This window comes from Syngnathus typhle, linkage group LG12, assembly GCF_033458585.1.
Source record: "Syngnathus typhle isolate RoL2023-S1 ecotype Sweden linkage group LG12, RoL_Styp_1.0, whole genome shotgun sequence".
Classification (NCBI taxonomy): Eukaryota; Metazoa; Chordata; class Actinopteri; order Syngnathiformes; family Syngnathidae; genus Syngnathus; species Syngnathus typhle.
In genome coordinates this window covers 12,490,696-12,712,551 of record NC_083749.1, presented here as the reverse complement: position 1 = coordinate 12,712,551, position 221,856 = coordinate 12,490,696, and the positions used below count along the sequence as shown (strand labels likewise).

The 221,856-nt window shown below is 43.4% G+C and overlaps 3 protein-coding genes across 5 annotated transcripts; all 3 read left to right on the top strand.

The window, feature by feature from the left end:
• The first annotated feature begins 5,853 nt into the window (after positions 1 to 5,853).
• On the top strand, positions 5,854 to 15,966 carry LOC133163512 (uncharacterized). 3 transcript variants are annotated; one of them, XM_061293476.1, is made up of 3 exons: positions 5,854 to 10,282; positions 13,621 to 14,830; positions 15,148 to 15,966. In XM_061293476.1, the coding sequence occupies exons 1-3, from the start codon at positions 10,028 to 10,030 to the stop codon at positions 15,156 to 15,158; spliced, it is 1,476 nt and encodes a 491-aa protein (XP_061149460.1). In that variant the 5' UTR covers positions 5,854 to 10,027; the 3' UTR covers positions 15,159 to 15,966. The 3 variants fall into 3 exon arrangements, 2 of the variants coding, with proteins under 2 accessions (XP_061149460.1, XP_061149459.1); XR_009716400.1 differs by having other exon boundaries at positions 5,855 to 10,282; XM_061293475.1 differs by having other exon boundaries at positions 5,855 to 6,711; positions 12,657 to 14,830.
• Positions 15,967 to 19,807: 3,841 nt separating this feature from the next.
• psmb7 (proteasome 20S subunit beta 7) lies at positions 19,808 to 36,973 on the top strand. Its single transcript, XM_061293477.1, has 8 exons — positions 19,808 to 19,963; positions 21,126 to 21,219; positions 27,778 to 27,875; positions 30,298 to 30,438; positions 32,434 to 32,549; positions 34,317 to 34,375; positions 36,319 to 36,470; positions 36,785 to 36,973. The coding sequence occupies exons 1-8, from the start codon at positions 19,902 to 19,904 to the stop codon at positions 36,894 to 36,896; spliced, it is 834 nt and encodes a 277-aa protein (XP_061149461.1). The 5' UTR covers positions 19,808 to 19,901; the 3' UTR covers positions 36,897 to 36,973.
• A 2,734-nt stretch (positions 36,974 to 39,707) lies between these two features.
• LOC133163713 (DENN domain-containing protein 1A-like) lies at positions 39,708 to 186,146 on the top strand. The gene is given in 23 exon segments (XM_061293881.1): positions 39,708 to 41,011; positions 65,944 to 66,008; positions 85,521 to 85,564; positions 87,236 to 87,285; positions 87,830 to 87,949; positions 88,109 to 88,178; positions 90,275 to 90,355; positions 104,550 to 104,603; positions 109,060 to 109,170; positions 124,557 to 124,657; positions 142,400 to 142,445; positions 144,725 to 144,826; positions 146,729 to 146,854; positions 152,606 to 152,707; positions 153,505 to 153,592; positions 159,839 to 159,879; positions 173,554 to 173,625; positions 173,703 to 173,759; positions 177,526 to 177,648; positions 177,797 to 177,861; positions 182,985 to 183,116; positions 183,118 to 183,217; positions 184,914 to 186,146. Coding segments are annotated over 23 exon segments (2,790 nt in total). The 5' UTR covers positions 39,708 to 40,994; the 3' UTR covers positions 185,937 to 186,146.
• Positions 186,147 to 221,856: the final 35,710 nt, after the last annotated feature.

Below are 221,856 nucleotides of genomic sequence, written 5' to 3'. Positions count from 1 at the left end.
CTTCTATCGCTGCTCCATAGAAAGCACTTTAACGTACTGTATATGTGTTTGGTACTCCAGCTGCACTGCTGCTCAGAGAAAACACAGCACAGAAGATCATTGGCTGCCCTCTCCCCACACTGGAAGGGCTACACAGAACCCACTGTCTTAAAAAAATACAGAACATTCTGAAGGACACTTCCCACCCTGGCCATTCCCTTTTCGAACTGTTGCCATCAGGCAGACGCTACAGAGCAATTAGGTCAAGGACTAGCAGATTTGCCAACAGTTTTTACCCTACAGCGGTAGTCGCATTGAATGCAGCTAAACATAAATTATTGTCTGTGTATGTTCTTCTGTGGGTTTTAGCTTGTATTTTTTTAATCTTTTCATTATTCTATTCTATTTATTTTTTTATCTCATGCGCGGATCGGTTGGCACTTTTTAGATTTCGTTGTACAGGTGACAATGACAAAGATCTATTCTATTCACAGTCAGCGATGGTTTGGGGAGCCATGTCAGCTGCTGGTGTTGGTCTACTATGTTTCATCAAGTCCAGAGTAAATGCAGATTTTAGAGCACTACATGCTTCCGTCTGCTGAAAAGCTCTATGGAGATGATTTAATTTTCCAGCATGATCTGGCACCTGCCCACAATGCCAAAACCACCAGTAAATGGTGTACTGACCATGGCATTACTGTCCTCGATTGGCCTGCGAATTCCCCTGACCTGAACCCTATAGAGAATTTGTGGGGTATTGTGAAGAAGAAGCTGAAAGACACCAGACCCAACAATGCAAATGAGCTAAAGGCCGCTATTGAAGCATCCTGGGCATCCATAACACTTCAGCAATGCCACAGGATGATTGCCTCCATGCCACGGCGCATTGATGCAGTAATCCGTGCAAAAGAATTCCTAACCAAGTACTGAGTGCATCAATGGACATTTTCAAATGTTTGATTTTGTTTTGCTGTTATAAATCTTTTTTTTTTTTACTTGGTCTGAGAAAATATTCTAATATTTTGAGATAGGATATTTGAGTTTTCTTAAACTGTAAGCCATAATCAGCAATATTAAAATAATAAAAGACTTGCAATATTTCAGTTGATTTGTAATGAATCCAGAATGTATGACGTTTTTTGTTTTTTTAATTGTATTACAGAAAATAAAGAACTTCATCACAATATTCTAATTTTCTGAGACAGTCCTGTAGTTTGCTCTGATCTAAGTGCTTGTCTGCGGTGTATGGGAATCGAACTCATGGTGCCTGCACACAAGACCACTACACCATCAGGCATCCCACAGCTGGAAAAGTTTGAGATAAATTATATTATTCAAAGAAAAGCGGTAGCGTTCGAAAAGATATTCTGCTAGAAATGATCAAACGTCTAATCTGTGTCGGAAGACTCTCGCGACGTAAATTGTTTCGAATCGTTATGGCTTCGATGTCGATCGATTTTTGAATGAACAGCCAATCTATGATAAACTGCTTTCTTTGTGTGGGAGGAGACAGGTTGAAACTCTGGGTCTCTTACAGTAAGCCTGCCAGCGAGCAGGTTATGTTCACAGAGTAAGTTATCGCAGTAACTGACCCAGAGTTTAAGTTACCTTACTTTCTGGAACGGATAACTCAGAGTTTCCCTCATTTCAGGGTTAGTTAGTTAGTTTAGTTTATTGTATAGCACATATTATTATATCAATAACTGTGCAAGGAGGGAGACGAAGCCTAGGGCTTGTAAAGAGCTCCACTCCTTCTAACCCCCAATTCCAACCCTTAATGCTGAGTGCCAAGCAGGGAGGCAATGGGTCCCATTTTTACAGTCTTTGGTATGACCCGGCCGCGGTTTGAACCCACAACCTTCCAGTCTCAGGGCGGACACTCTAACCACTAGGTCACTGAGGGTTAACTTACTCAGAGTTTTCACCCGCTTTCTGGAATACCCCTCAATTGAGTTTGTCTGTCCAGCAACACTCCAAGATATTTCCAGGTCTGCACTATATCCACCCAGTCTCCATTGATAGTTACTGGCTCAGGACAAGGCCTGGGCCGCCTCAGGTCCACCACCATTTTCCTAGGATTGGTGGTGTTTTAGGTGCAGGTGGCTGGAGCCACATCAGCCGGCGAAATGCCGGACCAGGCCCCTGTTCTCCTATTCCCGTCCATCTCTAATCCAGCCAACAATACCGGAGTTGTCTGCAAACCTTTGCACATGGCAGAACTCAGAGTTGGACTAGAAGTCAGAGGTGTACAGGGTGAATAGGGAGGGGAGAGAGCAACGCTCCTTGCGGTCCTCCCACGATGCTCCTCACCATGCCTGACGTATAGTCTCCCATCTGCACGTCCTGAGATCTGCCCATCAGGTAGTCCATGAGCCATGCCCTCAGGTGTTCACGCCCATCACCAACATTTTGTCACTCAGGAGCACAGGCTGAATGTTGTATTTTCATGTAGATTTCCAATAAGACAGATAATGTATGTACTGCAGATTCTTTTGTTCAGACAAGTAAACATCTTAAGATGTTACCTGCGTGATGGCTTCGACTGTGTATCCAGTGTTCCTCAGATGCAGGTAACATCTTAATTTTTTTACTTGTCTGAACAAAAGAATCTGCAGTGTATAATTACGAAGACGTGATGAATCTCATTGCAATAGATAATGTATGGTTCAGTTGAAAACTTACTCTACAACAACGAACATCCATCCATCTATCCATTTTCTATACTGCTTGTCCCCACGTGACTGACCTGCGTGAACTTGGCCCCCCACCCCCCGCAAAATTTAAGCAAAATAGTCTGTTTCGTTTGTGCTTCGTTTGTGCAGCAAAAATTTTCGTTTGTGCTGCTATGGTTTTTTAGTTATGAACGATTCTTTTATAGGTCATCCAGAGTTCACCCAGCCCCCCATCTGCTCAAAATGGACCCAGAATGGTACCGTTCGTTTGTGCTTCGTTAGTGCTGGTTTGTGCAGCAAAAATTTTTGTTTGTGCTACTTCCGTTTCGGAGATATTAGACATTTATTTTATAGCGATGACGTCACCCAGCCCCCCACCTGTCTCCAAATGGACCCAAAATGGTACCGTTCGTTTGTGCTTCGTTTGTGCAGGTTTGTGCAGCAAAAAATTTCGTTTGTGCTACTTCCGTTTCGGAGATATTACACATTTATTTTATAGCGATGACGTCACCCAGCCCCCCACCTGTCTCCAAATGGACCCAAAATGGTACCGTTCGTTTGTGCTTCGTTTGTGCAGGTTTGTGCAGCAAAAATTTTCGTTTGTGCTGCTTCCGTTTCGGAGATATTACACATTTATTTTATAGCGATGACGTCTGGTAGCCCCGCCCCCTTGTTTACTTCCAAACGACCCAAAATAGTGCCGTTCGTTCGTTTGTGTTTCGTTTGTGCTGCAAAAATTGTACCGATTGTGCCGGCTGCTACGGTTTTGCAGATATTACACATTTAATTCATAGCGAAGACGTCACCCAGCCCCACGTCACTGTATTTTGTCGCGAATTTCAAGCTCCTGGAATGCTCCTGATGCAGGACGAATACAAGGTAAATATGTTCTTAGCCTTTTTTTCTTTTCTTTTTATCTTACAGAAAACTTTCACTGCGGGGAATGGCTTTTAGTACGAGGATATTTCTGTAATTATGTTTGTATCGTGCTCATTGATTAATTTCCTTGTTTTCAATAAGCCTATGTGATCATTTTTTTTCAATTACATCTGACGTGCAAAAGGTTCACCGCAACCTAAATACCCTGATGAGTCTGTCTGCTCCCTCCAAAACATTAATTAATGCAACAATTAATACATGTATGTGAAGTTGATGACAGCCATAAAAAGAAACTTGAAAACGTGAAAAAATAACTTTCTTTGTCAAAGGGAACATTATCAACATTTTTTCCCAACAATTCAAACAATGCATCGCTGCACTGTGTAGAACACAGCATGTGGGAAGATCTTGGTATTTACTGATGCTGCTTTCACTCCACGTCCCAGGTCATTATAGATCTCCCAGGCATATGCAGTCCTCCTGCAGTATGCCACACAATGCCCGAAAGAATCCTGGGTCAGTCCTGGTTCAAAGCCAATGACTGCTCTCAAAGTAAAGGTCTTCTCTTTTAGCTCCAGACTGGAGGGAAATTCAAGCAAGGCAACTTCCTTGCAACTGCTACCAAGGTCAGTGTCAATCCACACAAACTCTCCCAGATTGTAGCTGTGAGTAACATTACCTGAACACAGAGCCTTGCCTGTATTGTTGTCCAGAGTTTTGAATGAAGACGGACACCGGGAAGGATTTTCAATTGGCCTGAGGCAGAGAGAGTCAGGAAGGCTGAGTCCCTCTTCAGCAGCAGTCTGAAGAGAAGCCATGCCACAGGTCTGCAGGACAGCAACGTTTGGACAAACAAGTGAAACTTGCCTTGTTACTTGGTGGCTTAAACTGCAGTACTGTGAGGAGCATTGTTTTATCAAATAAACACTTGGAATATTCCTCATTGCGCTCTCAATTACAGTGGAGATGTGGCATTGTGCATCAATTTGGAGAGCACCAGAGGTCAGGAGGACAGGTTTGAATATTTCCCCCAGCAGTTCTGCCCTCTGTGAGTATACCTGTGGGTTCACACTCTGTGTTGTGATGGTTTTCACCAGGTGGAGGAATTGGTTCCCACGTTCATAGTTCAGAACAGTCTTTTCAAATGAAAAACTTTCACAGAAAGAACAGCATAAGCATTGCAAGACAGAATCAAATGCACAAGTATTGAGCACAAACACTTTTGATGTGCGAAGTTTAACAGGCTGTTGATGGTTCCCGTTTTTCAACAATGGTACCTTGACTTTTTTCCAGCCCACTTGTGTGTCAATATGCAGCCATTCAGGACAAGGAGAGAGATATGAAGTTATCTTTCTTTTTTTGGGTGGGACCGCTAAACCTCTCCAGTTTTCAACTGCACTGTCAGTAGATGCATCTGGCTCCGCTCCAGGATGAGATTTTTCTCCCCTTTTGTTTACTACTTCAGTTTGAGAAGTACTGCAGACATTGTCAGGCTCTCTGACGGTCGTGGCATCACACACATCACTTTTTTGTTTTGCAGAGCAAATCCGCATGTTTCCCTCAATGAAGGAAAGATGACGAGCAACAAACCGGTCCACACGAATGGGTAGGCTTTCATGCTTGAAAAGGCCTTTTTTTATGTTTTTGAACTCTGCTTCAACAGCTGCGGAACTTGCAGTGATGCTGGCGCTTTTGAAGAGAGGGACCATTATTGCTGTCCAGAGTGGCAAGTAACCTCCAAGTCTTGTTATTTGGGGAATAATCTCAGGGAGGAAGTGGATGTTGTCTCTATCCCCATCAGCCATGGCAAGTGACCTGCTCTCCTCACATATTTCTGTCACCCACTCTCGGACATTAGTCTGGATGTGCTGATTTAATCCATCACTTGGTTCTTGTTTCTCAACTTCCTCATCTGAAATGGGGACAAATTCCTCTGCGATTTGCGCTCTCAAGCATTTCTTGCAGTTCTCTGATGCGATAGGGGCTCCAGAATTGTCATTACCCTCTGTCTCACTCAGTGCCGCAATGGTGATAGCACGAAGAAGTTCTTTTGCATGTTGCAAACATTGTGAGGAGTTATCATGATGTCAAGTGAAAAAGAATAAAATACATGACAGGGGGTTAATGAAGATGCATGATTTTAATAATGAAAAATTGCAATGGCACAAACAAATGGTTAATTAACGATCCATGGAGTAAGGATATGACATCTCTAGAAAATAAATTAGTATTAAATAAATGACAAATTGAATGATTCACTGAACGCCAAAAATCCTTCCCGGTGTCCGTCTTCATTCAAAACTCTGGACAACAATACAGGCAAGGCTCTGTGTTCAGGTAATGTTACTGTTGGAAAATTGTATATATATGTTATCATGCGTTCTCTTTTAGTTTCTATATTACTATATTACAGTAAATGATGTCTCGTTAGATCTACCGTTAGATTAGATCTGCGTACGTGCGTTCGTTGTTCTGCTTTGCTGTTCTTATGTCCACCACAGAATACCACATCAGCCAAGGTGTGAGGTCTTGTCTCGGTCAGCGAGAGACAGCAGCAACGACATTGTGTCAGCCTTCCTCAAGTGGCTGACTCGGCACCTCACACCCTCAAGAAATGGAGCGCTGGGAGCGCCCCTGGTCCTTGCTGATAAGACTGCTTGAACCCATTGAACTTGATGAACTCTGTTTGCTCTTTCCTATGTCGCCACATTAGCATAACGTTTGCAGTAATCTACACACACCAGAAGTTTCCTGCGCTTACCAAAAGCAGAAACCGTTTGCGCTTCCCCCTACCCTTATTTGGTTTCTGCTACACATGTGATGAGGAAAATTCCCCAAATAAAGAGAGCAAGGATGCAGACAGACTTTAGTGTAGGTTGGGCATTGTAAGCTGTCTGTACTGCACTCCTTGCGCAAGCTACGACTCAATATTCTGCCTCACTTGTGGTCTGTCCGTTGGTGCGTTTCTCTTAACATTTATTCACTCTGTCTGTAAAAACCTAACAGAAATTGGGGGCTCGTCCGGGATTTCTATACGTCCTTGCGGCTCCGGCGGGACTCCTCGACGCAGGAAAAATCCTTGGCCAAGGTAAACAAAGCCCTTTGACGGGACTGCCTCGAGCGGTTCGGCTGGACGCTGGGGGGACTGCCGAAATCACCCGAGGAAAAGGACCAGCGGACTGTGAGTAGGAATATTGATTCTACTAAAAGGAATGAATGAGCGGTGACAAGAGGTCACTTAAAGAGAAAAGTGACGAGAAGTCACTAAAACCTTGGGAATTCTAGACCCTGTCAAGTGAAATAGGAACAGTTAAATTCCGCGGGGCGGTGCGGAGCCCCCTAACTAATTGTTAGTTAAACCTAGCGATTAATTGTTAGTTAAATTCCGCAAGGAGGTGCGGACTCCTCTGTTATTCCTAAAAGTGGTGAAAAACGCGTGTGGTGTGTTTGTGTGCGGTTTGACTGAGAGTGATCTCATTTGAGCTCTCCTCTATATAAAAACACAGGATTGTAAACAGTGGCTTTGTGTGAGGTGCAGAGGCTAGAGAACTCTCCGCTTCCCTGCTGGGAAGGTGAAAGGAGACTTACTCCACATCGAATATTTAACCACTGTCCTGTGAATAAAGTTGGCTTTAGGACACTGTAGGTGCCATTCGAACCGCCAACTCCGAAATTTAGAAAATAAAACCATGGGAAATTTAAACAGCAAACGAAACTCTTTACCTCGAGATAAATTAAAATGCAAAGATTGGAAATTAATGGAATGGGTCGACCCTAAAAATGTGAAATATCTCGATAAATGGATAACGAATTATAACTTCGATGGTCAATTGAGTGCAAACTCATTAAACAATCTCAAACAATCGATTATTGCCAAACATGGTGCAAATAAAAAGAATAAAGATGGGTATCATTTAATAGTGAAATGGGAATTGGAAGCAGAAAAAAGAAAATGTGGACAAATAAAAGAAAAATTAAAGAACAAAAGGAGCGAAGAAAAGTCCGTCTCCAAAGAGAGCCTTTTATTGCACAGACGAGAAGATGATGAAACTTCAGTAGCGCGGCCTCGCTTGAGAGCCGTGCCCGAGGAGGGGGTGGATTCAGATGAGAAAGATGAACAGATTGTTAGGAGAAGTACTGTGGAGCGCGAGCGATTGTACCCACAATTGCCGGTCGTAGATGACCCTCCAAAATATAGTGATTTTGCTCACGCCATGGTTACGCGGAGCCGCGTAAAAGCGGAAGCTCCCTCTCCATCGGCCCCCGTAGCAGACGGCAGCCCGAACTACATGGGCGCAGGAGTAACCGAGGCCTACCCAATGATTCAAGTGGCAAACCCCCATGATGACGGAGGGCCCACTATTTTAGTCTACAGAACGTGGACTCATGCTGATGTAAAATCAGCCACTGAGGGAATAGCATTGCCGTCTGAAGATGTTGAGCAATATTGTACTGACATGATGCAACTCATTGCTTCTTATAATTTAAGAGGAGATGAGGTGCAACAAGTTTTTATGGCAACTTTGACCAAAGACTGGGCCAGTGTCAAGGGCAATTGGGATCCTTTTGATGAAAATGGCCGCCCATTGGAATATAATGGGCTGCCATTGAGAAATCAAATTGAGCAACTTTTGGGCAGGATAAAAACTAAATTTCAACGTAGAGCAAATTATGCAGAAATTGGTCGAACCAAACAAAAAGAGGATGAATTGTTTGAAGATTATAGACACAGATTGGAGAAAGTGTTCAAAGCCAATAGCGGCTTGGTACCTGGAACTGAGGTTTACAACCAGCAGTTCAAAAATGCTCTACATACAAATTCGCGACCAGCAATTCAAAACTGGGTTGTGAAACATATGATCACTTTCCCTACTTCCACACTGCCACAATTTATTGATCATGCCATGCATGCTGAGAAAGTTGTTAATTTGAAAAAAGGAAAAGAAAAAGGGAAAGTGGCTACCATTTTTTTTGCTGATAAAGACTCACATGATGCATTTTATCAAAACAAAACTTTTGAACCTTACCAGAAGAAGCATGGTCGTGGAAACTTCCGCGGCAAGGGCAGGGGAGGCTACCGGCATGGTGCTCTCGGTTATGGCCCGACAGGTCAACCGAAGCAACCTAGCACTCAGCCTCCTGTCTGCTGGGCGTGCGGCAAGGAGGGCCACATAGCAAAATATTGTCCGGACCCCCATAAAAGCGGGGCTGTCCCTCCCTTGTGACTAACCGACAGTCAGCATGGAACTGAAGGAGCTGTTTTGACAACAGCTCCCCCTATTGATGCAGATTTGAACATTCAGGACTTGTTGATGAACAATGTAGAGAAACCTGTGATAACTTTGTTTGTGAATGGTACTCCCATTACCTTTTTGTGTGATTCAGGAGCGTGCATCACTACTTGTCGCGACATTCCTGCGGATGTGCGAGAAGGCGGGAGATCCTTTTGGGTGAGGGCAGCAAATGGAATGACAACTCCAGTTCCTCAGTCTCATCCAGTCTGGATACGGGACCCTGAAGGAGGAAGTTGTTGCATTCCTGTCTTGCTGATGCCAAATTGCCCTATTAACTTGCTTGGAAGAGATGCTCTCACTGCTCTTGGTCTTTCTCTAGTATCTCTTGATGACAAAATCGTTGTCAAAAGGCGTCACCAATTACAAATATTTGGTCAATTTCATTGCTACTATTTTTATTCATTGGATTTAATTGACCCCGAGGTGAGACAATTTGGGTCTCCTCTTTTGGCACGGGCCAGAAGCCTTTTGCGATGCCCTGAGCAGGCAATGGAACCAAACGACTTGCACGTGACCTTGTGGCACAAGGACACGCCCGGTCCTGACCAAAACTACGAAGCCATGCTTAAGGCTGCTACGCCTATCATCTTGAGAGCAGCTTTCCTCTTACATGATGGTGAAAGCCGCGCTTGTGTAGTCATGCAGCCAGCTCCCTCTAGAATCGAAAATTTACACAAGACGGCCACCCCGCTCCATATCTCTTTGTTCCGACCTTTTTCATCCACATGGCAAAGCGTGGGATTCATGGCCAAAGACGGATTGGCTGCCCTTGACTGGACTCGAGATAGTTCTGGTGTTCTTTACAGTCCTTCTACCAAGCTTTTCAGAAGTGTCTCGAACCACATCTTTTTCCTTTCTTGTGGTGTGCATGCTAAAACTTGTTCTGAGAAAGCACCCTCAGCTTGACATTTTGTGTTGTCACCAGGAGATGAGCAGGTCCTCGCTGAGGTCCCGACTGATCTCTGGTCAACAGGGCCCTCTGACGTTGGGTTGGTGAAAAGTGCACTTCCTGTTGTCATTAGACCTAAGACTGAGTACCGTCCTTGTGTGCGACAGTATCCATTGAAACCCGATGCCCTGCAAGGCATCGCACCTGTTATTTCGGATTTGCTAAAAGCTGGTGTCATTATTCTCTGTCCTGATTCTCCTTGTAATACTCCGATTTTTCCTGTGAAGAAAGCGCCTCCTTCTGTCGGGTGGAGAATGGTGCAAGATTTGCAAGCAGTGAACAGCGCCGTCATTCAGAGGGCACCTTGTGTCCCTGACCCACACACCTTGTTGAATTCATTGACGCCTGATGCAAAGATATTCTCAGTAATTGATATTAGCAACGCTTTCTTCTCTGTTCCTGTTGCTGAAGAAAGCCAGTTTTGGTTTGCATTTACTTATGCTGGCTCGAGGTACACCTTTACCAGACTGCCCCAAGGGTACTGCGAAAGCCCAACTATCTATTCGCAGGTGATGGCGGCCAGCATGGCAAAATTTGTCCCGCCAAAGGGAAGTCAGATTTTGCTCTATGTTGATGACATTTTGATTGCTTCTCCTGATTTTGATTCTTGTCAGACGGACACACTTGCAGTGTTACATCACTTGGCGAAGGAAGGCCACAAGGTCAGCAAAAACAAGCTCCAACTGTGGTCCGAGGAAATTAAATATTTAGGACACAATCTTAGTTCCCAAGGTCGAACTATAATTGAGAGCAGGAAAGTTTCCATTTTGCAGGCCCCTAAACCACTCACTAAGAAACAAATGATGTCTTTTCTGGGTCTTGCTGGTTATTGCAGGAGCTGGGTGCCTGATTATGCCCAAATTGTCGCTCCTCTGTCCAAATTAATGTATGTTGAGGACATCTCGATGTCCACTCCACTAAAATGGACTCCTGAGGCGGAGGATGCATTTGTGTTGATCAAGCAGGCATTGGTCTCTAGCTCCACTCTAGCCTTGCCCAATTATGACAAACCGTTTGTCCAGACTGTTGATTGCAAAGGTCATTATATGACCTCTGTTTTGATGCAATCGCATGGCTTGAAACTTCGCCCTATTGCCTTTTATTCTTCTAAATTGGATAGTGTTGCTTGCGCTCTCCCACCATGTGTGAGGGCCGTGGTGGCGGCCTCCATGGCTGTGGAAAGCAGCGCCAGCGTTGTGTTGTTTCATCCTTTAACGCTGAAAGTTCCGCATGCAGTGTCAGCTCTTTTGCTACAAACAAACATGACCTTTTTGTCGCCTGCACGTCACTTGTCGTGCATGGCTACTTTGCTTTCCCAACCGCATCTGACCGTTGAGAGGTGCACAACACTCAATCCTGCTACTCTCATTCCTCTTCCGGATGACGGTGATTTCCATGATTGTGTCGATGCGGCCCAACAAGTAGCCAAGGCTCGGCCCGATCTGGAGGACACACCCTTGTCTGACGGTCACGTGGTTTTTGTTGATGGATCTTCGAAGAAAAATGCTCTTGGCGTGACCCTCTCTGGTTACGCTGTCGTTACAGCTGACGAGGTTTTGAAAGCTGTGAAACTGCCTTCCCATATGTCGGCACAGGCCGCTGAACTCATTGCTCTCACGGAAGCTTGCATTCTTTTCGCGAACAGGCCTGTCACCATTTGGACTGACAGTCAGTATGCTTTTGCCACAGTGCACGTCTTTGCTCAACAATGGAGCAACCGTGGCATGGTAACATCTACAGGCAAGCCCGTCACCCATTCGACATTGCTTCCCCAACTTTTGGACGCTGTCCAACTGCCCTCCAAGGTGGCGGTCTGCAAATGTGCTGCTCATACTACTAGGTCTGATCCTGTTTCTTTGGGTAACGCCTTCGCGGACAGGTCTGCCAAGGCTGCCGCTGAAGGCGTGCTCCATGTCCTCTCTTCTTGTACTGATAGCGATTCCGTGTCTCACGTTTCTCCTGACGTGCTGCTTGACATGCAATCTCAAAGCCCCTCCCAGGAGCGCCTCTCTTGGGAGAAACGGGGCGCCATTAAAAATGACAATGGCCTTTTTGTGTGACCTCTGGGCAAGCCTGTCTTGCCTCGGAACTTGTATAAGTGGGCTGCTATTTCGAGTCATGGGGTCACCCATGTCTCGACAGGGGGGATGGTGAAACAGATTGAGTCCATTTACACAGCATACGGGTTTGCTGGTTTTTCGCAACAATTTTGCAGAGCATGTTTGATTTGTGCTAAACACAATCCACAAGGTAACTTGCGACCTCGGAGAGGAAAATTTCCGACTCCATTGTATCCATTTCACACAATACATATGGATTACATCCAATTAAATAAGAGCGAGGGAAAAGAATATTGTTTGGTCATCATCGATGCGTTTTCTAAATGGGTAGAAGTTTTTCCCACTAGACATGCGGACGCACTAACAGTAGCAAAAGCATTGTGCAAAGACATTATTCCAAGATATGGCATTCCAGAAAAAAATTTATAGTGACAATGGTCAACATTTTGTCAATCAAGTGGTGCAAAACATTGGGAGATTGTTCCACATAAATATAAAGAACCATTGTTCCTACCATCCACAGTCAGCTGGCTTGATTGAGCGTTTTAATGGTACTATAAAAAATAGACTAAAAAAATGCATGGAGGAAACTAAACGACCATGGACTCAGTGTCTAGATTTAGTGAAAATGTACATGAATGTTACAAGTACGACTGGGTTGACTCCCTATGAAACCATCTTTGGAAGACCATACAGGCTTCCTCAGTTTAAAAATGTTTGGGACGTGCCGGAAGAGGCCACTTTGGCCGACTACATGAGAAAAATGTTGGAACATGCTAAAAATCAGACCAGTAACATTACTGACCAACCCATCTCTCCGCAGGAGGACCCCAAAGTGGTTCCGGGAGACTGGGTCTTGATCAGGAGCATCAAGAAGAAGAATTGGCACTCGCCCAAGTGGGAAGGTCCCTTTTTAGTGCTTCTCACAACACCTAACGCTTTAAAAATAGCCGAACGTAACACGTGGATTCATTTGTCACACTGTAAAAAGGTGATCTCCGCAGACCCAACCTAAGTACGGAAGGTGTGCAAGTCTGGTAATAGTGCCTGATCCTGGTGCCAAGATCCAGGGTTGACACGAAAGCCAGCAGAAGCATTCCAAGCCACCAACCCGAAGCTCAGGGAGTTGACTCTGAGGAGATCTAAAACTAGGTGTTAAAATGCCGTTGGAACAATGTCTTGCGAAGGTGCGGGATGGTTGCAAACCTTGGGAAGCATTCATTTGGATTTTTGTCATTTTTGGTTTCACTGTAGTTGGGACAGTGTGCTATATGCGCATCGGCCCTGTTTTTATAAAACACACGACTCCAGACAGTTCACCTGGAGTTTCCACTGTTCCTGATTTACCTGTAGTTTCCGCTGTTTCTGATTCACCTGATGTTTTTACTATTTCTGATTATGAGTTTTACAAACTTTGTTCGACGGATAACGATCCTAGGCACAGTCGCGATAGTTCCGTTGGTTCCCGATATTGTCCATGGGATGATGTTGCTTCGCGTAGACATAGGCGTGAGGTCTCGTCCATTAGGCCCACCTTTAAACACTGCACGCCTGCTCTCGTTCACGACGGTATTTCCTGCGTGCCATGGCGCATAGCCAACGCGTACCTACATTCATTGGCGTTCACCGTGGCCCCAAACACGGCTTCCACTATCACCGTGCCCTTGAAGAGTTTGAAAGGTACCCGACAAGGCTGGCTCACTACGGGTGACAAATGGCCTGGGTATTGGTGGTATTTGACTGTCAATCCAGACATTTCGGACTGGAGCGCCTTCATCACCTCGCAGGTACCAGGTTACTGGCCTCCTGGCTCCAGTGAAGAAGCTGTGTTTTTTGCTAAACGTATCACTTTGAAGAACCAAGGCTCAAGCCTTCTTTTGACCGTTACACTCCCTGATGACACGGTTCGGCCCCCTCACGCTACCCTGCTCAATACTTCCTGTTGGGGTTTTCAGTTGTGGGCTTGGTCCTCTGGGAAGGATCCTCAGTTTCCTATTGTCCTTTGCGTTAACAAAACTATGCGGGGCGCTGACAGTCCCGTGTTGAGCGACTTTTCCAAAACATCTGGGGCAGTGATTACGAGCGTGGCCCTCACCGATGTAGACAGTCACTTTGTGGCCTCCACAGGTATGAGTGGCCAGACTAACAATTGGCTCCTCATGGCCGAGCAAGCTGCTAATGTGACTAACACCAGTTGCGTTGTGTGTATGGGCCCACGGCCCCTCTTGAGAATCATTCCCGCGAGTGTGGCTCCTGAGTGTGCGATTTTTGTGATGTCTACCCCTTCCATTCCGTCTGCTCATCCTTGCTCCAGTTGGGACAAGGTCTATCCCGTTTCCTCCTTGGCAAAGTCCAAACCCCTTTTTTCCACTGATGTTGCTAAAGGTAATTTCACGTGCATCAAGTTGCCCGGTACCGGCGCAAGCCTAGGCGTTTTGTCAGCTCCTTTGTGCACTTCCCTGTTCTATGGCGCTGCCTTTTTCTCACCCATCGCTCGTAGTGATATTTGGTTTTGGTGCAACACTGACAAACTTTATGATAGTCTCCCTTTTAATAGCTCTGGTACTTGCGCTTTGGTGACCCTTTTGCTTCCCGTTTTATTAATGCCCGCATCTACTCATGAGCTAGACGTTTTTATTGATTCTTTTGTGCCCCGACCCTGGTCGAGGGCTAAGCGGAGTGCCGAGTGGCAAGGCGCGGCGGATCCGACCTATATAGATGCCATTGGAGTTCCCAGAGGAGTGCCGGATGAGTATAAGCTGGTGAACCAGATAGCAGCTGGTTTCGAATCCTCCATTTGTTGGTGGTGCACCCTTAACAAAAATGTTGACAGGATCAATTACATCCACTACAACGTGCAGAGGCTTGGAATTTGGACCGAGGCGGGCTTCAGAGCGGTCCACTCCCAGCTGGCCGCGACTTCCCTCATGGCTTTCCAGAACCGGATGGCCCTTGACATGCTACTCGCTAAGGAGGGCGGTGTCTGCGCCATGTTCGGTGAGCAATGCTGCACTTTTATCCCAAATAACACTGCAGCCGGCGGAAGCCTGTCCCTGGCCCTTGCCGGTTTGAGGACCTTGAATGGGAAGATGAAGGACCACAGTGGTGTGAACACGGAGGTTTGGAACAGCTGGCTGAATGTGTTCGGCAAGTACCGCACCCTGGTTTCCTCGGTCCTTGTCTCCCTTGCCGTTTTTTCTGCTGTTTTGACCTTGTGTGGATGTTGTTGCATTCCGTGTCTCCGGTCCCTAATTAATAAATTGATTACGACCGCTATCTCTCCGCCGGCTGACGCTTTTCCGTTGCTCCCTGAGGACGACTTTGAGCTCCCACGGCCCCCGAGTTGTCATCTTCGCATTGACTCCATTGATGAGGCCCCCGCTGTGGACCTGTCCGACCTTTTTCCTGAGTCCGACGTTGTCTGATTGGCTTCGGTCGCCTCCCGGGTGTAAATTTGTTCTTATGACGTATGATCCTGCGGCTGAAAATCTTTTGAAGTAGCCTTTGGGTGATTTGAGGGTCTCTGAGAACTTATGATAAACAGGGGGGAATTGTTGGAAAATTGTATATATATGTTATCATGCGTTCTCTTTTAGTTTCTATATTACTATATTACAGTAAATGATGTCTCGTTAGATCTACCGTTAGATTAGATCTGCGTACGTGCGTTCGTTGTTCTGCTTTGCTGTTCTTATGTCCACCACAGAATACCACATCAGCCAAGGTGTGAGGTCTTGTCTCGGTCAGCGAGAGACAGCAGCAACGACATTGTGTCAGCCTTCCTCAAGTGGCTGACTCGGCACCTCACACCCTCAAGAAATGGAGCGCTGGGAGCGCCCCTGGTCCTTGCTGATAAGACTGCTTGAACCCATTGAACTTGATGAACTCTGTTTGCTCTTTCCTATGTCGCCACATTAGCATAACGTTTGCAGTAATCTACACACACCAGAAGTTTCCTGCGCTTACCAAAAGCAGAAACCGTTTGCGCTTCCCCCTACCCTTATTTGGTTTCTGCTACACATGTGATGAGGAAAATTCCCCAAATAAAGAGAGCAAGGATGCAGACAGACTTTAGTGTAGGTTGGGCATTGTAAGCTGTCTGTACTGCACTCCTTGCGCAAGCTACGACTCAATATTCTGCCTCACTTGTGGTCTGTCCGTTGGTGCGTTTCTCTTAACATTTATTCACTCTGTCTGTAAAAACCTAACAGTTACTCACAGCTACAATCTGGGAGAGTTTGTGTGGATTGACACTGACCTTGGTAGCAGTTGCAAGGAAGTTCCCTTGCTTGAATTTCCCTCCAGTCTGGAGCTAAAAGAGAAGACCTTTACTTTGAGAGCAGTCATTGGCTTTGAACCAGGACTGACCCAGGATTCTCTCGGGCATTATGTGGCATACTGCAGGAGGACTGCATATGCCTGGGAGATCTATAATGACCTGGGAAGTGGAGTGAAAGCAGCATCAGTAAATACTAAGATCTTCCCACATGCTGTGTTCTACACAGTGCAGTGATGCATTGTTTGAATTGTTGGGAAAAAATGTTGATAATGTTCCCTTTGACAAAGAAAGTTATTTTTTCACGTTTTCAAGTTTCTTTTTATGGCTGTTATCAACTTCACATACATGTATTAATTGTTGCATTAATTAATGTTTTGGAGGGAGCAGACATAGACTCATCAGGGTATTTAGATTGCGGTGAACCTTTTGCACGTCAGATGTAATTGAAAAAAATGATCACATAGGCTTATTGAAAACAAGGAAATTAATCAATGAGCACGATACAAACATAATTACAGAAATATCCTCGTACTAAAAGCCATTCCCCGCAGTGAAAGTTTTCTGTAAGATAAAAAGAAAAGAAAAAAAGGCTAAGAACATATTTACCTTGTATTCGTCCTGCATCAGGAGCATTCCAGGAGCTTGAAATTCGCGACAAAATACAGTGACGTGGGGCTGGGTGACGTCTTCGCTATGAATTAAATGTGTAATATCTGCAAAACCGTAGCAGCCGGCACAATCGGTACAATTTTTGCAGCACAAACCAGCACAAACGAAACACAAACGAACGAACGGCACTATTTTGGGTCGTTTGGAAGTAAACAAGGGGGCGTGGCTACCAGACGTCATCGCTATAAAATAAATGTGTAATATCTCCGAAACGGAAGCAGCACAAACGGAAATTTTTGCTGCACAAACGAAGCACAAACGAACGGTACCATTTTGGGTCCATTTGGAGACAGGTGGGGGGCTGGGTGACGTCATCGCTATAAAATAAATGTCTAATATCTCCGAAACGGAAGCAGCACAAACGAAACTTTTTGCTGCACAAACCAGCACTAACGAAGCACAAACGAACGGTACCATTTTGGGTCCATTCTGAGCAGATGGGGGGCTGGGTGAACTCTGGATGACCTATAAAAGAATCGTTCATAACTAAAAAACCATCGCAGCACAAACGAAAATTTTTGCTGCACAAACCTGCACAAACGAAGCACAAACGAACGGTACCATTTTGGGTCCATTTGGAGACAGGTGGGGGGCTGGGTGACGTCATCGCTATAAAATAAATGTCTAATATCTCCGAAACGGAAGTAGCACAAACGAAAATTTTTGCTGCACAAACCTGCACAAACGAACGGTACCATTTTGGGTCCATTTGGAGACAGGTGGGGGGCTGGGTGACGTCATCGCTATAAAATAAATGTCTAATATCTCCAAAACGGAAGTAGCACAAACGAAAATTTTTGCTGCACAAACCAGCACTAACGAAGCACAAACGAACGGTACCATTTTGGGTCCATTCTGAGCAGATGGGGGGCTGGGTGAACTCTGGATGACCTATAAAAGAATCGTTCATAACTAAAAAAACCATAGCAGCACAAACGAACATTTTTGCTGCACAAACCAGCACAAACGAAGCACAAACGAAACAGACTATTTTGCTTAAATTTTGCGGGGAGTGGGGGGCCAAGTTCACGCAGGTTCCAAAAAGACGAGGAAATTTGCTCCCCTTTAGGCTTCAAGTCATTCGTTTGGAAGCACTTTGGATTCCAAAGAAAAGATGGCTCAACCGACAAGACACGTGCAGTTTGTAAATCCTGCCATCCGGTGATCAAATATTCAGGGAGCACAAATCTCGCCGCACATTTAAAGAAAAAACACGACATCAAAGTTCAGTGTTAAAATAAGCACTTTGTATACTGCAATACTCTTGTAATTTCCTAAATAAAGAGTTTGCAGTACCTTGTTGATTTTGCGTATGAATTGTTATAAATCAGGATATTGTTCTATATTTTTTATGAAAAAAAAAATCGATCGGAGAGCACTATCGCGATATATCGTGAATGAATCGCAGCAGGCTTTAAGATATCGGCAAATATCGTATCGTAGTTCTTTGTATCGATATGATATCGTATCGTGGGAAAACCCGCGATTTACACCCCTAATTCATTTACATATTTGTGCAGTCAAATGGGGAATAGTCTGCTGTTTTTTTACCCACTGGGAGCATTTCTCAAGTCACAAGCACATCTGTACACTGCATCTAACAGACTGAGGACTAATGAGCTGTGTTCGCCGGACCCCTACGTGAAGCCCCGCCCCTCTGTAATGTTATGATGTTGAAATTGGTTGTTGCTTGGTTGTTAAAATCTGGATGATGTTTTATTTTACTTTTCATTTATTTATTTCATTTATTTTTCAGTTCCCCCCCTGAGGGATTGCCACCTTATTGTGGTCAGGGGGCATACGTGCCTCAGTGACCCTAAGAGCTATACCAGCAGACGCTTTAGTCTTCAGGTGGGACACCCAAGCTGGACAGGTCTTAGAGGCCTGACAGAGTGCAATCCACTTCTCCAGGTTGAAATCTGGACACACAGCTAACAACTGCTGTGAAGAAAACACTTAACAGTGTTAAAAATGTTTAAAAAAAAAAAGAACATGCCCCCTTCACATTTCTGATTTCCCTCTCTTATACCCTCTTATGCCAGCTCAGTGGCCTAGTGGTAGAGTGTCCGCCCTGAGACTGGAAGGTTGTGGGTTCAAACCCCGGCCGGGTCATACCAAAGACTATGAAAATGGGACCCATTGCCTCCCTGCTTGGCACTCAGCATTAAGGGTTGGAATTGGGAGGTTAGATCACCAACTGATTCCCGAGCGCGGCACCGCTGCTGCTCACTGCTCCCCTCTCCCCCAGGGGATGGATTAAAATCACACGGGGATAGGTTAAATGCAGAGGACAAATTTCACCACACCCGATGTGACGATCATTGGGACTTTAACTTTAACTTTTTTATGCGCATTCTAAGAACCGGCCCTGATCACTCACTGAGTGATTCGCATTTCCAGTTCACCGCGAGAACGGATCAGTGAGGGAACGAATCCTGGCTTTCCCATTCGCGAACGAGTCAATGAGTGAACTGCCTTCCTGTGCATCAATGGATCAGTCAGTGGACGTGTTGCGTTTCCTGGCGTGAACTATGTAAGCCAGAATATAGATTTACATTTTACTTATAGTAGGTTTTAAATAACGTGTATGCATATATATGCCTAAATATTGTTATCCAATATATCGACTGCAGTTTCACATTAGATTGCTGGTTTGAGATGTACTTTAATTATTATTATTATTTTATTTTAATAAACATTTAAGTTATAACTTGTCTGGTGTTTTATTCCTTGTTTTTATATTTTATATTCAGAAACAAAACCTCAAAGGGTACTTAAAAGGGTTCGTAACTTATGCATCCTGGGCATCTCTACCCACAATAACACAACCAGCAGGAATAAAATGTATCAGGAGCAAATTCTCTATATGTCACAGCAGTAAAGGTCAATTTATGACAAAATTTATTATGACTTAGTATCTTGTACAGGGGCCGGTATGCACCTGGTTGTTTTCAACAATCCGCCTTTGTTTCATAGAAGAAGGCGACGAGGAAGAAGCCGAAGACATGTATACTAGACACTTTGTACAGTAGGTGGCGGTATGTGCCTGAGCCTCATTATGAATTTTGCATATTGCTGGAAGAAGAAGACATTGTCGCCATTCGGCAGAGCAACACGAAGATGGCGACGTTTGCGGCTAACTTGTCAACCTTTGGTGGATTCGCTTTTGAGAACTGTAAAAGGTAAGCAACGTTAGCTGTGAATTGACATGTCATAATACATAACAACAGACTATAAAAACAGTTAATCCTTTTTATACCTGTTCCCTATATTTCCTCGACGATGATCTAGTTTTAGACAGGATGAGTCAGCCTTTTCATGTACGTTGTGTGCATGTTAAATATGGCCAAACCAGCAATAAAATGTGAAATTGCAGTAAACAGAATAAATGTAATGTTGGGGGGAACATAAACCTCTCTTCATGTGCAGGCAAAAGACTGTCAGTCTGCCACAAGCTTCATTTGTTCATACGCTTGCAAGTTGCCTCCAGTTTTTGGATGGGCGCAACATTAGCTGTTAGCTTAGAGAAAGCGAACAGCACGAAAGGAGTACTCTTTCGGTGAGATGTCTCTTTCTTTCTTGGCGAATCTACGTTAACAGACTGAACTGGCCTGTATAGTTCTCGTTTTGTCATTGAATTGTTCACTCCTGGAGGTTCAACACATTCACTAACTTATCCATTGAGTCTTGGGAAAGGCAGGTAAATCACTGACTCGTTCGCAAGCGGGAAAGTCTGGCCGTTGAGTCGTTCACTCAGACTCATTCGTGAACGAGAGGTTTTGTCATAGCGCATTGGTTGCACTCAATTGAATTGCAAAAATAACCAATGACTTAAGGAAGTTATCCGTTCACAAACCGCACTATTCACCAGTGTAAGAGCGTGAGTGCTGGCCGGAGCACATTTACTGCACATGTGGGGCGGGGTTTGAGGGAGACTTATTTAACTTTAGCGTTTATTTAGGAGAGTAGTGATTATACTGCAAAAAATATATTTACATGCTTGTATATCATTATTTTAATTTGCTGTTTTTTATTTTTTTGTATTTTAGAAATGCATCCTTTCATTGTGTTCATTTAATTTCTAGAAGGATTAGCTATATCTTTCTTGATCAGTGAAAAACATTTGAGCACCACTCCAGCATACAGTATGTTGTGCTTTTATAACTTTATATAATATAACTTCATGAGTAAATATTTTATGATATGACCTTTCACTTGCTTACACAAAGCAAAACAACTTGACTTGCTTTTTTGGTAAAGTGCTTTGACTTGCTTCTTCTATCCAAATGTATCATAAGTGGAAAAAATATTTTTAAGACATATATTTTTTATTTTATTTTGTAGAAATGGCTTCCTGGCATTAAAAGCGAATGAAGTTGGCTGTTATTTGCCTGCTGCTCGTAAAACTGGAACTACTATCTGCGGTGTGGTGTTCAAGGTAAGTGGATAAATGACTAAGAACAGGCACGCACACTTGCACGTGTGCTTTTGGTGCTATGTATTTAGAGATGCACCGATCCGACTTTTTCAGTTTTGATGCCGATGCCGTGGCTTTGTGTATCGGTTGATACCCGATACCGAGCCGATATTATGGTTGACTTAACAAGCTATGTACGTACCTCTACATGTGGAACAGAAAAGACTAAAGGCAATGGCATCAGGCATGACTACACAGTTCTTTGCTCTAAATGCTCATTTAAGCAGCAATGAGAAGTAGGGGTGTAACGATACATCGATACACATCGATTAATCGATATAATGCTCTACGATTTATTGCCATCGATGCTAAACGTAAACATCGATTTATATCGCCGTGTTTGACCTCGGACATTATACGCGACTTTATTTTGAAATCCAGTTCATTGTTGCTTGCTTCCTCTTTCCGGGAGCAGGGAGCAGTGCGCGGCGTTGCTGCACGTGAAAGTGGAGTCGACAACTAGTACGCGGCTCCTGGGCTGGTGCTATGGCTAGTGTCCAAAAAGACGAGGAAATTTCAGGGCTCGAAGCTTATTTTTTGCCCAAGTTGCCCTCGGGCAAGTTGGAGAAAATTTTACTTGCCCGAAACAAAATTTTAATTGCCCGAATTTTTTTGGAGTGGATTTTTACTTGCCCGACACATTTTTGCAATAAAAAAGACAACACTATAAGTTTTGCCTTCATATGTTTTTATTCCATCATATTGTGCCTGCAGCCTGTTTTAATACAGTGAAGAACTTTTGATGCAATTAAACCACACTAGTCTACTGTAGTACCAAAATTCAACCGGAAACAAGCTCTGCTGGTGCGCAGGCGCAGAAGAGCCAGGGACGGGTGAGGGAGCATGCATTTAATTACGAAGCGCTTTGCCGTTATCAATGTATTGCAGACTTACACGAGAAACTAACCGCTCCCTAGAAAACAAAATGTCGGACCAGAAGCGGCAGAAGTTGCGAGAAATTATGCACAAAATCGTCTTTTTACAGCTTGAAAACATGGTATTATGGCAGGGCAAGTGAGGAAAAATCCTACTTGCCCGTCTGCCATCGCTACTTGCCCCGGGCAATCGGGCAATCGTTAGTTTCGAGCCCTGAATTTGCTCCCCTTTAGGCTTCAAGTCATTCGTTTGGAAGCACTTTGGATTCCAAAGAAAAGATGGCTCAACCGACAAGACACGTGCAGTTTGTAAATCCTGCCATCCGGTGATCAAATATTCAGGGAGCACAAATCTCACCGCACATTTAAAGAAAAAACACGACATCAAAGTTCAGTGTTAAAATAAGCACTTTGTATACTGCAATACTCTTGTAATTTCCTAAATAAAGAGTTTGCAGTACCTTGTTGATTTTGCGTATGAATTGTTATAAATCATGATATTGTTCCATATTTTTTATTAAAAAAAAAAATATATCGATCGTAGAGCACTATATCGCGATATATCGTGAATGAATCGCAGCAGGCTTTAAGATATCGGCAAATATCGTATCGTAGTTCTTTGTATCGATATTATATCGTATCGTGACAAAACCCGCGATTTACACCCCTAATGAGAAGTGCTCCCTGAAAACAAGCTCTGCTTAGTCGAACACAAAAAAAAACCATTCAGAATTATTTCTAAATACTGAAAGTGCAGATTGGAATTAAAAATAAAATATAGCATCGGGACAAGAGAATAAACAAGTGACTTGGTCAAATACAATAATCAAGCAATGTAAACATGTCTCTACATAGTGCAATCGCACCATTCATGGCCTGGTGCTCTGAAACTTGTGCAGTCTCACCCCCTCATTAATGCTCACTTAAGCAGCAATGACAAATTCTTTGTCGAGAAGACATACACTTTGTTGAGCGGAATATTCCACTTATCAAGCATTGCCTTAATGGCAGTCGAAATTGTGTCACCGATGTGTGCTCCGGGGAAGTTTTTAGCTTGCAGCACGGCACTGCTAGGGGTGTGATTCCTGTCTAATCAGTCCACAGTTAAACTCAACATAGACATGGGGCACACCTCCGAGCTCCAGATATCAGCAGGGCTCGAAGCTTATTTTTTGCCCAAGTTGCCCTCGGGCAAGTTGGAGAAAATTTTACTTGCCCGAAACAGAATTTTACTTGCCCGAATTTTTTTGGAGTGGATTTTTACTTGCCCGACACATTTTTGCAATAAAAAAGACAACACTATAAGTTTTGCCTTCATATGTTTTTATTCCATCATATTGTGCCTGCAGCCTGTTTTAATACAGTGTAGAACTTTTGATGCAATTAAACCACACTAGTCTACTGTAGTACCAAAATTCAACCGGAAACAAGCTCTGCTGGTGCGCAGGCGCAGAAGAGCCAGGGACGGGTGAGGGAGCATGCATTTAATTACGAAGCGCTTTGCCGTTATCAATGTATTGCAGACTTACACGAGAAACTAACCGCTCCCTAGAAAACAAAATGTCGGACCAGAAGCGGCAGAAGTTGCGAGAAATTATGCACAAAATCGTCTTTTTACAGCTTGAAAACATGGTATTATGGCAGGGCAAGTTTGGGCAAGTGAGGAAAAATTCTACTTGCCCGTCTGCCATCGCTACTTGCCCCGGGCAATCGGGCAATCGTTAGTTTCGAGCCCTGATCAGTTGTGAAGCTCATGGCATCTACATCTCTTAATTCTTGTGACAAGTGTTCGCACACTTTCTCATACATTTCTGACAGTGCGGTCTCAGAAAAATACTTGCGCGATGGCAAATTGTACCGTGGCTCAAGTAAACGTCGGAAGCCCTCGTTTTCAACAACACTCATCGATTGTCCATCCAAAACCATGCACTTTGTCAGTAATTCTCATAGCTTTTGCGCTATTGCCTGGGAATTTCTCCCGTCTTTGCAGTGCATGTGCTACCGTTAACTGCTGTGTAGGTCCACCTCCCGCTCCCTTTGATCTGCTCAACTGCTGGAACTCCTGGTGCTCCGTTGCGTGGTGTTTCTGGAGATGCTTAACTAAATTGGTAGTACTATAACTGGCAGTACTACCACCACCCCTGGCAACATTAGCTTTGCAGACATTACAAACTGGCGTCGAGCTAGTTGGCGTGTTCAGTTTAAAGTACCTCCACACAGCTGACTCTTTCGTTCCCTCCATGTTTGCGTTTGTTTAGAAAACTCTCGTGGCATGCGGCACACGTGCTGCTGACGTATGACGTAGCCCGCGTCCCAATAAATTAAGGAAAGGATCGGCTCACAGATTGGCTGCATTTTCCGATATCCGATCCAGATATCGGATCGGTGCATCTCTATATGTATTGGTGACCTCCAAGAATGCAATGACCTACGATTGAAGTTTGTGCATATTGAAGCACGCCCTCTTCGGTGCGACAGAGAAACCTGGCCAGAAATGTGCCCAGTACTAGCGACAGAGAAAACTCATGTCGCTAGTGCTGGGCACGAATGAGCCCTAATTTGTTCACTTGTTTGATTTGGCATGGCATATTAACGGATTTATAATTTACGGATTTGAATGAGATTGTGACTTCACCGAAACTGCTGTCCAATAATGCGCAGAGCCGCCGCAGACTACAATTTTATTGCACCCTCCCCAGTCACCTTATGAAGATAGGCAGTTCAGAAAATAGATGATTAATAATAATTAAATACGGGAAATGTAATTAATTAGTCTAATTCATCACATTTCAATCATGTTTGATAAAGGTCCCCGAAAGAAGAATTTGCATTGTAGGACATTACAGAATTGTAGTGCATGACTACAGTTGGGTACATTTCACCTTTGAACTGGTTCTGTTAGATTCTCGCTCTCAATCACACCTATGGACAATTATTTTTCTCCAAAAACATGCATGAAATCACTAAACTTTGTACACTCATCAACCATGGTAAAAATTCAGAATATTTTGAAGTCTTCACAAACGATGAAACAAAGTGGCTCTCTTGCACCACCTGGAGTGGAAAAATAAAAAATAATCCTGGTCCGTAGGCCGACAAAAATTGGTTGAGACGTGTAGCACCCCAAGACGTATAACAAAGTTATCTGCCGCCATCATCTAAATTGAACAGGAAAAGAGTTATGAATTTTTGAATGTCCAATGTTCTTCCATTTTTGCAGATTTACAGGGTCATACTTTTACACACTTGTTTTAGAAGATTCATCTGATTGGCCCTTACACTCTTCCTAGCAAATCATAAGAAGATCTGCTTAATTCGCTCGAAAAAAATACAATAAATAAAACCTTATCTGAGTGGCCTAAACACTCTTCCTAGCAAATCATAAGTAAAGTTGCTTAACCCTCTAGGGAAAAAAAAAGAATACATTTATTTTCTGTTGCGCTACAACTTGGGTGAAAAAGTTCGTATTTGCCTTCAAGCCTGGACTCTTTTCAAATGTGTAAAATTTGGAGAAGACATTGTGTTTGCTTAAAAAAAAAAGAGCAGATTTTGATGGTCTAAACCAGGGGCCCCCAAACTTTTTCCAATGAGGGCTGCATAACTTTCCCCTTCTCTGATGGGGGGCCGGGGTCAGTTTCTAACAGAAAAAGTGTGACAATCACAGGTGTCCCTAAATGTAATAATTTAGTGTTTTCCAGAAAACATGCTGACAGCTCAGCGCACCACACATATCCAAATATTAATAACCCTTTCTGAGATCAAATAGCCCTCTCTGGGTTCTTCACAGAATAAAATAACGCAGAAAATATATAGGCCAAATAACACTATTTATGAACTCGATAAAGAATCAAATAACCCTCAGTGGGTTCTTAACAGAAAAAGTTATGCTGTGCCGTGCACAATCCTAGGTAAAAGTTCAACTTCGCTTGAGACCCCATTCTTCCATCTCCCGGCTCATGCGTCCTATTAAACCCTGAGACGCGCCCACTAGGGATGCACCGAAATAAAAATTCTTGGCCGAAACCGAAAACCAAAAATGAGGAAACCAAGGCCGAAAACCGAAACACCGAAAGAAATGATTGTCAATTAGAACGGCAGCATTTATGGATTTATATTATATATCATATTATATTAATATTATCTTTATAATATTAATATTATTATCTTATATTATTTATATTTATTTATATATTTATATTTTATTTATATAGCATTTATTTTCAGCATTGCATGTTTTGCAAATCGCTATCCGTGGGTCTTTCTCTGAGATAGTGAAATCAGTCCACACCGCAGACATGCTGGCTCTTATCCCGTTTTCCCGCGTGCTGGCTGCGCTGTTTGCTCACGTCATCACAAGTTTCGGCCGTGTTGTTTCGGTGATTTAGGTCTTTCGGCCAAAAACCGAAAATGCACTTTTGGGTCATTTTCGGCCGAAAGTTTTCGGTGGCCGAATTTTCGGTGCATCCCTAGCGCCCACCATACTTGGGGCCCCGTCAGTCGTGACGGTGGCAACCTTTGCCCAGTCCAGATCCAACTGTTGCATGGTTTTACATACTTTGTTGAAAATATCCTCCCCAGTCGTAGTGCCTTTCAAGCTTTGTAGGGATGCCAGCTCCTCGCACATCTCAAAGTTTGCGGTAACTCCACGAATAAAAATAAGAAGCTCTGCGGTGTCAAGTCAACTTTATTTGTATAGCCCTAAATCACAAGCAGTCTCAAAGGGCTTCACATAGACAAACAATTGACAATTATTCTCAAAGCATCCCCTGATCTTAAACTCCCAAAAGGGCAAGGAAAAACTAAAAAAAAAAAAACTACCAGGGGAAAAACGAGAAACCTTGAGAAGGGACCACAGATGGAAGGATCCCCCTTTCAGGATCCCCCTTTCAGAACTTTAATGTCGGCGCAGGTTGTATTCCTTGAATACCGCCACCATCTCTTGACAGACGAGACAAGCAGTCTTTGAATTGAACAAAAAAAAAAAAGTGTGTCCACTGCGGGTTAAATACCCTGCATTTGGAATCAACTTTTCTCTCACCCAACCTTTTTGCCATTATTCCGTTCTTTCACGTTCTATGACTGGGTTATGGGTGGCCATAAAGGTAAAAACGTGCTGGGGCAAAGTGAGGTCGTAGTAGCATTTTTTTTCTCAGTCTCTGGTATTGTTTAGCATTTTTTTCCCGTCTCTGGTATTGTTAAGCATTTTTTTCCGTCTCTGGTATTGGTCAGGGGACCGGGTCTAATGCGGAGGGGGGCCGTATACGGTCCGCGGGCCAGTAGACCACTGGTCTAAACATTCAGGAAAACATGAAATTTGGTGTATACATTGTAGTGTTTAGACCTACTTTCCTATGCGGACTGATACATCTCAGCGCAGCCTATGTTGTCATGTGCATATGGCTATGTATTACACTTGTTTGGCCGTTCATTAGAAATAAGTTATCAAATTTTATCGGGTCCAATTTCTATTGATCAAGTGCCTATCATGCTATATATTGTAAATGAAACCACTCCAAGTTGACCTCTTGGAATTACACAAAAAATGAATGTAAATCCCTGTTTATGCTACATACATATCCCCTGACCCCCACCACCACCAATGATGGATTAACAGAACTGAAAACCTTTGTCATTCACTTTTAAGGATGGCGTTATCCTTGGAGCTGATACTCGAGCCACTGAGGGCATGGTAGTGGCAGACAAGAACTGTTCCAAGATACACTACATCTCACCTAATATTTAGTAAGTGATTGGGTTTATACTTTATTGCTTTAACCCCTCACCATTCCTGTTTTGTGTGTTTGCACTTGTCTGATTTAAGTTCTCGCTGAGCCTGCAGATATGATTACAGTGATCCCTCGTTTATCACAGGGGATGCGTTCCAAAACCAACCTCCAAATTCCTCCTTGGTAGGCCAATTGAGCACTCCAAATTGTCTCTTAAGTGTGAGTGCGGATGGTTGTTCGTCTTTGTGCCCTGCGATTGGCTGGCAAAAAGTTCAGGGTGTCCCCCTGCCTGATGGCTGCTGGGATAGGCTCCAGCACGCCCGCGACCCCCATGGTGACAAGCGGTATAGAAGATGGATGGATGGATGAAATGACATGTAGTGTTTCCAGTTGCCCGCTAAGGGGCATGTGTGTAATGCAAGTAAATTAGAAGTGTTTTTTCTTGTCGAGCATGAAAAGTGTCCACCTTCAGAAATACCACATTATGCTAACCTGGGGGACATCATGCATAACAAAACCAAAGTGAATCACGGTTGCGCATGAATCTCCTGTTGCATTGGGGTCCAGTACACAATATTAAAGCGTTTAAACCCTCCACAATACAAAACCTTTCCCATTCCCTTAACCGCTGTTCTGTGCATGTATTGTACCTTTACAGTAAATAAAAAAACAGACGCGTGATATTGTCATGTGTCTCGACTCCTTCTGCACCGGTTGGTGCGTCTGTTGGCTGTTGTCAGAGGCACATCATGCGCTGAAATGTCGTTCTCACTTATAAACCCACGAAGTAACGCATTCGCAAAAGGTGACGCGCAATGTAGCAAGGGAATAGTGTATATCTTAAAATGTTATTTTTCAAATTCTCAGGGAGCTCAGTTTTTTTTTAAATGGTGTATCACATGGCCGGGCAAGTAGCCACAAGGTGACTCAATTATATCTGCGGGCTCATTGAGCAGTTAAATCAGTCATACTTAAACACACAGAGCAGGAATGGTAAGGGCTTAAGAGACTGTATGTTGAGTGTCAACATTTGAATCATTGCAATAATGGGTGCGTTTATGCAGAATTAATGACCCATCTTTGTTTTCTTGTGGGCAGTCAGCTAACTAAAAATGCCACAATAGCTAAGTTCACAGTGCAGGTCTTAATGCTGGTGGAGAAAATGAGATGACGTCCATCACAACATAATTATTAAGAAAGTACATTCCTTTCGTATTTTGCATACATTCATTTTTTGCATAAGTAGCCAGAAAGCTCTATTTTTGTTTTGTTCTTCTCCAAAACATTTTCCCCAATGGATTGTGGTTTGTCCAGGTACTCATTGGCAAACTTTAGTCATTCCTTTTATATGCTTGCCTCAGGAATGGTGTCTGACGCCATGACACCCTGTTTGGTTCAGTATGCTACATATAGTATATGTTGAAAACATGATCCCAGACTTTTTCAGGTTGGCCTTCAGGTCTTTGGATGTTTGACGTGGTGTTTTTTTCAAGCATTCCCACCAAACTTCAATCATCAACTTTTTTCTTCTCTACACGTCCAGGCAGGTTCTTGACAATTCCCTGCTTGTCAAACGTCTTGATCACATTATGCACTGTTGAAAAAGGATACCCAGGACTTTGAAGATTAGGATTTCCGTTGCTGTCATTGGTTAACGCAAATGTTTGGCAAGCTGCACCATTGCCCAAATATTAAGTAATAAATTGTCCCTCTCATCCAGAGCACATCACAGTGGAGTGATCCCAGGTTGATACTGTGATGAACTCCAAAGAGGGATTCACATATCAATCTGACTCTTACAGGCTAGTGATCAGCCTCCTAGCACACAAAAACAGAAACATGATATTACCAGTGCAATTGACGGGTTTGTCGTGCAGAACATGACATTCAACGTTGTGGGGGGAGTAGGGGTAGAGAGCTGTAGCTGACTTCAATTAAATTAGATAACAGGCTTTTTTTGAATGCTCCCGTGGTGAATGGTATGGTTGAAAAGTTGGACAACTGAAAGTTGACCAAGGTTTTTTTGAGTTGACTACAGCTCTTCTTATCTGATCTTATACCACATATGAAAGTGACGGATTAAAAATAAAAAACAAACATGAAATTGAACCATTCGGACAAAATCTGTTACAGGTCACGTATGGGCAAAATAATCGGAATTGAGCTGCAGTGTGAACGTAGCCTAGGTCACAGTGACATCTAAATATGAGTGGCTTATTTTTTTGTCTTTTGTATTTCATCGTCTATTGCATGTCATAGTCGACAAACTGCATTGATGTCAAACTTGAACACAACCTGAAGTTATTTTGACCAATTTCATGCATCCAACAGGGGAAATGCATTTTGGTTTTATGGGGCCTTTAATGAACATTTTTTCCCCCCTTTACGGTCACATCGGAAATGAAACGTCATGCTGTTGTCTAATGTTTCTTATGCAGTTGTTGTGGAGCAGGAACAGCTGCAGACACAGAAATGACCACTCAGATAATTTCCTCCAATCTGGAGCTACACGCCCTCTCCACAGGCCGACTGCCACGTGTGGCCACCGCTAACCGCATGTTCAAGCAAATGCTTTTCAGGTATCTGGCATGAGCTTTATCATTACAGTAATCCCTCGTTTATCGCGGATAATTGGTTCCAAGACCATCCGCGATAGGTGAAAACCCGCGATGTACAGAAAATATATTGTTACAATATTCATACAAGACTTTTATGAATTTTTATGGTTAATCACTTTTTTATATTTTTTAAGACTTTTGTAGACATTTTAAAGTCAAACTGATTTTCATAAACATTCTTTATTTAAATAAATAAAATAAATAAGAATAAATATATTGCTACAATATCCGCACAAGACTTTTACGAACAGTTATTTTAGTTTTATACACTACTGTTTTTCTAAACCTTTTTTGTGTTTTTTAAACACTTTCAAATTGACTTTCAAAAACATTCTTATTATTTATTTAAATAAATACAAATAAACAATAGTAAATATATTATTACAATATCCACACAAGGCCTTTATGAACCTTTTTGAAGCGTAAACGTGTCTGGCTCCTCTCTGCTCTTGCGTGCTGACGCGGCCCAGCGCGAGGGCATTATTACATTGCTCAGAGGCACGCCCCGCCCTATTAGTGCTCATTACCGGCCGCTGTCCGAAATCCTGGACGGCAGTGCTTTTTTCCTTGCTTGCTATGCACTTCTGCTTCAATGACGCACAACGCGAGCTCGCTGACCGGCTCATCAGCTCTGCCGGCATTCCAGCCCTCCTTGTTTCCTTTAAACTTTCCCCAAATAAAGAGCCCGTGTTGTTTTTGGTTGTCGTTCTGCTGACACAAAGTGATGGAGCAGGGGATAGATTGAGATAAAACCAATCAACATGTTCCCATTGGTCTCCTACCGGCCAATAGTGTGTTAAAGTTAAATTCCCAATGATCGTCACACACACATCTGGGTGTGGTAAAAATTGTCCTCTGCATTTAGAAAATATTTTTAAAGTCCTGATGTACTTTCCAAAATTTAAGTGGACCTCAGTGCGCAGGGAGCTGAATTTGGTCCGATCGTGCAACTGCAGTGCGCCGGGCGCTCACTGTCGCATTGCTTCAAGAGCGTCTTTGTGTTTTAGGATGGCTTTACTGCTCCCACTTGCTTTCTTTGGAAGCATGATTAGGGGTTAATACAGTCCTTCTCAAATAGTGGGGCCACTTTTTGAATGCTACTTCAGTCAATCAGCAAGCACTGTAAGCATCATATAAAGGCAGCGTACCAAATTGCTCAGTGGAAGAAAAAAACACCATTGTAGAAGAGCTGATACTACCCGCATCCGTGGATATGGTCATGGTCCGTCATGCTTCCTCATTTTGAGCACAAATTGTTTTATTCATTTTTGTTTTGTCGGTTAAAATGTTTCATATATTGTGCTCCTGACTTAATGTTGCTCATTACTTTAAATTGAATATTTATTGTTATTTAATTTAATACTATGTATGTTTATTTTATTGTATTTTTTACAGCATAAAATGGCAGTTGGTCAAGAATGTTTATAGTTTAAATAATTTAAATTTATTTTTAATTTCAGGCAAAGTGATGCACATTGAATCTGTTCTGTTATAGAATAAAAACAATGTTATTCATAGTTATTCTTTATTGTAAGTTGATCTTTTTTATTTATATTTTGTTTTTCTTTAATGTTAATAACATGGAGGGGGCGTGAAATGTTTATTTCTCCCTGGGGAGGGCCGGAAATACAATAACAACGAACGGAGTCAGTCGGCATCCGGGCCGCGCGGTCGGGTTTTCTCGGGTCCTCTCGGTTCATCTCGTGAGGTTAGACCTCCGAATGTTTTTTTGACAACCGAAGCAAAAAAATCGCGAATTTTCCGTTCGAATTCCGATTTGTTCAAGAACTGGGATATTCGAAAACCGAGGTTTGACAGTATTTATTTTCATAAAAATCCACCATGCACCGAGGCCGCAATGGTGAACAGCGAAGTAGCGAGGGATTACTGTATACAGTATACCAAACTCTCGTTAGAATCAAATACGGATGTTTTTGATCTTTCTTTTCAATTCAGATATCAGGGCTACATTGGTGCATCTCTGGTTCTTGGTGGAGTGGACTGTAACGGTCCTCATCTTTACAGCATCTACCCTCATGGCTCTACAGACAAGCTTCCATATGTCACCATGGGTCAGTTTCAACAACCACAGAAACATGAATATGTCCCCTTGTATAAATGCTGTTACTATTTCACTTGCCAATGAATTGTTAAAATGTGTGAAAGGCAGATATATTTAAGGAACTATGACCTACATTGATCCCTGAAAGTGGGGCAGAAATTTGCAATTGTTCGGTATCGGGTGAAAATTAGATTTTAACATTTTTGACTCATTCACCCCATGGATGGTTATATTTGTCAACAATTGTTTTTCTAACAGGTAAGCATAGTTGAGGGTCTCACCCAGTTTGTGTGATTGAGTGACATGATTAGGGGTATCACAAACGATTCTTTTTACAATCTATTATCCCATCCATTCCTTCTATTATTTAAGTACTTGCTGCCCAAAACAACAGCAGCCAGTGGTGAACGCTTAATTCACACTGACTGCGGAATGGATGTGTTGCTGTGTCTGTACGGAAGAACGTACGACTGCAATGCACATCCACTGCGGTGCGTTTGTGGTGCGTGTGCGGACAGCTGAACCGGCGAGATTACGGGAGTTCACGTGATAACTGTATAAAGAGAGCAAGCTGCTACCGCTTGAGCTGCGTTCTTGTTTGGCTTGAGATGTCCCCAAAATCCACACTGCCTGGGCTGTAGACTCCCAATTCTGCATTGTCAATATTGACAATAGGTTTATGAATCTGTCATTGAAAACAATTTGCCAAAGTGACATTTTCTTACGAGATGAGCCATCAGTAGCAGGTTTTATGGTTTTGTTGTAAGCAATAAGTGTTATACATAACGATATTCTTTTTTGCCTGGCAGGCAGCACACCTAAGCTTGTGGTAGAATTCTATCCCCTTATTCCAAAATGGTTCAACCACTAGTGTACCACTCAGAACATGGACCATAGAAAGTGAAAGTGTGTTGCATCAGGAGATAAAGAATATGAGAGCCAAGCAGGTGAAAAGCGAAAGCTATAGCACCATTCTCAAGCAGGTTGATGATTTGGCCACGGTGTCTCGTCATTTTGAAGTTTGGGGTCCACAGGACTGTTGCCCACCTACCTGGTCCCAAGAAGAAAATGGATGACAAATTGAGGAGATGGATAATATGAATAGTAACCAGTAACAACCACAGAAAAAGATGCATGTGAATTCAAAGGGCAATCAGTGTCAGAATGCAATATCCATTGTTGATTGGGCCAAAGCAATGGAGGACACCACTGTTGAAAGCAAACCCAGAAAAATGTGAGACTGGAATTTGCCATAGTGTATATTGTCAAACGGCAAAGCTTTTTAGAGAATGTCCTGAAGACAGATGAGACAAAACTGAATTTTTTAGCAAGGCACATCTCTTATGGTGAAGGAGATATGTCAGGCTGAAAGTGGTACAGAAACGGTGTAGCACCTTTTGAGCTCATTGATGAAAAGGGCAGCAGTCAGAATATTGTATACGGGTTTTTGAATTTTTTTAAAAATATATTTTTTTACTGTCAAAGATCTGCTCCATATTTCCCCCCCCATTCGTCAATAATGGATTAAAAATTAGTGGACATCTGAATATTTACATCTTAAGTCAAATTCTGATTTATGTACACCCTTCAATGTTATACTTGCAGCCCTACTTTCAGATTAGGGGTCACTGTGGTTTTAATAAAGTGAGTCTGGGGCCCTGATTTTCATGTATAGGTTTCAATGTTTCTCAAACAGTATTGTAGTGCAATTTTAATGCTTTCTCTTGCCCTTCAACCACCCCCCTTTGGTTAACATCCTGGTTTTTTTTTTTACAAGGTTCTGGTTCCTTGGCTGCTATAGCAGTTTTCGAAGACAGATACAAACCTGATATGGAGGTAAGTCAAGCAATTGTTAATTACATCAAATAAAAAAGTACCTTAATTTTCGGACTATAAAATCGCTCCGGAGTAGGGGTGTAATGATTCATCGCTACACATCGATTAATCGATATAATGCTCTACGATTTATTGGCATCGATGCTGAACGTAAACATCGATTTATATCGCCGTGTTTGACCTCGGACATTAGACGCGACTTTATTTTGAAATCCAGTTCATTGTTGCTCGCTTCCTCTTTCCGGGAGCAGTGCGCGCGGCGTTGTTGTGTTGTGTTGTGTTCAGAGCAGGCACGTGAAAGGGGAGTCGACAACTAGTACGCGGCTCCTGGGCTGGTGCTATGGCTAGTGTCCAAAAAGACGAGGAAATTTGCTCCCCTTTAGGCTTCAAGTCATTCGTTTGGAAGCACTTTGGATTCACTTTGGATTTTCAAAATTCATAATTGACGACACATCGTTTGATACGATGGTGAAATCCTTGATGGTGTGTTGTTGTGAAATATTGTTTGTTTTTTAATCTCCATCGCAAACCGGATATCATACGAAGGCTGCCATTACAGATGCGCAGAACGGATGCGCAAGACACATCAGCTATATACTAAAGAGCGAGAGTTCAGTTCTCTACCTAAATGCGTATTACAGGTAATATTTTATTTCACAACACTTTGTCTTGGTCCTTTCTTCTCTGCTGTTCACTTCAAACACGCTCCATACGAACACAATGCTCTCGTATCAGACGCTTGCTCGATCACCTGCTCGTTTGCTGTCACAATGTACCCTACACAAATCCAGAATGTTTCTTCGCTATCGAGTTTGCTAGCGCATGCGCAGTAATACTGACCGGCAGAATAACATCCGGTTGTTCCCAAAGATGATCTTTTTTCTGAAATAATTTTACGTTTACGGACTTAAGTAGGAGTCAAAATTTGGGTGCAGGCTTTTTTCCAGCATCGACATGCCATTTTTTGGGTGCGTATTATACATGGGGGCGCATTATACATGGAAAAAAAACGGTATATCAGCAATAGTATTATCAAACCATCTGTGCACTCTAAATCATTAAATCCATCGATCAAATTCCTCATCCTTTGTCAACAACGCTGCGCGTGCGCCCTGACCTCAGCCTCGTCGTTATTCCACAGATCTAGTATATAAGTAGATTGTAGCGTTAACAAAGTACAAGGAAAGACGTGGGTTTGGTACACGGCTTTTTATTTAACAAAACAAACTTACAGGCGTGTGGCGGCGTGGACTTCCAGCCACGGAAGTGGAAGAGAGCTCCATAGAATAGGGCCGGGCGTGCGTAAAAGCCATGACCAAGCCCCATCCACCGTCCCCGGACAGCCACCCGGCCGAGCGCCGGCCCTCGACTTCCATCCACGGAGGTGAAAGAGAGCTCCCTAGAGTAGGACCAGGCGTGCGTAAAAGCCATGTCCGAGCCCCATCCACCGTCCTTGGACAGCCACCCGGCCGAGCGCCAGCCCCAGACTTCCATCCACGGAGGTGAAAGAGAGCTCTATACAATAGGACCGGCCGTGCGTAAAAGCCATAATAGTTTTTCAAACCTTCTGTGTCTTTCCAAATCCGTAAATCCTTCGAACTCTTCATCCGCAGTGTCACTTAGAAACAAAGCCGCTAATGATGCCGGTAGTACGTGGGGTCCTTCGTCATCCCGTGATCAATCTTTGTTCTTTATGTCAACAACCGCAGCGTCGCGCTGCTGACGTCACTTGAAATTCAAATTGCAGTAATCCCTTGCTTCATCGCGGTTCGTTTATCGCAGTTTCACATTTTTTTGGGGGGGTGGGGAATTTAAAAAAAAAAAACACTTATTATAAGTCGCCCACCCACCCAAACTATGAAAAAAACTGCGATTTATAGTCCGAAAATTACAGTTATCTACTTTTGTGTGGGTGTTATTGGTCAAATGCATTCATTATGTAGGAAAAGGATGCCAAGGCACTCGTGCGTGATGCCATCGCTGCAGGAATCTTCAATGATCTGGGTTCTGGCAGCAACATAGATCTGTGTGTGATCACCACTGATAAAGTGGATTACATCCGACCCCATGATGAGGCTAACAAGAAAGGTTCCAGGTCAGAACAGAATAAGTTTCGCTGTCATGTTTAAATGTTTGTGTGTTTTACAACATCAACATAGTGTGATGGTGTCATTTATAAAAAATACTGGGCAAACGCAAAAAAGCCAGATATGCACAAGTAATTCATCCCAAATTTTATGTGCATCTGAATAAAAACTCAAAAAATGTTGACTAGTGTAAATAATGAAGTTGAAAACTTGTTTTTCTCTGAAATGATACAACACCCTGAAATACCATTTTCTATTTTTACGTGAATGGAAATGTTTTTGTATTATGGATACAATTGGTTCATATGCTTACCCCCAATAGAACTGGTGACTACAAGTACAAAAGGGGAACAACAGGTGTCTTGACCAAACGGGTGACGCCACTGAACCTGGATGTGATGGAGGAAAGTGTGCAAACCATGGATACTTCGTAGAGTATTTACCCATTGTATTTTTTGAAATTAAATGCTGTGGCTTAGTTGTCATTAAATGCATCTTTTTCCTGCTGTAATGACTTGTTTGTTTTAAAATGATTGCAAGACATCATGGTTCAATCAATTCATCCATATTTTGTTTCAAGCGTCTCAATTTAAATGTTAATAAACAAAACATAAATGTATACATCTGGATCACAGTTAAAATATGTTTGTGTGGTTTCAATCAGTATGGACGATGTATTGTGGTTGAATGGATTTAATACAGGGCTGGTTGACAAACAACTAACCACAATTATGATAAAATTTCTAAAAAGGAAATTTTTTCATCTACGTAAACATACCAACATGCTCTCATGCCTATACTACACTTAAGAACACATCATTCTCAAAATAATATGGCAAGTAAGTGCCAGTCTCTTACATTTTCATTCTCGCTCATCACACCTTTGCTGCATTGCGCCTTTATACTTAAACCACATAGGTGTCACCCTTATCGATTATCATGTTTTGTCTGTTCGACTATAGCTATTTGAACTAGTCCTGGGCTAACATGGGACCTTGGGTACCATAATTCTTGCCATGGAGTGGAAATGTGTTTTGGTATGACAGAAATTCCTGAACCCTTGAAACCCATAGTATGACTTGAAAGAACGACCAGAAAGTAAATGAGTAACTAAGTAAAACAAAAATAAACTATAGCTAATATTAATAAAAAAACAATAAATTAAAATAAATGTGGTCCATCCTACATGTGTTTGCCCTTTTAGGGGCAGTGTGGGCACTAATTACAATATTACGTAATTACAAGATCATCTTTGAATGATCCAATGTTGTCCTAAATGACTGATGATGATAAGTAGAAGACAGAAGAAGAGGCTATGACTTCTAAGAAAAGGAAAGCTGCATTTAATTTCTGGAGTCCTACTGTAAATATGGATTTATCGCCGCCACAAGTGACTCTGACGTGCCAAGCAAGCCCACTCTGCATATGTGGCGACTGGTGTCAGGCTAGCTAACGAGGCAATGAAGCCTTCCAAAGTGCTTGGGCACATGGAGATGAAGCATCCTGTATTCAAATACAAACCTTAACCACTTGGGGTGTCATTGTCTCAGATTACGCTGGGTCGTTTCTGATAAACAAGCTCAGTGCTTCCATTAATTCAACGGAAAGGTGAGTTTTATTTTCATGTCGTTTATACTTGTTTTTATGCCAGTCGTATTGTTTTATTTCATCGTATTCATATATTTATTATAAATGTATTATTAATTTATAGAAATGTATGATTTATTTATATAAAGGCCGGTCCGCAAAAATATTTCCGACATGTAACCGGTCCATGGCGCAAAAAAGGTTGGGGACACTGCTATATAAGATGCACCGGACTATAAGCCGCAGGGTTCAAAATTTGAGAAAAAAAGTCACGGCTTGTAGTCCGTAATTTACGGTACTTTGAAGTAACAATGAATTCACTTTGCTATCCAGGCTCTACAATGACTACTATATTTTGCACTTCAAAATATTCCACAGGCCCATATAACGATATATAAATTATATATCAAATAACTATTACATATATAAGCAATAATATTATAAAACCTGTCACTCCAAATCATTAAATACATCGATCGTCCTCTATGTCAACAATGCCGGCCGGGTGCGCGCCGCTGTCGGCGCTTGCGCTTCAAAATATTCCACAGGCCCATATAACGATATGTAAATTATATATAAAATAATTATTATATATAAGAGGCGGCTCGGTGACGCACTGGTTACCACGTCCGCCTCACAGTTAGGAGGGTGCGGGTTCGATTCCACCTACGGCCACCTTGCATGTTCTCCCCGGGCCCGCGTGGGTTTTCTCCGGTTTCCTCCCACATCCCAAAAACATGCTTGGTAGGCCGGTTGAAGACTCCAGATTGTCCCTAGGTGTAAGTGCAAATGGTTGTTAGTCTCTGTGTGCCCTGCGATTGGCTGGCAACCGGTTCAGGGTGTCCCCCGCCTACAGCCCGATGACTGCTGGGATAGGCTCCAGCACTCCCGCGACTCCCGTGGGGACTAAGCGGTTCAGAAAATGGATGGATGGATATTATATAAGCAATAATATTATCAAACCATCTGTGTGACTCCAAATGATTAAATCCATCGATCAAATTCCTCATCCTCTGTCAACAACGCCGCACGTGCGCCCTGACGTCAGCCTTGTCGTTATTACACAGATCTAGTAGTATATATTGTAGCGTTAACAAAGTACAAGAAAAGATGTGGGTTTGGTAAACGGCTCTTTATTTAACAAATCAAGAGTTCAACGAGCCAACAACTACTGAACTGTAACGATAAAACCATATAGAGTGGAGCCTCAGTTTTCGAACACAATCCGTTCCAGAAGGCTGCTCGAGAAGTGAATCATTCGAATTCCGAATCATATTTTCCCATTACAGATAATGGAAGAAAAATTAATTCGTTCCAAGCCAAAACCCCCCGCCTTTTTTAAAAAATGTTTCATTTGCGCGTTTTTGGCCAATCGCGCAACTGCAGCGCACCACCAAACGCGCAACCATAGCACGTCACCGACCGCGCAACTGCACCGCCCTGGTCGCATTATGTGACAGAGCCGTCGCTGAAATTTAGAAAATATTTTTAAAGTCCTGATGTACTTTCCAAAATGTAAGTGGACATAAGAGCATCACGGGCTAGAAGAAACTGTGGAGAGCCCAGGGTTTGCTAACCAGCTAAACAAGTTCTACTGCAGGTTTGATCGGTCCTCCCACACAACGGGACTTCCTGCAGCACAATCTACATACTCACCTCTCCCCACAACTGCTCTGTCCACACCTCCATCATCGTTGTCACCCACTCTCTCTCTTGCAGAGGCCGCGCCCGCACTCCAGGTCCGCGAGGAGGAAGTGCGCCAGATGTTCCGGAGACAAAAGACCAGGAAGGCACCGGGCCCAGACGGCGTGTCACCTTCCTGCTTGAAAGTCTGTGCTGAGCAGCTGGCGCCCACCTTTGCACGGATCTTCAACCGTTCTCGAGCTGTGTGAGGTGCCCTCGTGCTTCAAGAGCTCCACCATCGTTCCAGTGGCCAAGAAAGCCGCCATCACCGGTTTGAATGACTATAGACCTGTCGCACTGACATCTGTGGTCATGAAATCTTTTGAGAGGTTAGTGCTGAACCACCTGAAGGTCACGGGCCCCCTGCTTGACCCCCACCAGTTTGCCTACCGGGCAAACAGGTCAGTGGATGATGCGGTCAACATGGGACTGCACTACATCCTGCACCACCTGGACACCCCAGGAACGTATGCCAGGATCCTGTTCGTGGACTTCAGCTTGGCGTTCAACACCATCGCTCCTGACATCCTCCAACAGAAGCTCATCCAGCTTGCGGTGCCTGCCTCCACCTGTCAGTGGATCATCAGCTTGTTGTCACTTGTTGCCAAATGTTGTTAGTCACCTGAATGTTGTTAGTCACTAAAATGTTGGACAGAGGCTGAGATCAACCTGAGTCAAATTCCTTGTTTGGCATGCACAAACCTGGCCAATAAAGCTGATTCTGATTGTAAGTAGAGGTTTCGCTGTACCAAGAATTGGGAAAGAACAGGTTCAAAGGTGAAAGGTATCCCTAACAGATGCTGTTTTCATTTTCGATGGAAAAAATGCCAGATATGAAGGACAAGTTACAAATATTTCAATTCATGTTTTTTACTAAGCTTTGTGAGTCTTTTATTGCTGTTATTCATTTTCCTTTGTGTTTTCCGACATGCTGATTTTATATCTTTCTATGTACCTGAGCTTGTTATTTTCTGCAAGGTATTACACGGTGTTTTGTAGATTCTTACAGAAAGGGAGAAAACGAACGGTACCGGACTACCTCCTAGTCACGCGACTTTTCTTTCTTAGGTTTATGGAAGTTGTAGTTTGTCTCACGAGAACAGTGTGTATAGTGTTATTGGCTACTCTACTGCCGTAAACGTCAACTCCCACAATCCATTGCTAGACTCTGTGCGTTTGTTTCCCTCTCCGTAACGTGTCAGAAATATTTGCTTTGGATTCCGTTGTATTGTCCTGCAAGTAAATGTGTTCCGGACCGAAAGATGGAATCAAGAATCAAGTAAGAAATGTTTGCTGTTACATTATTAACATCGGTGGTTCCGTCAGCTATTTTTTCTTACAGTGAGTAGTTACCGCAAATACGTACATGGCCGTGACACTGAAGCAGCTGTGTTCTCTAAAAATGACACTGGAACAGTCGCGCTCTCAAAAAAATTAACTAAAAACAACTAACAACATCGCTGTGTTCGTCACTGTACTTTTGGGAGATTATTTCATTGACGTCAGCTCTCGGTAATTTGGAAAAACGACAAAATACCATGTTCTGACAATGACATCCGGAATACAGGACTGCGTTGTATTGAAATTACCGGAGTTGAAGAAGCTCTTAAGTGTGTTATGAAGTGTGATGTCTTTGTGAATACTATTCTTGGACTAGCTGCTATCGTCTTTCCAAATGAATTTGCCGTAACTAATGCAAAAACGTAATCCTCTGTCGCTTAATGTTAATTTGTTGAAGTGAGACTCTTGACCTCCTAAAACGTGGGAACTGTTTATTTCTACAGCAACCTTAAGCCTTCTAGTCATCGAGTCTTTTAATTCTTCATTGACTATCAGCATTTTGTGGAGCGGCACCCAGAGCCACCCACAGAAACTGTTCAGAGTAGAGATGAAATTATTGATAAACTGTGATAAAAAATCTTAAAGCGACAATAAGGTGAGCCCACATTGGCACTTATGTGATAGGACAGTATTAAAAATTATTTTAATATTTTCTCCCTGAGAAAAAAAACCCCTCAGAAGTGATATAATGGTATTTTGGGTGGAGTCTGCTTGATTTGTCTGCCTGACTATGTCACAGAAGGAAGCTATCACAGTTTGACTCGGTTAAATTTTCCAGCGACAGCTATCTCTACCTATGACTCCTTCAACATATCACAAGCATTAGCCTCTCCAGGGCTAATTCAACAGCAAGAAATGAGAACCGTAACTTCGCAATTTTTTTCCATCCACTTACGAGCCAACTTTTTACTTCCGAACCGATGCACCAACCTCCCCCTCTTGTCTTGTCTCCTTTGCCCTGCCATTCCCTGTTCGTCTCAGCGCTTAGCAATGTAAAAACAAGTAGTCCATTCAAGTATGTCTCCTAAGACTACCGAAACTCGAAATCATAAAGGAGCATGGTGAATGCATTCGTGTCGTCGATTTCAGGAAGGTGTATGGCCGGTGTTGTGCCAAAGAAGGTATCCCCGGGAAAAGCACATGCATTGAGTGAAAGGCGGAAGCCATTGCCATGCATGCAGCAGACAGTACTGGCTTGTTTTCAATAAAAACATGAAAAAAACACTTTTGTGTTTGTCAATTTCCATCTTTAAAAGCTTGCGGTCGGAAAACTCATGAATTGCACCAAATAATAATGACGAGTATAATTGGAAGAAGTATGTGGAAGCGCACAATAATTTATTAGCCTGATTTTTCCCCGCTCCCCAAGCAAAGTTAGGTCAAGAATAAAGTAACATTTGTTTTTTGTTATAAAGGTTTGAAAAATAAATAATAAAATTTGTTTTAGTTTTCTGTGTGTTACACAGAGTACTAGGGCAAAAAGTGTGACTGTTGGGGAGGCAATGTCAAATTCTCATTTTACCGAAGCTCGGGGCACCGGCCAGAACGCCACTTCTTGGCCAGGATGCTGGGAAATGTTAGGTAGGGCAAGATGGTGGAATAAGGAAAAATTGACTTTTGCACTTTATCCAGCATTCAAGTAACAGACAAAATAGAATTCCAAATGAGGCTGAAATTGGGGTATCTACACTGTTCGGTGGTGGCCAGTAGTGTCCAATGTCCAATCAGGTGTGCTATTACAGGTTTGGGTTGGTGTGTTGATATCTGTGAGGGCCGACAGGCACGTATGTATGGGTCTTTGAATGTGAATTTGGGATTAATTTATGGAATTATTAGTCTGGTTTCTGGACCAGACACCAATAGCACATCACCCACTATTATTAAAAGTTTGATACAAGACACTTAAACGGGCTAAACGAACCTAAATATATACTGTCCTATAATGGAGTGCAAGCTAGCCTTAACATTAGCACACACAGGAAAACCTAATAGGTACTGAGAAAAAGATAATAAAAAACACATCGGATGGCGACATCACATAACTTGCACGGACGCACACTCTACGGACGCACTCAGGAAGGCACACACACAAAGACAAACGCTCAAAATCTTAGACTCGTAACTGCCCGGCAGACGGCCCGGCTCACTGGCAACTAGTGCTCTAGCTCACGCTCACCATATGCGCCGCTAAAGCCAAACGAACCCAATTTAGCTGCCCAAAAATCGCCTGCTGGAAACGCGAAATATGAGTCTTATTGTACAGTGACTTTTGGGATAGTCCGGCACGCATTATTTGCTTTTACATTGATTGCTAGGGCAAACATCGCTTCTACTTACAAACCCGATTGCGGAACCAATTACGTTTGTAAGTAGAGGTACCACTGTATGAGATTACTCTCCCCACCCCCCCAAATACAGTCAAACCTCGGTTTTCGAACATCCCGGTTCTCGAACAAATCAGAATTCTAACAAAAAATTATAGATTTCTTTGCTTCGGTTGTTGAACAAAATTCAGAGGTCGAACCTCGCGAGGTGAGCCGAAAGGACCCGAGAAAACCCGACCGCACGGCCCGGATGCCGACTCACTCTTTTTCGTAATTGTATTTTCGTTACTTTGAGGATTGTATTAACCCCTAATCATGCCTCCAAAGGAAGCAAGTGGGAGCAGTAAAGCCCTCCTAAACCACAAAGACGCTCTTAAAGCAATGCGACAGTGAGCGGCCGGTGCGCTGCGGTTGCGCGATCAGACCCTTCAGAAATTAAGTTCCCTGCGCACTGAGGTCCACTTAAATTTTGGAAAGTACATCAGGACTTTAAAAATATTTTCTAAATTTCAGCAATGGCTCTTTCACAATAATATGACCAGCGCGGTGCAGTTGCGCGGTCGGCGGCGCGCTATGGTTGCGCGGTCGGCGGTGCGCTGCAGTTGCGCAATCGGACAAAAATGCGTAAATGAAAAAAATGCTTAAAAAAGGCGTTTTTTTAAGTCTCGGAACGGATTACATTTTTTCCATTATTTGTAATGGGAAAAATAGATTCGAAATTCGAACGATTCACTTCTCGAACTGCCTTCTGAAACGAAATTGTGGTCAAAAACCTAGGTTTGACTGTATATGCTTTCAAGTTTTTTTTTTGCAAAAGTATAGGTAAAAGTATGATGAAAGAAAAATGTAATACCCTCATTTATTGCAGTAGATGCGTTCCAGAACCACCCGCAATAAACAAAGATCCGCGAAATAAAAACGTACGTCAATGTATAATGCGCAAAATTTAACTAATTTATTGTCCTAAAATCTGGGGTGCGCATTATACATGGGTACAATTTTTTATTTATTTATTTTTTAATCCGGATATCATACGGAGGCCGCCATTACAGATGCGCTTTCTTCTGTGCTGTTCACTTCAAACACGCTCCATACGAACACAATCCTCTCGTATCAGACGCTTGCTCGATCACCTGCTCATTTGCTGTCTCAATGTACTCTACACAAATCCGAAACATTTCTTCGCTATTGAGTTTGCTAGCGCATGCGCAGTGATACTGACCGGCAGAATAACATCCGGTTGTTCCCAAAGATGATCTTTTTTCTGAAATAATTTTACGTTTACGGACTTAAGTAGGAGTCAAAATTTGGGTGCGTATTATACATGGGTACAGGCTTTTTTCCAGCATCAACATGCCATTTTTAGGGTGCGTCTTATACATGGGGGCGCATTATACATGGAAAAAAAACGGTATTTGTCAATTTAAATACCATTGTGCTGAAATTTCCAATACAGTCAGAGTCATCTTTATTGTCAATTCCTTCATGCCAAGACACACACAGAAATCGAAATTACGTTTCCTCCATCCCACGGTGACGAGACACAGTACACGAGTAACATACAAGTAAACAACGGGGGAGAGAGTTCAGGACCCCAAAAGCCTGGAGATCACAAACTTCGCCAGAGGCGAGCAGTGCTTGCATCCCACCACAGAGTCCCGGCACCATTCGTCACGGATGTAGACGCGCATTCCACCTCCTCGCGATGTTCCCCCTCGTACAATGGCCTGGTCCGCCTGATAGCACGCTAGCCGCTCCAGATGCACAGCAGTTACGCGCTGTCCGGTTCGTAGATCTCAGCAGGCATGTTGATGCCCAGCGATCGAACGTTCGCCAGAAGAAAGGAGGAAGGCACGGCCGGGCGAGCTGGGTTGGCCGCCAGCCTGGCCCGGACGCCCCCGCTCTCGCCCCTCTTCAGCCTCTTCGCACACCGCTTCCGACGCTTCAGGACGGAGCAGACCGAGCGCCTTTAATGTCCCCACTTCAAAGTCCAGATCGCCACAAAACTCGCTTTCCCCGATGTCGAGCAGAACCAGCCCGCTGTACTTGTAGCACAACCCGGTGCGACGAGACAAACACACAAAACTGTCGGACAAACCCACATTAAACGACAAAACAAAACACCGTTCGGGACAGAGAGAGGCCGCTGCGTGTGCACGCGCCGCCATCTTACAGTGTTACTTGTTCGCCACTCGAGGGCGTGGATATATTGCAAGTCAGTGTGTTTTTCAAAGTCAAAGTCTGCTTTATTGTCAATTTCTTCACATGCCAAGAAATTGAAATTACGTTCCCACTATCCCACGGTGATAAGACATAGTACACAATATACATACAAGTAAACAAGACAAAAAAACAAAAACAAGAAGGCACAAACAATGAATAAATGAAAGTGATCAATACATAATAAATAAACAAATAACATAAAAAATAAGAGGAGCAAGTGTGTATACAGCAGACAGTCAAATTATAGCGCAAAAGTACAGGACGCTACGCAGAAGAGGGGAGAGAGTTCAGGATTCTAACAGCCTGGAGTATGAAGCTGTTGGTGGGTCTGCTGGTGCGGGAGCGCAGGCTCCTGTACCTCTTCCCAGAGGGCAGAAGATCAAACAAAGAGTGAGCGGGGTGACTCACATCACTCACAATCATGGTCGCCTTGCGGGTGAGATGGGAGGTGTAAATGTCCTTCAGGGAGGGGAGTGAAGCACCAATAATCTCACCAGCCGTGTTAACTATGCGCTGCAGGGCGTTCATGTTGTATTCAGTGCAGCTACCACCCCAAACAGCGATACAACTGGAGAGGACGCTCTCAATGGTGCCACGGAAGAATGTAGTCATGATGGCCAGAGGAGCACTTGCTCGCCTGAATTTCCGCAGGAAGTACAGGCGGCGCTGAGCTTTCTTCGCCAGTAATGCGTTGTTGGTGGACCAGGAGAGATCCTCACTGATGTGCACCCCCAGGAACCTGGTGCTGCTCACTCTCTCCACCACAGCACCGTCGATGGTCAGCGGCAGGTGTTGGGTGTGACCCTTCCGGAAGTCAACAACAATCTCCTTGGTCTTGTTGATGTTCAGCAGGAGGTTGTTGTCCCTGCACCACTTGGTCAGAAGGGCAACCTCCAACCTGTATTGAGTCTCGTCGCCCTTGGTGATGAGACCCACCAGAGTCGTGTCGTCAGCAAATTTCACTATGCGTTTGTTGCTGAAGGTTGCAGTGCAGTCATGCGTCAGCAGGGTGAAGAGCAGCGGACTGATGCTGGCGGACATTTTGTCGCCAACACGTACCACCTGAGGCCTCTGACAAAGGAAATCCAGTAGCCAGTTGCAGAGGTAGGTACTGAGGCCCAGCTTGTCGAGTTTGCAGATGAGGCACAATGGTGTTCAAGGCAGAACTGAAGTCCACAAACAGCAATCGCACATACAGTGCCTTGCGAAAGTATTCGGGCCCCTTGAACTTTTCAACATTTCGCCACATTTCAGGCTTCAAACATAAAGATATAAAATTTTTATTTTTTGTCAAGAATCAACAATAAATGGGACACAATCGTGAAGTGGAATGAAATTTATTGGATAATTTAAACTTTTTTAACAAATAAAAAACTGAAAATTGGGGCGTGCAATATTATTTGGGCCCTTTACTTTCAGTGCAGCAAACTCACTCCAGAAGTTCAGTGAGGATCTTTGAATGATCCAATGTTGTCCTAAATGACTGATGATGATAAATAGAATGCTCCTGTGTGTATTCAAGTCTCCATATAAATGCACCTGCTCTTTGATAGTCTCAGGGTTCTGTTTAAAGCCTCTCTGCGCTTTGAAGACAAAGGAACACACCAGACAGGTCCGAGATACTGTTGTGGAGAAGTTTAAAGCCGGATTTGGATACAAAAAGATTTCCCAAGCTTTAAACATCTCAAGGAGCACTGTGCAAGCAATTATATTGAAATGGAAGGAGTATCAGACCACTGCAAATCTACCAAGACCCGGCCGTCCCTCCAAACTTTCATCTCAAACAAGGAGAAGACTGATCAGAGATGCAGCCAAGAGGCCCATGATCACTCTGGATGAACTGCAGATAACTACAGCTGAGGTGGGAGAGTCTGTCCATAGGACATCAGTCAGTCGTGCACTGCACAAATCTGGCCTTTATGGAAGAGTGGCAAGATGAAAGCCATTTCTCAAAGATATCCATAAAAAGTCTTGCTTAAAGTTTGCCACAAGCCACCTGGGAGACACCAAATATGTGGAAGAAGGTGCTCTGGTCAGATGAAACCAAAATCAAACTTTTTGGCCACAATGCAAAACGATATGTTTGGCGTAACAGCAACACAGCTCATCACCCTGAACACACCATCCCCACTGTCAAACATGGTGGTGGCAGCATCATGGTTTGGGCCCGCTTTTCTTCAGCAGGGACAGGAAAGATGGCTAAAATTGATGGGAAGATGGATGGAGCCAAATAGCCAGATTGTTCACAGGCCCCCGCCTTGCCCTATCAACGCTTATTGCCACTGTCCCGACTCCTGTGCCCCGGTGAGTTTCCTTCATGCGCGGCAGGCTGCTGGACTATCTGCGCTTGTACTCTGTCAGCACATAGCACGGGGCGTGCCTCGGAGCAATCACCGTGTATTCAAACGGCATTCTCCCGTCACTTATGAAGCCGCGAAACAGCAAATCCCACAATGATCCAAAACATAAAGCCAAATCTACAATGGAATGGTTCACAAATAGACGTATCCAGGTGTTAGAATGGCCAAGTCAAAGTCCAGACCTGAATCCAATCGAGAATGCGGAAAGAGCTGAAGACTGCTGGTCACAAACGCTCTCCATCCAACCTCACTGAGCTCGAGCTGTTTTGCAAGGAAGAATGGGCAAGCATTCCAGTCTCTCGATGTGAAAAACTGATAAAGACATACCCCAAGCGACTTGCAGCTGTAATTGCACCCTTCTCACACTGTCTCTAAGGGAGAGGCCGAACATCCTGCGGAGAAAACTCATTTCGGCCGCTTGTATCCGGGATCTCGTTCTTTCGGTCACGGCCCATAGCTCGTGACCATAGGGTGAGGGTAGGAGCGTAAATCGACCGGTAAATTGAGAGTTTTGCCTTTTGGCTCAGCTCTCTCTTTACCACGACGGACCGGTACAGAGTCCCCAATGCTGCCGACACTGCACCAATCCGCCTGTCGATCTCGCGCTTCATCCTCCCCTCACTCATGAACAAGAGCCCAAGATACTCTAACTCCTCCACTTGGGGCAGGATCTCATACCCGATCCGGAGAGGGCATTCCACCCTTTTCCAATCGAGGACCATGGACTTGGATTTGGATGTGCTGACCCTCATCCCGACCGCTTCACACTCGGCTGCGAACCGCTCCAGTGAGAGCTGGAGATCACGGCCTGAAGAAGCCCACAGCACTGTGTCGTCTGCAAAAAGCAGAGACGGGATGCTGAGGTCCCCGAACCGGACCCTCCTCTCAGCACCCCTGAATAGACCTTACCAGGGAGGCTGAGGAGTGTGATTCCCCTGTAATTGGAACACACCCTCCGGTTCCCCTTCTTAAAGAGGGGAACCACCACCCTAGTCTGCCAACCCAGAGGCACTGTCCCCGAGGTCCACGCAATGTTGTAGACACCGCTCGGGTTCAGATCGGGGGGGCCGTTCCTCCCAATCACGCCCTTCCAGGTCTCACTGTCATTGCCCACGTGAGCATTGAAGTCAACCAGTAGAACAATGGAGTCCCCAGAAGAAGCGCTCTCCAGCACTTCCTCCAGGGACTCCAAGAAGGGTGGGTACTCTGAGCCGCCGTTTTGTCCAGAGACACAAACAACAGTCAGGACCCGTCCCCCCACCCGAAGGCGGAGGGAGGCTACCCTCTCGTTCACCGGGGTGAACCCCAATGTGCAGGCGCCCAGCCGGGGGGCAATAAGTATACCCACACCTGCTCGACGCCTCTCACCGTGGTCAACTCCAGAGTGGAAGAGAGTCCAGCCCCTCTCGAGATGGCTTGTACCGGAACCCAAACTGTGTGTGGAGGCAAGTCCGACTGTGTCTAGTCGGAACTTTTCTGCCTCGCACACCAGCTCCTTTCCAGCCAGAGAGGTGACATTCCATGTCCCAAGATCCAGCTTCTGCAGCCAGGGATCAGACAACCAAGGTCCTTGCCTTTGCCCGCCGCCTAGCTTACACTGCACCCGACCCCTTTGGCCCCTCCCACAGGTGCTGAGCCCATGGGAAGGGGGACTCACGTTTCCTTTTCGGGTTGTGCCCGGCCGGGCCCCATGGGCAAAGGCCCGGCCACCAGACGCTCGCATACGGGTCGAGTGTTTTTTCACATTTGCCATTCTCATCCCTAAAATCTGCAATAGGTGGTGGCACGTGAAATGGCGAGGAAATGCTGTATTCCCTCTAGGTGTCAGTAACAGCAAATTCCTTCATAGAGGATTTAATTGAATTATGTTGGCAGAGTTTCAGAGAGTAGAGACAGTGTAGACCCGAAGAGAAGAGTGATCAAGTGAAGGGTTAAACTAGTCCTTTTTAAATAGTGGGGTGCGATGGGACACGTGTGACCCCGGGCAACATGCTTTCCTTTAGCTGTGCTAGAATCAAGGGTAATTAGACATCCACGGCAGTAGGTGGGAGTGGCGGTGTAACTGTAAGATTGTGCGGAGTGTACCTAACACTCGGTGGGAGACGAGGAAAGAGCGGTGTGTTTACTGTGCCTTAAAATGTTGGCAGCGGACAGTATGAAGCCAAAAATATTCAGGCAATGTTGGGTTCACAACATTTATCTGAAAATAATCTCACAGAGGCAGGATATGTCTTCGATCATCTGCAGATGGGCGCAAACCAGACAAACAGAAAGTGTGGCTGAGATCCGCGCCCTTCCTTCAGTTTGGTCGTGCCTTTTATTGAGGAACAACAATAGGGCAAGTGTACATGAATGCATAGCTTCTTTAGACAGGAAAGACATTCCACAATTACATCTCATGACCACCGCACAACAGCGATACTATTACGGACCGAAGCAGTATGGTCGTCTCATTACTTTAGCTTAACAAAGACGTCGTCTTAGTGCCCCTGGGATGCATACCTCTGTGGCGTTCTCATGACTTCCACTTAAAATAGACGTTTGTCTGCTTCAGCCATCCCATGACAACCTCATGATCTGTTCATGGATAGCTAACTATGGGGCTTATTGTATAGCGCGACTTGTGACTCCAGACATGAGTTCCTTAGCCAGCCATATGCTCCCAAGTCATTATCACGAGGCCAAACTTTCACATACTGCGGAAAATCTTGCACACATAAGTAGATACATAGAATCCAATGATAAAATTTCAACACCATTGTGCCACAACGTCTCATCAGCAAACTGGACAAGCTGGGCCTCAGTACCTATCTCTGCAACTGGCTACTGGACTTCCTCTGTCAGAGGCCACAGGTGGTATGTGTTGGCGACAAGATCTCCGCCAGCATCACGCTGAGCACAGGGGCCCCCCAAGGCTGCGTGCTCAGTCCGCTACTCTTCACTCTCCTGACGCATGACTGCATTGCAACCCACAGCGACAACCGCATAGTGAAGTTTGCTGACGACACGACTCTGGTGGGTCTCATCACCAAGGGAGACGAGACTTAGTACAGGCTGGAGGTTGACCTTCTGACCACGTGGTGCAGGGACAACAACCTCCTGCTGAACGTCGACAAGACCAAGGAGGTTGTTGTTGACTTCCGGAAGGGTCACACCCAACACCTGCCGCTAACCATCGACGGTGCTGTGGTGGAGAGAGTGAGCAGCGCCAGGTTCCTGGGGGTGCACATCAGTGAGGATCTCTCCTGGTCCACCAACACCGCATCACTGGCGAAGAAGGCCCAGCGCCACCTGTACTTCCTGCGGAAACTCAGGCGAGCGAGCGCTCCTCCGGCCGTCATGACTACATTTTACCGTGGCACCATTGAGAGCGTCCTCTCCAGCTGTATTGCTGTTTGGGGTGGCGGCTGCACTGACTCCAACTTGAAGGCCCTGCAGCGCATAGTGAACACGGCTGGTAAGATTATTGGTGCTTCACTCCCCTCCTTGAAAGACATTTACATCTCCCATCTCACCCGCAAGGCGACCACGATTGTGAGTGATGTGAGTCACCCCGCTCACTCTTTGTTTGAGCTTCTGCCCTCTGGGAAGAGGTATAGGAGCCTGCGCTCCCGCACCACCAGACTACACAACAGCTTCATACTCCAGGCTGTTAGGATCCTGAACTCGCTTCCCCTTTCTGCGTAGCGTCCTGTACTTTTGCGCTACGCTTACTGTCTGCTGTATGCACTTATTATCCTCAACTCGCTTCCCCTTTCTGCGTAGCGTCCTGTACTTTAGCGCTACGCTTACTGTCTGCTGTATGCACACTGGCAATTGCGGGGTGTATTTTGTATTTAATCCACACATAGGGCGCATGCATGCCATGACTTACGGTAAACAAAAAAACGTCACGGGAGCAAGACAGTGAGTTCGGTTGTACTTTATTCTACTGTTTAACCATGTACTCTGCTGTCCTCACATTATTGTTAATCGATATTCATACGCAAGTCCGTCCAAGTCCTCATCTTCTGTATCCAAATTAAACAGTTGGGCAAGTTCGCCATTATTCCCTCTCGTCATTGTGTCGTCGTTGTCATGTTTGAAAGAGCTGAAGACTGCTGTTCACAAACGCTCTCCATCCAACCTCACTGAGCTTGGGCTGTTTTGCAAGGAAGAATGGGCAAGAATTCCAGTCTCTCGATGTGCAAAACTGATAGAGACATACCCCAAGCGACTAGCAGCTGTAATTGCAGCAAAAGGTGGCGCTACAAAGTATTAGCGCAAGGGGTCTGAATAATATTGCAGGCCCCACTTTTCAGTTTTTTTATTTGTTAAAAAAGTTTAAATTATCCAATAAATTTCGTTCCACTTCACGATTGTGTCCCACTTGTTGTTGATTCATGACAAAAAATTAAACTTTCATAGCTTTATGTTTAAAGCCTGAAATGTGGCGAAATGTTAAAAGTTTCAAGGCGGCCGAATACTTTCGCAAGGCACTGTACCTACCTGCCTACCTGCCTGCCTACCTACCTACCTACCTACCTACCTACCTACCTACATACATACATGAATAAATTATTGTCAGTGCAAACTTTAACTTGCTCGGGTGGTGGGATTTTGTTTCGTGTGACAGCTTGTTCCTTTTCTGTCGGTCTGTTGCGCTTTCTCGCAATAATGTACCGATCCCCTGTCCCATCTTGAGTCTTTGTACAATTCCAACAGCTTTCAAATGACATTTCTGCTGAATGTGACGGTTGAGGTACTCCAACTTCCATTCCTTCCATATTTTTCCCTCCGTAAACTCGCCCGCCACTCCATGTTTTGCAGAGGAGACCTTTCTCATTCGAAAAAATCTCACCCAGTTTCACCGTTTCCTCTTGTACTTGTACACACTCCAACAGCCATTCAATCTTGCAAGAACTGCCGCATCTCTTAATTATTTTGGCTTGGCGAGTGGATGTGTTGCTGCTCATACGTTTCACCATGATTAGCTACCGTAATTTTCAGACTAAAAATCGCTCCGGAATATAGGTCGCATTAGCCATTAAATGCACAATAACGTGAAAAAACAACAACAGACAAGTCGCATTTTGGGGGACATTTATTCGACAAAATCCAACACCAGGAACAGACATGAACGAGCAACAACAGGCTAAACCAGGGGTGTCAAACTCTTTTTTTTCCACGGGCCGCATTGTAGTCATAGCTTCTTTCGGAGGGCCATTTTGACTGTCAACCCAAATAAATGTATGAGCACCTCATATTATATACAGTAAAAGCTACAAAACAAACTGACAAATAACTCGTTTTCAAATCAGAGTAAAAACTGGTCAAATATGTAAAAATCCAGATATTAAAAGTGAAGACAATTTGCAATTCCAGTAATGACACATGAATTTTTATGCACAATTTGTCTTCGCGGGGGCCGTATCTGGCCCCCGGGCCTTGAGTTTGACACCTGTGGGCTAAACGATAGGTAAGTTAACGAAGCGCTGCGAACGGGCCTGACGTGACATTCAGAATTATTCAAATAACTATTACATAAATAACATGTTTATAAAACCATCTGTGTCACTCCAGTTCATTAAATCCATCGATCGTCCTTTGTCAACAATGGGTGCGCGCCGCTGACGGCGGTTACACTTCAAAATATTCCACAGGCCCATACAACGATATATAAATTAGATATCAAATAACTATTATCTAAGCAATAATGTTATCAAACCATCTGTGTCACTCCAAATCATTAAATCCATCGATCGTCCTTTATGTCAATAATGCCGGCCGGGTGCGCGCAGCTGACGGCGCTTGCACTTCAAAATATTCTACAGGCCCATATTCAAGATTCAAGAGATTCAAGAGTTTTTTATTCGCCATGTTTGAGCGTGCCAAACAAGGAATTTGACTTCGGAAAATCACAGCCTCTGTTCAACATTTAGGTGACTAACAACACTCAGGACATGTGAAAAATAGCAAATATTCTCAAACATCCCCTGATCTTAAACTCCCAAGAGTGCAAGGAAGAACTCAAAACTCCAGCTAGGGGAACTGAGAAACCTCGAGAAGAGACCACAGATGGGAAGGTCCCTTATCCAAGATGACCAGGCTGCAATGGATGCAGAGAGGACACAAAGTACAAACATCCATCCATCCATCCATTTTCTGTACCGCTTAGTCCCCACTGGGGTCGCGGGCGTGCTGGAGCCTATCCCAGCCGTCATCGGGCAGTAGGCGGGGGACACCCTGAACCGGTTGCCAGCCAATCGCAGGTTTTGGCGTACCGAGCTCTATAACGCCGTCCGGAGGGGAGTAGTTCAAACAGACTGCAACCTGGGTGAGAAGGGTCTGTAGAGATGTTCCTTGCACGTTTTCTGGTCCTGGAGAAGTACAAGTCTTGGATAGAGGGGAGGTTGATTCCAATTATCTTTTCTGCAGTCCTGATTGTCCGTTGCAGTCTGTACTTGTCTTGTTTGGAGGCCGATCCAAACCAGACAGTGATGGAGGTGCAGAGGACAGACAGGGTGATGGCAGTGTAGAAGGTCTTCAGAAGCTCTCGCGGAAGGTTGAACTTCTTGAGCTGTCTCAGGAAGTACAGCCTCTGCTGGGCCTTCTTCTTCTGGACAGAGTCTATGTGGCCGGTCCGTTTCAGGTCCCAAGAGATTGTGGTTCCCAGGAAAATGAAGGTGTCCGTGGAGAGTATTACTGCGGATAGTGAGGGGTAAAGGTGGTGAAGGGTCTCGCCTGAAGTCCACTGTCAACTCCACTGTCTTGAGCGGGTTCAGCTCCAGGTGGTTTTGGCTTCACCAGTGGACCAGGAGCTCCACCTCCTGTCTGTACGCAGTCTTGTCACCGTCCTGGATCAGTCCGATGAGAGTGGTGTCGGCAGCATACTTCAGGAGCTTAACAGGAGTCACCTGAGGAGAGATCGTTGGTGTAGAGAGAGAAGAGCAGTGGGGAGAGAACGCACCTCTGAGGGGCTCCAGTATTGGTGGTCCAGGTGTCAGATGTGATGCCCCCCAGCCTCACACGCTGTCTCCTGTTGGTCAGGAAGCTTGTGATCCACTGACAGGTGGAGGCAGGCACCGCAAGCTGGATGAGCTTCTGTTGGAGGATGTCAGGAGCGATGGTGTTGAACGCCGAGCTGAAGTCCACGAACGGGATCCTGGCGTACGTTCCTGGGGTGTCCAGGTGGTGCAGGATGTACTGCAGTCCCATGTTGACCGCATCATCCACCGACCTGTTTGCCCGGTAGGCAAACTGGAGGGGGTCAAGCAAGGGGCCCGTGACCTCCTTCAGGTGGTTCAGCACTAACCTCTCGAAATATTTCATGACCAGAGATGTCAGTGTGACAGGTCTATAGTCATTCAAACCTGTGATGGCGGGCTTCTTGGCCACTGGAACGATGGTGGAGCTCTTGAAGCACGAGGGCACCTCACACAGCTCCAGAGAACGGTTGAAGATCTTTGCAAAGGTGGGCACCAGCTGCTCAGCGCAGACTTTCAAGCAGGAAGGTGACACGCCGTCTGGGCCCGGTGTCTTCCTGGTCTTTTGTCTCCGGAACATCTAGCGCACTTCCTCCTCGCGGATCAGGAGTGCGGGCGCGGCCTCTGCAAGAGAGTGAGTGGGTGACAACGTTGATAGAGGTGTGGACAGAGCAGTTGTGGGGAGAGGTGAGTATGTAGATTGTGCTGCAGGAAGTCCTGTTGTGTGGGAGGACCGATCAAACCTGCAGTAGAACCTGTTTAGCTGGTTAGCAAGCCTTGGGCTCTCCACAGGACGGGGGGGTTCGTTTCTTGAAGCCCGTGATGCTCTGCAGACCTTTCCACACTGTTGAGGGATCAGGATTGGCAGAGAGGTGTCTCTTCAGGTTCTCCCCGTAACACCTCCTGGCTTTCCTGAGCTCTCGGTTCAGTGTGTTTCTGGTCTGCTTGAACAGGTCGCGGTCGCCGCTCTTGTAGGCCTCCTCCTTGACTTTGCGCAGCCTCCTGAGGTTCGGTGTAAACCAAGGTTTGTCGTTGTTGTACGTGCAGAAGGTCTTAGTCTGCACACACAGATCCTCACAAAAACTGATGTATGATGTGACAGTGTCAGTGAGTTCATGCAAGTCTGAAGTTGCAGCTTCGAAAACTCCCCAATCGGTGCAGTCAAAGCAGGCTTGGAGGTCCTGCCTTGACTCCATTGTCCACTTCCTCACAGTCCTCACCACAGGCTTAGAAGTTTTTAATTTCTGCCTGTAGGCCGGGATCAGATGAACTAGACAGTAGTCCGAGAGTCCTAAAGCCGCACGAGCCGCAGAGTGGTATGCATCCTTAATCACGGTGTAGCAGTGTTCCAGAGTCTGTGCCCCTCTGGTGGGACACATTACGTGCTGTCTGTATCTGGGGAGTTCGTGTGCGAGGTTCGCCCTGTTAAGATCTCCCAGAACAATGATTAGTGAATTTGGTAGAAGTTTCTCCATGTCTGTTACCTGGTCAGCCAGCATCTGCGTGGCTTCACTCGCACGTGCGTGTGGTGGACTGTAAACAGCCGCCATGACTATCGAGGAGAACTCCCGTGGTGAATAGAACGGCCGGCGGTTTATGAAAAGTGTTTCTAGGAGAGGGCTGCAAAACTCTTTCAACACCGTGACATCAGTAAACCAACGTTCATTAATGTAGAAACAGAGACCACCTCCCTTTGATTTTCCGAAGAGCTCCGCGCTGCGATCTGCACGCGTTAGCCGAAACCTCGCTAGCTCCACGGCGTGGTGGGGGGTTCGTTCGCTGAGCCACGTTTCAACAAAGCACAGCGCGGCGGATCTGCTGAAGTCCGTGTTCCTTGAAGTGAGGAGCAGCAGTTCATCCATCTTGTTCGCCAGGGAGCGGACATTCGGCAGATGAATTGACGGTAGGCCCGAACGGAACCCTCTCTGCCTCAGCTTTACGAGGGCTCCGGCTCGTTTTCCGCAGCGCCGTCGTCGTGCTAGCTTGTATAGCACCGCCGCTCCGGCTAGAATCTCCAACAAACAATCTGAATCAGATAGAACAGGAGAGAAAATACCAGAAGAAGACTGTCCGATGTTTAACAGCGCTTCTCTGGTAAAAGTGATCCGGGATGGACAGCAGAGGACACAGAAAACACACAAAATAAGAACAAGAAACAGAGAGCGACTCACCGTGGCTGTCATCCGCGGCGCCATCATATGAAATATAAATTAGATATCAAATAACTATTAGTCAAAGTCAAAGTCAGCTTTATTGTCAATCCCTTCATATGTCAAGACACACAAAGAAACAGAAATTCCGTTTCCTCCATCCCATGGTGACGAGACACAGTACACGATAAACATACAAGTAGACGACACAAAATAAAAACAAGAAGGCACAAACAATAATAAATAAAATGAGTGATGAATAAATAATAAACAAATGACCCAATAAATAAGAGGAGCAAAACTGAGCCAGTGTGCGTACAGCAGACAGTAAGCATAGCGAAAAGTACAGGACGCTACGCAGAAAGGGGGTGCGAGTTCAGGATCCTAACAGCCTGGAGTATGAAGCTGTTGGAGAGTCTGGTGGTAAGGGAGCGCAGGCTCCTGTACCTCTTCCCAGAGGGCAGAAGGTCAAACAAAGAGTGAGCAGCAATACAGCTGGAGAGGACGCTCTCAATGGTGCCGCGGTAAAATGTAGTCATGACGGCCGGAGGAGCGCTCGCTCGCCTGAGTTTCCGCAGGAAGTACAGGCGGCGCTGGGCTTTCTTTGCAAGTGATGCGGTGTTGGTGGACCAGGAGAGATCCTCACTGATGTGCACCCTTAGGAACTTGGTGCTGCTCACTCTCTCCACCACAGCACCGTCGATGGTCAGCGGCAGGTGTTGGGTGTGACCCTTCCGGAAGTTCACAACAATCTCCTTGGTCTTGTCGACGTTCAGCAGGAGGTTGTTGTCCCTGCACCACGTGGTCAGAAGGTCAACCTCCAGCCTGTATTGAGTCTCGTCTCCCTTGGTGATGAGACCCACCAGAGTCGAGTCGTCAGCAAACTTCACTATGCGGTTGTCGCTGTAGGTTGCAGTGCAGTCATGCGTCAGGAGGGGGAAGAGCAGCGGACTGAGCACGCAGCCTTGGGGGGCCCCCGTGCTCAGCGTGATGCTGGCGGAGATTTTGTCGCCAACACGTACCACCTGTGGCCTCTGACAGAGGAAGTCCAGTAGCCAGTTGCAGAGGTAGGTACTGAGGCCCAGCGTGTCAAGTTTGCTGATGAGGCATTGTGGCACAATGGTGTTGAAGGCAGAACTGAAGTCCACAAACAGCAATCTCACATACGAGTCCCTTCTCTCCAGGTGGGTGAGGGCTGAGTGGAGGGCAGAGCAGATGGCATCCTCAGAGGACCTTTTGGCTCGGTACGCAAACTGGAAGGGGTCAATGGTGGGGGGGAGAACGGATCGGATGTGCTCCAAGACAAGGCCCTTAAAGCACTTCATGATGATGGGCGTAAGTGCCACGGGGCGGTAGTCATTGAAGCAGGACGGAGCGGGTTTCTTCGGCACAGGTACGATGGTGGCAGCTTTGAAACACGACGGGACGGTGGCCTGCTGCAGGGAAGTGTTAAAGATGTCTGTGAAGACATCTGTCAGCTCACCAGCGCAGTCCTTCAGCGCACGACCCGGGATGTTGTCAGGGCCCGCCGTCTTACGGATGTTGAAAGCGGCAAGCGCCCTCCTCACGCTGTCGGCGGAGAGGCACAGGGGCAGCTCGTGTGAAGGGGGAGTGGCGTTCAGCGGGCAAGTGCTGTTCTGAGCGTCGAAGCGAGCAAAGAAGCGGTTAAGGTCATTGAGCAGACGGACGTCCCCTTCACAGGTCTGCGGTGCGGGCTTGTAGTCCGTGATGGTCTGAATGCCCGGCCAAAGGCTCCGTGCGTCCCTGCTGTCCTTGAAGTGGGCGGTAATTTTGCAAGAGAACGCCCTCTTTGCTTCTTTGATGACCCGGGACAGGTCGGCCCTCGCAGTCCTCAAGCCAGCCTCATCCCCCGCTCTAAAGGCTTTGTCCCTGGCCCTCAGCAGCCTGAAGACAGCCATGGCTTCCGGTTAGCCCGAGTGACGATGGATTTTGAGTGGGTCACATCATCAATGCACTTCCTGATGTAGAAGGAAACAGATAGTATACTCCTCAATGTCTGTCCGATCGTCGCAAGTGGCAGCCCTCCTAAACATGTCCAGGTCAGTAGAGCCAAAGCAGTTTAGTATTACCGTTTTTTTCCATGTATAATGCGCACCCTAAAAATGGCATGTCGAACCTGGAAAAAAGCCTGTACCCATGTATAATACGCACTCAAATTTTGACTTTTTTTTTTTTTAAAGTCCCTGTTGGCAGAGTAGCCATACAGCAGCAGGTACTTGTGAGGAACCCAATCGCACCAAACTCAGTGGAATAAAATAAAGAAAGACGAGGAGGACGATCAACTCTGTTTGCACACCATTCTCTGCGGCTACTGCGGCGACAGCTTGTAGGGACCCACTGTGCAGCATGCAGGAAGGCTTTTTATTAAACACGCCCACTTAACAGGTCATCACAGGTGGTTCCAATCACACAATAAATCAAGATGCTGTCATAAGAAAATAACACGATTTAAACATATTCTGACAAAACATACAATAGGAAAATGTATAATTGAGAGCATCTCTCAACACCCCCACTTGCTCTCACATTATAACCCTAAAGAAAACATTACCTTGACATTTTAGTCAGAAAACAAGTCCATTTTCCTTTAGTTAGACCCAAACATAAATCCAGCAAATTTTGCCAACTTAAATTTTGTTGCAGGCTTGGTCATTACATCCGCAACCATATGTTCAGTTGGACAGTACACAAGAGACAGTTTACCCTCTGTAACATTGGACCGGATAAAGTGGTATTTAATATCCACATGTTTGCATCGCTGTCTTTTAACAGGATTCTTTGCTAATGCAATCGTGCCTTGGTTGTCTTCAAACACTACAGGTAGCATATACACATGTTTATCAATACCATCTAGCAGTTGTGTGAGGTATAGACATTCTTGGATAGTTGCAGCCAGAACAATATACTCTGCCTCACAAGTAGACAGTGCTACAGTTGGCTGTCTTTTTGTCTTCCATGACACTAAAGTACCACCCTGAGATAGTTACACAATAACCAGTTGTACTACGTCGATCTACATCACAAGCCCAGTTTGCATCACTGTAGGCTTGTATACCCAGGTTTTCATTACTCATTTGGTAGCACAACTTCTTGTCACTAGTACCCTTTAAATATCTTAGCACATGTTTAACTGTACAAAAATGTTCAACAGTAGGTTGATTAAAATACTGTGACAGCTTGCTTACAATAAAACTCAAGTCAGGTCTTGTACATACGGTTAAATAAATAAGACTACCCACTGCTTCTCTGTACATTGAAACATCACTCAATAATGCAGCATCATCTGTGTAGTTCAGTTTTTGTTCACAAGGTGTCGATCTACCTTTGCAATCTTGCATATTAAACCTATCTAAAATTTTCTCAACATATTTAGCTTGAGACATTGTTACACAGTTACTGGTTTGCTCAAAATCGATGCCCAAGAAATGTTTCAGTTTACCCAAGTCCTTCATTTTGAACCTTGCTGTCAGCATGTCTTTTGTGACCTCCATAGCTTCTTCATTACTTGCTTGAAATAAAATGCACAGAACAGATGCGCAAGACACGTCAGCTATATAAAGAGCGAGAGTTGTTTTCTTCCTATTAGTTTCAATTCACAGTTTAATTAGCAGTTTCAATCAGCAAATAACAAAATGCGTATTACAGGTAATATTTTATTTCACATCACTTTGCCTTGTTCCTTTGGTCTCTGCTGTTCATCCTAAAACACAAAGGCGCTCTTTAAGCAATGCGACAGTGAGCGCCCGGCGCGCTGCGGTTGCGCGACCGCACCAAATTAAGCTCCCTGCGCGGTGCGCTCTGAGGTCCACTTAAATTTTAGAAAGTACATCAGGACTTTAAAAATATCTTCTAAATTTCAGCGACGGCTCTGTCACAATAATCGACCAGCGCGGTGCAGTTGGGCGGTCGGCGGCGCGCTACGGTTGAGCGTTCTCTCTCGCGCTCTCTCTCTCGCTCTCTCTCGCTCTCGCACACACGCGCACACACGCACACACACGCAAACCGGATATCATACGGAGGCCGCCATTACAAATGCGCAGAACGGATGCGCAAGACACGTCAGCTATATAAAGAGCGAGAGTTCAGTTCTCTACCTAAATCCGTATTACAGGTAATATTTTATTTCACAACACTTTGCCTTGTTCCTTTCTTCTCTGCTGTTCACTTCAAACACGCTCCATGCGACCGCAATGCTCTTGTATCAGACGCTTGCTCGATCACCTGCTCGTTTGCTGTCTGTCACAATGTACCCTACACAAATCCGAAACATTTGTTGCGGCTCCGAGTCACGACGAGGGGCAAGTTTTGGTTTCCAAGGGTGTTTTTATTCCTCTTCAACGTCTCTCCCATACAGAGCCGCCTTTTTCCCGTGCGCGCACGGAGCGCGGTGGTGTGTTTACGGGCAGTCGGAGAAATCAACGGCAACATAAAAAATTACATCCAGCCTAGTTAAGACCATACCAAAGACTATAAAAATGGGGCCCATTGCCTCCCTTTTAAAAAAAAATTAAAAAAAAAAAATTAAAAAATTTTTTGTACCCATGTATAATGCGCACCCCAGATTTTAGGACAATAAATTAGTTAAATTTTGCGCACTATACACGGAAAAAAACGGTAGGCTGGATGTATTTTTTTTTCGGCCATGATTTCTCCGACTGCCCAGGAAGGCACCACGCGATCAGTTAGGTTAAAATGAAAAGAGAGGAAAGTGACAAAACGTGTGTGGCTTTTTCTTAAATGAACACGTTTGACATTGCTATAGTCAAAGTCAAAGTCTGCTTTATTGTCAATCTCTTCACATGTCAAGACACACGAAGAAACCGAAATTACGTTTCCTCTATCCCACGGTGACGAGACACAGCACACGATAGACATACAAGTAAACGACACAAAATAAAAACAAGAAGGCACAAACAATAAATAATAAAAGTGATGAATAAATAATAAATAAACAAATAACCCAATAAATAAGAGGAGGAAAAACGGAGCAAGTGTGCATACAGCAGACAGTAAGCATAGCGCAAAAGTACAGGATACTACGCAGAAAGGGGGAGAGAGTTCAGGATCCTAACAGCCTGGAGTATGAAGCTGTTGGTGAGTCTGGTGGTGCGGGAGCGCAGGCTCCTGTACCTCTTTCCAGAGGGCAGAAGATCGAACAGAGTGAGCGGGTTGACTCACATCACTCACAATCGCGGTCGCTTTGCGGGTGAGATGGGAGGTGTAAATGTCCTTCAAGGAGGGGAGTGAAGCACCAATAATCTTACCAGCCGTGTTCAATATGCGCTGCAGGGCCTTCAAGTTGTAGTCAGTGCAGCGGCCACCCCAAACAGCAATACAGCTGGAGAGGATGCTCTCAAGGGTGCCACGGTAAAACGTAGTCATGACGGCCGGAGGAGCGCTCGCTCGCCTGAGCTTCCGCAGGAAGTACAGGCGGCGCTTGGCCTTCTTCGCCAATGATGCGGTGTTGTTGGAGATCCTCACTGATGTGCACCCCCAGGAACCTGGCGCTGCTCACTCTCTCCACCACAGCACCGTCGATGGTCAGAGGCAGGTGTCGGGTGTGACCCTTCCGGAAGTCAACAACAATCTCCTTGGTCTTGTCGACGTTCAGCAGGAGGTTGTTGTCCCTGCACCACGTGGTCAGAAGGTCAACCTCCCCACCAGAGTCTTGTCGTCAGCAAACTTCACAATGCGGTTGTCGCTGTAGGTTGCAGTGCAGTCATGAGTCAGTAGGGTGAAGAGCAGCGGACTGAGCACACAGCCTTGGGGGGCCCCTGTGCTCAGCGTGATGCTGGCAGAGATTTTGTCGCCAACACGTAGCCTCAGGCCACACCCGTACCCGCTTGCGAACCGGTCTGGATGCCCTCACCATTTGTCTGTATGCGGGCAAAAGCATAACAGTGATATGGTCAGAAAGTCCAAGATGGGGGAGGGGGGCATCTTTGAAAGCTCCTTTATGCGAAGAGTAGACCAGGTCCAGGAAGCTGTCGCCACGCGTAGGAAAATTAACATGCTGGTGAAGCCTCGGCTTTTATTATATTGCGCTGTCATTTTAAAGAAAATTAATAGATGCAACAATATTAATTTGCTTTGAAAATACCTGAGTAATAAAATGGATGGATGGATGAATGATGATTGTAATTAAGTAGAAAGTCTCCTTTGTAATACACCGTGTTCCAAATTATTATGCAAATTGTATTTAAGTGTCATAAAGATTACATTTTTTGTTTTTCAATTAAACTCATGGACGGTATTGTGGTGTCAGGGCTCTTTGGATCACTGAAATCAATCTCAGACACCTGTGATAATTAGTCTGCCAGGTGAGCCCAATTAAGGAAAAACTACTTAAGAATGGCGTTCCACATTATTAAGCAGATGACCATTTCCAAGCAACATGGGAAAGAAAAAGGATCTCTCTGCTGTCGAAAAGCGTGAAATAGTTCAATGCCTTGGACAAGGTATGAAGACCTTAGATATTTCACGAAAACTTAAGCGTGATCATCGTACTGTAAAGAGATTTGTGGCTGATTCAGAGCACACACGGGTTCGTGCAGATAAAGGCGCAACGAGGAAGGTTTCTGCCAGACAAAAACATCGGATTAAGAGAGCAGCTGCTAAAATGCCATTACAGAGTAGCAAACAGATATTTGAAGCTGCTGGTGCCTCTGGAGTCCCACGAACATCAAGGTGTAGGATCCTCCAGAGTCTTGCAGTTATGCGTAAACCATCTATTCGGCCACCCCTAAACAACGCTCACAAGCAGAAACGGCTGCAGTGGGCCCAGGAATACATGAAGACTAATTTTCAAACAGTCTTGTTCACTGATGAGTGCCGTGCAACCTTGGATGGTCCAGATGGATGGAGTCGTGGATGGTTGGTGGACGGCCACCATGTCCCAACAAGGCTGCGACGTCAGCAAGGAGGTGGCGGAGTCATGTTTTGGGCCGGAATCATGGGGAGAGAGCTGGTTGGCCCCTTTAGGGTCCCTGAAGGTGTGAAAATGACATCTGTAAAGAATGTGGAGTTTCTGACTGACCACTTTCTTCCATGGTACAAAAAGAAGAACCGTGCTTTCCGTAGCAAAATCATCTTCATGCATGACAATGCACCATCTCATGCTGCAAGGAATACCTCTGCATCATTGGCTGCTATGGGCATAAAAGGAGAGAAGCTCATGGTGTGGCCCCCATCCTCCCCTGACCTCAACCCTATTGAGAACCTTTGGAGCATCCTCAAGCAAAAGATCTATGAGGGTGGGAGGCAGTTCACATCCAAACAGCAGCTCTGGGAGGCTATTCTGACATCCTGCAAAGAAATTCAAGCAGAAACTCTCCAAAAACTCACAAGGTCAATGGATGCAAGAATTGTGAAGCTGCTATCAAATAAAGGGTCCTATGTTAAAATGTAACTTGACCTGTTAAGATGTTTTTGATTGAAATAGCTTTTGATTTCAGTAAATATGACCTCCTAATGCTGTAAATTCTAAAGATGAGCATTTCAGTTCATAACAACCTATAATATGTTATAAAACTCTGTTGTGCGTAGTAATTTGGAACAGTGCATTTTAAGTTTTTTATTTTTGAAAAATTCTGTTATCATTGGGAGGTTTGTTCAATAACATTCGAATTCATTAAACTAATGGTTGATGACTTGAAAATTATGCTGACTCATTTGCATCGACTATTTAGGAAAATCTGAGATAAATATCATTTGCATAATAATTTGGAACACGGTGTATATACTCCTTGTAGCATGTAACGGTACCCAAAAAGAAGAGTTTCTTTGCATCGAGGTTTATGCAAAGAGCTCACGTTATTATATTGTTGCTTTTTGGTGAATGAGTGTTCCGTCTGTACGACTGGTCTTTGACTGCATCCCGCTTCAATGGCAGAATGCGGATGAATTTAAAGACATCAAATGAGAATAATTCTTTATAAAACTTATAATTGACTGACGCAAACATGAGTTCTTCATGTTTTTATTGAAAACAACATAGTGCTGACGCCGTACATTGCCGTACGACATCTGTTTTACGCTTTCCAAATAAGGCGTGCGCGCTCCCGCGGCAGGGGGAACAAAATCTCACGGGGGAACCAAATCTAGCACAACAGCGGCCTCCGTATGATATCCGGTCTGCGATGGAGATTAAAAAACAAACAATATTTGAAAATAACATACCATCAAGGATTGCACCATCGCATCAAACAATGTGTTGTCAAATATGGATTTTACTGACTAAATGTGTTGGGGAGGATGGCTGAATGCGATGCGCGATCGACAACAAACAAGAAGAAAGGTGATTTCAAGTTTTATTTCGAGGGAGGTTTTCTTAAAAAATAAAATTTTTTTTTTTTACCCATGTATAATGCGCACCCCAGATTTTAGGACAATAAATTAGTTAAATTTTGCGCATTATACATGGAAAAAAGCGGTATATAAGCAATAATATTATCAAACCATCTGTGTCACTCCAAATCATTAAATCCATCGATGAAATTCCTCGTCCTTTGTCAACAACGCCGCGCGTGCGCCCTGACGTCAGCCTCGTCGGTATTCCACAGATCTAGTATATAACTATATTGTAGCGTTAACAAAGTTCAAGGAAAGACGTGGGTTGGTAAATGGCTCTTTATTTAACAAAACAAACTTCCAGGTGTGTGGCGCATACACACACAGACACACACACACACAAATTCCGTAGGTAGAACAGAATAGCAGTAATGTGACAAAAATTAGTTTGGCACCCTTGTCTGTTTGGATTTGTGTTAAGGCCAAAATATGCTGAAAATATGCCTATAGCATTTTCATAGGCTTTTTTCTTTTCTAGGGAAAGTCCAGGATGTGCTTTTGAGGTATATGTGGAAGTTGTTCACCCAGGCACACAAAGCTCAGGTAAGCTTCTTACAATTCTTTCTAGCTGCAAGAGCAACCTTTTTGAATAACATTTGACCATTCTCTGTGATTGGCTCTGTGAGTGGCTGGTGACCAGTTTGAGGTGTAGTCTGCCTTTTGCTCGACGTCAGCTGGAATAGGCTCTGCACACACATTTGCCTGTTCTGTGAGGTTTTGATGAATCACAGGTATGGTCCATCGCCTCATACCGTTGTCTGCAAATTGCTTACTGGACTACCTTTGCACCGGTTCATTGACCCCGTGGAGGCTTTTTTTGGTGTGTATTGAACATTGTGGAGGGGCTATGTGGCGGACCTCTCGTCTATGTTATTTAGGCCTCTCACCAGCTGCCTGCAGTTAGTTATTTTTTCCCTTTATTTCAGAGTTTTGTCTTGTTGATTTGATGACTTGTATCTTGTTGCAGTTATTGGTTTCCTTTTCTTGGAGCTTATTAAGTTTGTGCCCAGGTCATCTACAGCAGTGGTCCCCAACCACCAGGCCGCGGACCGGTACCGGTCCGTGGGTCATTTGGTACCGGGCCGCCAAGCCGCACAGACAAAAAAAAAAAAGATCGACGATCAATCAATTCAGGTCAAGACACTCGTCCCGGTCACGTGACATGATTCCCCAGTCGAGCCCGCAAAGCTAATATGTGGCGACAGGCTAACTAACCAGGCAATGAAGCATTCAAAACTGCTTCAACACATGGAGACCAAGCATCCTGCAATAAAAGACAAACCTTAATCACTTCGGGTGTCATTGTCTCCGATTACGTCTAGATGAGACCGGCTCGTTTCTGAGAAACAAACTCAGTGCTCCCACTAATTCAACGTAATGGTGAGTTTTATTTCATCGTATTTATATATCTATTATAAATGTATTATATATTTATTTATATAAATGTATTATTTATTTATATAAATGCCGGTCCGCGAAAATATTTCTGACATGTAACCGGTCCGTGGCGCAAAAAAGGTTGGGGACCACTGATCTACAGTATCTCACAAAAGTGAGTACAACCCTCTTATTTCTGCAATGTTTTAATTATATCTTGTCATGGGACAACACTGAAGAAATGACACTTTGAGACAATGTTAAGTACCGTATTTTCCGCACTATTAGGCGCACTTAAAAACTTAAAATTTATCGTAATTTTCGGACTATAAGTCGCACCGGAGTATAAGTCGCACCAGCCATAAAATGCCCAAAAATGTGAAAAAAAACCATATATGTATATAAGTCGCTCCTGAGTATAAGTCGCCCCCCCACCCAAACTATGAAAAGAAACGCGACTTATAGTCCGAAAATTACGGTACTCAAAAAAACACAGTGTGCCTTATAATGCAGAGCGCCTTATACAGTGCCTTGCGAAAGTATTCGGCCCCCTTGAACCTTTCAACATTTCGTGACATTTCAGGCTTCAAACATAAAGATATAAAATTTTAATTTTTGTCAAGAATCAACAAGTGGGACACAATCGTGAAGTGGAACGAAATTGATTGGATAATTTAAACCTTTTTAACAAATAAAAAACCGAAAAGTGGGGTGTGCAATATTATTCGGCCCCCTTGCGCTAATACTTTGTAGCGCCACCTTTTGCTGCAATTACAGCTGCAAGTCGCTTGGGGTATGTCTCTATGAGTTTTGCACATCGAGAGACTGGAATTCTTGCCCATTCTTCCTTGCAAAACAGCTCGAGCTCAGTGAGGTTGGATGGAGAGCGTTTGTGAACAGCAGTCTTCAGCTCTTTCCACAGATTCTCGATTGGATTCAGGTCTGGACTTTGACTTGGCCATTCTAACACCTGGATACGTCTATTTGTGAACCATTCCAGTGTAGATTTTGCTTTATGTTTTGGATCATTGTCCTGGTGGAAGATAAATCTCTGTCCCAGTCTCATGTCTTTTGCAGACTCCAACAGGTTTTCTTCCAGAATGGTCATGTATTTGGCTCCATCCATTTTTCCATCAATTTTAGCCATCTTCCCTGTCCCTGCTGAAGAAAAGCAGGCCCAAACGATGATGCTGCCACCACCATGTTTGACTGTGGTGATGGTGTCTTCAGGGTGGTGAGCTGTGTTGCTTTTACGCCAAACATATCATTTTGCATTGTGGCCAAAAAGTTCGATTTTGGTTTCATCTGACCAGAGCACCTTCTTCCACATGTTTGGTGTCTCCCAGGTGGCTTGTGACAAACTTTAAACGAGACTTTTTATGGATATCTTTGAGAAATGGCTTTTGTTAGGGTTTGCAGAATATCTTCATCGTATGATTATGTTGGAATATAACATGTAATAACTTAACTAGCTTGTCCTGTCTAGACAAAAGTAGTTGACCAAAGTGCTAAGATCTTTTCAACTTATTGACTAGCTGCAGAGAAAGTAATCAAAGTTGCTTTGTTTACAGAACGTCGTAAAAGGTCCCCTGCTATGCTTTGATCAGCAGGGGACCGGCTTCACCTTATCCTGTGTGTTCCCACACCCCCACTTTCAACCCCACTCTGTTTCTCTCAATAAATAAGCACCTGACGAGGCCTGAGTCAGACTTCATTCGACCATCGCTGTAAGCACAGCGACGAGTGATCTCTCCGCCTGCAGGTGTCTAAAATGACTTGCTTGACTCCTGTGTGGTTCTTGCAAAATAAGTTAGAGTGAGCACCACGCTAGCACCACCCTAACAGCTTTCTTCTTGCCACGCTTCCATAAAGGCCAGATTTGTGGAGTGCACGACTGATTGTTGGCCAATGGACAGACTCTCCCACCTCAGCTGTAGTTATCTGCAGTTCATCCAGAGTGACCATGGGCCTCTTGGCTGCATCTCTGATCAGTCTTCTCCTTGTTTGAGATGAAAGTTTGGAGGGACGGCCGGGTCTTGGTAGATTTGCAGTGGTCTGATACTCCTTCCATTTCAATATAATTGCTTGCACAGTGCTCCTTGAGATGTTTAAAGCTTGGGAAATCTTTTTGTATCCAAATCCGGCTTTTAACTTCTCCACAACATTATCTCGGACCTGCTTGGTGTGTTCCTTTGTCTTCATGGTTCTCTCTGCGCTTTAAACAGAAACCTGAGACCCTGAGTTTGGTGACCACTGGTTTACAGGGTGCTGCCACGACACTTTGCTGTAAACTTGCTGTTTACAGTGAACCCAATCACGCTTTGCCAGCTCTCATCTTCTGCTCTTCCCTCCGACCCCACTTCTTCCTCCCCTGATGACCTTGCCACCACACAACAACATCCTTTCTGACTCCCTTGATTCCCTAGCCCCCTGGAAAACTTCCTCTGTTACATTCACTAACTCTGCCCCTTGGTACACACCGGAACTCCGCACCATGAAACAAAATGGCCGTCAACTCGAATGCCTCCACAAAAGAACCCGCCTCACCGTCCATGCCGAAACCTTAAAACAACACATCTCCTCCTATCGTGATGCTCTTCTTGCTGGCAAATCTGCTTACTTCTCATCTCTCATTAATAACACCAACCCGAAACCCCCGCATACTGTTCTCGCCCGTCAACAAATTGCTCCAGCCACTGGTCACCAAGCCACCCTCCTCACACGCCCTCTGTAACTCCTTTCTTGTCAACTTTAACAACAAAATCGCCCAAATCAACAGTTCTCTGACCGACACCATCAATAACTCCTCCAGTTTATCTCGCTCTCCGGTCACACATCCATCCTCTCCCCAGTTACACAAGGGGTCCCCCAAGGCTCAGTTCTTGGCCCCCTCCCATTCATCTGTTACCTCTTTCCCCTTGGTACTGTCATCCGCAAACTCAATCTGGACTTCCACTGCTACGCTGATGACACCCAGATCTATATACGTAAGACACCAACCCGTAACCCTTCCCTCACCCATTTTGAAACCTGCATCTCTACAATAAAAGCATGGCTGACCCACAACTTTCTCAAACTCAACAGTGACAAAACAGAGCTCCTCCTCATAGGCACTAAATCCTCCCTTAATAAAACTGGATCCATCACACTCACCATTGACTCCTCAAACATCACTCCCTCCCCTCTGGCACGCACCTTGGCGTTATTTTTGACCCCACACTGTCCTTTCAACCTCATGTTAGCTCAGTTGTCAAGACCTCCTACTTCCACCTCCGACGCATCGCCAAAATCCGGCACTGCCTTTCTCTCCCTGCCGCTGAATCTCTCATCAACGCCTTCATCTCATTCCGGCTTGACTACTGCAACTCCCTTCTCACTGGAATCACTGCTCACTCACTCCATAGACTTCAACTAGTCCAAAACTCTGCTGCCCGCCTCCTTACCCACACCCGGTCCCGTGAACACATCACTCCTGTTCTCCACTCTCTTCACTGGCTCCCCATGAAGGAGCGTATCATCTTCAAGATACTCCTCCTCACCTTCAAAGCCCTTCACCACCTGGCTCCCACTTACCTATCCGACCTCCTTGTCCCCTAGTGCCCCAACCGTCCCCTCCGATCCTCCAATACTTCATGTCTGACAGTCCCAAAATCCAAACTCAAATCCTTCGGTGACAGAGCCTTCTCCTGCACATCACCCCGACTCTGGAACTCTCTCCCTCAGTCTGTCTGTGACTCACCCACACTCCCCATATTTAAGTCCTGTCTAAAAACTTACCTCTTCTCCCAAGCTCATGACCTCCCCTACCCATAACTGGTTTCCTCTTCTTAAGTTTATCCGATTGTTTCCTCCCTGTCAGCCTCCCCTCATGTATGTCTTTGGGTTTTTGCGCTATACAAATTTAATGAATTATTATTATTATTATTATTACAGTGGGCTGCCACGACACTTTGCTGAGGCTCATGGGAGTCTGTGAGCTGAGGCTCATGGGAGTTTGCGGGTGGCTAATGCTATAATGATAGCTGCTATAGGCACGAGGCTCTTTTATTTCAAATAGGCTGCTCCGTTAATGTTTCAAGTAAATTTACGGATCGATATGGAAGGGAAACATAAGTAAGCAGTACCAATGTGTTAGATCAAACTTTAGTCAGTTCCGTTCATTTTATAGGAGATAGTTTGTGAAACGCGAGGGTTTACAGGGGGCTGCCACGACACTTTGCTGAGGCTCATGAGAGTCTGCGAGCTGAGGCTCATGGGAGTCTGCGAGCTGAGGCTCATGGGAGTTTGTGGGTGGCTAATGCTATAATGATAGCTGCTATACGCACGAGACTATTTCATTTCAAAATAGGCTGCTCCGTTAATGTTAAATGTTAAATTTACGGATCGATATGGAAGGGAAACATAAGTAAGCAGTACCAATGTGTTAGATCAAACTTTAGTCAGTTCCGGTCATTTTATAGGAGATAGTTTGAGGAATGCGATTGTTTACAGAAGGCTCATTGGTTATTGGCTAGTGGATGCATACCGCAGCCCTAGTCAACCTCAGTTTGTTGCAGTATAGCAGGGGTGTCAAACTCAATTGCACAGGGGGCCAAAATTCAAAGCACACTTCAGGTCGCGGGCCAAACAGAACAAACATTTATTGAACACACTAAAACTAACTTTTAACATAAATATAAATACAAACGGACAGGAATGTTATTCTGGATTAAACTTTAAATAACTTAAAATATCTTGATCTATATAATATATCCAGTTAAAATTATACAAGTTAGAAATTGGAACATGCTGCAAAAAAACCGCCTGAAAAAATAAATTAAAATGGTGACAGTGCTTGTGCTTGAAGTAAACATTAAAATAATAAATCAAAACGTTTGATTTTCTTTGCTTTTATGTCATTTTAAATAAAAAACCTAAATTTTAAATATCCCAAATGATTTTACTCTCCATAAAAATATCTCCTGTCAAAATTATACAAGATAGAAATATGAACATGCCGCAAAACAAAACCTGGAAATAACTAAACAATTTGTGCTTTTCAGCAATAACAACCTGCTTTGGCGATCTCCTCTGCCACGATAAAATTCTCTTTCACAGCAGCTTCACTTTGTGATTTTGCACGGGTGAAAAACGTCTGCTGGAATGTCAGCTTCTTCTTTAACTCTTCTACCTTCTGTATCTTCTTGTATTTTTTAGATTTGCCTTGAAGATGGATATGGATTGCAACATTTTTAGTGTTTCATCAAGATCATTCCAAATCTGTGGCCCTCTGCACACAATACTAAAGATTGTAGATTTTAGTTTCCGTTTTTTCCCAATGATTAGATTTCTATTCCTGGTGGTGTGGGTGTGGCTGGGAGTACAGATTGGGATGAGTTGACAGAGTTTGTGGTTTCGTTTATGGACAGTCTGATACATGACGCAAGCATTCTGGAAATAGTTATATTCAACAAGCCTCAGAAGATTGTGTTGGTGGAAGATTGTTTTAAGTTAAGTTAAAGTCCCAATGATCGTCACACACACATCTGGGTGTGGTGAAATTTGTCCTCTGCATTTAACCCATCCCCGTGTGATTGTAATCCATCCCCTGGGGGAGAGGGGAGCAGTGAGCAGCAGCGGTGCCGCCCTCGGGAATCAGTCGGTGATCTAACCCCCAAATTCCAACCCTTAATGCTGAGTGCCAAGCAGGGAGGCAATGGGTCCCATTTTTATAGTCTTTGGTATGACCCGGCCGGGGTTTGAACCCACAACCTTCCAGTCTCAGGGCGGACACTCTACCACTAGGCCACTGAGCTGTTTTATTGGGGGTGTTAAACTCAGACCATGTTATGGCGCGTATGACCTTTTTCTGAAGTATCTCCAGCTTTTTTAGATGGGTTGGAAATGTGTTAGACCATATAATATTGCAGTATTTTAAATGAGGTTCAAATAAGGATTTGTACAGAATAAGAAGTGCAGTGAGTGGGAGATAATGTCTCAATTTGAAGAATAAAGCCCCATATTTAGACAGTTTGATTGTGAGCTCATCAATATGTTTTTTAAAGTTCAAGAACTCGTCAATGTGGATCCCCAGGAATTTAGTAGAGCTGACTCTTTCAATGTTTTGTCTGTTGATTTTTATGCAAATTTGGTCAATGTCCTTTTTTTTATGGGACCGGAATACAATGTACGTTTTATTGACATTTAGGGACAGTTTGTTGCATTTAAACCATGCGTTTATTTTCGCTAACTCACTATTTATAATTTGTTCAAGTGTATTTGGATTTTTGTGGGAAAGAAACAAGTTTGTATCGTCAGCAAATAATACTTTATGTAGTATGGGGGAAGTATTAACAATGTCATTTATGTATAAGATGAAAAGGAGCGGCCCTAAGATGGACCCTTGAGGAACTCCATAATTGATGGGCTTGTATGAAGATTTATGGTTGTTAATAGAGACATATTGATGTCTTCCTAACAGATAGCTGCGGAACCAGTCTAACGGCAGGCCTCTAATACCATAGTGTTGTCATTTATCTATAAGAATGTCAATCATGATGGTGTCAAAAGCTTTAGACAAGTCCAGAAAAATCCCAATACCATATCGATTGCCCCGTAGATTTTATCAGTCAAGTCAAGTACTGCCATATATGTAGTGTTTTCCTTTCTGAAACCATACTGGGATGGGGCAATGATGTTTAGTTTGTTTAGATCAGGGGTCTCAAACTCGCGGCCCGCGGGCCAATTGCGGCCCTCAGGACAATGTTTTGGGGCCCCCTGCCTGAAATAAAATCTTTGTGTTAATGCGGCCCGCGCATTTTTTCTCACATGCATCTGGGGTTTTTATATTTTTAACACCTCTGGGCTCCCGTAGCTCAGGCTCGTGACAACAGCGTGAATTAGCGATTAGTCACTTTAACATGTTTGGATGAACAAGTGGAGGGAAAATATATCTTGTCACCTAGTGCTATACGGTTTTTGTCAGCCCCAGTCATGTCTTTTTCAAAACCTGTCGTGAAGAGAAAAATTGGCGATGAGCACAGACAATTTCAGGAGAAGTGGGAGACGGAATATTTTTTTGTTGAGCACAGGGGCATCCCAACGTGTCTAATATGCAAGGATAAAGTTGCGGTGCACAAGGAGTATAACATCAGACATCATTACTCAACTAAACATGCTGAGGAGTATGGAAAATACCTGGGGGATGAGCGAGAGGACCGGGTCGCCAAACTTAAAACATGTCTACAGAGGCAACAAGATTTTTTCAAAAAAGCAAGCAAAGAGAGTGAAGCGGCTATCAAAGCTAGCTACGTGGTGAGTGAGATGATTGCGAAAGCAGGGAAGCCATTCAAAGATGGCGAGTTCGTCAAACAGTGCATGTTACAGGCTGCAAGTATAGTCTGCCCGGAAAAAAAGGCTCAGTTTAGTAACATCAGCATTTCAGTGGCAGAGCGCATTTCTGACATGTCTGGCAACATGTCATGACTACATTTTACCGTGGCACCATTGAGAGCGTCCTCTCCAGCTGTATTGCTGTTTGGGGTGGTAGCTGCACTGAATACAACATGAAGGCCCTGCAGCGCATAGTGAACACGGCTGGTAAGATTGTTGGTGCTTCACTCCCCTCCTTGAAGGACATTTACATCTCCCATCTCACCCGCAAGGCGACCACGATTGTGAGTGATGTGAGTCACCCCGCTCACTCTTTGTTTGATCTTCTGCCCTCTGGGAAGAGGTATAGGAGCCTGCGCTCCCGCACCACCAGACTCACCAACAGCTTCATACTCCAGGCTGTTAGGATCCTGAACTCTCTCCCCCTTTCTGCGTAGAGTCCTGTACTTTTGTGCTATGCTTACTGTCTGCTGTATGCACACTGGCTCCGTTTTGCTTCTCTTATTTATTGTGTTATTTGTTTATTTATTATTTATTCATCACACTTATTATTTATTGTTTGTGCCTTCTTGTTTTTATTTTGTGTCGTTTACTTGTGTGTCTATCATGTACTATGTCTCGTCACCGTGGGATAGAGGAAACGTAATTTCGGTTTCTTTGTGTGCTCGCAATATATGTCCGTGGCGTTGATAACAACTTTGAAGTTACGGAGGAGTTGCTCTCAGTGATTGAAATGCATGGCCAGACCACTGCCCAGGAGATATTCCGCCAGCTGTTTGATTCCATCGAGGATGCCGGCTTACAATGGAACAGTTTGCCTGGAATACCTAACGACGGAGCGCCATCAATGACAGGGAGGAAAAACGGACTTGTGGCGCTTGTTCAAAGGAAACTGGAAGAGGAGGGTGTGGAAGATGCCATTGCTCTGCACTGCATTATCCACCAGCAGGCCCTTTGCAGCAAGATCATGAGGTTTGGCAATGTGATGTCTGACGTTGTGAAAATCATCAACCATATCAGATCCAGGGCTTTAAAGCATCGGCAGTTCCGTGACGTTTTGGCGGAAATTGAGTCAGGATACGAGGACGTGTTCTACTTCACCGAGGTACGTTGGCTCAGCAGGGGGAAGGTCTTGAAGAGTTTTTTTGAGTTAAGAGCAGAAGTGAAAGCCTTCATGGAGAAGGATGGGATGACTGTTCCTGTGCTGAATGATCCTGAATGTCTAAGGGACTTAGCTTTCCTTGTTGACGTCACACAGGAGCTGAATGTACTGAACAAGAAGTTTCAGGGTCAGGACCAGCTTGTCAGTGCTGCATATGACAATGTCAGAGCATTCTCCAAAAATCTTGTGTTATGGAAAGCCCAGCTTTCCCAGACAAACCTCTGCCATTTCCCAGCATGCAAGGCACTCATGGATTCAGGCACAACATTCAGTGGTGAGAAGTATGCTGATACCATTGGAAAGCTACAAGAAAAATTTGATCAGAGGTTTGCAGACTTCAAGACACACAGAGCCACTTTTCAGATTTTTGCTGATCCCTTCTCCTTTGATGTGGAGGATGCCCCCCCTGTCCTGCAGATGGAGCTAATTGACCTGCAGTGCAATACTGACCTCAAAGTCAAGTTCAGGGAGGTGAGTGGAAAAACAGTGGAGCTTGGACAATTTTTGAGAAAACTCCCCCCCACCTTCCCTGAGCTTTCCAGGATGTTCAAGTGGACCATGTGCCTTTTTGCCAGCACCTATCTGTGTGAAAAGCGCTTTTCCACAATGAACTTCAATAAATCAAAGTTCAGGTCCAGACTTAAAGATGAGCACCTTAAAGCCATACTGAGGGTCTCAGTTGCCTCCTCCCTCAACCCAAATGTGGCTCAGCTGTGTGAGAGGAAGCGCTGCCAAGTCTCTGGCAGCAAGGATTAGGAGGAAGTACCGTTTTTTTCCGTGTATAATGCGCGAAATTAAACTAATTTATTGTCCTAAAATCTGGGGTGCGCATTATACATGGGTACAATTTTTTTTTAATTTTGTTTTTTTTTAATTTAAATTATTATTATTTTTTTTTAATAAAATCATGGTACAACAAAACCAACAACAGGACTGACCGACAAAGACGTGGAAAAATTTGCAGTGGTCTGATACTCCTTCCATTTCAATATAATTGCTTGCACAGTGCTCCTTGAGATGTTTAAAGCTTGGGAAATCTTTTTGTGTCCAAATCCGGCTTTAAACTTCTCCACAACAGTATCTCGGACCTGCCTGGTGTGTTCCTTTGTCTTCATGGTTCTCTCTGCGCTTTAAACAGAATCCTGAGACTATCAAAGAGCAGGTGCATTTATACAGAGACTTGATTACACACAGGGGCATTCCATTTATCATCATCAGTCATTTAGGACAACATTGGATCATTCAAAGATCCTCACTGAACTTCTGGAGTGAGTTTGCTGCACTGAAAGTAAAGGGGCCGAATAATATTGCACGCCCCACTTTTCAGTTTTTTTATTTGTTAAAAAAGGTTTAAATTATCCAATACATTTTGTTCCACTTCACGATTATGTCCCACTTGTTGTTGATTCTTGACAAAAAATTAAAATTTAGTTTGAAGCATGAAATGTGGCGAAATGTTGAAAGGTTCAAGGGGGCCGAATACTTTCGCACTATATTCTGTAAAATACACCATGGAATCAAACAAAAAAGAAATTACCTCATACGATAATTGACAGCTCAATCTAAACAAATGAACGTCTGTCGACAGTGTCTGACACATTTGAGTTGCAAATATGAAAAAATAATCTGAAAAAAAATCTTAAAGAAGAAACACATTAAAGACCATTAGAAACATTTTATGTTTCATCTGTAACATCTGGAGATACCAGAGCTCTATGAATTTCAAATGGACAAAGTCGTTGGCTGTCTGAAATGTTTCTGTTGCATATCTTGCACTGTGCTGTCCGTCTTTTGCCGTCATAAAGGTAATTACGATAGCCGAAGGTACCGCTCCCGCTGACATGTTTGTGCATGTCTGATATAAAGGGGCGTGATTCTCCAATAAACACGTTAGGTAGGTAGAGAGGGTACGACTGATTGATTGACAGGGTAGCAATCCAATCATGACAATGCCATTCTCAGCCTGCGCTCCTACCGTGTTATCGATATTACTTTTTTAAAAGTATTATTAATTTTATATTCAAACTGAAAACTAAATAACACGGAAGCCATTCAAGTCATCGTGTCAAGTCAAGTCCCGAGTCTCTAACTTCCAAGTCCAAGTCGAGTCTCAAGTTTTTTTATATTTTGTCAAGTCAAGTCACAAGTCATCAAAACTGCGACTCGAGTCGACTCGAGTCCAAGTCACAGTGACTCGAGTCCCCATCTCTGGCTTTTACGCACGCCCGGTCCTATTCTACAAAGCTCTCTTTCATCTCCGTGGATGGAACCACCACCCCCGGGGATGGAAGTCCACGCCGCCACACGCCTGGAAGTCGACACCAGTGCTTGGGGCTGTATGGCGGTGAACTATTTATGTTATAGTTATTTGATATATTTTATTTCGTGTAGCAACTTGTCCAGTGGAGCCTCGGTTTTCGAACGTCCCGGTTCTCGAACAAATCGATATTCAAACAAAAAAATTGAGATTTTTTTGCTTCTGATGTTGGACGAAATTCGGTTGTCGAACCTCGCGAGATGAGCCGAGAGGACCCGCATGCCAACTGACTCCGTTCGTTATTACGTTCTCGTTACTCTGAGGATTGCATCAAATCTAATCATGCCTCCAAAGAAAGCAAGTGGGAGCAGTACAGCCATCCTAAAACACAAAGACGCTCCTAAAGCATTGCGACACTGAGCGCCCGGCGCGCTGTGGTTGCGGGATCGGACCAAATTAAGCTCCCTGCGCACTGAGGTTCACTTAAATTTTGGAAAGTACATTAGGACAAATAGGAAATAGGAAAAATATTTTATAATTTTAGGGACCGCTCTGTCACAATAATGCGACCAGCGCGGTGCAGTTGCGCGGTCGTCGGTGCGCTACGATTGCGTGTTTGGCGGTGCGCTGCAGTTGCGCGATCGGACAAAATTAAGCTCCCTACGCACTGATGTCCACTTAAATTTTGGAAAGTACATCAGGACTTTAAAAACATTTTCCGAATTTCAGCGACGGCTCTGTCACAGTAATGCGACCAGCGCGGTGCAGTTGCGCGGTCGGCGACGTGCTACGGTTGCGCGTTCGGTGGTGCGCGGCAGTTGTGCGATTGGACAAAAATGTGCAAATGAAAAAAACGCTTAAAAAAGGCAGGTTTTTTTGGCTTGGAACGGATTAATTGAACAGCTTTCTGGAACGGATTGTGTTCGAAAACCGAGGCTCCACTCCATATGTTTTTATCGTTACAGTTCAGTAGTTTTTTGCTCGTTAAACTCTTGTTTTGTTAAATAAAAAGCCGTTTACCAAACCCACGTCTTTCCTTGTACTTTGTTAACGCTACAATATAGTTATATACTAGATCTGTGGCATAACGACGAGGCTGACGTCAGGGCGCACGCGGGGCGTTGTTGACAAAGGACGAGGAATTTGATCGATGGATTTAATGATTTGGAGTGACAGATTAATTATTTTATATATAATTTACATATTGTTATATGGGCCTGTGGAATATATTGAAGTGCAAGCTCCGTGAGCGGCGCGCACCCGGCCGCATTGTTGACATAAAGGACGATCGATGGATTTAATGATTTGGAGTGACACAGATGGTTTGATAATATTATTGCTTATATACTGTCTTTTCCCATGTATAATGCGCAGAATTTAACTAATTTATTGTCCTAAAATCTGAGGTGCGCATTATGAAATAAAACTTGAAATCACCTTCTTGTTTGTTGTCAATCGCGCATTGCATTCAACACACTTAGTCAGTAAAATTCATAATTGACGACACATCGTTTGATGCGATGGTGCAATCCTTGATGGTGTGTTATTGTCAAATATTGTTTGTTTTTTAATCTCCATCGCAAACCGGATATCATACGGAGGCCGCCATTACAGATGCGCAGAACGGATGCACAAGACACGTCAGCTATTTAAAGAGCGAGAGTTTAGTTCTCTACCTATTAGTTTCAATTCACAGTTTAATTAGCAGTTCCAATCAGCAAATAACAAAATGCGTATTACAGGTAATATTTTATTTCACAACACTTTGCCTTGTTCCTTTCGTCTCTGCTGTTCAATTCAAACACGCTCCATACGAACGCAATGCTCTCGTATCAGACGCTTGCTCGATCACCTACTCGTTTGCTGTCACAATGTACCCTACACAAATCCGAAACATTTCTTCGCTATCGAGTTTGCTAGCGCATGCGCAGTGATACTGACCGGCAGAATAACATCCAGTTGTTCCCAAAGATGATCTTTTTTCTAAAATAATTTTACGTTTACGGACTTAAGTAGGAGTCAAAATTTGGGTGCGTATTATACATGGGTACAGACTTTTTTCCAGCATTGACATGCCAATTTTAGGGTGTGTATTATACATGGGGGCGCATTATACATGGAAAAAAATGGTAAATAATTATTATATATATTATATATATTATTATAATAATAAATAATTGTGATAAATAACTGGAACATCACTCAAATATTGGTGATCCCGTTGAGAGTCTCACATATTTCTTCGCTCTCGAGTTTGCTACTGCATGCGCAGTGATACTGACCGGCAGAATAACATCCGGTTGTTCCCAAAGATGATCTTTTTTCTGAAATCATTTTACGGTCACGGACTTAAGTAAGAGTCAAAATTTGGGAGTGTATTATACATGGGTACAGGCTTTCATCGACATGCCATTTTTAGGGTGCGTAGTATACTTGGGGGCGTATTATACATGGAAAATTACGGTAATAGTTATTTGATATATCGTTATATGGGCCCGTGGAATATTTTGAAGTGCAACCGCCGTCAGCGGCGCGCATTGTTGACATTAGAGGACAATCGATGGATTTAATGAATTGGAGTGACACAGATGGTTTTCTAAACATGTTATTTATTTAATAGTTATTTGAATAACTCTGAATATTACGTCAGGCCGTTCTCAGCTCTTCGTTTGTGTTTATGTCACGTTAGCATACCTATCGTTTAGCCTGTTGTTGCTCTTGCTTTTGTCGAATAAATTTCCCCCAAACTGCGACTTATACTCCGGAGCGACTTGTTTGTTTGTTTTTTTCACGTCATTGTGCATTTTATGGCTAATGCAACCTCGAAAGATATGGTATATAAGAAAAAACTAAATATCCCCGAATTTTAGCTAGTGCGGTTTATAGTCTGGTGCGGTTTATAGTCCGAAAATTACGGTAACTCAAAATACAACAAATGTGCAGAATGTTGGCAACAATAGTAAGTGCACCCCAACGAAAAATATCCTGAAGACAAGCAGACTAAGGATATGGGTTACTGGAACCATGTCCTGTAGTCTGATGAGACCAAGATTAACATATTTGGTTCAGATGGTGTCCAACGTGTGTGGTGGCAACCAGATGAAGAGTACAAAGACAAGTGTGTCTTGCCTACAGTCAAGCATGGTGTTGAGAGCGTCATGGTCTGGGGCTGTATGAGTGCAGTGGTGGCACTGGGAAGCTACAGTTCATTAGGGAACAATGAATGCCAACATGTACTGTGGAATACTGAAGCAGAGCATGATCCCCTCCCTCCGTAAACTGGGCCGCGGAGCAATATTCCAACATGATAACCCCAAAACACACCTCCACTGCCTTCCTAAAGAAGCTGAGTGTGAAGGTGATGGACTGGCCAAGCATGTCCCCAGACCTAAACCCTATTGAACATCTATGGGGCATCCTCAAACGGAAGGTGGAGGAGCGCAAGGTCTTCAACATCCACCAGCTCCGTGATGTCATCATGGAAGAGCATTCCAGCGGCGACCTATGAAGCTCTGATAAACTCCCTGCCTAAAAGGGTTACGGCGGTGCTGGAAAATAATGGTGGCCACACAAAATATTGACATTTGGGTCCAATCTTGACATTTTCAGTCGGGGTGTACTCACAGCAATTTATAGATTTATTATTGTATTTTGAGTTACTTTTAAGTAACAATACGTTTACTTTGCTATCCAAGATCTACAGTGACTACTTAACATTGTCTCAAAGTGTCATTTCTTCAGTGTTGTCCCATGGCAAGATATAATTAAAACATTGCAGAAATGAGAGTGGTGTACTCTTTTTTGTGAGCTACTGTGTCTTTTATATATTTGTATATACCGTTTTTTTCCGTGTATAGTGTGCAAAATTTAACCAATTTATTGTCCTAAAATCTGGGGTGCGCATTATACATGGGTACAAAAAAAAAAAATTAAATTTTTTTTTTTAATTTTTTTTTTTTTTTTTTTAAGTCCCAATGATCGTCACACACGCAGGGAGGCATTGGGTCCCATTTTTATAGTCTTTGGTATGGTCTTAACTAGGCTGGATGTAATTTTTTTCGTTGGCGTTGATTTCTCCGACTGCCCGTAAACGCACCACCGCGCTTTGTGCGCGCACGGGACAGCAAACGAGCAGGTGATCGAGCAAGCGTCTGATACGAGAGCATTGCGGTCGCATGGAGCGTGTTTGAAGTGAACAGCAGAGAAGAAAGGCAAAGTGTTGTGAAATAAAATGCACAGAACGGATGCGCAAGACACGTCAGCTATATAAAGAGCGAGAGTTGTTTTCTTCCTATTAGTTTCAATTCACAGTTTAATTAGCAGTTTCAATCAGCAAATAACAAAATGCGTATTACAGGTAATATTTTATTTCACAACACTTTGCCTTGTTCCTTTGGTCTCTGCTGTTCATCCTAAAACACAAAAGCGCTCTTTAAGCAATGCGACAGTGAGCGCCCGGCGCGCTGCGGTTGCGCGACCGCACCAAATTAAGCTCCCTGCGCAGTGCGCACTGAGGTCCACTTAAATTTTAGAAAGTACATCAGGACTTTAAAAATATCTTCTAAATTTCACAATGTCACAATAATCGACCAGCCCGGTGCAGTTGGGCGGTCGGCGGCGCGCTACGGTTGAGCGTTCTCTCGCGCGCTCTCTCTCTCGCTCTCTCTCGCTCTCGCACACACGCAAACCGGATATCATACGGAGGCCGCCATTACAGATGCGCAGAACGGATGAGCAAGACACGTCAGCTATATAAAGAGCGAGAGTTCAGTTCTCTACCTAAATCCGTATTACAGGTAATATTTTATTTCACAACACTTTGCCTTGTTCCTTTCTTCTCTGCTGTTCACTTCAAACACGCTCCATGCGCACGGAGCGCGGTGGTGCGTTTACGGGCAGTCGGAGAAATCAACGCCAACAAAAAAAATTACATCCAGCCTAGTTAAGACCATACCAAAGACTATAAAAATGGGATCCATTGCCTCCCTGCGTGTGTGACGATCATTGGGACTTAAAAAAAAAGAAAAAAAAAAATTTTTTTTTTTTTAAAAAAAATTCATAAAAATTGGGTGCGTATTATACATGGGTACAAGCTTTTTTCCAGCATCAGCATGCCATTTTTAGGGGTGCGTACTATACATGGGGGCGCACTATACACGGAAAAAAACGGTACTCACACTGTGGTATGAATGCTGCTGGACAAGAATTTCCTGCGGGAGCAATCCCAAGAGATTAATAAAGTGTAATGTGTCTGTCTGATCGTGTCATCTTCCTGTCAACCAACTATCCATCCAGCCATCCATCTTCTTCCGCTTATCCGGAGTCGGGTCCCGGAGGCAGCACCTTTAGGTGGGATCCCCAGAATTATCTCTCCCCAGACATAGTCTCTCCAGCGTGTCCTGGGTTGTCCCTAGGGTCACCTGCCGGTGGGACATGCTTCCCGGAGAGGCGCCCAGGAGGCATCTTGTCGAGATGCCCGAGCCACCTCATCTGGCTCCTCTCAACGTGGAGGAGTAGCGACTCTACTCAGAGTCTCTCCCGGATGACTGAACTTCTCACCCTATCTCTAAGAAGAGCCCGGACATCCTGCGGAGAAAACTCATTTCGGCCGCTTGTATCCGGGATCTCGTTCTTTCGGTCACGACCCATAGCTCGTGACCATAGGTGAGGGTAGGAGCGTAAAGCGACCGGTAAATTGAGAGCTTTGGCTTTTGGCTCAGCTCTCTCTTTACCACGACAGACCGGTACAGAGTCCGCATTACTGCCGACGCTGCACCAATCCGCCTGTCGATCTCGCGCTCCATCCTCCCCTCACTCGTGAACAAGACCCCAAGATACTTAAACTCCTCCACTTGGGGAGAGGATCTCATCCCCGATCCGGAGAGGGCATTCCACCCTTTTCCGATCGAGGACCATGGACTCGGATTTGGAGGTGCTGACCCTCATGCCGACCGCTTCACACTCGGCTGTGAACCGCTGCAGTGAGAGCTGGAGGTCACGGCCTGAAGAAGCCAACAGCACCACGTCGTGTGCAAAAAGCAGAGACGCGATGCTGAAGTCCTGCCTTCGCTTGTGAACAAAGACCCCAAGATACTTGAACTCCTCCACTTGGGGCAGGATCTCATCCCCGATCCGGGGAGGGCATTCCACCATCTTCCGACTGAGGACCATGCTGCTGACTTTCATCCCGAGCGCTTCACACTCTGCTGCGAACCACTCCAGTGTGAGCTGGAGATCACGGCTTGAAGAAACCAACAGCACCACATCGTCTGCAAAAAGCAGAGATGATTACCAAACTGGACCCCTTCAACGCCTCGGCTGGGCCTCGAAATTCTGTCCATAAAAGTTATGAACAGAATCTGTGACAAAGGGCAGCCTTGGCGGAGTCCAACCCCCACTGGGAACAAATCTGACTTACTGATGGAAATGCGAACCAAACTCTGGCATTGATGATACAGGAACCGAACATCCCATATCAGTTGGTTTGGCACCCTGTACTCCCGAAGCACCCCCCACAGAACTCCCCGAGGGACACGGTTGAACGCCTTCTCCAGGTCCACAAAACACATGTAAACTGGTTGAGTGAACTTCCACGCACCTTTGAGGATTCTGCCAAGGGTATAGAGCTGTTCCACTGCCAAGACGGAAACCACACTGCTCCCTCCTCCTGAATCCGACATTCAACCGCCCGACGGACCCTCCTTTCCAGCACCCCTGAATAGACTTTACCAGGGAGGCTGAGGAGTGTGATTCCTCTGTAGTTGGAACACACACTCCGGTCCCCCATCTTAAAAAGGGCGGGACCACCACCCAAGTCTGCCACTCCAGAGGCACTGTCCCCGATGTCCACGCAATGCTGTAGGCGCGTGTCAGCCAGGACAGCCCCTCAACATCCAGTGCCTTTGAAAACTCCGGGCGAATCTCATCCACCCCCGGGGACTTGCCTCTGAGTAGCTTATTAACTACCTTGGTGACTTCGACCCCAGAGATTGGAGAGTCCACCGCAGATTCTCCTGGCCCTCCTTCCGCAATGGAAGGTGTGTCGGCTGCTTCCGGAGTCCCACAGGCTAAAACAGCCTAATAGGACTCCTTCAGCTTGATGGCATCCCTTAACGTTGGTGTCCACCAGCGGGTTTGGGGTTGCCGCCATGACAGGCCTGACGACCACCTTACGCCTCTCACCGTGGGCAAGAGGACTTGTTCCAGAACACAAGCTGTGTGTGGAAGCAAGTATGACTATGGTGGTTCTTAACCTTTTTCCTTGTTCGCACCCCATTCAATTCACCAACCAGTTCTCGCACCACTAACCCTAACCCTAAATAATTATTATAATAATAATTGGTTTACTTTACAGCTACAAGGCTTAACGCCAATTAACACAATGACTTCTTGATTTCCAGAATTTTTCACTTTTTTCGGTTAACCGACCACTATCCCCAAAAAATGTTAAATTTCACCCAGGTTATCCTCGCACCCCCTAGGAAGCATTCTCTCAACCCTAGGGGTTAAGAACCACTGGTCTAGTCGGAACTTTTCTGCCTCGCACACCAGCTTTGCTGCCATAGAGATGACATTCCATGTCAGCCAGCTTCTGTCACCGGGGATCGGACCACTTTGGTCGCCGCCCAGCTCTCTTTGCACATGACCCCTTTGGCCCCTCCCACAGGCGGTGAGCCTATGGGAACTTCCTGTCAATCATTTTGGAAATTACATCATTGTTAGATGCACATCGGAAACCAAGAGTTGTGATTGCAGTTTTTGCTTCAGAAAGTGAACCACTTCTACGCAATATACGGCAGTCGAAAAGTGGGGATTCATGATGAAAGAAGAATATGACTTTTCTGGTTTGTACATTTATAATACTATCTTAATTTTGTGTTTCTAACAGAGCCTGCCATCCGAAGAAAATTCCCAGAGGACTTCCAAGATGAGGTCTGTTTTATTTTGCATTTCCTTATATTGTGTCTGTATATGTTTTGACCATTATCTGTAGTTATCAGCATTGAATCACATTACATCTGTGGTAGATTTTCTTACACTTTCTCACACCGCTTGTTCTAACTTCGAAACTGTTTTTTTTACGTAGATTGGGTTGTTAAGTATTTTATAAGTGGGGCTTTAATCCATCGTGATCATCGTGGGGACTTCCTGTTCGACATGGGAATATAAGGGTCTCTGTATGGATATGTATCGCGGCCGAGGCCTGCCTGCCTGAATTGTACGTGTTCCCTTCTAAATTATCTTCACCTCCTGTTGCATTTCAAATTGAATTGTGCAGCTTGGCAAGTTTGGCAACTTGTTGCATTGTTGGTATTGCTAACAATGGAAGGCGAGAAGCCTTCGGAGCAAAGAATCTAAACAGTTCTTTGTTTCTTTAATGTCAAATAACCGGAGATTTGAAGGTGCCATGAAAAGATTCATAGAAGATTCAAAAGAACATCAGGTATTATGCCATCCACAAATTCTCTTAAGGCGCCTCAACTGGCATTCCTAATGTGGTTTTTTTTTTTTTTTTTTTGCTAATGTCATAGAAAGTGGTGAATGATGAATTCAGCATCAACAACACATAAACATCACGGTATTACTGTATGCTTCAATTTGTTCCTAAGTGCTGCTCCCTATGTTTTCCCCAATCGATTATGAGGGACCCAGGCCGTTTTTCTTCTGCTCTTCGCTTCCCTCACTCTCCCATGCCTGTATGCATAGTGGATCCTTTCTCGCGATTCATCACTCAATACTAGGGGTGTAACGATACATCGATACACATCGATTAATCGATATAATGCTCTACGATTTATTGGCATCGATGCTAAACGTAAACATCGATTTGTATCGCCGTGTTTGACCTCGGACATTAGACGCGACTTTATTTTGAAATCCAGTTCATTGTTGCTTGCTTCCTCTTTCCGGGAGCAGGGAGCAGTGCGCGGCGTTGTGTTGTGAGAAGAGCAGGCACGTGAAAGGGGAGTCGACAACTAGTACGCGGCTCCTGGGCTGGTGCTATGGCTAGTGTCCAAAAAGACGAAGAAATTTGCTCCCCTTTAGGCTTCAAGTCATTCGTTTGGAAGCACTTTGGATTCCAAAGAAAATATGGCTCAACGGACAAGACACGTGCAGTTTGTAAATCCTGCCATACGGCGATCAAATATTCAGGGAGCACAAATCTCGCCGCATATTTAAAGAAAAAATACGACATCAAAGTTCAGTGTTAAAATAAGCACTTTGTATACTGCAATACTCTTGTAATTTCCTAAATAAAGAGTTTGCAGTACCTTGTTGATTTTGAATTGTTATAAATCAGGATATTGTTCTATATTTTTTATTAAAAAAAAAAATCTATCTTAGAGCACTATATCACGATATATCGTGAATGAATCGCAGCAGGCTTTAAGATATCGGCAAATATCGTATCGTAGTTCTTTGTATCGGACAAAACCCGCGATTTACACCCCTACTCAATACACAATTCAGCATTTTACATTTTGAAACAGCGGGGCATACATGTATTTTATTTCACAAAGGGGCCTCAGTACATTGTGTTGTTTTTACATATTGACATTGTGAAATTGAGTGCAATGCTAATAATTTTCATCTCTTCCACAGGACACTATTAAAACTGTTCCAAAGTTCTGCTTTCCATTCTGCTTGGATAGGTACACTGACACAACTTTCTGCTTATCTATTTGTCTGTGTGCCAGTCTAATGTAACATTTACACTCCCCTCCAATAGGAAGGGTCTCTTCTCAAGGTTTCTTATTTCCCCTAGTAGGAGTTTTGAGTTTTTCCTTGCCCTCCTGGGAGTTTAAGATCAGGGGATGTTTGACAATATTTGTCAATTTTCGCACATGTCCTGAGTGTTGTTAGTCACCTAAATGTTGAACAGAGGCTGAGATGTACCGAAGTCAAATTCCTTCTTTGGCGCGCTCAAACATGGCCAATAAAAATTCTTGAATCTTGAACAATGTGGCCAATTATTTTATTTTTAATGCAGACCATATGTGTTTAACATCACACAAAATAGCTTTGTAACAAAAAGCCAAGTTTTTGGTAAGCAAAAATATTGTTGATATTATTGATTTAAAAAAAAACTCTTTAACCCACTGTTCTTTTCATTAAAAATTATTTCAAGGTTTTCAAGCGTGAACTAGTCTTCTAAGGTTGACATTTTCTATACTCTCAAATATTTTCTTTCCGCAGTGTCAACCAGATGGAACAGAATCAGAATTTCACATTTGTCCTGACTGACATCAACAGCAAACACAGATTTGGGTTTTGTCGGCTCTCTTCAAGCTTACACACCTGCTATTGTATCCTTAGGTGAAGCTCGTAATTTATTTTGGTTTTGTTTTAATTGTTGAATTAATAGTGCAAGTGCATTATTTCCAATTTCATATTGGAGTGAATGCAAAATTAAAGAACCGCTTTCATTGTATAGTCTTGAGCTGTCAAATTTCCAACCTTATTTGTATCCCCCAGCTACCTGCCATGGTTTGATGTGTATTACAAACTGCTAAACATTGTTGCAGATTACACCATAATTGGCCAGGTAAGGAAAATACATGTATTGTAACGACATACGTACGTACATACATGCGTACATACGTACATACCAGGGACGTGCGGTCAGAGGAGGCTACGCCAAATTCAATTGTTTTTATCATGAAGTCATTCTCCTTTTAATTTCAATAGTTTTGTATCATTTTGAACAAAAATCGCGGAATTTTTATAGTTATTTTAAAACCGAAGACGATTCGCTCGTAGGAGCCAACTTCCTGCTTTGCCACCTCTGAAGATTGCGTAATCACACGGCTGCCTATGCTGACAGGCTCTGCAGTTAGATTGAACTGCTGTCTGTCTCTATGTCGCTGTTTAAGTGTTCAAACACTTTGGTTATCTTAACAAATTTCCGCAGTTAAGATGATGCATTGAATATCTAGTGTTTTTTGTCATCTGTCTGTAACGTCGTGTTTCTTCAGATGAACAAAACGGCTTTGAGAAGAGACCTTAGGAGGCTACGAAAAAAGGTTCTCCAGCCTTATGGCAGAGGGTGCTAGTGATTCCGGGATGCTTCATGGGCCTACCTGTAGAATAAGAGATCTCCAGTTCAAATTTACAGTGAGCAACTGAGGAGCAGTCGTCCATTTATTTAGTTTTACATTCGTTTTTTTTCTTCCTGTTTTTACATTTCGTTTTACAATGGAGGATTACATATCCAAACGATTTTCAAGTATGGATTTTCGGTCAAACCAGGAGGTCATCAGTAAAGGAAGAGCAACTCCCGAGTTAAAAGGTTTGATTCAGACAACGGGACTTCGGAACGCAGTGGTACGCATGATCGAAAACAAGTTTTTAATTCCATGTGCTTTATTGAGTGTTTTTATGTGTGAAGACTGCTGATATGAGATTTTAATTTAAATAGTTCAAATTAAATAATGAATAAGCCACACTAGAGCAGCGTTCCCCAACCTTTTTTGTGACACGGTTGGGTGTCGGACAAATTTTACCCGGGGGGTGACGTCAGTGCCTCCCCAGTCATGAACCTCACCGCACGTCACTGGTACATAGGTACATACGTACGTACATACATACATCCATACATACGTATTTATATACATACATACCGTATTGGCCCGAATCTAAGACGACCCTGATTTTAAGAAGACCCCTTCTTTTTCAAGACTCAAGTTTGAGAAAATAATTTTTGAACACTAAATTTAGTTTTTATACAGAAAATAATTACAGTACATCTGAAACAAATGATTATAACAATATATTCGAGAGAAAAAGCAGGTTATTTTACCTCATTCAAATCATGAAAAAACTGTCTGTCATATCTTAATATATGAACATTTAAATATGTAAACTAAAGTGCAATCACATTTGTAAATGAATGGCTTGTGGTTTTCTAAACGTAAATAAACCTACTGTTTCTCCATTTTCTGTTATCTCTTCTCATATTTTCTTCTCTTTTCTTTCTTGCCGCTATTTTTTATTTTTCTTCTTCGTGCTACCGCTATTTTTATTTTTATTCTTTGTGACGGGTTCGCTTTGGCCTGGGGAATTAAGTTCAGCATTTGCTTTAAAGGTATCTGGCGCCATCTAGCGTTGTGAATTGGTATAATGTCTAGACCCCAAATGTAAGACGAGTCCCACTTTTTCAGTCTTATTTCAATGCAAAAAACACCGTTTTATATTCGGGACAATACGGTACATACGTACATACATACATACATACATACAGACAGACATACATACGTACATACTTGTCCTTGCTTTGTTTTCTTGTTTTTACTTGCCATGTAGCACTTTGAGATTCCTTCGAATGTAAAGTGCGTTATAAATATAATTTATTATTATTATACAGTCAATAGTAATGTGCAAAATGTACTATGTACCACCGATCGATAGTTGAATGAAAATCCTTATCAATGTCAACCATAGGAAAAACTGCAGTATTTGGAAGATTCTGTTGTTTAATTGTGTGTAGTGCTGAATAAAGACAAACGTACTAAACGTGAACAGTGTGAACGTGGGACTGGAGCTGACATTAGAGGAAAAAGAAAGTTAAAAGAAAGTGTCGTATTATATTCATTGTAGAATATTTTTAATTTTCATGGATATTTGGTCTTTTGAGTGCTTTAGGAAGCCAATTTCCAGGATCTTCTGATGTCCCTACACACCCTTTGCATTCCTGAGCCCGGCATCCCTGTTCACCTTGCTATGGTGAGTCACAATTCACTACATTGTTTCATTATTATAATTTCTTTTAAATTAAGGGTAAGCCTGAAAAAGCAAATGTGTAAACCTATTTTGAATATTGGGTATCCTCTTCCCCCTCAAAGTTTCCTTGTATCATTTGTTACCCATAAATATGAAAAATGCTTATGAAGTGGTGCTTTATCCAAACTATATGTTGCCCAAAACATTTCCTAAAGTCAGACATTCAATTCTAAGTGTATTAATTAGGGCTGGCCTGTGACCTGGCAGTAATACCGCAGCAACATGGAAGTAACACAGCACTAATAGGGCTGGATTAAAAAAAACATATCGGTTGTAATGTCTCCGGGTCCCGTTAAATAATAAAAGAAGGAGACCTCGCTTGGATGTGTTGATCGTCTTGTACTTTATTGCCACCCGCGCATTACCAACACCGTTCCCCGTTGTACACCAACCCTCTTTTCGGATCCCCCAGACCGCCACCAGGGGCGCTACACATACATGGCACAGTATATTCAGATCTGCTGTGAACATTACATCACTCTATTCTTTTTTTTTTTTTTGAAACAAGAAACAACTTGAATGCAGTTTTTGAAACAATAGACAAACTTGAATGCAGTTTTCCTTATAGATTCTTTACCACTAATTTGTTCGTAGTGATACCTGAAAACAAACCTCTATATTGGGACAACACAGCTTAATATTTTGTGCATAAACCCTGCTCCAATAAAACAGTTCACATGGCATCAAACTTCACTTCCAAACTGAGTTTAAACGTTTTCAGTGTATGCAAAAATTCAAGATTACTCATAATCACGAAGATACGAAAGAGGACGTCTATTGTGTCGCGACGGATATCGTGGAGGTGGTGTATCCTCAGCAGGTACGTTGCGGCTATGGACGGAGTCTGGCGGAGCGTTCTGCGACGCGGCATGGATCTTTTTGAAGAAGGATGAGTTCCTTGTGATGGAGTTTCCATCTTTTGTTGCTGTAATCATTGAGCCTTTGATCCTTTATTTTGTATGGTTCAGTGTTGTAGGGTGTGGTGAGGTTGTTGTGCTTGGGCTGATGGTAAAGCGCTGTGTCTCCTGGGGTGAATGTGCTTGGTGCTGCATGACGACGTGTGTCAGCGTAGGTTTTCATCTTGCTTTTAGCAGCATGATCCTTTGCTTGGATGGGGCGATCTGAGCTGATGGCTGTGGCTGTGGGAATTTTCGTGTAGATCTTTCGTTGGAACAACAGTTCTGCTGGTGAAGCACCTGTAGTGCTGTGTGGTGTGGAACGATATTCCCCGAGGAAGGTGTTGAGGTGTTGTTTCCAAGGAATATTCAGTGTTCCTGAGATACGAATGCTCTTGCCTAGTGTGCGCATAAAACGCTCGGCAGTGGCGTTAGCTTGAGGCCACAGTGGTGTGATCTTGCGATGGTGGAAGCCTAAATAAGTTGCAAACTTTGCAAACTGGTCACCATTAAAAGGGGGGCCATTGTTCGTCTTAAGGACCCTTGGAATGCCAAATGTGGAAAACACTTTGTCCATGACTGGTATGACTGTGTTAGCAGAAGTTGAGTGAACAACTTCAACCACTGGGTACCGAGTGTAGTCATCTACAATGACCAACAGATATTCTCCAGTGGGAAGAAGTCCATAAAAGTCTGCACTCACGCTGTGTCAGGGAGCTTCGGGCAGCGCTGACGTCTGTAATGGCTCCATGTGAGTGACTGGTGTGTTTGCCTGGCATGCTATACAGTTGTTGACTATGGCCTCTGCTTGCTGGTCTATGGTCGAGAACCACACTTTTGTTCTGAGAAGTTTTTTTTTTTTTTTACTATTCCCTGATGTCCCTTGTGTGCGACCTGTAGGGCTCTGTTTTGTATGTTTAACGGGATGACTTCTTGTTTCTCAGAATGATGTCATCAGCGGGGGATGCTGTCAGCTCGCTGCTGATTTGTTTGAAGTGTCTCAAAATGTTAGCGTGTTGAGCGTTGTCTGTGATTTTGTTCCACATGTTGTCTGATGTATTCACTGACCTTCTGTAAGACGGGGTCTTTCAGAGTCTCTTCTTTGATCTCTGTGAGGATCATCGCTTTTGGTGTGGCGTAATGAGACGTGAAGTTGATTTATTCTTCTGCAACCTTCGCTTCTCGTGTGCTGTCGTTGGTCTGTGAAGGCACCGGATGACGGGAGATGTAGTCAGCTGGATTTTCAGCTCCTTTTCTGTACTCCACTCTGAAGTTGTAGGGCTGAAGCCTCAGTCCCCACCGTTTGATTCTTGCAGGTGGTTTTGATCTGGGGTTGTTTCAGATGGTTTCAAGGGCTTTGTGATCAATCACAAGTGTGAATGGGTGTCCATAGATGTACAGGTGATAGTGCTCACAGCCCCACACGACGGCTAGTGCTTCCCGCTCTGTTTGTGAATAGTGCTTTTCCAAGTCGCTGAGTGCACGGCTTGCGTACGCTATGGTGTGTCTGTCTCCATCCACCTTTTGGTAAAGAATAGCCCCTAGCCCCACGGGGCTCGTGTCGACAACCAACTCTGTCTCCTTACTTGAATCAAAGTAGGACATGGTGGTGTCGCTGGTGAGACCATCCTTGATGGCTCTCAGTGCTGCTGCTTGATCTGGTCCCCACTCCCACTGTGCGTCTTTCCTCGTGAGTGCGCGCAGTGGAGCAGAGATGGAGGCAAAGTCCTTAATGAACCGAGAGTAGTAGTTGGCCATGCCAAGCAGACTCCTGATCTCACCAGCATCCCGTGGGTCGCCAGCCTGCTGTATGGCTGCTACTTTTTTCGGATCCGCTGAGATGCCGTCAGCCGAAAAGATGAATCCAAAGAACTCGAGCCTGGACTTGTTGAATTCACACTTCTTTCTGTTGAGCGTGAGACCGCTCTATTAAATCCTCTGGAACACAGCTCTGTTATCATCATGTTCGGACTGGGAAGTACCATAGACAATGATGTGGTCACTCAGATTTTTTACCCCTTTGAGGCCTTGGAGGGTCTGGCAGATTGTGTTTTGAAACACCTCCGCAGCTGGTGAAATGCCAAAGTTTAAGCGTCTGTAGCGCCTCAGACCAAGATGAGTGGTGAACGTGGTGATATACCTGCTGTCGGGGTGGAGCTCTAGCTGGTGATAACCTGCTAAATACAGCTTAGAAAACATGGTGGCCCTATTCAGTTCATGAATGATGTCATCCACAGTGGGTGTGATGTGATGTTCGCGTTCGATTGCCGTGTTGGTGTGACGCATGTCCACGCAGATTCTCACTTTGTATGGGTCTTTTGGTTTGGGGGGAGTCACAATGGGAGATACCCATGGTCTGGGACCTGACACTGCTTCAATGATGCCATCCGCTTCTTTAGCTCTTCTTCTACTTTCTGTCGTACGTGAAATGGTACACGCCTGTGTGGTTGGCATGAAGGCCGAGGTTAATGTGGAGTTTTACCTGAAAGTCTTTCAGCGTGCCAATTCCTTCGAACAGTTCTGGGTGGCTGTTGACGAGCTCTTCTGCAACGGTCGTGACGCTCGGTGAGGGCGACAGGGCGGTGATTATTTTGATCAGTCCAAGCTCCGTCGACGTGTTATAGCTTAGTATGGAACAACTGTCCCGTTGAATCACGCAGAACAGGCTGTTAGACTGCTTGTCTCGTTTCGTGGCTTGTCCTTTAAATGCACCAACAACAGGGAAAGGAACATTGGAACGATATGGGAATATTTTTGTTGCAGTCTGTTTGAGCTCTGGGCGTGGCTCTAGTCTCTCATACGTTGTCTGGCTGATGATGTTCGCTGTGGCTCCAGAGTCTATCAAGACTGACGTGCTCATATTGTTTAATTTGATGTTAGTCCGTGGCAGCTCTGTGGTCTTCGCGTTTACAACAAACACATGTTCATCATCACTGCTCGATGAGTCTGCCTGGTTGTTGTCACTGGGTGCATTGCTGGCCACATGATGTACTTTCTGATGTGTGTACTGGTATCGTCTGTTGTCTTTGTGTTGTTTTGTGTCTTTATTTCTGAACGTGGAGCGGCATAGTCCTGGAAAATGGTTTTGTTTACCACATGCTCTGCACCTTTTTTCTTTTGGCGGGGCAGTCTTATTTGTGTGGATACTTGCCTCCACAGTTCCTGCACTGGGCATTTTGTTTGCTCTATGCTGTGTATTTGTTCTTAGCTGTCTGATGCACTACATTCACAGTAGCGACTGCACCTTGCTCCATACCTGTAGCTTGTATTTCGGACAGCCGCAGTGTTCTGCCATGGTCAAAAAGTTCATTTAACGTTAAGTCAGGCTCTCTTAATGCCTTTCTGCGCAGCCAAGACGACGTGCAGCTTTGAATCAGTTGTGCTTTAATTTCAGAGTCTGTCAACAAACTCACAGTTCTTTGCAAGCATACGTAGCCTGGTGTGGTACCTATCCAGGTCTTCTCCTGATTGCTGCCCTGCTTTTCTGAACATGTATATTTCGTATTGCACATTCTTTTTGGGTGAAAAGTAGTCCGTGAGTTTATTTTTTATTTTTTTGTATCAGCATACTTGTCTGTTGCTGCCGCCATTGTGTCGTAAATGTCATGCACTCGTTCTCCAGCTAAGTGCAACAGCAATGCTTTTATCTCCATTCATGTTCATGGCAGTGGTGTAGTTTTCAAACCTTTGTGTCCGCTTCATCCAACGAGGTCCAATGGAGCTGATTTCGCTCTCGGTGTCAAACTGCGGGACTGTGACACTGCTCAAGAGCGACATGATGGCATTGTTCAGAGTTAGCTCCGTAAGCCTAGCAACTCACTCGGTGTGTCGTGTCATCCTTCTTCCTCTTTATGTTTACGTCGTGCGGGACGTGCTCCTCCTTGTCGCCAGTGGATAAGAGATAAGATAAGATAAGATAAGATAAGATAAGATAATCCTTTATTATTCCCTCAATGGGGAAACTCCTATGTTAGCAGCAGTACACGTAACATATACACACACACACGCATGCGGGGAAGGGGGTAGAAGATTTAAGAAGTAGAAGGTATATATAATTAAAAAAATATGGACAGTGTATACAAAATACACAATACACAATATACAGTGGAGATAAAAAAAATATTAGATAAAAAAATAGTGCAAAAAAGTGCAAAGAAAGCAGGTAAAAGAGTGTGAGGTAGACAGATATTGCACATAGTGTGATTGCACATATGGTTATTGCACGTTATTGCATGTTATTTTGTCCGTTAGCTACGATGGTCGGCCTGGTTGTACAGTCTGATGGCAGCAGGAATGTGCCCGGGTCCCGTTAAATATTAAAAGAAAGATGCCTCGCTTGGATGTGTTGATCGTCGTGTACTTTATTGCCATCCGCGCATTACCAACACCGTTCCCCGTTGTACACCAACCCTCTTTTCGGATCCCCCACACTACGCCACCAGGGGCGCTACACATACATGGCACAGTATATTCAGATCTGCTGTGAACATTACACCGGTAAAAGTCACTGAGACGTGGTGGTAACACAGCAGCAACACAATAGCACAACACTAACAGGGCTTGATAAAAAGGGATACCAGTAAAAGTAAAAAAAAATAGCTTCGTTGTCTCCATCTTCCCCCTCTGCACTGAAACCATCGAAGTCTTCCTCCTCAGTGTTCGATTGGAATAGCGTTAGATATCCTTCGCCACACACTTTCTCTGTCTCTCTTTCGTCGTCGCTTTTATGCATTTCTTGTAGCATTTTCCATGATGAGGGTCTGCTACTTTTATTCACGCACAAAGCGCTGAATTGATTTAAACTAGCGAGCGACGCGTATAGCTCCAGACTAGACCTGACCCGGAAATAAAGAAAAGGATGACGCAACACAATGTTGTCAACATCGACTGCCTTAAAAGCGGCATCATATGCATTTCTTTTGTCCCCCATAATGACGGTTTGTGTATAAAAGGTTCCCTTCAGTAGTTCCTTGATCATGTTCTGTCTCTTCTTCGTGTGAATTATACGGCACTATTTGCCTGGCGGATGGACATGCGATCAACACACCATTTTTTGCGCCAGTGACCGTGTCATATATCCCTCTGCCCAGCAAAGCGGTGCTGCACAACAGCGGTCCACAGCCTTTTTACGAGTGTATAAAAGTGATAAAGTCGTCACAAAAATCACGGAAAAAATCCTATATAAGCCTCACCGGACTATAAACCGCAGGGTTCAAAATTTGAGAAAAGTGTCACGGTTTATAGTCCAAAATGTACGGTACTTAAAATGTGCACTCTCTGCCTGTCAGCCCAGTCTTTGGTAATGTCTGTCCACGAATATGTACGTAATCATAATTAAACATGTTTTGCATCATGGCAGTAGGAAGAAGGCATCATTCACCAGAGTGCAGTTTGAAGCTAACATCAGCCAACAAATCATCAATCATGGTCAGTCTACACTGAATTATTTCCAGGGCGAGACTACTTCCGAGTCAATGATTTTTAAACCTTTATATACAGTGTTAGGGACACATTACTTTAAAAAGTAATTAGTTATAGTTACTCACAAGTTTCTAAAAAAGGTAACTGTGTTAGTAACTGAATTACTTTATAGTAAAAGTAACTCATTACCAGGGAACGTAACTATTTGTGTTTCAGTGAAAAAAACACAACACATTACCTGCACTTTTTTACTTTAAACCTCAATGAATTTGAAATAATGTTATCGCAACCTTGAAAATGCTACCTTATCATTGGCTGGCTCCTGACTCATCATTTCTGCCTCTTGTCGGATTTTGTGGTGTGTGGCTACTGACCGATGTGCTCCGGCACACGTGTTAAAACATAGGAACTAATTGGCTACTATAACGCTGCCTTAGCCAATCGCTCACTGACTTAAGTTAACCCAGAAACTCCTCAGTAGCATGAGCAGTGGTCCACTTGGATCACTCTTAGTTTATTCAATCAATTCAGGAAATGGAATTGTAGGCCTGTATTTATTATACATGACGTGTGGTATTGGGAAGAAATTTACTTTAGCCCACTAAAAGCGTCGCACTATACTATAGTGTATCCCCCTTTTCCTTACAGATGCCCTACCATGATGCAACACAATGTTTATGATTGATTACGTACATATCCGTGGTTATGTATATAAATACCGTATTGGCCCGAATATAAGACAATGTTTTTTGCATTGAAATAAGACTGAAAAAGTGGGTGTCGTCTTTAAAGCGAAGTTACGTCACCGCGCCTTAAGTCTCGCGTGAGTTACCTCAGCTTATCGGGATTGTTGGAGTTTGTGCGCAGTGGTAAGTTAAAGGTTGCAGGTATCGACTGAGTATGTTGCTGTGATCGTGTGCGTTCTTGACACAAAGTGAGTATATACATTTCATTGCTACTACTGTCCACTGTTGTGCCATTCGTCCGATCGCGGTTTGCTTCGTGTGCGCGCCGTTTGATTGACCACTCCGGCGCGCTCCTTCAAGTTTGCCTTGCATCGTACGAGTAGCCGTTACACAGCGGCACGGCAATTAATGGTAGCCAGCAAATGTATTTTGTTGTCTCGATGACTTATGTTTGGTGTGTTGCAGAGAGTATTTCATTTATGGTTATTTAGTAGGGGTGTAACGATTCATACACATCGATTACCGTTTTTTTCCGTGTATAGTGCGCCCCCATGTATAATACACACCCTAAAAATGGCATGCTGATGCTGGAAAAAAGCCTGTACGCATGTATAATACGCACCCAATTTTTATGATTTTTTTTTTAATTTTCTTTTTTTTTTTTTCTTTTTTTTTTTTTTAAGTCCCAATGATCGTCACACACGCAGGGAGGCAATGGGTCCCATTTTTATAGTCTTTGGTATGGTCTTAACTAGGCTGGATGTAATTTTTTTTGTTGGCGTTGATTTCTCCGACTGCCCATAAACGCACCACCGCGCTCCGTGCGCGCATGTGAAAAAGGCGTGCCGACGTAAAAAAACGCGGCTCTGTATGGGAGAGACGTTGAAGAGGAATAAAAACGAGCATTGCGGTCGTATGGAGCGTGTTTGAAGTGAACAGCAGAGACGAAACGAACAAGGCAAAGTGTTGTGAAATAAAATATTACCTGTAATACGCATTTTGTTATTTGCTGATTGAAACTGCAAATTAAACTGTGAATTGAAACTACCGTTTTTTTCCGTGTATAGTGCGCAATATTTTACTAATTTATTGTCCTAAAATCTGGGGTGCGTATTATACATGGGTACAAAGAAAAATTTTTTTTTTTTTTTTTTTTTTTTTTTTCTTTTTTTAAATAAAGTCATGGTACAACAAAACCAACAACAGGACTGACCGACAAAGTCGTGGAACAAAAAGACAGGGTGACATTAGCAAAGACAGGAACAGAATGACAGTAACACATGCAATGATCCAACGGTGAGCGAGGGGCAGACAGGACTTAAATACAAAACACGTTACATCGATTGAGGTGACACAGGAAGAGCGGGGTGACACGAACAGAAACTATGGCAACCTAGACACATAGCAAAACTGGGGACGAGACATGACAAATCTCCCCCGAAATAAAACTCACCTTTCTTCTTGTTTGTTGTCAATCGCGCATCGCATTCAGCCATCCTGCCCAACACACTTAGTAAAATTCATAATTGACGACACATCGTTTGATGCGATGGTGCAATCCTCGATGGTGTGTTATTGTCAAATATTGTTTGTTTTTTAATCTCCATCGCGGACCGGACGTCATACGGAGGCCGCCATTACAGATGCGCAGAACGGTTGCGCAAGACACGTCAGCTATATAAAGAGCGAGAGTTCAGTTCTCCACCTATTAGTTTCAATTCACAGTTTAATTAGCAGTTTCAATCAGCAAATAACAAAATGCGTATTACAGGTAATATTTTATTTCACAACACTTTGCCTTGTTCCTTTCGTCTCTGCTGTTCATTTCAAACACGCTCCATACGACCGCAATGCTCTTGTATCAGACGCTCGCTCGATCACCTGCTAGTTTGCCGTCTGTCACAATGTACCCTACACAAATCCGAAACATTTGTTGCGGCTCCGAGTCACGACGAGGGGCAAGTTTTGGTTTCCAAGGTTGTTTTTATTCCTCTTCAACGTATCTCCCATACAGAGCCGCCTCATTCCCCTGCGCACGGAGCGCGGTGGTGCGTTTAGGGGCAGTCGGAGAAATCAACGCCAACAAAAAAAATGACATCCAGCCTAGTTAAGACCATACCAAAGACTTTAAAAATGGGACCCATTGCCTCCCTGCGTGTGTGACGATCTTTGGGACTTAAAAAAAAAAAAAAAAAAAAAAAAAAAATTTAAAAAAAATTTAAAAAATTCATAAAAATTGGGTGCGTATTATACATGGGTACAAGCTTTTTTCCAGCATCAGCATGCCATTGTTAGGGGTGCGTACTATACATGGGGGCGCACTATACACGGAAAAAAACGGTAATAGGTGGAGAACTGAACTCTCGCTCTTCATATAGCTGACGTGTCTTGCGCATCCGTTCTGCGCATCTGTAATGGCGGCCTCCGTATGACGTCCGGTCCGCGATGGAGATTAAAAAACAAACAATATTTGACAATAACACACCATCAAGGATTGCACCATCGCATCAAACGATGAATTTTACTAAGTGTGTTGGGCAGGGTGGCTGAATGCGATGCGCGATTGGCAACAAACAAGAAGAAAGGTGATTTCAAGTTTTATTTCGAGGGAGATTTGTCATGTCTCGTCCCCAGTTTTGCTATGTGTCTAGGTCAGTGCTTCTCAAAAAGTGGGGTGCTATACCTGGGGGGGCGCGTGTGACCCTGGGGAACAGGCTTTTTTTTGGCAGTACTAGAATAAAGTGTAACTGCGCATTTTCACAGCAGGGGGCAGTGGCGCTCTCATTGTTACTTCTGTGACATTTGCGACAGTGCAACATTTTACGACTTACAAGACAAGTTAGGATAGTCACGGTGGGGAGGGGGGGGCGCGAATAGTTTTCTTCTTGCTTGGGGGGGGGGCGTAACAGAAAATAATTGAGAAGCACTGGTCTAGGTTGCCATAGTATCTGTTCACGTCGCCCCTCTCTTCCTGTGTCACCTCAATCGATGTAACGTGTTTTGTATTTAAGTCCTGTCTGCCCCTCGGTCACCGTCGGATCATTGCATGTGTTACTGTCATGATGTCTGTTTGGTTTCTGTTCCTGTCTTTGGTAATGTCACCCTGTCTTTTTGTTCGACGACTTTGTCGGTCAGTCCTGTGGTTGGTTTTGTTGTACCATGACTTTCTTTAAAAAAAATAAAATAATAATAATTAAAAAAAAATAATAATCAAATTTTTTTTGTACCCATGTATAATGCGCACCCCAGATTTTAGGACAATAAATTAGTTAAATTTTGCGCACTATACACGGAAAAAAACGGTAATCGATATAATGCTCAACGATTTATTGGCATCAATGCTAAACGTAAACATCGATTTATATCGCCGTGTTTGACCTCGGACATTAGACGCGACTTTATTTTGAAATCCAGTTCATTGTTGCTCGCTTCCTCTTTCCGGGAGCAGTGCGCCCGGCGGCGTTGTGTTGTGAGCAGAGCAGGCGCGTGAAAGGGGAGTCGACAACTAGTACGCGGCTCCTGGGCTGGTGCTATGGCTAGTGTCCAAAAAGATGAGGAAATTTGCTCCCCTTTAGGCTTCAAGTCATTCGTTTGGAAGCACTTTGGATTCCAAAGAAAAGATGGCTCAACGGACAAGACACGTGCAGTTTGTAAATCCTGCCATGCGGTGATCAAATATTCAGGGACCAAAAATCTCTCCGCACATTTAAAGAAAAAACACGACATCAAAGTTCAGTGTTAAAATACCGTTTTTTTCCGTGTATAGTGCGCCCACATGTATAATACGCACCCTAAAAATGGCATGCTGATGCAGGAAAAAAGCCTGTACCCATGTATAATACGCACCCAATTTTTATGAATTTTTTTTTATGAATTCTTTTTTTCTTTTTTTTTTTTTTTTAAGTCCCAATGATCGTCACACACGCATGGAGGCAATGGGTCCCATTTTTATAGTCTTTGGTATGGTCTTAACTAGGCTGGATGTAATTGTTTTTGTTGGCGTGGATTTCTCCGACTTCCCATAAACGCACCACCGCGCTCCATGCGCGCACGGGAAAGAGGCGTGCGGACGTGAAAAAGACGGCTCTGTATGGGAGAGACGTTGAAGAGGAATAAAAATACCCTTGGAAACCAAAACTTGGTGATTTCAAGTTTCATTTCGAGGGACATTTGTCACGTCTCGTCCCCAGTTTTGCTATGTGTCTAGGTTGCCATAGTTTCTGTTCGCGTCGCCCCTCTCTTCCTGTGTCACCTCAATCGATGTAACGTGTTTTGTATTTAAGTCCTGTCTGCCCCTCGCTCACCGTCGGATCATTGCATGTGTTACTGTCATGATGTCTGTTTGCTTTCTGTTCCTGTCTTTGGTAATGTCACCCTGTCTTTTTGTTCCACGACTTTGTTCCACGACTCTCAGTCCTGTTGTTGGTTTTGTTTTCTAAAAAAAAAAAAAAAAAAAAAAAAATTTTTTTGTACCCATGTATAATGCGCACCCCAGATTTTAGGACAATAAATTCGTTAAATTTTGCGCACTATACACGGAAAAAAACGGTAAGCACTTTGTATACTACAATACTCTTGTAATTTCCTAAATAAAGAGTTTGCAGTACCTTGTTGATTTTGCGTATGAATTGTTATAAATCAGGATATTGTTCTATATTTTTTATTAAAAAAAAAAAAGCGTTTGGAGAGCACTATATCGCGATATATCGTGAATGAATCGCAGCAGGCTTTAAGATATCGGCAAATATCGTATCGTAGTTCTTTGTATCGATATGATATCGTATCGTGACAAAACCCGCGATTTACACCCCTATTATTTAGTATAGTGGAACCGTTACGCGCAGTTAGTTATGTAATGTGTGCCGTCTCCGAGTGTTGTATGACGTCAGAAGTTGAGCGTTGATTTACGTGCTGTAATTCTGTCTGTTGCAGAACCACAAACACACACCGCTTCACATCCTTTTGCCAGTTTGCCTGTATGCCCCTATGAGCCACAGTGCCTGTGTATTTTTTGCCAATAATTCAATAAAGCAATCAAAACTGAACCACATCTTCCCTCCTGTGTTCTGACCGACACCCGGGGGCCAAAAGAGCACAACCATCCAAGCCAACCCCCTATACAAGACATGGGCAAACTACGGCCCACGGGGCCGTTTAATCCGGCCCGCCAAACCTGAATAAATTGTATTATTCATTTTTTTGTCATTTTCCCTGCAATGGGAAAACGCCCGCCCGCGCATTTACTCCCGAAAGCCGTGTCAGAAAGCTCAGTGCACACTCACAAGTGCGTGTACGTACTCAGTAGTACGGACCCGGCGCACTGCGCGCTCTATTTCTATCAGTGCCCCATTTAGAGTGTGGGCTGTGACGTCAGCATTTTCGTAATTTGCGCGCTGAGCTTTCAGATACAGTTTTACGCTAAAGCACAAACATTCCCCTGGAATCCTTCCTTTAAAATGAATGGCCCAAGGAAAAGAAAGGCGGACACTGAGTGCCGAGTGTTTAAAAAAGAGTGGACAATTTGGCTCGACCGACGTGTGTGAGCTGACGTTCAGCCACGTGAACATCAACAAAGCCCTGTCACAGATCTAGGTTAACGGACCAAAACCTCGGCCACAACAGATTTTACTCCAGACTATGATCCACTAGCAAGAAAAGGGAGACCATCAACATTGTTCCCACTGAAAATGAAGGGGAGTTTCTCTAGTTTGTTGTAAAAAAAAATAATAATAATTTTGAAAATAATTTGTACAAATAGCAGGGATTGAAACTAGCGACATTCTCATTTTCAAACAATGCAGAGGATGCTCAAGGACGTTGATGCACCACCTGTTTGCGACTAATCTTAACATTTAAAGTTCTTAAGGCCGACTTTAAGGAAGTGTTTCCTGTTTCCTCACCAGGTGTTTGTGAGTTTAAGCCCTGCTCTGATTTTCAGATATCCGTCACCGTGTTGCCGTTTTGATTTCTTTATTACTTTATTTAGATGTATTCTTTCACTGATTCTTCAAGATGATGTATTTGGTCAGAATGTTTGCCGTTTGATGTGATTTCGCCTCATAAGATAAACATCTTTTATAAATCTGACCTGCAGGCACTGAAGTGATGGATACTGTTATTCATAATAACAGTGTCATATTTAATGAGAATCACTGATAGAAGTTTTTTGGTGAAATATATTTTTTAATAAATGCATCTGTTTTCAAAAAGCTTTTTTTTTTTTTAACTATCCATGCTTTGCTACCTGCTAAAGGCCAAGACACTTTATTCAATGACCTTTACATGTCGTTTATATTACTTCACACAAACACTACATGCATCTGCTCCTGGTTCGGCCCCCCGGTCAAAATTTAAAGCCCAATTCGGCCCGCAAGTCAAAAAGTTTGCCCACCCCTCCCCTATACAATCCTCAGGCTCCCCAACAATAGCGGTAGCAGTTTGCATTATTTTATTGCAATGTTTTTCCTTATTCAGATTTGTTTCAAGACTACAGTTACAGTTAGACTTCACTTTGATGGTTAATGCAGTTATTGCAATTTTGTTGTTTTATCACGATAGATTGGTTTATTTACATTTCAAAAACCAGAAGCCATTCATTTACAAATGTGATTGCACTTTAGTTTACATATTTAAATGTTCAGATATTATGATGTTATAGACTGTATTTGCATGATTTGAATGAGGCAAAATAACATGCTTTTTCTCTCAAATATATTCTCATTTTTTCAGATGTACTGTAATTATTTTCTGTATAAAAATTAAATTTAGTGTCCAAAAAGTCTAAATTTCAAACTTGAGTCAAAAAGTCTTTTTTTAAATTTGAGTCTTGAAAAAGAGGGGGTTGTCTTATAATCAGGTCGTCTTATATTCGGGCCAATACGGTATATGACGCGTGCGTGCGTGTATAAGAAAAAAAACCATTGTGCCCCTAGTGGGGATTTATTATACTGGCGCCAGGAGATTTCTGCCACCATTAACAATAATTGATTGTTTAACTAATTAATAGTTAAGTATTTAATTAATTTGATCGTTAATTACCCCTTATTCGCTACGTGCTTGTGTGCAAATTGATTTTGAATTATGATATTGTATGTAGCTTTAAAACCTCATGATTTGTCTTTTTGTTGATTCCAGCATTTCTACTTCACTGTACCTGACTTAAAAGAGCTCCCCAGAATACCAGAGAATGTGAGTGTGTTTTCATCTTTTCTTTAACCATTCTCTAAAAAAGCCATTTGAGGATTGAATCAAGCCCCCTCCCCTTCTGTAAAGTAGTGGACAGATACACATTTCCATAAGTCAATGGACTTATTCAAGGTTTTATCCGTCCGTCCGTCCGTTTTCTATACCTCTTGTCCCCGCGGGGGTCACGGGCGTGCTGGAGCTTATCCCAGCAGTCATCGGGCAGCAGGCGTAGGACACCCTGAACTGGTTGCAGGGCACACAGAGACTAACAACCATCCACACTCACACCAAGGGACAATTTGGAGTGCTCAATCGGCCTACCAAGCATATTTTGGGGACGTAGGAGGAAACTGGAGTGCCCGGAGAAAACCCATGCGGGCACGGGGAGAACATGCAAACTCAACACAGGGAGGGCCCGAGGTGGAATCGAACCCGCACCCTCTTAACTGTGAGGCGGACGTGCTAAGCAGCCGCCCCTAAATATATATTCGCACGCACACACACACACATACACACATACACACACACACACACACACACCGTATTTTCCGGACTACAAGTCGTATCAGCCATAAAATGCATAATAAAGAAGAAGAAAAAAAACAAATGTAAGTCGCACGGGAGTACAAGTCACATTTTTGGGGCCACTTTACCTGACAAAATACAACACCAAGAACAGACATGAATAGCCAACAACAGGCTAAACGATACGGTATGCTAACATTACATAAAGACAAACGAACTGAGAACGTGGCAACGTAACATATTAACAGTTATTCAAATTACTATAACATAAATAACAAGTTCATCAAACCATCTGTGTCACTCTAAATCATTAAATCCATCGAAATCATTAAATCCATCGAAATCTTCGTCTGTGTCCCTTATTAACAACCCCGCTGCTGAGTCCGGAAGTACATGCAGTGCTGACATCAGACTCATCGTCAGTTGCAGCTCCAAGTATTCCACAGGCCTATATATAAACTATATATCAATTAACTATAACATAAATAACAATTTTATCAAACCATCCGTGTCACTCCAAATCATTAAATCCGTCAAAAACGTTTTTCTCTGTGTCACCGATAAACAACTCTGCTGACTACGGAAGTGGATGCTGCGCTGACATCAGACTCATTGTAAGTTGCAGTTCCAATTATTCCGAAGGCCTATATAACCATATACAGTATCGCACTAAAGTGAGTACACCCCTCTCATTTCTGCAATGTTTTAATTATATCTTGTCATTGGACAACACTGAAAAAATGACACGTTGAGACAATGTTAAGTAGTCACTGTAGAGCTTGGATAGCAAAGTAAATGTATTGTTACTTCAAAGTAACTCAAAATACAACAATGAATGTGTAAAATGCTGGCAACAAAAGTGAGTACACCCCAACTGGAAATGTCAAAATTGGACCCAAATATCAATATTTTGTGTGGCCACCATTATTTTCCAGCACCCCATAAGCCTTTTAGGCATGGAGTTCACCAGAGCTCCCCAGTGCCATTAGCACTCATACAGCCCCAGACCATGACGCTCCCACCACCTTGCTTGACTGTAGGCAAGACACACGCTGGACACCATCTGAACCCATATCCATATCCTGAAGACAAGCAGACTAAGGATATGGATATGGGTTACTAGAACCATGTCCTGTGGTCTGATGAGACCAAGATAAACATATGTGGGTCAGATGGTGTCCAGCGTGTGTGGCGGCAACCAGGTGAAGAGTACAAAGACAAGTGTGTCTTGCCTACAGTCAAGCAAGGTAGTGGGAGTGTCATGGTCTGGGGCTGTATGAGTGCTGCTGGCACTGGGGAGCTACAGTTCATTGAGGGAACCATGAATGCCAACATGTATTGTGGAAGACTGAAGCAGAGCATGATGCCCTCCCTCCGTAAACTGGGCCGCGGAGCAGTATTCCAACACGATAACGACCCCAAACACACCTCCAAGACAACCACTGCCTTCCTAAAGAAGCTGAGGGTGAAGGTGATGGACTGGCCAAGCATGTCCCAGACCTAAACCTAAAGAGGATTCCAGCGGCGACCTGTGAAACTCTGGTGAACTCCATGCCTAAAAGGGTTACGGCGGTGCTGGAAAATAATGGTGGCCACACAAAATATTGACATTTGGTTCCAATTTTGACATTTTCAGTTGGGCTGTACTCACTTTTGTTGCCAGCATTTTACACATTCATTGTTGTGTTTTGAGTTACTTTGAAGTAACCATATATTTACTTTGATATCCAAGCTGTACAGTGACTGCTTAACATTGTCTCAAAAGTGTCATTTCTTCAGTGTTGTCCCATGACAAGATATAATTAAAACAATGTAGAGATGAGTGGGGTGTACTCGTGTGAGATACTGTATAAACTATATATCAGACTACAACATACATAAATAACAAGTTTATCAAACCATCCGTGTCACTCCAAATAATTAAATCCATCGAAATCTTCGTCCTCTGTGTCACCTATAAACAACTCCGCTGACTCCGGAAGTAGATGCTGCGCTATCATCACTCATCGTCAGTTGCAGTTCCAATTATTCCATTCCAATTTTTTTTGTTGGCGTTGATTTCTCCGACTGCCCGTAAAGGCACCACCGCGCTCAGTGCGCACATTTGAAAAAGGCGTGCGGACGTGAAAAAGGCGGCTCTGTATGGGAGAGACGTTGAAGAGGAATAAAAACACCCTTGGAAACCAAAACTTGCCCCTCGTCGTGACTCGGAGCCGCAACAAATGTTTCGGATTTGTGTAGGGTACATTGTGACAGCAAACGAGCAGGTGATCGAGCAAGCGTATGATACGAGAGCATTGCGGTCGTATGGAGCGTGTTTGAAGTGAACAGCAGAGACAAAAGGAACAAGGCAAAGTGTTGTGAAATAAAATATTACCTATAATACGCATTTTGTTATTTGCTGATTGAAACTGCTAATTAAACTGTGAATTGAAACTAATAGGAAGAAAACAACTCTCGCTCTTTATATAGCTGACGTGTCTTGCGCATCCGTTCTGCGCATCGGATCCATAGTGCGCATGCGCAATCATACTGCCTCCGTATGACGTCCGGTCCGCGATGGAGATTAAAAAACAAACAATATTTGACAATAACACACTAGCAAGGATTGCACCATCGCATCAAACGATGTGTCGTCAATTATGAATTTTACTGACTAAGTGTGTTGGGCAGGATGGCTGAATGCGATGCGCGATTGACAACAAACAAGAAGAAAGGTGATTTCAAGTTTTATTTCGAGGGAGATTTGCCATGTCTCGTCCCCAGTTTTGCTATGTGTCTAGGTTGCCATAGTATCTGTTCGCGTCGCCCCTCCCTTCCTGTGTCACCTCAATCAATGTAACGTGTTTTGTATTTAAGTCCTGTCTGCCCCTCGCTCACCGTCGGATCATTGCATGTGTTACTGTCATGATGTCTGTTTGGTTTCTGTTCCTGTCTTTTTTAATGTCACCGTCTTTTTGTTCCACGTCTTTGTCGGTCAGTCCTGTTGTTGGTTTTGTTGTACCATGACTTTCTTAAAAAAAAATAAAATAAAAAAAAATAAAAAATTGAAAAAAAATAAAAAATAAAAAATTTTTGTACCCATGTATAATGCGCACCCCAGATTTTAGGACAATAAATTAGTTACATTTTGCGCATTATACAAGGAAAAAAACGGTACTATGAACCATGAAAAAAAATTGACTTATAGACCAGAAAATACGGTATATAAATAAATGCTCCCACATATAAAGATGTATTGCTCCTAAAACAACAGTAGCATTATCATTGCAGAAATGGGCCTCTCACAAACACAAAGTTGTGGGCGAACTTGCCCCTCATTGTCCAGCTGAACATCATTATTGATCTTGTGATTGATCATTGTGATCTTACTTCAATTCTATAGTATTGGTGTTAAACTCAAGGCCCAGTGGCCAGATGCGGCCTGCCACATCATTTTATGCGGCCCACGAAGACAAATTGTGCATCGACTTGATGTCAATACTAAAATTGCAAATTGACTTCACCTTTAAAAAAAAAATGGAAAATTGCGAGAAATTTTCATCAGCATTCATCTTTGGAAAATATTTTAACTGTATTTACTAGTCCCTGATTTCAAAGCTAGTTATTCATCAGTTTGTTTTGTAGCTTTTACTGTATATAATATTACCCGTTAACAGTCATAATAGCCGTCCGAAGGAAACTGAGTACAATGCGGTCCGCGACAAAAATGAGTTTGACTAATGTTGACTGAAGTTGAACACAAATTATGGAAATTCCTAAAGGAGAAATAATTGATGGTCAAAAGATGCCAATTCATACTTGCCTGGTAATAAACTTTACCCCCCAATATAATTATGTATGTATTTATTTGAACTAATTTGTGTTCTACAATGCAGTGTAATTTATTTTTCAAAACTAAACTAATTAACATGTTTTTGTTTGGCTGTTGCAGAGGAACCTTACAGAGTATTTTGTAGCAGTAGATGTCAATAACATGCTTCAACTCTACGCTAGCATGCTTTATGAACGTCGGATCCTCATCTGCTCTAGCACGCTAAGCACTGTAAGTAGAGTCCCCATCTTTTTAAAATGTTCTGATTTGCCTTCTGATTGTAGTTAATTTTGGTAAACGCATCTTAAATTACTTACTCACTAAACCTATTGAACCGCTGCATTATGAAAAATGAAATACCATGAAAAACATCATGGAATGCAACATGAAATTCTGTAAATAAGTCTGTCAGTCACCCATCATGATATACACTGCTCAAAAAAATTTAAGGAACACTTTGAAAACACATCAGATTTCAATGGTGAAAATTTTTGGGGGGGATATCTATACTGATATGAACAGTTTAATGTCTCAGGAACAAAAGGATGCTAGATCTTTTGATGGAAATAAAAGTGTTCAGCCTACAGAGGGCTTAGTATACAAACACCCCAAAAATCAAAGTGAAAAAATGATATGGCAGGTTTGTCCTTATTACCTAGATTCAATTTCTGCAACTCAAAATTATTTTCAATATCTTGTGTGGGCCCCACGAGCTTGTATGCATGCTTGACAACGTCCCGGCATGCTCCTAATGAAACGACGGATGGTGTCTTGTGAGATGTCCTCCCAGATCTGTCTAAGGGCATCAGTGAGCTCCGGTAAAGTCTGAGGAGCAACCTGGCGGCGTATGATGGACCGAAACATTATGTCCCAGAGGTGTTCTATCAGGTTTAGATCAGGTGATTGTGAGGGCCATTCAATTGTGTCAAATCCTTCATCCTCCAGATACTGTCTGCATACTCCTGCCACAATAGGCCGGGTATTGTTGTGGATCAGGAGGAACCCAGGACCTACTGCACCAGCGTTTGGTCTGACCATGGGTGCAAGGATATCATCTTGATACCTAATAGCATATAACCCTAACCCCACCAAACCAGTCATGCTGAATGATGTTGCAGGCAGCATAGCGTTCTCCTTGGCTTCTCCAGACCCTTTCACGTCTATCAAAGGTGCTCAGGGTAAACCTGTTCTCATCTGTGAAAAGCACAGGGCGCCAGTGGCGGACTTCCCAATTCTGGTGTTCTATGGCAAATGCCAGTCGAGCTCCACGATGCTGAGCAATGAGCACAAGAAACACTACAGGACGTGGTGCCCTGAGGCCACCCTCGTGAAGTCTGTTTCTGATTGTTTGGACAGAGACATTCACACCAGTAGCCTGCTGGAGGTCATTCTATAGGGCTCGGGCAGTGCTCAAAGTTAAAGTCTGCTTTATTGTCAATTTCTTCACATGCCAAGACACACAAAAAAATCGAAATTACGTTCCCACTATCCTAAAGTGACAAGACATAGTACACGATATACATACAAGAAATAAAAACAAGAAGGCACAAACAATGAATAAATAGGAGTGATGAATAAATAATAAATAAACAAATAACATAATAAATAAGAGGAGCAAAAATGGAGCAAGTGTGCATACAGCAGACAGTCAGAATATAGCGCAAAAGTACAGGACGCTACGCAGAAAGGGGGAGAGAATTCAGCATCCTGGAGTATGAAGCTGTTGGTGAGTCTGGTGTTGCGGGAGCGCAGGCTCCTGTACCTCTTCCCAGAGGGCAGAAGATCAAACAAAGAGTGACCGGCAATTGTGGCTGCCTTGCGGGTGAGATGGGAGGTGTAGATGTTTCAGGGAGGGGAGTGAAGCACCAATAATCTTACCAGCCGTGTTCACTATGTGCTGCAGGGCCTTCATGTTGTATTCAGTGCAGCTACCACCCCAAACAGCGATACAACTGGAGAGGACGCTCTCAATGGTGCCACTTCAGAAGGGTTAAGAAATCGCCTCATGCTCCCAGTCGTGATAATGACTCTAGCTAAAGCCAACACTTGTGGAAAACCAGTTAGAAAGATCAAGAGGGAGGAACTTGAAATGGCCTCCACCTGCAAAACCAGTCCTGTTTTGGGGACCATCTCATTGTTGCCCCTCTAGTGCACCTGTTGTTAATTCCATCAACAAACACCAATGCAGCTGAAACTGATGAACAACCCCCTCTGCCGTGTACCTGACCAAAACCTTATCAGAAAAGTCTAATTGAATTCATGCCATACCCTGATAAAAAAACACCTGCAAAAGCAGTCCTGTTTTGCGGACCATCTCGTTGATACCCCTCTAGTGCACCTGTTGTTAATTCCATCAACACCAATGCAGCTGAAACTGATTAACAACCCCCTCTGCCACGTACCTGATCAAAACCTTATCAGAAAAGTCTAATTGAATTCACGCCATACCCTGATAAAAAAATGTTTAAAAATACAAAAAAGTGTTTAAAAATAAAATTATAAATGTCTTGTAACCTCGCGCCCAACGCAGGAGCGTATCCAGCTGGTCAGCACGGCAAGACCAGAGCGGAGCCGTGACACCTTTACACTTTAAATTTCTCAAAAAGTGTTTAAAATACAATAAAGTATTTAAAAGTACAATAGAGTGTATAAAATGTTTTTATAAAAGTCTTGTGCGGACACCCTCGCGCAGGACCGCGGGGGGCGCATCAGCCGGCCAGCATGCAAGAGCAGAGAGGAACCAGACACGTTTACACTTAAAAAAAAGGTTCATAAAAGTCTTGTGTGGATAATGTAACTATATATTTACTCTTATTTATTTTCTTATTTATTTAAATAAATAAGAATTTTTCTGATAGTCAGTTTGATTTTTTTGTTAAAAAAAAAAAAAAACTGTGTATAAAACTACAATAAAAGTTCATAAAAGTCTTGTGTGGATATTGTAATGATTTATTGACCATTTTTTTCCGTGTATAATGCGCCCCCATGTATAATACGCACCCTAAAAATGGCATGTTGATGCTGGAAAAAAGCCTGTACCCATGTATAATACGCACCCAATTTTTATGAATTTTTCCATTTTATTTATTTATTTACTTATTTATTTTTTTAAGTCCCAATGATCGTCACACACGCAGGGAGGCAATGGGTCCCATTTTTATAGTCTTTGGTATGGTCTTAACTAGGCTGGATGTAATTTTTTTTGTTGGCGTTGATTTCTCCGACTGCCCGTAAAGGCACCACCGCGATCCGTGCGCACATGTGAAAAAGGCGTGCGGACGTGAAAAAGGCGGCTCTGTATGGGAGAGACGTTGAAGAGGAATAAAAACACCCTTGGAAACCAAAACTTGCCCCTCGTCGTGACTCGGAGCCGCAACAAATGTTTTGTATTTGTGTAGGGTACATTGTGACAGCAAACGAGCAGGTGATCGAGCAAGCGTCTGATACGAGAGCATTGCGGTCGTATGGAGCGTGTTTGAAGTGAACAGCGGAGACGAAAGGAACAAGGCAAAGTGATACTGCCTCCGTATGACGTCCGGTCCGCGATGGAGATTAAAAAACAAACAATATTTGACAATAACACACCATCAAGGATTGCACCATCGCATCAAACGATGTGTCGTCAATTATGAATTTTCCTAAGTGTGTTGGGCAGGATGGCTGAATGCGATGCGCGATTGATAACAAACAAGAAGAAAGGTGATTTCAAGTTTTATTTCGAGGGAGATTTGTCATGTCTCATCCCCAGTTTTGCTATTTGCGTCGCCCCTCCCTTCCTGTGTCACCTCAATCAATGTAACGTGTTTTGTATTTAAGTCCTCTCTGCCCCTCGCTCACCGTCGGATCATTGCTTGTGTTACTGTCATGATGTCCGTTTAGTTTCTGTTCCTGTCTTTGGTAATGTCACCCTGTCTTTTTGTTCCACGTCTTTGTCGGTCAGTCCTGTTGTTGGTTTTGTTGTACCATGATTTTCTTAAAAAAAAAAAAAAAAAAAAAATTTTTTTTTTTAAATTGTACCCATGTATAATGCGCACCCCAGATTTTAGGACAATAAATTAGTTAAATTTCGCGCATTATACACGGAAAAAAACGGTACTCTTTATTTATTCTTATTTATTTAAATAAGAATGTTTCTGAAAATCAGTTTGAGTTTAAAATGTTTACAAAAGTGTTTAAAAATACAAAAAAGCATTTAAAAGTACAACACAGTGTTTAAAAATACAATAAAGGTTCATAAAAGTCTTTGTGGATATTGTAACAATATATTTTTTCTACATCGTGGATTTTCACCTAACGCGGGTTGTCTTGGATCCAATTATCCGTGATAAGAGGGATTATTGTACAGCCAAAAAAAAAACATGTTCCCTGGTGTTCCCTGCTCTACTGGGTCTAGTGATTGTAAGAAAGAGATTCAGGCTATGCAATGAATTAAAAAAAAATCATCAATATGTCTTTGCTTGTTGGGATTTAATATATATTGCCTTTTTTATTACTATGCTTTCTATTCATTCTGTGAACTTTTCAATACTAGAACCCGTAGCTCTATAAACACAGCATGTGATATATTTTTTTTCTTTTCCCCACAAATCTGTATTGTGAGACATTCAAGAAGGTTATCCACCACCTACGTCATAGTTTCTACAATCTTGAAATTCATTCATTAGTTGTAGGTTGAATACTATCCCTGAGCATTATGTTTGCATTTTGTGCTGTTACCTCCATTAAGTTCCAAATCCCCTCTAGTTTATTTTTTATTGAGGATACTTATTCGAGCTTTTCCAGTTCCTCAATACTCTTCACCATCAGTACCTTGGCCTCTTCTGGTGATCCATTGAGCTTGATGTACATCTTGCAATTTCTGGTCCATGTACTCTGTATTTCTTTTCATTCTCCTCAGGTAACGTGCTTTCGATGCGATGTCCATGTTGGTCTTTGTCAGATGTTCATTTATGTAGTGTAGACCACTCTGCCTTAGAGCATCTTACCCTGTTTTAGGAGTGCAATTTTGTGCTTCTTATTGCCAAATCTCAGAGTGACCGCTGGCGTGTCACTACTGTTTCTTCTGGTTAGCGGATGACAGGCTTCAACTGGGTCAGGGTCCATAGCAATTCATTTTGTCTGCAGAAATGTAGCCACCTGTTGCTCGGCCTAGCTTGCATCTAGCTCACAGCCATCACTGCCTCCCGTCACCGCCCTTGTATAAGATTGTGGTTTAGTTGATATTACAGTGATGACAATGTCATTTATTCTAGTGCATTACCCAAGGTCTGCGATCCGAGGTGGGCAAGCCGCTTGTCCTTCTCTGCATTCAGCATACGGATCGTCGGATGGAGCTTCTTCACCTCTTCCACCAGTGCCAAGATATTTTTCTGCTGCATCCTCACAGCAGAAACTTCTTCCGAAAGGAAGTCAAGTGACTTTTTTTATATCATCGATCTCCGTGGACAGGGTCAGGTATTTTTTTTCGGGCCCATATTGCTCTGTTTGGACCCAGCAATATCTGACAGCTCAATCCGCTGTTCACCTGTAGATCTGCTGTTAGCTGGCAGGAAACGAACTCGCCGGTTCACAATCTGCTTGGTTCAGTTAAGTTTCCTTTTGTTTTCTTTCATTTTTGAACTCCTTGTTTTTTTTTTTTTTTAATTCTTGTCCACAATCGTCTCGCGCTGCTCGTTGTGCGTGTAGCCACCACGTGTAGCACACTTGCTTGTGCGCCGTAGTTGGCATACGTGGTGGCTTTCCGACCAAGTTGTGTGTGGGACTTCTTTCTGTCTTCGTATCCAGATCTCCCTCTATAGTAAGAAACAGAACAGGACAGCCAAGTGTTGCGTGAGGAAGACTTTATTGCTTTGGGATAAGGGGAACGAGGAGTGCTGGAGCTGTGGGTGGACTGGAGTGGCGGCGCTGCTGGGGTGTGACCGGCGAACAAGGACAACGTCGCCCTGGTTGTCTCACTCGGTGTGGCTGAGTGGCGGATGGCTGGCAACCACTAGGGGGAAACGCAACAGAGCAAGCGCGCAGCTCAGCAGGGCGTAGCAGAAGTTTGTGGTCGGGGGCAAGCAGATGGTCGAGATGGGCGGCAAGCAAGATGTGGTCAGAAACAAGCAAGTGATCAGGGCAGGTGGCGAGCAAGACTTGGTCAGAAACAAGTGAGTGGTCAGGGCAGGCGGCAGACAGGACTAGAAGGGTCAGCGTGCGAGCAAATTTGGCAACGGGAGTCAGGCACAGAGCGCAGTGAGCAACGGAGTGGCATCATGGGACAGACTGACAAGCAAGAGCGCAGATCACAGGGTTTAAATAGGAGCTGTCAAACGAGTACACACAGGTGCAGGTGATTAATTTGATGGGTGGGTGTGGCCATGACGCTGGAGCGTGACAGCCGCCCCCTTTCAACAGACTGCTCCCGACGGCCCCAAGCAGGGCCCCGACGTCGGGCAAGCGTGGAGGAAGCAGAAGCGGATCAGTATTCCGCAGAGGCATCTGAGTCCACAATGTCAGGAGCTGACTTGGGGTGCAACAGCGCCAGGCCCCCAGAGACAGAAGGCCGGTGTGGATGGCTGGACGCCGCAACCCTCCCGGACCACCTCGGACCCCTTTATGGAGAGTGGGCTAATCCGCAGGCGGTGGAATCCTGCAATGAGGTCGGGGTCCAAGTTACACCGGGCCGCCACCCGGGAGCGGACGGTGTCATCGTAGCCCTCCCAATCCACCAGGTACTGGATGCCCCGGCCACATTGACGGGACTGGAGCAGCGATCAAACCGACGAGCCGGTGAGGCGGAGGAGCCGATGCAGGACCCAGCGCATTTTCGTGGACGGGCTTCACCCGTGACACATGGAAGCTGGGATGGACTCTCATGGAGCCGGCTGATTACCAGAGGACATGCAGCAGAAGGACTTACCCAGTTCCTGGTTCAGGGGTTTGGTCTGTCCGTTGGACAAGGTGGAAACCAGAGGTGAGGCTGGCCAAGGGTCCCAGGAGACGATAGAACTCTTCCCAAAACATCGAGGAGAACTGTGGGCCGGGGTCGGAGACAATGTCATGGTGGTGGAACTGAGCGGTCTGTTTTGTGGTTGGTACCATGGGGAGCGGAATGAATCAGGCCATCTTACTGTAACTAATGAGAACCATCTTTTAGATCTCATCTCGGATTCACACAAACTCCCCTTGAGATCCTTGAACGCAACTCAAACCTTAAACATGGTACATCACACTGAATCAGATCTAAGGCTGAAATCCGCTGTGGTGTCGGGATTAAAAAAACATTACCTTCTTTCAAATTCCAGAGTAAGTGGAGTTCCCCATTTGTATTTTTGGTAGATTTCCCGTCATACGTACTATTTTTGGTTTCAGCATCAGTGAAATGGTCACATTAGAATCAATGACTCCCTGCAGGCTGCCTCGCCTTTCACCATTCTTTTTTTTTCTGTGTGACACACTCGAGTAAGCGACTGCGTGCGTGTGTACGTGCGACCTTGGTGACTTAGACTGACACAAAAGCCCCCAAAAGATAAGTTATTTGCGAGAGTCAGCACTTTTACTTCTTTCAGGATCAAAAGCTGACCTGGTTATCATTTGTGCTCCGTCTGTCCCTAATCCAATAACACAGAAAAGTCACTTTGCGTCTTCAAGATAAAGGAGAGACATATTTGGGAGAAATTGTTAAAACGAGAAACAAGTTTATTCTATTACAAGAATTTAGCAGTAGTGGTTACGACACAAATTCTAATGACCAAAAAAGTCATTTGTCAAGGCCCTTGACAAGGGTCAAGTTTTAATATTACAGAGAAATTCTTTAATTTGTGTTAAAAAAGAGGTTCTGTAAAAATCATAACTCTAACAAGTCAGATTTTTGCAAAAATCTCTTTTGAATTGTACTACATTGCGACTAGATTTGAGACTGAAACAGTTTATGTAAATTACGGATTAAAATCTCACGTTATGGGGAAAAAGTCATGTACTCAGGTCGTAATTTTATGTGATTAAAGCAATTACCGTTTTTTTCCGTGTATAGTGCGCCCCCATGTATAGTACGCACCCCTAAAAATGGCATGCTGATGCTGGAAAAAAGCTTGTACCCATGTATAATACGCACCCAATTTTTATGAATTTTTAAAAAAAAAAAAAGTAATTTTTTTTTTTTTTTTTTTTTTTTTTAAGTCCCAATGATTGTCACACACGCAGGGAGGCAATGGGTCCCATTTTTATAGTCTTTGGTATGGTCTTAACTAGGCTGGATGTAATTTTTTTTGTTGGCGTTGATTTCTCCGACTGCCCGTAAACGCACCACCGCGCTCCGTGCGCATGGAGCGTGTTTGAAGTGAACAGCAGAGAAGAAAGGAACAAGGCAAAGTGTTGTGAAATAAAATATTACCTGTAATACGGATTTAGGTAGAGAACTGAACTCTCGCTCTTTATATAGCTGACGTGTCTTGCTCATCCGTTCTGCGCATCTGTAATGGCGGCCTCCGTATGATATCCGGTTTGCGTGTGTGCGAGAGCGAGAGAGAGCGAGAGAGAGAGCGCGCGAGAGAACGCTCAACCGTAGCGCGCCGCCGACCGCCCAACTGCACCGGGCTGGTCGATTATTGTGACAGAGCCGTCGCTGAAATTTAGAAGATATTTTTAAAGTCCTGATGTACTTTCTAAAATTTAAGTGGACCTCAGTGCGCACTGCGCAGGGAGCTTAATTTGGTGCGGTCGCGCAACCGCAGCGCGCCGGGCGCTCACTGTCGCATTGCTTAAAGAGCGCCTTTGTGTTTTAGGATGAACAGCAGAGACCAAAGGAACAAGGCAAAGTGTTGTGAAATAAAATATTACCTGTAATACGCATTTTGTTATTTGCTGATTGAAACTGCTAATTAAACTGTGAATTGAAACTAATAGGAAGAAAACAACTCTCGCTCTTTATATAGCTGACGTGTCTTGCGCATCCGTTCTGTGCATTTTATTTCACAACACTTTGCCTTGTTCCTTTCTTCTCTGCTGTTCACTTCAAACACGCTCCATGCGACCGCAATGCTCTCGTATCAGACGCTTGCTCGATCACCTGCTCGTTTGCTGTTCAAACACGCTCCATGCGCACGGAGCGCGGTGGTGCGTTTACGGGCAGTCGGAGAAATCAACGCCAACAAAAAAAATTACATCCAGCCTAGTTAAGACCATACCAAAGACTATAAAAATGGGACCCATTGCCTCCCTGCGTGTGTGACGATCATTGGGACTTAAAAAAAAAAAAAAAAAAAATTTAAAAAAAAAATTAAAAAAAAATTTTTTTTTTTTTTTTTTGTACCCATGTATAATGCGCACCCCAGATTTTAGGACAATAAATTAGTTAAATTTTGCGCACTATACACGGAAAAAAACGGTACTATAACAGGGGAAAATAGGTCAAAATATTTTCCTACAAAAAGGATTCATGCTAAATGAAAGTAAATTCAGAATTTGAAGGCATAATAATGCATAATTTACCAGAATGAAGGTAATGTTGTGAGCATTTATGGGTTATGCTTTGGGGGCTTTTTATAAGATATCCTCCACTGTTTTATTTTTAGTCTGGGTTGCGCTTAAAAAGGAGTTTGTTGCAATATTGTTGAGAATTAAATGAATAGATCTTCAAATCCAAAGGAATATAAATGGTCAACGCTCAGTATTTATTTTTTGTAGCATCAGTCTTTTTGCATACATGTCGATGCATACGTATATACTTAGATCTGTGGAATAATTGAAGCAGCAACTGACATCGAGGCTGACGTCAGCAGCGCACGTAGGTCCGGAATCAACAGCTGTTTTTTTTTTTTTTAATTTATACAGAGGATGAATATTCCGATGGATTTAATGATTTGAAGTGATACGGGTGGTTCCTTAAAATTGTCCATATTACATTTATTTGATATACCGTATTTTTTCGGACTAAAAGTCGCTCCGGAATATAGGTCGCATTAGCCATAAAATGCACAATAACGTGAAAAAAACATATATAAATCGCTCCGGAGTATAAGTCGCAATTTGGGGGAAATGTAATCGACAAAATCCAACACCAAGAACAGACATGAACGAGCAACAACAGGCTAAACCAGGGGTGGGCAAACTTTTTGACTCGCGGGCCGAACTGGGTTCTAAATTTGGACCGGAGGGCCGAACCAGGAGCAGATGGACGTAGTGTTTGTGTGAAGTAATATAAGCGACCTGTAAAGGTCATTGGATAAAAGATTTTAGCTTTTAGTAGGTAGTAAAGCATGGATATTCCAAACAAATTTTTTGAAAACAAATGCATTTATTAACAGCATTAAAAAAAAAAGAAAAAATCACTAAAAAACTGCTATCAGTGATTCTCATAAAATACGACACCATTATTATTATTATGAATAAGTCTCCATCACTTCAGTGCCTGCAGGTCAGATTAATGAAAGATGTTAATCTTATGAGATCACATCAAACGGCAAACATTCTGACCAAATATATAATCTTGAAGAATCGGTGAAAGCATACATCCAAATAGTAATCAAAACGGCAACACGGTGAGGGGTATCTGAACATCAGAGCAGAGTTTTAACTCACAAACACCTGGTAACAGAGGTGAGGAAACGGGAAACTTAAAGTAAGCCTTAAGAACTTTACAGGTTAAGAATAGTCGCAAACAGGTGGTGCATCAATGTCCTTGAGCATCCTGCATTGTTTGGAAATGAGAATGGTTGCTAGTTTCAATCCCTGCTATGTGTACAAATCATATTCAAAATGCATTTTTTTAAAAACAAACTTGAGAGCCTCCCCTTCATTTTCAGTGGGAACAGTGTTGTTGGTCTCCCTTTTTTGCTAGTGCGTCATAGTCTGGAGTAAAATTTGTTGTGGCAATTCTTAGGAGACATCCGAGGTGTTGGTCCGTTTACCTCGATCTGTGACTGATTGATGTTGATGTTGATGCTCATGTGGCTGAACGTCACGTCACGTACGTCGAGCCAAATTGGCCACTCTTTTTTAAACACTCGGCACTGTGTCCACCTTGCTCTTACTTGGGCGACTCATTTTAATAGAAGGATTCCAGGGGAAGGTTTGTGGGTGGCTTTAGCGTAAAACTGTATCTAAAAGCTCAGCGTGCGAATTTCAAGAATGCTGTCGTCACAGCCCACGCTCTAAATTCAGGACTGATACAAATAGAGCGCGAGTCCGCCATGTCCGTACTACTGAGTACGTACACACACTTGTGAGTGCGCACCGAGCTTTCTGACACGGCTTCCGGTAGTAAATGCGCAGGCAAGCTGTTCCCCATCTACTGGGGAAACGCAGTCATTGCAGGCAAAATGACCCAAAAAAATGTTTAATGATACAATTTTTTTCAGGGTTGGCGGGCCGGATTAAACGGTTCCGTGGGCCGGATGTGGCCCGCGGGCCGTAGTTTGCCCACCCCTGGGCTAAACGTTAGGTATGCTAACGTGACATAAACACAAACGAAGAGCTGAGAACGGGCCTGACGTAACATTCAGTTATTCAAATGACTATTACATAAATAACACGCTTATAAAACAAGGCTGCTGCGGACGGACTATGCTGCAAGTGGTACTTCTGGAAGTACATGCGGTGCTGACATCGGACTCATCGTCAGTTGCTGTTCCAAATTTTCCACAGGCCCATATAACTACCGTTTTTTTCCATGTATAATGCGCGAAATTTAACTAATTTATTGTCCTAAAATCTTGGGTGCGTATTATACATGGGTACAACAATTTTTGAAGAAAATCTCCCTCGAAATAAAACTTGAAATCACCTTTCTTCTTGTTTGTTCAATGGTCACACGGGGATGGGTCAAATGCAGAGGACAAATTTCACCACACCCAGATGTGTGTGACGATCATTGGGACTTTTAAAAAAACAAAAAAAAACAACAACAAAAAAAAAGTCAAAATTTGGGTGCGTATTATACATGGGTACAGGCTTTTTTCCAGCATCGACATGCCATTTTTAGCGTGCGTATTATACATGGGGGGCGCATTGTACATGGAAAAAAACGGTATATATAAACTACACTGGTCAAAAAAATTAAAGGAACACTTTGAAAATACATCAGATTTCAATGGTGACAACAAAAATGTTACGTCTGTTGGACTGAAACATTATGTCCCAGCGGTGTTCTATCAGGTTTAGAACAGGTGATCGTGAGGGCCATTCAATTGTGTCAATTCCTTCATCCTCCAGATACTGTCTGCATACTCCTGCCACATGAGGCCGAGCACGGTCGTGGATCAGGAGGAACCCAGGACCTACTGTACCAGCTTAGGGTCTGACCATGGCTGCAAGGATTTCATCCCGATACCTAAAGGCAGTCAGGCTGCTGTTCTCTGGCCTGTAAAGGTCTGTTCGTCCCTCCATGGAAATGCCTCCCCAAACCATCACTGACCCACCACCAAACCGGTCATGCTGAATGATGTTGCAGGCAGCATAGCGCTCTCCTTGGGTACTCAGCTCAGCTCAGTGGCCTAGTGGTAGAGTGTCCGCCTTTAGTGGAAGGTTGTGGATTAAAACCCCGGCCGGGTCATACCAAAGACTATAGAAATGGGACCCATTGCCTCCCTGCTTGGCACTCAGCATTAAGGGTTGGAATTGGGGGGTTAGATCGCCAAATGATTCCCGAGCGCGGCACCGCTGCTGCTCACTGCTCCCCTCTCCCCTCTCCCCCAGGGGATGGATCAAAATCACACGGGGATGGGTTAAATGCAGAGGACAAATTTCACCACACCCAGATGTGTGTGTGACGATCATTGGGGCTTTAACTTTAACTTTTTTAAACTTTCTCCAGACCCTTTCACGTCTATCACAGGTGCTAAGGGTGAACCTGCTCTCATCTGTGAAAAGCACAGGGCGCCAGTGGCAGACTTGCCAATTCTGGTGTTCTATGGCACATGCCAATCGAGCTCCACGGTGCTGAGCAGTGAGCACAGGGTACACTACAGGATGTCGTGCCCTGAGGCCACCCTCGTGAAGTCTGTTTCTGACTGTTTGGACAGAGACATTCGCAACAATAGCCCGCTGGAGGTCATTCTGTAGGGCTCGGGCAGTGCTCAACCTGTTTCTCCTTGCACAAAGCAGCAGATATCGGTCCTGCTGATGGAATGAGGACCGTCTACGGCCCTGTCCAGCTCTCCTAGAGTAACTGCCTGCCTCCTGGAGTCTCCTCCATGCTCTGGAGATTGTCATGGGAGACACATCAAATCTTCTTGCAACAGCACGCATGGATGTGCCATCCTGGAGGAGTTGGACAATCTGCGCAACTTCAGGAGGGTTAAGAAATCGCCTCTTGCTCCCAGTCGTGATAATGACTCTAGCCAACACTTGTGGAAAACCAGTTAAAAAAGATCAAGAGGGAGGAACTTGAGATGGCCTCCACCTGCAAAACCAGTCCTGTTTTGGGGACCATCTTGTTGTTGCCCCTCTAGTGCACCTGTTGTTAATTCCATCAACACCAATGCAGCTGAAACTGATGAACAACCCCCTCTGCCGTGTCCCTGACCAAAACTTTATCAGAAAAGTCTAATTGAATTCATGCCATACCCTGATAAAAAACTGTTCCTTTAATTTTTTTGAGCAGTGTATATATCAAATATCTATAACCTAAATAACAATTTTATCAAACCATCCGTTTCACTCCAAATCATTGAACCCACCGAAATCTTCGTCCTCTTTGTCACTTAAAAAAAAACCCCAAAAACCCCGCTGCTGCTTACTTCAGAAGCACACGTGGCGCTGACGTTGGACTCATCGTCATTTGCTGTTCCATTTATTCCCCAGGCCTATATAAAACTACATACTATAAACGTTTTTTTCCGTGTATAGTGCGCAAAATTTAACTAATTTAGTGTCCTAAAATCTGGGGTGCGCATTATACATGGGTACAAAAAAAAAAAAAAAAAAAAAAAAATTTTTTAATTTTTTTTTTTTTTCTTTTTTTAAGTCCCAATGATCGTTACACACGCAGGGAGGCAATGGGTCCCATTTTTATAGTCTTTGGTATGGTCTTAACTAGGCTGGATGTAATTTTTTTTGTTGGCGTTGATTTCTCCGACTGCCCGTAAACGCACCACCGCGCTTCGTGCGCGCACGGGACAGCAAACGAGCAGGTGATCGAGCAAGCGTCTGATACGAGAGCATTGCGGTCGCATGGAGCGTGTTTGAAGTGAACAGCAGAGAAGAAAGGAACAAGGCAAAGTGTTGTGAAATAAAATGCACAGAACGGATGCGCAAGACACGTCAGCTATATAAAGAGCGAGAGTTGTTTTCTTCCTATTAGTTTCAATTCACAGTTTAATTAGCAGTTTCAATCAGCAAATAACAAAATGCGTATTACAGGTAATATTTTATTTCACAACACTTTGCCTTGTTCCTTTGGTCTCTGCTGTTCATCCTAAAACACAAAAGCGCTCTTTAAGCAATGCGACAGTGAGCGCCCGGCGCGCTGCGGTTGCGCGACCGTACCAAATTAAGCTCCCTGCGCAGTGCGCACTGAGGTCCACTTAAATTTTAGAAAGTACATCAGGACTTTAAAAATATCTTCTAAATTTCAGCGACGGCTCTGTCACAATAATCGACCAGCCCGGTGCAGTTGGGCGGTCGGCGGCGCGCTACGGTTGAGCGTTCTCTCGCACGCTCTCTCTCTCGCTCTCTCTCGCTCTCGCACACACGCAAACCGGATATCATACGGAGGCCGCCATTACAGATGCGCAGAACGGATGAGCAAGACACGTCAGCTATATAAAGAGCGAGAGTTCAGTTCTCTACCTAAATCCGTATTACAGGTAATATTTTATTTCACAACACTTTGCCTTGTTCCTTTCTTCTCTGCTGTTCACTTCAAACACGCTCCATGCGCACGGAGCGCGGTGGTGCGTTTACGGGCAGTCGGAGAAATCAACGCCAACAAAAAAAATTACATCCAGCCTAGTTAAGACCATACCAAAGACTATAAAAATGGGACCCATTGCCTCCCTGCGTGTGTGACGATCATTGGGACTTAAAAAAAAAAAAAAAAAAAAAAAAATTAAATTTTTTTTTAAAAAAAAATCATAAAAATTGGGTGCGTATTATACATGGGTACAAGCTTTTTTCCAGCATCAGCATGCCATTTTTAGGGGTGCGTACTATACATGGGGGCGCACTATACACGGAAAAAAACGGTATATCTCAAATAACTATAACATAAATAACAAGTTTATCGAACCATCCGTGTCACGCCAAATCATTAAATCCATCGAAATCGTCGTCCTTTGTGTCACAACTGACTCTGAAGTCAGTGGATGGTGGAAGTCAGTGAATTATTTCACAGGCCTAGAGCGCCCTCATGCGGTTTAAAGGGAAAATAACATGTGAAGTGATAAATTATACTAATAAGTATTTGTTTATTTAGTGTTTTTTATTTTTGTCATGTTTGAACTGAATCAAAGTTTGAACCAAACCGTCGCTTAAAAAAACAAAACTTGGACCCATGGGCATGGTTAACTATTACACTTTTAATATGTGTGTGTGTGTGTCTGTGTGTGCGTGCGTGTGCATGTGTGTGTGTGTGTGCGCGTGCACACGCGTGTGTGTGCGTCATTTTAACCTTTTTTCCTCTCTGTTCTTGTAAACAGTTAACAGCTTGTGTCCATGGGTCTGCTGCCATGTTATATCCTATGCACTGGCAGCATGTTTACATTCCAGTCTTGCCTCAACATCTATTAGACTATTGCTGGTGAGTTTGCATTTCCACTGAAATACTTGTGAAATCTTAAATATCGAGTGAGACAATGTGCTTTTAAAATGTGCTATGCAAATAAGACCAAACCATCTTTAATATACAGTAATCCCTCGCTACATCGCGGTTCGTTTATTGTGGTTTCACTATATCACGGATTTTTTTTTTTTAAATAAATAAAAAAAAAAATTTAAAGTCAAAATAAAACTTCTAAATTGAGGAATTTTGGCACGAAAGTTACCCACACGTCAGCAGAAGGCAGGGAGTGTTCACAGAATTGCAGTACGTACACTTGTACCTTTTTATAAAAAAAGTTGTTATAATAATAAGAGTTCTAAAAACATATTTACAGTATTGTACCTTGTTATAAAAAAGTTATAATAATAAGAGTTCTAAAAACATTTTTACAGTACGTACACTTGTACTTTGTTATAAAAAAGTTGTTATAATAAAAAGAGTTCTAAAAACATATTTACAGTATGTGTTATGAATTCTCCATGTTATTTATAGTATGTTATTCAGCCGTGCTTTGATTTGAGGTAGGGTGATTTATTTTGAAGGCCGTTTTCAGGCAAAACCACTTCCTGTTTTACGTTTGTGTACATGTTGGCTACAGTGGTACAGGAGTCATTGACGATGTAAGTGGGTCCCCTAACAAGAAATGAACACGTATAATATTTATATTTTCAATATTTATACAAAATGTTCTGTATGTTATTTATTAGGGGTACGATACACATCGATTAATCGATATAATGTTCTACAATTTATTGGCATCGATGCTAAACGTAAACATCGATTTATATCACCGTGTTTGACCTCGGACATTAGACGTGACTTTATTTTGAAATGCAGTTCATTGTTGCTTGCTTCCTCTTTCCGGGAGCAGTGCGCCCGGCGTTGTTGTGTTGTGAGCAGAGCAGGCACGTGAAAGGGGAGTCAACAACTAGTACGCGGCTCCTGGGCTGGTGCTATGGCTAGTGTCTAAAAAGACGAGGAAATTTGCTCCCCTTTAGGCTTCAAGTCATTCGTTTGGAAGCACTTTGGATTCCAAAGAAAATATGGCTCAACCGACAAGACACGTGCAGTTTGTAAATCCTGCCATGCGGTGATCAAATATTCAGGGAGCACAAATCTCGCCGCACATTTAAAGAAAAAACACATCAAAGTTCAGTGTTAAAATAGGCACTTTGTATACTGCAATACTCTTGTAATTTCCTAAATAAAGAGTTTGCAGTACCTTGTTGATTTTGCGTATGAATTGTTATAAATCAGGATATTGTTCTATATTTTTTACTAAAAAAATATATATATATCGATCGTAGAGCACTATATCGCGATATATCGTGAATGAATCGCAGCAGGCTTTAAGATATGGGCAAATATCGTATCGTAGTTCTTTGTATCGATATTATATCGTATCGTGACAAAACCCGCGATTTACACCCCTATTATTTATACTATTAATGTATTATTTACATGTTTGAAACAATTATTTAATGTTCTAATAATAAAATATGCACTTAAACGGTTTCATATACATTTATTGACACACAAAAAATGTAGATTAAATAAAATGTATAGATAAGAGGGTGACCGTACTTCACGGATTTCACTTATCGCAGGTGTTTTTTGGAACCAATTATCCGCAATAAACGAGGGATTACTGTACTGCATTTTTACATTTGTAAAACTTAGTCAACATCCTTTTCCAGTTGCTTAGAAACTTCCTCTCTTTTTCTTTACTTATCCCCTGCAAGTCTATATACAGAACTGTCTCAGAAAATGATAATGTTGTGATAAAGTTGTTTATTTTCTGTAATGCAATTAAAAAAAACAATTACGTCATACATTCTGGATTCATTACAAATCAACTGAAATATTGCAAGCCTTTTATTATTTTAATATTGCTGATTATGGCATACATCTTAAGAAAACTCAAATATCCTATCTCAAAATATTAGAATATCATCAAAAAGTATACTAGTAGGGTATTCAACTACCGTATTTTCCGCACCATTAGGCGCACCGGATTATAAGGCGCACCTTCAATGAACGGCCCATTTTAAAACTTTGTCCATATATAAGGCGCACCGGATTATAAACCGCATAAAATAGAAGCTATACTGCAACAAACTGAGGTTGACTAGCGTTGCGGTATGCATCCACTAGCCAATAACCAACGAGCCTTCTGTAAACAATCGCGTTTCTCAAACGATCTCCTATAAAATGATCGGAACTGACTAAAGTTCGATCTAACGCATTGGTACTACTTACCTATGTTTCCCTTCCATATCGATCCGTAGATTTACTCAAAACATTAACAGAGCAGCCTATTTTGACATGCAATAGCCTCGCGCGTATAGCAGCTATCGTTATAGCATTAGCTATCTGCAATTTCCCATGAGCCTCAGCTCACAATCTCCCATGAGCCTCGGCAAAGTGTAAACAATCGCGCTTCTCAAACAATCTCCTATAAAATGATCGGAACTGACTAAAGTTCGATCTAACGCATTGGTACTGCTTACCTATGTTTCACTTCCATATCGATCCGTAGATTTACTCGAAACATTAACAGAGCAGCCTATTTTGACATGAAATAGCCTTGCGCGTATAGCAGCTATCGTTATAGCATTAGCCATCCGCATTTCCCATGAGCCTCAGCTCGCAATCTCCCATGAGCCTTGGCAAAGTGTAAACAATCGCGTTTCTCAAACGATCTCCTATAAAATGATCGGAACTGACTAAAGTTCGATCTAACGCATTAGTACTGCTTACCTATGTTTCCCTTCCATATCGATCCGTAGATTTACTCGAAATATTAACGGAGCAGCCTATTTTGAAATGAAATAGCCTCGGGGGTACAACAGCTATTCAGTGACGCCCCCTGACTACGGTTGCCGTAATGTTGGGAAGCGATGCGACCTTGTAATTTACTAATAATAATAATAACTGGGATTTATATAGCGCTTTTCTAGATACCCAAAGTCGCTTTACATGTGTGTGTGTGTGTGGGGGGGGGGGGGGCTGGGGGAGGAGGGAGGATAAAGAACAACTTTGTTGGGAAAGAAAACAAAGAAACACCAAGGGCAGGGTCAGTTAGGAAAGGCTAATGTGGAGAGGTGGGTTTTTAGGGTGGTTTTGAAGGTAGGGAGGGAGGGGGCATCTCTGATGTGCCTGGGGAGAGCGTTCCAGAGAGAGGGGGCAGCCACGGAGAAGGCCCTGTCGCCCCAGGTTCGGCGCCTGGTCTTGGGGACCTCCAGGAGGCCGGCATCACTCGACCTGAGGGAACGGGATGGGACGTGTGGCTGGAGGAGGTCAGAGAGGTAGGGTGGAGCCAGGTTATGGAGTGCCTTGTAGGTGGTGAGGAGTATTTTAAAGGTGATTCTATATTTGACAGGCAGCCAGTGGAGGTCATGAAGGACAGGTGTGATGTGCTCTCTGGAGCGGGTTCCGGTGAGCAGGCGGGCAGCGGAGTTCTGGACATATTGCAGTTTGTTGAGGGTTTTGGAGGTGATGCCGTAGAGGATGCTGTTGCAGTAGTCTAGTCGGGATGAGATGAAGGCGTGGATGAGGGTTTCGGCAGCAGAGGATGTGAGGGAGGGCCGGAGACGGGCAATGTTTCTGAGGTGGAAGAATGCAGTTTTGGTGATGTGGTTTACGTGGGGGAGGAATGAGAGGGTAGGGTCGAAAATTACACCTAGATTGCGGATGTGGGTGGAGGTAGTGACAAGGGAGCCGTCGATGTTTAGTGAAAAGTCCTGAGTGGAGCGAGTGAGGGAGTCGGGGCCAATGATGATTATTTCAGATTTTTTGCAGTTGAGTTTTAGAAAGTTATTTTGCATCCAGGTTTTTATATCTGTGAGGCAGGTGGTGAGGGTGGAGTGGGTGGCTGTGGTGATGGTCGTGGTGGAAAGGTATAGTTGTGTGTCGTCGGCATAGCAGTGAAATTGAAGGCCGTGGTGGCGGAGGATCTGACCGAGGGGTAGGAGGTAGATGGTGAAGAGTAAGGGGCCAAGTACTGAGCCCTGGGGGACACCGTGGGTGACTGGGGCAGTGGAGGAGGTGCAGTTGTTGATTGAAATGAATTGCTGACGGTCAGAGAGGTAGGATTTCATCCAGGAGAGGGCAGTGCCGGATAAACCAAGGGAGGAGTGGAGGCGTGATAGGAGGATGGAGTGGTTGATGGTGTCGAAGGCAGCACTGAGGTCGAGGAGGATGAGGATGGAGAGGGAACCAGAGTCGGCGGAGAGGAGGATGTCGTTGGTGACCTTGAGGAGGGCAGTTTCTGTGCTGTGGAGTGAGCGGAAGCCGGATTGGAACGTTTCGTATAGGTTGTTGTGGTGAAGGTGGGATTTAATTTGGGAGGCAACTGCACGTTCGAGAATTTTAGAGGGGAAGGGGAGGTTGGAGATGGGCCTGTAGTTGTTGGGGGAGTTGGGGTCGAGACCGGGTTTCTTGAGAATGGGGGTGATGGCAGCCAGCTTGAGGGCAGGAGGGACAGAGCCAGTAGATAGGGAGGAGTTAATTATAGTGGTGATGAGAGGTGAGAGTGAGGGGAGGCAGGCTATGACTAAAGTGGATGGGATTGGGTCGAGGATGCAGGTGGAGGCTTTCATACCAGAAGTTATGGAGGATAGGTCAGCTGTGGTGATTTCGGAGAAGAAGTTGAGTGGGTGGTTGGAGAGTAAAGGGGGGGCATGATCGGGGGTAGGGGAGGAGGTGGGAGAGGAGGCGGCCAGTTCAGTGTGGATGGTGTTGATTTTTGATTGAAAAAATGATAAAAATTCTTCACATTTGCTGGTGGTGAATGAGGTGGTGGTGGTGTCCATGGGTTTGAGGAGTTGGGTTACGGTAGAGAAGAGTATCTTGGGGTTGTTGCTACCAGATTGTATGACGGAGGAGTAGTGGGAAGTGCGTGCATTGTTGAGGGCATCTCTGTATTCCTGTTGGTGTAGTGTGTAGATGTCCAGGTGAACAGTGAGACCGGTTTTCTTTGAGAGCCGTTCAAGCTGCCGGCCCTTGGCTTTAAGGTGACGGAGGTGGTCAGTGTACCAGGGGGCGGTGTGGGTGTAGGAGACAGTTTTGGATTTTATGGGGGCGAGTTGATTGAGACAGGAGGAGAGTGCGCTGTTGTAGCTGTTAACCAGTTCAGTGGGGGAGGCGTTCAAAGTGAGGGTGTGATCGGAGGTGGTGTTAGTCAGTAGGGCGGAAAGAGAGGGGGGGTGGATTGATTTCATGTTCCGGTATGATATGGAGCGTTGCTGCTTGATAAGGGGGGTGGGGATGTCTATGTCCAGGGTGAGGGCCAGGTGGTCTGAGAGGATGTCTGTGAGGTTGAAGCTGGTGAGGTTGCTGATGGAGAGTCCAGTGGTGCAAATTAAGTCCAGGGTGTGTCCTTTTTTGTGGGTGGGGAAGTCAACGTGTTGAGTGATATTAAATGAGTTGAGAATGTCCAGAAATTCAGTGGCAGTTTTGCAGGTGGTGGAATCGACATGAATGTTGAAATCTCCCAGTAGGATGACTGAAGGTGAAATGGCACAGAGTTGGGTGAGAAATTCAGAGAGATCGGAAAGGAATGCAGGGTTGGGTTTGGGGGGGCGGTAGATGATTGCAGTGACCAGGGGTTTGGGGCCAGGCAGCTTGAATGACTGGTGCTCAAAGGAGGAGGGGGTGGTGATGGTTACAGCAGTGGGTTTCAAGTGTTGGCGGTATATTGTGGCTATACCGCCACCACGACCGTCACGTGGTTTATCCATGTAGGTGTATCCTGGGGGTGTAGCTCTGTTGAGGTGAATGTATTCCAGTGGTTTTTGCCAGGTTTCGGTTATGCTGAAAAAGTCTATGTTGTTGTCAGTTATGAATTCACTGAGTATTGGTCCTTTTTTATTGAGTGAGCGGGTATTGAGCAGAGCGAATTTGAGGGATGGGTGAAGTTGGATGGGTGGGGGAGCTATGGTTAACGGTTGTAGATAGGCAGAGCGCACGTGTGGTTTGTTATTGTGATGACGTGTGACGTCACTGGGGGTGGATCGGTTGCGTGACCAGAGTGATGGGATGCAGTGTTGTTCAGTCCGGGAGTAAATAAACTTTCTGCGGGAGCTTCTGTGGATGTATCTGGGTCGGCGAAACAGTCCGTGTGCTTTGATGGTTGCTGTGATGTCTGGAGGTATGGTGGTGTGGTTGTTGAGTTTGAGGAGTTGCAGAGCGGAGTATTTGAGTAGCATGCTGGCAGTGGTGGATGTTAGCCTGGGATCGTTGGCTGACGGCTGCACACTTGTTGGCCAGAGATGGAGAGACAGGCACAGCGCGACGATCCACAGCATGACAGAGGAGAGGAGAGAGGAGTTGGTGGAGGGACAGCGGTCCGTGATTTGCGGGAGTTAGCAGGGAGCTAACTATGGCTAGCTGTTAGCCACCAGCTGCGGAGCGGCAGCTAGTTAGCAGGGAGCTAACTGTGGCTAGCTGTTAGCCACCAGCCGCGGAGCGGCGGCTAGTTAGCAGGGAGCTAACTGTGGAGGCAGCGATCCCAGTCAACAAGGACTAATCGCACCGACAGCTGGAGGGCTGTCCGGGGATACCTCACACAGTGGCAGAGAATGGCACAGAAAGCCGGGGGCGTCCAGTTACGCGGCCCACTGGTCGCGGGGAACCGTACTGATGTTGCTGGTTGCCGGCTAGCCCTGAAGCCGCCAGCTAACCAGACAGTCAGCGGGTAGTCAGGAGGGCTATCCGCGGTGCGATCCGGGATAAAAGTCCGGGAAACAGCTCGTAGCGGCAGGTTGTTGCTGGGCAATGGTAGCCAGGAGAATCAGTGGAGCAGCGGGTGAGTGAAACATCTGTCATCTGTCATAAAGTAATCCAAGCTGATGCCAGGTGACGAAGTGGGTAAAAGTTGACAAGTAGAAAGCTACACACTTAATACACACTTAGTATAAAACAAAACAAAACAAAACAAAAGGATACTAAGTCGCATAGAAACTAAAACTAAGGAAGGAGAAGCGGCGAACAAGCGAGACGCCAGCGTCCTCTCACTTCCGCAAACTACTAGTCGTACTAAAACGTACTGAAACATTTTGGCAGAGCACTGTGTACAACCAGTATGGATCAACAAATTCTTCAATTGATCCATATATAAGCAAGGATTTCCTGAGCCTTGAAAAACACTCAGTTCAGTAAACTAAATCACAAGCACGGGGAAGACTGCTGATCTGACTGCTGTCCAGAGGACCATCATTAACACCCTCCATCAGGAGGGTAAGACACAAAAATAAATTTCTCAAAGAGCAAGCTGTTCACAGAGTGCAGTTTCAAAGCACATCCACAAAAAGTCTGTTGGAAGGGGGAAATGTGGTAGGAAACGCAGCAGAGATGACCGCACCCTTAACAGCATTGTGAAGAAGAGTCGCTTCCAGAATTTGGGGGCGCTTCAAAGACCGTGGACTGAAGGTGCAGTCCAGGTATCAAAAGCCACTGTTCACAGACGTGTCTGGGAAATGGGCTACAATAGCCGTATTACCATGGTCAAGCCACTTCTGAACTGAAGACAACGGAAGAAGCGTCTGACTCGGGCTATGGAAAAGAAGCACTGGACAGTTGCAGAGTGGTCTAAAGTCCTCTTTTCAGACGAAAGCAAGTTTTGTATTTCATTTGGAAGTCAAGGCGCCAGAGTCTGGAGCAGGGGTGGGCAAACTACGGCCCGCGGGCCACATCCGGCCCACGGGACCGTTTAATCCGGCCCGCCGACCCTGAACAAATTGTATTATTAAACTTTTTTTTTTTTGGTCATTTTGCCTGCAATGACTGCGTTTCCCCAGTAGATGGCGAAGCGCTCGCCTGCGCATTTACTACCGGAAGCCGTGTCAGAAAGCTTGGTGCACACTCACAAGTGCGTGTACGTACTCAGTAGTACGGACATGGCGCACTCTCGCTCTATTCGTATCAGTCCCGAATTTAGATCGTGGGCTGTGACATCTGCATTCTTGTAATTCGCGCGCTGAGCTTTCAGATGCAGTTTTGCGCTAAAGCCGCCCACAAACCTTCCCCTGGAATCCTTCCATTAAAATGAGTCGCCCAAGGAAAAGCAGTGCCGAGCGTTTAAAAGAGAGTGGCCAATTTGGCTCGATGTACGCGACGTGACGTTCAGCCACATCAACATCAACCCATCACAGATCGAGGTAAACGGACCAACACCTCGGATCTCTCCTAAGAATTGCCACAACAAATTTTACTCCAGAATATGACGCACTAGCAAAAAAGGGAGACCAACAACACTGTTCCCACTGAAAATGAACGGGAGGCTCTCAAGTTTATTGTAAAAAAATGCATTTTGAATATGATTTGTACACATAGCAGGGATTGAAACTAGCGACCATTCTCATTTTCAAACAATGCAGGATGCTCAAGGACATTGATGCACCACCTATTTGCGACTAATCTTAACCTGTAAAGTTCTTAAGGCTTACTTAAAGGAAGTGTTTCCCGTTTCTTCACCTCTGTTGCCAGGTAATTGTGAGTTAAAACTCTGCTCTGATTTTCAGATACCCCTCACCGTGTTGCTGTTTTGATTACTTTATTTGGATGTATGCTTTCACCGATTCTTCAAGATGATATATTTGGTCAGAATGTTTGCCGTTTGATGTGATCTCATAAGATAAACATCTTTCATTAATCTGACCTGCAGGCACTGAAGTGATGGAGACTGTTATTCATAATAACAGTGTCGTATTTTATGAGAATCAGCAGTTTTTTAGTGAATTATTATTAAAAAAAATTTAATGCTGTTAATAAATGCATTTGTTTTCAAAAAACTTGTTTGGAATATCCATGCTTTACTACCTACTAAAGGCCAAAATCTTTTATGCAATGACCTTTACAGGTCGCTTATATGACTTCACACAAAGCCTACGTCCATCTGCTCCTGGTTCGGCCCTCCGGTCCAAATTTAGAACCCGGTCCGGCCCGCGAGTCAAAAAGTTTGCCCACCCCTGGTCTGGAGAAAGGCTGGAGAGGAAAAAAATTCCAAGTTGCTTGAAATCCAGTGTGAAGTTCCCACAGTCAGTGATGGTTCCGGGAGCAATGTCAGCTGCTGGTGTTGGTCCACTGTTTCATCAAGTCCAGAGTAAATGCAGATTTTAGAGCACTACATGCTTCTGTCTGCTGAAGAGCTCTATGGAGATGATGATTTTCATTTTCCAGCATGATCTGGCACCTGCCCACAGTGCCAAAACCACCAGTAAATGGTGTACTGATCATGGCATTACTGTCCTCAATTGGCCTGCCAATTCTCCTGACCTGAACCCCATAGATAATTTGTTGGGTATTGTGAAGAAGAAGCTGAAAGACACCAGACCCAACAATGCACTTCAGCGATGCCACAGGCTGATTGCCTCCATGCCACGCCGCAATGATGCAGTAATCCATGCAAAAGGATTCCCAACCAAGTACTGAGTGCATTAATGGACATTTTCAAATGTTTGATTTGGTTTTGCTGTTATAAATCTTTTTATTTTACTTGGTCTGAGGAAATATTCTAATATTTTGAGATAGGATTTTTGAGTTTTCTTAAGCTGTAAGCCATAATCAGCAATACCCTGCTCTGTGTGTATCTGAGGGCTCTCATGGAGAAACGTATGTCAGAATCAGAATCAGAATGCCTTTTATTTGTCATTTTACATAGTATATGACCAGCTCATTGGCTTAGTGGTAGAGTGTCCGCCCTGAGACTGGAAGGTTGTGGGTTCAAACCCCGGCCGGGTCATACCAAAGACTATAAAAATGGGACCCATTGCCTTCCTGCTTGGCACTCAGCATTAAGGGTTGGAATTGGGGGGTTAGATCACCAAATGATTCCCGAGTGCGGCACCGCTGCTGCTCACTGCTCCCCTCTCCCCCAGGGGATGGATTAAAATCACACGGGGATGGGTTAAATGCAGAGGACAAATTTCACCACACCCAGATGTGTGTGTGACAATCATTGGGAAAGAAAGAAAGTGCAAAATAAACAATGAAGTATATAGAAAAAAATAAAGTATAGAAAATATGATAGATGTTAAACTATATACAGTGCCTTGCGAAAGTATTCGGCCCCCTTGAACCTTTCAACATTTCGCGACATTTCAGGCTTCAAACATAAAGATATAAAAGTTTAATTTTTGTCAAGAATCAACAAGTGGGACACAATCGTGAAGTGGAACAAAATTTATTGGATAATTTAAACTTTTTTAACAAATAAAAAACTGAAAAGTGGGGCGTGCAATATTATTCGGCCCCCTTGCGCTAATACTTTGTAGCGCCACCTTTTGCTGCAATTACAGCTGCAAGTCGCTTGGGGTATGTCTCTATCAGTTTTGCACATCGAGAGATTGGAATTCTTGCCCATTCTTCCTTGCAAAACGGCTCGAGCTCAGTGAGGTTGGATGGAGAGCGTTTGTGAACAGCAGTCTTCAGCTCTTTCCACAGATTCTCGATTGGATTCAGGTCTGGACTTTGACTTGGCCATTTTAACTCCTGGATACGTCTATTTGTGAACCATTCCATTGTAGATTTGGCTTTATGTTTTGGATCATTGTGCATTTGGAAGATAAATCTCCGTCTCAGTCTCAGGTCTTTTGCAGACTCCAACAGGTTTTCTTCCAGAATGGTCCTGTATTTGGCTCCATCCATCTTCCCATCAATTTTAGCCATCTCCCCCCCTGCTGAAGAAAAGCAGGCCCAAACCATGATGCTGCCACCACCATGTTTGACAGTGGGGATGGTGTGTTCAGGGTGATGAGATGTGTTGCTTTTACGCCAAACATAGCATTTTACATTGTGGCCAAAAAGTTCGATTTTGGTTTCATCTGACCAGAGCACCTTCTTCCACATGTTTGGTGTGTCTCCCAGGTGGCTTGTGGCAAACTTTAAACGAGACTTTTTATGGATATCTTTGAGAAATGGCTTTCTTCTTACCACTCTTCCATAAAGGCCAGATTTGTGCAGTGCACGACTGATTTCTGTCCTATGGACAGACTCTCCCACCTCAGTTGTAGTTATCTGCAGTTCATCCAGAGTGATCATGGGCCTCTTGGCTGCATCTCTGATCAGTTTTCTCCTTGTTTGAGATGAAAGTTTGGAGGGACCGCCGGGTCTTGGTAGATTTTCAGTGGTCTGATACTCCTACCATTTCAATATAATTGCTTGCACAGTGCTCCTTGAGATGTTTAAAGCTTGGGAAATATTTTTCCCAAGGAAAAACAGGGAGCTGTCTCCTGAGATAGCCTTGGCTCTGCTGAGAAAGCGGGAGGTGTAAATGTCCGTCAGGGAAAGGAGTGGGCAGCCGACAATTTTCTGTGTTGCCTTGATGACTCTCTGCAGTCTCTTCCTGTCAGCAGCGGTGGAGCTGCCAAACCATGCTGTGATGCAGTATGTCAGCAAACTCTCAATGGATGAGCGGTAGAAGGTCAGCAGCAGGTTGAAGTTGAGGTTGTGCTTCCTGAGAACTCTCAGGAAATGTAGCCGCTGCTGAGCCTTCATTGTGATGGAGGTGATGTTCTCTGTCCAGTTAGTATTGTCTGAGACGCCGAGATACTTGACGGTGTGGACCCTTTCCACGCGCTCATCGTGAATGTGTAGGTGTCCGTGTTATGCTTCCTGAAGTCGATGATCATTTCCCTTGTTTTGCTGGTGTTCAAGGCAAGGTTGTTCTCTGAGCACCAGGCAGCCTACCACAGGACCTCCTCTCTGTAGGTAGCCTCGTCATCCTTGGAGATAAGACCGACCACTGTGGTGTCGTCACCAAACTTGACGATAAGGTTGTCTTTGTGGGCCGGTCTTCAGTCCTGGGTGTAGAGGCAGTAGAGGAGGGGGCTCAGTACGCAGCCCTGAGAAGAGCCGATGCTCAGCGTGCGAGTGGAGGAGACGTGGGGACCAAGTCTAACAGTCCTTAATCCAGGCACATGTGAGAGGATGGAGGCCAAGAGTGACTAGTTTTGTGGTGAGTTTGTCCTGAATTATTGTGTTAAATGCGGAACTGTAATCCACAAAGAGCATCCGGACGTAGCTCCGCTGCTGCTCCAGGTGGTTCAGTGCAGAGTGGAGAGCAATGGCGATGTCGTCCTCTGCAGATTTGTTTGTCCGGTACGCGAGCTGGTGGGGGTCGAGGTCTAGAGGGATGTAGTCTTTGTTGTGCTGAAGAACCAATCTCTCAAAGCACTTCATGATTACCGGAGTGAGAGCCACCGGGCGGTAGTCGTTTAGGCTGGTGATGAGAGACCTCTTCGGCACCGGGATTATTGTGGAGGTTTTTAGGCAGGAGGGGACGATAGCCTGAGCCAGGGAGAAGTTGAAGATTCTAGTGAAAGTAGGGGCTAGCTGATTGGCACATGCTTTGAGCACTTTACCAGGCACTCCGTCTGTGTATGTAACTTCCGTACTTCTTCATTGAGTTCCTCATTTGTTGTTTCATTTTTTCTACCAAAAGAATGGATAAAGTTGGAAATGCTAACTTTCCTGGTAAAAAATACTTCAACTGGGCTAGTTACTGAAAAATGAACCATCTTCGCTGTAACGTCCTTTTAGGGCAGTGGTTCTTAACCTGGGTTCGATCTCTGTCTCAGGGGTTCGGCAGAGCCTCCACTGTGGAGGTCCGAACACACCTGTATATCGTGTAAATTTGTGATGACGCAGAAGTCACACTGATTTTCTGGTATGTAATTTGTTGTGAGTTCGTCTATTGTGTTGGTTTTGTTCTTTGAACAAGGTGATGTTCATGCACGGCTCATTTTGTGCACCAGTAAAAAAAATCTGTCTTGAATTTTAAAAAAAAAAAAAAAAATCATTTTTAATAAAGAGGGGTTCGGTGAATGCGCATATGAAACTGGTGGGGTTCGGTACCTCCAACAAGATTAAGAACCTTAGACTCTGATGAAGGCGGAAGATTCCACCGAAACATGTCAGGTAAATGAACCTAAAACAAATTTGTTTGATATAGAAGAACCAGAGAAGTAATTGAAAAAGAAAAAAAAAAAAAAACAAAACAAGATGAACCTAGTACAACTAAGATTAAGAACCACTGCTTTAGGGGAAGAGGCACTGGTGAGGCATAGCCTCCCCAGTGATGGAGACAGTGGAATCATCAACCATTTCATCATCATTAGTAAAGAACTATAACTATCCCGGTGACATGACCCTTTCATATTTTTCAACCTCTAAAATTATTAGAAGGATTGGTGAATATTTTGGACTTAATGGACAGTAAGGTTTTTTGTCAGTAAGCTGCAGGAAGCTGTCTCTGGCAGAGAACATATCAATAACACTCAAAAATGGCCCATTGTTCTCGTATTTGAGCGAGTGGTTGAAGTTGACATTTGAATAGATATTCACATAAATTTTGATGATTGAACGTAGTTTTATCATGCGAATTATAGATTTACATGTAATGCCCGGCACACACACACCTCTGCTCAGCCAAATTTATTGTGTGACATTATCATGCCACGCACCAACATGACAAATTGACTCCTACAGTACTAAAACCACAGACCATAGACCGCATTTTCAACAATGAACATTGTGTGCATTGTCTCACACAGACAAACTCTCAGTTCAACAAATTCCACAAACAAAAACATAAGTTTTTTCACTTATTATGTGTGGCGGGACAGACCATTCGTTTTAGTTTGTCGTTTTCAGGAGCCAAGATTTCAAAATGGTCACTGAGGCATTTTTTAACGAACTCCACTTCATTGTATGGCTTTTTAGCCCGTGCAATGTTCCAAGCCAGTTGAAACAATGCAAGCGTGACAGTCTCTGAGTGCTTCGTAATTTTTTTGAAAAACTGTACCTATTCTTCTGCCTGACTTTTCAAAGTGTCCAAACTTGTGCTTGCAAAATTCAGTCCCTTTTGGAAACTCCTTATCGATATTGGCATGAAGTGAGCTGAAGTGGCGCTGAACATTTGAAGCTTTTAAATGCGCTAATGACGTCCGACATATCAGGCAGAATGGCTTGCCATTGCATTCAACAACTTTAACTCTGTTAAAAACGTCCTGTGTTCATCGTCATATATTCGTTTAGCTGTGCATTTTTTCCTTGCCATTTTGAGAGCAAAATTGACACTCCTCAAATGGGTTTGTCCCTCCTGCTTTGCGGGATTTCACCTCACGCGCATGCGTGTTTGACCAAAATACCATATTGAACTCAAGCGAACCAAATACGCACAAAAAATAAACACAAATGTTGATATGAACGTACAAAAGCCGCATGAAACCAGCCAAAGAGCCGCATGCGACTCGCGAGCCGCGGGTTGGCCACCCCTGGTTTAGGTACTGATACACCCCATTGTGATTGGCCATTTTCTTACGTCTGAAGCGACAGAGTTGGGAAGGTAGTCAAACATGTAGGTAGTTCTTGTTAATGGTGTCTTTTGTCATCCTCCTACCCTGCTACATTATCAAGAAGTGGAATTTAAATGTTTTCTCAAATACTACTAAAGTAGGCCCATTCTCGGACGATCGAGCAATGCTCGTTGCGCCCGATGAAAGGAAAAGTGTGGTCAGCTGCCCTCGGAGCTGCCCTTAAAGCCCACGTATCACGCTAATAAATTCTACCGTTTTATGCTTTACTCATTTAGTTGTGGTCTATATGAAGTGGAACAGTAACGCTTTTGTCTAAATTCCTCGTTTTGATACCATCACAGGTCCTTCTTTTGTACTTCTTCTGAAGTGCGGCTCAGAGCAAGCCATTTTGGTGTGGTCTCTTTAAATACAAATGAGATACTTCACACCCCTCAGGTCGCAAGATGTGCACCTCCCTTTCCGGTCCACATATTTGTAGTTTTTTTAGCCAAGGTAGCCTTTACTTGCGCCGCAAACTTTTTGATTAATCAAAAGATATCAACGGCAGAAGACCTGTCCATACACCATACATAACACGTAATAAAATAAATCCCCTCACAATATTTATTAACGTCTTGTAAGCAAGCACTGCAGTCAAGCTACGAAGTAAGCAAATGCTAGCGCTAGTGAGAAGGTAACAAATGCATTTACTATATTATTGTGTTCCCCAAGAATAATACAGCACCTTTGATGCAATTCATCAGATACAACTACTCAAAATATACCCACAAGAAGTGAAACCGTAGAGTGCACAACTCCAAAATCAGCAGAAAGACTGACACTAATGCTATGGACGTCTTGTAAACAAGCACTGCAGTCAAGGTACGATGTAAGCTAATGCTAGCGCTAGCTAGAAGCTAACGAATGCATTTACTACATTATTGTGTTCCCCAAGAACTATACAGCACCTTTGGTACAATTCATCTGATACAACTACTCAAAATACACCCACAAGTGAAACAGAGCGCACAGCTCCAAAATCAGCAGAAAGAGTGACGCTAATGCTATGAAAACGAGTGAATAGACAAAGTAAAACACAGTTTATTATTTTTGTGTCGTCTCAAGCTTACTGCTTTACTGTGACCGCCGTTTCCATAGATTGAAGGAACTGAACCATTAATGAAACAAAGTCTCTAGGCCAGGGGTCCCCAAACTTTTTCCAATGAGGGCCGCATAACTTTTCCCTTCTCTGATGGGGGGCCGGGGTCAGTTTCTAACAGAAAAAGTGTGACAATCACAGGTGTCCCTAAATGTAATCATTTTGTGTTTTCCAGAAAACATGCTGACACTCCAGCGCACCACACATATCCAAATATTAATAACCCTTTCTGAGATCAAATAGCCCTCTCTGGGTTCTTCACAGAATAAAATAACGCGGAAAATATATAGGCCAATAACACTATTTATGAACTCGATAAAGAATCAAATAACCCTCAGTGGGTTCTTAACAGAAAGAAAGTTATGCTGTGCCGTGCACAATCCTAGGTAAAAGTTCAACTTCGCTTGAGACCCCATTCTTCCATTTCCCGGCTCATGCGCGCCCACCATACTTGGGGCCCCGTCAGTTGTGACGCTGGCAACCTTTGCCCAGTCCAGATCCAACTGCTGCATTGTTTTACATACTTTGTCGAGAATATCCTCCCCAGTCGTAGTGCCTTTCAAGCTTTGTAGGGATGCCAGCTCCTCGCACATCTCAAAGTTTGCGGTAACTCCACGAATAAAAATAAGAAGCTCCGCGGTGTCAAGTCAACTTTATTTGTATAGCCCTAAATCACAAGCAGTCTCAAAGGGCTTCACATAGACAAACAATTGACAATTATTCTCAAAGCATCCCCTGATCTTAAACTCCCAAAAGGGCAAGGAAAAAGTAAAAAAAAAACTACCAGGGGAAAAATAAGAAACCTTGAGAAGGGACCACAGATGGAAGGATCCCCCTTTCAGGATCCACCTTTCAGAACTTTAATGTCGGCGCAGGTTGTATCCCTTGAATACCGCCACCATCTCTTGACAGACGAGACAAGCAGTCTTTGAATTGAACAAAAAAAAAATGTGTCCACTGCGGGTTAAATACCCTGCATTCGGAATCAGTTTTTCTCTCACCCAACCTTTTTGCCATTATTCCGTTCTTTCACGTTCTATGACTGGGTTATGGGTGGCCATAAGGGTAAAAACGTGCTGGGGCAAAGTGAGGTCGTAGTAGCATTTTTTTCTCCGTCTCTGGTATTGTTTAGCAATTTTTTTCCCGTCTCTGGTATTGTTCAGGAGGTCTGGTATTGTTTAGCATTTTTTTCCGTCTCTGGTAGTGTTCAGGGGGCCGGGTCTAATGCGGAGGGGGGCCGTATACGACCACTGCTTTAGGCGAATCCTTCTCTATACTGACAAAAGATTTCTGAAACACTCCTTGAACAAGCAGGACTTTGCCCACAAAAGTGAGAACACTGCTTGAAAAACGAAATTTGACCAGACACTTCTTTGAGGTTCTGATGTTGGGGGATGGTTTGTGTGGATTGATGCATCCAACAACGGAACATTTTGATCTCGCCAATTTGACATCCTTGAGTTGTTTGGACTACAAAAGTCTCTCCGAGTAATAAGACATGGTGGATTCGTAATAAACATGGCGGATTTGCGAATTTCCGTCTGGCAACACCTTGTTTGGTTTGTCCTGCCCCAACGGATGTGATGTAATAGATAAAAAAAGTTATAGATAATGGAGAAATCTGAACGGAGTAAAATATAGCCCTCCAAACAGATCATAAAAGTATCTCTGCAGCACCTGGAGGGATAGATTACACTTTTCTACACTCCAGGAGACTCCAAATAGACAAGAAAATGATTTTAAAAGCAGAACAACTCGATTTTCCATGAAATGTGTCCTGATATCTTAATGGATCGTCGTTACGTGGGCTGTTCAGCTCTGCAGCATTGTCGAATGTCCTTTCTGTCGTTACTCCTCACAAGTGTGTGACAAGAACTACGCTATGATCGCCACCACACTGTCATTCTGGGTACCGTTCAGAATGAGATGTCGATGATCTGCATACAACCTGCAACAACTGATGTTCTCACATTGTCTGCAACTGTCATAGAAAGTGGACTTGGACATTTTTATGTAACCAGAAGTCACACACCTAATTCATGCCAAAGTTCATGGGGTGTAGGAATAAGGTGGATAGCGATAACAAAAAAATGCATTATCTCACTGGAAATAGCGTTAATACATTTTCTCTTTTCTTCAACTGCTTATTAGTGATCAGTAACAGATTTGTTGCTTTAACTTATCTTTATCTTTCATGCTAAGATTCATTAAACCTAACCAAAAAGATACATTGAATTTTGAGGCATCACATGATTTTCTTTTCAGTGCTCCAATGCCCTACCTCATTGGAGTGCATTCCAGCCTGATGGAGGTAAGTGATTTGCTCGCAGAAACTATTGCGTTTAGTTGTATTCATTTTATATTCAAATATTGCTATTTTCTCAAGATAACTCATTACACATTCTAGAAACAACTACAGCTGAAACAAAGTGCTGTACTTACAAATCAAACAAATAAAAAAGAATATAACATTTGAAAAACAATAAACCAGTAACAAAGTTAAAAATAATTGATTTTTTTGTGAGATCCTCGTGTTCATCCATTGTTTAATTTCATCAAGACATGCCTCAAGATTACAGTAACTCCACGGCATATATAATTGGGTATATTTTGCAGAACAATGAAAGCTAATGTTATATTTACATATAATGTCACCCGATGAACAGTACCGATCCCGCCGGGAGACCACATGTGACATTACAGTCATCCCTCGTTTATCGCGGATAATTGGTTCCAGAAACCACCCGCAATAAGTGAAATTCGCGAAGTATGCTCACCTCATCTGTACATTTTTTTTATCTGTTTATTTTTTGTGTCAATAAATGTATATGAAACCATTTAAGTGCATATTATTAGAACATTAAATAATTGTTTCAAACATGTAAATAATACATTACTAGTATAAATAACATGCAGACATTTTTGTATAAATATTGAAAATGTAAATATATGTGTGTGCGTGTAACATGTTGACAAGAAGTACTGGGCAGGCTAACGAGTTAGGCGACAGATGCTAATTCGCGATCGTGCTAACACGCGAAAACGGACCTCTAAAGGAATGTAAACGAACATTTGGAGCAATACTACATTGTCCTATAGGTTAAACACGTGATCATTCATTTCTCTTGTTAGGAGACCTACTTACATCGTCAATGACTGTAACAGACATATGTACACGAACGTAAAACAGAAAGTGATATCGCCTGAAAACGGCCTTCAAAATAAATCACCCTACTTCAACTCAAAGCGTGGCTGAATAAAATAAATAACATGGGGAATTCTTAACACATACTGTAAATATGTTTGTAGAACAACTTTTATTATTATATGATTTTTATAATAAGGTACAAGTGTACATACTGTAAATATGTTTTTAAACTCTTTTATTATTATAAAAAAATTCTATAACAAGGTACAACACCGTAAATATGTTTTTGGAATTCTTATTATAAAAAAAAAAAATTATAAAAAGGTGTACGCACTGCAATTGTGTGGGCACTCCTTGCCTTCTGCTGGCGCGTGGGCAAGTTTTGTGCCATAACTCCTCAATTACAAGTTTTGTTTTGACTTTTGACTTTATTATTATATATTTTTTATAATAAGGTACAAGTGTACATACTGTAAATATGTTTTTAAACTCTTTTATTATTATAAAAAAAATTCTATAACAAGGTACAACACCGTAAATATGTTTTTGGAATTCTTATTATAAAAAAATAATAATAAAAAGGTGTACGCACTGCAATTGTGTGGGCACTCCTTGCCTTCTGCTGGCGCGTGGGCATGTTTTGTGCCATAACTCCTCAATTACAAGTTTTGTTTTGACTTTAAATTTTTTTTTTTTTTAAATTTGGAAAAAAAATCCGCGATGTACTGAAACCGCGATAAAAAACCCACGATGTAGCGAGGGATTACTGTTTGACCAGCTCAGTGGCCTTGTGGTATGAGTGTCCGCCCTGAGACTGGGAGGTCGTGGGTTCAATCCCCGGCCGAGTCATACCAAAAGACTATAAAATGGAACCCGATGCCTTCCTGCTTGACACTCAGCATTAAGGGTTGGATTGGGGATGCTGTGAGGAGCTGCGCCCCACAGTCATTATTAATGTATAGCTTCTACTATGGAAGCTCGTCTGAGAATGATCTAACTGTACTAAACTCGTTTAAAGACGATCTAAAAGAACAGCTTTTATGTTGTGATGGGCAGTGTCGAAGGTAGCACTAAAATCAAATAATAATGGTATTGATGAGGTGTCGGAGTCCATAGCTAAGAGAAGATCATTAGTCAGTCGGTAAAGCTTGTCCCAGTCGAGTGGAGAGCAGAGGAAACCAATCTAAAATTGTTCAAATTGATTGATTGAAGCCATGGAAGTTAGTGAGAGTTGAAAAGATAAAGGGTTAATTAAAAAAGTAGAAAAACAAAAGGCGCACACACACACACACACACATACACTTTTTTATATTTATATATATATATATATATATATATATATGTGTTTTTGTTATGTTTATATATATATATATATATATATATATTGTTTGTACAACTCGTATCTTGATTTTCTTCTAACTATATTTAATTATTGTATTTAGAAAGTTCTTGGAATGGCTATGGAAGATGTCGTGATCCTGAATGTGGACACAAACACCCTTCAAACACCCTATAATGATCTTCAATGCCTACCCCATGATGTGGTGAGGAGCAATCGCAGTTGTAGATGTTTTCTTTTATATTCATCCCGCACCCATTTTGATGAACAAAATGGTCCCATCCTTAGGCACACAAGACATGAAACAATCTCTTGTCACAAGGTTTAGACTGTCTTTCTAAGAAGTTTATTTATTCATGTTTGTGAAGCAATTTGTATGGGTTTGGATTGGACACTTATTTCCCGTGATACGCGTGGGAATATCCACGGTCTCAGGAGTACTGGTCACAGGCTCGCTGATACTACACACCACCTCACCAGTCCCTGCCTCGTTTAGACACATGCATTTTACAGATAATACAATATGGTTTATGTAGTGTTGTGATAATTAGACCCTACACCTTTAAGAAACTGAGGAAGTGAGAGGGTGTTGAACAGCGAGAGAGAGTTGTTGCTGGACAGGACAAGCGAGGAGTCAATGTTATACCATCTGTAACTGTGAATGAAAGTTATTAAAGCTTCAACTTAAAATATCTAAACTGAGAAGACATTCAGTTTCTACAGTTTACATATTACATTTTGTTCAAATACATGTTTGTTATAGTTTTATTCCAGAATGGAATACATTAATTTTTACCCTCAGAAATCTACACACAACACAACACAACACCTCACATAATTATTGAAAAGAAAACATATAGAAAGAAATCACATACGGTTAACTGCATCATGTTTACACTAATCAGCCTTGAGAGGTTCTTAGAGCTTAATGGGAGTGCACCTGTGGTAAATTCAGTTGATTGTAGGAGTAGTAGTAGTAGTAGTGGTAGTGGTGGTAGTAGCACAAGAAGTATTCCTAGGAGTACCGTATTTTCCACACCATAAGGCGCTTCGGGTTAAAAGGCTCTTCTGCACTTAATCCACAGACCGCATTATAGGGCGCATGCATGTCATGACTTGCGGTAAAAAAAAAAAAGAAAAGTCATGGAAACAACTCGTGAGTTGTATGAGTTCAATTGTACTTTTATTGTACTCACATTATTGTTAATCAATTTTCATAGGCAAATTAATCAAAGTCCTCATCTTCTGTATCCGAATTATTAAACAGTTGGACAAGTTCGCCGTTAAACATGCCACATTCCCTCTCGTCATTGTCTCGTTGTCACGTTTCTCCTCGTCAACGATCCCGGTTTTTCAGAAAGTTTGAGTTGTGCCTCATAAGCATGTCGATACCATTTTAGAGGGTCCTAATGCTGCTTGCTTTGCACAAACGATAGTATTTATTTATCAATGGCGGCAGAGGTACGTACTCGACGTGTTACGTACAGTCCTCTGATTGTTTTTGCCCCGATCGACGTAGAACGTAATGTCCTCTGATTGGTTCATCGGGTCTACATATTACGCCTGTATATTACGGAAGCCACACAAAACAACTTCGGTCCACACAAAAGACTTTCAAGTGCACCATATGATGTGGAAAATACAGTAGTAATAGCGGTTGTAGTGGTAGTAGAAACAGTAGTAGTAGTAGTCGACGCAGCAGTAGAAATGGTAGTCGTCGTCGTTGTAGAAGTAGTAGAGAAGCAGTCAAAGTAGTAATAGAAGAAGTAGTAGGAGTAATAGTAGTAATAGTTGTAGAAGCAGCAGTCGCAGTGATAGTCGTCGTAGTAGTATTATAGTAGCTTCTCATGATACTGAATATTAATTAGGTAGGAAAAAAATAGAAGACTAAAAACTATTAACTAATCAGGTTTTTAAAATTATTATAGTAAAATTCCAATAGAAAATTAATCTCCACTCACTCTTAATCAGAAGCTTTAGTTGAGTTTGTTTAAAACATCCCACTGTGTACCTTAGAGTAGAAAATGTGAATGTAATTTTTTTAGTAGCTGATGATGATCACATAAATTTGATGTATTTTTTTTTTGTTCCATTGTTGTTCCATTAGGTTTCATCTCTAAAAAGTCGGCTGAGGAAGTTTTCAACAACACCAGGTGATGGTGTGGCCCGTGCCTTCCTCAAGAGTCAAGCAGCTTTGTTTGGCAGCTACAGAAATGCTCTTCAGATTGAGTTGGTCAGTGAATTACTCAATTTAACATTGCAGATAACATATTGAAGTCAAGAAGCCAGTTTTTCTGTGAGAGTGATTTTGTACTGTTGGATGACACCACCTCAAGTTAGCATACACGATCAGCTGCCCCCTTCCTCTCCTATTTTTAGAATTGTAACCTTGGCAGGCTACTTCATAAGTGTGTGGATTGCAGGAGTAGAGCACCGGTTTTTTGACTCCGCGCGCCGGCACGAGCTTCGGCAGGGTAGAAAAAGCGGTCCAGCGCTGTACACTTTCCTGAACCCAGAGACTCAATCATAACAGATCGGATCAAATTCAACTCACTTTTTGAGTGTGTTTTTTTATTGTGTTGGTGTGAATACCTTCCTTAATCAGAAGAAAAACGATCACCCATTGAGTAATTTGGGCATAAGTGGTGTTAACTTTATGCCAAGGAATGCGAATGGTGCACTCCCCACTAGGGAGTAGACTCCAACAATAGTTCTTTTCGTCCCCAAATCAAAAAATGTTGCGACAAATTTTTACCATCCGTCATATTGGCATTTTGACCCATTCCATTCACACTAGTATCCAGGTGCTGCTATCCTCTTACAAGCTTAAATACAAGAGAAAATTGCTTGAATTGTCTTTTTCTTGAAAGTATTGAAAAAAAAAACATGACTGTGGTCCAGATTGTGCAAACACAATCTGCTGGAGGTGCCATATAGTGGTAGGAAATAAAGGATGTACAAATTAAGTGCAAAACATTTAAAGTACCGTATTTTCCGCCCTATAAGGCGCACCGGGGTATAAGGCGCACCTTCAATGAACGGCCCATTTTAAAACTTTGTCCATATATAAGGCGCACCGGCCTATAAGGCGCATAAAATAGAAGCTTTACTGCAACAAACTGAGGTTGACTAGGGTTGCGGTCTGCACCCACTAGCCAAAAACCAACGAGCCCTCTGTAAACAATCGCGTTTCTCAAACAATCTCCTATAAAATGAGTGGAACTGACTAAAGTTCAATCTAACGCATTGGTACTACTTACCTATGTTTCCCTTCCATATTGATCCGTAGATTTACTCGAAACATTAACAGCGCGGCCTATTTTGACATGAAATAGCCTCGCGCGTATAGCAGCTATCGTTATAGCATTAGCCATCCGCGATTTCCTATGAGCCTCAGCTCGCAATCTCCCATGAGCCTCAGCAAAGTGTAAACAATCGCGTCTCTCAAACGAGCTCCTATAAAATGATCAGAACTGACTAAAGTTCGATCTAACGCATTGGTACTACTTACCTATGTTTCCCTTCCATATCGATCCGTAGAATTACTCGAAACATTAACAGAGCAGCCTATTTTGACATGAAATAGCCTCGCGCGTATAGCAGCTATCGTTATAGCATTAGCCATCCGCAATTTCCTAAGAGCCTCAGCTCGCAATCTCCCATGAGCCTCAGCAAAGTGTAAACAATCGCGTCTCTCAAACGAGTGCCTATAAAATGATCAGAACTGACCAAAGTTCGATCTAACGCATTGGTACTACTTACCTATGATTCCCTTCCATATCAATCCGTAGAATTACTCGAAACATGAACAGAGCAGCCTATTTTGACATGAAATAGCTTCGCGCGTATAGTAGCTATCGTTATAGCATTAGCCATCCGCAAAAACCAATGACCCTCAGCTTGCAATCTCCCATGAGCCTCAGCAAAGTGTAAACAAACAATCGCGTCTCTCAAACGAGCTCCTATAAAATGATCAGAACTGACCAAAGTTCGATCTAACGCATTGGTACTACTTACCTACGATTCCCTTCCATATCAATCCGTAGAATTACTCGAAACATGAACAGAGCAGCCTATTTTGACATGAAATAGCCTCGCGCGTATAGCAGCTATCGTTATAGCATTAGCCATCCGCAAAAACCAATGACCCTCAGCTTGCAATCTCCCATGAGCCTCAGCAAAGTGTAAACAAACAATCGCGTCTCTCAAACGAGCTCCTACGTATAAAATGATCAGAACTGACTAAAGTTCGATCTAACGCATTGGTACAACTTACCTATGTTTCCCTTCCATATCGATCCGTAGATTTACTCGAAACATGAACAGAGCGGCCTATTTTGACATGAAATAGCCTCGCGCGTATAGCAGCTATCGTTATAGCATTAGCCATCCGCAATTTCCTATGAGCCTCAGCTCGCAATCTCCCATGAGCGTTAGCAAAGTGTAAACAATCGCGTCTCTCAAACGAGCTCCTATAAAATGATCAGAACTGACTAAAGTTCGATCTAACGCATTGGTACTACTTACCTATGTTTCCCTTCCATATCGATCCGTAGATTTACTCGAAACATTAACAGAGCAGCCTATTTTTACATGAAATAGCCTCGCGCGTATAGCAGCTATCGTTATAGCATTAGCCATCCGCAAAAAAACATGACCCTCAGCTCGGAATCTCCCATGAGCCTCAGCAAAGTGTAAACAATCGCGTCTCTCAAACGATCTCCTATAAAATGATCAGAACTGACTAAAGTTCGATCTAACGCATTGGTACTACTTACCTATTTTTCCCTTCCATATCGATCCGTAGATTTACTCGAAACATGAACAGAGCGGCCTATTTTGACATGAAATAGCCTCGCGCGTATAGCAGCTATTGTTATAGCATTAGCCATCCGCAATTTCCTATGAGCCTCAGCTCGCAATCTCCCATGAGCGTCAGCAAAGTGTAAACAATCGTGTCTCTCAAACGAGCTCCTATAAAATGATCAGAACTGACTAAAGTTCGATCTAACGCATTGGTACTACTTACCTATGTTTCCCTTCCATATCGATCCGTAGATTTACTCGAAACATTAACAGAGCAGCCTATTTTGACATGAAATAGCCTCGCGCGTATAGCAGCTATCGTTATAGCATTAGCCATCCGCAAAAAAACATGACCCTCAGCTCGGAATCTCCCATGAGCCTCAGCAAAGTGTAAACAATCGCGTCTCTCAAACGAGCTCCTATAAAATGATCAGAACTGACTAAAGTTCGATCTAACGCATTGGTACTACTTACCTATGTTTCCCTTCCATATCGATCCGTAGATTTACTTGAAACATTAACAGAGCAGCCTATTTTTACATGAAATAGCCTCGCGCGTATAGCAGCTATCGTTATAGCATTAGCCATCCGCAAAAAAACATGACCCTCAGCTCGGAATCTCCCATGAGCCTCAGCAAAGTGTAAACAATCGCGTCTCTCAAACGATCTCCTATAAAATGATCAGAACTGACTAAAGTTCGATCTAACGCATTGGTACTACTTACCTATTTTTCCCTTCCATATCGATCCGTAGATTTACTCGAAACATGAACAGAGCGGCCTATTTTGACATGAAATAGCCTCGCGCGTATAGCAGCTATTGTTATAGCATTAGCCATCCGCAATTTCCTATGAGCCTCAGCTCGCAATCTCCCATGAGCGTCAGCAAAGTGTAAACAATCGTGTCTCTCAAACGAGCTCCTATAAAATGATCAGAACTGACTAAAGTTCGATCTAACGCATTGGTACTACTTACCTATGTTTCCCTTCCATATCGATCCGTAGATTTACTCGAAACATTAACAGAGCAGCCTATTTTGACATGAAATAGCCTCGCGCGTATAGCAGCTATCGTTATAGCATTAGCCATCCGCAAAAAAACATGACCCTCAGCTCGGAATCTCCCATGAGCCTCAGCAAAGCGTAAACAATCGCGTCTCTCAAACGATCTCCTATAAAATGATCAGAACTGACTAAAGTTCGATCTAACGCATTGGTACTACTTACCTATGTTTCCCTTCCATATCGATCCGTAGATTTACTCGAAACATTAACGGAGCAGCCTATTTTGAAATGAAATAGCCTCGCAGGTACAACAGCTATTCGGTGACGCCCCCTGACTACAGTTACCGTAATGCTGGGAAGCGATGCGACCTTGTAATTTACTAGTCGTACTAAAACGTACTAAAACATTTTGGCAGAGCACTGTGTACAACCAGTATGGATCAACAAATTCATCACTTGATCCATATATAAGGCGCACCGGGCTATAAGGCGCACTGTTGACTTTTGATAAAAATTTAGGTTTTTAGGTGCGCCTTATAGGGCGGAAAATACGGTAACATCATGTTTGTTTTAACTAACCTTTGATTTATAGTTAATGTATTACAGTAATCCCTTGTTTGTCGCGGATAATTGGTTCCAAAACCCACCCTCGAAAAGTGAAATCCGCGAAGTAGGGTCAACCTCTCATCTGTACATTTTTTGTGTCAATAATGTATATGAAACCATTTAAGTGCATATTTTATTATTAGAACATTAAGTAATTGTTTCAAACATGTAAATAATACATTAATAGTATAAATAAAGTTTGTATAAATATTGAAAATGTAAATATGTGTGCGTGTAACATGTTGACAAGAAGTACTGGGCAGGCTAACGAGTTAGCGGAAAGATGCAAATTCGCGATCGCGCTAACACGCGAAAACGGACCTCTAAAGGAATGTAAATTCATTGATATTGATATATTGATATTTATATTGAAAATCATTTGGTGATCTAACCCCCCAATTCCAACCCAAGTCCGCCCTGAGACTGGAAGGTTGTGGGTTCAAACTCCGGCCGAGTCATACCAAAGACTATAAAAATGGGACCCATTGCCTCCCTGCTTGGCACTCAGCATTAAGGGTTGGAATTGGGGGGTTAGATCACCAACTGATTCCCGAGCACGGCACCGCTGCTGCTCACTGCTCCTCTCTCCCCCAGGGGATGGATTAAAATCACATGGGGATGGGTTAAACGCAGAGGACAAATTTCATCACACCCAGATGTGCGTGTGACGATCATTGGGACTTTAACTTTTAACCATGTTCAAGCATAAGGGTGTCCATGTGTGCACTTGGCACCAGGACACCCTAGGCCGCAGTTCAATGATCGACTTTGTAGTCATGTCATCGGATTTGCAGCCGCATGTTTTGTACACTTGGGTGAAGAGAGGGGTGGAGCTGTCAACTGATCACCACCTGGTGGTGGGTTGACTCCAATGGTGGGGGAAGTTGCCGGTCCGACCTGGCAGACCCAAACGCTCTGTGAGGGTCTGCTGGGAACGTCTGGCGGAATCCCCTGTCAAGAAGAGCTTCAACTCCCACCTCCGGCAGAGCTTTTCCCACGTCCGGGGGGAGGCAGGGGACATTGAATCAGTGGACCATGTTCCGCCCCTCCATTGTTGAGGCGACCGACCGGAGCTGTGGCCGTAAGGTCGTTGGTGCCTGTCGTGGCGGCAATCCCTGAACCCGCTGGTGGACACTGGTGGTAAGGGATGCCGTCAAGCTGAAGAAGGTCTTATCGGGCCGTTTTGGCCTGTGGGACTCCAGAGGCAGCTGACAGGTACCGGATGGCCAAGCGGAACGCGGCTTTGGCGGTTGCTGGGCGTGGGAGGAGTTCGGTGAGGCCATGGAGAATGACTTCCAGACGACTTCAAGGAAATTCTGGTCCACCATCCGGCATCTCAGGAGGGAGAGAGAAGCAGAGCACCGTTAACACTGTTTACAGTGGAGACGGTGTGCTGCTGACCTCGACTCGGTATGTCGTGAGTCGGTGGGGAGAATACTTCGAAGACCTCAATTCCACAGCACCCCACTTTTGGGTCTTTACCTTCTAATTGAGAATCACTTGTCTCCAGCAATTTGGCTGGGTGTTTTCACGTTTTAAACTTTAAATTCAGTTTCTGCAATTTCAGGGTAAACCAATAACATTTAATGAAGAAACCTTTGTAAACCATCGATTGAGTGCTATGAGAGACTTCCTTCAGAATGCCATCCAGCTTCAACTTTTCAAACAGGTAATCTTCTGCATTCATATAAATTTTGTTTCTATGCTCTATTCTACCAAGAGAACAAACTCCCTAGCAAAAACACTTAAAACACACTTCTTTAGATTTCAATTTGGGACATTTATTTTCATATATTACAGATGTATAGATGTATAATGTATAGACAGAAACAAATGATCAATCGATCGATAATTATTGGCAAGATGTTCTTTAATTTCAACTAAATAATATAGCACCCCAAAAAATCCACCATATAATTCAAGCGCATTTAGGGAAAAAATCCACATCAAGAAGTAATTATTTTACTTCAAATGCTATGTCCCACAATTTATTAGCATCGCTGTTAATACTGTGCAAACTGCATTTCACAACAAAACAGCAGGGAGAAAATTATTATTCTATCATATTATACATACTGTATATATTATTATTATTATATAATTAAAAATATTTTAAAACCCATCTTAACCAGGGATGCCAATAATTATTGAGGGTATTGTGTGTGTACTGTGTACAATAGAACCTTGTTTTTGTGATTAATTTGTTCAAAAGTGTTAAAACTAAGCCAGATCATCCAAAAACCAAAGCAATATTTCCCTGAATGGGTTACATGTCAGCAAAAGAAATGATAAACGTCTGTCATTGCTTTTCAGGGACACTTTGTCAAGAAATGCTTACATTGTCAGGATTTTTTGGTTGATAAACCTGAGCATTATATTAGTTTATTTTTGAAGATGAATAGCACACATATGAGAAAAGTGTCACAGTCAAGACCAAGGTAAAGTAAATTGTTTTTGCAACTACAGTTCATTGATGGCCGTTTGGAGATATTAAACTCTGGAGAAGGTTTCAGTGACATCTTTGAGGAGGAGATCAACAATGGCAATTTTGAAGGTGAGCCAGTGTTGATGAATCATTATTATTATAAGGCCTGACTGATTGATTGGCCGGTCGATTAAGGGTGTATTCAGACCAGAAAAGTCCTTTAATACGTTTTTTGGTCCGAACCAAAAGCGGACTTAATTCTTTTATGTTTGGTGCTGTTCCTATTGAGACAGTACATTTTGCAAGTACCGCATTTATTCTAATTATCGCCCATATTCTAATAATCGCCCAGTGTGTGTTAGCGATGACATAAATAAAAAACATCGATACCTCCAATTATTGCCAAACTTTAGTTTTCCTCCGCGACCGCATGCTGACGTCATTGCGCAAGTTTAAATATGACTGATTTGACAGCACGTTGAATGTCCCATTTAAATTGTTTTTCTCCATAAACTATGATACAATTACACTCGTCACTCCGCTACAATATCCTCACGCAATTACGTTATCGGGGCTTGCGCTCGAACAAGACGATCGCGATAACATGACGTGCGCAACATGTGATGTGCGACGGTAACGTGTCGCATCGATGGAGCGTCAATTGACGCCCCCCGCTGTTAGAGGTAGATCAAAACAGCCGCTGTTCTACACCAGTGAGATGCAGGTATCGCATACTACATAAGGAAAATATACATATTATCACCCATTTCAGTGCCCCTTGGCGATCTGACAAAAAGTGTTCTCTATTAATCGCCCACCCCCCCTGTTGGACTTAAACCTTCTCTAATTATTGCCCTGGGCGATAATTGGAATAAATACGGTAAGTACAGAAATCCCTCGTTTTTCGCAGATAATCGGTTCTAGGTGAAAAATGTAGAGAAAGTTACAATATCCATAAAAGACTTTTATGAATCTTCATTGTCCATCCATCCATCCATTTTCTGAACCGCTTAGTCCCCACGGGGGTCGCAGGCATGCTGGAGCCTATCCCAGCCGTCATCGAGCAGTAGGCGGGGGACACCCTGAACCGGTTGCCAGACAATCGCGGGGCACACAGAGACAAACAACCATTCGCACTCGCACTCACACCTAGGGAGAATCTGGAGTCTTCAATCGGCCTACCAAGCATGTTTTTGGGATGTGGGAGGAAACCGGAGTGCCCAGAGAAATCCCACGCGGGCCCGGGGAGAACATTCAAACTCCACACAGGGAGGGCCGGAGGTGGAATCGAACCCGCACCCTCCTAACTGTGAGGCGGACGTGCTACCCAGTGCATCACCGAGCCGCCAATCTTTATTGTATTTTATTGTATTTTTAAACACTATTATATTATACTAGTATATTGCACTTTTAAATGTTTTTTTGTATTCTCAAACACTTTAGTAAATATTTTAAAGTCAAACAGATCTTCATAAACATTCTTTATTTAAATAAATAGGGAAATAAAGAATATAAATAAGTGTAAATATATACAACATCCACACAAGACTTTTATTAACCTTTATTGTTGTATTATACACTTTATTGTTTTTAAAATAATTATGGTATTTTTAAACACTTTTGTAAAATTTTTAAACTCAAATTGACTAGTAGAAACATTCTTATTCATTTAAATAAACAAGAAAATAAATATGAGTTAATATAATGTTACAATATACACACAAGACTTTTTGATGTGTAAACGTGTCTGGTTCCTCTCTGCTCGTGCATGCTGGCCGACTGACGCGGCCCAGCGCGAGCGCAGCCGCACAAGACTTTTATAATTTCATTTTTACACACTCTATTGTACTTTTAAATACGGTATTGTATTTTAAACACTTTTTAAAACATTTTAAAGTGTCACAGCTCCTCTCTGCTCTTGCGTGCTGGCCTACTGATGCGCCCCCGCGGCCCAGCGCGAGCGCTTCCGCACAAGACTTTTTCATAATTTCATTTTTAAACACTTTATTGTATTTTTAAACGTTTAAAATTTTAAAGTGTAAATCTGTCACGGCTCCTCGTTGCTCTTGCGGTGCTGACCTGCTGACGCATCCCGGCAGCCCAGCGCGAGGGCATCCACACATTGCTCAGAGCCACGCCCTGTGCTGAGTGCTCATTGGCGGCCGCTGTCCCAAATCCTGACAACAGTGCTTTTTTTCTACATGCGTGGTTATGCTCACTGCCGTTGTCCCAACTGTTTCTGCACGGCGGTGCATTTTTCCTTTGTGCGCGACTGTCACGTCTCCGCTCTCGCCCTGCTGGCCTATGGCATCACGCACCCTCCTCGCTAGACCTCTGAGGTGCGCGTCGCCAATATAGAACTGCTAATCGTCAGTCCTCACAGTTTTGTCTGTTTTGACACGTATGCCTGCCACCTGATTCTCGTTTGCCTGAACCGCTGTGTTTCGAGATGCCTGCACAACGCAAGCTCGCTGGCCGTCTCGTCATTTTAAAATGTAAACGTGCAACGGCTCCGCTCTGCTCTCGCCGTACTGACCAGCTGTTGTGCAGCGTGAGAGCATCCGCACAAGACTTTTTAGAATTTTATGACGGGGAAATAGGACGATCCGATTGGGAGTGAAAAGCAGACACGCAGTTCTACTCCGCTTGGCAGTCGAGGAGCGCAGACATGATAGTATGTGTGTAATGAAGTGCAAGTCAGAGGTGCTGCTGATATGTTGATGCAGACGGAGTGAATAAAGTGCGGGAGGCTGAGATAAAATGTTGTTAGAACTGCCAAGCCAATCCACTGCAAGGACACAGATCAACATGTTCCCATTGGCCATTAGTGTCATATGGGCAGAGAAAGCCCTTGCGCTCCAAATGACGCCGCAAAAAGCCACGACCATCGAGGAGTCGCTGATGGTGTAGGGGTGGTCTTGTTGCCTGGGTTGAGTGCTTCATTGTTTATGACGCTGTGAATGTGTGCGTGTGTGTGTGGGTGGGTGGTTGCGTGCGTGTGGGTGGGTGCGTGTGTGTAAGGGTGTGTGCGTGTGTGTGTGTGTGGCAGACTAAAAAAATCAAATCAGCCATGCACTGAATGTATCTGCAATATTTGTTTAAAAAAATCCGCGAGAGAGCGAGGCCACGATAGGTGAAGGGCAAAGTAGCAAGGGATTACTGTATACACATCCACGCTTGTGATGATCTGTGCTCCTATTGGACAGCAATGACCAGGGCGGCACACAGAGCACAGGCTCGGAAATGGAGGAAAACATGCGAGTTTTACGCGCTGCGTTCCTGCTTTGCATAGTTGTGCTGTTGGTTCTGATAATCACTGTTTGTATTCACACCTGAAGCAAACCGCACCAGAGTTCATTTGGAAGAGAGCTGTGACCACTTTAAAAAGTGGGTTCCTTTAATCCGCACCAGGATTCGTTTGCGTGTATTCACACCTGCACAAAAGGTCCGGACCAGCGTTACAATCGAACCCTGGTCCATTTAAAGCAGACCGAACAGTCAGGCCTGAATACACCCAAAATTGACCTAACACCAAAACAATCCGTCAAATACTTTTACGTACTCTAAACATTTATAGCTGTTGTACACAAGTATCACTGGTTTCACTATTTGTCACACATAAACCTATACAATAACCTTTTATCATTGTGTATATAGTGAAATCTCTTGATAAAGATTCTGTGGGCCTCTTTCAAAAGAATCTTAATTTTTAGAACCAATGGTTATGTAAGCAATGCAATTTGACATAGAATGTCACTATTTTATACACAAACTTAAGTCACAGCATTGCGGACCAGGCAGCCCAAACATGTGCATCCTGAACGTCTTTTTTTCGGGAATGGGAAATGGGAAGCTGCATCAGAGCAGGTGCACGAGGCAGGCTGACGACCCAGTTACCAGGCAAGCGTCGACTGGCGTCGAGGCAGGCAAGGCCAAGGCAAGTTCGTAGTCGTGGACAGGCATGTGGTCAAATCTAGCAGAGTACAAAGCAAGCAGTCAAACAAGGCGGAAGCAAGCAGGCATTTTGCTACACAGCCAATCAGACAAACAGGAATAAGTTACCAGAGCAAAAACAGGTGGCAGGCATGAGTGTGTCTAAGCAGACGGGAGTGACGGAAGTGCAGCGTTAACTAGCAGAGTTAATGAACCGGGAGCAGGTTTGATGATGAACAGTGCATAATAGGACAGGAGGGCCAGGAGCAGAGAACTCGCAATGTCCGAGGTGCTAATCGTGCTGACATTTAACACACAATTTCTTAAAAAAAAACAAAAAAACAGTGCAACATGAATCAAACATAAATCTGTTAAATATAATACATATTCAACTACTGGTAACAAACACACACTGCTGCCCCTGCAATCTGACAAGTGGTAGAGGCTGGCTGGCTGGGCAGATGGACGGATGTATACTAAATATGTGCTTACATACACAATACCAGCTTGGATACTAAATATGTGCTTAAATGCACAATACCAGCTCTTAAATGACTACTGAATATTTGTCCACATTTTAGTGCTGCATAATTTTGGGAAAACGTGATACAATATTGTTGTTGAATATAGCAATATCGATATTATTCCGATATTTAACCAATATTTACCATTTTTATTATCTAATGAAAGAATTACATTTTTTAATGAGGCAAAATAAGCAATTTCATTGTATTCTTAGCTAGTTTGTTATAATTAAGATAAGATAATATTGGATGTTAATGCACATTTAAGTTTGCAAAACATATTGCATGTCTTTGCGATATGCATATTGCGTGGGCCTATATTGCTATATTGATATTTTCTTATATCTTATACACAAAGATATCTATCTTATCTTGCACCAAATATATATAGAGTCAAACCTCGGTTTTCGACCACAATCAGTTCCAGAGGCGATTCGAGAAGTGAATCGTTTGAATTCCAAATCTATTTTTCCCATTACAAATAATGGAAATAAAATTTAATCCGTTCCGAGACAAAAAAACGCCTTTTTTAAGCATTTTTTCAGTTGTGCATTTTTGTCCGATCACCCTACTGCAGCGCACCGCCAAACGCGCAACAGTAGCGCGTCGCCCACCGCGCAAGTGCACCGCGCTGGTTGCATTATTGTCACAGAGCCGTCGCTAAAATTTAGAAAATATTTTTAAAGTCCTTAATTTGGTCCGATCGCGCAACCGCAGCGCGCCGAGCGCTCACTGTCTCATTGCTTTAAGAGCGTCTTTGTGTTTTACGATGGCTTTACTGCTCCCACTTGCTTTCTTTGGAGACATAATTAGGGGTTACCGTTTTTTTCCTTGTATAATGCGCCCCCATGTATAATACGCACCCTAAAAATGGCATGTCGATGCTGGAAAAAAGCCTGTACCCATGTATAATACGCACCCAAATTTTGACTCCTACTTAAGTCCGTAAACGTAAAATTATTTCAGAAAAAAGATCATCTTTGGGAACAACCGAATGTTATTCTGCCGGTCAGTATCACTGCGAATGCGCTAGCAAACTCGATAGCGAAGAAATGTTTCGAATTTGTGTAGGGTACATTGTGACAGCAAACGAGCAGGTGATCGAGCAAGCATCTGATACGAGAGCATTGTGTTTGTATGGAGCGTGTTTGAAGTGAACAGCAGAGAAGAAAGGAACAAGGCAAAGTGTTGTGGAACAAAATATTACCTGTAATACGCATTTAGGTAGAGAACTGAACTCTCGCTCTTCAGTATATAGCTGACGTGTCTTGCGCATCTGTTCTGCGCATCTGTAATGGCAGCCTCTGTATGATATCCGGTTTGCGATGGAGATTAAAAAACAAACAATATTTGACAATAACACACCATCAAGGATTGCACCATCGCATCAAACGATGTGTCGTCAATTATGAATTTTACTGACTAAGTGTGTTGGGCAGGATGGCTGAATGCGATACAAACAAGAAGAAAGGTGATTTCAAGTTTTATTTTGAGGGAGATTTTCTTAAAAAAAAAAAATAACTAAAAAATAAATAAAAAATTGTACCCATGTATAATGCGCACCCCAGATTTTAGGACAATAAAGTAGTTAAATTCTGCGCATTATACATGGAAAAAAACGGTAATACAATCCTCAAAGTAACGAAAATACAATAACAAACGGAGTCAGTCGGCATCCGGGCCGCGCAGTCGAGTTTTCTCGGGTCCTTTTGCCTCATCTCGCGAGGTTCGACCTCCGAATTTTGTTCGACAACCGAAGCAAAATAATCTCGAATTTTTTGTTCGAATTCCGATTTGTTCGAGAACCGGGACGTTCGAAAACCGAGGTTTGACTGTATTTTGGTTTTCCAAAACCATTTCAGAGACTCAAGCATGTCAAATTAAAAATTTCAAGATGTTTTATCAATTCTCTCCACAGGTAATGATACATCTTACCACCAGTGGCTAATCACTGTGAAGGTGAGTAAAATCAGACCCATCGCCATTCCAGACAGAATTTTACCAATTCTGATGTGAAATTTGTAAAACATTGTCTAGTTGTTCTAAGTGTTTATGGAAGTGGTAGGAAACATCATAGAAATTCAATTCAAAATGTGAATGCACATCAGAAGACCTTGGTTGTCTTGTTTAGATATTGTGTACAGTAATCCCTCGTTTATCACGGATAATTGGTTCCAAGACCATCCGCAATATGTGAAAATCTGCGAAGTAGTCACCCTTTTTTTTAACATAATACATTGTTTGTGTATCAATAAGCCATATAAGTGCATATGTCATCATTAGAACATTAAATACAGTATCTCACAAAAGTGAGTACACCCCTCTCATTTCTGCAATGTTTTAATTATATCTTGTCAACACTGAAGAAATAACACTTTGATACAATGTTAAGTAGTCACTGTAGAGCTTGGATAGCAAAGTAAATTTATTGTTACTTCAAAGTAACTCAAAATACAACAATGAATGTGTAAAATGCTGGTAACAAAAGTGAGTACACCCCAACTGAAAAGCTCAAAATTAAACCAGAATTGGGACCAGTTAGGCATTTTTCCTCCCTGTGTAATGCGACTAGTTAGTGTAATGAAGTGTCAGGTGTGATTGGGGACCAGGTGTATTAAATTAGGTATTTTCACCCTCATACTGGTCACAGGAAGTTCAACATGGCACCTCATGGCAAAGAACTCTCTGAAGATTAAAAAAAATAATTTTTGCTCTGCATAAAGATGGCCTAGGCCAGAGGTCCCCAACCACCAGGCCGCGGACCGGTACCGGTCCGTCGTTGAATTGGTACCGGAACGCCAAGCCGCACAGGAAAACAAAAAACTTTTTTTCCCTTTTTTTCTTTTTTCTTTTTTTTTATCGACGATCAATTAATTCAGGACAAGACGCTTGTCCCCGGTCACGTGACAAGTTTCCCCAGTCGAGGCCCGCAAAGCTCGCAAAATTTAGCAAGAAACAGAGATATTTGGAAAGCTTCTTCAGAAAGACGAATGATGAGACGGAAGAAGAGGCTATGACTTCTAAGAAAAGGAAAGCTGCATTTAAAAGAACATTTCTGGAATCCTACTTAAAATATGGATTTATCGCAACAGGTGACTCTGACCTGCTGAGTCCACTCTGCATAATATGTAGCTAACGAGGCAATGAAACCTTCAAAACTGCTTCGGCACATGGAGACCAAGCAACCTACATTAAAAGACAAATCTTAACCACTTCGGGTGTCATTGTCTCAGATTATGGAAAAAAACCCTTGGGGGGCGCGGTGCTATATCTGGGGGGGCGCGTGTGACCCTGGGGAACAGGCTTTTTTTTTTGGCAGTACTAGAATAAAGTGTAATTGCGCATTTACTACAGCAGGGGGCAGTGGCGCTCTCATTGTTACTACTGTCACGTTTGCGACAGTGCAACATTTTACGACTTACAAGACAAGTTAGGATAGTCACGGTGGGGAGGGGGGGGCGCGAATAGTTTTCTTCTTGCTAGGGGGGGGCGTAACAGAAAATAATTGAGAAGCACTGGATTACGCTGAGATGGGACCGGCTTGTTTCTGAGAAACAAGCTCAGTGCTCACTCTCAAAATCCATCGTCACTCGGGCTAACCGGAAGCCATGGACGACAGGTGCTGTCTTCAGGCTGCTGAGGGCCAGGGACAAAGCCTTTAGAGCAGGGGATGAGGCTGGCTTGAGGACTGCGAGGGCTGACCTGTCCCGGGGCATCAAAGATGCAAAGAGGGTGTTCTCGTGCAAAATTACCGCCCACTTCAAGGACAGCAGGGACGCACGGAGCCTTTGGCAGGGCATTCAGACCATCACGGATTACAAGCCCGCGCCGCAGAGCTGTGAAGGCGACGTCCGTCTGCTCAATGACCTCAACCGCTTCTTTGCTCGCTTCGACACTCAGAACAGCACTTGCCCGCTGAAGGCCACTCCCCCTTCCCACGAGCTGCCCCTGTGCCTCTCCGCCGACAGCGTGAGGAGGGGGCTTGCCGCTATCAACATCCGTAAGGCGGCGGGCCCTGACAACATCCCGGGTCGAGCGCTGAAGGACTGCGCTGGTGAGCTGACGGATGTCTTCACAGACATCTTTAACACTTTCCTGCAGCAGGCCATCGTCCCGTCGTGTTTCAAAGCTGCCACTATCGTACCTGTGCCGAAGAAACCCGCTCCGTCCTGCTTCAATGACTACCGCCCCGTGGCATTTCCGCCCATCATCATGAAGTGCTTTGAGCGGCTTGTCATGGAGCACATCCGATCCGTTCTCCCCCCCACCATTGACCCCTTCCAGTTTGCGTACCGAGCCAAACGGTCCTCTGAGGATGCCATCTGCTCTGCCCTCCACTCGGCCCTCACCCACCTGCAGAGAAGGGACTCGTATGTGAGATTGCTGTTTGTGGACTTCAGTTCTGCCTTCAACACCATTGTGCCACAACGCCTCATCAGCAAACTTGACACGCTGGGCCTCAGTACCTACCTCTGCAACTGGTTACTGGACTTCCTCTGTCAGAGGCCACAGGTAGTACGTGTTGGCGACAAAATCTCCGCCAGCATCACGCTGAGCACGGGGGCCCCCCAAGGCTGCGTGCTCAGTCCGCTGCTCTTCACCCTCCTGACGCATGACTGCACTGCAACCTACAGCGACAACCGTATAGTGAAGTTTGCTGACGACACGACTCTGGTAGGTCTCATCACCAAGGGAGACGAGACTCAATACAGGCTGGAGGTTGACCTTCTGACCACGTGGTGCAGGGACAACAACCTCCTGCTGAACGTCGACAAGACCAAGGAGATTGTTGTGGACTTCCGGAAGGGTCACACCCAACACCTGCCGCTGACCATCGACGGTGCTGTGGTGGAGAGAGTGAGCAGCGCCAAGTTCCTGGGGGTGCACATCAGTGAGGATCTCTCCTAGTCCACCAACACCGCATCACTGGCAAAGAAAGCCCAGCGCCGCCTGTACTTCCTGCAGCAACTCAGGCGAGCGAGCGCTCCTCCGGCCGTCATGACTACATTTTACCGCGGCACCATTGAGAGCGTCCTCTCCAGCTGTATTGCTGTTTGGGGTGGCGGCTGCACTGACTACAACTTGAAGGCCCTGCAGCGCATAGTGAACACCGCTGGTAAGATTATTGGTGCTTCGCTCCCCTCCTTGAAGGACATTTACACCTCCCATCTCACCCGCAAGGCGACCACGATTGTGAGTGATGTGAGTCACCCCGCTCATTCTTTGTTCGAGCTTCTGCCCTCTGGGAAGAGGTACAGAAGCCTGCGCTCCCGCACCACCAGAGTCTCAAACAGCTTCATACTCCAGGCTGTTAGGATCCTGAACTCGCTTCCCCGTTCTGCGTAGCGTCCTGTACTTTTACTGTCTGTATGCACACTGGCTCTTATTTGTTGTGTTATCTGTTTATTTATTACCGTTTTTTTCCGTGTATAGTGCGCCCCCATGTATAGTACGCACCCCTAAAAATGGCATGCTGATGCTGGAAAAAAGCTTGTACCCATGTATAATACGCACCCAATTTTTATGAATTTTTAAAAAAAAAAAATTTTTTTTTTTTTTTTTTTTTTTTTAAGTCCCAATGATCGTCACACACGCAGGGAGGCAATGGGTCCCATTTTTATAGTCTTTGGTATGGTCTTAACTAGGCTGGATGTAATTTTTTTTGTTGGCGTTGATTTCTCCGACTGCCCGTAAACGCACCACCGCGCTCCGTGCGCATGGAGCGTGTTTGAAGTGAACAGCAGAGAAGAAAGGAACAAGGCAAAGTGTTGTGAAATAAAATATTACCTGTAATACAGATTTAGGTAGAGAACTGAACTCTCGCTCTTTATATAGCTGACGTGTCTTGCTCATCCGTTGTGCGCATCTGTAATGGCGGCCTCCGTATGATATCCGGTTTGCGTGTGTGCGAGAGCGAGAGAGAGCGAGAGAGAGAGCGTGCGAGAGAACGCTCAACCGTAGCGCGCCGCCGACCGCCCAACTGCACCGGGCTGGTCGATTATTGTGACAGAGCCGTCGCTGAAATTTAGAAGATATTTTTAAAGTCCTGATGTACTTTCTAAAATTTAAGTGGACCTCAGTGCGCACTGCGCAGGGAGCTTAATTTGGTGCAGCGCGCCGGGCGCTCACTGTCGCATTGCTTAAAGAGCGCCTTTGTGTTTTAGGATGAACAGCAGAGACCAAAGGAACAAGGCAAAGTGTTGTGAAATAAAATATTACCTGTAATACGCATTTTGTTATTTGCTGATTGAAACTGCTAATTAAACTGTGAATTGAAACTAATAGGAAGAAAACAACTCTCGCTCTTTATATAGCTGACGTGTCTTGCGCATCCGTTCTGTGCATTTTATTTCACAACACTTTGCCTTTCTTCTCTGCTGTTCACTTCAAACACGCTCCATGCGACCGCAATGCTCTCGTATCAGACGCTTGCTCGATCACCTGCTCGTTTGCTGTCCCGTGCGCGCACGAAGCGCGGTGGTGCGTTTACGGGCAGTCGGAGAAATCAACGCCAACAAAAAAAATTACATCCAGCCTAGTTAAGACCATACCAAAGACTATAAAAATGGGACCCATTGCCTCCCTGCGTGTGTGACGATCATTGGGACTTAAAAAAAAAAAAATTAAAAAAAAAAATTTTTTTTTTTTTTTTTGTACCCATGTATAATGCGCACCCCAGATTTTAGGACAATAAATTAGTTAAATTTTGCGCACTATACACGGAAAAAAACGGTATTTATTATTACTTTTATTATTTATTGTTTGTGCCTTCTTGTTTTTTATATTGCGTCGTCTACTTGTGTGTCTATCGTGTAATATGTCTTGTCACCGTGGTATAGAGAAAACGTAATTTCGATCTCTTTGTGTGTCTCGGCATGTGAAGACGTTGACAATAAAACAGACTTGGACTTTGACTCATTCAAGGTAATGGTGAGTTTTATTAATAAAAATGTAATAAATAATAAATAAATAATTACTAATAAATAAATAAAAAATGGGTCGTTTATACTTGTTTTTATGCCAGTCATATCATTTTATTTCATCATATTTATATATTTATTATAAATGTATTATTTATTTATAAAAATGTATTATTTATATAAAGGCCGGTCCGCGATAATATTTCTGACACGTAACCGGTCCGTGGCGCAAAAACTAACTTAACTAGGCTGGATGTATTTTTTTGTTGCCGTTGATTTCTCTGACTGCCCGTAAAGGCACCACCACTGCAAATTGGGGTTCACCCTGGTGAACGAGAGGGTAGCCGCCCTCCCCCTTCGGGTGGGGGGACGGGTCCTGACTGTTGTTTGTGTCTATGCACCAAACGGCAGCTCAGAGTACCCACCCGTCTTGGAGTCCCTGGAGGAAGTGCTGGAGAGCGCTCCTTCTGGGGACTCCATCGTTCTACTGGCTGACTTCAATGCTTACATGGGCAATGACAGTGAGACCTGGAAGGGCGTGATTGGGAGGAACGGCCCCCCCGATCTGAACCCGAGCGGTGTTCTATTATTGGACTTCTGTGCTCGACACGGATTTTCTATAATGAACACCATGTTCAAACATAAGGGTGTCCATGTGTGCACTTGACACCCTAGGCCGCAGTTTGTTGATCGACTTTGTAGTCGTGTCATCGGATTTGCGGCCGCATGTTTTGGACACTCGGGCGAAGAGAGGGGCGGAGCTGTCAACTGATCACCACCTGGTGGTGGGTTGGCTCCGATGGTGGGGGAAGATGCCGGTCCGACCTGGCAGACCCAAACGCTCTGTGAGGGTCTGCTGGGAACGTCTGGCGGAATCCCCTGTCAGGATGAGCTTCAACTCCCACCTCCGGCAGAGCTTTTCCCACGTCCCGGGGGAGGCGGGAGACATTGAGTCCGAGTAGACCTTGTTCCGCGCCTCCATTGTTGAGGCCGCCGACCGGAGCTGTGGCCGTAAGGTCATTGGTGCCTGTCGTGGCGGCAATCCCCGAACCTGCTGGTGGACACCGGCGGTAAGGGATGCCATCAAGCTGAAGGAGTCCTATCGGGCCGTTTTGGCCTGCGGGACTCCGGAGGCAGCTGACAGGTACCGGATGGCCAAGCGGAACGCGGCTTCGGCGGTTGGTGAGGCAAAAACCCGGGCGTGGGAGGAGTTTGGCGAGGCCATGGAGAATGATTTCCGGACGGCTTCGAGGAAATTCTGGTCCACCATCCGGCGTCTGACCAGCTCAGTGGCCTAGTGGTAGAGTGTCCGCCCTGAGGCTGGAAGGTTGTGGGTTCAAACCCCGGCCGGGTCATACCAAAGACTATAAAAATGGGACCCATTGCCTCCCTGCTTGGCACTCAGCATTAAGGGTTGGAATTGGGGGGTTAGATCACCAACTGATTCCCGAGCGCGGCACCGCTGCTGCTCACTGCTCCCCTCTTCCCTAAGGGATGGATTAAAATCACACGGGGATGGGTTAAATGCAGAGGACAAATTTCACCACACCCAGGTGTGTGTGTGACGATCATTGGGACTTTAATCTTTTAATCTTAATCTCAGGAGAGGGAAGCAGCGCAACGTCAAAACTGTTTACAGTGGCGATGGCGTGCTGCTGACCTCGACCCGGGACGTCGTGTGTCGGTGGGGAGAATACTTCGAAGACCTCCTCAATTCCACCTACACGCCTTCCATTGTGGAAGCAGGGCCTGGGGACTCTAAGGCGGATTCTCCAATCTCTGGGGTTGAAGTCACTGGGGTAGTTCAAAAACATCTCGTGGCAAGGCCCCGGGGGTGGATGAGAGCCGCCCGGATTTCTTAAGGGCTCTGGATGTTGTGGGGCTGTCATGGCTGACGTCTCTACAACATCGCGTGGACATCGGGGACAGTGCCTTTGGATTGGCAGACTGGGGTGGTGGTTCCCCTCTTTAAGAAGGGGGACCGGAGGGTGTGTTCCAATTACAGGGGAATTACACTCCTCAGCCTCCCTGGTAAGGTCTATTCAGGGGTGCTAGAGAGGGGGGTCCGTCGGGAGGTTGAACCTCGGATTCAGGAGAAACAGTGTGGCTTTCGTCCTGGCCGTGGAACAGCGGACCAGCTCTTCACCCTCAGCAGGATCCTCGAGGGTGCCTGGGAGTTCGCTCAACCAGTCCACATGTGTTTTGTGGACTTGGAGAAGGCGTTCGACCGTGTCCCTCGGGAGGTTCTGTGGGGGGTGCTTCGGGAGTACGGGGTACAGAGCCAACTGATAAGGGCGGTTCGGTCCCTGTATCACCGATGCCAGAGTTTGTTCCGCATTTCCAGCAGTAAGTCGGATTCGTTTCCAGTGAGGGTTGGACTCCGCCAAGGCTGCCCTTTGTCACCGATTCTGTTCATAATTTTTATGGACAGAGTTTCTAGGCGCAGCCGAGGCGTTGAGGGTGTCCGGTTTGGGGACCTCTGCATCGCGTCTCTGTTTTTTGCAGACGACGTGGTGCTGTTGGCTTCTTCAGGCCGTGATCTCCAGCTCTCACTGGAGCGGTTCGCAGCCGAGTGTGAAGCGGTCAGGATGAGGGTCAGCACCTCCAAATCCGAGTCCATGATCCTCGATCGGAAAAGGGTGGAATGCCCTCTCCGGATCGGGGATGAGATCCTGCCCCAAGTGGAGGAGTTTAGGTATCTTGGGGTCTTGTTCACGAGAGAGGTTCGTCGTGGTAAAGAGAGAGCTGAGCCAGAAGGCAAAGCTCTCAATTTACCGGTCGATTTACGCTCCTACCCTCACCTATGGTCACGAGCTATGGGTCGTGACCGAAAGAACGAGATTCCGGATACAAGCGGCCGTCATGACTGCATTTTACCGCGGCACCATTGAGAGCGTCCTCTCCAGCTGTATTGCTGTTTGGGGTGGCGGCTGCACTGACTACAACTTGAAGGCCCTGCAGCGCATAGTGAACACTGCTTCGCTCCCCTCCTTGAAGGACATTTACACCTCCCATCTCACCCGCAAGGCGACCACGATTGTGAGTGATGCGAGTCACCCCGCTCACTCTTTGTTCGAGCTTCTGCCCTCTGGGAAGAGGTACAGAAGCCTGCGCTCCCGCACCACCAGACTCTCAAACAGCTTCATACTCCAGGCTGTTAGGGTCCTGAACTCGCTCCCCCGTTCTGCGTAGCGTCCTGTACTTTTACTGTCTGAACTGTCTGAATGCACACTGGCTCTTATTATTTATTATTACTCTTATTATTTATTGTTTGTGCTTTTTTGTTTATGATGTTTTTTACTTTTGCGCTATGCTTGCTGGCTCCGTTATTTATTGTTATCTGTTTATTTATTATTTATTCATCACTCTTACTATTGATTGTTTGAGTTTTTGCCTTCTTGTTTTTATATTGTGTCGCATACATGTATGTCTATCGTGTTATGTGTCTCGTCACCGTGGGATAGAGAAAAACGTAATTTCGGTCTCTTTGTGTGTTGTGACATGTGGAGAGATTGACAATAAAGCTGACTTTGACTTTGACTTTGAAATGAGTTTTCTCCGCAGGATGTCCGGGCTCTCCCTTAGAGATAGGGTGAGAAGTTCGGTCATCCGGGAGAGACTCGGAGTAGAGTCGCTACTCCTCCACGTTGAGAGGAGCCAGATGAGGTGGCTCGGGCATCTCATCAGGATGCCTCCTGGACGCCTCCCTGGGGAGGTGTTCCGGGCATGTCCCACCGGTAGGAGACCCCCGGTGACGACCCAGGACGCGCTGGAGAGACTATGTCTCTCAGCTGGCCTGGGAACGCCTTGGGTCCCCCGGGATGAGTTAGATGAAGTGGCTGGGGAGAGGAAAGTCTGGGAGTCTCTCCTGAAGCTGCTGCCCCCCCGACCGATAAGCGGAAGAAGATGGATGGATGGATATTATAATCTAATATTAATTAATACGTTATGTTGATGTTGTTTATGCGCTGGATAGATTTTCTTGTGCGCTGAGAATGTGCGGGCAGTGCGCAATTGCGCACGCGCGCATCTTAGAGGTAATATTGGTCTCGAGCCGCAAAAATCTGAAAGCTTTTTATAAAGCAACATAGACTGCCAATACATGAGCTGTATGCCTACTATTAAAATAATTAAGTAGGCTACAAATACAAAGCAACAAAGTGACGCAAAACGTCGCCCCTGGATAGCCAGCGGACTTTGTTGTGCAGCAGGAGATAGGCATATTCGCTGTCAACTTCATCTAGCAATTCACGGAACTGGCGGTGGCTTTTGCGATTATTTCGTTCACAATATGGATGACAAGGTTCATTACCTCCATACACTCCGGTGGGAATTTTTACGCACACAGCAGCTCTTGGTGCAATACGCAATGGAATGCAAGCAAATTTCGATCTAATGCTCTCTGTCGTAAAGTCACAAACTTTTGCGACCTTCTCATACTCTGTGCCCCGTCTGTAGCGACTGAAATCAGGTGGCCAGTGTGTGTCTCTGTCATTTAAACAGAGCCTCGTAGATGTCCTCCCCCTGTGCTCTGCCTTTTAGTGGTATGAATTTCTTCTTGCGGCCCATTAGAGTTCACGTACCTGCATAGCAGAGCTGTCCGTTCGATATCGGTCATGTCACACATTGTTTGCCATTCAAATGACCATTTCCTTCACTGTTTTTGCTGAGAGAGGCATGTTCTTAATTTTCTGAATGATCTCTGTTTTGTTTTTGAAGTCCAAAAATAAGCACTGATATTTTAACGAATGAATCCTTCATGTACTCGCCATCGGTGAATGGTTTTCCGTGCTTTACACCGTGTTCCAAATTATTATGCAAATTGTATTTAAGTGTCATAAAGATTACATTTTTCGTTTTAAGGGTTAGGGTTAGGGTAAACTCATGGACGGTATTGTGTGTCAGGGCTCTTTGGATCACTGAAATCAATCTCAGACACCTGTGATAATTAGTCTGCCAGGTGAGCCCAATTAAGGAAAAACTACTTAAGAATGGCGTTCCACATTATTAAACAGATGACCATTTCCAAGCAACATGGGAAAGAAAAAGGATCTCTCTGCTGTCAAAAAGCGTGAAATAGTTCAATGCCTTGGACAAGGTATGAAGACCTTAGATATTTCACGAAAACTTAAGCGTGATCATCGTACTGTAAAGAGATTTGTGGCTGATTCAGAGCACACACGGGTTCGTGCAGATAAAGGCACAACGAGGAAGGTTTCTGCCAGACAAAAACATCGGATTAAGAGAGCAGCTGCTAAAATGCCATTACAGAGTAGCAAACAGATATTTGAAGCTGCTGGTGCCTCTGGAGTCCCACGAACATCAAGGTGTAGGATCCTCCAGAGTCTTGCAGTTATGCGTAAACCCTCTACATATTCTGCCACCCCTAAACAACGCTCACAAGCAGAAACGGCTGCAGTGGGCCCAGGAATACATGAAGACTAATTTTCAAACAGTCTTGTTCACTGATGAGTGCCGTGCAACCTTGGATGGTCCAGATGGATGGAGTCGTGGATGGTTGGTGGACGGCCACCATGTCCCAACAAGGCTGCGACGTCAGCAAGGAGGTGGCGGAGTCATGTTTTGGGCCGGAATCATGGGGAGAGAGCTGGTTGGCCCCTTTAGGGTCCCTGAAGGTGTGAAAATGACATCTGTAAAGTATGTGGAGTTTCTGACTGACCACTTTCTTCCATGGTACAAAAAGAAGAACCGTGCTTTCCGTAGCAAAATCATCTTCATGCATGACAATGCACCATCTCATGCTGCAAGGAATACCTCTGCATCATTGGCTGCTATGGGCATAAAAGGAGAGAAACTCATGGTGTGGCCCCCATCCTCCCCTGACCTCAACCCTATTGAGAACCTTTGGAGCATCCTCAAGCAAAAGATCTATGAGGGTGGGAGGCAGTTCACATCCAAACAGCAGCTCTGGGAGGCTATTCTGACATCCTGCAAAGAAATTCAAGCAGAAACTCTCCAAAAACTCACAAGGTCAATGGATGCAAGAATTGTGAAGCTGCTATCAAATAAAGGGTCCTATGTTAAAATGTAACTTGACCTGTTAAGATGTTTTTGATTGAAATAGCTTTTGATTTCAGTAAATATGACCTCCTAATGCTGTAAATTCTAAAGATGAGCATTTCAGTTCATAACAACCTATAAAATGTTATAAAACTCTGTTGTGCGTAATAATTTGGAACAGTGCATTTTAAGTTTTTTATTTTTGAAAAATTCTGTTATCACTGGGAGGTTTGTTCAATAACATTCGAATTCATTAAACTAATGGTTGATGACTTGAAAATTATGCTGACTCATTTGCATCGACTATTTAGGAAAATCTGAGATAAATATCATTTGCATAATAATTTGGAACACGGTGTATTATCTCCCGGGCTGCAAGTACCAACTCAGTGGACTAGTGGTAGAGTGTCCGCCCTGAGACTGGAAGCTTGTGGGTTCAAACCCTGGCCGGGTCATACCAAAGACTATAAATGCCTCCCTGCTCGGCACTCAGCATTAAGGGTTGGAATTGGGGGGTTAGATCACCAAATGATTCCCGAGCGCGGCACCGCTGCTGCTCACTGCTCCCCTCTTCCCCAGGGGATGGATCAAAATCACACGGGGATGGGTTAAATGCAGAGGACAAATTTCACCACACCCAGATGTGTGTGACAATCATTAGGACTTAACATGTTATACGCACACATGTATATTTATATTTTCAATATAAATATCAATATATCAATATCAATTAATTTACATTCCTTTAGAGGTCCGTTTTCGCGTGTTCGCACGATCACGAATTAGCATGTTTCCGCTAACTCGTTAGCCTGCCCAGTACTTGTCAACACTTAAAAACTTAAATTTTACTCAAAAAAACACAGTGCGCCTTATAATGCAGAGCGCCTTATATATGGATCAATTGATGAATTTGTTGATCCATACTGGTTGTACACAGCACACAGTACTGAAAATGTTTCAGTACGACTAGTAAATTACAAGGTCGCATCGCTTCCCAGCATTTTGGCAACCGTGGTCAGGGGGCGTCACTGAATGAATAGCTGTTCATTTCAAAATAGGCTGTTCCGTTAATGTTTTCGAGTACATTTTCGGATCAATATCCAACAGAATCATAAAGCAGCACCAATGTCACCAATCAGTCTTTAGTCGGTTCCGATCACTTTCATGGGAGAGAGTTTGAGAAACGTGATTGTTTACAGGGGGCTGCCACGACACTTTGCTGAGGCTCATGGGAGTATGCGAGCTGAGGTTTGCGGGTGGCTAATGCTATAATGATAGCTGCTATACGCACGAGGCTATTTCATTTCAAAATAGGCTGCTTCGTTAATGTTTCGAGTAAATTTACGGATCAATATGGAAGGGAAACATAGGTAAGGAGTACCAATGTGTTACATCGAACTTTAGTCAGTTCCGATCATTTTATAGAAGATAGTTAGGGCTCATTGGTTATTGGCTACCGCAACCCAAGTCAAATTCAGTTTGTTGCATTATAGCTTCTATTTTATGCGCCTTTTAATCCGGTGCGCCGTATATATGCGAAAAATACGGTACATACATTTTCTACAGCATAAGAATGTTTGTGTCATGATTACCATCTAATGACCATATTTTAAAAAACAAAACACACAAAAAAACATCTTTTTCCATTTTCACGCATTTTTGCAAGAGCTCCAGGGTGTGCTAGGGGTGTGCTAAAGAGCCGCATGCGGCTCTGGAGCCGCAGGTTGCCGACCCCTGGCGTAGGCGATAAGAAGATTGCCAACACCTTGAAACTGAGCTGTAGCACGGTGGCTAAGACCATACAGCGGTTTAAGAGGACAAGTTCCATTCAAAACAGGCCTCGCCATGGATGACCAAAGAAGTTCAGTGCGCGCACTCAGCGTCATATTCAGAGGTTGGCTTTGGAAAACATGAGTGCTGCCAGCATTGCTGTAGAGGTTGATGGGGCAGGGGGTCAGTCTGTCAGTGCTCTGACCCTACGCCGCACACTGCATTCTGCATGGCTGTCGTCCCAGCAGTGGATGGGGCTCGGACAATGCTTTTACGCACACCCGGTCCTACTCTACCGAGCTGTCTTTCACCTCCGTGGATGGAAGTCGAGGGCCGGCGCTCAGCCGGGTGGCTGTCCGAGGACGGTGGATGGGGCTCGGTCATGGCTTTTATGCACGCCCGGTCCTATTCTATGGAGCTCTCTTCCACTTCTGTGGCTGGAAGTCCACGCCGCCACACGCCTGTAAGTTTGTTTTGTTAAATAAAGAGCCGTTTACCAAACCCACGTCTTTCCTTGAACTTTGTTAACGCTACACTATAGTAGATCTGTGGAATAACGAGGAGGCTGACGTCAGGGCGCACGCGCGGAGATGTTGACAAAGGACGAGGAATTCGATGGATTTAATGATTTAGAGTGCACAGATGGTTTGATAACATTATTGCTTATATAATAGTTAATTGATATATAATTTATATATCGTTATATGGGCCTGTGGAATATTTTGAAGTGCAGGAGCCACATGATCAAACTCAGATAACACTTTTTTTTGTCCTTTCCCCTTAAATCAAATTGTATTATTTCTTTTGAATCCTAATGTTCATCCCCCAGACATTTGTGATGCTCTTTTTTGCCACAGAAACAAATAACTTGCAAATAAGACTTTGTAAATGTGTTTTTTTTTCTTCTCATGCGTGCTTACAGAAAGGGAGTGGAGCTATCTTGAACACAGTGAAGACCAAAGCAAACCCAGCTATGAAAACTGTTTACAATTTTGTGAGTACATGCCCCAACAAAATCAACCTATTTTCAACCTATGGAGTTATTTGTTTCTGGTTTGCTTCTATTGATAGGCTAAAGACCATGCCAAAATGGGCATCAAGGAAATGAAGAGCCGGCTAAAGCATAAGGTAAGAAGCTGAACAAAACAGGCATATGTGTATATACAGTGATCCCTTGCTACTTTGCGGTTTGTTTTTGAGTCACCATTGAAGAGATTTATACAGTAATCACAGAAATTGCTTCATAACACATCATGTGTACAGAACATTAAAAGTTGTGATTTATAATGGGAGCCAATGAGCCAAAAACTGGACATTCTAATAAAAGCCTCATAAAAGTTTGTCTCACCCATATGAATTTTTTTAGAAACTCCAGCATGGTGCTATTTAGAACCTCTGCATTTTTTAATAATTTCTTGAAATATCAGCACGCTAGTGTTTTTTTTTAATGCTCCAACTTTGATGCAACACATAAAACCATCAGAAATGTCCAGAAATGGGACAAATTCACCCGAGAGAGGTGCACAACTGGTTGACGGGAGTTTTGCAGTGCCATGTTACTGAGGAGCGTAAAATTGAAGTTCAGTTGTATAAAATATATATAATAAGCCAAAACTCGGTAACATTTCAGGCAAAAGTTTTTTTCCGTGTATAGTGCGCAAAATTTAACAAATTTATTGTCCTAAAATCTGGGGTGCGCATTATACATGGGTACAAAAAATTGTTAATTTTTTTTTTTTTAAATTTTTTTTTTTTTTTTTTTTTAGAAAACAAAACCAACAACAGGACTGACCGACAAAGTCGTGGAACAAAAAGACAGGGTGACATTACCAAAGACAGGAACAGAAAGCAAACAGACATCATGACAGTAACACATGCAATGATCCGACGGTGAGCGAGGGGCAGACAGGACTTAAATACAAAACACGTTACATCGATTGAGGTGACACAGGAAGAGAGGGGCGACGCGAACAGAAACTATGGCAACCTAGACACATAGCAAAACTGGGGACGAGACGTGACAAATGTCCCTCGAAATGAAACTTGAAATCACCAAGTTTTGGTTTCCAAGGGTGTTTTTATTCCTCTTCAACGTCTCTCCCATACAGAGCCGCCTTTTTCACGTCCGCACGCCTCTTTCCCGTGCGCGCACGGAGCGCGGTGGTGCGTTTATGGGCAGTCGGAGAAATCAAAATTCATAAAAAAAAATTCATAAAAATTGGGTGCGTATTATACATGGGTACAGGCTTTTTTCCAGCATCAGCATGCCATTTTTAGGGTGCGTATTATACATGGGGGCGCACTATACACGGAAAAAAACGGTACTTGCTCGCTTGTCAATACAAGCACCCACATGTGTACACATAAAATAAAAGCCCAACTTTCAAAATAAAAACACCACTTATGTTTGACTTGATTCTCACTGTGAGGGCTGGTCAGAGACTGTGGGTGTGAGCTGTATGTGGCTCCCAGGCCACACTTTGCCCAAGCCTGCTCTAACAGCTGGACTTGATTGTTTTTTTTTTTTAAATGATGATTTAATTGGATTTAATTTACATTGCTAGTGTAGGCAGGAAATTTTATCATTCACAAACAGTATAAAAAGGCCAAAATTCTAACATATGTATTGTTTTTAATAGGATTTTGAAAAAAAAAAATTAAAACAAAATTTTGGGAATTTCCAAATTCTGCAGGGTTTTTCCCAGTGTTTAGTTTAGTTTATTGTTTAGCACATATTATTACAGCAATAACAGTGCATGGAGGGAGACGAAGCCTAGAGCTTGTAAAGAGCTCCACTCCTGTACAAACAAAGTGTAAAAACAAACAAAGTGCTGTGTCGTCAAATGTCATTCAAGTGTTTAAAAAAATATATATATATATATATATACATATATATATATATACATATATAAATACATGTGTATATATATATATATATATATATATATATATATATACACACATACATACTAGGGGTGTAACGATACATCGATACACATCGATTAATCGATATAATGCTCTACGATTTATTGGTATCGATGCTAAAGGTAAACATCGATTTATATCGCCGTGTTTGACCTCGGACATTAGACGCGACTTTATTTTGAAATCCAGTTCATTGTTGCTTGCTTCCTCTTTCCGGCGTTGTTGTGTTGTGAGCAGAGCACGCGCGTGAAAGGGGAGGGGACAACTAGTCCGCGGCTCCTGGGCTGGTGCTATGGCTAGTGTCCAAAAAGACGAGGAAATTTGCTCCCCTTTAGGCTTCAAGTCATTCGTTTGGAAGCACTTTGGATTCCAAAGAAAAGATGGCTCAACGGCCAAGACACGTGCAGTTTGTAAATCCTGCCATGCGGTGATCAAATATTCAGGGAGCACAAATCTCGCCGCACATTTAAAGAAAAAACACGACATCAAAGTTCAGTGTTAAAGTAAGCAATTTGTATACTACAATATTCTTGTAATTTCCTAAATAAAGAGTTTGCAGTGCCTTGTTGATTTCGCGTATGAATTGTTATAAATCAGGATATTGTTATATATTTTTTACTAAAAAAAAAAAAATATCGATCGTAGAGCACTATATCGCGATATATCGTGAATGAATCGCAGCAGGCTTTAAGATATCGGCAAATATCGTATCGTAGTTCTTTATATCGATATTATATCGTATCGTGACAAAACCCGCGATTTACACCCCTAATACATACACACACACACATACACATACATATTAGGGGTGTAACGATACATCGATACACATCGATTAATCGATATAATGCTCTACGATTTATTGGCATCGATGCTAAACGTAAACATCGATTTATATCGCCGTGTTTGACCTCGGACATTAGACGCGACTTTATTTTGAAATCCAGTTCATTGTTGCTTGCTTCCTCTTTCCGGGAGCAGTGCGCCCGGCGTTGTTGTGTTGTGAGCAGAGCAGGCACGTGAAAGGGGAGTCGACAACTAGTACGCTGCTCCTGGGCTGGTGCTATGGCTAGTGTCCAAAAAGACGAGGAAATTTGCTCCACTTTAGGCTTCAAGTCATTCGTCTGGAAGCACTTTGGATTCCAAAGAAAAGATGGCTCAACGGACAAGACACGTGCAGTTTGTAAATCCTGCCATGCGGTGATAAAATATTCAGGGAGCACAAATCTCGCCGCACATTTAAAGAAAAAACACGACATCAAAGTTCAGTGTTAAAATAAGCACTTTGTATACTGCAATACTCTTGTAATTTCCTAAATAAAGAGTTTGCAGTACCTTGTTGATTTTGCGTATGAATTGTTATAAATCAGGATATTGTTCTATATTTTTTATTAAAAAAAAAAAATCGATCGTAAATCACTATATCGCAATATATCGTGATTGAATCGCAGCAGGCTTTCATATTTCAGATATCGGCAAATATCGTATCGTAGTTCTTTGTATCGATATTATATCGTATCATGACAAAACCCGCGATTTACACCCCTAATACATATACATACATACACATACACAAGTAAATAAACAGAAGCATAACAAGCTATATATTAATTCGTCATATTTATACATGCATACATACTATGAATGTGTATGTATACATACATAAACAAATACACTATACAAAATGAGAAACAAGAGAACAAAATAGTCACTTAGCGATGTTGAAACAATCAAGGAGACACCAGCTAGGAATTGCTTAGAGGGGACAGAAGAAACTGCAAGCAGAAAATAACAAAACAAGGAAGAATCAGAGTATAAATTGTGGTTTGATGTTCTTAGTATGTATCAGCTTAGTGTGGTGGAGTAATTATGAACTGGTAGGATCATGAGTAGAGAAGTGTGTACACTTAATCTGAACAACACAGAACATCACAGTTTTACATAAACGATTATTGTTTTCACATTGCAGGAAAATATAGATAATGGATCAGGAATCATTGCTAGGGACAATGACTTCTTTGCAATCAAACTCAGGAATGAAGGGCCAACGCAGACCTTAGATGAACACAGAATGAACTGGCAGTTTGGACTGGTAAGTATTTTCACATGAACACCACGATGATCTTTTTGGCGCACACCACCATGTAAGGAGACTACTGTATTAATATTCCTACTCTTTTCTTTGCGTGTAGTTTGACGAGGTATAAAAGCTGCAGTTTTTGTTTTTACATGTTTTACAGACGCAGTCACCCATGCTGTTGAAGAAAAACAAAAGTCATGAAAGTCTGGAAAGTTCTCATTACCTGTAAGCCTTTTTAAATATACTAATAATAGTGTCCATTTTGTAGTTAATGAGAAACATATTTTCTTGGTGGCCTTGTGAACAAATCATTTGATTATCGCCATAAAGTAGAAACGTCGATAATTAATCCTTTATTCAAAGGTTTCAGACATTTGTTAATTCTGCATAAATGCATGAAGGAAAGTTTTAGGGCCTGATAGATTTTAGAAACTAGAACAGAATAGAACAGAACCTTATTGCCACTGTCACAGGAATAATAAAATATCAGTTCACAGCAAAGTATAAAAACACTGACGTAAGCCAATAAAACAAATCATCTTGGAAAAAAAAAATCCTCCTGACGAATGAACTAATCAGTCAAATCGACAACTCACACTGCTGAACATGAAAGCAGCATTCTCATTTCCTGCACAGTCGAGTCAAGAGGGGGGATTTCCCCTCACAATTGGGAAAGCCAGTTTTAATGTCTCTACTCTACTTCTTGCCATTAGTGTCATACTTTATTTTTTTATGGCATACCAAGCACCTACAAACATCTGTCAGCTTCACCTTTTTGTACCACAAACTGATAGGCTTTCCATTGTTCCCCGTAAGCCATGCCCATCTCCATTTATTTTTGGCAGCTTTGTTGACAGAAGTCGTGTCGGTTCATAATTATGTGCATTCGTTTCGGAAAGCTAAGTTTTCTTTTATCGTCCTTAGCTAGCTGTACTGCACTGCTTTTTTTGTGGGTAAACAATCAAAACAATACTGTCCAGTCACAAGGAGATACAGTGGTACCGCTACTTTCGAACTTAATTGGTTCCGCGATCGGGTTTGTAAGTAGAAATGTTTGTAAGTAGAAGCAACGTTTCCCATAGGAATCAATGTAAAAGCAAATAATGCGTGCCAGACTACACAAAAAGTCGCACTTTAAGCCCTATTACTCCGTGTAAAACACAGAAAAACAAAACAGTGGTTTTATTTTTGCTTTCTCAAACCTTTATAACAAAAACTAAATGTTTACTTGTATGTATATTGTGTACTATGTCTTGTCACCGTGGCATAGTGGGAACGTAATTTCGATTTCTTTGTGTGTCTTGGCATGTGAAGAAATTGACAATAAAGCAGACTTTGACTTTGAAAGCAATGCAAAAGTGAGCGACAGTGAGCGCCCGGCACGCTGCGGTTGCTCGATCGGACCAAATTGAGCTCCCCGTGCACTGAGGTCCACTTAAATTTTGGAAAGTACATCAGGACTTTAAAAATATTTTCTAAATTTCAGCGACGGCTCTGTCACCATAATGCAACCAGCGCGGTGCAATTACGCGGTCGGCGGCGCACTATGGTTGCGCGTTCGGCGGTGTGCTGCAGTTGCGCGATCGGACAAAAATATACAAGTGAAAAAATGCTTAAAAAAGGCGTTTTTTTGTTTTGGAACGGATACCATTTCTTTCCATTATTTGTAATGGGAAAAAGAGATTCGGAATTCGAACAATTCACTTCTCGAACCGCCTTCTGGAACAGATTGTGGTCGAAAACCAAGGTTTGACTGTATACTTTTTATATCATTATATGGATCTGTGTAATAATTTGAACTGCAACAGACAAGTCCGACGTCAGCGGCGCGGCACACACGCAGCGTTGATTCCATAAAGGACGATCGATGGATTTAATGATTTGCAGTGACACCGATGGTTTGATAACATTGTTGTTTATATAATACACTGCTCAAAAAAATTAAAGGAACACTTTGAAAACATCAGATTTCAATGGTGAAAAAAAAAAGTTGGATATCTATACTGATACGGACAATTTAATGTCTCAGGAAGAAAAGGATGCCACATCTTTTGATGGAAATAAAAGTTTTCAGCCTACAGAGGGCTCAGTATATAGACACCCCAAAAATCAAAGTGAAAGAAATATGTGGCAGGCTCGTCCATTTTGCCTAAATTGTTGCAGGCAGCATATCGCTCTCCTTGGCTTCTCCAGACCCTTTCACGTTTATCACAGGTGCTCAGGGTAAACCTGCTCTCATCTGTGAAAAACACAGGGCGCCAGTGGCGGACTTGCCAATTCTGGTGTTCTATGGCAAATGCCAATCGAGCTCCACGGTCCTGAGCAATGAGCACAGGGCACACTACAGGACGTCGTGCACTGAGGCCACCCTCGTGAAGTCTGTTTCTGACTGTTTGCGCAGAGACATTCACACCAGTAGCCTGCTGGAGGTCATTCTGTAGGGCTTGGGCAGTGCTCAACCTGTTCCTTTTTGCACAAAGCAGCAGATATCGGTCCTGCTGATGGAATGAGGACCGTCTACGGCCCTGTCCAGCTCTCCTAGAGTAACTGCCTGTCTCCTGGAATCTCCTCCATGCTCTGGAGATTGTACTGGGAGACACATCAAATCTTCTTGCAACAGCACGCATGGTTGTGCCATCCTGGAGGAGTTGGACAATCTGCGCAACTTCAGGAGGGTTAGGAAATCGCCTCATGCTCCCAGTCGTGATAATGACTCTAGCTAAAGCCAACACTTGTGGAAAAGCAGTTAAAAAAGATCAAGAGGGAGGAACTTGAAATGGCCTCCACCTGCAAAACCAGTCCTGTTTAGGGGACCATCTCGTTGTTGCCCCTCTAGTGCACCTGTTGTTAATTCCATCAACACCAATGCAGCTGAAACTGATTAACAACCCCCTCTGCCACCTACCTGACCAAAACCTTATCAGAAAAGTCTAATTGAACTCATGCCATACCCTGATAAAAAACTGTTCCTTTAATTTTTTGAGCAGTGTAGTTATTTGATATATAATTTATATATCATTATATGGGCCTGTGGAATAATCTGAACTGCAACTGACGACGAGTCCGGCGGCGCGGCACACACGCGGCATTGTTTACAAAAAGGACGATGATAGATTTAATGATTTGGAGTGACACAGATATGAAGGTGTTATTTGTATTATAGTTATTTGGATAACTGTTAATGTTACGTCAGGCCCGTTCTCAGCTCTTCGTTTGTGTTTATGTCACGTTAGCATAACGTATAGCTTAGCCTGTTGTGCGATTTATACTCCGGTGCGACTTATGTTTTTTTCACTTTATTGTGCATTTTAAGGCTGATGCGACGTATATTCCAAAGCGTTTTTTAGTCCGAAAAATACGGTAATTAAACATTAGAACACCTGCGGTTTATAGTCCCGTGCGGCTTATATATTAACAACACAAGATTTTCCCCGAATTTTAGCATCAGTTTGGAAGTTGAAAATTGGTTCAGAGGTAGATGCCAAAAAAAGCGAGGCTCCGGTTCGTACCTCGAAAAGTTCGTAAGTACAGTAATCCCTCGCCACTTCGCGCTTCATCTATTGCGGCCTCGGTGCATTACGAGTTTTAATGAAAACAAATATTGCGGATATATTCGGTGCATCGCGGCTTTTTGCGGAGTTACTTGGCTTTGTCTGCCCATATGACTTTACAGCACACTATTGGCTGGTAGAGACGACAACACCAGTGGGAACATGTTGATCTGTATCCTTGCCGCTGATTGGCTTAGAACTGTAAGAGCAATTCTAACCATGTTTTATCTCAGCCTACCGTAGTCGCGCGACGTAGCCACTCTTCCACTTCGTTCACGTCAGCAGAATCGGCAGCATCTCTGATTTGCTTTTCATTTTGTCACAAACGAGGCAAGACAACCAAATGCAACACGGGCTCACACAAAATTTAAAGGAGACAAGGAGGGCTGGAATGCCGGCAGAGCATGTTGACGAGGCAAGCTGACAAGCCGGTCAGCGAGCTTACGTTGTGCGTCATCCAAGCAGAAGGGCATAGCAAGCTTTTTAAAGCTGTTTAAAAAGTGTTTCAAAATACAAACACTTCAAAATACAAAACAGTGTTTAAATGTAAAATAAAAATTTTAAAAATGAAATTATAAAACTCTTGTTATAACAGCAGACTAGCCGTGACGTTTACACTTTAAAATGTTTAAAAAGTGTTTAAAAATATAATAACATGTTTAAAAATAAAATTATGAAAGTCTTGTGCGGATCCCCTCGCACTGGTCCGCGGGGGCGCGTCAGCCCGTCAGCCCCTCAGCACAGCGTGAGCAGAGCAAGGCCGTGACACATTTACACTTTAAAAGTCTTTTGTGGATATTGTAACAATAGGTTTTTTCTACATCGCGGATTTGCATCTAGCGTGGTCTTTGAACCAATTATCCGTGATAAACGAGGGATTACTGTATAGGCGTTCGTAAGTAAGAGGTACCACTGTACGCAAAAGTAGCGTAGCGTTACCCCCTTGACATTATCTGACGGTAATGTTAATAAGCAGTGACAAGAGACACCAAGGAAACCGCTGTAAGTGAATCCACACAAAGTGTCTGAATTAGTGATATATATCCAGACTTAAAATCTGCGTTAGTAATATCTGTCCATACATAATGTCAGACCATCTGGACAAAAACTTCATCAGGCGTCAGTCATACAGGTGACAAGACCACTCTTGGCAAGACTTCTGACCCAACCTAATTAACTTCTGAATGCCTCACACCATGGCTCTGGCTTGCTTTATTAGTTGAGAGTAGCATCAATTTTATACCTGATGATTTAATTGGATCGCCTCAACGTAAATTATTTTCCCTGGTCATTTTTCTCATTGACGGAAATGGAGAATAATCCATGCAGATTCAATTTAATACGTTTGTTTTTACAACCACCAAGCTCCCAAGGAATGCAAGACATTTTTACAATGCAGTGACGGTTAATCATTGCTCAAGAGGGGGTGTAGAAAACCGTTCAAATACACCAGTCTGTGAAGTGAAATCCGTTGAAACCAATGGGAGCATCTGTCCTAAAGTTCCTCTCTGAGTCGTTTCTCCACAAAAGTCCCCAGAAATAAAGTAGATACGATTAAACCTACATCAATTTCAGAATAATTCAGTTAAGACCTTTATTAGTCCCTTTAAGTGGAAAATGACATTGTTTCATCAGCAACAGTGGATACAAGAAATAGAAAAATGCATGTAGGAGAAGGCAAGTACATCACACTATTTACAAACCAAAATGTTAATGCTGTAATTCAACCTACCAATATTATTATTACTTGTGAATTCAATAATGACTGCTTCATTGAGTCTAAGCATGTCTCCACAGCCCACAGCAATACTGCTCACTAAAAGACGTTGAGTCAATAGAAGAGCATGATTGTAATTTGGGTCTAGAAAGTCCCAGCCGACTTCCAGAGAACCTCTATAATGGCAGTGTCGGAGCCAATTTCTTCAGCTGTGGATGAGCATGACAGTCAACCACTTCCTGTGGCTAAAAGCCTTGACGATCTGAAGAGTCTGCAAGGCTCTCGAAAGCTTCAAGCCAAGTTCTCCAGTCAGGTCAGAGAAACAGTATATTTGTTCGTTTGTTTTAACTTTTCCCTGTTTAGTCGAATGTTTTTCTATGATTTGTGGTCTTATAGTTAAGCCAAGATATTTTTTTCTGTATCTTGATTTTTAATGGCTTCAATAGTACTTTAAATACTTTTTAATGTACTTTGGATCAGGAAAAGCACATTAAGTTTGTATGCCCTATATAAATTAAGCTGTCTTGCTTTTGCCCTGCAATGTCAGGTATGACTAAATTTTCTAGCAAGATCAAAACCAAAAGTTGTATTTTTAAACTTTTGAATGACTGAATTTATAAATTCTTGTTTCAAATACTAAGATTTAGGTCATCTACAAAGTCTCTTTACAAACTATGGGACTATGGGAAAATAGCTTCTGTATGTTTTCAGGTCCCATTACCAGAATCAGGGGTGAGGGTAAAAATTTGATAAAATTGTGCCCGAAATATTCTGGAAAACATAAGGTTTATTACACATGCAAATGTTGCACATTAGCGAGTACTGATTTCACTAGGCAATTTCCCTTAACTTTAGGGTGTTTTCAGATTTAAAACTTATTAAAGATTAAAGAATTAAAGATTCAGTAACCAGGGAGAGACAAAGTATAGCGTATGTTTATCCGCATTTTTTGAGGAATTTTAGAGATTTGTAGAAATCTTTTTCTTTTTTTTCCTAAAAAATTAATTGTAACTCAACAGCAAACTAAACTATGACCAACTAAATGAACTAACTAATTGCGATGGTGATAAAGCACTAACTTGAAAATTCATATGAAGGTACACTTAAATCTCGATTTTTACACGCTTCAATTCCACGTGACTTTCTATGCGGTTTGGTCATGGACCCCACGTTTTGTGGCAAATACATTTTCAAGTAGTATTTTAAGTGGATAATATAAGGACCGTACAAAGCTAAATGACTTGCGCGTAAACCTTAGTGCAGTAGTTCTTAACCTTTTTGGAGGTACCGAACCCCACCAGTTCCATATTCGCATTCACCGAACCCCTCTTTAGTGAAAAAAATGTTTGTTTTCAGTCAAGACATAAATGTTTTTTACTGGTGCCCAAAATGAGCCGTGCATGAACATCACCTTGTTCGAAGAACAAAACCAATACATTGCCTGAACTCACAAACAATTACATACCGTCAAATCAGTGTGACTTCTGCTGTTGCCTTTGTGAGACCAGTTCAGATATCACGAATTTACACGATAAATCAGGTGTGTTCAGACCTTCGCAGTGGAGGCTCTGCCGAACCCTTGAGACCGACTCACCAAACGCCTAGTGTTTGATCGAACCCAGGTTAAGAACCACTGCCTTAGTGCTAGTGAGTTGATGAATTTCAGTGAACAATTTAAAGGCGTTTGACACTAAGAAATTCGGACTGTTTGATCTCTGTGACTGCTTTATTCATTAGAGTTATGGATAGGGTAAGGGTTATCCATTCCCAACATGGTACTGTGCAGTTAACTGTAACCGGGGGTCTTATTTTGGCAATTACAAGACTCAACACAGCTGAAATACAGATATTAATCAAACTGTACAACATTGGCCCCTTTCCCCATAAATACCGCAATGTGGAGGTACATCTTAATACATTGTATGCAATTGTTTCATTTTGCCAAAATATATGCACTGTTTTTTGACTGATGAAAAAACAAATAATTGTCATCATTTTTGTCCTTGCAGCGGAAGGACCTTCATTTCTGTGAACACTCACAAACACCTCCGGGCCTCAAGCTCCCAAACACTGACAACAAGCTGATGGGAATCAAACCAGATAAAACTGAAATTCCCTCTTGGGAACCTCTTACCTGCAAGAAAACACAATCAGATAAACTTCTCATGCAGATAAATCACCACAACAGTAACAGTTCAGGCCTTAAACTACAAGACTCATCCAGCCCTGGCAATATTACCATTCCTCGCCCTCATGGAAGAAAGAGTGCTGAATTCGGAACTGTGTTAGCACCACTTATTGGCCAGTCTGAATCTAAATCATCTAATGAGGAGAGAACAAAAACAGGGTGTAAAGAATTTCAAAAAGCCCTGAGTAAGACCACAGACATGTTCAATGTTGCAGAGGATCACATGGATTTGATAAGCCTTCTGGATCCCTTTAACAAGTCACCACAGACTAGTTCCGCGTCAACAATGGATGACATGAATATTGAGATGTTTTCATCGTCTTGCAAAACAATTCCTCCTAGATCTTACCCAATGATCCAGCCTCCTTTTCAGCCACATGATCACATATCACCTACTGTCTTTACTCAGCCAGTAAAGATTTCACTCCCTCAAATACAATACATGTCAGGTGGGAGAAGAACACCTTTCAACACAGTCTATGAACCACCAATTGACTCTTACCCCCACAATCCAACCCAGCCGCCGTCTTTCCCTGCAGTCTCTGAGGTCTACAAACAACAATTACCTGGCAGGCCCACTCTTTCTCCCAGTTATCGAATGGGGAACTCTTCCTCATATACCCCACTGCTTCACTCATCAACCAGCAATCATGCCATTTCAGGACTGACCAATTCAAAACCTGTCGCAAGCACTGCCAACACTCTACCAAGGCTGATTCAAATTGAAGAAGACATCCAGAAAAGTCAGGATCTTTTTGGCGATCTTTTGACGATGATTAAACCAACCACACCTCTTCAAAATAGCATAGATCAGCTCCAGAAGAGATGGGAAACATTTGACTAAAGCCTTTCCTTAGACTTATTACTCTGGCATAGCCAGATGTTTTTCATTAATGCATGAGAAACCTCTTTAGAAGAGCTTGAAATATGGTATTATGCTGAAATAGGAATCAGTACATTTGCATTTGTTCCTTACACGAAACTCAAACTGTGATCAAATATGTTTGTATGGAATATAAGATGACATATTAATAAAACACCACATACATCAAAACCTACAGTATGTTCATTTTTAATTCTGTATTGACCTCAGTAACCCCAAATTAATTAGAAACACTATGTTTACATCCATTTAGTAACCCTTTGCATACCGAATATTGACACTATTCAGGTTTATAAAGGCTATATAAATGTGCTACGAGTCGAATATGCTCTTCTGTTTTTCCAAAACACAAATAACCCCAGGGTTACCCCCTTTTCTAACAGTTTGTATATAGAGTACCGTTTTTTTCCGTGTATAGTGCGCCCCCATGTATAGTACGCACCCCTAAAAATGGCATGCTGATGCTGGAAAAAAGCTTGTACCCATGTATAATACGCACCCAATTTTTATGAATTTTTAAAAAAAAAAAATTTTTTTTTTTTTTTTAAGTCCCAATGATCGTCACACACGCAGGGAGGCAATGGGTCCCATTTTTATAGTCATTGGTATGGTCTTAACTAGGCTGGATGTAATTTTTTTTGTTGGCGTTGATTTCTCCGACTGCCCGTAAACGCACCACCGCGCTCCGTGCGCGCACGGGACAGCAAACGAGCAGGTGATCGAGCAAGCGTCTGATACGAGAGCATTGCGGTCGCATGGAGCGTGTTTGAAGTGAACAGCAGAGACGAAAGGAACAAGGCAAAGTGTTGTGAAATAAAATATTACCTGTAATACGGATTTAGGTAGAGAACTGAACTCTCACTCTTTATATAGCTGACGTGTCTTGCGCATCCGTTCTGCGCATCTGTAATGGCGGCCTCCGTATGATATCCGGTTTGCGTGTGTGCGCGTGTGCGCGTGTGTGCGAGAGAGAGCGAGAGAGAGAGCGCAAGAGAGAACTCTCAACCGTAGCACGCCGCCGACCGCCCAACTGCACCGCGCTGGTAGCATTATTGTGACAGAGCCGTCGCTGAAATTTAGAAGATATTTTTAAAGTCCTGATGTACTTTCTAATATTTAAGTGGACCTCAGTGCGCACTGCGCAGGGAGCTTAATTTGGTGCGGTCGCGCAACCGCAGCGCGCCGGGCGCTCACTGTCGCATTGCTTAAAGAGCGCCTTTGTGTTTTAGGATGAACAGCAGAGACCAAAGGAACAAGGCAAAGTGTTGTGAAATAAAATTTTACCTGTAATACGCATTTTGTTATTTGCTGATTGAAACTGCTAATTAAACTGTGAATTGAAACTAATAGGAAGAAAACAACTCTCGCTCTTAATATAGCTGACGTGTCTTGCGCATCTGTTCTGCGCATCTGTAATGGCGGCCTCCGTATGACGTCCGGTCCGCGATGGAGATTAAAAACAAACAATATTTGACAATAACAAACCCTCAAGGATTGCACCATCGCATCAAACGATGTGTCGTCAATTATGTATTTTACTGACTAAGTGTGTTGGCCAGGATGGCTGAATGCGATGCGCGATTGACAACAAACAAGAAGAAAGGTGAGTTTTATTTCGGGGGAGATTTGTCATGTCTCGTCCCCAGTTTTGCTATGTGTCTAGGTTGCCATAGTTTCTGTTCGCGTCGCCCCTCTCTTCCTGTGTCACCTCAATCGATGTAACGTGTTTTGTATCTAAGTCCTGTCTGCCCCTCGCTCACCGTTGGATCATTGCATGTGTTACTGTCATTCTGTTCCTGTCTTTGGTAATGTCACCCTGTCTTTTTGTTCCACGACTTTGTCGGTCAGTCCTGTTGTTGGTTTTGTTGTACCATGACTTTCTTTAAAAAAAAAAAAAAACTAAAAAAAAAAAAATTAAAAATTTTTTTTCTTTGTACCCATGTATAATACGCACCCCAGATTTTAAGACAATAAATTAGGTAAATTTCGCGCACTATACACGGAAAAAAACGGTATATAAACTGTAAGTCCATACGTCTAGCGCACCGGTGTTAAACTCAAGGCCCGGGGCCCAGATACGGCCCGCCACATCATTTTATGTTGCCCGCGAAGACAAATTGTGCATCAAATTCGTGTGTCATTACTAGAATTGCAAATTGTCTTCACTTTTAACAATATCTTTTTTTTTTTTAAATATTTGACCAGTTTTTACCCATCTGATTTGAAAACGAGTTATTTGTCCGTTTGTTTTGTAGCTTTTACTGTATATAATATGAGGTGCTCATACATTTATTTGGGTTGACAGTCATAATGGCCCTCCGAAAGAATTTATGACTACAATGCGGCCCGTGAAAAAAATGAGTTTGACACCCCTGGTCTAGCGTGAAACTTGCTAGAAACACTGGCTAGAAACACTGGCTGGATTCAATATGTTGCATCTTTGCAATGTTATGTGTTAAAACATTGCAATACATAACAATTGCCTAGCAGGTGATATTTTTAAAATTTTCCTTGCATGAGAACTGAGACCACGTGCCGGACTTTGAGTATCAACTTGAAACAACATAATGTCTCCTGATGCCTCCATACAAATAAGCGTTGCTTGTGCAACTGCATCAAGCCAAATTGAATAGTATGCTACCTTGGTTTTTCTCCATAGTTTCTCATCAATCACGGAGATCATATGAGAGTTTGAGATTCTTTATCCGCCATCCGCACAATCTTTCGTTGAAATCTCTCGTCAATTTTTCCGTCCACATCTAGGGAGGTTAGCCACAATGCCATCCATGGGCTTCAAACTTCTTGATGACAACGTGCACAGTAGACACAGGAACATCCAGGTCTTTGGAAATGGACTTGTAGCCTTGAGATTGCCCATGCATGCTCACAATTTTGCTTCTCAAGTCCTCAGACAGTTCTTTGGTCTTCTTTATTTTCTCTATGCTCAATGTGGTACACACAAGGACACAGGTTGAGTCCATTTTAACTGGCTGCAAGTCCATTTTAACTGGCTGCAAGTGTGATTTAGTGAATGCCACCACCTGTTATGTGCCACAGGTAAGTAACAGGTGCTGTTAAGTACACAAATTAGAGAAGCATCACGTGATTTTGTCAACCCTTTTTTATGTTTGGTGTGGAATTCTATCCAACTTGGCTTTTTGACATTTCTTTTTCATTAAAGACAAATACAATTTAATATCAAAGCATTTGTAATTGCAATCATTTTCTGGGAGAAATTGACCATTATAGTCGCTCCGGAGTATTAGCCATAAAATGCATAATAATGGAGAAAAAGACGTACCGTATTTTCCGCACTATTAGGCGCACTTAAAAACTTAAAATTTACTCTAAAAAACACAGTGCGCCTTATAATGCAGAGCGCCTCAATCATCAATTGATGAATTTCTTGATCCATACTGGTTGTACACAACGCTCTGCCAAAATGTTTCAGTACATTTTAGTACGACTAGTAAATTACAAGGCCGCATCGCTTCCCAGCATTACGGCAACTGTGGTCAGGGGGCGTCACTGAATAGCTGTTGTACCCACGAGGCTATTTCATTTCAAAATAGGCTGTTCCGTTAATGTTTTTGAGTACGTTTACGGATCAATATCCAACGGAATCATAAATAAGCAGCACCAATGCGTTAAATCAGTCTTTAGTCGGTTCCGATCACTTTTATGGGAGAAAGTTTAAGAAACGTGATTGTTTACAGGGGGCTGCCACGACACTTTGCTGAGGCTCATGGGAGTCTGTGAGCTGAGGCTCATGGGAGTTTGCGGGTGGCTAATGCTATAATGATAGCTGCTATAGGCACGAGACTCTTTCATTTCAAATAGGCTGCTCCGTTAATGTTTCAAGTAAATTTACGGATTGATATGGAAGGGAAACATAAGTTAGCAGTACCAATGTGTTAGATCGAACTTTAGTCAGTTCTGATCATTTTATAGGAGATAGTTTGAGAAACGCGATGGTTTACAGGGGGCTGCCACGACACTTTGCTGAGGCTCATGGGAGTCTGCGAGCTGAGGCTCATGGGAGTTGCGGGTGGCTAATGCTATAATAATAGCTGCTATACGCACGAGGCTCTTTCATTTCAAACAGGCTGCTCCGTTAATGTTTCTAGTAAATTTACAGATCTATATGGAAGGGAAACATAACTAAGCAGTGTTAGATCGAACTTTAGTCAGTTCCGATCATTTTATAGGAAATAGTTTGAGAAACGCGATTGTTAACAGAGGGCTCATTGGTTATTGGCTAGTAGATGCATACCACAACCCTAGTCAACCTCAGTTTGTTGCAGTATAGCTTCTATTTTATGTGGCTTTTAATCCAGTGCGCCCTATATCTGAAATAATTTCTAAAATAAAAAATTTAATGAGGGTGCGCCTTATGGTGCGAAAAATACGGTATATAAGTCACACCAGCGTATAAATCGGATTTTTGAGGGAAATTTATTTGATAAAATTCAACACCAAGAACAGACATGTCATCTTGAAAGGCAATTTAAAATAAAAATAGAATAGGCAACAACACGCTTGATAGGCCGATTGAGCACTCCAAATTGCCCCTAGGTGTGAGTGCGAGTGCAGATGGTTGTTCGTCTCTGTGTGCCCTGCAATTGGCTGGCAACCTGTTCAGGGTGTCCTCCGCCTACTGCCCGATGACCGCTAGGATAGTCTCCAGCACGCCCGTGGGGACAAAGCGGTACAGAAAATGGATGGATAGGCAACAACAGCCTGAACGGTACGGTATGCCCAGTGACGTGCGGTGAGGTTCATGACTGGGGAGGCACTGACGTCACACACACACACACACACACACACACCCCGGTAAAATTTGTCCGGCACCCAACCGTGTCACAAAAACGTTTGGGGAATGCTGCTCTAGTGTGGCTTATTCATTATTTAATTTGAACTATTTTTATCAAAATCTTATACCAGCAGTCTTCACACATAAAAACACTCAATAAAGCACATGGAATCAAAAACTTGTTTTTGATCGTGCGTACCACTCTGTTTGAAAAGACATGCTGCTAAGTCCCGTTGTCCGAATCAAACCTTTTAACTCTGGAGTTGCTCTTCCTTTACTGATGACCTCCTGCTTCGATCGAAAATCCATTGTTGAAAATCGTTTGGATATGTAATCTTCCATTGTAAAACGAAATGTAAAAAAAAAAAAGAAACAAATGGACGACTGCTCCTCAGTTTTTCACAGTAAATTTGAACTGGAGATCTCTTCTACACGTAGGCGCATGAAGCATCACTAGCACCCCCTGCCATAAGGCTGGGGAACCTTTTTTCGTAGCCTCCGTAAGGTCTCTTTTCAAAGCCGTTTTGTTCATCTGAAGAAACACGACGTTACAGACAAATGACAAAAAGCACAAGATATTATAAACACCAGCTTAACTACAAAAATTAGTTAATATAGCCACAGTGTTTGAACACTTAAACAGCGACATAGAGACAGGCAGCGGTTCAGTCTAACTGCATAGCCTGTCAGCATAGGCAGCCGTGTGATTACGCAATCCTCAGAGGAGGCAAGGCAGGAAGTTGCCTCCTCCGAGCGACTCTTCTTCGGTTTTAACATAACTATAAAAAATCAGCGATTTTGGTTCAAAATGATACAAAACTACTGAAATTAAAAAGAAAATGACATTATAATAAAAACAATTGAATTTGTTTTTTCCCCCTTTCATGATGGCAAGGGAGGCGTAGCTAACGTTACATAAACACAAACGAAGAACTGAGAACGTGCCTGACATAACATTAACAGTTATTCAAATAACTATAACATAAACAACAAGTTTATCAAACCATCCATGTCACTACAAATCATTAAATTTATCGAAATCTTCGTCCTTTGTGTTACTTATAAACAAGGCTGCAACTGGTACTTACGGAAGTACATGCGGTGCTGACGTCCGCAGGTTGAACTTCCTGAGCTGTCTCAGAAAGTTTAACCTGCCGCGGGAGCTGCTGAAGACCTTCTATACTGCCATCATCCAGTCTATCCTCTGCACCTCCATCACTGTCTGGTTTGGATCGGCCTCAAAACAAGAAAAGCACAGACTGCAACGGACAATCAGGACTGCAGAAAAAATCATTGGAATCCAGGACTTGTACCTGTCCAGGACCAGGAAATGTGCAAGTAACAACTCTACAGACCCTTCTCAGGTTGCAGTCTGTTCGAACTACTCCCCTCTGGATGGCGTTATAGAGCCCTGTACGCCAAAACCAGCAGACACAGGGACAGCTTCTTCCCCCAGGCTGTCGCTCTGATGAACTCACACCACTCTTAGTCTCAGAGTCGTTGCTGTGCAATAACATCTTGCTCTCCACACCTTTTCTGAATTGTCTGTATTATGTGTACTGTGTCTACTCTGCATCCATTGCAGCCTGGTCATCCTAGAAGAGGGATCCTCCCATCTGTGGTCTCTTTTCAAGGTTTCTCATTTCCCCTAGTTGGAGTTTTGAGTTTTTCCTTGCCCTCCTGGGAGTTTAAGATCAGGGGATGTTTGAGAATATTTGTCAATTTTCGCACATGTCCTGAGTGTTGTTAGTCACCTAAATATTGAACAGAGGCTGTGATGTACCGAAGTCAAATTCCTTGTTTGGCATACTCAAACATGGCGAATAGAAATTCTTGAATATAATACATCAAAATGGCACAATCAATTTTTCCTTTTGATGAAAACTGTTTTTTGCAACATCTCTCTCTCTCTCTCTCTCTCTCTCTCTCTCTCTCTCTCTCTCTCTCTCTCTCTCTCTCTCTCTCTCTCTCTTTGAAGATTTATTCTTTAAAAACGTAAAAGTGTAAAAGTAAAAACGTACCTTTGTGTTTTTCTGTTTTGATGTGGTCTTTAATGTTCGAAACGCTGTGACCTCCACAGCTGATCACATCTTGACAAAGAATGCACAAAACCTTCCCCGGGACTAATTTACGAATATGTTCCGTCAGGCAGGTGGTTATGGACTATGTTCTGTGTTGTAAGATGACGCTGCTCTCGAGCCATGCCCATCTGAAGCAGTTCCTGATCTCGTTCGACTTGTCTATTTCCCTGGCACGATCCTCATATTTTTTTCTCTAAAACCTTCGCTATGCTGGCTAAAACTTTTGCTAATTAGGCAAATGAGTAGGTGTCGGGTCTAAGTACCATCAGACATTATTTTACACACTGAAAGAAGAGGAGAAGACAACCAGTATTATTTTTGCTCGCGAGGAGAATTACGTAGAAGGCCCAGTTACAGTCCTCCACCAATTCTGGACTCCTCTTCCGCGATCTCTTTTTATTTTGGGTTGCCCTGGTTACAAAAGGCGTTGCTACACTAAAGGGAGGGGATATTGTGGCTGTAGCAACGCTGATTAGCTAACTAAAGGATGTTGTGTGGTGCGAGGCCTTGGCCGATTCGTGACCCCCAGCAATGCAGAGTCTGTCCTTAGTTGGTTGTCAGCCTCGTCCTAGCTGCGATCTCCAAATGTTCTGGGTGCCGTGTCCCTATGGAACAATGCTCTAGACTTTCTTGCTAAGTATCACACAATAATAATAATGAGATACCTCTCGTGCATACACTCCAACAAACATTAAGTAAATGTGAGATATCTTGCATGAAGTCTACTTAAACATTGAGTAAATATGGGATAACTTATGTGCAACTACTTCAACATACTTCTACTTATACTTCTTCCTACTCCTTTTCAGACATGTGAATGTGACTTATGGTTCTTTTGCGGCTATATGTTATATGTATGAATGTAGGTACGTCTGTATGTGTATATGCATGTATTTTGTCATGTCTTTTATTGTGTACAATAAGCTTATTCTTTTTTTTCACATGTTTGAAATAAATAAACGAAATGAAACGAAACAAAACATGTATGTCTTTTCTGTAACACTTTATATCAAAGAAAAACTGTCCCGGTCAACAACAATTTATGAATAGAAACTACAAGGTTTAAAAGAGAAAGAACGTCTCTTGAACTAAACAAAGAACAAAGGTGTTCTGTTCATAACTAGTGAGGGCCTCTCACAGTTAAGAAAAGGAAGGGAGTCTAAGAACTCCCCAGAGCTAGACAGATATACCGTTTTTTTCCGTGTATAATGCGCCCCCATGTATAAAACGCACCCTAAAAATGGCATGGTGATGCTGGAAAAAAGCCTGTACCCATGTATAATACGGACCCAATTATTATTATTTTTTTTTCTTTTAAGTCCCAATGACCGTCACACACGCAGGGAGGCAATGGGTCCCATTTTTATAGTCTTTGGTATGGTCTTAACTAGGCTGGATGTATTTTTTTTTGTTGGCGTTGATTTCTCCGACTGCCGGTAAAGGCACCACCGCGATCAGTGCGGACATGTGAAAAAGGCGGCTCTGTATGGGAGAGAATACAGCAGACAGTAAGCATAGCGCAAAGTACAGGACACTACGCAAAAAGGGGGTGCAAGTTCAGGATCCTAACAGCCTGGAGTATGAAGCTGTTGGAGAGTCTGGTGGTGCGGGAGCGCAGGCTCCTGTACTTCTTCCCAGAGGGCAGAAGATCAAACAAAGGGTGACTCGCATCACTCACAATCGTGGTCGCCTTGCGGGTGAGATGGGAGGTGTAAATGTCCTTCAAGGAGGGGAGCGAAGAACCAATAATCTTACCAGCCGTGTTCACTATGCGCTGCAGGGCCTTCAAGTTGTAGTCGGTGCAGCCGCCACCCCAAACAGCAATACAGCTGGAGAGGACGCTCTCAATGGTGCCGCGGTAAAATGTAGTCATGACGGCCGGAGGAGCGCTCGCTCGCCTGAGTTTCCGCAGGAAGTACAGGCGGCGCTGGGCTTTCTTCGCCAGTGATGCGGTGTTGGTGGACCAGGAGAGATCCTCACTGATGTGCACCCCCAGGAACTTGGTGCTGCTCACTCTCTCCACCACAGCACCGTCGATGGTCAGCGGCAGGTGTTGGGTGTGACCCTTCCGGAAGTCCACAACAATCTCCTTGGTCTTGTCGACGTTCAGCAGGAGGTTGTTGTCCCTGCACCACGTGGTCAGAAGGTCAACCTCCAGCCTGTATTGAGTCTCGTCTCCCTTGGTGATGAGACCCACCAGAGTCGTGTCGTCAGCAAACTTCACTATGCGGTTGTCGCTGTAGGTTGCAGTGCAGTCATGCGTCAGGAGGGTGAAGAGCAGCGGACTGAGCACGCAGCCTTGGGGGGCCTCCGTGCTCAGCGTGATGCTGGCGGATATTTTGTCGCCAACACGTACCACTTGTGGCCTCTGACAGAGGAAGTCCAGTAGCCAGTTGCAGAGGTAGGTATTGAGGCCCAGCTTGTCAAGTTTGCTGATGAGGCGTTGTGGCACAATGGTGTTGAAGGCAGAACTGAAGTCCACAAACAGCAATCTCACATACGAGTCCCTTCTCTCCAGGTGGGTGAGGGCCGAGTGGAGGGCAGAGCAGATGGACCTCAGAGGACCGTTTGGCTCGGTACGCAAACTGGAAGGGGTCAATGGTGGGGGGGAGAACAGATCGGATGTGCTCCATGACAAGCCGCTCAAAGCACTTCATGATGATGGGCGTAAGTGCCACGGGGCGGTAGTCATTGAAGTAGGACGGAACACGAAGGGACGATGGCCTGCTGCATGGAAGTGTTAAAGATGTCCGTGAAGACACCCGTCAGCTCACCAGCGCAGTCCTTCAGCGCTCGACCCGGGATGTTGTCAGGGCCCGCCGCCTTACGGATGTTGATGGCGGCAAGCGCCCTCCTCACGCTGTCGGCGGAGAGGCACAGGGGCAGCTCGTGTGAAGGGGGAGTGGCGTTCAGCGGGCAAGTGCTGTTCTGAGCGTCGAAGCGAGCAAAGAAGCGGTTAAGATCATTGAGCAGACGGACGTCGCCTTCACAGCTCTGCGGCTTGTAATCCGTGATGGTCTGAATGCCCTGCCAAAGGCTCCGTGTGTCCCTGCTGTCCTTGAAGTGGGTGGTAATTTTGCACGAGAACGCCCTCTTTTCATCTTTGATGCCCCGGGACAGGTCGGCCCTCGCAGTCCTCAAGCCAGCCTCATCCCCCGCTCTAAAGGCTTTGTCCCTGGCCCTCAGCAGCCTGAAGACAGCACCTGTCAGCCATGGCTTCCGGTTAGCCCGAGTGACGATGGATTTAGAGAGAGTCACATCATCAATGCACTTCCTGATGTAGGAGGAAACAGAGTCAGTATACTCCTCAATGTCTGTCCGATCGTCGCAAGTGGCAGCCCTCCTAAACATGTCCCACAGTAGAGCCAAAGCAGTCACGAAGCGCATCAGAGGCACCCTCAGGCCACACCCGTACCTGCTTGCGAACTGGCCTGGACGCTCTCACCATTTCTCTGTATCCGGGCAAAAGCATAACAGTGATATGGTCAGAAAGTCCAAGATGGGGGAGGGGGCGGCTTTGAAAGCTCCTTTATGCGAAGAGTAGACCAGGTCCAGGAAGCTGTCGCCACGCGTAGGAAAATTAACATGCTGGTGAAGCCTCGGAAAAACAGACTTCAGGTTAGCATGATTAAAATCCCCAGCGAAGATCGTGAAACCGTCAGGGTGCGCTGTCTGTTGTTCACTGACAGCCTGGTACAGTTCACTAAGAGCCGCGATCCTGTCGCCTCCGATGTTGGAAGGCGGGATGTAAACCGCGACTAGCAGAATCGCGGTAAATTCCCTTGGCAGGTAAAAAGGACGGCACTTAATGATCACGAACTCGCCAGTGGCGAGCAGTGCTTGCATACCACTACAGAGTCCCGGCACCATTCGTCACGGATGTAGACGCATATTCCACCTCCACGAGATTTCCCCCCTTGTACAATGGCCCGGTCCGCCCGATAGCACGCTAGCCGCTCCAGATGTACGGCAGAGTCTGGATTGTTGACAGTCAACCAAGTCTCAGTGAACACGAGCACACAGCAGTCCCACACTGTCCGGTTTGTAGATCGCAGCAAGCGAATGTAATCCATTTTGTTGTCCAGCGATCGAACATTCACCAGAAGAATGGAAGGCACGGCCGGGCGAGCTGGGTTGGCCGCCAGCCTGACCTGGACGCCTCCGCGCTTGCCCCTCTTCAGCCTCCTCGCACACCGCTTTCGACGCTTCCCAACCGGGGGAGGAATAGCAGACGAGTCCGGCGGCGCTTCAGGTCGTAGCAGTCCGAGCTCCTTTAATGTCCCCGCATCAAAGTCCAGAACTCGACAAAACTCGCTTTCGCCGATGTCGAGCAGAACCTGCCTGCCGTAACTGTAGCACGACTCAGTACGACGAGACAAACACATAAAACTGCCGGACAAACACTCATTAGACGAACAAAACACCGTTCGGGCGGGACAGAGAGAGGTCGCTGCGTATGCACGCGCCGCCATCTTGATTGATTTCTGTTCCTGTCTTTGGTAATGTCACCCTGTCTTTTTGTTCCACGACTTTGTCGGTCAGTCCTGTTGTTGGTTTTGTTGTACCATGATTTTCTTAAAAAAAAACAAAAAAAAATAAAATAAAAAATAAAAATTGTACCCATGTATAATGCGCACTCCAGATTTTAGGACAATAAATTAGTTAAATTTTGCGCATTATACACGGAAAAAAACGGTATTTGCTTGAGCAAACATATGAGGCCTCCGGTTCAGGCCGACCAGCGCTTCTGCAAAAACAATTATTCCAACAGTCGGCAAATGATGTGACAAAAGTAGCGCCAAAATGCTGCCGAAAATAAGGCGGCTGTTGTCGCAATACTGCTGCCAGACGCCCCCCCCCCCCCCTTATAAAAACTATTTTCTCAGCGGATCTACACGATTCACGAAAATGATACTCCCGACGGAAAAAAAACGGAAATCCGTGGATCTGCGGAAAATTCTCATCCCTAGTAATATGCAGGCATTGACGTAGATCGAGACAAAAAAAACAATCCGAGGACTAGACGTAACACGTAGAGGCCACACAGAGACATAATATACAGGCACTAGATGAACCAATCAGAGGACATTACGTTTTACGTACTTCGGGGCGGTAGACCAATCAGAGGACTTCAAGTAACACGTAGAGTACGTACCTCCGCCGCCATTGACAAATGTATACAATCGTCTGTGCAAAGAAAACAGCATTAGGACCCTCTAAAATGGCACAGACAAAGAGACATGCTTACGAGGCAGAATTCAAGCTTCCTGGAAAGCCGGGATCATTGCCGAAGAGCAACGTGACAACAACGAGGCAAATTGGCATGTCAGACGGTGAACTTGCCCAACTGTTTAATTTGGATACAGAAGATGAATACTTGGACGGATTTGTGTATGAATATTGATCAACAATAATGTGAGTACAGTAGAGTACACGGTTAAATGGTAGAATAAAGTACAACCGAACTCACCTTCTTGCGCCCGTGACAGTTTTTATTTGTTTACCGTAAATCATGGAATGCATGCGCCTGATGATGTGGAGCGCCCTATGTGTGTGTTGAATACAGTAATGGAACACATAACTGAGACTGCACCTTTTAGTACGGTGCGCTCTTTGGTCGTAAAAATAGAGTATTCAAATAACTATAGCATAAATAACATGCAAACAAGTTCATCAAACCATCTGTGTCACGCCAAATCATTAAATCCAACGAAATCTTCATCCTCTGTCTCACTTATAAGAACCCTGCGATCATCTGCTGCTGGTTTATTGGAGGCTCCCAGCAACAGCAGAAAGAAGATCGGTGATGCAGCCTTTGTTAATTACGCCCCAAACTATGGAACACACTGCCCATAGATATCAGGGAAGCCAGCTCGCTAGATATTTTCAAAACAAAACTTAAAACTCATTTCTTTACACGAGCATTTAACTAATTACGTTTTGTAAATTTCATTTTAAGCCTAGTTTTACCTTTATTTTTTACCTTTTCTTAAAGCTTTATTCTTTATTTTATGCTCCTATTTTAAGCTCACTTTATTAATTGTGTATGCATACATCGTTTTGTTTTGATGTGTTCATGTTTTCTTTCTTTGTTGTGAAGCGCTTTAGCTGCATTTCTTGTATGAAAGGTGCTATACAAATAAAGTTTATTATTATTATTATTATTATTATAAACAACTCCGCTAACTCCAGAAGTAGATGCGGCGCTTCCTCTTCTACGACGCTTACGTCAGACTCATTGTCAGTTGCAGTTCCAATTATTCCACAGGCTGAGCGCGCCTCCTTGCGGTTTAGTGTGAAAATAACATGTGAATGTTAATAATTTCACACAAGTCGCTCCTGAGTACAAGTCTCCTGAGTACAGTCCCAAATACTGCTCCAAACTGTCTAATCTATTTCCCAGCCTAACAATTTCTTATTTTGTTCAATGTTTAATTGTTTGAGCTGCTTCACCGCTCCTATCAGCTCTGTAATAATTGCCTGTTGCTTCATTATGGTTTCCACATTTGAAGACATCACTTCCAATGATAACTTCAGCTCCTCCATGTTCTTCTGAAGCACTTTAATGGCCATCCTGGTTGTCAATCTAGACCTGATGGTAGCTCTCCTCCTGGGGCTGGAGGTGCTATCCCACTCAGCCTGGTGACAGATCTCCTCCTGGGTCAGCTAGTGGTGCTAGCCCACTGGGCCTGGTGGTGGCTGTCCTCCTGGGCCTGGTGATGGTAGTCTACTGGGCCTGATGGTGGCTATCCTCTTGGGGCTGGTGGTACTAGCCTACTGGGCCTGATGTTAGCTCTCTTCCAGGGGCTGGTTGTGCTCGCACACAGGGCCTGATGGTAGCTCTCCTCGTGGGGCTGGTGGTACTAGCCTACTAGGCCTGGTGGTAGCTGTCCTCGTGGGGCTGATGGTGTTGGTCTACTGGGCCTGGTGGTAGCTGGCCTCCTGGTACCTGGTGTTGGCTGGGCTGCTGGGGGGATGATCGCTGGTCCAGCGCAGGTGGCTAGAGGTCCGGTGAAGGCCGCGGGTCCGGCGTTGCTGCCACGCAGTCCGCCGACGGCCGCAGGTCCGGCGTTGCTGGGACAAAGTCCGGCAACGGCTGCGGGTCCAGCGTTTCTGGCTCGAGGTCCGGCGACGCTGGGGTGGGACCCTAATGCGGCCGCGAGTCTGATGGCGCCGGGAGGAACCCTAATGGCGGCCGCGGGTCTGGCGTCGCTGGAGCGAAATCCGACGCCGGCCGCAGAGCCGATGGCGCTGGAAAGCTCCATCGTTTGCTGGCTCGGCGACTTCCCGACAAAGAAGCCTCTGTCAATCAGTTTGTCAGTCATTGTCTGCACCCTCACTAGAGGATGTAACTCAGCCGTTGATATTACAAGATACTTATTAGCTTCGCATTGCAGAGCAAGGAGTAAATGGAGGAGTGGATCAGCAAAAAAAAAAAAAAAAAAACGCTCTCTTGCTGTGTGAGAATCCGATTGTCTAGATTTCTCATGTGCGTAGCGAATCTAACCACTTTTTCTTTATCTGTGCTCACTGAGTGTGTACATGAAAGGCCAAATTAATGGTGATGGAAAAAAAGATCGATCTGGCCTTATACATATGAAATCTTTACTTTCCGGCAGAAAGTACAGTGGAGCCTCAGTTTTCGAATGTCCTGGTTGGTATTTATACAAATGGTATTCAAACAAAAAATTCAAGATTTTTTTGCTTTATATGTCGGACAAAATTCGGTTGTTGAACCTCGTGAGACAAGCCGAGAGGACCCGCATGCCAACTGACTTTGTTCGTTATTACGTTCTCATCAACTCTAATCATGCTTCCAAAGGAAGCAAGTGGGAGCTGTAAAGCCATCCTAAAACACAAAGACGCTCCTAAAGCAATGCGACACTGAGCGCCCGGCGAGCTGCGGTTGCGCGATCTGACCAAATTAAGCTCCCTACGCACTGAGGTCCACTTAAATTTTGAAAAGTCCGTTTGGACTTTATAAATATTTTCTAAATTTTAGCGACCGCTCTGTCAAAATAATGCGACCAGCGCGGTGCGGTTGGCGGCGCGCAACGGTTGCGTGTTCGGCGGTGCACAGCAGTTGCGCGATCGGACAAAATTAAGCTCCCTGCGCACTGCTGTCCACTTAAATTTTGGAAAGTACATCAGGACTTTAAAATATTTTCAAAATTTCAGCGACGGCTCTGTCACAATAATGCGACCAGCGCGGTGGGCGACGCGCTAAGGTTACGCGTTCGGCGGTGCGCTGGAGTTGCGCGATTGGACAAAAATGCGCAAATGAAAAAAAACTTAAAAAAGGCGGGTTTTTTGCCGTCTTGGATTGGATTACCGTTTTTACCATGTATAATGCGCAAAATTTAACTAATTTATTGTCCCATTTTATTTATTTTTTTTTTCGTTTTTTATCCGGATATCATACGGAGGAGGCCGCCATTACAGATGCGCTTTTTTTCTCTGCTGTTCAGTTCAAACACCCTCCATACGAACACAATCGTATCAGACCGGATATCTTACGGAGGCCGCCATTACAGATGCGCAGAACACGTCAGGTATATACTAAAGAGCGAGAGTTCAGTTCTAAACCTAAATGCGTATTACAGGTAATATTTTATTTCGCAACACTTTGCCTTGTTCCTTTCGTCTCTGCTGTTCACTTCAAACACGCTCCATACAAACACAATGCTCTCTCGTATCACACGCTTGCTCGATCACCTGCTCGTTTGCTGTCACAATGCACCCTACACAAATCCGAAACATTTTTTCGCTATTGAGTTTGCTAGCGCATGCGCAGGGATACTGACCGGCAGAATAACATCCGGTTGTTCCCAAAGATGATCTTTTTTCTGAAATAATTTTACGTTTACGGACTTAAGTAGGAGTCAAAATTTGGGTGCGTATTATACATGGGTACAGGCTTTTTCCAGCATCAACATGCCATTTTTAGGGTGCATATTATACATGGGGGCGCATTATACATGGAAAAAAACGGTAATTTCTTTTCCATTATTTGTAATGGGCAAATATGATTCTGAATTCGAATGATTCACTTCTCGAACAGCCTTCTGGAACGGATTGTGTTCGAAAACCGAGGCTCCATTATATATCGAAAGTAATGGCCTAATATTCCGGCAACTAGGATACTGGTCAATTTCCTTAAATTTTATGAATGGATGGGCAGATGAGACTCTCTGGGACCTCTCCACTATTAAGTGGTTTTTATATATTTGATATTAATCAAAAGCATTGTAGTGGTTAACTGTGACCACTTGATGGCAGAGTTGCTCTTGCTGGCTCACATAGAGGTGATCTGGCAGCTGAAATGGAAGGACAGTGGGGGAGTATGAGTATGGTGTTTTGAAAAAAGAATTCAGAGCGTGAGAGAACATAGCGAAACGCAAGTGATCGGATTTCAAGCAGCTCACAATCGAACAAACTATTGCGTAAGTAAAGCGAAGATGATGGAGCGAATTTAGAGAAGGTGGCTGAGAGTACGTGACAGACACGGGTGGGCATCCACTTCAAAAGCCACTGCTAGCTTGGGCATCCATAGTGTGTGGTGACTGTTTGTGCCACAGTTCAGATGAATCGACGTCATCTGACGAATATTCTGATGCGGGGATACAGCGACAATAAATACACTATAATAATAGCAGGGGCGTGCGGTCAGAGGAGGCAAGTGCCATCATGAAAAGGGGAAAAAACAAATTCAATTGTTTTTAATATAAAGTCATCCGTCCATCGATTTTTTGTACCGCTTTGTCCCCACGGGGGTCGCGGGCGTACTGGAGCCTATCCCAGCCATCATCGGGTAGTAGGCGGGGGACACCCTGAACTGGTTGCCAGCCAATCGCAGGGCACACAGAAACGAACAACCATCCGCACTCACATCTAGGGGCAATTTGGAGTGCTCAATCGACCTACCAAGCATGTTTTTGGAATGTGGGAGGAAACCGGAGTGCCCGGAGAAAACCCACGCGGGCCCGAGGAGAACATGCAAACTCTACACAGGGAGGGCCAGATGTGGAATTGGACCTGCACCCTCCTAACTGTGAGGCGGACGTGCTAGCCAGTGCGCCACTGAGCTGCCCTATTATAAAGGCATTTTCCTTTTAACTTGAATAATTTTGTATCATTTTGAACCAAAATCACTGAATTTTTATAGTTATGTTAAAACCGAAGACGAGTCGCCCGGAGGAGGCAACTTCCTGCCTTGCCTCCTCTGAGGATTGCGTAATCACATGGCTGCCTATGCTGACAGGCTATGCCAGGGGTGGGCAAACTACGGCCCGCGGGCCACATCCGGCCCACGGGACCGCTTAATCCGGCCCGCCAACCCTGAACAAATTGTATTATTAAACTTTTTTTTTTGGTCATTTTGCCTGCAATGACTGCGTCTTCCCAGTAGATGGCGAAGCGCTCGCCTGCGCACTTACTACCGGAAGCCGTGTCAGAAAGCTCGGTGCATACTCACAAGTGCGTGTACGTACTCAGTAGTACGGACTTGGCGCACTCTCGCTCTATTTGTATCAGTCCCGAATTTAGAGCGTGGGCTTTGACGACAGCATTCTTATAATTCGTGCGCTGAGCTTTCAGATGCAGTTTTGCGCTAAAGCCACCCACAAACCTTCCCCTGGAATCCTTCCATTAAAATGAGTGGCCCGAAAAAAAGAAGTGAGTGCCGAATGTTAAAAAAGAGTGGCCAATTTGGCTCGACGTACGCGACGTGACGTTCAGCCACATCAACATCAACCCGTCACAGATCAAGGTAAACGGACCAACACCTCGGATCTCGCCTAAGAATTGCCACAACAAATTTTACTCCAGACTATGACGCACTAGCAAAAAAGGGAGACCAAAAACACTGTTCCCACTGAAAATGAACGGGAGGCTCTCAAGTTTATTGTAAAAAAATGCATTTTGAATATGATTTGTACACATAGCAGGGATTGAAACTAGCGACCATTCTCATTTTCAAACAATGCAGGATGCTCAAGGACATTGATGCACCACCTATTTGCGACTAATCTTAACCTGTAAGGTTCTTAAGGCTTACTTTAAGGAAGTGTTTCGCGTTTCCTCACCTCTGTTACCAGGTGTTTGCGAGTTAAAACTCTGCTCTGATTTTCAGATACCCATCACCGTGTTGCCGTTTTGATTATTTTATTTGGGTGTATGCTTTCACCGATTCTTCAAGATGATATATTTGCTCAGAATGTTTGCCGTTTGATGTGATCTCATAAGATAAACATCTTTCATTAATCTGACCTGCAGGCACTGAAGTGATGGAGATTGTTATTCATAATAACAGTGTCGTATTTTACGAGAATCACTGATAGCAGTTTTTTAGTGAATTATTATTTTTTTAATGCTGTTAATAAATGCATTTGTTTTCAAAAAACTTGTATGGAATATCCATGCTTTACTACCTACTAAAGGCCAAGATCTTTTATGCAATTACCTTTTCTAGGTCGCTTATATGACGTCACACAACGCCTACGTCCATCTGCTCCTGGTCCGGCCCTCCGGTCCAAATTTAGAACCCAGTTCGGCCCGCGAGTCAAGAAGTTTGCCCACCCCTGGGCTATGCAGTTGAACCGCTGTCTGTCTCTATGTCGCTGTTTAAGTGTTCAAACACTGTGGCTATATTAACTAATTTTTGTAGTTAAGTTGGTGTTTATAATATCTTGTGCTTTTTGTCATTTGTCTGTAACGTCGTGTTTCTTCAGATGAACAAAACGGCTTTGAAAAGAGACCTTACGGAGGCTACGAAAAAAAGTTCTCCAGCCTTATGACAGGGAGCGCTAGTGATCCCGGGATGCTTCATGCGCCTAACAACTGAGGAGCAGTCATCCATTTATTTCGTTTTACATTCGTTCTTTTTTCGTTTTCACATTTTGTTTTACAATGGAGGATTACATATGCAAACTATATATATTATATATATATATATATATAAGTATATATACGCACACGCACACAGACACACACATCCATATATATATATATATATATATATATATGTATATATATATATACACATATATATATATATATATATACATATATATTAGGGGTGTAAATCGCGGGTTTTGTCACGATACAATATAATATCGATACAAAGAACTACGATACGATATTTGCCGATATCTTAAAGCCTGCTGCGATTCATTCACGATATATCGCGATATAGTGCTCTACGATCGATTTTTTTTTTTAATAAAAAATATAGAACAATAACCTGATTTATAACAATTCATACGCAAAATCAACAAGGTACTGCAAACTCTTTATTTAGGAAATTACAAGAGTATTGTAGTATACAAAGTGCTTATTTTAACACTGAACTTTGATGTCGTGTTTTTTTCTTTAAATGTGCGGCGAGATTTGTGCTCCCTGAATATTTGATCACCGCATGGCAGGATTTACAAACTGCACGTGTCTTGTCCGTTGAGCCATCTTTTCTTTGGAATCCAAAGTGCTTCCAAACGAATGACTTGAAGCCTAAAGTGGAGCAATTTTCCTCGTCTTTTTGGACACTAGCCATAGCACCAGCCCAGGAGCCGCGTACTAGTTGTCGACTCCCCTTTCACGTGCCTGCTCTGCTCACAACACAACAACGCCGCGGCGCGCACTGCTCCCGGAAAGAGGAAGCAAGCAACAATGAACTGGATTTCAAAATAAAGTCGGTCTAATGTCCGAGGTCAAACACTGCGATATAAATCGATGTTTACGTTTAGCATCGATGCCAATAAATCGTAGAGCATTATATCGATTAATCGGTGTATTGATGTATCGTTAAACCCCTAATATATATATATATACACATATATATATATATACATATATAATGCGCCCCCATGTATAATACGCACCCTAAAAATGGCATGTCGATGCTGGTAAAAAGCCTGTACCCATATATAGTACGCACCCAATGATCGTCACACACATATCTGGGTGTAGTGAAATTTGTCCTCTGCATTTGACCCATCCCCGGGTGATTTTGATCCATCCCCTGGGAGAGAGGGGAGCAGTGAGCAGCAGCGGCGCCGCGCTCGGGAATCATTTGGTGATCTAACCCCCCAATTCCAGTGCCAAGCAGGGAGGCAATGGGTCCTATTTTTATAGTCTTTGGTATGACCCGGCCGGGTTACTTAAGTCCGTAAACGTAAAATTATTTCAGAAAAAAGATCAGCTTTGAGAACAACCGGATGTTATTCAGTATCACTGCGCATGCAGTAGCAAACTCGATAGTGAAGAAACTCAACGGAATCACCAATATTTGAGTGATGTTCCAGTTATTTATCACAATTATTTATTATAATAATATATATAATAATTATTTATTATTATTCAGAATTGTCATGGTGATTTCTTAACTAGGCTGGATGTATTTTCTTTGTTGGCGTTGATTTCTCCGACTGCCCATAAAGGCACCACCGCGATCAGTTAGGTAACCTAACTTAGGTTAAAATGAAAAGAGAGGAAAGTGACGTGCGGACATGTGAAAAAGGCGGCTCTGTATGGGAGAGAAGTTGAAGAGGAATAAAAACACCCTTGGAAACCCAAACTTGCCCCTCGTCGTGACTCGGAGCCGCAACAAATGTTTCGGATTTGTGTAAGGTACATTGTGACAGCAAACGAGCAGGTGATCGAGCAAAAGTCTGATACGAGAGCATTGTGTTCTTATGGAGCGTGTTTGAAGTGAACAGCAGAGAAGAAAGGAACAAGGCAAAGTGTTGTGAAATAAAATATTACCTGTAATACGCATTTTGTTATTTGCTGATTGAAACTGCAAATTAAACTGTGAATTGAAACTAATAGGAAGAAAACCGAACTCTCGCTCTTTATATAGCTGGCGTGTCTTGCGCATCCGTTCTGCGCATACTGTAATGGCGGCCTCCATATGATATATGGGGTCTGCGATGGAGATTAAAAAACAAACAATATTTGACAATAACACACCATCAAGGATTGCATCATCCCATCAAACGATGTGTCGTCAATTATGAATTTTACTGACTGTGTTGGGCAGGATGGCTGAATGCGATGCACAATTGACGTGTCTTGCGAGTCCGTTCTGCGCATACTGTCATGGCGGCCTCCGTATGATAAATAAAACAAACAATATTTGGCAATAACACACCATCAAACGATGTGTCGTCAATTATGAATTTTACTGACTGTGTTGGGCAGGATGGCTGTATGCGCTGCGCGATTGACAACAAACAAGAAGATGATTTCAAGTTTTATTTCGAGGGAGATTTTCTTCAAAAATTGTTGTACCCATGTATAATACGCAACCAAGATTTTAGGACAATAAATTAGTTAAATTTCGTGCATTATACATGGAAAAAAAACGGTATATCTCTTCCAAAACGTTTATTGAGTGTTATTAAAAGGAAAGGTAAACATGCCCTTTCCCAACTTCTACATGTGTTGCAGCCATGAAATTATTATTTATTTATTATTATTATTATTTGAAAAATTAAATGAAGTTTATGGGTTTGAGCATTAAATATGTTGTCTTTGTAGTGTATTCAATTGAATATACAGGACTGTCTCAGTAAATATTGTGATAAAGTTCTTTATTTTCTGTAATGCAATTAAAAAACCAAAAATGTCATACATTCTGGATTCATTACAAATCAACTGAAACATTGCAAGCCTTTTATTATTTTAATATTGCTGATTATGGCATACAGCTTAAGAAAACTCAAATATCCCATCTCAAAATATTCTAATATCATGAAAAAGTACACTAGTAGGGTATTCAACTAATCACTTGAATCGTCTAATTAACTCGAAACACCTGCACCTGAGCCTTGAAAAACACTCAGCTTGGTTCAGTAAATTAAATCACAAGTATGGGGAAGTTTGCTGATCTGACTGCTGTCCAGAGGACCATCATTGACACCCTCCATCAGGAGGGTAAGACACAAAAAGAAATTTCTCAAAGAGCAAGCTGTTCACAGAGAGCAGTTTCAAAGCACATCCGCAAAACGTCTGTTGAAAGGGGGAAATGTGGCAGGAAACGCTGCACAACCAAGAGAGATGACTGCAGCCTTAACAGCATTGTGAAGAAGAGTCGCTTTCAGAATTTGGGGGCGCCTCGAAGACAGTGGACTGAAGTTGGAGTCCAGGTATCAAAAGCCACTGTTCACAGACGTGTCCGGGAAAAGGGCTACAATAGCCTTATTGTAAGACAATGGAAGAAGCACTGGACAGTTGCACAGTGGTTCAAAGTCCTCTTTTCAGATGAAAGCACGTTTTGGATTTAATTTGGAAGTCAAGGCGCCAGAGTCTGGAGAAAGGTTGGAAAGGAGCAAAATCCAAGTTGTTTGAAACCGGTGTGAAGCTCCCACAGTCAGCGATGGTTTGGGGAGCCATGTCAGCTGCTGATGTTGGTCCACTGTGTTTCATCAAGTCCAGAGAAAATACAGATTTTAGAGCGCTACATGCTTCCGTCTGCTGAAAAGCTCTATGGAGATGATAATTTCATTTTCCAGCATGATCTGGGACCTGCCAAAAATGGTGTACTGACCATGGCATTACTGTTCCCCTGACCTGAAGAGAATCTGTGGGGTACTGTGAAGAAGAAGCTGAAAGACACCAGACCCAACAATGCAAATGAGCTAAAGGCCACTATTGAAGCATGCTGGGCATCCATAACACCTCAGCAATGCCACAGGCTGATTGCCTCCATGCCACGCCGCATTGGTTGGAGTAATCTGTGCAAAAGGATTACTTAGTACTGAGTGCATTAATGGACATTTTCAAATGTTTGATTTTGTTTTGCTGTTATAAATCTTTTTTTTTAACTTGGTCTGAGGAAATATTGATTTTTCTTAAGCTGTATGCCATACTCAGCAATATTAAAATAATAAAAGGCTTGCAATATTTCAGTTGATTTGTAATGACTCCAGAATGTGTGACATTTTTGTTTTTTTAATTGCATTACAGAAAATAAAAAACTTTATCACAATATTCTACTTTTCTTAGACAGTCCTATAGGTTGAAAAGGATTTTCAAATCATTGTATTTTGTTTTTATTTACATTTTACTCAATTTCCCAACTTCAACGAAATCCGGTTTGGATATGAGCTATTGCCACCCATAAGAACAAGGTTTTGCAATCATGGTCCTCAAGGGGTAGTTTCCTGTCTTTTTATGTCTCCCACACTGCAATACACCTGATTCAAATTATCATAATCAAGTATCTGCATACCTTGATGATTATCGGATCATTTGAATCTGGTGTGTTGCAGCAGGAAGACAAAACATCCAGGAAACTGGCCAACTTTTGTATCCTGTATTTTGTATCCTATTATTACATACAGTACATATGACTCAACCCATTTGTTTTGTTCATCTGCTAATCCTGTTCTGAGTCAATAGGGCTGGACCGTCTGTCAGCTCAGGATCACCAGGATAGCTGACCAAATAATTAGAGCTGGCAAACCTGCATTCACTTTTAAAATGGTAAAAGAAGTAAACATGTTGTGTTTTTGCACTGGGGGGAAGCCAGAGTACTTGAAGAAAAATTATGTGAACAGAGGGAGGTCAAGTATGCATAGACAAAGCCCAGTCCCACGCTTTCCACACAACCAAACGTACGTACGTGTGTGTGTGTGCGTGCCTGCGTGTCCGACGACAGATTTCCAGACAAAATAAAAACTGCGCTGTATAATAATAAATAGCAAAACACGCACACGCATGTTAGCACACAAACATCTCTGTAAGTAGCCCAAAATTTGTAAATAGGTTGTCAAATATTAAAATGTATATATATGCATATTAGGGGTGTAAATCGCGGGTTTTGTCACGATACGATATCATATCGATACAAAGAACCACGATACGATATTTGCCGATATCTTAAAGCCTGCTGTGATTCATTCACGATACATCACGATATAGTGCTCTACGATCGATATAGAACAATATCCTGATTTATAACAATTCATACGCAAAATCAACAAGGTACTGCAAACTCTTTATTTAGAAAATTACTTATATAATTTAATAATAAATTAATAAATTATAGTATTGTAGGATACAAAGTGCTTATTTTAACACTGAACTTAATCAAATTCCTATATTTTTTCTCATATAAGTAAGTAAAGAAAAATGAATATTCTTTCTTTTTTTGTAATACCATTAACGTTAAAGTGCATTACTGAACTATTTAATTACAAAACAAAAATAAGTTCTTTATAATGAATGTAGTAAACATTACACCTTGACCATATGTTCTAATCCAAATGCAAAAAAAAAAACATTCTCTTGCAATACCAGAGAACTATACATAAATAGTACTATACATAAATAAAATATGTATGTTGTTATTTAACTATACTTGTTTCTATAAAACAAAAATAACTTAATTTATAACTCTTTATATAGAATTTTAACATTACACGGTGTCTACTCTTTGAACTGTTCAATATGGCCAATAATACAACATGTATTGCAAAATCAAAAGTAGTTTGTCACATGTTTGTTTAGTGCATTGAAATTTGTGATAGTGCGTTCTTTTTGTGGTGTTCCCTGAATATTTGGTCACCGCATGGCAGGATTTACAAACCGCACGTGTCATGTCCGTTGAGCCATCTTTTCTTTGGAATCCAAAGTGCTTCCAAACGAATGACTTGAAGCCCAAAGGGGAGCGAATTTCCTTGTCTTCTTGGACACTAGCCATAGCACCAGCCCAGGAGCCGCGTAGTTGTCGGCTCCCCTTTCACGTGCCTGCTCTGCTCACAACACAACACGCCGCGCACTGCTCCCGGAAAGAGGAAGCAAGCAACAATGAACTGGATTTCAAAATAAAGTCGCGTCTAATGTCTGAAGTCAAAAACGGGCGATATAGATCGATGTTTACGTTTAGCATCAATGCCAACAAATCGTAGAGCATTATATCGATTAATCGATGTGTATCGATGAATCGTTACACCCCTAATGCATATGTATGTATATGTAAATAAATGTTTTAGCGATTAAAAACACATTTTCATTATTTTTGTTCATGTTTTATAGGAGGGAAGTTGAGATGTCACAGTTTTGCAGAACATACAGGTTGCACAAAACCCAAAATCCTTTTCTCCCTATTTTGTCTGCTGATTTGAGTGAAACCAATCTATTTTCAAATAGTCACAACTATAGAACAGTATTAGGTAGAATAGTATTTTTATTTCTAATGAAAGAACAGAGTCTAACCTTTCATTTGGTACCACCATATTTACCTCGCCATCGTATACAATATTCTGTCGGCCTTGAAAGATGACTGAACAAGCTCAAAATCGGCCGGGATTTTAGGGGTTGTCACATTTTCTAATAATGCTTGGCATTGAAAGAGTTAATACCACAAAAACCTTTTGAACAGGGTTGTGTAGACTCTTGATAGCCATTATATGATAATATTGTTAACCAAAGCAAAGCTGAATCAGTCTTAAGTAGACACAAATGATGACAGGTCAAGATGCCATAGGTACTGCTGGTTATTTAAAATGTTCTCCTGCTAAATATTTTACACTCTTGATGGAAAAAACTACAAACTATATTGTATAAGTTTGCGTACCTTAGACATTACACAGAAGTAGATGCAGGCCTTCGAGGAGAAGTTAGAATGAAAGAACACACAAAAAGTGTTGCACCTTTTGTGGTTGTTTTTGCATTTCATCCCCAGCAGGAGCTGAACTGTGTCCCTCTGGCTCCCAAGCATAAGTGCTACTACAAACCGGATTTGGTTGAAGATGGAAATTGAGTAAAATGTAAATAAAAACAAAATACAATGATTTGAAAATCCTTCACAACCCATATTCAATTGAAAATATCAAAGACAACATGTTTAATGTTCAAACTGGTATACTTACCGTTTTTTTCCGTGTATAATGCGCCCCCATGTATAATACGCACCCTAAAAATGGCATGTTGATGCTGAAAAAAAGCCTGTACCCATGTATAATACGCACCCAATTTTTTAATTAAAAAAATTAAAATTAAGTCCCAATGATCGTCACACACGCAGGGAGGCAATGGGTCCCATTTTTATAGTCTTTGGTATGGTCTTAACTAGGCTGGATGTAATTTTTTTTGTTGGCGTTGATTTCTCCGACTGCCCGTAAAGGCACCACCACGATCAGTGCGGACGTGTGAAGAAGGCGTGCGGACGTGAAAAAGGCGGCTCTGTATGGGAGAGACGTTGAAGAGGAATAAAAACACCCTTGGAAACCAAAACTTAACCCTCGTCGTGACTCGGAGCCGCAACAAATGTTTTCGGATTTGTGTAGGGTACATTGTGACAAACGAGCAGGTGATCGAGCAAGCGTCTGATACGAGAGCATTGCGGTCGTATGGAGCGTGTTTGAAGTGAACAGCAGAGACGAAAGGAACAAGGCAAAGTATTGTGAAATAAAATATTACCTGTAATACGCATTTTGTTATTTGCTGATTGAAACTGCTAATTAAACTGTGAATTGAAAGTAATAGGAAGAAAACTGAACTCTCGCTCTTTATATAGCTGACGTGTCTTGCGCATAGTGCGCAGTGATACTGCCTCCGTATGACGTCCGGTCCGCGATGGAGATTAAAAAAACAAACAATATTTGACAATAACACACCATCAAGGATTGCAGCATCGCATCAAACGATGTCGTCAATTATGAATTTTACTGACTAAGTGTGTTGGGCAGGATGGCTGAATGCGATGCGCGATTGACAACAAACAAGAAGAAAGGTGATTTCAAGTTTTATTTCGAGGGAGATTTGTCATGTCTCGTCCCCAGTTTTGCTATGTTGCCATAGTTTCTGTTCGCGTCGCCCCTCCCTTCCTGTGTCACCTCAATCAATGTAACGTGTTTTGTATTTAAGTCCTGTCTGCTCACCGTCGGATCATTGCATGTGTTACTGTCATGATGTCTGTTTGGTTTCTGTTCCTGTCTTTGGCAATGTCACCATGTCTTTTTGTTCCACGTCTTTGTCGGTCAGTCCTGTTGTTGGTTTTGTTGTACCATGATTTTCTTAAAAAAAAATATATATTAAAAACATTTGTACCCATGTATAATGCGCACCCCAGATTTTGGGACAATAAATTAGTTAAATTTCGCGCATTATACACGGAAAAAAACGGTAAATATTTTTTGCCAAACAATATTTAACTTAGAATTTCATGGCTGCAACACGTCCTGTAGAAGTTGGAAAAGGTGTCAAAAAATACTGAGAAAGCTGAGAAAAACTCATCAAACACCTATTTGGAACATCCCACATGTGATTAGGCTAATTGGGAACATGTGGGTACCTTGATTGGGTATAAAAGGAGCCTTCCCAAACATGCTCAGTCATTCACAAGCAAGGATGGGGTGAGGTTCACCACTTTGTCAACTGCGTGAGTAAATAATTGAACAGTTTAAAGCGAATGTAAAGGCACCTTTAAAATCTTTTAAAAACCACTCAGAATGTTTGATTATATTCACTTGCATCCAAACAATATTATAGAATCTGAAATAAAATTGCATTCGTGAGCCAAACGCAGTCAATTTGTGTGTATTTCTTGATCTTTCCTGCCCCTGTCATGAACCGCGCCATTCTGGATCACATAGACGTGACGTAGATGATAGGACTCCCCCCCATTGTTTATACCGATTGATAGCGCAAAGATCCATACAATTTCCGGGTGTTTTGTCTCCAATACTTCAAATATAAGCATAATAGAGACAACGGAGCCCCCCCAAGTTCACCCCCCCCCTCAAAAGTGCCAAGACAGAGCCGTGCAATTGCCAAAAGGGAGATTCTTGGGGTATGAAAATGTTACCTTGATGTTATTTGAAAAATAAAAAACATTTAGGCTTTTAACTATAGGTGTAACTTCGGTCGTAACATACTGTGTGCAATGGGAAAATATGAATTAGCACACCAAAGTAATAATCGTTCATGGGTTTTCCCAGTCCTAAAAATTAATTTTCCTACTGTTTTCTACCCTATAAAAAAATATGTTGCCGAATATATTATTAAAACAAATTTTCTTTGTAACTTTCCTAGAATTTATTAAATTGGACACCCAAAACAATATAGCCATTGATTTTCTCCCGATCAGGCTGTACCTTCCGCGCCTTCGTTTTGTGATGCTTCAGTCGCTGGGGTACTTCTCACTGGTTCAAATTGGTGGCCTTGTACCCCAAGAAAGAAGTCATACTCTTCTTCACTTTCGTCAGAAGGTGAAGAATCATCTGAGGGAGATTTGTCAGACGACATCTTCTGTATCCGCCATTATGCTTACATAGGTTAAGTAACTCGGCAACGCTCAGCCTCCTATAATCTATGTCACAGTCACTTCGGCAATTTACGGGATGGACTTCTACGATCACATACAAACCGTTGATTTTTCATCGATTACTCGTCAAGTCGCAATTTTACTCAAAAATTCACAACAGTTTCCAAAAATACAAGTCCATCTTCATCAAATAGATTTTGGGACCCCATAGTGTCTTTACATGCCCTTTAAGAACAACATTTCTCAAAGCAAAATTGCAAGGAATTTAGGGATTTCAACATCTACGGTCCATAATATCATCAAAAGGTTCAGAGAATCTGGTGAAATCACTGCACGTAACCGCCACGGCCGGAAACCAAGACTGAATGACCGTGACCTTCGATCCCTCAGACGGCACTGCCTTGAAAACCGACATGTGTGTAAAGGATATCACCAAATGGGCTCAGGAAAACTTCAGAAAACCACTGTCAGTAAATACAGTTCGTCACTACAGGTTAAAACTCTACCATGCAAAGCAAAAGCCGTTTATGAACAACATCCAAAAACGCCGCTGGGTTCTCTGGGCCTGTGCTCATGTAAAATGGACTGATGCACAATAGAAAAGTGTTTTGTGGTCTGAAGAGTCCACTTTTCAAATTGTTTTTGGAAACACTAGACGTCGTGTCCTCCGGACCAAAGAGGAAGCGGACCATCCGGACGCAAATTATCAACGCAAAGTTTAAAAGCTAGCATCTGTGATGGTATGGGGTTGCATTCGTTCCCATGGCATGGCTTACATTTCTGTGAAAGCAACATACCGGTTTTTTCCATGTATAATGCGCAAAATTTAAGTACCGTTTTTTTCCATGTATAATACGCACCCTAAAAATGGCATGTCGATGCTGGAAAAAAGCCTGTACCCATGTATAATACGCACCCAAATTTTAACTCCTACTTAAGTCCGTAAATGTAAAATTATTTCAGAAAAAAGATCATCTTTGGGAACAACCGGATGTTATTCTGCCGGTCAGTATCACTGCGCATGCGCTAGCAAACTTGATAGCGAAGAAATGTTTCGGATTCGTGTAGGGTACATTGTGACAGCAAACGAGCAGGTGATCGAGCAAGCGTCTGATACGAGAGCATTGTGTTCGTATGGAGCGTGTTTGAAGTGAACAGCAGAGAAGAAAGCGCATCTGTAATGGCGGCCTCCGTATCATATAACTCTACCATGCAAAGTAAAAGCCGTTTATGAACAACATTCAGAAACGCCGCTGGGTTCTCTGGGCCCGAGCTGATGGACTGATGCACAATGGATAAGTGTTTTGTGGTCTGATGAGTCCACTTTTCAGGTGATGTAAGTGGTAATGCCCTTTCCCAAATTCTACTGCACGTGTTGCAGCCATGAGATTCTAAGTTAATTATTATTTGAAAAGTAAAATGAAGTTTATGAGTTTGAGCATTAAATATGTTGTTTTTGTAGTGTATTCAATTGAATAAACCGTTTTTTCCGTGTATAATGCGCCCCCATGTATAATACGCACCCTAAAAATGGCATGTTGATGCTGGAAAAAAAGCCTGTACCCATGTATAATACGCACCCAATTTTTTTTTTTTTTTTTTTTTTTTTTTTTTTAAGTCCCAATGATCGTCACACACGCAGGGAGGCAATGGGTCCCATTTTTATAGTCTTTGGTATGGTCTTAACTCGGCTGGATGTCATTTTTTTTGTTGGCGTTGATTTCTCCGACTGCCCGTAAAGGCACCACCGCGATCAGTGCGGACATGTGAAAAAGGCGTGCGGACGTGAAAAAGGCGGCTCTGTATGGGAGAGACGTTGAAGAGGAATAAAAACACCCTTGGAAACCCAAACTTGCCCCTCGTCGTGACTCGAAGCCGCAACAAATGTTTCGGATTTGTGTAGGGTACATTGTGACAGCAAACAAGCAGGTGATCGAGCAAGCGTCTGATACGAGAGCATTGCGTTCGTATGGAGCGTGTTTGAAGTGAACAGCAGAGACGAAAGGAACAAGGCAAAGTGTTGTGAAATAAAATATTACCTGTAATACGCATTTTGTTATTTGCTGATTGTATTAAACTACCACATTCATTGTCAGTCAAACTGCTAATTAAACTGTGAATTGAAACTACCGTTTTTTTCCGTGTATAGTGCGCCCCCATGTATAATACGCACCCTAAAAATGGCATGCTGATGCTGGAAAAAAGCCTGTACCCATGTATAATACGCACCCAATTTTTATGAATTTTTTAATTTTTTTTTTTTTTTTTTTTTTTTTTAAGTCCCAATGATCGTCACACACGCAGGGAGGCAATGGGTCCCATTTTTATAGTCTTTGGTATGGTCTTAACTAGGCTGGATGTAATTTTTTTTGTTGGCGTTGATTTCTCCGACTGCCCGTAAACGCACCACCGCGCTCCGTGCGCGCACGGGACAGCAAACGAGCAGGTGATCGAGCAAGCGTCTGATACGAGATCCTCCCATCTGTGGTCTCTTTTCAAGGTTTCTCATTTCCCCTAGTTGGAGTTTTGAGTTTTTCCTTGCCCTCTTGGGAGTTTAAGATCAGGGGATGTTTGAGAATATTTGTCAATTTTCGCACATGTCCTGAGTGTTGTTAGTCACCTAAATATTGAACAGAGGCTGTGATGTACCGAAGTCAAATTCCTTGTTTGGCATACTCAAACATGGCGAATAGAAATTCTTGAATATAATCTCTCTCTCTCTCTCTCTCTCTCTCTCTCTCTCTCTCTCTCTCTCTCTCTCTCTCTCTCTCTCTCTCTCTCTCTCTCTCTCTCTCATTGAAGATTTATTCTTTAACAATATCATGACAATAGCCTAACATTAGCTTACACGTAACATGTTACCCACATGCTTGTAAAAGTAAAAACGTACCTTTGTGTTTTTCTGTTTTGATGTGCTCTTTAATGTTCGAAACGCTGTGACCTCCACAGCTGATCACATCTTGACAAAGAATGCACAAAACCTTCCCCGGGACATCTAATTTATGAATATGTTCCGTCAGGCAGGTGGTTATGGACTATGTTCTGTGTTGTAAGATGAAAAAAAAAAAAAAAACTTAATTAAAAAAAAAAATTTTTCTTTTAAAATTGTACCCACGTATAATGCGCACCCCAGATTTTAGGACAATATCCATCCATCCATCCATTTTCTGAACCGCTTAGTCCCCACGGGGGTCGCGGGAGTGCTGGAGCCTATCCCAGCCATCATCGGGCAGTAGGCGGGGGACACCCTGAACCGGTTGTCAGCCGATCGCAGGGCACACGGAGACAAACAACCATTCGCACTCGCACTCACACCTAGGGACAATTTGGAGTCTTCAATCGGCCTACCAAGCCTGTTTTTGGAATGTGGGAGGAAACCGGAGTGCCCGGAGAAAACCCACGCAGGCCCGGGGAGAACATGCAAACTCCACACAGGGAGGGCCAGAGGTGGAATCGAACCCGCACCCTCCTGACTGTGAGGCGGACGTGCTACCCAGCGCGCCACCGAGCCGCCCTTTAGGACAATAAATTAGCTAAATTTTGCGCATTATACACGGAAAAAAACGGTAGGTTGAAAAGGATTTTCAAATCATTGTATTTTGTTTTTATTTACATTTTACAAAATTTCCGAACTTCAACTGAATCCGGTTTATAGATGAGCTATTGCCACCCATAAGACCAGGGTCTTGCAATCATGGTCCTCAAGTGGTAGTTTCCTGTCTTTTGTGCTGAACCACCTGAAGGATGTCACGGGCCCCCTGCTTGACCCCCTCCAGTTTGCCTACCGGGCAAACAGGTCAGTGGATGATGCGGTCAACATGGGACTGCACTACATCCTGCAGTACACCCCAGGATCCTGTTCGTGGACTTCAGCTCGGCGTTCAACACATCCTCCTGACATCCTCCAACAGAAGCTCATCCAGCTTGCGGTCCCTGCCTCCACCTGTCAGTGGATCACCAGCTTCCTGACCAACAGGAGACAGCGTGTGAGGCTCGGGGGCATCACATCTGACACCCGGACCACCAATACTGGAGCCCCTCAGGGGTGCGTCCTCTCCCCACTGCTCTTCTCTCTCTACACCAATGATTTTTCCTCAGGTGACTCTCCTGTGAAGCTCCTGAAGTATGCAGACAACACCACTCTCATCGGACTGATCCAGGACGGTGATGAGACTGCGTACAGACAGGTGGTGGAGCGGCTGGTCCACTGGTGCAGCCAAAACCACCTGGAGCTGAACCCGCTCAAGACAGTGGGGATGACAGTGGACTTCAGGCGAGACCCTTCACCACTTTTACCCCTCACTATCCGCAGTAATACTATTCTCTCCACAGACACCCGCAAGTTCCTGGGAACCGCAATCTCTCGGGACCTAAAATGGACCGGCCACATAAACTCTGTCCAGAAGAAGGCCCAGCAGAGGCTGTACTTCCTGACACAGCTCAAGAAGTTCAACCTGCCGCGAGAGCTTCTGAAGACCTTCTACACTACCATCATCCAGTCTGTCCTCTGCACCTCCATCACTGTCTGGTTTGGATCGGCCTCCAAACAAGACAAGCACAGACTGTAACGGACAAGGACTGCAGAAAAGATCATTGGAATCAACCTCCCATTTGTCCAGGACTTGTACCTGTCCAGGACCAGGAAACGTGTAAGGAACATCTCTACAGACCCTTCTCAAACAGCAGTCTGTTTGAACTACTCCCCTCCGGACGGCGTGATAGCACTCGGTACGCCAAAACCAGCAGACACAGAGACAGCTTCTTCCCCCAGGCTGTTGCTCTGATGAACTCACACCACTCTTAGAGTCTCAGAGTCATTACTGTGCAATAACATCCTGTTCTCCACACAATTTGTCTACACTGTTTGTACTGTGTCCTCTCTGCATCCATTGCAGCCTGTTCATCCTGGAAGAGGGACCTTCCCATCTGTGGTCTCTTCTCAAGGTTTCTCATTTCCCCTAGCTGGAGTTTTGAGTTTTTCCTTGCCCTTTTGGGAGTTTAAGATCAGGGGATGTTTGAGAATACGTGCCATTTTTCACATGTCCTGAGTGTTGTTAGTCACCTAAATGTTGAACAGAGGGTGTGATTTACCGAAGTCAAATTCCTTGTTTGGCACGCTCAAACATGGCGAATAAAAACTCTTGAATCTCTTGAATCTTTTTATGTCTCCCACACTCCAATACACCTGATTCAAATGACCATAATCAAGCATCTGCATACCTTGATGATTATCGGATCATTCGAATCTGGTGTGTTGCAGCAGGAAGACATAAAACATCCAGGAAATTGGCTAACTTTTGTATCCTGTATTTTGTATCCTATTATTACATACAGTGCCTTGCGAAAGTATTCGGCCCCCTTGAACCTTTCAACATTACGCCACATTTCAGGCTTCTAACATAAAGATATAACATTTTAATTTTTTGTCAAGAATCAACAAGTGGGACACAATCGTGAAGTGTAACGAAATTTATTGGATAATTTAAACTTTTCTAACAAATAAAAAACTGAAAAGTGGGGCGTGCAATATTATTCGGCCCCTTTACTTTCAGTGCAGCAAACTCACTTCAGAAGTTCAGTGAGGATCATATTGTATCCTATTATTACATACATATGACTCAATCCATCTGTTTTATTCATCTGCTAATCCTGTTCTGAATCAATATTATATTGGCGATCTGGTGATCCTGAGCTGAGAGACTCAGGCTGGACCGTCTCTCAGCTCAGGATCACCAGGATAGCTGACCAAATAATTAGAGCTGGCAAACCTGCACTCACATTTTTAAAATGGTAAAAGAAGTAAACATGTTATGTTTTTGGACTGGGGGAAAGCCAGAATACTTGGAGAAAAATTATGTGAACAGAGGGAGGTCAAGTTTGCACAGGCAAAGCCCAGTCCCACGCTTTCTACACAACCAAACATACGTATGTACTAGGGGTGTAATACACATCGATTACCGTTTTTTTCCGTGTATAATGCGCAAAATGTAACTACCGTTTTTTTCCGTGTATAGTGCGCAAAATATAACTAATTTATTGTCCTAAAATCTGGGGTGCGCATTATACATGGGTACAAAAAATTTTTTAATTTTTTTTTTTTAATTTTTTTTTTTTTTTTTTTTAAGTCCCAATGATCGTCACACACGCAGGGAGGCAATGGGTCCCATTTTTATAGTCTTTGGTATGGTCTTAACTAGGCTGGATGTAATTTTTTTTGTTGGCGTTGATTTCTCCGACTGCCCGTAAACGCACCACCGCGCACGGGAAAGAGGCGGCTCTGTATGGGAGAGACGTTGAAGAGGAATAAAAACACCCTTGGAAACCAAAACTTGCCCCTCGTCGTGACTCGGAGCCGCAACAAATGTTTCGGATTTGTGTAGGGTACATTGTGAGACAGCAAACGAGCAGGTGATGGAGCAAGCCTTGTCTGATACGAGAGCATTGCGGTCGCATGGAGCGTGTTTGAAGTGAACAGCAGAGAAGAAAGGAACAAGGCAAAGTGTTGTGAAATAAAATATTACCTGTAATACGGATTTAGGTAGAGAACTGAACTCTCGCTCTTTATATAGCTGACGTGTCTTGCGCATCCGTCTGCGCATCTGTAATGGCGGCCTCCGTATGATATCCGGTTTGCGTGTGTGCGAGAGTGAGAGAGAGCGAGAGAGAGAGAGTGCGAGAGAGAACGCTCAACCGTAGCGCGCCGCCGACCGAGCCGTCAGACAGAGCCGTCGCTGAAATTTAGAAGATATTTTTAAAGTCCTGATGTACTTTCTAAAATTTAAGTGGACCTCAGTGCGCACTGCGCAGGGAGCTTAATTTGGTGCGGTCGCGCAACCGCAGCGCGTCGGGCGCTCACTGTCGCATTGCTTAAAGAGCGCCTTTGTGTTTTAGGATGAACAGCAGAGACCAAAGGAACAAGGCAAAGTGTTGTGAAATAAAATATTACCTGTAATACGCATTTTGTTATTTGCTGATTGAAACTGCTAATTAAACTGTGAATTGAAACTAATAGGAAGAAAACAACTCTCGGGTCATACCAAAGACTATAAAAATGGGACCCATTGCCTCCCTGCTTGGCACTGGAATTGGGGGGTTAGATCACCAAATGATTCCCGAGCGCGGCGCCGCTGCTGCTCACTGCTCCCCTCTCTCCCAGGGTATGGACCAAAATCACCCCGGGATGGGTCAAATGCAGAGGACAAATTTCACTACACCCAGATATGTGTGTGACGATCATTGGGTGCGTATTATACATGGGTACAGGCTTTTTTCCAGCATCGACATTCCATTTTTAGGGTGCGTATTATACATGGAAAAAAACGGTATACATATATATATATATATATATATATATACACATATATATATATAAGTGTGTATATATATATATGTATATATATATATACACATATATATAAGTGTGTATAAATATATATATGTATATATATATTAGGGGTTTAACGATACATCAATACACCGATTAATCGATATAATGCTCTACCATATATTGGCATCGATGCTAAACGTAAACATCGATTTATATCGCAGTGTTTGACCTCGGACATTAGACCGACTTTATTTTGAAATCCAGTTCATTGTTGCTTGCTTCCTCTTTCCGGGAGCAGTGCGCGGCATGTTGTGTTGTGAGGAGAGCAGGCACGTGAAAGGGGAGCCGACAACTACGCGGCTCCTGGGCTGGTGCTATGGCAAGTGTCCAAG

Bases quoted from the DNA above. Each gene is read 5' to 3' on its own strand.
- LOC133163512 (XM_061293475.1), top strand. From the start codon at position 12,994: ATGCCGTTGGAACAATGTCTTGCGAAGGTGCGGGATGGTTGCAAACCT.
- psmb7 (XM_061293477.1), top strand. From the start codon at position 19,902: ATGGCGACGTTTGCGGCTAACTTGTCAACCTTTGGTGGATTCGCTTTT. The intron at 27,876-30,297 runs GTAAGTGATTGG...TTTCTTATGCAG, and splicing joins TACATCTCACCTAATATTTA to TTGTTGTGGAGCAGGAACAG. The intron at 34,376-36,318 runs GTAAGTCAAGCA...TTCATTATGTAG, and splicing joins GATACAAACCTGATATGGAG to GAAAAGGATGCCAAGGCACT.